Source organism: Heterocephalus glaber, unplaced genomic scaffold (genome assembly GCF_053883595.1).
Source record: "Heterocephalus glaber isolate CG9 unplaced genomic scaffold, H.glaber_assembly_v1.0 deba00001442, whole genome shotgun sequence".
Classification (NCBI taxonomy): Eukaryota; Metazoa; Chordata; class Mammalia; order Rodentia; family Bathyergidae; genus Heterocephalus; species Heterocephalus glaber.
Window position 1 is genome coordinate 50,137,553 of NW_028258296.1, and position 288,358 is coordinate 50,425,910.

The following is a 288,358-nucleotide window of genomic DNA, read 5'->3' on the forward strand; positions in this document are numbered from 1 at the left end:
AGTATCAGTCTTTGTGCTGCCCAGGCAAGTGGAATCATTTCGGGAACACGTAGCAGCCCCCAGGCCATGTGCACTGACTGGTGTCTTTATTAGGCCCTCTCCTCCTTGGCTAGCTCACATTCTTCTCACTGATAACAAGGCTACCCACGGTCAGGGGTTGACTATAGGCTTGGCAGGATCCTTCTTCTGACATCTGAGATCTCTATCTGATATAGTGCTCCCTCCTTGGGCCTGGGAGCTGGCTGGCCAGCCCACGCCTGCAGAGAATTATGGGTACTCCTGGGGAGTTGGTGCACTGGGGAGTTGATCCACAGACCACATCTGCCTTTGTGGGCCCCGAATGGGCTCAGGGACTTTACCAGGATCACACTTGAGTCCTGTCCACAGACTGCACTCCCAAGCCCAGGCTAAGCTATTTAATGGGAAGTCTCATCATTTCAAATTTCTTTCTTTTTCAAATTTAGATACCCCACCCTCACACCAACTCATTAAAAGTACAAATTCTGAGACATGGAAGAGACTTTAGGCAGCACTGTGTCCGGTGTCCCCGAAAGGGCCTCAGGGTCTCTTGAGTCCATTCAAAGTGCTTGCAAAAGCACTGGGAAATGTGCATTTATCTGTGGTTTCCATCTCAGTGGCAGTCAGGAGATCATCTCACCTCTACCTGTGTCTGTGTAGCTCCAAACCTTTCCCCTTGATCACAGACCCTTTGTCTCTCAGATTACCCCTTGTTTCTTAAATTTTGAACCTTTCTCTGGTGATATCTCCCTGATCTATGAAAAAGCTTAAAGGCTTCCCATATTGAAACAGAACGATGACACTTGTCTCAATTCCCTCTCTCCCTAGCTTATCTTTCTGCTTCACGCAGTCTATTCCTCTACATCCCTCTTTTCTGTATCGCATTGTCAGCTACATGGAATCTCCAAAAGCTGTATTTGTTATCACTAGCCTATCTCTTCCTGAGTTATAAAGCCAAGGCTGGCTGTGGTACCACATGTTTGTAATCCTAGCTCTCTGGGAGGCTGAGGCAGTAGGATCACCCGTTTGAGACTACCTTAGACATCTTAGCAAGAGCCTGTCTCAAAATAAAAAGTATTAAAGAAGGGCTAGGGATACAGCTCAGTGTGAAGGTCCTGGGTTCTACCCCAATACTGCAAAAAATAAAAAAAGAAAGTTTTTTAAAAAACACTGTCAAAAAGCAGAATAGTTTATGGATTAAAAATGAGGAATCTGTGTTCACCCAGGATCAAAGCCTGTCTCCACCAGTTAGTAACTCTGTGATCTCAGGAAATTTAGTTAACATTTTTGGGGCCTTTCCTTCTCTGTAGAATGTAGATGATAAAAAACCTATACTGTATCATGGATGCAGTGAGGGATAAATAAGACCTGTAAAATACTTAGCACAGTGTGTGACACATAACAAATATTCAAGAAATGTGAGCTACTGTAGGGAACAGGGAAAGGGGATGTTACTAGAACCTCTGCAGTAAGTCCTAGTCTTCTGTGAGCCACGGCAGCACAAGGCGAATTACAGGAAAGGCAGGAAAATGAGACTGAGAAGAAGCTGAGCTTTGGGTCTGATCAGTGCTGCTCTGGGCGGCAAAGACGAAAGCCCCCAGTTTACCACATGTTTTATTCAGTACATTGGGAGAAACAGATGTAACAAATGACTTGCAGAGAGTTCAGTACATCTGTAAACAAGATGTAACAATCCAAGAACAATGAGGAACTGAGTAGATGAAGATTTTGTTCCTCCCAGGATGTCTTCAGCTGGTGTAATCTTGTCCTGGAGGATCACGGCATCACCAGGTCACTGAGGTCTCGGTTGTGACCGGAGACCAAAATGGAATTATGTCTTGGAATGCCATAGCTGGGCTATAGGCAGGAGAACTAGGCTAACCAAATGATTTTTCCCTAAAATTATGTAGCATTGGTCCTGACAAGCTACTATTCTTTGCACCTGCACATTCCACATGTATTAGTTGGCTTTCTGTCACTGTGACAAAATACTCGAGAATAACAATTTAAAGGAGAGAAGGTTTTTATTGGCTCATAGTTTCAGATGCTTCAGTCCATGGTAAGGTGACTCCATTGCTTTTGAGACTGTGATGAAGCAGAAGCATTGTAGTGGAAGGGTGTGTGGGAGCCAGGAAACAGATGATGAGAGAGAGAAAGGGGCCAGGGTCAAGACCTTTGTCAAAGGCATGCTTCCATAACCTATTTCCTCTGGCTGGGCCCCATCTCCTCACAGCCCATCCAGCTATGAACTCATCATCGGGTTAATCTACTGATGAGGGGAGCATCTTCATGACCCAGTCACCTTCCAAAAGCCCTACCTCAGAACACTGCTATTTGGGGAGCAAGGCTCCAGCACACGAGCCGGGGTGGGGGCATTTCATACCTAAGGCATGACACCACAGGTACCTTACACTCACCTCACATGCCTAGAACTGAACTTACATTTTCTCCTTGAATTCCTTCCTCTTCCTGTTTCTCCTCTGTGGCTGTCATTTGGCTGCACAGCTGCATTCACTCAGGTCCATTTGCCACCTGGGCTTCCTGTGTCTCTCCAGTCATCCTCATCCTCCCTTCTCCATGTGTCCTTCCCCCAAGCCACTCCACACACTCGGTCAAGGTCTGCTCGTCCTTCTCTCTACACACCCTTCAGTGGCTCCCCAAAGCCTACCACATGAAACCCGAACTTCTAAGCCCAGCACGCAGAGCCTCCTGAGCCCGGTCCTCTGCCTCTCCCTTCTGTGCCCATGCTCTCCCATCCGGCCTCGCACACTTTGTTGCCCAGCCCCAGCTGCCAACAGCTGCCCTAAGGAGCCATGCTGCCTCACACTCGCTGCCTCCCTGCTCTTCCCTGCAGCACCACCAGCAAGCATATCCGGTCCTTGCGCTTGTGCTTGCCAGGACCTGTGGCCCCTGGGTCGTCACCGGCCCCTCCCTCCACCGCACAGCAGCCCTGCACATGGCTGGTTGCGGGATGCACGTTCCTGGACACAAGCTGTCACACTTCTGTGCCTTTACCTAGAGCGCTGCCTCCCTTTCTATTTGCCAATACTCATCTTCCTGTTCTGGCTCCAGGGCCTCTGCCAAGTGGAGCCAGGGCTGAGCTGGGTGCTCGGTCTCTGGGCCCCACTGAGCACCCGTGCTGCCCCCAGCCTGTCAGTCACAGCCCTGCCATATTCTATTGCACTTCTCTGCTTACATAGCAGCCTCACTCAGGGCACCTGAACCCCTCCAGGAGAGGATTGTACACACCCTCGATGCCACCTCCAACCTTTCTTTTCTGCTTTGCTTTCTCCTTAGCATGCTCATCTGCCTGTCTCTCCCCACCAGAATGCAAACTCTGTTAATGCAGAAGCTTTTGTCTGTTTCAATGTGTGGAGAAGTGTCAGTGACTGGCATGTGGTGAGTGCTTATTATGGTTTATATCTAAAATGTCTCTCAAAGCCTCATGTGCTTGTGGGCAGGGCTTTTCGAAGGTGATTGAATTATGGGGGCTTCTGGCTGACTTGCTATTAGGAGGTGGGATCTGGTCTGAAGCGGGGGTCCCTGGGGGGATGGCCTGGGTCTGCCTGTTCCCTAATCTTCCCCTGACCTCTCTCTGCTTCGCTGCCCTGCCATACAGAAGCCTCCTCTGCCACACACAAGCCTCCTCTGCCACACCCCTCTGCCATACTGCCCTGCCTTGGAGCCAGCTGACTATGGACTGAAACTTGTACAAATAGTGAGCCAAAATAAATCTTTACTCCCTAGGGTTGGGAGTGTTGGGTATTTTGAACCAGCAATGAGAAAGTAACTAAGGCAGTGTTCAATAAATATTTGTTTAATAAACTGTTGTTTACTCAATGTTATACTACTTAGCTTTATTGCCTGGCACATTGTAGATATTAAGTATGGAGGCTCCTCTGTGCATGATGGGGTTACATCTGATAACCCCATTAGGTCAAAAGCATCACAAGTCCAAAATGCACTTAAAGTACCTAATCTGTCAAACATCACAGCATAGCCCAGTTTACCTTAAATGTGCTTAGAACACTTACCCTATAGTTGGGAAAAATTATCCAACACAAAGCCTATTTTATTTAATTTATTTTTTTTGGTACTGGGGATCGAACTCCGGTCCTTGGGCTTGTAAGGCAGGCAGCAGAACCATTGAGCTAAATCCACGGCTCCAAAGCCTACTTTATAATAAAGTGTTGAATAGTGCATGTAATTTCTTGGACACATGCATCCAAACAACACCGGCAACACAGTATACTATGGATTTATTTACTCTCCTGATCTCAAGGCTGACCTGGATCTGTAGCTCACTGCAGCTGCCTGCGTATAGCTGGCCTTGGAAGAGAGCAAAATGCCAAGTATGGTTTCTGCTGAATGTGTATTGCTTTTGTACTGTCGTAAAGTCCAAAAAACCCTAAATAGAACCATTCTGAGTCAGAGAGCCTCTGTAGCTATTCTTGGCTGAATGAATATCTATCATGTTGCTAGCCTGTTTAAAAGAGTTCAAACCTAGGGCTGGGTTCAATGTTTTCTACCTTCTAATCCTAGCTGATCAATTTTGAATCCTCTTGGTCTCAGGATAAGCCCTTAGTTTAGCCCTGACCGCTCTGCTCCCTTGAGAATACCCCAGGCATTGCTCTCTCCACACCCAACCTCAAACAGAAATATTACCGACCCATTTGCTCAGCACGCACACATCCAGCACCTGGGATAGGCCAGTCACTCTTCCAGCCTCGGTCCTCCACCTTTGAGTACTCCATTTTCTTCATCCTCTAGGTGAGGACAAACTGACCTTTGCTTGGGAATCTTTCCCTGGCCATCTCGGCCTATGGGACTTCCTCTGCCAGTAACGAGCCATATGGCAGCATCTCATTATGGCATTATCAACCAGTAAGCAGATGTTAAATATATGTAGATTTTATAGGAAACAACGGTTTAAACTGGATTAGTGTTTTGTAATATTTCAAACATTTGAGAAGGAAATCTTTCCAATATTGACTTCACCTTTTCCCTGTCCTCTTAACTAGAACACTTGTAGGGAACATCCATCTGGCCTGCTACAGCACAGGCTCATCCCTGTGCATACTACCTATTTCCTGTGATGTAACTGTATTCCAGGAGAACAGGGTAAAGGAAAGGGCAGCACTTTGGAATCTCAATGACCTTCTTTGCAATCTCTGGGATTTCGCTAAGGCCACCTCTGACTCTCATTTAAGGTGTTTCTAATGTACAGTGGGCTTAAGAGTCAGATAACAACGGTTATTAGAATTGCCTACAAAGTAATTATTAACAGTAAGCATGGACAAGAGAGTCCCCTATTTATAAGTGTAACTGCTTTAAAACACGGACTTGTACAAATTATTTTGTAGATCAAAGACTTTTCTCGCTCTTACTTTTTGCTTATATTAAGATTCTTGAGGTTATAAGTGACTTCTTAGAAAGTGTGTCTCAGTACACTTAGTGTCTCATATAGTATCTGTTGTAAAACCTCTAACCATATGCACAGAGGTGACTTTTCAATTAGATTGTTCCCTGGTTAGTTCATTAACTTCCCAAGGGAGAAAGTTTCTATAGTTATTCATTCATATGCTAAGTATAATTTAAAGTAGCTATTATATGGAGTGATCTGTGATAGAAAAAAGTAGAATATTTATACATTATTGAAGAGAAAAGACGCAAATTGCCAATATAAAGTAAGAAGGTAAACATAAAAATTCAGAGTGCTCTGGAGATTCAAATGAGGGGAGAGACTATTCTGGCTGGGAGAACTAGAGAAGGCTTTGTGTAGCAGGTGGCATTTGAGATGGATCTTGGTAGACAGGAAGAATTTTAGTGGGTAGTATTCCAGATCTGGGGAAAGCTGTGGTAATGAATGGGAAGGAGGGATAAATGTGCACATTTTATTTGCTTTTTGTACAAAGCAGACGTGCTGAATACTTGAGGAAATCCAGTAAGCGCTACCCTTCTTCCCCAACTGTTTGGAATAAATAGATTAGGGTGGTGGAATGGCAGATGGCACACACAGTATTACCTTTATTACTGACTGAGGCTAAGCCACAGGACTCAACTTCAGGTGAAAGCCAGACAAGCCCTGGAGACAGCAGCTGCCTTCAGATCAGGCCTCTGGGTTACACTGACCAGCACTGCGAGCCTGAGAAGTTCTCCAGTGCTGATCTTTTCAAGTTCAGTTCTCAAGATTCTTCCATAAAAAATGGAGAGCAAAAGGCACTGAAGGGTGAATTCATTATTTTAAACCAGTTTGTTCTGGACAACATTTCTCTCCCAGCGAAGCACTTTGGGAGACAGAAAGTGAATGGTTATTCACTGAGGACCTCTAGATAACACGGGCTGTGCAGCAGCCCCACGTCTTGACGCGGAAAGTCCTGGCCTGCTTTGAAGGTTCTAAGTTTTAAAGTGAAAAAGACACTTTGCACAGCTCTGGAGCCCTGTGCCTGAGTGCTTTATCACATTGGACAGATTTCTGGCTTTCCTGCGAGGAACCTGGCTGCTGCATTCTCCAGGACCTACCCTCTGGAGTCCACTCAGAATTTGGGGGTTGTACACAGTGCAAACGGTCTGGGCCAGCAAGGGGGACAATGGAGCCTGGTAGCTGGGAGTGGTGAAAATCGGCTACACTGGCCATGAGTATATCCTCTGAGAAGTGCAAAATATGGGTGAGAGAACAGTGGCTAGAGGGGATGAGGAAGAAGCTCTGGTTGCTGGCGTGAGGGCTCCTTGGGGCTAACAGTCCCTGGCCAAGGCTAGTTCAGGGAGAGCCTGTGTTTCTCTGCCCAACTGCTCACAATACACCTGTAGACAATGCGTGCAAACTGGGCACTTCACTATCCAGTGTCGGCAATGGAAAATTGTGTCAAGGCAGAAACTTTTGAGTCCCAGCTGGATGTGGCAGGCATACTCGCCATGGATTCTTGGAACCCTAGCAGCACAAAATAAATAAGTAATAAGAGCACAATTAATTGAAAATAGTTGCTTTCTGCTTCGTATCTACTAAGCACGGCAAGTTTCTGTGATGCTCACTACAGTCCTGCAGGGTGGACATTACCATACGGGCCACTTTTCAGACAGGGAAACCAAGGCTCCAAAAACACAGCGCCTGGAGGTACCTGCCTGCAGAGTCGCATGTTCCCGCAGTTCCTACAGACTGGGGGTTGATGTGGGGGGCTGGCACCTGCTCTGTTAGGGTAGGAGCAAGGAGAAGCGGGATTGTAGGGATGTGGGGCTGTATGGTTGCTCCCTGGGCTACCTGTGAGCTCAGGTGTGCTGTATGGGTTAAGGTGTGGGTATATTTGAATATCTGTGGATCAGTCCTTGTAATGGGTGATTTTGTGTGTGTGTGTGTGTGTGTGTGTGTGTGTACATGCACATGTTGTAGGGCGAGGCGGGCACACATGTGAATATGTGAATTGAGAGTCTGCTCAAAGCCTTACATTTTGTGCCTAATTGTAAGGATGTGTTCCTGTGTGTTGGAGAGGTTCGGGTGCGAGTAAGTCGAGGCGCTGCACGCTGTGGCGGGGGTCCATCCCATCTATTCCTGGTGTGTGCGGGGGTGCAGGACTGCGTGTCCGAGCTCAGATGTGCGTGTGCGTGGGGCGTCGGTGCCACGCCCAGGTGTGGGGTGTGACCGCTCGCCCCGGCCAGTCCTCGGCTGCAGGTGGGCCGGCTGCGCGGGGCCGCAGCGCTCGCAACTCTTGGCTCGCGGCCGCGTCGGGCTCGCAGGGCTGGGCTGGGGCTGCGGGGCGGCGCCGGGACAGGAAGCGGAAAGCAGCAGTGCAGCGGCGGCGGCGGCGGCGACGGGGCTCTGCCTCTACAGGAGCCCAGCGCAGGCCGCAGAGCGGAGCGCCGGGAGCCGAGAGCGCGGGCCGCGGAGCCCGGCCGGCCGGCGCGGAGGTGAGTCCTGAGGGAGCCGAGGCGAGGCGGCCCGCACACCCCGCCCCGCGCGCTCCTCCCGCTCCGCCTGGGCTCCCGGGGACGCGCCGGGTGGTGCTGCCCGGGCCCCTTCTCCTCCGCCCCGCCCTGCGCTCGGGGCGCACCCCTCTCGGGGTCCCCCGGACACCCCTGCTCTCCGCAGGGCTCTGGGGGGCGCCCTCGGGCGCGGCGGGCGGTAATGGGGAGGGCCGAGCGTCGGTGGAGGCGGGGCCGGGCCCGCCCCGCGGTTCCCACCCGGTGCTCGCCCGCGCGCGGGGTCACCTGGCCCGCCGCCAGGCACGGCGCGGAGCCGGCCCGTGTCTCCTCGCTCGCTGCCAGGCTCGGGCGGCTTGAGGACCGGGCGACGCGTCCGTGTGCGAGTCGCGGAGCGCAACAGGCAGGTAGGAGTTTACTTTCAAAAAGGCCTGGGGTGGAGCAGAGGCGTGGGGCCGGTCCCCGCCCGAGGTGTCGCTGCCCTGGGAAATCTCCCCACGCCGGGCAGCCTTCGCCAACGGCGAGACCTCATTTCCTCCTGTAGTCTTTGAACTGCCCCAAGCAACGCGCCCAGAGAAGTGTGAAGCTTTATAAAAATTTAAACGCGTCGGTGGTGGAGGCAGGAGTGGGGCGGAGCCGCGGCCTGGCTGCTCTGCGAAGAGCTGCTGAGAAGGGAAATGGGTTGCCCAGTTTTCACTTCTACCAACCGGGTACGACGCCCAAGCCGCGAAAGTGAGCGCCTTGCGTTGTTCTAGGGAAGTGTTAAGGCGATTTATTGTGATCGTGTGGGTGACACGTGCATTCTGTTAAAACTCTTTCTGAGGGGGCTGCGGTTTGAAATGCGGGTATTCTTAGATACTTACTCCAAAAGCTAGCAAGCTGTAAAGAACCTGGCATTTTCACTGGCGTGTTTATAAATTTTACAGGGTTGCTGAAAAATATTATAACTTGTGTCACTAATCAGCAGTGCTAATTAGCATTCTCCCTCCAGGAGGTGGGTTGTTTGATTACACAGCTCCTAGGCTCTTTAAGTGAGATGGCAGAAACTGGCTGAATCCAAAGACATAATTAGCCATTTTATGTAACCACTAATTAGAGTTTTTAGAGTCGAATTAAATCAATGTGATATAGTTGGGGTTTTGATTTGTGGGAGGAAATTTTTATTCTACAGTTCAAAGAAATAACACACCTCCCCTATCCATAAGCTCGGTAGCATTTCCGCATGCTGGCCCCTCTCCGATGTGAGGGGTAAAAACACCTCGGGTAAAATTTTCACTGTTACTGTGTGTAACTTGGCAATATGGCTTGGTTGCAACTTAATTTGCAAGTAAAATGGGAGACGAATTTTGAGAGTGGCATTTTTGTAAGGACTGCTTGCCAAGCGGTACATTTTTATTGTTTTATATATTGGGCAATACGATGAAACCACAAAGGAAATTTAAAAGTTTCCTTACCCAGCAACAATTCCATGTCACCTTTGTTTATGATGAATTAGTGTTGAAGTCTTAAGAAAAGTATTCTCTCCTTTATCCCCCTGATACATACAGAAACACACTGTTTCCCTAGACTTCAGCCACTGTTTGGGCCCTTACCACACTGGATTTTAATTGGAGAGCTCCAGCTTTGGGCTGTGGGCTCCTTTAGAGCTGGAACTTTTTCAGATTCATTTATTTCTTTTGAACTCCTCACTATGTTTAGCACACTGAACCTGTGAGTAGTAGTTGAAACTGCACAATTCTTTATGAGGTTATTTGTGGTTTGGAACAGTTTTTGACTGTTGCCTACCTGCTTCTGTGTAAATAAATGATTCTGGTAATTGCTGCATTGTAAATTTTCTATACTTAAGAACAGAGAGAGGTTCAATAATTAGACTCAAATTCAAGCCCTGTTGAGCACTTACCAGGTGTGCAACCTTGGCTTCCTTCACTATGCCATGATATTAATATTTTATTTTCCTTAATGGCTTGTTCTGGGGATTAAGTGTTGTAGTATGTGCAAATGACTTAGTCTAACACATAGTGACACTTGGTAACTAACTGTAAGCCATTACACTGTTACTGCTATCATCTCTCTAGAAAGTGAAGCATCTGTGGTCAGGTGTCTAGCATGTTCGTGGCAGGTGATTTGGGCATATGCTCTGCAATTTCTGTAAGTTGGGCAGGATGAGGTGGCTTGTGGCTGGGCTGTTTCTGCCGGCAGCTTGAGCTTGCTGAAGCCTGAAGAAAAGGTGCCTGTGTGTTCTGCTTCGGTCTCTGTCCACCTGTGTCCTCTGGAGTCCCACTTATTAAGACAGCAGTCACTGGCCTGTGGGATTCGCTGAGAAGGTAGTATTCAGGAAACCTATTTGGCCCAGGCTTAAAGCTCTAGTAGGGGACAAGGGATTGGCTTGAAAACAAATATCCACCTTACGTATTCATAGCTCTGCAGAAATCTATATCTAGCCTCCAAAAGGTGGAAATATATTCACTGCAGAGGGGGTGGAGTGGCCCTTTAAAGGCAGTGTGTGTCCCTGCACCTCTGTGTGCTAACTTCCTCTCTTCCCAGCCAAGCCCCCTTAATTACTTATAGCTGTAGGCAGAGCTGTTGATGTTTTATAATTTCCTTTTGGCGACAATTAGCTTATGCCTGCAATGTCATTACCATAACCTATCATTTCCCTCCTGTGATTTTCTGAGAACTTTTTCTTTTAAGTAGGAGTCTAGTGTATTTTATGTGAGTGAACCTGACTTTAGAGAAAGATTCTGACACCTCTGACCTTCATTTTGCTCTCAGTAAACCATGGTAAAGGAGGTTCTTAATAGCATTTTTGCCTGGGAATTCCAGATCTCAAGACACTCACCCAGAGGTACACAGTGCACCTGTCTCAGCAGTGTTCCCCTTGCTGGTCATGTGAAGGGGTTTGCTGAGCTCCACCCCCTACTGATGTGTCCCTCCAGCCCCTTCCTGAGCAGTAAATCCTGCCTGTAGCTCTTCAAGGGTGGATGGTGGGAAGATCAGGATGCTCTTGGGCAGGCCTGAAAGAGACTGATTTCTGCGTAGCACACCTGCAATATAAACTTCTGCTTAGCAAGCTGCCATGTGAGCCAGCAAAGTGACTTCACTCTCAGTATATCACTGCAGGATTTCTTCCATGGGGAAAGTATGCCTTACTGTCCTGACCTCTGCTGCCAAACATTCATTCAGCAAACATTTACTGGATGCCAACTACTGAATGTTGTAGGAGGTGGAGAAACAGTAATGAAAGTGGCCCCTGCCCTCATGGAGCTACAGTTTATATAGGAGCTGGACATTAAGTAATCACTCCAGTAAATGTAGAACTGAAAATTGAGAAAGGAAGAATGTGGAGTGTTGCGAAGGGCCCGATATGTAGGGTGCCAGATCAGAAAAGCCTCTTGAAAGAGGCAGTACTATATTTAAATTGAGAGAAATTGGGCAAAACAAGGTACCAGTGCCCTGATGCTGGAGAGAGCCTGGTACCTTAGAGGAACAGGAGCTGAGGCAGAATATTGAAGATCAAATGGAAGATTTTCCATTTTATTCAAAGCTCACAGGGACACCGAGGAGAGAAGGGTTTTAAGCAGAATGATACCTGCCTAGTAATTTAAAAGGTCACTCTCTTTGCTGCTCATCCTGGGTCAGACACGATATGGACCATGTCTGGGATCAGGATGATAGAGGGACTGGTCCACGTTCTTAACTCCATGTTTTCACCTTTACATGAGCCCCGCCCATTCAGGCTGGTGCAGCAACCCATCAGCTTTTTATCCCGGGAAGATGATTCTTTTCTGTTGTTATCTTTCCTAGTAAGGGGTCTCTTCTGGGCTTGTCACAAGTTCTGTTAATTCCTTGTGCACGCAAGGGAACTGTCTCCTAAGTACATAAAGTCCTTGCAGTGATAAGCTTCAGGATATGCTTCTCTGCTGTCTCCACAGGAGCTCTTACCTGGGCTCAAACCCTCTTTTAAAACGAGTCCTAGGTTTTATGAGTTTGCTTCCTGTTGCTGCTCCTTAATCTCCACTCTGATCTTAGATAGGATAAGTGTTGATGAGCATGACACACACAGTATGATTTAGAAGAAGGGCTGGGCTCTGTTTCTCTGCAGCCCGGATTACACGGAGAGACATGGAGGCTTTGCTGCACATTAGCCCTGGGCTGCTGTGATGTGCCAAAGTGGTGGGCGTACCGTGTTCCGGAGACAGGCAGAGCTTGGTGATGGTGGGATGTGCGCGATGAAGAGGAAGGGGAGAGCACTGAATGGCACAGGGTTGGGTTCATGGTGCAGAGTGATGGCATTGCTATGGCAGAAGAAATTGAGAAGACTGGGCCAGGATGCGAGAAAGCAGCTATGGAGGGTGATGATAATCCCAAGTGGAGCAAAAGTTGTCCTCCCTAGCAGCAAGTGTGCGTCTGGGCTTTATTCTTCAGGAAGCATTTGTTGGGTACCTGTGGTATTCAGAGTGTCTTGGGGATAGGGAAGCCATAGCTTCTGTTTCCAAGGAGTGTATGCTATTGTGAGTTCACCGATGGGGAGGAATGAGGCATGTTTTGAGGGCTAAGAGTTAATACATGATGTGGGGAAAGGGAAGGAAATTTTAGAGGAGAAGGAGTAAACAGGTGCCAGCAGCAGAGCCCTGTGAGGACAGGCAGTGTGTCTTTGTCATTGCCATGCCCCTAGCATTGCTAAGCATGGTCGTGGTTGCTCAAATGCAGATGTGAATGAATGGGTCAGTGGGAGTAAGGAGGGCTTGGAGGAGGACAGAGGTGTCATGTTTAGACCTGGCTCACAGCACTCTCTGACCAACTTAGAGATGTTTCAGTGGAGATTTAAGGATGGAAGACTTGACGACAGCAGAGAGAGAGAGCAAGAGAGCATTTATTCATGCCCCGTGGATAAGTATAGGGAGGAATTGTGGGAGAGAAACTGGGCATAGGTGGTTGATAGAGTTAGGAAAACCTTTATCCAGAGGGTCCTTGGGGTCTGTCATTTCCTTTGAGGGACATGTCAGGCGTTCTCTTAATGGGCAAGTTGTAGTGAAGATGAAGAGTGATGACCATTGGCAAAAGGTGAAGAGAATGAAAGTTGGGTTGTATTTGCTGGAGACAATGCATTTAATCCTCACTACCTCCTTAGGAAGGGAATATTAAATGCCCCCATTTTACTGGGGGGTTGTGGTGGGAGGTAGAACAGAAGCTTAGAGACAAGAGCATCTGCTTCGTGGTGGTGTCACAGCTAGGAAGTGAAAAGACAGGATGAGCTCTGGGGTGCAGGGCTGAGGCCGTCTGCCTCTGAGACACCTCTCACCATTTAGTGACAGATAGCAAGGAGCTGGGATGGAACGGGATTCAGGAGTTAGGGGTTGGAAGGCACAAACAAGTCTAGGGGTTATGGAGGCTCAATTATGAGTCTAGAAAAGAGAGGTCAGTTTTCTGGGGAAAGAACCAAACATTGGAACTTGCAGGTCAACAGAGAGCAGGGTCAGGGGCTCCCAGGGAGAGCTGGATTCACGCTGGCTGCACATCTTGGCTGTACTTCCTGAAGCTGATGTCTGCCAGGTATGAAGCCAGTGAGAAAGCAGCAAAGCCGGGGGGGGGGGGGGCAGAGAGGAAGTGAGACTGGAAGGCGCTGAAAGCTCATTGAAATTGCTAGCGAAAATGAGGGGAGACAGAGTAGAGTGAAAAAAGATCAGCCAGCTCTCAAATCTTTGAGGAACATACATGGAGGTCAGCCCAAGAGCCAAACTAACATTTTGAAAAATGCCTGCCTGCGTGTCTGACATTTAACCTTTACAGTCACCCCTTCAGTATAGGATGTCTTAATTCCTTTTTATGGGGTAGAAAACCTGAGGTCAAATCAAGATCTAACTGCCTTGCTTAAGTACACAGCTGGCTGGGAGGCAGTGGTCTGCAAGACCACCCTTAGGGTGGACCCATAGGTGAGCCTCATGCTCACTGCCCTGCTGCTTTTCAAGCCGGAGCTTTGGAACTGCCAAAGTGGGTGGGGATGGCCACCCACTGTCAGCTACCCAGTGCATGTTGAGCCCATGGTGGGTGCTGTCACTGTACTTAGCGTTTTTGGTCATTGCAGCAGTCCTGATATTCCCACCCAGTCTTCCTCACTGCCGGCTGGGGTGCGGAGAAGGAGTAAAATGTTGAGTGTGGACTAAGGGAGACTAGCCTTGGGTGGCCAACCTTGGAAATGAAAGAATGTCTCTTCCAGGCTGAAGCAGTGGTCAAGCCAGAGGCGTCCTCATGGGAATTTGAAGTTCTACGGGCTGTGTTGGTGTGTGGTGCCCTGGCCTGCCTGATTCCCCACAGACTTGGTGTTGCTGGGGTCTGGGAGCCTGGGCCTCCGGGAGGTGGGGCAGGGCTAAGGCATTTGCAACTCCTTTGTGTTTTCTTCACACTTATCTTCCTGGGCCTGTTTGCAGTTTAACTTCTCTGAGAAGGAACTCTAGTGGGCGGAGACCAGCTCTGGCTGAGGGGTGCAGGGAGACACAGAGTTTTAGATCTGTTTTCTGAAAGTAAAGGATTAGTGTGTGTGAGAGCTCAGGAATGTACTTGGAAATGTTTCCAATTTATTTTTATTGCAAAGCAGTATCTAATGAAAGTGTGGGAAAGGACCCAAGAACCTTGCAACTAATAAATCACCTGTTTGCATTTTCTGATGTCCTCTTTGAATCCTTATCCTTACATAAGTTGTTTGATGTGAATGTAGGGGTAAATTCAGTGTGTATCTACAATCCATTATTAAATTCATTCTATCATAAATATCTTTACTTTCTAATTACCATTTTATATAGATACGTGCTTTTTGTTGAGTGGATGAGTTTGTTTTCCTTACCTATCCCTTTGTTTTAGGGTCACTGAGATTGTTTCTAGCTTTTTTATTGTTATTATAGACAGTTGGGTAATAATTTTCTTGAAGATTTACTTTTCTAAGATAAATTCTTAGAACTTCGGATTCTTGGATTAAAAGAGCGAGATTTTTTTTTATACTTTTGATGATGATTGGTGTCCTTAAAAGCTACTTCCCTGAGTATTTTATGACCGGCAAACTGGCAGTGAGAGAGCTGACCTCTCCGTCTAGGGTTGTTGGTGCAGAAAGCCACTTATGGCCCAAATTAGCGAGGGTGAGACCGTGCTTAGGAAAGGGACCAGTGCCTGGTCTCTCCCGCTGCCCATCTTCTCCCTGCTGTGGTGGGGATCCACTTGCTCAGCACTCAGCCTGTCTCCCACACACCTGGGAAGCTTGTTCCTACATGAGATGAGCATTTACAGGTCAGTGCTTCACCCAAGCTCCCTCGTTCCATAATAAAGACCCCGCTGAGGAGGTTGCTGCTTGTGAGAGGCAGCTGCTGTCTACCTTGTTAAGAATGGCTTTGAAGACTGATCTCTCTTTTTTCCCTTTTTCCTAGAATTGTTCCTGTTGATGAGTAGCTCCTCTTCTGATTTGGACTTCTTGAGGCTTTAGAAGCTAGTAGGTGAAATTGTCTACCTCTAAAGAGAAACAGTGCCTGCTCCTTCAAGACGCATCTCTCCATTGCTATGGATACCGAATCCACATACTCTGGATATTCATACTATTCAAGCCATTCAAAAAAATCTCACAGACAAGGGTATGTAAGCCATTGATCGTTCTGCTTTGCATTTGGGAAATCTGCAGGTTGGTGGGCCTTTCAAATAGCCGCTTGCAGAGCTGTTGATGCTGGCAGTTCCGCCCAGGGGTGCCTGAGAGGCTGACCTGTGACAGGGGCTGACATAGGTTTGGAATAGCCATGCCAACAATTTACATTGTATAGCCACTGTTACAGTTGATGACCTTAATTTCTCACAATTAGTTTTTTTTAAATTAATTTTATTGGTATATTTTAGGTATACAATATAATCATATTCATCATTGGAAATTTGCACCTTTACATAATCTCTCTTGGCTCTTATTTTTTCCCCCTTCCCTTACCCTCCCTTCAACCCCTCCATGCCTCCCTATTTACAAAGACATTGTTTCCATTTTTTCATTTTCTCATATTAATTCCATTTCCCTTTTTCCTTTCCCCTACCCCTCCCACTCCCCCTTCCCCTTTTCTTCCTGTTTCACATTGTCTATTATACCTTTTAGTCCTTATTTACACTTTCAGTTTCTCATGCTAGAGAAACTATTTGCTATTTACATATGTGTGTCCTATTTATTTCACTTAAGAGTATCGCCTCAATGTGCATCCATTTAGCTATAAATGTCTCTAGTTTTTCATTTTTTATGGCTGAGTAGTACTCCATTTTATTAAAAAAAAAACCCACATTTTCTTTATCCAGTCTCCGGTTGATGGGGATTTGGGCTGTTTCCAAGTTTTAGCTATTACAAACTGTGCTGCTATGAACACGGGTGCACATATCTCACTGTAGTATGATTCTTTTAATTCTTTGGGGAAGATCCCCAGCAGTGGAATAGCGGGGTCAAACGGGACTTCCAGTCCTAGTTCTTTGAGGTATCTCCATACTGATTTCCACAGTGGTTGCCCCAGTCTGCACTCCCACCAGCAGTCTCACAATTAGTTTTAAATTAAAGTTTCCCTCTGCAGTGGAAATGTTTTTCATTTCTAAGTACTTTTCAGATGTTAGTTCTCCCAAAGCTTTACGAGTAATGTGAAGGAGGGTTAAAAGACAAGTGTTCATTTGCTGCTTTTTACCAAAGCTGCTGACTCATTGTCCGTTATGCATTTGCCATGAGGTTTGCGCACAAGCCAGGGTGATTGGCCTGGTGCCTTTCTTCTCTTTGGTCTTCCAAGTGAACAGCCTGGGCTTTAGAATCACTGTCCGGGTGATGGGGCCAATTTCCCCATCCTCTGCAAATTAAACAGGTCTGCACTAGTAATTGAAGGGCCTGCAGTTACTAACCTGCAGAGTGTTTGCTGAGTAGAGGAATGGGTGACAGAGTGAATGAATGATGGCCTGTACCAGTGAAGAATGCAGCTGACAAAACTGCAGCGTTGCCACTTAACCTAGTCTCCTTATCTGTGAAATGGGTACAGGGATCCCTCCTTTTGAGGTTGTAGAGCTAATCAAATGAGATTATGCATGCAAAGTGTTTAACCCAGTACATAACAGGAGGTCACCAACCAGCGACTATGTTAATGGCTTCACATCTCAATTTCACATTTCAGTACCATGTTCAGAGATACCAACCTTCCCCAGCCTTAAGGCCCACCTGTGACCTCAGCTCAGTGTGAAAGGTGACTGTAGTGGTGTTTGTTTCCCTTGCTGAACAGTTCCCCCCATAAGAGTAGCTGAAGAGTAAGATTTTGTTTTGTAAAACCGTGATTCGATGTGTAGATCTAATTTGCTTGCTTATCCATGAGCCTGTATGTATGTACACACATAGAGGACTGGAAGTGGGTTGGCAAGCTTCCAAGAGTGGTCATCTACAGCAGAGAGGCTCTGTAGCAGAGTGACTGATGGGACCTGTCATTTATACCTTGCCTCCGTGCTTATTTGAGAATGTATTTTGTAATTTTTAAGAAAGTGAATGGAGTAGGAGTATAGAGGAAATTTCATAGGTTATTTGATAAAAGAAAACATGACCCCATGTTATTTTAAAAAATGAGTTTCAAAACTTTGTATATTGTGATATATATGATAGATATTAACGTACTGGCCATGCCTATCTCTGAGTATAGGGATTATGGGTATTAATTTGCATTCTTTTCTAAATTTTTATGTATTGCCCTAATCATAAAAATTTATAGCCTTGTGCTGGAGCCCTGATTAGCCTTTCCAGTCAGGAGAGGAAGTACAGGACCCCCAGTATTGGTGCAGCAGAGGTGGGGTTGCAGGGAGTCTTCAGGGATGGGATAGAACCCAGATCCTGAGATGGCCAAAAACACCGTGGTGATAAAACTTCTGTCACACATTTCAACCACTGGGAGAATTTACAGTTAGTTATAAAATACCAGAAACAGCTATTTTAAAATATCAACTCTTTAACACTAAGTAGCGAAAGCATCTCATTGTCAGCATGTCAGGCTTCCCTTTCCTGTGCTGCTAGGACTAAAGTAAGAATTTGAGATTCTTTTGGTGCTTGGGATGCGTATGAGAGAGCAGCTTACAGGCTTCTGAGAAGCTACTCTGACCTCCTTTGACTACACTTGAATGCTGACTTCCACACTTTGGGGTCCATTGCTGTTCTCTGCAATTTCCTTGGGCCTCTTGGGGCCCACAGAAATTGATACTCCAGTGTTGTTGTGGGAATGTTAAAAGACTATCACTGTATTAAAACAGCACACAACACTCTTAGTGCCTTCTTGGGTCCTTGTGGAAAGTCCTTGGCAAATGCTAATACAAAACAAGGCTTTCAATCAATTAATCAGGCCATGTTACCAAATGCCTGCTTGAGAGAAGCTCTGAGATCAGGGATGTGTGCATTAGGGACTTGTAGATGCATTGTATGCCTTCTTCAGAAGCAGTGACACCAGGTTCCCGTGAAGGCAAAATAGAGAACAAGTAATCCGCAGGCAGTGGGTGCTGGACACTGTGCAGTGCTTGACCCACACCATGAGGAGTGTTGAGCAGTAACCCTACCCTGCACTGGCACAGAACAGGCCCTAGACACAGCCAAGGCCATGGATTGTGTCCTAGCAGTGCCCCTGGGAGGCTGCTCTCTGCTTAGTGATTTGTTGGGAATTTGAATGGAAGAGAAGGAAAGCGGGAGGAGGACCAACTCCAGCTCAGAGCAGAATAATGAAGTGCACCAAACTCGATATGCCTGATGACACCATGATTATCTTGGAGGGTTGGCCAGCTTCCCAGCTGGGGGCAGGCAACTCTTTTCTAACAAAGAGGTTGATGGCCTGGTTTTATGATGCTTGCAGTTTCCTGAGAGTGTCCAGCTAACGTGCTGGGAAAATGGTGCAGACTTCAGCCGACCTTGCCTAACCTGTGAGTTCAGAGCACAAGTTGACTGGTTAATGCAGCAGCTGCCAGTGAAGTGAACGACTGCTTTGGGAGCACCCGCTGGGCCCTTCCCAGTCAGTATCTTCTGTCCTCACAGCAGACCTGGTCCAGTGAGAGGTGGTAGCCCTGTTTCACAGGTGATAACACCGAGGCATAGGGAGAAACACTGTTGCTGAAATTGTAGCCTTAGTAGGTGCCCTGGGCAGGATTCAGGATTGTTGGTCCATTGAAAAGGAAATGCTGCTTTTGAAAGGGACATGAAGGTTACCTAGGGTGACTGATGTACTCAAGTCCATTGTCCAGAGGAGGTCTGTCTGGGCAGTGGGGGATTCTGAGGCCACTTTGGGGCCAATTTGCCCTGCGTCCAGCCCTCTCACCCTACTCAGTGCTGACAGAAGCAGTCAGCCAGGCCCAGCAGTCGGCGGAGAAGGACAGGTAGTGCGTGAGTGGGCGGTGGTGGAAAAGGAAAAGGAGGAGTAACCGGTGGGGCCAGCTTTCCCTAAATAGAAACAGACAAATAACAGAAACAGGCCTAAATAATCTTCCCAGGAAATGCTGATTGTAAGCAGGAACAGTGTGGGAATTGCAGGATTCTGGCTGGAATGGGGGGGCTACAGTGGCCCCCAAGAATTCAGCTCCAGAGTTCCCCACATTGGTGCATGTACACACATGGGTGCACACACATGCAGGTACCTCTTGCATGCTGCTTCTTGCTCTCCCTGCCCTCTCACGTGTGTGTGTGCAAACACACACAGATAGACTTATTTTTGCTCATCTGGGTAGATGGTGCGGGGGGGAGATTGAAAGATAAAGCTACATTGATTCCCATGGGTAACATAGCTGCCCAACAAAGGTGCATAGGTGACCCCACCTGTCTGTCAGAATGGGTAAAATGCACAAAGGTGCATGTGATTGTTAAGTGGCATTCATGAACAGACTGTTGATTCTGGGGGCATCTGTTCCTAGACACTTAGACACATGGACTACTTGTCTTCAGCTTTGGAGAGCCCTCTTCCAGAGAACAGTTGGTAGCTACAGGTGTTCCTTCCACCTGGAGCCACAGGCATGAGCAGTTGGGTACATACTGCAGTGAGGTGGCTGCACTCTGACTTGTTCTGTAATCTGGAAAGCACTGGGGTGGACAGCGTTATTTTGGTTGGATCTTTAAGTCCTGGGTTGGCACACACCTACCTGGAGAAGTAATGGAGGAGCGGCAGTTTCTGTTAAAGCTGTATGGCGGGTCTTGCTCCTTCTGTAACAAGACTAGAATGAGGAGAAGCCCATTTGGTCCCATGCTGGTGCTGAGATGAGGACTTATTCTACATTTCCTCTCATTTGGCACATTTGGAAAGCTGGCAGCCTTTGGCAGCCTCAGTCATAGTCCCACACTGTCCTGCATCCACTTAATACTGTGTTAGTAACGAACCGCTGTGATTTGCAAGATTGTACAGCTGAACATACACTCATTGCTCCCATTGTTGAGCCCCTGCTGGGTACAGGCATTTCACACATAGGTGGAATTCCAGTTAGTCATTCCAACAGCTCTTTCCTCCCTTGGGAGCACTTGAGTGGGAGAGTCTTGTGGAAAATGTCCTAGACCACCTGCATCCTCATCACCCAGAGTGCAGTAAGAAATGTGGATTCCTGTTGTCTCCTTTCCAGACAAATCCTGTGAGGGTGGGGCCAACTAATCTGCCCTAAAATCTGCACCCAGCGTGGTTTTCATCACACTGCAAGTTGAGCAGCACTGGTTTAGGATTTCAGGCCCTGGAGGATGAGAAGCTTTCCTCAGGTTATCAGATAAAGGGTTCTGATCTGGTTTACTTCAGACAGTTACCAGGGAGTTGGGAGACAGTTGTTCTGCATCTGGTGCTTTGGGCTCTTTAAGAGCTGGGCTGCATAGGTTGGAGTGGGAGCTGGGGCTGGTGGAGAGAGGCTGTTCCAGCCCTGGGTGGTTCCCTGTCTGCTTTCTGCCTGATAGTGCTCAGGATCCAGGAATTCGCACTCCATGAACGATTCTGATTTCCAGTGGAATTTGTGCTGTCACAGGATTTGACCAGTGGGACTTGTGAATAGAGGTGGGTTGGGTAAGCATGTGATGTAGCTGATGGCCAAGAGGGTGTTAACTGTGAGTGCAGCAGGGAAAGTGGAAATGAGGTGAGACAGAAGAGGGGCCCGTGCATCTGGTGCCAGTGGGGTTTGGAGGAGCGGCGGTTGTGGCCCTGGCCTGATGTTCGTTCTGGAGGCTAAGCACATGGGAAATCGCTCCCACATCGTTATTGCTTCAAATAGGGAATACCCTTGGAAGTGGTTATACCAGATAATTCAGAATGCTGGGCTCACAGATTTGTGCTACCTAAGGTCACAGTCCAGTTGTGACTCCTAGTACTGTAGTAGCCTCCAGAGCATATTTCATAGCTCTAGTAGTGTGACAGCTGTCAGTGTGAGATAAACAAGAGGAGTATTTATGCTATAAATTCTTCCAGTTGTTCTTCAGAACAGTAGGTTTGAAAGTAATGGCAGCAGACCTGGATTCAGGTCTTGGAGAAGTCGCCAAAGCTTGTGAGACTCAGTTTCCTCATCTGTAAAATGGGAACAGTAATACTAGCCCCAAAGGGTTATTGTTAGGATTGCATGAAACTCATATAGTCAAGCACTTAATAAAGTGCTCTGTAAATTGGGGTGATAGTCATTGTTAGATGCATCTCTGGTAAACAACAAAATTCTCTGCTTGACTGTTTCCCTAATTGTTTGGTTAAAACAAAACATTAGACTTGACAAAAGCACATCCAGTTATGCTGTAGATACAGAATTCATGTCACAGAAAGATTCTCTGCAGCCACGGCTCTTTGAAAGAGTTATCCAACGTTTATCTTGGCTCTTTGATGGAGTTATCCAACGCTTATCCTAGGAAGATAGTGGTAAAGGAGACATTTGACAAGAAACCTTCATGTGACAGGTTTTAGTTGTGGTTTCTTATATTGCTAAGTAATAGGTGAATAGGAGATTTGTGTGTGGAGGGGAAGGGTTTGATGGTGTATTCATGGCTCTAGTTATATCTCTTTCTCCAAGGTAACTTACTCTGCTTTACAAAGTCAAGACACCATTTTTTGCCATTGGCTAACAGTAACCACAGTAATCGTGACCACTGTGTGAGTGCACTTGCTCCACACCCTGCATGGCATTGTCTATATAGTGTCATCATTGTCCCCATATTTCACAGGAGGAAACTGAGGTTTCAGAGGTTGAATGACTTATGCAAGGTTACATAGGTAGTGGGGCAGATTCAGATCTCACTACTTGTCTGCAAAATCTGCATTCATAATTCTGCCTTTCCTGGGAGTAAGAATGAGAGCAAGTAGTTGTAGGAGGGAAGGCTAATAGCCAGCCCGTGGGGACAGGAGGCTAAGGGAACTTACCAACTGAGCCAAGGGGCTCTTGGATTCACCATTGGCATCTGGAGGCCAGACTGCCAGTTTCCAGAAGTGGTTATTGGACCGGGGATTTAGCTCAGTGTTTTCGACGCCTGCTGCGCAAGCGCAAGGACCCAAGTTCGATCCCTGGTACCAAAAAAAAAACAAACAGAAGTGGTTATTGACCAGGTTGTGACCTGTGGGCCTGGCCACAGTGATTGATTAGTTTTGTAATTTCCAGACTAACCCATAGTAAGCTGACCTCCCTGTTGCCCTGGAAGACCACTCAGAAAGTTCATTTGGGGTAAAAGTATCCAACAACCTGCTTTCCTTAGGAGGTCTGAAAACACACACACACACACACACACACACACACACACACACACACCCTTCTCACCTCTTGGTGTCATTTGTCATGGCTTTGTTCGTTTCTGTGGGTGTCCTTGAATTCAGCTAAAACCTTTGGGAATGACTTAGTTTTCAGTTTGTAAGAATAAGAAGCGAATGATTTTTCTGTCCTAGTTTAGAGTTTCCTTTTTCTTGTCAAAAAGGGTAGGGTGAGAGTGTGTCCCAGATTTTTCTTTTTTTGTTTTTTGGTACAGACCAAAGCTTAGATATTTTGCACTGGTGTCCCAATAAAAAAATTCTAGAAAAGTAGTTTAGGCAAATTACTCAAATCAGCTGAGTGATTATTATATAAAATGCGCCTTAGCCAAGAAATCTAAAATTACAACTTTAAGCTCTGAAGAAAAATCTGATCGTTATTTGTGGCGCAGTGACAGTCTTTTTTTTTTTTTTTTTTTTTGGTGCTGGGGATTGAACTCGGGTCCTTGCACTTGCGCAGCAAGCGGCGAAACCACTGAGCTCAATCACCAGCCAACAGTCTTTGTTTTAGGTCATGAAATGGCAGAAAGGAAATAATTAAGTGGAGAGTAAAGATCACTTTACTCCTTGCAGGGGCAGATGGGTGGGTATCGGTGCAATGTGTGCATGTGTGTGTGAGCACGTGTGCATGTGTAGTTTTCTTAAATTTAAAATGAGATTTATATCTTAATGAATCAGAGAGTTAATTTATATGGCGTGAATTCAATAGCTGAGTATCATTTATTTTTTCAGGGAGAGAACTAGAGAGAGACATAAATCGCCCCGGAATAAAGATGGCAGAGGGTCAGAAAAATCTGTCACCATTCAACCTCCCACTGGAGAGCCCCTGTTGGCAAATGATTCTACTAGGACTGAGGAGGTTCAGGTAAGGATCAAAGGTGGTCTGTAAGCACACTGCCACTTGGCCAGTCTCCTTTCCATAAATGTTTTTCTAAGTCTTGTTGCAGTAGGTTCTCTTGAGTTTTTGTCTTTATTTTTCTAGCATGTTAATTAGTTTATCTATGTCCCGTGGTTTCTTATTGGTCTAAGAACAGCCTGTCTTGCCAGTGTGATTGGTTGGTCTACTTTGAATGATGTTGAAAAGAAGCCAGCACAGCTGATGACAGGGCAGGGAAGGGCAAAGTTACAGGCTAGAGTCTCGGGAGACTCATTTCGAAATGGAGCAGTGTTAGAGGGGGAGGGAAACTATGTAGTATTGAGAAGAAGGGAAAAGAAGTTAGGACAGCCCAGATGTACTGCTAAGTTCATGAAATAAACCAGTGACTGAACCCTCCAATGTCTGATAGGAAAACACAGATGAATGAGATAACCTCTTGGCTCAAAGAGAAGGGAAAAAAATCTATCAAGCAAGCCTTGGGATCGTGAGGGAACTTTGCAGGACCTCAGTGCAAGGCCAAGGGTCAGAGCCAAGGAGCTGTGGCAAGTTGGAGAGTGAGTTACCTCTGTCAGGGAAGCAGCTCCTGCAATCCAGATGCTTCCTGCTACTGAGGAATGCAAGGACTCAGTGTTCCTGGATCTTACAGTGTTTAAGGAAAACTAGGTATTAGGATTTTATGTGAAACCACCCAATTTTGAAATACTGGCAGTTCGTTACTTTTTTAAAAGTAGTTTGTGGGTTCTTCTCTAGGTTTCAACTGCCTGGCACCCTAGTTGGTTTAAATAAATATCTGACCTATGCTCAGAAGCATGTTTGCACACCCTCTACACATCCTGAAATATATGTATGCCCAGCCTTGCCTCACATAAGCAAAGCTGTGTTTGCATACACAGCTGTAAAGATAGAGGAATACAGATAAGCATATATCTGTATGTACCTATAGGTCCACACAAATCCATACTTAGAATCAGATAGATGACTGAAACTGCAGTTCCTCAGAGCATACAAGGTGCTCTTGGGACCCAAAACGGCAGATGTGGGTTAAAGGTAGGATTTATTCCCTGATGAGCAAATGCCTTTGATGGTGCTTTACTGCTTGTCTTGGCTCTGGGAGGGTGGATGGATGACTGGATAGATGGATGGATGGATGGATGGATGGATAAGTGGGGCCAATCCTAGATTTGAATCACAATTAAGTAGTTTAAAGAGTTAGTTTTCTCCTGGAAGTGGATTCAGAGGTGCTGGTGGCTCACCTTGAGGACAGTCTTTCTTTTGACTTCTCTATATATTGTACTTACTGGGAAGCCATTGGTCTTTACACCAGAACAATGAGGTAGAAAAGGGATTTAGAGGTTGTATATTTCAGCAGCTATTACTGTGGTCACTTACAACCTTTTAGGTTTCTTCACTGAAAATTTAGAGTATTATATTAAGGGAGTTTAGATCCTTTTTGTTCTAAAAACTTCAAACTTGAGATGACCTTTTCCACATCTGCATTTTTTAAGACACCTATGTGCACAGATTCTTAAAGTGGTCAGGGGACTTAGTAACTTTTTGCCAGGAAGAAAGATGAGCAGCTTAAACTCAAGCAGCGGGTAGGCAACAAGGAATCCACAGGGTACTGGTAATAATTTTTCTGCATCGATAAGCAACTGAACACTAGGCCTAACACAAATATGGAATCCAGTATTTGTCTTCACTGAGAGTGTCACAAAATGCGTTATTTTCTATAGCTGGTGAACTAACCTTTTATTTAAGCAAATTGCATAGTTTTGAATTTGTGGCTTTTCCCCCTGCCTGATGTTTTTCTTTTTAAAATATTGCTGTGAATATACACAGAGAGAAACAAAACAGATCTTAAGTAGACCTTTGATGAATTGTAACAGATGAGTACACACAACCCACACTCCTCCCCACAAAAAATGCTTCTAGGCTCTTTCTAGTCCCCACCCCCATTCCCACCTCTGCAAGGCAACCGCTGTTTTGATTTCTACCTCTACAGATTAGTTTTGCCTGTTTTAGAATTTAATGTAATTGGAATCATATGATTTTTCCCCCATTCAGCATAACGCCTTTGACATTAATCTAGACTTTGGTGTGTTTAGGCAATTCGTTCTTTTTTATTTTTGCTGAATAGTAGTCTGTTGTATAAATTTACTACAATTTGTTATCTGTTCTGATGAGGTAGACATTTGAGTTGCACAATTTTGGCTGTTGTAAATAAAGCCATTAAGAACATTCATTCTTGTGCAAGTCTTTTGTGAACATCTGTTTTCATTAATTTTGGGTAAAACCTGGGAGTGGGATATGGCCATGTAGTGAAGGAGTACAGTGGGGCTAGTTTTCAGGAGGTGTTGAACCATCCTTCATTTCCACCAGCGATGTCTGGGAATCCTGGTTGCATCAGGCTGTTGTCTGTAGTAATTTCTGTTGTGGTAGGTGACAGTTTTCATCTCCCAAATTGAAGGCCTGTTGCATGTAGGTTGAGATCTTTACCACTACTACCACTTCTTAACCATATCCTGTTAATATATTTCATAAATCAAGGAGGTTTGTTTTTATCATTACTAGATTTGGAGTTACTCAGTTATGAGAGATCTGACTTGCTGATTCACCTATTAAACTGTATTTCTCTAAGTTGATATCCTCATTTCACCTATATTGGTGCTACATCTGTTTTTTTGCAGAGTTAAATCATATCCCTGAATCTCTGAGGCAAACCTCTTTGCACCCTGCATTGCTTTTCTTGCTCTGTTGGACCCTGGAAAGGAGTCACAGCTGCCAGTGAAACAGCAAAAGTGTTTACAGTTCCTAGCAACTGGATCTTTTTGCATGAATAGATAAATTGCGCTGACTAGCAACTACCTATGAGTTTAAAAACTGAGAGAATACAAGACAGTAAATGTACATTATCATAATCCTAGTTGTTTGTATACCCCTGATGTTTAATTTGTTATGAAAACATAGTTTTGGAAAGAATTCCAAAACTGGCCATAAATAGATTCTTGAATTTGCTTAGCTTGGTCAGTGAGAAATGTTGTCAAATAGTGCTGCTTATCAAGTGAGGACTTGCAAGCATTATACGTTTAAAAATAATTTGGGTGCTAGTGCCTCTGATCTTGGATTCCTGTAGTCATGTGAATTTGCTCTGTGTGCTCTTTGCTTTACAGAGCTACTGGGGTGGGGGCAGTAATGTTCCCTACTTGCAGAATTTGGACTTTGTAAGCCTTTAGGACTCGGCATGAATTGGGAGGAAAACATGAAGAAGGGGTTGTTTCTTCAGTAGGTGAGCTCTCAGATGATTAGTCTAACAACTGGATGGTTTATCACAAGGCAAACAGCCCCAGGCCTCAGAGCTTCTCAAGACTTTTCAACACGGGATTATAATCAATGTTGTCCCAGTGAGTCATCCGAGCAGATACAAAGGTTCAGTTATATTTTCTGTGTTTGAAAAGGTACAGGTAAAATACATTTTGAAAGTCTCAATGAAAATGGCTAAAAGTTAAACAAAACCCTAGATTCAAAGTTTATTCTGCTCCCATTCTCGAGAAAGGCCAATATGTAGCGTGGGTAAATGAGATGGGCAGGTCCTCCATGTTCCTTGTGTCCTTTACGAATGCCCAGCTTCTTGTGGTTCATTGTCCTCTCCCCCACAGGATGACAACTGGGGAGAGACCACCACGGCCATCACAGGCACCTCAGAGCACAGCATATCCCAGGAGGACATTGCCAGGATCAGCAAGGACATGGAGGACAGCGTAGGGCTGGATTGCAGACGCTACTTGGGCCTCACCATTGCCTCGCTCCTTGGACTTCTAGTTTTCCTCACCCCCATTGCCTTCATCCTGTTGCCCCCAATCCTGTGGAGGGAGGAGCTGGAGCCTTGTGGCACAATTTGTGAGGGACTCTTTATTTCTGTGTCATTCAAACTCCTCATTCTGCTCATCGGGACCTGGGCACTTTTCTTCAGAAAGCAGAGAGCAGACATGCCCCGGGTGTTCGTGTTCCGCACTGTTTTGTTGGTCCTCATCTTTCTTTTTGTGGTTTCCTATTGGCTGTTTTATGGAGTCCGCATTTTGGACTCTCGGGACCGAAATTACCAGGGCATCGTGCAATATGCAGTCTCCCTCGTGGATGCCCTCCTTTTCATCCACTACCTGGCCATCGTCCTGCTGGAGCTCAGGCAGCTGCAGCCCATGTTCACACTGCAGGTGGTGCGCTCCACCGATGGGGAATCCCGCTTCTACAGCTTGGGCCACCTGAGGTAAGAGGGACGTCCTGCAGGCAGAAAGGACAACTGGTATCTAGAAGGTAGCTATTCTTCAGCATGGCAGGAGTGATGGCAGATGCAGGCGATAGAACTCGAGCCCCTTTTTTGTTTTGGTTTTGGGCTGAACTGTGTGTAGTGGGGACATGTGGGTGCTGCGGTGTCCATGTGCACTGATTCACTGGCTCTCAGCTAGGTTCGGGTTTTGGTGGGCCTGTTCTCACATATATATGACTATGTGGGACACTCCTCAGTGTGATGCAGAAAGGACATGTATAGTCACGGCTGCCTACCTTGACCCTGAAATGATGACAGTTAATTTCATTTTACCCCAGATGGCATCTCTGGTTTACCCTGCCATCCTGGTTTGGGGAGTAAGTCTGGACATTTTACTGATCCTCCAGTAAAGAATTAACTTTAGGTTAAAGACTTTAAATGTGGAAAGGTTGATCAGTCAACCTTAGGATGTCATAGTTTAAATTGATGCAAAAAAGCTAATTATTTTTCAGTTAAAAGAATGAGAAGTATTCATTTTATAAGAAAGTAAAAGTGAGTGCTTTATATAGATTACATATCTAGTCTTCACAGAACCCTGTGATACAGGCCTTATTTAATCAGAGTGTTACAGGTGAAGAAACTGAGGGTTAGGGGATTTCAATAATTTGCACAAATATTGTCCAGTCTTATTTAGGATTCACTCAGATGTCATGAGGTCAGGGCTGAGTTAATGCCCTGATTATGGCCTCTCTCCCTTTGTGTTTAGTAGCTTATTTTTCCATCTGTTTTCTTCTGCAAGTTCTGGACTCCATGAGGACTCAGCTGTGTCTTACTGCTTGTGGCATCCTCAGTGCCTGGCCTGGAAGGTGGTGTTGGCAATCTGATCGTCTCTAGCATGTCTGACTTCAAAGCTCTTCCTGGGATAATAACTCAGGATGACTGACTTCAAAGCTTCACCCTCTCCCTGGGCTGTTCTGCCTCCTGGGCAATATGTGCTGATGTGTGTAAACTGCCAAGTGTGGTGGTAAAGCAGCCAAGATCGGCAGGGGCATCTTAGTGGGCACCAGAACAAATGGCTTTGTTGTAGTTTTGGCTGGGGCCCAGGAAGGTAGCCCAGCCCCAGCTTGGAGTCAGGTCACACTGCCAACCCATCATGTTGGCATGCATCCTCTTCCACTCCTCTGGCTCAGCTCATCATCCCAGGACTGGTTGATTTAGCACTGAAGCCTGCAGTCACCCTGATTGATCCTCAGAGGGAATTGGTGTCTAATTCACATGGTCTTTGCAGTAAAATTTAGCATTGTGAGGGCTTTTCAGCTGCCCATAGGGTTCTGATGGCAAGTAAGTTCTATTAATCCCAGAGAGCTTTATCTTCCCTCGTATTATACACTGGAGAATGACCAGCAGCAGGCTTACGTTAAACCTTTGCTGCGTGTAGAGCCCAAGCCTTGGGGCTTCAGAGACACAGGGTGGCTACAGTCAAAGCTTGTTTCCAAACTTCTAGGGCTCACAGTCTTTTGGGAGAGAACCCAGAACACTGCTGTAGAATAGGTAGTTGCTGGAATAGGCCTGGAGACAGGTGATTGGCAATAGAAGGACGAGGAATTTAAGACAGTGGCAGCAGTAAATCCCAGCCAGATGGAGTCTGTTTCAGGACAGGTTTTGTTGAAGTTAAAACAGTGGAGAGGAATCCGGCTAGGTCACAGTGGAGATGCATAGGATTTGGGATGGTGTCTAAGTGTGAGTATCTGGAACACTGGCCCAAAATGAGATCTGCAGTGCTGTTTTTTATCTGGCCTTCATCCCTAGAATACCACCTCAAAGGCAAGGATGTTGTCTTCCTCAGCTTGGGTCATCCAGCTGATAGGACTGATCCCACCATGGACTCCTACGTTGTTCCTCCCTCTAAGACTGGTTGATCTGGGCCGGGGCAGGAGGGCGGAAAGCCAAACAGCCGCAGGAAAGTAGGAAGCCCTGTGTTGAACCACAGAGCTGCTGGTGTAGGGTTGAACTGGGTGGAAGAAACCAGACTGATGATGCCACAGACCTCTTAGTCTGTTCCCATCATGACCAACCAATACTGTGTCATCACTTTCTAACTGGAAGCCAGTCACCCCAGCTCCCCAGGGAGACCCAGAGGGTGGCAAATATCCAGCTGCCCTGGGAGAGAGCATTTTGAGTGGTCCTCAGTACAGTATCTTCCTTTGGACTCCTTTCCTTGCCCTTTATAAAGCTCTCTTTGCCCCTCCTGGGGAGGCTTGGATCCTGAGGTGGATGTGGCTGGGGAAAGGAAGGTATCTTTCCCTAGAGAGCCCTTGGGCAGGAATGGATCGCTTGTAGCAGCCAGTCTGCATGAGCTGGGGCAGGCTGGCCACCTCCCTCTGAAGCTGTTGTGGGCCCAGTCACCTGCTGATCCCTGGGCTAAATCTGGTCCAAACCCAGCAGTGGCTGGAAGAGTCACTCGGCCAGAAATGTAACTTCTAAGTCCTTTTGTGAAATGTAGGGACAGGAGGGAAGGGGAAATGGGAATGGACAAAGCGAGTCCTGGACCTCATTGTAGCAGGTCTTCATCAGACCCAATCAGATCCACAGGCCCTTCCTCTTCCCTTCATGCAAATCCTTTGCTGCTACAGAGACGTACTGTGCTGAGGGCCAGAGCAACAGGGAGTTCTTTTTTCCTGGTTTCAAAGATGGTTGTATTGAATGGACTGAGCTATTTTTGAGAGTTGTCAAAAGAACGTCTACTCTTTAGTTTCTTAAAGAAAATAGGCTTCTCGTTAGCTCTCACAAAAGGCACTTGCTGTGGCCGTGCTTGCTGCCAGGAGCAGAGATAGAAGCTTATTTGAAAATTTTTAAAATTTTAAAAGGTTATTGTTGTAAGATGTGAGATACCACAAATAGATGAAGATAATGACTCACCTTCGCTCAGCGCCTGATGAGTTATGAGGGCTATTCGTATGTCCGGTCTTCATATACCCTTCCTCTAGGGTGGAAGCAGATGAGGTAGATGTGTCTGCCTTTTACAGCTGTGGACCTGAGGACAGGTGAAGGGACCTGCTCAAGGTCACAAGGAGGCAGTGCCTTGCTGTGTGCGGCACACACCTGTTCTCTCTTGGCACCCTGGTTTCTCTGCATGGCAGGTTTCTTCGTATGGCTGGTTTCTCATTCTCTGTACACACCCCAGTTGTCACTTTTCTTGGTCTGGTTCTTATAGTGGTTTGCTAACTTTTCTATGGTTTTACCCAAAACTAGTGATTTTTGATCGAACTGTATTTGAGAAGAAACTCATAAGAATAACGAGACTTAAAATGACATTTAATTATCCTAATTAGTAATTCCTCAGTTTTGAAATCTTTAAAGGGAAACACTGTACATGCTGGATCACAGACACTGATATAATTGAGTCTGAGATGTAGAAATGTAGAACAACAGAGACAAAGCAAACTGTGCCAGTGAACAATTGCACAGTCCTTACGACCTGCCAGGTAACTTCTCAGCTCTTCAGGTACAGCTGATTGCTCGTGACAATCCTCCAGGTTAGGTACGGTCAGCCTTCTTTTGAGATGAGGAGACTGAGGCGTGAAGAGTTAAGTAAGTTCTCAAATCCCCATCAGTTTTGTAATTGTCTGAACCAAGGTGTTATCCCTGGTGATCAGGTTCCAGAAGGATCTTAACTACTCACCGTACTGCCTCTGAATGGAGGGTTCCCCTTGGCATCACTGCTTTGTGAGTGTGTGAGCAAGCTCCTAAGCAGTGTCACATTCTCACTGCATGCCAGGCCATGTGCTGGCTACACGGTCCTGTTTCATTCAACTTCTAGATGCTAGCTTGTGCACTGTGGTCAGTCCTTCGCTCCCCCGATCTTTCATTCACTCGGTGGACAGAGGTTGGTCCTTAAGACCATAGTGGTAGGTGGGAGCCTTTGGTCAGTCCGTTTTACCTTCTGTTCTTCACATGTTTCAAGGAAGATGTCCTTTACCCATTGGTATATAACAACTACTTCAAAATACACCTTAGACCAACCACCATTTTGTCAGTTCTGCAGTGCTGGGTTGGGCTTAGCAGGGAAGTTCTTCTGCTGGTCCAGCTGGTGGTCTCTGTGTGATTACACTTGTGTGAGCCAGCTAGGGCTGGGCTTTTCTCTCTTCGTGTATTCTGCGGTACTCTCCCTTCCCACAGGGCCTCTTTTCTTTGTTTCTGCATTTACATTTTGAGACTTCTTAAGTGGCAGCTCAGGGCTCTCAAGAGCACAAGAGCAGAAGCTCCCAGGGCCCATAAGCCAAGGCTGGAAGTGGCCCAGGATTACTCATGCTGCATTGTCTTGGTTAAAGCAAGTCACAAGCCATCCCAGATTTGAGGAGTGAGAACTGTGAAAGCGAGGACTAGTAGAAGCCCTAGTTCAATTCAGCAGACAGCCACAACCTCAGGCTCCTATTCTCAGTCTGTTTATTCTTACTTTGCTTATAGTTCTAAGAGACTTCATTATTGATTTTTATACCTTAAAAAGGGCAAAAGTAGTTTATTTCAAGTTGGGGGAATGAGCTGCTCTCAGGATACACACAACATCATTTAGAAGAGACAGCTAATAGTCATGAGCAAGAAAAGAACCCACAAAAGTAGACATAACTTGCAGTGCCCTGGGGGACCTCTATTCACCATGACCTTCTCTGTAGGGTTTTCATATTGCTGAACTCTACTGTGCCTAATTCAGTCCATGTGTTTTAACTGTTGGGGTTTTATGCGTGGTTCGTTCACTGAGACTAGGAATATCTTATAAGTTGGCATTGAATATGGACCTCTTTACCAAAGGTCTAGTAATCATAAAACTTCCTGTGCTTTGAATAATTGATCCTTGGGTTGTTTTTCAAGAAATTGAAGTTTATCATAGTGCACGGTTGTCATTGTGTTGAAAAGGAATAGTTATGGGCTAAATATGTTCTCTCCAAATTTATGAATTGAAGCCCTTACCCTCAGTGTGACTGCTGTATTTGGAAGTGGACTGCTAAGGAAATAATTGATTAAATGGTTTCATAGGATGAGAACTCATCTGAGGATTAGTGTCCTTAGAGGCAGAGACTGGAGAGATCACTGTTTCCGTTAGCATACTCCCCTCCTCAGGAAAGGCCCTGTAAGGTCAGAACTCCTGGAAAGGATCCCTTACCTGGAATAAAATTGACTGAAACCTTGACTTGGGCTTCTATCCTTCAGAACTCTGAGAATATAAATTTCTATTGTATAAGCTACCCAGTCTTATGTATTTTGATATAGCAGCCCACACTTAGAAATATTATGAACAGTGGTGACTTTTTTTTTTCGTGTAGTACAATACTTGGGATTGAACCCAGGGGCACTTTACTGCTGAGCCACACCCCTGTCCCCATTTTATTTTTATTTTTACTTTTAGACAGGGTTTTACTAAATTGCTCAGGCTGGCCTGGGATTTGTGATTGTCCTGCCTCAGCCTCTGCATAGGTTGTGGGCATGGACCACTGTACCAGTAATGCTAGCACTTTTTGACCCCAAAGCTCCAGGGTCAGTAAGTGCAGTGCAGCCCTGCTGAAAAACCCATTCTGACCTCTTTCTACCTTGCTTGCAGCCCCCTAGCTTGAATGGGGGCCTTACTTCTCCTGGTTTTACTTTGGTTTTCTAGTTAAAAGTGAGAAAGAGTTTCCCAGGGAGGTTAAAGTTACTTCAATACTTCCCAGGACATTGAAATCTTAGTCTCTGATGCTGAGTCCAGGAATGTCCAAGCCAGTGACTGTACCTTGGATCAGACTTGGCCATCCTGCTGGCCAGGCTTCTCCCTCCCACGGTTAGGATTAGCACCAACTGCCTCTGGAGGGCCCAGAACCATTGGTTATGACATCAGGGAGTGTTTCCAAATAACCATCAGGGCTTTGGCTTATCATCATGGTTTTTATATATAATGATATTTGTAGAAATATGTGGTTTTTACTTGTGTAACTACTTTTCAACAAAGATAGTTCACCAGTCCTCATCCCTACTCCCTAAAACAAAGCAAAGGATGAAAAAGAGTGAGCATTTGAGAGGCAGAGTGTGAGGCTTTTTGCTCAGACTCTGCTTTGCTGTGGGAGAATTTTGAAGGCAGGAATGGAGCTGCCGTTTGTGGTTTGGTGCTGTGGTGCCTGTTAAAAGTGGCTTTATTGAGAGTGTAAGGTGCTGGACCCTGGAGCCCTGTGTTTATACAGCTGCCTGCTGGCAGCAGCCGCAGCTGGAACGGCTTGCTATGCAGGACACCTGCGCATAGCTGCATGCTGAGGCCCAGAGACTCACTGCTTCCACGAAGGGAGACTGATTAATGTGGGCTTCCTTGGGGCCATGCTGGACGAGGCAACTTTCTTGGGGGCTGTGCAGGTTTAGCCGGCCTTCCTGGGGAGGCACCCAGGTCTGGATGGCCTTCCTGGGGGGACATGGTTGTGCTCCCAGAACAGTGTGCTGCTCCTTTCCCTCAAGGACTCATGACTGGCCCGGTCTACACTTCACCAGGCATAGGTGGGTGGGATTTGGTACTGTGCACAATGAGGCCTCCTTGGCCTGCCTCTTCGAGCAGCAACCCAGCTGGGCAGGCCCGTCGCTCTTGGACTCCACGTTTGTCACCCATGCTTCTGCAGTCTTCCCAAGGCCAGAGGTGCTGATGTTGAGGAAGGGGAGGCTGGGAAGGGAAAACCAGGCCAGCCAAGCATCCCAGGGGGAGAGCAGGGTCTGGAGGTGCACTTAGTCCAGATCTAGACGTACTCCTTAGAGTGTTTGCCTACGATCACCGAGTCTCTGCTGCTTATCTTGCTGTGACTCAGCACAGTAATTTAAGACGCTGAGAAAGCTGAGCTCCCATTCCAGGCTGGACCATGCAGGAGGGTGGCAGTGTGGTGGGGTCTGTGCTGTAGCCTCCAAGCAGAGCTGCCAGCCTCCTAGGCAGACTGTAGCAGAGCCAACCCTGTCATCTGCAGGAACATGTCTCCCAGGTACCCATGAGGAGCAGGTCCAGCATCTCTGTCCCATGGGGAGGGCCACTAAAGAGCCCCAGCCATGACTGATCCTCAGCTCAGAAGGAGGCCGTGTCCAACAGTGCTCTCTGGACTCACAGCCCTCGGCAGGATCCTGATGCTACACCTGGAAAGGGTGCAAAGCTGAGATAGCTTTGCATCTCTTCATCCCTAAGACCAACAGAAGCAGATTTCCCAGTGCAGATAGAGTGGTTTCCTCTGGGTGTGCTTTTATGGTATTATTACAGAGGATATCTTCCAAGGCTACACTTTTATCATCAGAAACTTAAATTGGGGATAGTGAAGAGCATGGAGCCTGCACTTTGGAGGCCATTCCTTGATGACTGAGTCCCGTTGGTTCTGTCCGTTGGAGCTCTGGGATTCGATATGCAGGGCTCCTGGCCTGCTTGCCCGTCTTCCAGTGTGTATGCCCTGTGAGGCTTGTCCACAGCCTGATATTCAAAGCTGAGCCGGGGAGCACTTTCCAGCTTCCAAATAGTGACTCAAGGAAATTGATGGCTGAAGCTTTCCCCTACCTGAGGAGCCAGCAGGCCTGGGGCACCTGTGAAGCCAGGTAGCCAGGGTCAGGGCCTTCCTGCAGACCATGGCAGCTGGATGGAGTCACTGATCTGCTTCCCGCTCAGGACAGGCAGTGTGCCTGGTGTCTCTAGGTTGCTAGTAGTGTGTGTCTCTCTTGTTCTGACCTAACAGACACAGAAAACCAGGCCTTTCTCCCAGGTCAGTGAACATCCAGTTCCAGTTTTTGTCTTTTCTTATCCCTTCAAGTTGTAAAGTGATCATCACCTGTTATCTGTTTGGGTCTTGAGTGAACTAACTTCCAAATGCAGCTGCATGACAAGCATTTTAACTAAAAGGCAGAGGGTCAGGGGATGGGAACTCGTGTGCCTGGTTGTCAGCAGAGGCAGTGGTGCTCAGGGGCTAATTACATTTGCTTCTCAGGGACCCACGTGAGTGTTGCTGCCAGTGTTCCTGTCAGTTTCACCCTGGCCTGATGCCCACACATGCGGTAGACTAGGCTGTCATAGACTTTTCCAGGAGCGGCAGCGGTTGAGTAAATGAAGGCAGCCTTGCCCTGACTGGAGCTTTCCATAAAAGGTTGAAATGACTTAGAGGTGCTGTGTTTTCGAGTTTTTTAAAAGACCAGGTTTGGCCCAAAAATGCAGACACGCCACAAAGAGTAGGAGACTTGGTATCCAGGGCCTTTAGTATTGTTGTCCTTGGGGCTGGCACTGCCCGCTCACTTGTTCCCCACCCTCTCCCACCTTTGCATTCATCCAGAGCCTCCTTTTCAGTGACATGAGCCCAGCCCTGCCCTTGACTTGCTTCCATGCTTCCTTCCCTAAATACACAGGTACGTTTTCTCAAGGCTTCTCTAACAAATGACCGGAAAGTGGGCAGCTCAAAACATTTTCTCTCTCATGTTATCAGAAATCCAAAATCTAGGTAATGGCAGGGCTGTGCCTGCTCCAAAGGCTATGAAGAAGAATTCTCCCTTGCTTCTTCCTGGCTTCCCATGATCGCTATCAGTCCTTGGCATTTACTGGCTCCCAGTTATATCACTCCAGTCTCTGCCTCCATCCTCCCTGTGTGTCCTTGGTTCTTTTTTTTAAGGACACCAAGATGACCCTACTTTGATTATAATAACATTTATAAAGATCCCGTTTCCAAATAAGGTCACATTCTGAGGTTCTGGTAAACACAAATTTCAGGAGACATGATACCCAAAATGGGTTTCTCAAGGTGTCCTGTGACTGAACACTATGACCCTGCTATTCTCACTATTGATGTTTGAGAAAGTCACTTAACGTCTGTTTGTTCACACGAGTTCCTCTGCCTGGATTTTGCTTCCCAGACTTAATACTTCACTCCGAAACTCAGCCCTGCCTCCTCTAAGGGCATCAGTGGAAGCCCTGTCCTTTCTCCTCCTCATACACATGTTCTCTCACAGAGTCTGAAGCTCTTGATTTTCCTCAGTGTTTGAGTGGTTGTCACCTCTGATTGGAGTGGAAGCCCGTTGAAGGTTTGGTTCACATCCGAATCTCAGCCCCTAGGACTTAGCAGGTGTTCGTAATTCCTAACTACTTATGATGGAGCGGAAGACACTGGTTATTAGGATTTTTTTGAATGTCAGCATCCTTAGTTGGCTTTCAAGATATTGAGTACAAGCCCTAAAAGGAAGCCTTTTCAGATTTTACTAAGTGATGAGAAAAATGATCAGTGATTTTTCTGTCCGTACACACCTAGATAATCAGTCCCACCATGGATGTGGGATGTTAGCTTGGAAGAAGTATTTTCATATTTCCTAGCTGTGAAGAAGGCTGTTTGATAGTGTGAAAGGGTTCCAGTTAATATTTGAAAAGATGTGGCTAAAAGCTGAAAGGGTGTTATCTGCAAGGCTTCTCTTTTCTTCCTGCTCTGGGAGAAGTTGAAGGTTGTGAAGTGTGAAGGCTTCAGCTTCAGTGAGCTCCAAAGCTCAGTGTTAATTCCTGGATTTAATAGTGTGACCTAGTTTGATTACAGAGCCCCTAAGTAAGGCCAGGGAATAGTGAACAAATATGAAATATGGGATGTGAGAGAGAGAGAGAGAGAGGAAGAAGGAGGAGGAGGAGAGGAAGAGAGAGAACAGAGGAAGAGAGAGAGCACAGAGGACGAAGAGGAAGAGAAGGAGGAAGAGGGGGGAGGAGAGGGAAGAAGGAGGTGGTTTATGGTCACCATTGTTTCCTTCAAGTACTTGGTAGGCCTTCACAAGAACATGGAGCTTGGTACAGGAGAAGTAGTAGATGGACTAGTGGAACTTAAAGAAGGATTCTTTCAGTACCCTGTGAAAGTGAACTTTCTCAGTCAGAGGCTGAATCTTGTCTGAAGTAGTATCAAAAGGATTGTTACACGGATGGAATTTCTGAACTACTTACTGTACATGGACTCTGATTTCTTTGATTCTTGAATCTCTGGCTAAACACTAAGATTCCCGCCATTTCTAGAATTCTCTGATTGGATTAGCTTTCTATCACTGTGACAAAATACCTGAGAGTAACTGAGAAGATCAATTTATAAGGAGGAAAGAATTATTTTGGCTCACAGTTTCAGAAGTGTCAGTCCATGGTTGCTTAGTCCCATTGCTTTTGGCCTTTGGCAGTTTAGAACATCGTGGCAGGTAATATGTGGCAGAGGAGGCTGCTTGACTTATGGCACATGGGAAGCAAGGAGAGAGACAGGGAGGGGCTAGGGTCTCAATAGTCCCTTCAGGAGCACATACGCTAAGTGACCTAACTTCCTTCCTCTGGGCCCCCCTTCTTAAAAGATTCCACCACCTCCCTTACAGCACTACAGGCTGGTGACCAAGCCTTCAACACACAACTATTGAGGACCATTTAAGATCCATGCCATGACAGTGATTCAGTATACATGGAAATCACGTCATGTTTGTATGCACAAAGACTGCCACCAGCTAACCCTAACCCTGCTACAAAATGCTTATACTCGTTGTTAGTAATATGATAATATCTTGTAGTTGCATAATGTTTTATAGCTTTAAATGCTTTCACTGGCATGATTCATTTGCTCTGCTCAACAGCCACATGCAATGGTTGGTATTCGCTCTCCATCACAGGCTGACAAAAGGGAAATGACTTCTATAAAATTGCAGAAAAACAAGATTGGGTCTGAAACCCAGGCCTTATGATGCTCTGTCTGGGCTGCTTTACCTTCTGTAGGATGGATCCCACCTTCTAGGTAGATTTGATTTTTAGGAGGCTAATAGATGACAAGAAACACTGCAACAAAGCGTAACAAAACTTTATGGTCTCTGTTCCTAAGGGAAACTGTGCAGAGGGACCCTCCTGGCAATACCCTCGTGGAGAGCCTTTGCTGGGGAGGTTGGTGGAGGTGCACATGGGGACAGATTAGCTTTTCCTGTGTACACGAACTGAGAAGATCATGGTAGTTACCATCTTTGAGCCATTTACTTTGGGCCAGGCACTTTAAAATACATTATCTTAATCTTTAAAACAAAACCTAAACCAGGGAGGAAAATAGAGACTGTCCAAGTCTTCAGTGTTTTTTTTTTTTTTCTGGCCTATCTGCTGATTACATTTGTAGTTTCAGAAAGTTATAGAACTCAGAATTGTCCTCAGTAATAATAAAACTCATTAGATAGTTCCACAAGCCGTGGACAACCTTAGCCAGCAACTGGCATATTTGGATCTTGTGAACTCTCTAGAATTGCTGGCTACGTTAGTCTATCCCATTGTTTTATTAGCCTTTCAGTAATACAGTTTATACCAGTGAGTATTTTGAAGCCCACTTACCATGATATTAACAGGGTGTTCTGGGTTGTTGTTCTGAGCCTACAGTGACAGAGCCAAGCTTCATACTGTCTGATACCTGTGGTCTGTACCATTTGTATTGTGTGCTGGGCCAGGGATTTAGCTCAGTAGTTCCACCGCCTGCCTCACAGGCACAAGGTCCCAAGTTCGATCCCCACTACCAAAAGAAAAAAATCCTTACTGTGTGAATTGTGTGCTTCCTCTCATGGTCTTTGTATCTAGACTGTAGCCTGCATTGAGCTTGGTGGAAGTGTTGGGAATGTAGAATATTTTTTGGGGTTTTGCTCTTATTTTCTTCAGAATATATCTTTCAAAAATGTATCACTCAGATTTCTATGAACTAAAAGGTGGTCTGTTTCCAGGTTCTTGCTTCTTTCCAGGTCTATTGCAGGGTGAGGTCTTCTTCCCTCTTGCCACAGTGGTTGTTGTCAGTGACATGAGTTATTTCTGTAGATGATTAGCACAAGAGACCACAACATTTCACCTTTTATCTTTGTCCTGTCAAGAAAATAGGCTACCTGCTCAACAGTGAGTTTTAAACTGAAAGAGGGTATCAGTTCAGTTCCCTCAGTGATTTGGGCTGATCCAGTGCTGCCCTGTTTTTCCCATATGCTCAAGATTGGACCAACTTGGGCCCAAGCATAGCAGAGGAGATTTGTTTCCAGTTGGTGACATCAGCCTCTTCAGAGCCTGAGTATTCTGTTCCCTGTGTTGTCTGTTCGTACGTGTAGCTGGATTCCTGTGTTTGTGTTTTCAATGTCTAGGTATTAAATGAAATTCTGTTCTAAGTAGGCACATCTCCATGTGCTGTTTCCCACAAATCCTTGTGGCCTCTGAAGAGGTATCTCCCTGGATAGTGACAGAGGAGAGTGTATTGGCACGTGGCCTTGGTGGAGAATGTCCCCTGCCTTAGGCCTCTGGTGGGGCCACGTCTGCAATCTGCACCTCAGGCTCCACTTGACTGCATGTAGTGTGGGGTTCTCCCTTGAGGCTTGCAGAGCCAGTCAGTGACTTTGGCCTCTGAATAAAGTAGTGATGAGAGATGCCATGTTCCTCACTAACTTGATTTTTCGTGCCTCCTCCTTCCCCAGAGATGACCTGCTGTAACGTTGGAATTAATTGAAGAGTTTTCTTTCATTCATCTCTGAGGCTCTTTTTGCCTCTGAAATTGCCTAATTTTGTGAAATGTATTCTCAGAATTGATCCGAGACCTATAGGAATTCTGGGGTTTCATGAATAGACAAGGGGAGAAACATTATGCCTGTGGAGGAATCAAAGGAGGTGTCTCTTGGGCCTGGGGAACTCTACACAAGCTGTTGAACAGGCAAGAATACCTCGACTCCTTGAAGAGTGCCACAGAACATATATGGTGGCTTGGGATGCTGTGAGTTTAGAGCAGACTGGTGGGGTCTAGAGAGTGTGGAGAGGCTTCCTGCAAGAGTTTGATCCTGCTCTGGCCCCATGTGGTAACATATCTGGAGGAATAAAGGCAGGAAGAGTTCTGAGCTCTTCCTTTGGCCGAGGGGATAGGTGCTCCCTGCATACTGGCTATGACTTAGGCTAGTGCCAGGGCGCAGCAACTAGACTGACTTTGATAGCCAGTGTTAAGGAAGTAGAATAAGGGATAAAGCAAAGAAAAGAGCCTTGAGAATTCAGACTGCAGTGCAGCCTGCAGCATGGAGCATGGGGACAGGTAGCTTCTGGTTGCTGGTTGCACCTTTGTCTTCACTGTTACAGACACAGCACAGCTCAGTAATGAAGACATATAATCATTTCCCCAAGTCTTAGGAACATGTATTACAGCTTACTCTGTAAAAAAGTGGAGGATGCATATGGGATTTTCATCCAAAAGACCATCCCCATTTTTTAAAGCTGGATACATTGGTTATGTGTTATCTTTAGCTGTATAGAAATTCTCCTTCCCTACAGTTGCTATGTTTGTTGAATGCACAGCTCTTGGAGGCATTTGTAAACTTAGCGCTGAGAGTCCTTCAGCTCCAGCTTAGTGTGTCGGCCTGGGAGGCCAGCCAGGTCCACGCCGGCTCTGAAGCACTGCGGTGCCTCCACTGAGAAGCCATGCTGGAGGATGAGCCAGACGCCACTCTCCGCCCTCTGTGGGATTTTCAGACCGGAGGTTCTTCAGCCATGGGAAGACTGAGATTCACACACAAAGCATTGGGGCTCTCATTAGGGGATGCCTAGGGCTTTGCTCTGAGGCAGGATGCTGCAGGCTGTGGCCTTGCCCCAGCGTGAGCAGCATTTGCCAGAGGCCCTGTGTTGCACTGTGACCAAGTGGAGAGTGGAATCCCTGCTGGAGCTGGGCTGGGATCGAAGCCATTTCTCCAGGCAGAACAGGGCAGTGGTCTGTGACTGTGGAGTGGGGTGAGCAATGTGACAGATTCTCTTGCTGGCCCAGCTGAGGTAGTGGGGCTCCTTGGGCTCTTCCTGTTGGCGTGGCTGAGCAGAAAAGTAAAACCTAACAGCCACAAGAGGGTTTTGCTTTGAAAACAGGCCTGAGGAGAATTTTCAGAATTGCCTTTTAATTTTAAAATTTTGATTAGGAAAATAATTTTCTGCTGGAATTCAGACTCTGAGAGAAATTTCTATGTCAGTATAGGGGTAGGAGATGAAATAGTGTGAACTCACAGATTAGGTGTGTGCAGCTGGGGCTTATTTCTGCTCAGAGGACTCCTTGCCTCACACAAAAGGCTAGAGACTGGAAAATCAGCATGTGAGTGGGGTAGTAAGTGACATAGGTGTGGAAGAGAGCACATAGGCGTTACCAGGAAAAGGGTTGTGGTAAATATCTAGATGCAGGAAGGATGAAGAAGTACTTGCCTTCCTCCAGGGAATGCCACAGGTAGAGGGGAGGGAGCTCAGAGCAAGTAGAATGGACTTTTTCAAAAAAACCTGTAATGCCACAAACCTCAGCTCAATTGCCAGCTCCCCAGGAAAGCTGTTCTTGTATGCTGCTCTTTCCTGGGACAGTATGGAAGCTGTCCTGTGTGCTTAGTCAACCGCTATGTGTCTTAGAGTGAGAGCACACTTGTCAAGCACCTTGTGCTGTGTGTATCTGGCCAAAGTGAAGCTTTTCCCATCTATCCTTGTATCCCAGTGCTTTGCACATGCAGGTACTTAAATATGAGACTGGTGAATGATCAACTGAGCAATGGAATGACTAGGACTTTCAAAATGGCACTTTACTCTTAGGAAGCTTAGACTTCCGTAATGCAAGGTTGATCTCACCAGAGTCCCCCCGACGGTGTTTCCCTGCCTCACAGGATTGTGTGTAGGACCAGTATGGATCACTGACCATGGCACTGCTGGTGATATAACTAAGGGAGCACTGCCATGATTGTGCTCACAGGGAAGTTATCTGGCCTGACTTCTAGATCCTTTTAGATCCAAGATGAGAGGGTGGATTGACGAAATCTCCACATGGTGGCTTGGGTGTTATATCGTCTGTTGTGAAGTAAGGATCCCCAAGCCACTGTGAGAGCACTGGAGGGCAGTGTGGTCGACCATCTAGGAGTCAAAGGCAGCCCTGTCCTGGTCCTCTGGCCATCCTAAATAATCCTCATGCGCCCATCTGCTCAGCAGAGTACTAGGAATGTCAAGCTAAAGGGCACAGTAAAGACACAGGCGCAGTATTTAGCACCCTGGTGGTTAGTGAACAGCTTCAAGAGCTGCAGGGGGACACATGCGGTTTTGCAGAGGCTGCATGTAACAGGGGAAAGAGCTTGAGTTGGAGGTTTGTTGGTCTGTGTCAGGGTCCCAGCTCTCCTGTGTATTAGATGTATGCCCTTGTGTTGATCATACACTTTTGAGCTTCAGTTTCTTATCCTGAATGATCGTAAGGTCAGATAAGATAGGCTATACAAAAACCTTCTCCAGGCCCCTGCAAGTTGCTCTACGAGATGGCAGGTGTGCTGCCCATGAGACCAAGAATGCGTCCTTGTGCCACCACTGCTCGTTTCTGAGTATGGTGCCCTCCCACATCCACACTCCTACTGTGGACGTGAGCTGTAGTCTTCCTTACTGCTCTCTTAAGATCTAGTGGGTGATAGCTTGATGACTCAGACCTTGGGACAGTGCTAGTGCCCTTCATGCCCCTCTGCTGAGAGCCAGGGATAACAGTCCAAGGATCAGGGGGCTTTGGAGACCATAAAACTCAAATGATCTCAGATGAAACCTTCTCAGTACATTCTACCCTGTGTGGGTGCCATTGTTCTGATCCACATAAGACCTAAAACCCAGGATTCCTCAGACCCGGGGCTAGTGAACTAGGAGACAAGACGCTGAACCGGGTCCTAAGAAACCCGAGTCTGTGCTTTGTTCTTTCACTCTGAGGTAAATCTCTTGCCTTTCCAAGGTTTTTGGTTTCCTTTTTTGTAAACTGAGGAAAATAGGAAAAGTTCTGTCTAAATGTCAGTTATAAGTTGTAATTTCCTCCTCATCCAGCTGTTGGCTAGGTGGGCTTTGGCTATTGCTGGAGTGTTGGCGGGGAAAGCTCTTGGTGACGAGACTTAGTTGGGTCTTTAAATTCTCATCCTGGAGACGCAAGGTATGTGGAAACCAGCTGACTTAAGTCAAGGTTATCCTTGATGTTTTATTACCTTACCTGACGCAGAAAAAGGATTTTTTTACTTAGGATCTGCTTATTCTACTTTGCATTAATTTCACCTTCTTTTTTGCAGTATCCAAAGAGCAGCTTTGGTGGTTCTGGAAAATTACTACAAAGATTTCACCATCTATAACCCAAACCTCCTAACAGCTTCCAAATTCAGAGCAGCCAAACACATGGCCGGGCTGAAAGTATACAATGTCGATGGTACGTGCCTTAAAACAGTGCCTGAGATGTACTTACCTTATGTATGTTTTCATTTCAGACCAATTTCTTTTTAAAAAAAAACATGGGCAAACATTTTCAGAAGATTGTTAATTTACAGTTTAGATATGTGGGCATTTCATTTTGGGAATTTTATGATTAAAAACAATAGTAATGTGTTTTCTGCCTCCTGCTGGGACCTCTACCCCCACATTAGGAAAGGACCAATTTTCAAAATTTGAGTGTTACTCAAAGTCTACAGAAACCTACCCTAGTCCTTTAAGACAAGAAATCTCAGTAGTTTAGTCACCTGGTGAGATATTTATGGGCATTTGTCCATGTAGGCTGGGAGCTGGAGTTGAGTGGTAGCAGGAGGCTGGAGGCCAGATTAAGAAAGTCTGAGCTGTGCTTGAGGGTATCACATGTGTGAGTTTAAGAAATAGGACACGGTGTCGTTTCTTGCGTGGCACCTTGGGTCAGGGAAAGAGCTTTTCAGACTCCAGAGGAGATCATGTTTTCAATAAGTAAAGTGATTTATGTATAATATCAGTTTTTAGTGGCAGTATCCTCCCAATTTTTTTTTACATATGAAGTGTATGACTTCCTGTGAATTCTGAAGAACTGGTAAATTTCACCTGTGATCTGGAAACTTAGGAGGTTCCCACTAGGGAAACCAAGTCACCAGCCAATTAAGTCATTCATAAGAAAGCTTGGAATATGCCATGTCTTGTGACAAATTAAGGTGGTCAGTGATCAGGGGATGAAACAGGAGTTCTCAGTTTGAATTCATAGATGGGCCATTTTGCGTGTCCTCAAGTGTTGGTATTTTCTATAAAAGTCATGACTGCCATGACATTCCAGCTCAGCTTGTTTCTCTGCATGTGATCAGTGTCCCGTGTCCCTTGATTTTTTTCTCTTTCTCTGTCCTTGTTCTCCTATCCCGCTTATTCTCTTTCATTGTGGTGTCCCAGCTGCCTTTATGGCCAAACTGAAACTATGTAACAGATGATAAGTGACATCTTCAGCACACTCCACATGTTGTTTCTGGCTAAGTGTTGGACATTCTTTATCCCCTTCTGAGTGCTTTTTCTGTTTCTTCCAGTCAGATTGTGTCAGGAGATTTCCTGGCTCTCTTGCTGTGGCCGTAGGGAATGTGGAATCCTCCCTCCTGGGAAGATACTGTTAGGATTTTTGTGTTTGCTTCATGGGGGGTGGGTGGACAGTACTGGTACTTTCTGCTCCGTTGCCAGCGCCTTGGTATTAAAGCTGTGCTCCTCCCATCATCTTTTCCCCAAAGGCCCCAGTAACAATGCCACTGGTCAGTCCCGGGCTATGATTGCTGCAGCCGCCCGGCGCAGGGACTCAAGCCACAATGAGTTGTATTACGAAGAGGCTGAGCATGAGCGTCGGGTAAAGAAGCGGAGAGCAAGGTATGTGGCCCACCCACCCCCAAGCACCTCTTTCTTTCTTTTTTTTTTTCATTGCCAAGATGAAGCTTTTGTTTACAAATATGACTACTGTGGGCCCTTGGAGTGCACCTGGCTCAGGTGTTCCCTTCACAAGAAGGGCTTGTTAACCTAGATCATAGGCTCAGGGCCCACTCACAAAGGTCACGATGCCATTTCCGTAGTTCTGGCGTGGGACTGGAAGTTTGCATTTCTAACGGATTCCCAGGTGATGCTGCTGCTGGTCTGTGGCCCACACTTGGAGTAGGCCTGTCCTACCCCCTCAACCCTTGCTGATTTTCCACATCTGCTCCTGTTAATTAGAGAAAGAGGACAACGGTGGTGTATTAATCAGCTTTCTGTCACAGTGACAAAGTACCTGACATAAATCAACTTTAAAGAGAAAGGATATATCTTGCCTTACAGTTTCAGTTCATTGTCAGCTGGCTCCATTGCCTCAGGCCTATGGCAAGGCAGAAAGAAGCATCCTGGTGGAAGCAGTGGTAGAGGAAAAGTACTCATCTGTGGCAGCCGTAAAGTGAGGCATTGGGGGGGAATTAGAGATATGCTCTTCCATGTTGTGTCCAGTGACCTGGACAGTGTTCCTTCAGGTGGCCCTTTTCTCCTAACAGCCTATTCAGCTGTTAATCCATCAATGAGGTTGATGGCCCTGTGATCCAGCTACCTTCTAGAAGGCCTCTTCCTCTGAATACATGAGCCTTTGGGGGGCCATCTTTGATTCAAACCGCATTATTCTGCCTATGGCCCCCAGATATGGTCCATATCTGTCTCATTATGGCAAATGCATTCAGTCCATCTCCAGAAGTTGGACAATAGTTCTAGTATTTTTCAAAAGTCCAAATTCAGTCTTCTCTCAGACTCAAGGAAAGCTCTTAGCTGTGAGCTTTTGTGAAAATCAAAAAGTAAGTTACATACTTTCAAGATACAATGATGCAGAGTAAACATTCCCATTGCAAAAGGGAGGAATGGGGACCTAAAAAGGAGAGATGGGACTCAAGCAAGACCAAATCCAAGCAGGATAAACATTAAATCCTGTAGCTTCATATCCAGCAGCCAGGGCATATTGTAGCATGATGTGAGCTCCAAAGGGCTTGGGTATTTCTGCTGCTGTGGTATTGCTGGTTGTAACCCACCTGGCATCTCTCTTGAGCTGACTCTGACCACTGCCTGCTGCTTTTCTCAGCAGACATACAGTGTTCTTGGTATCTCTACCTTCCCAGAATTTCCACTGCAGTTTCACTTTGACTATTATACCTTCATGCATTGACTCCTCAGACACTGCCTATAGGGATGCTGCCAATACCTGGTCTTCCAGACCTTCCTTTGAAATCTTGGGGGAAGCTTCCATGACCCCATAACTATTGCATTCTGCATGCCTGCAAAACCAGAATCATGTAAATGATGCCAAGATTTGCCACTAACTGGAGCAGTTGCTGGGTCTACTGGGACCCTGGATGCAGTGGCCTCTCAGGTTGAGCCTGAATGGCAGAACACAGTGAAATGAATACTTGGGAAGCAACTTCCTAGGTGTCCCTGCAGGAACAGGGCATGCTGGTTCTCTCTTGTCAAAAGAGCCTTTCAAATGAATTCATACTTTTACCCCTGTAAGACTGCAATGGGTCAGGGCTGGATCAATTCTTGAGATGTCCTCAGGGCATCTTTCTTGTGTCCCAGTGCAAAACACTTAGCACTTTTTTCTTAATGGCACTAATCTTTTCAGCCACCTTCCTTGGCCCCAGCTTTGAATGCACTTCTGGACAAACTGCAAGTTTGTCTAATCTCTCCACTCTGCTTTTTCCTAATGATTCATATTTAAATGAGGCTAAGGGCAGCTGGCAATACACATGCCACTGCCTGAAGATTTTGCTGCCCTGAAATTTCCTTTGCCAGATTAGTCTGTCATTTTAAAATTCAGTCTCATGGTCTCAGGACATGGACAAAATGTCGACAAGTTCTTTGCCAGAATGTAATCTGCATGGCCTTCAGTACAATTCCCACTGGAGCTCTTATCCCCACCTGAAACCTCATGAGCACATTCCCATGGGCATTCTGGTCTTCTGAGTCTGCACCATAATTGCTCATTAAGCTCCGCATATGACATTCCAAGGCTTCTCTGGTGAGCATCTCCAAACTCTTCCAAACTCATTTCACAAACCGACTCCAAAGGTTTCTGAACTACGCGGTCAGGTATAGTCGTAGCAATGGCTTCACTTCTCAGTACCAGTTTTCTGTGTTCGTCAGCTTTCCATCACTGTAGTGAAACACCTCACATAAATCAATTTGAAAGAGGAAAGATTTATTTCAGTTCATGGTTTCACAGGTTTCAGCATGGCCAGCCAGCTGCATTTGCTTTAAGCAGGTGGTGTGGCAGAAACGTCATGGTTGATGGGCCGGGGATTTAGCTCAGTGGTTCTGCCCCCTGCCTTGCAAGCACAAGGACCGGAGTTCAATCCCGGATACCAAAAACGAAAGAAACCTTGTGGTGGAAGAGGGTGGCTGCTCACCTCGTGGCAGCCAGGAAGCAGACAGGAAGAGAGAAGGGGGCTGGGGACAAGATAATCCCTTTCAGGACATGCCTGCAGTGACCCACCTCCTTCAGCAAGCCCACACTTCCTAACAGACCGTTTAGCTATGAGCTCAGTGCATCGAGGAGGTTAGTGCCCCCATGGTCCACTTTCCACAGCCCCACCTCTGAACCCGTGATCCTTTTGAGGACAGTTTTGACCCAAATCGTAGCAGGTCCTTTCCGTATGTGTGTTACACCCCTTCCTTCCTTCCTTTTCCTGGGAGCCCCTGGACCAGGTAGAGTGGGTGACTGGGTCTGGGGGGATCATTCTCTGCTTCTTTGTAAGCTGCTTCTGCTCACTAGCTCTCTCTGTGTACACAGAGCTCTTTTAGGCAGTGTTTTGAGGGCCCTCCAAACCCTTTAAAGCTGAACTTTCTTTGTCAACATGAAAAATTGATTGGAGGTTCCCAAGCTCATTAGTAGCAGAACTGAGAAGAGAGTTCGTCTCCCAGCCCTAGGGTCCTCATCCCACATCTTATTTTTACTCTTAATTCTTTCTCTCTCCCCCAACCCTTTGGAGGGCAGTATGGTCAAGCCTTGGGCAAGTTAGTGGCAGGATCAGCTTGGGCCGTGGCCCTCCAAGCCCCGAGAGACTGTTCTCAAGCACCCTGATGGGTTCCCCCTGATGACTGTGTCATTGTCACTTCCCAGGCTGGTGGTGGCCGTGGAAGAAGCATTCATCCATATCCAGCGTCTACAGGCCGAGGAGCAGCAGAAAGCCCCAGGGGAGGTAATGGACCCCAGGGAAGCAGCACAGGCCATCTTCCCATCCATGGCCAGGGCACTCCAGAAGTACCTGCGAACCACTCGGCAGCAGCACTACCACAGCATGGAGAGCATCCTGCAGCACCTGGCCTTCTGCATCACCAACAGCATGACCCCCAAGGTGCGATGTGCGGCCCGCTGTCAGCCCCACTGGTCATCAGGCTTGGCTGGTCACATTTAGAGTGTTATTGATTGAGCATCCTTGTCTGAAATACTTAGAACCAGAAGTGTTTCCGGTATGACATTATTTTCAGGTTTCAGAATATTTGCATGTGTACAATGAGATACTCTTGGGCTAAGACCCAAGTCTGAATATGAAATTCACTGAGCTTCATATACACTTCACACACATAGACATAAAGTATTTTTAGTAATTTTGTTTATGGAACAGAGTTTGTGTGCATTGAGCATATATAGTGTCATGCTGATGCCCCAAAAATTGGAGGTTTGGGAACATTTTAGATTTAAAACTTTTAGATTAGGGAATGCTCAACCTGTACCAGAAATGATAAAATCAAAGGCTTCTCAAAAACATCAAGTGATAAGAATTGGTGATTCATACTTACTGTACCCCAGTGCAGTTGTTTTTAAGTGCCTTTCAGAGGCCTCTAGTTCTAACAGAGGAGAGAATCTCACCTATTAGCAGTGTGCATAATGGATACCCTGTGGTTGCTGGAGCTGAACTGACTCATTCTAAGCTGGCTCTTTCACCAGCTAGCTTACAACCTTAGGGAAATGGCTTACTGGCTCTCGGCCTCATTTTCCTAACCTGTAAACTGAGGATGGTAATAATGCCTACCTCATTTCGTCATTTTGGAAGCTAAAATAAATTAATTCATGTAAAATGCTGAAAATAGTACCTATCATATGATAAAGACTGACTGAATAGCTACTGTTATGGTAGAAATAATGCCATCACTATGTTAGGCGTTTTGGATTTGCAGATTTAGTTTTATTTAATGGTCTTTTGGATTATGACATAAGCATACTTTTTGAGTTATTACAAGAAGTATCTTTGTATCTAGTAGAGGGGGGTGGCCAAGGAGGCAAAATAGATTAAGGATGTAGCAAATGGTATCTTATCAGAGAATAGTGGGTTCACATCCTGGCTCTACCACTAAATTGGCACAAGTTACACTGTTTCCTCTTTTATAAAATGGAGGTATTACTGAAATCTCCCCAGTGGGGTTGTTGTATAAGAATGGCATTACATATGGCAATAGGGTGTATAAATCACATGGTAGAGAGTGAACGAGCTCAGCTTTAATGTACATTAGCATTTTAGCATCAGCTTTAATGGAACATTTAGCAGCCATTTTTAATAAGGACCATGTTGTATATCACACTATGTATGTATCCTGAGCTTACATCATCAGTCCTGCAACCCTTAGGAGAAGTGCTATGGAAATATTCAGTAAGAAACCCTAAGCCTTTCCATATTCTTTGACTTAGTAAACCCTCTGTTAAAAATATTCAGCATAATCAGATATACAGCCAGCTCTCCAAATCTGTGGGTTCCACATCTGCAGATGCCACCAGCCACAGATGGAAAACATTTTGGCAGGAGGGAATACATCCATCTGAACATAGAGACTTTTTTCTTGTTATTCCCTAAACAATTTGGTATAGCACCCATTTACATAGCATTTACATTCTGTTGGGTTTTATAAGTAATCGAGAGATGAATTAAAATATACAGGAGGATGTGCATAGGTTATATGCAAAAAGTATGTCATTTTGTATGAGGGACTTGGGGATACTTGGATCTTAGTATACGGGGGGATCCTAGAAACAGTCCTTCTATGGACACCTGGGGACTATTGTATAGTATACAAATGTATACAAAGGGATTTAAAAAAAATTTTTGCATGGTAACCTCTAAGAATTCCAAACTGAAAAGAATTAAAACTAAATCAATGACTTACAAGTTATAGTATATCACTTGTTGAAATATGGAGAGAAAATCCTTGAGCACTAAGTTATAAAACAGAATACAAAGAGATACCAACACTGGGTGTAAGGAAGGAAAATATTACTGGCATGTACAGACTGATGGCTTGAACCATGAGAACAGTTTTCATTTTCAAGATTCAAGAGTTTCCTGATTGCTTCCTGTTTCATTTACAAATGTATACTTTTCTGTATTAAAAATAATAGCCTTAGAATAAAAACCCAAACATTAAAGAAAAATTTACTGTAGAAAGTGACATTTCCATTGCCCTCACCACCCCAGCAGTTCTTTCTGCTAAGGAGTTGTTATATATTCTTTTAGAAGTACGTGTGCATTTTTTTAGAAACTAGAAATGGAAAATCAGAAATGGGATCATACTGTCTATGTATATATTTTGGAAACTTCCTTTTCTTCTCTTAAAGCTCCTTGACTCTTTCCATGTCAGTAAAGAACAGACTTCACTCATACAGATCTGACATGCCGATCTAACTCATTCCCTCTTAATTGCTATATCTTATTCCACCAAGTCCTGTGATTTGCTTAGGTTGGTGCATATTAGGTTCATTGGCCGAAACCAGAGGCCCTTCTTGTGAATCAGCTTTTATTGGTACCCAGCCACACCCTGTGCATTACCTGCCAGTGTCTGCTTTCACTCTGTATCAGCACAGTTGAGTAGTTATGACAGCGTGTTGCTTGCAGAGCTGAACATATTTACATTTATAGAAAAGTCTGTCATCCTCTGTCCTAACAGCTTGGCAGTGAACATCTTTTTTTATATGTATTTATGCAAGTATTTCGTTTCTGAAGGATAAATTTCTAGTGGAGGAACAGCTGGATCAAAGTTACAGATTCTGCCTGGTTGTCCTGCTCAGGGCTGTTACCATTTCATACTATTCCCTCTGGCAGCGGAGACTTTTTCCCCACATTCTTGGCAGCATGGATGTTGTCATTCTTTTTAATCATTTCCTATCTAGAGGAGGAAATATTTTAATATATATTTCTTTAGTTATTAATGTGATAGAAAATTTTTCATGTTAATTTTCCATTAAGTTATTCTACAAATTATTTAATTTTTCTCAGTCTTGAATTACTTCTTTTTCACATGATTCATAGGAGCTATTTTTATATTAGAGGTACATAAGTAGGTAAAGCTCTACTTTCTCCCTTAGAAGAGATCCCCTCACCCCATAAGAAATAATATACCTGGCAATAGCAGCAAGGTGTGGATGGAAGGGGTTCCTGCTTTAAAACTCTCCTTGGCCTCTGTCTAGGACCAGATTGATTTGCCCCAATGTTTTTCTACCTGTGTTACTGGCCCTTTTCTTCTTCTTCTCACAGCTAAATCATTGTTGTATATTTAATTCACATGCCTTGAGCTCCTAGTCCGTACCAGGCACATTGGAAATTCAGATTTTGAAAATAGAAAACATAGTTCCTTTTTCTAGAGGAGAGTGAAGTCTAGTATGGGAAAAAGGCAAGGAAGTCAACAATAATAGGTCTAAAAGTAAAATATCACAGGAGATCATGCGATCGATTATAAAATGTTTGAGGAGCACATATTAATATGTGTGAGAGGTTCAGGGAGGTGGTTTGAGATTTGAAGGTCAAGAAGGAATTTGTAGAACAGTGTGTAGGAGGCGGAATGGCACATGTGAAGATGTCATGCGATCAGCAAACTCAAGCGAGGTAGATGCCTCTGGAACAAGAACTCAGGACAGGGAGGGGGACATTGCCTTGTTCGTCCCGTGGGCTGGCCGTGTGTGCACACGGTTCACCATGAAATAATCATCACTCACTCTGATTGTGCTTACTCTACACCAGGCAGAGCTAAGTGCTTCCTGAGCTCTAGTCCTTCCAGTATTAGAGTTTGTTCATATTAAGCCCTGCAATGTGTGCTTTCCATTGCTGTGACAAAGTAGCTGAGAAAAACCGTTTAAAAGGGGGAAAGATTTATTTTGGATCATGGATTCAGAAGATTCAGTCCATGGTCACTTGGCGCTGTTGTTTCTGGGTCTGTGTTGAGGCAGAACATCATGGCGGATGGGGTATGCAACAGGAAAGCTGCTCACCTGATGGCAGCCAGGAAGCAGAGAAGAAGAGTGGAAGGAGTCAGGGTCCCCATGTGCTCCTCAAGGACGTGTCCGCACTGGGCTTTCTCTAGCTGGGTACCACCTCCCAGTGGCCCCATCAGCTGGAGACCAGGCCTTCATCGCAGAGCTTTTGGGGGAGATTTCAGATCCAAAGAATAAGAGTGGTACTTATCTCTACTTACAGACAAGATAAATAACTCATGCAGAGTCAGTGCCAGCAAGTGGTAGAGCAGGCACATTTTTCGATGCAAGTACCATCCTGTGTTGATTCACCAAGCATGCTCTGAGTATTCCCTTGTGCCTGCTCCCCAAGGAGCTTTCCATTTGGTTGGCAGAGAGAGAGGAGCACATACAGTGGGCCCCTGCCCTTCGAGGAGAGGTGCGTCAGTGACAGTGTCCACCCACCCCCATTTGTTTGCCTCTGGGTACCTCCAGTTCACCTCTGGTTGGGAATTGGCAAAAGAGATTGAGGAAGGCCAAGAAGCCTTCCCACCCAGCAGGGAGGTACGAGAGGAGGAAATTCAGTGTGGTAAGATGGGCTCTGGCTGAAGACCTTTGGTGCCTTGGGAACCATTTCCCTATATATAAGGGTAGCCCCTGGCAGGACGCCCCCACCCCATGTGTCTTTCTTCCCTAATGTGCTTTCTCCATGTTGTTTCTTCCCTAATGCTCTTTCTTCACTTTCAGGCCTTCCTAGAACGATACCTCAGTGCAGGCCCCACCTTGCAGTATGACAAGGACCGCTGGCTCTCTACGCAGTGGAGACTTATCAGTGAGGAGGCTGTGACTAACGGGTTACAGGACGGAACTGTTTTTGTCCTTAAATGCTTGGACTTCAGCCTCATTGTCAATGTGAAGAAAATTCCATTCATCATCCTCTCTGAAGAGTTTATAGACCCCAAGTCTCACAAGTTTGTCCTTCGCTTACAGTCTGAGACATCAGTTTAAAAGTTCTATATTTGTGGCTTTATTAAAAAAAAAGAATATAGAGAGAGATATATATGTCCAGAGGGGTGTCTTTTTTCTACATGTTTTTATTCTTCATTGCTGACTGAAGCTGGCAGATGATAGACCAGTATCCTTTGACCATCTGCACTTTATTTGGAAGGACGCAGGAGATGTCCACCTCGACAGAGTGACCGGTGGCATCTTCACTTTGGAAGGTGGGACTTCTGGAGAAGCCGATGCTGTAAACCAAAGCGGAGCTGTTATGTCCTTGGGAGCCTCGCCTTACGACTAGTCCCTGACTCAGCCCGTCCCATAGCCCCATCACTTCTGGTCGACCGCCTTGAAGATTCTAGGGGACCCATCTCTCCTCTGTTCCAGGAACCCGGACACTGCACCTCCGTGTGCATGCGCATGTGTCATCATCTGCATCACCGGATTCCCTGTGGGAGTTGGAGCTGTTTAGGAGATGCCTGCCTTCACCTTTGCTCTTTGTTGCCTTAGATTCCTCAGAGAAAGATCCCAACAAAAAATTCACACTATCAGGTTACAGCTATTAAGTGATTCACTTTTGTTTTTTCCCAAAGAGAAACCTACCTGCCATGTCTCTGTCTGATCCTGTTCGGCTCCTAGGCCTGGGACTTCCCACCCTGGCTCCGGTCCACCCCATCCACCTGAGCAGACTCCCCACAGCCCCTCCTGATGTGCAGCTCTAGCCAGAGCTGCTGGACCCGGCTCTCCATGTGTGCCCCGCAAGCCCTCTGCACAGTCTGGATGCCACCCATCCTAGACTGTCCCATTGGGAAGTATTGTGTGGCCTACCAGATAGAAGACGGGAGAGCCAGCCAGCTGGAATGCCTCTTTTAGGCTGCAGCCAAAGCTTACCCAACCCAGTCCTCCCCCTGCACCATACCGAGCAGGGGGAACTAACACTGTGACTCTGGGGTTGGCAGGTGCCTCTTGGAGCCATCTGATTTCCCAGGGAGGTGAGTCGTCACGAAGCTTATCCCAAGCTGCCCTGCCGAGGGAGACCAAACAGTGCCAACCACGCTGGCGGCTACTGCTGTCCAGCCCTGTGTTTTCTAATCACTGTCACTGTGCACCTTATCACCTCAGCCACTTACTACCAGGAGCGGGGCTGGCATGGCTTCTCCAAGCTTTCAGTCCTTGGTCACATGGAGGCGAGTAGATGCTGTGGAGTTTGGAGAAAGGAGAATAGGGAGCCAGTCTCCTGGGTTGGAATGGTTCTTCTGTGATCTGTTTCCTATGGGCCACATCCTACACCTTGCAGTGGGTAATCTTTGCCTCTCTTTGCCTTCCTATGTCTGCAGCAAACCTTTAAAAAGTGTTCACTCTCTCAGATCTTTATGATAGTTACCTTGCTTCAGGATGATGCTATCAAATGCTCTCTGTGTATGTGTATATAACCTTATTGTCTTATGCATTCCACAAGTGGTACAGTGTCTCGTGTGCCATTTTAAAAATCATGGTTGGCTTTGGGTGTTTTAGTACACCTGTACTGAGAAAGCAAACATTATTCTTGAATCAACAGCCTTCAGCTAAAAAAGATGCATTGGAGGAGAAAGAAAGAAGGGGAAACCCAAGGTGTGGCATGGAGCCAAGATGTACTGTCCAGTGTCACAGTTCCGTTTATGAAAACCACATATCATGTAACCATGGTGCTTTTGTTCTTAGTTTTTGCCTCTAGCTCCCTTCAGACTGGAAGTTCCTTATGACATCTTTCTCAGGAAATACTTTGGGAGATAGGGTAAGGAGCAGTGAATGTGTGTGAAACTTTGACTGGGTAAAGGGGCTAATGTCCCAGACTACTTGCTGCACATAAATGCGGTGCAGTTGGAAGTGCTGTATTTGTAAAACAATAATGACACTGTTCATCAGCATCGAAAAATACTGTGCTTCCAGCCCTATCTTAAATTGCCAGTCCAGAAGGGGTTGCGTTAGATTCATTCACTATTGCGCGTACGTTCCCAGGAGGTGAAGATAGGTTTAAACTAAAGAATTTATTTTCTCTTTTTCTCTGACTCTTTGCATAGAAGAATGTCAGACTTTCCGAAATTACTGTTTCTTTTTAAATTGGATATCGATTTTTTTAACACTAACTTTGTATTGAGTGCATTTTGAAGGAATAACAAAATCAAACACAGGAGTCTTGTAAAGCCTTTGCACTTTCAACCTCCAAAGAGTTACTGGTGCAGTGGGAGCCAGGTAAATGGCTTTTAAAAAAAGTAAGGCTGCAGAAAGCTGAACCACACAATTGAACACAGTAAAGTTTTATGCCAGTTCTTGGAACCTGTAGGCCATACTTTGTAAAGGGGGTAAACTGTACCCTAAGGCTAGTAAAATGTGTGTTTGTATTAGAGGAGACAGGATCTCATTTATCTTAAATGTTTATAGATTTTCTGTAGCTTTCAACTTAAGTTATTAAAATTCTAACATGAACTGTGAAAGGGGAACTTAATGAGGAGTGTAGGTCTGAGATTGCTGTCTTCCCTGGTGGTGTTGTAACCAGTAGATAATGTTTGTTCATAAGTGTGTGCTTGTAAAAACATGGCAGTTTTTTAATAGAACGTGAAGTGAATGTTAAAATTAAAAAGTGCATTCTGGGAGTTGGGATTTTAAGGTTATGTAGTTCATCCATCCTTTGAATTATCCATTAAGTCAAAATGCATAAGCCCTTTGCTAAAGTTCATAAAGTAAGCCCTAGAGAATGCTCAACCGCCAATTTTTTGTCCAGCTATTATTACCTCCCTTTCTTCCTCTTGGTCTTTCCCCTTTGAAATGTACAAAAAGGACAGATTCTTTTCAGCAAAGCATGAGAGTAGATGGCTCTGGTGTGTTTACCACATTGCAGTTCATTGCAGGAGTTTGAGACTCCTTTTTAATGGAGGGCCTGGCCGTGTTGGTGTGTTGGGTAGGGAAGGGGTGCTAAGCCTGCCCCTCTCCCTGCAGTCTGTGGTGGCCCTTGGCTCTCTTTAGCATCTCATTGTGTTCAGTGTGGGTATGTATAAAGTGGCTGTAGTTTTGCAAGATGCCACCAGCATATTGGACTAACAAATGGATCACCAGCCCATGGACTGAGTGTTCCAGTCCCCCAGTGAAACTGACAAAGTTGGGTCCTTGCCTGGCCCCTGCTGTGGAAGGCTCCTTGCGTGAGGATGCATATTTGAGTGTGGATGTCTGTGTCCGTGTCTGTGAGCATGTTTCTGAATGTGTGAGGGTGTATATGTTTCTACATTTGCCCTGTGTGTGGGGATTTCCCAAGCTCCTGGCTTTTGGAAGGCGATTCTAAAACCAGTTTCTTCTTCCTCCCCTACTTTATTCCTTTCCCTGAGTTATGCTGGCTTCTCACCCAGGAGTAATGGGCTCAGCAATATCTCCTGGACACCCGCTGTCCTGCAGCCATGCCCATGCTCTTCTGTCTTGCTTTAGGACCCTGTGACCCAGAACAGCAAGAAACAAAGAAAGGTCAAGATCTGTGAGAATTACTGCTCAAACTTCACTACCCTGGAAGCCTTACTATATATATATATCTTAATATAACTCAGATAAAAAGAAAAGGAAAACCAATGATTGGTTGCTAAAAGCACAGAAATGTTAACATATTTATTTAACTAGTCCTGCAGCAGAGACTCGATTGTAAAGTGATGTATTTCTGGGTTGTATTTGTGCTTTATGGATCTTGTTACATACAAAAAAGAAATCACCACTGTGAATTTATTACTGTATAACTTTGTCATATTCCATGATAGATAAAACATGGGCTATTAAGCCCATAGTACACTTCTTGAATGATATTCAGCATAGCTGAGTCAAGGCAGGTTAGGTACTTCATCAAGCCACTGTATTATGCTTTAATCAAAAAGATACTCAGTTAAAATTTTGGATCCCATTTGACAAAGCATTGTATTTTGGTCATGGAAGGAAGGGAAGTGTACTAACACATTTTTAAGGTATTTTGTGTCAGATACTTACTGCTCTACACACCTTTTAATTCCCAGTTCTTTTGAGGTAGGCATTATCTGCTTTACAGGTGAGAAAAAGGAAGATCTGACTCTTGGCTAGTATATGGAATTTCAGAGAAGTGTTTTATTCTGGTCTCTCTGCCCACTTCACCTTGAAGCAGGATGTAGGGTCTGACATTTCTGGATGCAGAGGAGGGACCTAGAGACACCATCTTGAATCAGGACCCAAGGCGGGGTGTTCATGGGAGATGGGACTGCTTCTTTCACTTTGGGTCTATACCCTGTGGTCTCTCAGGACACTTCTCCAGCATACCAGCAGGTTTCCGGGGATAGGGGGAAGAACCTGAGAATGACCTTTCTCCCAGGAAAGCCCAGCCCTGTCAGTGTTGCAGCTGCTGCAAGACCCAGAGGTGCCATGTTCCCGCAGACACCCTGTGCTCTTGTCTCTCCTACTCTCTGCCGCTCCTGCTGATGTGGACAGAATGTGCATGGGCCTTAGGCTTGAGGGAGGAGTGGTAGGGGCCTGAGCTGGCCTCTTGCTGGTTTAGGGCCAGGTCCACTCCCTTCTGCAGGGGAAGGAAGGAGAAGAGTATCTGTAGGCTGCCCTGGGAGGCCTGGAGCTGGAGGTTCTCCTGTATCCTCGACAGCATGTTCTCAGCAAGCCATTTGAGCCCAGTTTCCCTGAACTTGCCCTCAGAACTCTGGGAAGAGTTCCTCTATTCTGCTGTCTGAGTTTTCATTCATGTGTGCATAAACCATCTTTCTCTGTCCTAATGTTTCAGTGGAAGATGAGAAAGAGTGGCACTCACGTCCCTCAGCCGTGCTTCTCATTAGGAAGTTGAGATTTCAAAGTGAGGGGGCAGAAATGCAAAACTACTGAGTAAATTTAGATCTTAGGACTCAGTCCTTTTCACTAGGACCTGTCCAGTATCCCGTTGGGTAACCCAGTTTGTTTTGCCTGTGAAATAAATCTCTTTGGAGGGCTGTTAGAGGGTCTCTCCAAACCTATAGACTCCTAAAGTCCCAGCAGCAGGGGGCAGGTTACTTGCATTATGGTGCTGAGAGTCCACAGTTGATGTCTCTCAGAAACAGCAGTGTTCTGTCTTTGTCTTAGTGGAATAAAGACATTTATTTTAGCCTTGGGGACAAATGCAACAACCCCCCAGGCTTTTATCTTAAGGGTGACTTTGGTTCATCTTTTGGCACTGAAACAGTACTGGGATGCATATTTGAATGTACAGTTGTCTGGTTTTGTGGGTCTGGATTTATGTGAGCTTTCACTTGTGGCTAGGAGTGTTCATTGTGAAACTGCTTAGCATTTAGGTATTTTAAACCCTACACAGCCCTTAGCCTAGAAGAGCACTGTCATCTGAGAGCACTGAGACTGTCTCAGGGAATTAGTTGTGCGGATCTGAGATGCAGACGATAAGTTCAGTTCAGCTCATGTATAGGGCATTCGAACCTGTGTGTCATCACTGTGGGTGTAGGCGAGGAAGGAAATGTGGCCAGTGCTTTCTTGTGTCAGTGCCCCTCGGTTGTAGGAGTAATGAAATCTTACCATTGGTCATCATTCTTTTTTTTTTCCTTTCAAAAGGAACATAAAAAAATCTAAACTTTAATTATATTTTTGTTTCCAGGGCTAGAGATCAAACCCAGGAGCTTGAATGTGCTAGGCAAGTGCTCTACCACTGAGCTATATCTCAAGCTCTCTTTTGTTTTATTTTGAAATAGGGTCTCACCTTGTTGCCCAGGCTGAACTCGAACTCATGGTCCTCCTGCCTCAGCCTTCCAAGTAATTGGGAATACAGGTGTGTGCCACTGCCAGTTCATTTCTTATTTTTACAGTAGATTCATTCTAGGTTTTAATTAAATGGCAAACTCCTCTGGTCTAAATTATGCCATGCTTAACCAAATTTAATTTGCAAGATACCATTCATGAACTGTTTCATAGAGAACCTGGCACCAGCAAGGATGAGATGGGGAACATAAACTGACTCTCTGGGGCAGTGAATTTAACGCATTTCTTGGATGTCTGCATCCTCAATGAAGGTGTTAGTGAGAAAACCAGAGAGGCCTGGGCCAGGTCTTACTTGAGAGGTTATTTCACAATTGCCTTTGTTAGCAAGACTTTACAGTTTTGAATTTTGAGTGCAGCATTCATCCAGAAAGTTCAGTGATGAAACCATCAGTCTCTGTGTGCTGGAGTCAACTGTGAAAAAGTGATTGGATTCCTTTTGTGCTGTTTCTGATTACTAGTTACTACTGCATGTTACCAGGAAGGACATGTTTGCTAACTAACCTCTGCTTACCTGTCACCAAATGCGTATGACAGTCTAAGTAATGTGTTGCTGTATTAACTGGGCGTGGGCTCTAGTGGGACATTTCTGAACATGTGAGTGAATTACACTACCAGCAACCATCCGTACAAGTCCATTTTCCTATTTCCATAAAGTTTATGCTATGAAACTTCTTCTCACTGTGATAGGATCTGTCATGGACACAGTGTTCCTGGTATCTAAGTTATTTTGTTCTCTTTTGGGTCCTCCAGTTATAGCCCTTCTCCATCCCAATTAACTATAACACATTTTTTAAACACGTTATGTTTTTTATACTGTAAACTTGAAAAATAAATTGAAATCCCAAATTGTATATTGTTTCTTTTCTGTGTGATTATTTCAACCTAAAAAGTTGGGTTTTTTTAAGGAACATTTTCACTCTTGTACAATTTTGATTTAAGGACAACCTGTCATGTTTTTATGAAAACTCATCATGATAGGTTGGGAAAGTAGAATTACCATTGTAACAAAACTACCATTGCCATTCATTTTATGGGGACAAAAGTGTTCTAAATGAGTAGATAACTAGAGATGAAGTTCTTGGCCTTTAAAATTTGGAAATGAAGCAGACCTTTTAAATTAATCAAGTGAAAAAGATTATTTGAGTCAAGTAAAGAGAGAAGAGTATCAGATCCTGTTTGGGGTGAGGAGCAAGTATTGGCTTGTTTTTGTGAGTGGCTGGCAATTAAATTTAAAGTATTGACTTATTCCAGGTCTACTCAAAGGGAAAATGATCATTTGACAAAGAAATGTTGATGACCACCTTCTGCTAACCTGAGCTATTCTTTACCTGCATGGAATGCTGATAGCATACAACTCATACTAGTTACAACGACGAGAATCAGAACAATAAACTGAATAAATTCATAATATAGATTATTGATAAACCCTTTGGGCCAAGATGTGCATAGTTCATAAATGCAAAACCAAACTCTGGTAGAGAAAAGATTAAAGCCATATGCAGACGTAAACCAAAGGCTCTCTTTTTTATTCATTACCTATAATATAGCTATAGAATTTGCAAGAATTTTGAGAATCTCAGTTGATAAAATATGAGATTATGGAAGTGGAGTAAGGGATATCAGGATGAGACCAGGTAAAGCCCAGAGCCTGAGTCAGGGCCCACTGGCACTAGAGTGTGTGGGCAGCAGCCTGATTTTTGAGGGATGTTAGTGTCCATGTCGCAAGCACCCTCTTAGTGAACTGGAGCTGAGAGATCAGATGAAAGATTGAAAATGTCCCAAATGAGCGCAGTAATGGCGGGAAGAGAAGAGGGCGGGGCTTACTCCCCATTGGGTGTAGGTGTGAGAGGGTCTTACAACTTAAAGTCCCTAGACTTCTGGCTGAAACGCTGCCAGAGGGAAGTGTCTCACCTCTGTCCCCTGCATCTGTGAAGAGGACCTTTTTCAAAGCACTCCTGCCCTGATTCCTTATCTGATTAGAAGCAACCATTGTTGGTGCATTTTTTTCTCAGGGTGAAGCTCATAGTGAGGGTCTAGTCTTTTTTTTTTTTTTGGTACTGGGGATCGAACTTGGGACCTTGCACTTGCAAGGCAGGTGGCAGCACCACTGAGCTAAATCCCTGGCCCCATGGGTCCAGTCTTTTGCTCCCACCGAGAAACAATAGCTTGAGTCTTTTCCACACATTTTGCGGGAGCTGCACTTGGAGGCCAGAAGCTGGGAGCCTATTCCCCTGACCTTTAGGGTCCCCAGTAATACTTTTCCATAATAATTGTGATATCTTAGACTTTCTTTCTTCCTTTCTTTTTTTCTTTCTCTTTTTCCTTTCCTTTTTCTTTTTCCAGGACTGGGGATTAAATTCAAAGCCTTCCCACTAAGCTATTATCTCTAGAGCCCCTTATGTTGTATGTATGTATGTATGTATGTATTTATGAAAGAGGCTAAGTTGCTAAGTTGCCTGGACTAGACTTGAATTTGTGATCTTCCTGTCTCAGCCTCCCAGAGTACTGAGACTACAAGCATGTGCCACCATGCCCAACTTGTGCTAACATTTTGACCTAATTTCTCCCTTGGTTCAGATTTTCAGAAAAGGGGGCTAATTGCTAAAGGCACCCCTTAAGAGCCCCAAAGTTTTGTTGGTCTGATGCGCAGGTGGGACACACAGAGGGAGCTGGCCAGGGGCAGCAGACGAGGGCTTGGGACTCATCCAGCCATAGACCGGAGAGGAGTGGAGGGAGTGGGAAGAGCATGGTCCTCACCCTGGCTGGAGTCAGTCCACGGCGACTCTGGAGATGGTCAGTGCCCAGCTCTGGAGATGGCACATTGGTAGCTCTGAGTTTTCTAAAATTAGCTCGAGCGTGAGCCTGATGCTTACTGAGCAGGCCTGAGAAAACCTAGTGAAAGTGCTAAGTTTTCAGACAGAGCCTCGGGGATCAGCATTTATGAGGAATTTGTGTGTCTGAGTTCGTAGAGACAGTTGAGCAAAGATCTTTTGATAATGTCCTATAATACTAGTAGCAGGATGGTGATATTATTAACAAGATTGGCTTCCGGGGTGATACAAACAAGGGAGTACATAGGACACAAATGTGTTCCAGAAAAGACAAGCTCATCTCAAGTTCTGAGATGATTTCTAACAGAAATACATTGAAAATGGTCATGGGGCCTGTAAAACAAAATGAATCTTACTTTTTAAAATACCAAGATGGCCAGATCTTGCACTTCTAATTAGCCTATCTTTCCAATATTGTTTGTTTATGATATCTTCCGAATGAAAGGAGAAAGGACATTTGGTTTAAGCAATAAAAAAGGTTATGGGAAATTTACTTGAGATCATCTTTGGACACTATCTTTAAAAATGCAATTCTTTGTTCCTTAATTTAAGGCATTGAAGTCTTTATAAATAGACATATGGAGTTAGACGGTATTTACACTTCTTCAAAGTGGGTGTGTGACCCTGGGAAAATTACTGGAGCCTTGTGCATCTCACCCAGTTTCCTGATCTGTAAAGAAGACAATAACAAGACATACCCCATAAGCCTTTATGAGGATTAAACGAGATAACATATGTAAAGCACTTAGCATAGTGTTCCAGGCACACATAGATGTTCAATAATTATCACCTTAAAAGGTTTAAAGTAATAACTAAGTAGTAGTATTGCTTACAGACACAATCCACTTTGCCCCGGTGCACTATAACAGAATTTAACTTAATGCACATTTCTCAGACCCCTGGGAACAAGGGAATTTTCCTGAACTTGCAAACAGACTGCTTTCTTGATGGACTGCACTCATGGGCTACATGAAAGGTTAGCACCAGGCACTGCTTTGGAGGTGCTTCTCCCAAGAGCTTACTAGAGGTGCATCTGGGCCTGGGTGCACAGCTGGAGAAGCAGCTGCCTGGCTTTATAGGGAGAAAAATACTAATTTCTAGATGACCCTGTGTGTAGACTGACATGGCTCCCTGACCCTGTTCATGTTAAAGCCTCAGCCCAGAATGTGACTATATGTCTGTATGTGGAGATAGAGCCTGGAAGGTGGTAATGAACGTTAAGTCATGGGATGGTGTCCCTTACTGATAGGATGGGTATCCTTGTAAGAGACACTAGAGTGTGCCTGTGTGCGCCTGCCCATTCCCCTAGGAAGAGTTGGTGCGAGGACCCAGTGAGAAACCAGGAAGAGAGCTCTCACCAGGAACCCATCTAGCTGGCAGCTGTGGGAAAACAAGCTTCTGTTGTTTATGCCACCCAGTCAGTGATATTCAGCCCAAGCAAACTGATTCACCTCATAAGCTCTGTTGGCCAACAAACAGCGATAGGGAATTATAGCTGTTCTGATTAATTATTCATGTCTCAACTCCATAAATGAGTACCTGCTTTGTGATAGGTAAAGTAATAGGTGGTGGAAATACAAAGATAAGTAAATTTCTTGCATTGAAGGAGCCTACAATTCAGTGGAAGGACAAACCTGTTATAATGTAGATGATGGGCCATGACCCAGAGCATACACAAAATGCTGTGGGAAGAGAGAGGAATAGGGTATTTTCATGGCATCTAGATAATTGTATAGAGGGTGGTATCACTTATCCAAACTGGGACCTCATAGACAGGAGGAGAAGTTGAGTGGGGGAAGGTAGGAGTTCAGGTTTTGTTATGTCGAGTTTGAAGTGCTTGAATAGCACTCAAACCATGACGTGAAAAGGCAGTTGAGTGAGTAGGTCTAAAACCAAGGCAAAAGGCCAATGTTAGAGGCCCACATTTGGAGCCATTAGTGCACAGGTAATAGTTCACAGGAACAGATGATAGTGCCTTAGAAGAGTATGCGGAGTTGAGAAACACTGCAAATGCCAACATTTGGAGGTCAGGCCAATGAAGAGAGGCCTGAAAAGAAAACAGAGAAAGAATAGAGAAGTAGGATTAAAGCCAGATGAGAATGAAAAACCAAAGACCAGAAAAACCAAGATAGGATTTTCAAGATGGTCTCAAATTTTCAGAATATGAGTTTAATGGCAGAGTTAGTTAGCTATTATTCCACAAAAGGATTGCCATAGTTTCAAAAAGAACTTGCCCAGATTCATATGTTAACAGATTGAAAAAAATAAATTAGAACTATATACTGCACACTCAATGCTAACACTACAAAGCACAATGAACTTTTAGTCCAGAAGGCACATTGGAGTTGGTTTTTTTTCAGTGTTTCAGGGCATCATTATGAACTCCAATTTTTGTTGCCCTGGTCAACTGTGGGAGTGCTGATAAATGGAGAGTTATTGACTACTGGATAAGGCAAATTTTAAATAAGAAGGCTCACTAGCAGTGACAGAGAAGGGGTATTCAGTTCCCAGCTCAGGCTGGGAGGTCAGCTGACTTATTTGGAGATGTGAGCCTATCCCCATCTGAAAAATTAAGAGCTTTTAGTCCTTTGTCTCCCTGCCCCCAGCTGCTGGTGAATATGAGACTTGTCACATAGCCAGAAGTTAACCACCCATCTCAGGATCCTGATATGCTAGAAATGTTGGGGACACCTACACAAGGCCTCTCAATAGATATCAAAAGGCTTGGAGATGAGATCACTGATGTTCTAGATATGGGCATAAATTGACTAATCATCTGTTTTGCCAGGGCCCTCCAGGCTTCTGAGTTAGCAAATTATTGGTTCTGTGACCATCATAGTCAAAGACAACAAGTAAACTTGAGTAGAGGTGTTAAGGGATTGTCCCCAGACAGCCCAATTCTGGCACTGCTGTGACTCCATGATGATGTAATGAAGAACAAGAGAAGTGTTCCATGACGATCAAGACAAGCCGACAGGGCACCCATTCCCCTCCTGTCCCTGCTAAGTGGGATTGCTGGATTTGGAAAGGCATTTGCTCTTGATGAGAAAGGAGTGAGAAAATATGTTGGAAGAGGAAAGGAACTGACTGAGTGTGGGGCAGGGCTGCTTGCTGCCACCATGGTCTGTCTCTATGGTAGTGGATAGCTGTGATTTTGTTTACATTAGAATCATTTGCAGTTGGATCTATTCATCATCATCACTGTCTTCATTATCCTCTTCATCAGAATTATCATCATCTTCATCATCGTCATCATCATCATCTTCTTCATCTTCATTGTCATCATCTTCAGTGTTGATCTTTCCAGAAAGCACATCCTCAATCCAGTCTTCCAGCTCCTCCGCTGTGGGTAGATCATCGTCATCTAAAATCTCCATCCAGACACTGTCAGCCTGTAGTGAGGGACAGAGTGAATGGGTAAGTGAATGAATGAAGGTTGTGCCAGACCACAGGCTTCTGAGCTGTGCTGAGCAAGCCCCCAGTTTCCTACACCTATGCGGCATATGTGCCCATTGTTAAAGTTGCAGAATGATATGCACATATCCTATGTGTGTAATAAGAGGAAATATGGATCCCACTACCCATACATATGCTACCATAGATTACTTAGGGATAAGTACAAGACAGTGAGAAAAACTTTTCCTTTGCACTTATACTATTCTATCTTTAAATGTTTTAATTTTAACCTATTTTTAAAATGACTATTTTTAAAGTTGTTTACAAAACAAATAAATGTAGAGTTCCCCACATGGTTGAACATTTACCAATGGGCAAAAGGACATGGCTAACTGGCCACTGTCTATAAGACAGTCTACCATAATTAATTCTGGCTCTAATGGTCCTTTGTGAGTACCCCTTTTTATCCACTGTTTCCCTGGTTGTATCTGTGCCCACTTCTGTTTTGTTTTGGTGGATTTGCATCAGATGCCTGGACCGAGGACCGAAATTCTTTACACTCTGCCAGTCCATCTCCCTGGCCTTTCCCACCCTCAGATGGACGATGGACAGTGCCTAACCCCGAGGAACCCCCTTCCTTGTGCAGGCTTTTTATCCTTCCCTCCTGTGGGCCTGCTGTTTCCCTGCAAGGGTTTCTGAGCCACAGCTGCACCCATTATGCAGTGACAGCTTCAGGTGTGGGTTTTCTTGTATAAAAAGACCTTGCTCTTGGGTTTTTAGAGAATTTTCTTGGGTAAAAAGTTCTAGATCTGTGAGTTGGATCAGGCTGGCCCCATAAGCAAGGAAACGAACCCATGGAGGAAAGGCATAGAAACAGAGTAGGCCTGGCTCAGAGACCATGACTGGGCCATGCTGGCAAGTTTCTGTGTTCAGACAGGCCCAGGGGTTCTCCTTGTTTCTGAAGGAGCTGGGTTCCTAAGGATCTCACACTTGGGGCTGCAGTGCAGCCAACAGGGCTGGGTGAAGGGGCCTGAGCAAGCTTGCATAGGAGACACTCACATCTGTCACGTTCACCACCCCAATCTGTGGCTTGAACAGGTCAATCTTGAAGGTCTTCTCCCAGTAGGGAACAAGCTGTGGCAACACAGAATCAGATTAGACAGCAGGCAGAGGGCATCCCCGGTGAAAGCTGCTTTTTGGGGGACTCACCTGCCATTCTACCACAGTAACTGGGTCACCACTGGCGGAAGGTCTTTGGGCTCTTAAGAAATTGCAGACTTGGCCCAACCCTCAAGTACTTTAGCCATTAAATAAAAGATGTCATTGCACAAACTATGAAAAATACAATATAAAAGCTTGTACAACTGTAAGGAAAAATGTTACAGAGATGACCCAATGATGATTCCCAAATTACTTGTGGCTCTTGTATTCTTTATCGATGGTGAAAGAGCCATTTTCCTCCCTTGCTCTTTCAATGTCCCATGTTTAAAGTTCCCAATCTCATGCCACTCTGCTACATGAGATGACTGGGAAAGTAAGTCTCTCAGGAAAATGTGGGGCCGGCTAGGGACTGGGATACTCAAGAATCTGAAAATTGGAAGAGTCTCAAGGTTATTCCTTTGCAGAAACCAAGGCAAACATGTAGAACTGGCCAGGAGAATTTCAGACCATTTGCAAACTAATGTAACAATATGGTGCCTGTAAACTGGAAATGCAACCTGACAGGAGCTAAATTTTTTTAAAAATGTCTCATATATAGCCTTACATGGGCATGACTTTCTTATAATTGCCCTGAATTATGACATTGGCCTCCAGTGTCATGGAAATCTCTGCCTTTTATTCACCCATTCTCTATGTAGCACGGGGCATCAGGACCCTTGAGATCGCTAAAACCCCTCCACTTTCCCTTTGATTATAGTATCATCAGTCATGATCCAAAAACGAATAATAATCCCTTAATGATAAAACTGATAAGAATAACTAAACTTTTACTACTTACCAGTAGTTCGCTCTGCCGGAAGCAATCAATAAACCAAGATCTGGTATTGACAGACCTCGACTGGAATATCCCGTCTACTGTATACTAGCTTCAATCCCACCAGCTGTCGTTCTTTTCCTCTATCTGATATGGATTCTAATAGTGCCTGTGTCATAGGGCTTTAAGGGGATTATCTGTGATGATGCATATAAACAACCTGCTCTAGTTCCAGACATACAGTAGAGGATATTAGCTCTGCCCATTATCATTATTACTGAGGTTGTACAAATTCTGTCATCCTGTTTTAAAACTAAGTACAATCAAAGCCTTCTGGCCATTGATCATCCAGCCTGGCTAACTTTGGACTGTAAAAGTTCATATATTTGAAACATGTGCTGGGTACGAAGCCAGGTCCTGGGGAGCACAGTATGGAAAGGAAAGGCAGGGTTTTTGCTCTCAAAGAGGCTTCTCCTTCTCTCCACCAAGTTCTTAGCTCTATGAAAAACATTTCTCTCTGTTTTCTATTACTGAGTAATTCAGGTTGCCTCAGAATGAAGGTCCCTACCCAGTAAACGAAACAAGAGCAGAGAGGGTTGGTGGTGGGCTAAGAGGCAACTATGGAGCTGCTGGTAGGAGGACTCCACTCAGCTGAGCGGGGTGGGCCCCGCGGAGAGTCCCCAATACTTGGTCTCTAGGGAGTGAGAACAGTAGCAAGTCTAATCATTTCAGTGACTGTACCAGGCCAAGTTCAGTGTGGTCAGGGCCTCCCACACTGCATGGAGTGGCCCCGGTTTCCTCAAGTGCTTTGCCTAGCTCATCACCTCCTTCCTGCTGAGGGCCTCGTGCTAAACATGACGGTGGAATGTGAAGGGCAGCAGAGATGGGGTCCTGGCCAGAGCCACTCACCAGAGGAAAGTCATCCGGGTCAATCCACACAATGCTCAGATCAGGATTGTCGGTGTTGTCCCGGGCCACCTGTTTCAGGATCTCCAGGAACTCATAGCCATCTGAAGTAGGATTCAAGGAGGTTAAGTAACTCCTGAGCGAACATGGCTTCTTTTCATGGGCAGAGTGGCAGCGTGGTTTTTCCACGAGGGTTTCTTGGGCTCTTTGGTGTACACCCTCAATTACAGGATTAGTCTATAAGATGAGTCAGAGGAGAGCTCCAACCACAAAGCAGCTTATACAAAGGAAACACTACAGATTCTGAATAAAGAAATTGAAAGGTCTCAGGGAACTGGCTGGTTTCTAACTGGAAGCCAAGGTGCATTTATTTGTCAGCATTGTCTCAGTGCAAAAGGTCAGTCCCAAATGAGAGGACTGCCTGTCCTCATGGCCCTTGGTGGTTTCTTAGAGTGTGTGCTGTCCCCCAGAGTGCTCCACAGCCTCTGCTCTGTGGACCGAGACCATTTAAGTCTGGCCCTTTGGTTCTCTGCAACCTGAGATTCCTCAAACCTTCACACTAAGTGCACTTCTGATCCACGGTCATCTCCTAGCTGTGGGATGGTAAAGGGGGCTCCCCTTCCCTCCCTCACCAGGTCAGGCTACTCTGGCCTCCCTCTATTTAGTCAGCAGCCTTCAGTGCCCCAGGGAGGAATGATTCATAGGAAAAGCAGAGACAAGACTTCTAAGCTTCAAGGTTAAACCTTGGAGGAAAACTGGAAGCACACGATTTTTGTCATAAACAAAAATTTTGAAAAAAAATTTAGTAAGAGATAGTAAACTGTAAGCCCTTGACACCATTCCCCCAATCCCAGCAAGAACAGAGACGAGTGTTTAGATTCTGACAGGTCCCAGAGGACATAAGCTGTGTGTGTGTGTGTGTGTACCTGTAGGAACACAAACCATGTGTGCTTATGTGTCCACACATAGAATCTCCATAAGTTTAGGGAATCCCAGAGTATTGAGGATTTGTTCTTTTTTTCAGAATGAAACTCAGGAAAATGAAAAGGCCCCGGAACCCTCCGGGGAACCTGTTAGTACTAGGCCAGAGAAGTCCATCAGGAAGCCCAAGTTGTCTGTACTTCTGAGGAATGTGTACAAAGTTGAGATAGTAGACAGATCTGATAATTTCCTGCAGGTGAGATGGATAGGGCCAGTGGTGACCTGGCAGGAACAAGGGCCAGAAGACAGACAGAATGACGACAGTGTGGACAGAGGACTAGGACCCTACTACCTCACTATGCCTGGGAACCAACAAGATCTTGGTCCCTTAGAACAGTTGAAGGGGGCTGGGAGACCATTAGTTGTCACACAGTTCTCCACCCAGTGGTGTACATCTCAACATCAATTTAGGTTTAGTTCTGAACAAGGTTCCATTCTTGTTTTGCTGAATTTGTGGCCTGAAATGTGTATGTTCTAGGCAGGCACCTCGCTGACCTCTTGGCACTTCAGTTTGGCAACTGCCCTTTGCAAAATTTTTTTTTCCTGGGCTTCCAGTGAACTTGGGCTCAGCTCTGACCTTAGTTTAACAAGCCTCCCCTCTCTGGTCATGGTAGCTCCTGTTTGCCTAGTTCAGCCTCTTGGTAAAGGTATCACTTACACTTCCTCTTCTCTAATAAATTACAGGCAAAATGCACACTATTCTTAGCAGCTCCACCTGAGTTGCTGTAGTCACTTAAAATGCTGCTAATTCACAATGACAGATCCTGCCAGCCTCCTCAGGCACTATTACCAGGAAAGCAGAGGGACTCCTCAGGGAAGAAGAAAGTCTTTACCTTCTTCAGCCTCTTCCTGCATTGACGGCAGTTTGGCCTAAGTGGTTGTTCCATCTGTGCCCATCTCCGTATTGCACATGAGATTACTGACAGTCACCTGAGATCAGTAGCACCTCTGCTTTAGAGTTCTTATCACTGTTATTTAGGGGCTAGGGGTAGAGGTAGGGTGAGGGAACTGCTCCTGCTGAGTGAACTGCCTGAGGTATGGCTAGAAGGTCGAGCCCATCCAGAGTGTCAGTGGCTGCTATGAATAGACACTGTAGCTCCTCCTGTGGGCATGTGGCCATGTCACAGGAGGGGAAAATATGGAAATCCACAGTTATCCATGGATCCATGGATCATAATACACAGACCACAAGGAGAAATTCCTCCAAAACACCTGTAGTTATTGCTTTCAGCAGCAGAAAGGAAAAAAGGAAATAACAATTGAAGTGACGTGGTAAGTCTCTGGAAGGTTCGATTCAAGTGTAAAAATGATCTTGATGAATTTAAAATTCACAAAGACGATGGAATTCAACAACATAGACCCAGATTCCAGTAAAGAGTAAACTTGAAGTGCAGTTTGGGACTGATTTACACGAAGAAAAAGCAGAGACTGTCCATGCTCAGGGTTGTAGATTTGCATATCTGTATTCAGAACTACAAGAGGAATGCACAACACAATGCTGTTGCTTATAATTTTTTTTTTTTTTGGTACTGGGGATCGAACTCGTGACCTTGCGCTTGTGAGGCAGGCGGTGGCACCACTGAGCTACATCACCGGCCCTATTGTTTATAATGTAAAAAAAAAAACTCATGTGATGTTGAAATTTATAAAAAGAAAAGTTAAATGCAAGAACATATGCTACATTCTTTACATTCTAGAACAGGTTTAGGGAAAGATGGAAAAATAAAAATTGGGTTCTTCAAGAAAAAATCAGAGTAGAATTTTTATGGAGTAGAATTTTTATGTAAACAAAAGAATTCAAAAGCATGGCTTAATGCCACTTTTTGTGTTTGTTTTTGTTTTTTGGGGGTACTGGGTATCGAACTCAGGACCTTGCATTTGTGAGGCAGGGGTGTGGTGCCACTGAGCTAAATTCCCAGCCTCTTAAGGCCAGTTTTTAAGAATAGGAAAGGGTTTTGTGTAGAGAATGTCCTTTGAGTCTACAAAAAAGCAAGGAAAGCTCAAAAACCATTTACAGAAAAAGAAATTAATAAAATGAGATTTGACATTAAAGCCAGAGAAGTTTTCAGGTCCAGTGGAAATCTTTTAAACTTCAGGGTGATGGATTCTATAAGGACAGCCATCTGTGGCCCTGGACTGTTTCGATAACACAACAGAGTCCATTTTTGGGGATGCAGCGCAGCACAACACTTAAACACAGGGCTTCTGAGCCAGTCCAAATGACCCTGATCCAAATCACTTGAAGTGTGACATCGGGCAAGTTATACAACGGTGAGGTGACGATAGCAGCTACTTCACAGGGTGCCTGTGTATGCAAGGTCTCCAAAGCACTAGACAGTTGCCTGGCTCCCCAGTGAGCCGCAGCCACCACTCTAGCTAGTGAGCTACCATTCGCATCTGTTCATTCAACACATGTGTATTAGGTGCTGTGTTCTGGGTACCAGGAGAATGTTAGATGCAGTCTTAGCTCCATGTGGTATAGAAGATGCTCACAAAAATACCCTGCAAAACAACAGATCATGAGGTGATTGCTTCGGGGCAGCTCTGTCAGCTGGTGCCACTATGAAAACACTGCCTCCCTAACAGGGTTAGAGCTGGGTTTAGCTCCTTTGTTTGAAGGCATTAGCTCACTTAGGTATTCTTTTTTTTTTTTCTTAAGTTCTTTTATTGGTACATTTTAGGTATACAATTTGTTTACATTTATCATTGGGTATTTGTATGTGTACATGATGTATCTTAGTTCTTATTTTTTCCCCATTAACTGTGTGCCCTTCACCCCCTCCACTCTTCCCTATTGACCTAGATTTCATTTCCATATTTTTTTCTTTTCTCATAGTTTTTCCTTTCCCTTTTTTCCTTTCCCCGTCCCCTTCCTTCATCCCTATGTCTTTGGACCTTTTTTCCTATTTCAAATTATCAGTTATTCATTTTATTCATTTTAACCCTTATTTACACTTTCAGTTTCTCACACTAGAGAAACTATTCGGTATTTACACGTGTGTGTCCTATTTATTTCACTTAAGAGTATGGTCTTGATATGCATCCATTTAGCTATAAATGTCTCTATTTTCTCTTTCTTTATGGCTGAGTAGTACTCCATTTTATAAAAAAACCCCACATCTTCTTTATCCAGTTTCCAGTTGTTGGGCATTTGGGCTGTTTCCAAGCTTTAGTTATTACAAACTGTGCTGCTATGAACATGGGTGCACATATATCACTGTGGTATGATTCTTTTAATTCTTTTGGGAAGATCCCCAGCAGGGGAATAGCTGGGTCACATAGGACCTCTACTTCTAGTTCTTTGAGGTATCTCCATACTGATTTCCACAGTGGTTGCCCCAGTCTGCACTCCCACCAACAATGGAGAAGGGTTCCTTTCTCCCCACACCACCCCCAGCATTTGTTATTGGTTGATTTCTTGATAACAGCCATTCTTTCTGGGGTGAGGTGGAATCTTAGTGTTGTTTTCATCTGCATCTCTCGAATGACCATATGATCATCTCAATAAGTGCAGAAAAGGCATTTGACAAAATCCAACACCCATTCATGATAAAAACCCTACAGAAAATTGGAACAGAAGGTCTTTATCTCAACCTGATTAAGGCTATCTATGAAAAACCAACAGCCAACATCATACTAAATGGTCAAAAACTCAAAACTTTCATGCTAAAATCAGGAACAAGGATGCCCACTATCACCACTCCTGTTCAGTATAGTTCTGGAAACATTAGCCACAGCAATTAGAAAAGAGAACGAAATAAAAGGAATAAAGATAGGAAAGGAAGAAGTGAAACTGTCATTATTTGCTGATGATATGATACTTCACATAGAAGCCCAAAAAAGCTCTGCCAAAAGACTTCTAGACTTAATTGGCAGATTCAGTAGAGTAGCTGGATTCAAGGTCAACACTCAAAAAACAATAGCCTTCTTGTACACAAATAACAGACTCACTGAGAGAGAAATTAGGGAATCAATTCTTTTTACAATAGCATCCAAAAAAATGAAATATCTAGGAATCAGTCTAACAAAGGATCCAAAAGACCTCTACCCTGAAAACTGCAGCACTCCGAAAAAAGAGATTGAAGAGGATACAAGAAAATGGAAAGACATCCCTTGCTCCTGGGTAGGAAGAATGAATACAGTGAAAATGGCCATACTTCCAAAACTGCTATATAGAGTCACTGCAATGCTGATTGAAATTCCAACAATATACTTCACAGAACTAGAGAAAACAATCCAAAAATTCATTTGGAACCATAAGAGAACTAGAATAGCAAAAGCAATTCTAAGCAACAGAGACATGGCTGGGGGTATCACAATCCCAAACATGAAACTATACTACAAAGCTACTGTGATAAAAACAGCAGGGTACTGGCAAAAGAACAGACCTGAGGATCAGTGGAATAGATTAGAAGATGCAGAAGCAACTCCAGACATACTCAGCCACCTCATCTTTGACAAAGGAGACAACTACCATCATTGGAGGAAAGATAGCCTATTTAATAAATGATGTTGGAAAAACTGGATTTCAACCTGCCAAAGATTAAAACTAGACCCATACCTATCACTATGCACTAAACTAAGATTGAAGTGGATTAAAGATCTAAATATTAAGACAGAAACACTAAACTTGCTGGAAGATAAGTTAGGTATAACTCTTGAAGACATTGACATAGGAAAAGACTTTATGAACAAAACCTCAGTAGCTTGGGAACTAGCACAAAGAATTAACAACTGGGATCTCATCTTATTAAAAAGCTTCTGCACTGCAAGAGAAACCACCAACAGAGCTAAGAGACAATCTGCAATGTGGGAAAAAATCTTTAGCAGCTGCACCTCAGACAAAGGACTACTATTAGAATATATAAAGAACTAAAAATATCAGATCCCCCAAATTCAATGATCCAGTTCAAAAACGGGCATCTGAAATGAACAGAAATTTCTCAGAACAAGAAGTAAAAGCATCAAATAAATATATGAAAAAATGTTCAACATCACTTAGGTATTCTTGATTCCAAGGTGTGCAATCTTCTGCCTCCAGCCTTGAGCACATCTATTTCGGTGGCTTTGCATCCATCAAGAAAAGCTGAGTTAAAGGAAGTAACCCAGTGTCACATGTATTTAATTGCTAAAACTGCAAGTTTTAAGTTCCATTTCTGCCTAGGGAGAGTTTGTTTTCTTTGTAAGACTGGTAGGTGCCAGGAAACAGTCACTATGGAGCCACCTTTTCTGACAGGAAAGCAGGTGCAAGAAGCTTTATTTCATTTTTGTAGTTCAGTATTAGACACAGGACTAGGAGGCACATTCAATCATAGAAGTGAATGAGTGAGCCTGGAGTGAATAAAAGTATCCTTTACCACCATTTTAGATTCTGACCATGTATCTTTCAAAAGGAATAGCCCATAACATTAAAAAAACAATCAGGTAGAGAATAATGGGTAAATACTAGTCACAGACTTGTAGGGTAAAAGCTATTTAGACATAACAGTAGAGGACTGTTTCTGAGGTTCTTAGAGAGGCACCAGTTCCCAAAGCCAGAAGGATCTCCTGAACATCCTAAGTGTACAAGCAAGTGAATGGCCCTTACCCAAAACATCTGTCTGTCTTTTCTGTTAAATATGTCTATCACTAAGGCCCTTTGGTCCTCATAAAGGCTTACTACAGAGCTGATAATCCTCAACAGCCAAGAATCTACTCTACATAGTACCCCTTAGGAAATCTCCTTTTCCGCAAGTTCATTTCCCAATTTCTTCCTTTATGGACACAGGATGTTGAACTTTATGTAAAGTCAGTAATCATGCAGCCTGACCTTTATTTTATGAGTATTTTTGAACACTTAAGTGGGTTCTGAGTGAGCACTTCTGCATGTAATCTTCACATCTAGGCTTGCTGGTGGTTAGGAAGGTTTCATTATCCCCATTTTACAGAAGAATACATAGGGAGAGAAAGTGACTTGTCCACATCACATATGAGTAAGAGCCAGAGTTGGGAGTCTAGGTCTTCCGTCTGCATGTCTAGCACCATTTCCACTGTCCATCTGCCTCTACAGCCTCTGTGCCCCTACCAGTATTGCTGTCATCTTCTCCCTCAAGTTTGTGCCTGAGATCCCAAAGCCCTGTGTGAAGGTTTTGACACAGTGACGCGGAGTCTAGGCCATGGGGGAAATAGCCTGGGTGCTATTTCAGCCTTTCCCATGGAGCAGCCCAAGTGGAGTCCCTCCTTCACTACCCATGGTGCTCTTTGGCTCTCTCCTGCCCACAGCTGTAGTGGGCTGGTCAGGTTCACCTCCGGATGGCCGTGAGAGGAACTGGAGTCTCAGAGATGGGCCTAAATAAGGAAGAGGGCAGTGAGAACGGTATTTCCTTCTCAGCCACATGGTATTGAGTCCTGGGAGAGTGCCGAGGGATGCATGTTGGGCCAGAAGATTTCTCACAGCAAGTTGAGTGGCCTCTGGGAATCATATCTTTGTGGGAAGCAAAACTGGTGATTATCCTTTCCTGCTTCCCTGGCAGGGATTGGTGGGAACACTGAGTCCTGGGGGATCAGCTCTCGGCCAGGCACAGCCATGTTGGGGACGAAGGCCCATGTGGCAGAGGCGCATGTGTCCAGGACCAAGCCATGGCCCCGGAGTGAACAGGCCCACTCTGCCCTTGCCGCCCATGCTGATCCCAGGCCATCAAGGCACTAGAAGGAGTCTCCCTGACTGCACATCACGGGAAATGATGGTGCTCAGGGTCTCTGCCTGGAAACAGAGGCCTAGGCTTGGGGCAGCCACCACCCCAGCACGTGGTCCCACCACCACCCATGTGATACGGAAACCCTACATCACGAAGCTCGGAGGTTATGTCTGGAGAAGACATCGGGTCTGGAGTTTGGAGACTTCGTGCAGGTCCTTCAACCCCTCTAACACCTCCATTTCCTCCTCTGAAAATGCAGAAAACAACTACCTGTTCCTGTCCTGGGTTTCCTGACAATAAGGAGACACTAGTATCAACATGGGAAGAAAGTGGGACTTGTGCAGAAAGGTCTATAATTTCTTTTTGTTTTTTTCCTTTTCCTCCCTCATCCCCTATCAACTTTTCACTAATTTTTAAGGGTTTTTTTTGTCCTACTACTTTCATCCTTCATTGATGGAAAAAGTTCATTTTTTTCCTCAGGTAGGTATATTTTCAGTACCCACAATGTTTCAGGCCCAGGATAGGCGGCAAGACACAAAAGCATATAAGGCAGGTGACACCTTTGGGTCCTCTCTTGCAGGTTAGAATTAGGGTTAGGGTCATGGTTCTCAGGCCAGAGTCTCTTCCTTAAGTGTGATACTCTCCAAAAGCAGAACTGTCTGAACTTTGGCCTTGTGGGAAGCCTCAGGAAGGCAGAAAAGGCCAGGAGCTCTCCTTGACGGGACAGAATCTCTAAGAGGCCATCTGACAGTGAGACAACTACTCGGAGCAGGACATTATGTGGTCCCCATGCTTGGCGCTGGCATCTGAGATGTAGGAATATCTCGCTGTTTACCTAACCTTTTCTTTTCTGCTGTCTTCTCCTGGTTCTTGGATCCCAGTATTGGTGAAAAAGTCAAATGAATCATTTTCATGTTGAAAGAAGCATAAGGTGGTAGTTATAAACCACAGAGTTGGGGCTAGAATGCTGGGTTTGAATCCCCGTCCTGCCGCAATTAGCCGTTAGAGCTGGGGATTATTTAACATCTCTGTACCCTTTTTTCCCCACCTGCACACTGGGAACATGACCTTAACAGTCCCTCCCCATAGGGTTGGTGTGAAGATTAAATGCATTGATATTTGTAAGGCGCTTGGCACAATGTTTAGCACCTAGTAAGACTCAATATTGAGCTTGCTAAGCAAAATTTAACAATCGGTCTCAAAACCATTTTTACAAGAATGCAAGGCCTGTGGAAGGTCAGGTGCAACAGGGCTTGGAGAATTCTTTCCAGGGCCCATCACTAATTCTGTTCCACTGCTCGCAGACAGCAGCCTGTCCTTGCATCTCCAGCTTGTTAACGCTGATATTCCCAGTGCCCTTGGAGGATATCCATCCAGCACGCACTCATGTAGAAATGCTGCTTTGCAAACCTTTCATCAAGTGTTATAAAGAAGATGTCAGCCTGATGCAGACACATCTGGGGGTGGCAGGGAAGAGAGTCGTTCATTTTCAAACCTGTCAAACAAGCACTCTGGCTGGTGCTCTGAGCCCAGCAGCTGGAAAGAAGCTCCCGGCAGGGGAAGATGGGCTGCAGCAGGCAACTGGCAGGAGGAGAGAGCCCAGGAGACAGCTTCCCAGTCAGCCTGCCTGTGGCCCTGTAACTGGACCTTACAGTGAGAGAAACCTAGAGATAGGCTCCAGGGCCAGGAAGCAGAGACTGCCTTCTCCCTGAGCACTGACATCCTCAGCTTTCTGCAAAGTCGAACACAAACTCTGGCTGTGAAGCCTGAGATTGCACCAGGAGTCCCTGGGGACCCAGGTCACTGGGATAGGTGTGTATTGCTGCTTCAGAACGTCAGATTCCAAATCTGACAGCAACAGTGGAAAGCGGGAGGAAGTCGGACTTGTCTTCACTAACTGTCTTCACTAACTGGACACCCAAGCTTCTAGGCGGCTCTGATGTCTTCTCACTTCCATGCACACTCTCCTGGTTCTAGCTGCCCTTCCACTCTGCCCCTTCCACGGCACCAGCACTGGGCATGATCAGAACCTGCCGCTAGCGGGGGAGGTGTGTGAGAGGGTGGGTGGCGACCAGAAGGAGCCCTCAGGAAATCTAAACTCACATTTCTGCTGTGCCTATAACCCTATGATCCTGAGCATGTCCTTGAAGTAGCCTGACTTTTCCTTCTCTCGTCTTGAGAATGTTGGAGGTAGAGGTGAAAGTCAAGGTGGTGAAAGTCAAGGTGTAAATTAGCCTGCAGGGGGCCTTGTGGTTGAGGGTGAGGCCTGGGAAGCCAGACAACCCTCAGCTTAATTCCACTTTTTCCTCAGCCTCGGCAGTAAAATGGGAATAAAAATAGAACCTCCCTCCTGGGATTGTTATGTCGGATAAGCATACTGTAAGTGACTAATCGCCACCAGCTTCATCATACTCAGAGGCATTTAGAAGTCAAGTGAGCCTGCTGGAATGTAACTCTTGGCTGAGATACTGAGAGTGGAGTGGGCAAGTTATTTAGCCTCTAAGACTCTCCTCCTGTGATGACACACATATCACAGAGTGGCTTTGGGACTGAAGGGGATCATCTACAGAAAGCCCTGGACACATCTCCTCTCTACTGCTTTCTGTTTCAGAGCTGTAAGTGTTCCTGGATGTATAACTTTCCTCTTTGGTAGGTGGGTAGTGGTCTGATTAGGCAATAGAGAATAACTTGTTAGCAAGAGCAAAGGAATCCCAGGAACTGCCTGTGCAGGAGTGAAATTCCTAGACTTGTAGCCAGGCCTCTGTCCCCGGTTACACATCAGTGCCTGCAGGTAAATCACTAACTACAGGGACGGCACCAACCCTGGGATCTTTTCAGAAAAGCCCCTCCTTTTCCCAACCTGAGTGGCAAGCTCCTGAGCCCGCTGCAGAAAGACCATGGTTTGGGGGCGCCCCCACGCCTACCCCCAGTGCATTGATCGCTTGAGCTTCCCCGTGACAAGCCTCAGCTTGGACCCTGGGAAAGGCAGCGCTTCAGGCCCAGGGATATTTGTGTAGGGAGGAGGTGGAAGCAGTTTCAGGAGCTTGATTCATTCCACCAGCAATCTCTGTCAAACAGGTTTCGGCAACTTCAGGGAGGCCTTTGTTCTATTGTTCTGGAGGGCCAGACAGGCCTCCCTGCAATCCTGGAATGGAGGGTGGGATGGGGGAGGCGGGTGGAAGCCCCCTGGAGACGGGCAGCAGGCGGCTGTCGGTGGCAGCCTCATTGGTGTTCACACAATACCAGGGATCCAATTCTCTTTGATTGTAGCTTGTAAACCTTAGGCAATTGAGTTTCTTTGCTATTTTCTCCCCAGAGGCAGAGGGGGCAACCAGAGCCTGGGAAAAGAAGCTGAAATTACACTGCCTACTTTTTTTCTGAAGGCCTAGATCTCCTTGAGGCTTTCCAACTCTGCAAGTCTATGATGGGAAATCTGGCACTTCAGTGGATATTAAACAATTTAATAAAATAAATAAAATAAAATAAAATAAATAAAATAAATGGAGGAAACTCTCAGATAACTTGGAGCATAAATTTGGTTTTGGTACAATGGAATATCATTCAGCCCTAAAAAGTACTGAAATACTTCAGCATGCCATGGATAGACCTTAAAAGGATACACCTTAAACCAGCATGCTAAGTAAAAGATATCAGATACAAAAGATCTCATATTACATGATTCTGTTTATATCAAATGTCCAGACTAGACACATCTATGGAGAAGGAGGCTCAGGTCCCTGACAAACACCATACAGTCCCACATTACCCTGCACAGTGCCTCCCTGGCCTGGTGGCACATCTCAGCTGGCTCAGAGCCCCATAAAATCATGCACTCATGACGGTGCTCCCTGCAGTCCAGGTGGCCTTGGTGGTTGCAGTCTGGACACTGTCAGGTTTTGGTGTCCACAAAAGCATCTCGTGTCCAAGGTGTGGCAGCTAAGCCAGTGCCACTGAAATTCCTCACCTTCCCTGGTGGATTCTGGATCATCACAAATCTCCCCACAGACATCTCGGAACGCTCATTTGCACTTTGGGGCCTCTATATCTCACTGGACATCACCACGGGGACGCTGAACCCCTGTTCAATTAACTTTTCTGCACTTTTCTCTCTATAGGTTTTGAAAGAGGGAAGCCAGGGAAAAGTTGTTCAAATTGCAAAAACAAAACAAAGTTACTCATCCATTTATAGGGTCATTTTGCACTTCTTAAAATAAATGGCTTGTTTTTCTCATTTTCCTTATTATTAAAGGAAATAGTTTTATACTGTTCAAGGACACCTTTATTATTAGGTTAATACAGGATAGTGATTTGTATAGGCTCGGTCACAAAAGTGGAAAATAAATATTGAACGTGAACAGAAACACACACACACATACACACATGCCTTGTAAGGATGGGGTTTTTGGTTACCCTTCTCAGTGCCCAATGCCGCTTCTCAGTTTGAGCCTCTAAGTAGAATATTAGATGTTCCCATCTGTCCACACCTGCTCTTCCCTGGGTGTGCACAGTTGCGGACAGACTCGGTGCTGAACCGGCGACCACCAGAGGGTGTCTGATATCTTGTGGCCCCATTGTGGATGGGAGGGGAGGGAAGAGAAGGCAAGAGCTGACGGAGGCCGGAAGTCTGCTCTTGCTAAGGCCACACAGGGCTGGGGATTTGGCTCAGTGGTTCTGCCGCCTGCCTGCCTCACCACACAGATTGGGGTTCCTACCTGGGTCACTCCGCTCTGCAAAGGCCACAATGTGGATCCCATTCAAATCATCTTCCTGTAGGAGAAAAGAAGTACGATCTCAGGTGGAGAGATAGAAAGGAAGGTACTGGAGGTGGGGATGGAAATGTTGGGGCCCAGGGGATGACGGGGGCAGAGAGGAACAGGCAGGGTACACGTTAAGGGAGGGAACACTGATAACCAGATTGCAGGGATGCATGGAATTTTGATCGGGGATTCAAATACATGAGTTTACAAGACAGGAAAACAGCAACTATGCACAAGATCATAGCACTCGGTGGGTCTCTCTCCTGTGGTCTCGTGGGTCTAGAAGAGCAGTAGCATAAGGCAAAATGAGGAAGAATTTGACTCTGGTTTATCAGAGCTCCAAGGGCAACCAGCTCTCCAGAGGCCACTCAGTGATGTTGCTCTGGTACAGGAGAGATAATCAGCGATGGGCCAGATGCTGGAAACTTTGGAGAGCTGCTGACAGATCCCGAAGTTATGCCCAGACAGGCAGCAGACAGGACTCCTCCAGGTCAATTAGGATGTGGCTATTGTTGTCCACACAATAATCATGCACAAGTCTTGACCCCACAACACCTCTGATCGAGGCAGTGAGACCCATGCAGTAATCAGAGGGCCCCTCTGCGACTGTGAGCTCCAGGTGGTTTCCTTGCAGTCCTTTCTGCTCTGAACCCAAAGCTTGCTAAATCAGTATCAGCATTTCCCTGAGTAGGGGAAGAGAGACTCTGGAATTTAGGCCCGTGGACTACTGAGAATGGTGGGTGTGGCTGTGAGGCGGGGCAAGGAAAAGAAAGTGGAGCGAGTATTTCAAATTATAAGGCAAGCGAGGGGCACGTTGTGTATCCACGTCTTGGACAGAAACGACCACCTGCCTGTGTCTTCTGGACATTCATTATTCCTGGAGAAGGAAGAGCAGGAGTTCAGAGGGGCCTCTCTGACAAGAAATGTGATCCTCAGGATGTGAACAGGAATATGTGTGAGATGGATGCTCAGGGCAGGGCCAAGTGAATACTGATTATGGGGGACACGGTGAGGTGTTTATTGGGCACCTTGAATGTCAGAATCATTCTATAGGGGAAAAAAATCTGCAAGAGTCTCAACCCTCCTCTGATCTCAGTTTCTATTTCAATTGATTTTAATGCTGGTGCAATGCTATCTAAATGCTAATTTTTTTCTTTGCTTTTGAAATGGATAAAACTTCGAGAAATTCTATAAGAGATTAAATAGAAAATATTATTATTAAGAGCAGGAGAGAGAAAGCTGCCTCGGTCAGATTCTCAGGGGAATTGAAATTTACAGATATATATATGTGTACGCGCCAGTTTATTACACAAATCCGACAGCTACCAGAAGGGGAGCCTGAGGTTTCACTGTTTTACATTTGCTATTATCGCCAGACAGAATATCCCGATCAGTTCTCATTAGGCAGCCCTGTGTCTCTGTCACCTGCCATCAGTTGGAAGTGAGCCCTGTTAACTCTGTGAAGCGGGCCTCATTTCTGGGCGCCCTTCTAGAACGCGCTTGGAAATTGGTTTTAGGATTAAGAATCCATATTCGTTTTCTAAGAGGCTGCTTATAATATGCTTGTCATTCCCCAGGCCGACACAGTCCCTGGATGGAGAGCCGTAACCAAGGGACCGAGCCCTCTCTGTGTGTGTCTCACAGATTCAGCGCACGAACCTGTATTGAACACCTGTGAAGGAGCTGGTGCATGCTAGTTACCAGGTATTTTAAGTAATAAACCCACAGAGCAAGAGTCCATGGGTGGCAAACCCTGAGTGGGGCTATATGGTGAGAACCCAGTGTAATTGACAAGGAGGAGGCAGCTGACCACAGGACCTAGCCAGCCCAGGGTCAAGCAAGAGCCTTCTCTGATCCCTGATGCTTTTGCTACCCAGATCACCCATTTTGGCTTTAGCTCACATTGCCTTAAAATTGTCTTTTTAATCTCATGAATCTTCCCTCATCAAGTAGACATCAAGCTCTGAGAGAAGGGATTATGCCTTCAAATAACAATGATGATTAACATGGTAACAATATCTGCCATTTGCCTTTTTGTCTAAGTACTTTGAAAATGTCTCCTTTCTAAATCTCAGTGAAAGTCACATTTAAATCTTAAAGAGTCAGAATGATTTACCTAAGCCCACAGAACTAATAGTGACATAAGTGAGATTCAAGCCACCTCTGTCTGGCCCCAAAGCCCAATGTCTTGGTCCACTCTGGCTGCCATAACAAATACCATAAATTGGGCAGCTTATAAGCAAAAGAGACTGATGAGGTTTGTCTCTCCCACTTGTAGTCCCCAGCAAGTCCAAGCTGAAGGCACTGGTAGATTTAGTGTTAGATAAAGGCTTGCAGCTGCTTTGTGCTCCATACATGGTACCTTCTTGCTGTGTTCTCACAGGTCAAAGGAACTGGCTGGCTCTTTGGAGCTTCTCTTATAAGGGTACTAATCCCAATCATCAGGGCTCTGCCCTCATGACCTGAGGGCCCCTCAAAGTCCCCACCTCCTAATAAGACAACTTGAGTGCAGCGAATCGAAATATTGATTATGCTCAAAGCAGGCTGTAAAAGTGAAAGCTGTGAAGAGTTAAACCCAAAATTGGCTTGATTTGAGAAATGAGTCTGGCCAAAGCCCATGTGCTGAGGTCAGAGTAACTCGCACCCAAATTCCATTCCCACAACTAAACACCTTCTGACTAGAAGGACAACGTTCTAATTACAGCCATGTATTTTGTCTATTCTGTCCCTAATTTGAGAATGCTTTGTCTTGTCTTTTATGAGCCTTGTTTACATTAATTTCCATAGAAACTGCACAACTGCACATCCTCGAACATAGGAACATAGTTCTGCCCTTGCACATAGCTCACCTTTACCCCAATTGATTACCAATAAAAATCAGTGGCTTGGACTGGCCAGGGCCTTTGTCGGTTGCACTGACATTGCTTATCCTGGTATCCCTCTTTCTGTGTCTCTTAGTTCTGTCTTTTAGTTATTTTTTTTCCTTGGGCCTGCATTGTACACTGATCGGAAGACTGGAACCTACTGCAGAGATTTCTGGTAATGTTTCAGGGATCCCCAGTATTTGAATGCTAGCATTTCAAATTAGGAATTTTGGGGAGCTACAGACACGTAGACAGTAGCATCTGGAACTGATCGTCCCTTGGCAGGATTCTTAGAAAATGTAAACTTGGATCGGGAGCTCTTAAATTGAAAGAGACTAAAAATTGGCCTGTATATAAATTGAACATGCACTAGATCCCCAAAAGACCTGAAGATTTGGGGGTTACTTTGGTGAATACCCTCCTCTGGATTCACCATCCTTCATATGCCACTCTGTCACAGTGCTGTGCATAACAGGAGCTGTTATGTTTTGAGACTGCTTCATCTGCTCAGTCATGGGATCCTAACAACAAGTCAGCAATGTTCACTTTGATAACACAATGTAATGGGTTCTTATTAATGTCTGTTGGCTGAAAAGAAGAGTGTGGCTATAAAAGTCTTACATGCTCATCATTGGAGACAATTAGAAAATATATACGAGCGACAAGAAAACCTAATATCATCAATTATTTACCAACCGGATGTTATGATTGTCAATATTTTGCTCTATTGTTTTCATCTCTATTAAATGTTCTTGTGTTGAATGAAGAGACACAAAGAAAAAAAATGAGTTCCAACTGCCAGGCTCCCTAACTATGGTGCAATGGAGTGCCCTAGAGGAGTATGACATACCCGCACTAGAGCACCCTGTCTCACCTTGATATTCTTTGAAAATTATAAATGCATACATACATACATATATACATACACACTCTAGAATTTACCAACAGCGAATATTGCTAGGCACCAATTTTTTTTTTTTTGGTTGGTACTGGGGATCAAACTCGGGTCCTTGTGCTTGCGCAGCAAGCGGCGAAACCACTGAGCTAAATCCCCGGCTAGGCACCAATTTTTTTAGTAGTAATATGTGATGTGTTTTCATATGATCTGCTACTTTAAAAGTCTGTACAGTTAGGGGAGAGAAAAAAGGTAAATAGTTGCTTTAGCCCAGCTAGCTTTCCTATCTTATTTAAATATTTTGCAGTGTCTGAAAAAGCAAATGTTGAAGATAAAGACTTTTAAGTCCATTAATTGGTCACTTTCCACAAATCTGTGGTTTAAGTTCCTGCAGCCAATGCTTTTGGGCAGTGCCCTCCAAAGTGGGCCTAGGTAGACAGGAAGGGGAACAAGGGAATGGTTCCTCAGGAATCCCTCTGACCTCTGCTTCTTCTTTTTAAGGATACAATAGTGGCCCTGGAGGAGCCTCCCTGGCCTTCCTCCCTACTTAGAGATGTGGATGAGGGCCTGGTGTGCTCTGGTTAGGGCTTCTGGGAAGTCAGATAGCCAGTGCAAAGTGGGGTGCTGGTAAGCAAACATTCCCATTGTCTTCCTCTCTACTTGGCTAAACTTAATGCGCTGCTTTTCCCAGTTAGAAAACAAATGAGTACATAATAATGTGAAAATATGAGCCATCACTATTATTTTATATTATAGCAAAAGGCTGTAATTTAGCTTATTAAATGAAAAGAAAACAAAGAGTGAAGGAAGACAGCAAGATCCCTCCCACCATCTGCCTCTGAGGTGAGGAGAGGATTTCTGCAGTGGGCCTGGGGAGTGTTCTGAACACATGGACTCTCCAGCCACAGAGGTCATGGTCACGGTCATCGGGTGACACTGGGATGTCTGTAGGGAAAGTCCGAGAGAAGGAGGGTCCTACACATGTGTGTTCTCTCCCTGCTCGGAGATAACAGTTAATTATCTCTTAGGGAAAAGGAAAAAAAGCAAGCAAGGAAGGAAGGAAAGAGAAAAAGAAAGAAAAGGAAAGAAGGAAGAGAGAAACAGACATGGCAAAACAAAACAGCAATAGTTGCTCTCTTTAAAATTGCATTTTCTGTCATAGAAGAACAAAAGACCAAAACTTGTTCAAGATTAAAGGAAACTAAAAAAAAACAAAAAACAAAAACCAAAAACCAAATGCAGTGTGAGATCCTGAATTGGATGGTGGGCCAAGGAAAAAAAGGTTTTCTCTTGCAATAGAGGACATTAGTGGGATAACTGTGAGTAATAAAATGTGAGTAAGGTCTGTAGATTAGAGTTGAGGTATATTAGTGTAAATTTCTTGATTTTGATTGTAGTACTGTGGCTATGAGAGAAAGCTCTTGTTGTGGAAAACATGCAGTATTTAGGAATAAAGAGAAATTATGTCTGCTATTCACCTTGACATAGTGCTGAAAAAATATGTATGGGAGAAGGGAAGTCAAGGTAATAAAATGTTAACATTTGGGGAATCTGTGTGAAGAAATAATGCAGTTCTTCACACTATCTTTGTAAGTCCAAAGTTATTTTAGAGCAAAAAGTAAAAACAATTTAAAAAAGAAATATGTTAAAGTACTGTTGTACCCTTTTGTTATTAATATTTAAATTTAGTAACAAGACCTTTTATTTATTTTTTGTTATTTTTTTTTTTTGTAACAAGACCTTTTAAAGGTTAATTTTTTGAAAGGCTTAAATGTTAGGAAAATAGGTTTCTATTGTGCTGGTTGTTCTTAAATAACATCCACCCTTAGACTCATTATTTGTCCTTCAGAGTCTTGTGAAATGTTTGCTCTCCTTCAGAAATCCAAATAAGTTATGTACCAGCAAAACAGTGTCAAGTTACTCCCTGGTGCTCTTCAGCCATCACTTCAGATTATGATTTAAAGAATTTCGTAAAGAAATGCTTCCATGTCTATCCCTTTCTCCCCTACCACTGACCGAAATGACCCTCTGTGAGGACATGGTCACTTGAGGGAAACACATGGGTCAGAGCATGAGATTTGACTTAATCTAAGCCAGGTGGCCTTAATCTAAGCCCTAAGAACTAACAGGTATCATTCTATGTCCTTGAGTAATAATCTGCATGGTCATTAGTTTCTCCTTATGTAAAATGGGCTAAAATGATACTTGTTTCTTCATCACTGTGTAGAGCTATCATCAGTTCCATGCAAAAGGATCCACGAAATTGCTTGGAAAGAAGATGCTCCAGTGACCGGTTATTATTGTTTATGGAATTCTGTATAAATCTAAGGGGGGGTGGAAGGTGTGTCTCCAAGGGACCTTTGCTAATACTGTCTGAGCCACTTGGCACATTATCTGTGACACGCACCTGCAGCATAAGCCATCTTGATTGCTTTCCAGTGCCTTCAGGTGACATTTTTTTTCTAAAAAGAGCTACCATGCAGAACCTATCACATTCTGAACTCTTCGTCTCATTTATCCTTACAAAAAGTCCTGGTTTTATAAGAACCAAGAGAGACTATGCAAAGGGGCAAATTTCCAATGATGAATGTCATTCTATTGTATACCTAAAATGTACCAATGATTAGAATGAATAGTCGGTAATGCAAAATAGGAAGAAAAGGTCCAAAGGGGTAGGGGTAGTGGGAGGGGCAGGGGAAAGGAAAGAAGGGAAAGGAAAAGTGCTGAGAAATGGAAAAAATGGAAATAAAGTCTTTGTAAATAGGGAAGGGTGGAGGGCGTGAAGGGAGGGCTAGGAATGGGGATAAAATAAGAACCAAGATGCATCATGTAAAGGTACAATTCCCAATGAGAAATGTAATTGTGTTGTACACCTACAATGTACCAATAAAAGAATTTAATAAAAAACAAGCAAACAAACAAAAAGTCCTGATTTTAGATGAGGAAACTAAAGCTCAGAAAGACTATATGACTTGATGTAGGTCACAAAGTTACTAGGTGGCAAATTCTAGACTCCATGATTTTGTACCCTGAACTATGAATTTGTAGCCTGAGCTCCTTCCAGCATGTCAAGCTAGATCTCTGGTGGCCTGTGAACAGAAGCTAGAAGTTACCAAGGAAATGAACAGGGAGTAGTAGTACCAAACAGGCTTAAACTGGATCTATGGAGAACTGAATTTAAATGAGCAAGCTGCTCATACTCCACCACGTAGACATCAAGCCCAGCCAAATGAAACTTAGTCTGACACTTGGAACTTAATGTAAAGGGCATTCCTCTTGAGGGTATGCTCATCCCTCTGAGGAAGAAAGAATTCACTGCTGTCTTACCCATGTTTCAAACATGTCTTCTGGCCGCAGGCGACGGAGAGTGGGTCTGAAAAAAAGGAAGAGCTTCCTTGAGTAAGGCTCACCAGTGGCAGAGACTGAGCCTCAGCCCTGGGAAAGGTCAACAAGCTGTTGGTTCACTTGGAAGAGCATTAAGAGCCCCCAAACCCACTTCTGCACTAAGGGAGTAGAGCTACTCCACTCTACTCTGCTGCATCGAGAGAGATCTAAGCCCCAATCACCAAACCTGTCCCTAGACTCATTTGATCCTGGACAGATCAAATCCATTACAAACAATGGGTCAGAGGTTCAGGGCTGGTTCATTCCTAGGGCAAAGAGCATTTCTCTCTTCACAAACAGGCACCATTCCCGAGAGCCCAGAGCAGGTCCTGAAGGAGCAAACTGGAGGAAGATAGCAGGAAATCTGTTGTTCCAGACCAGAGCAGCCATTGTTTTATTAGGTGGGTTATCCATCAAAAGTCCCTTAGGAATCTAAGGGTGGGGGCAAGTCAGACCCATATTTTGCTCCTAGTTTCATGTATTTCTGAATATTGGCAAACAGCGTGAGACTCTTTGGTTTCTTTTGTTTATGGTACTTGGCATGGAACCTAGGGCCTTGCACAAGCTAGGTAAGTGTTTTGCCACTCAGCTCCATCTCCAACAGGTGAGACATATTAGTAACTGTTTCCTCATGTACTGCCTCCCTATAGGGACCAGCACTGTCTGTGAGTAGGGACCATGTTGTGCTAGGTTCATTGACCACACTTGCACATAGGGATGGTGGGGAAGGCAGTGAGCTCTCTACTGCGGTACATGTTTCCACATTTGTTCCCTAAGAACATATCAGCAGATTACAGCTGGTGGGCCAAATCCAGCCAATGTTTTGTTGTTATAAATAAACTTTGGTTGGGACACAGCCACACCCATTTGTTTACACAAAGGCTATGGCCACTTCTGTGCTATAAGGGCAGAGTTGAGCAAATGCAGAAGAAGGCATCTGGCCCTTAGAAACTGAAATATTTACTCTTTGGTCCTTCAAAGGAAAAAGCTTTGCTAAAGCTACTGAATCATATCAAATATTTCTCTCCTAGAAGTTATATGTATAGATGTTCCTCTTTGGCTAAGTTATTTAACTATTCTGAGTCATATTCCTTGATCTATAAAATTTGAATAATATTGCCCCCATAAGATTGGAGATGAAATAAAGTAGCTCCCATTAAGCACCCAGCATGGTGCTTGACATACAGGAGGGAGCTTTCCACTAAATTGCTATCATTACTAGTGTAGAATTTTACTTAAATCTCAGTCTGGCTTTAAGGAGATTTGCTGACTGAGCAGAGGTAGTCTAACCCTATTTGCAAGAGTAGACTCATGTTCATAAGTAGCAATATACCTGCCATTTATCAATGACCAATATTCTGCCTGGGGTACTTTAGGTTGTTGCTTTTGGTGGATCTGAATTATCAGACCAAGAGACTATTCCCCATTCGCCAGGCCCCAGACTCCCTTCCCCACATGCCATCTCAGGCACCTTTGGTGTTCTTTCACAAACTCCACGAGCTCCTGTTCTGTGTAAGGTTTGTTGGGGATGGCAATGGGCTCATTCATAAATGGCTCATAGAAGTCAACCTCGTTCATCTTCAAGGACAATTTCTTTGCAACCTAAAACAGAAATGAGACAATAGCTATTTGAGTGCTAGTCTAGAGTAGTAATGCATTGTACATCCACCAGAGGTGTGTGTGCTCTCTAGCAATGGCGCAAAGTATATGGATAGTTTCACTGTTAAAGTAACAAGAATTCATCACCTGGGTTGGGCCAATCTCTTTCTGTGATCAAAGAAATAAGAGAGGGAGGGAGAGAGAGAGAGAGAGAGGGAGGGAGAGGGAGAGAGGGAGGGAGGGGGAGAGAGAGAGAGAGAGAGGCAGAGAAAAATAGAAGACTTATCTGACAAATGATGGACAAGTAGGGGCAGGGAACAGCTGAAATGAAAAGTGAGGGGTATCATTCTACCCTCATCATCACTCTACTGTATTTTCCGGGGCTGGAGGAGGAAGTGAATGCCAGTGGAACATGTTGTGTGGATTTAATTGAACTATTTTGATGGAACAAGCTATTGGTGGTAACCCTTAAAGCATACAAGTACACAGAATTGGAAGTCAATGCATTAATCTACACTTGATCAACTCATAAATCCTAATTGCTGTTTAGGATAAAGTGTAGGCCCTGAGATTCAAGCTGTCAGTTCCAGGCTTGCTTGGTGGTTTGTCAGGTTCTGGGAATTGCCCAACTTGTTAACAACCACAGGGTGACCAACTACCCTGCTTTGCTCATGGCAGAGGTGTTTCCTGGGATCTGGAACTTGCAGTGTTAAAATCTGGTTAGTCCCCAGTGAGCCAGGATGGGTGGCTCACAGCACAATAGATACAAATCCCTGGGAAACCAGCGTACAGCCTGGAAGGCTTTTTCTCTCTTGATTAAAGTGGCCACATGTCAGTCTGTTGTCAAGGCAGAATGGTTGCTGTGTTCCCCTGCAAAGCCACTGAACTCAGGACCTCCTTTTGTGACATGATTTGAGAGGCCTGGAATGTGCAGAGCTCAATAGAAAACCAGATGCCATTCTTCTCTTGCTCAGAGCTGTGGTCCAAGGAAACACAGGGATGAACTGTGGTTCCCTTGAAATGGCAGAGGCATTGCCTAGGAGCTGAGGCTCTGTTGTGGTAAGTACAGTGCAGCAATCCGGTGACCCAGGGGCTGTGACTAATTGAGGAGGGGGAGGACCTGGGTGTTACATAAGATCTTACACAACGAAGTCCATTCTGAGGAAACACTTATGTCCAGATGGCTTTTGTCATCAATTGCTATTAATTCCAGGTCACTATATTCCAAAAGACATTTCTTACAGTCCTTAGGAGAAAGAAAATCCAGCATCCTGCTCAGAGAGAAAGAAAATAGGTCCTGTGAAGAGCTGCAGTCAGTTAAAGGAGACTTTACTGTCATGCTGATTTTGTTTTAAGAGAGGGAAGTGTGGGGTTTTTCTTACTGCTTCTCCCCTTTTCTCAGAAAGATGCTTTGGGGAGTATGGGGTGGTGAGGCAGGAAGATGGGGGGGCCGGCGGGGGGAGCAAACACACAGGCATCTAGGTTTGCACATAAGTCTTCCCCAAACTGAGTCTAAGGAGAGTAGGCTTGAAAATGACAATGGCCTCTGGTCTTTTTGAGTTCATTTACTCTTCTAGGAACCAGTAACATGTGCTGCTACAAAATGGGAAGTGATTAAATGAACAAAAATAGCAATGATAGCTAATACATGGAGTCCTTACTATTTCGAAGTGTTTCGCGTAGATTTTTGAATTCTCATTTGGGCTGTATGAAGTAAGAACTGTTATTATATTTATCTTACAAATGTGAAGCCCGAGGCTCCCATTGGGGCAAGCAGTTCCTCTAGATCATATATCTGGAGGGGCATGGCCAGTAGTCAGGGAAGCATTCCAAACCTCCAGTTTGTCTGTATCCCATGTCCTTTTGATTTGAAAATTACCTTCTCCTTATGCACGTCCCTGTGACCTGAGGTGCATGGTTTAGGGCGATGTTTCCTTGTTCTTCTTGTCATTTGCTCTCATCAATTAATCTGCTATAATTAAAACCTCCTGAAGGTGAGAGAGAGCTGATCAGAACTACTATCAAGGCAAGTAGCACTGGCATGCCTGTGCATGTATGTGCATGCACACACGTGTGTGTGTGTGTGTGTGTGTGCGCGCGCATATGTGTATGGTGGTGGTGGTGGTGTTCTCTGGTCCCTGAATGCCAGTGTCTGGGTCTGGGTGTTAAGTCTATAAATGGAAAATTGGATTGTCACATCCTCAAATTTAAGTCTTGGGAAACTTGTCCAGAGTTCACTTTCTTCCCACTGCCCTCCTGGAATGCCCTCACCTGTGCCTCAGAGGATGCCTTTCTTGCATTCTTGTAACTGTATGTTGGATGATAAAGACTGCAGGAGATTTGACTGTCTGGAGCACTTATTCATTTCATCGATAAGTACCTACTGGTCCTCCTGTATGTAAGGCACTGTTCTAGGAACAGTTGTGATTCATGGACATTGAGATTAAATAAGAATGCATTATACTATTAAAAGCGGATAGGCTCATAAAAATGAGTTTGTCCATGCTTTCTTGTTCTTTAACTAGTTAGAATAGATTTGGGCAAAGATAAGAAAGCTACAAGTACAATGGTTCTTTTCTTAATATTTGCATATGCATGAATTTGATACAGGTGGTTTTTCTACAAGTTGGCAAGCCAGTTCAGATGTTACCAGTGAAAAGCAACTCAAAATGAACTGGGCCTTCTAGACTTTACTCTTCATCTTTTCTTAGCTTATCACAGCTCCCTTTGGGCCACAGTGTGATGAAAGAGAGACAATAATCTTTCATTTCATTGATCCCAGACAGAGAAAGGAGCAGGCCAGTGAGAAGTGATGTGAGATCATTAGCACTGGCATTTTTCAGGCTGCCAGGTGTGGCAGAGTGGGTGCCATCCTCTGCCCCAACCCTCTCTTGTCCCGGCTGTTTCTCAGAGGGATTGAGTCTTCCTGTGGCCCGATTTAGGATCAGGATCAGTAGATTAGGTCCCAAATCTGTCCATCCTATGACATTTCCTGGGAGATTTTTGAAAATGGAGTTTTTTAGACTTTATCAGAACCCTGAAAAAAATTTCTAGGACTGAACCCACAGATCAATGCTCTTAAAAGCTCTTTGAGGATACCAATATTGACAGCGGTTGGCAATTACTGACTTCTAAATCTACATCAGCAGCTTTGACCCCTCACCCTTTTTACAGTTCTCCAGTTCACAATGTATTTATTGGTTTGCTTACTTCTTTACTTTCTCTCGTTCCATCTTCTCCCCCATACTAACTCTAAATTTTACAAGCTGAGGCCCTGTTTTGTTCAGGGTTGTGCCCTGACACCTAGAAGAGTGCCTGGCACATTAGAGGCCCTCAGCAAATACTTGTTGAGTGAATGAGTGAACAAATGGATGGATGGAAGACATCTCTAGTTGATGTTTTCTTAATGTGCAAAAATGTAGGACTCATAACTTTCTCTGATATTAATAGTTTCTTCTTTCTAGGTTCCTTAATGTTTTCAGTAGCTTCCCAGGCTTTTCTGACTTGAAACTGAGATGTTTCAGTCTTAACCTTATTTTGGGACCTTCTTTTTCTCCTTCGTCTCATCAGTGACCAAGTCCTCTTGTCACATCAGTTTCTACTATTTGGGTCTTTATCTTTGTCACTGTGTGGCTGCTTCCTTGGCCCTTCTTCCTCCTGTTTGCAAACCTCTACCAACCACCTCCCAGTCCCTTTGAGGCTCCCTAAGGTGTGTTGTACAGGCAGGTCCTTTCAGGCACCTCATGCATGACGTTCCTTTCTCTTTCCTTCTTCTGCTCTAGCACCCTCTGCTGGATGTTACTGAGGCTGCAACCATGCCTTCTGGACCTCACCGTCTCCCATTGAGCACGCCTCTCCCACCGTGGTGGATGCAAGTCCCAGTTGGCATCTGAGTGCCCCTAGAGCAGCAGCCTTTGTGATCCATATGAAGTCTTAGACAATGTGTCTCTTTTTTAAATGTCATGAAATCCCACAAGGCTATATGAACAGTGGCACTTAGGACTCAGTGTCTTTCAGAGTTTTTAGCAAAGCAGCTTTCAAAGATTGTAATTGTAGCCTGACCTCACCTTCTTCACAGGCCACAGACATGAAACCATCTTGTTGGACTGAAAGACACTTCTGAGAACAAATGCTACCCTGCACTCAGAATCAAACCACCCAGCTGAAAATGAAGGCTTTGTTGCTTGGCCAAACTCATTTGCCTGCCTTTCTTCCTTTCAGGCCAGCAAGCCTTCAGCCACACCTGGCCCATCAGAACCAAATGCCAGTGATGAATCCAGTGTAGGCGTCTATGTTCCTCTTCCTCTAATATCCTCTTCCAACCGCCCATCGTCTTGGGCCTGGATGAGTCTTTTCTTATTAACAACAGTTTTAATAGCTAGCTGATATTTTCTGAATGTTTACTATGTGCCAAACACCAAATAAGAATTTAATCTATGTTGCTTCTTTCTCTGAGGCGTGGTAGCACCCAGCATTGACTTTGAAATTAGACCAACCTGAGACTACACCCAGCTTTACTATTGCTGTGCAATCATGACCAAATCACTTGATCTCTCAATGCCTCAGTTTTACCTGAGGAATGAGAACCTAATTCATCTCTCATGAACTTGTTGAAGGGATGGAATGAGAAAACCTACATAGGCTCTCAGGACAGAGTCTGGCACATAAATACTTAATAAATGATAGTTATTAGTGTTTTGGTATTCTTGCTCAAATCTCTCCCAACTCTAAAATCCGACCAGAGTAAACTTGCTTAAAGTTTATATTCCATTACTTAGATTACAGACCTTTTATTCTGGATTATAAGCCTGAGGACAGGCATCATAGTCACAGAAATGGATATATATATATAGTATAATATATGAATCAAATGTGATTTTTGGGGGGTACTGGGGATCAAACTCAGGATCTTGTGCTTATGAGACAGGCACAGGTGCCACTGAGCTAAATCCCCAGCCCCTCAAATGTGATTTTGCATTGGGCCCTTCCCTGCTCTGACATCTATTGGCCTCTTATTTTTGCAGAATATCTGAACCCACCCCAGCATAAAAGCCATGAGCACTGCTCACCAACTGCCTTGCTCCTCAAGAGGCCACTTTCTGATGACGTTTTACTTGTATTTGATTAAAGAGTTGGTTTGTCTTAGATTTATGTGTTCTGTCAAATATAATAATTTCATTTTTCAGTTGGGGTGTGTGTGTTATCTGTATTGTGATGTGTGTTTGTGTTGTATGTGGCTGCACGTGTTATTTGTGGGGTGTGTTTGTGTACCTGACCCTCAAGGGCAGCCACAGGGTCTTCTATCTAAGGTCAGAGTACAGAGGCAGGGTTTGGGGCATACACTGTCCAAAACTGGGGCCTTAGGACTACCATTAATTCACTGGAGACCTTGTATATTATTTAACCTTTGTAAGTTTGTTTTCTCATATGAGAAGTGGGAGTTTTTACCCTTCAAAGCTGTTTGCAGGATTGGGGACAATATAAACACAATAAAGTCATCCCTCGGTTCGCAGAGGTGATTGGTTCCAGAATGCCCCAAGGATGCTCAAGTCCCATATTAAAAATGATGTAATATTTACATATAAGCTATCTAGCTCCTACATAAGCTTTAACTCATTTCTGTGTTACTCACAATACCCAATATGATATAAATGTTATAGAAGTAGTTATTAACCTCCTTGAGGAATAATGATAAGAAAAAAGTTTGAACGTCTTCTGCACAGACATAATTGTTTTTGGTTATTTTCTTCCCTTGGGTTATTCAGTCAGTGGATGTGGAAGTCCACAGATATGTAGAGTTGACGTTATATCAAAGTGTTCCCAGCACACAGAAAACACTTAATAAATAGTGGCCATGTTAGTAATCACAGGAACTAGAGTGGAATACTCTGCTGCATAGACTCCAAATAAATTACCCATTGGTTCAAGATCTCTTGGTCTCTGCTGCTCTTTGGTTTATAAAATCACTTGTCACACTCAGATAAGAAGATCTACTGGATTATAGGAAAATACATAAAACAACTTTTCCTGGAAGTAACTTTCCAAAGCACCAGGGCTTCAGAGAGTCAGTGTTCCTCTCCATTCAATTTCCCATACCACTCCAGAGGCAGGGGAAGGGGGCAACCCCGGAAAGGAAGAGGAAAAAAAGGGAACATGTACCACCATTCTCTGGGCACACATGCTTCCTGTTCCTGGGGCATGGGAAAATAAAAGTGAGCTATCACTTTTCTTTGGCTATTGTTAGAGATCTGCTTATATCCTTTTAATCATTTTCATTCATCTAGCATTGTAACACTTCTGGAGAAAGAGACAAAGGAGGCTGGTCCATGTTCTTAAAAGAAAAGAACAAGAGGTAGAAAGTTCAAACTTTAATCATTTGTGCCTACAAAAGTACTTATATTGAGGTTTCATAGGTACTTACACCTTTGTCAAAGGTAGCAAAAAACTTGATGTAAGGCTGGAAGTGTTCAGCTGCCTCTTCAAAAGCTTTATAATCTAGAAGAAAACAACAATGAAAGAAACATTTTTTTTAAGAGGCACCCCCAGACTTCTCTTTTTAAATGATATACAGAGAGTAGGAAGCCAATTAATCCTGATTGAATAATTATTTGGCAGGTATTATTTAGATAGCTAACTGTTTAGTACTATTTAAACCCATGGCTTCCCCCAAGGAGTTCGAATTTATTGGCATTCAATTGTTTAAGAGATCTTCACCACACTTACGCAGTTGGAAAGCAGAAAGCAAGGGAAGTGGAAAAAATACAAGGAAGAAAAAAAAGACACGTGAAACCCTACATCAAAACAGACAGTCCTTGTACTCACATTTACTGCTGCTTACAAATGAAACATTTAGAGAAAGTGTAGTTTGCTGTGTAAACGAGCCTAAATGAGAAAACTCATCATTGCAAAGGAACCTCAACCAAAAAAAGACATCACAGAAGTATTTTAACCTTCCTGTCATGAGTACCCCTGTTGGTGAATCCTAGTTTTCTTTCTTGTTCTTTTTTCCTTCCTGATGTTCTGGAATCATTTAAATTTGATCAAGCCTGTGCTTGACCCTCTTGTCCCAAACTTTAGTCCAAACTGTCAAGGTAGGCATGCAACTGTCTGAGTGTGGGAATGCTGCACTTTGTTACATCGAGGCAAGTACTGTACTCGGTAAAATAGTCATATTCAAACTTTAGAAGTGTGGGTGACGGTAATGGTGATGGCTGTGGTGATTCTGAATAAATTCTATGATTCTAAGAGTCCTCAAGCCTGTGATTTATTCTAAGATTAACTTTTTTTTTTCCTTTTGAAGGAACCATCAGAAGTATAAGCTTTTGCTAGAATTCTAGGATCATGAAGAACCTTTTAGGATGCCATAAAAACTTACTTTAGAATAATGCTGCCTCAAAGTGAGTCATAAAAAGATACTGATTTTAAAATGCTTTCAGGCCAGAGAGGGCTGTGGGCTCTTAAAAGAGTCACAATGCAGTGTGACAGTTGCTCTAAAAGCAGTGACAGCAGCAAGAACTTGAGAGAGGGGCTGAACATTTATAAGAACACTGGTACCTACTGGTATGTACTCCTCCAAACTTATTCCATAAAAGTAATACAAAGTCAGAAAAAAATATCAGGTAGCCTGATAGTCGGGGTAGAGGACTGGACAGATGGGAAAAAGACAGGTGAGATCATTTGAAGAATGAGGAGAGTGCAGGTGAGGAAGTGGAATGGCTGGAGCTATATCCAGGCACAGCGGGCCCCATCAGAGTCATGGTGCTCCTGATGAATCTTTTGTCACCTCCATGATCCCCTGCCCAGATGGAAGAACAGCCTAGACCTGGGTCAGAGCCTCCTTCTTCTCCCAGAGGTCCAGTTTGCATCACTTTTAAGATGAAGGATGGAGCAAGGTGACTCTCATGTTGTTAGTTCGAAATGTGTTTGAGCCTTTAGCCTCACCCTAACAGCGGTTGTCTTCCAGGATACCCGGTCCTGTCATCTGCCCTAGAGTGCCCAAGATTAGCTGTTCCTTGCCTCCCTTCCTCATCCCTCAGGGTTTTCCAGGCTGGATTTAGTACATCAGACTTTAGTAACTGGATGTGGTTAATAGCACCAGTTAAAACCCTGAGAAGAAATGCTTGAAGTAATTTCATTTGTCTTACAAAGAAGAAGCAAACCAAGTTATTGGGGGTGAAATCGTCAAAGAAGCTGATGAATACATCCTGATAGATTGTGGAAAAACTACCTGGTTTGTGTGCTAGCGGAGTGGCTGCAAGGGGAAGAAGGTGTAAAGACGTTACATTAAGTTCTTTCTGAAAATCCTGAGATCCATTGGTATTTATTAAAATATTTATTAAAAGCTCTGCCATATAAAGTTTTGCATATGAATCTGAATTCCACATAAAATGTTGTTATAAAAAGGTGACTCTAACATCTAAGCCTACATAATCACTTTTCCTTTCAGTGAAGAAGCAGGGTCAGAAGCCCTTTCCTTAGTCAAAGACAGTTTTATGAGGAGTTTATCAACTAAGAAGTGGATTGAAAGATAAACTGTGAATTATACTCCTTTTGAAGGATAATTATTGGCCTCCAAAAATCCTGGGCCTTACCGAGCACTTGAATCCACTTCATTGACAGCTGAAAGAACCATGTGAAGTATATAATATACCAACAAGATTTATTAATTGAAAAGGGAGAAAGTTCAAATTTAAAATGGTAGTTCAAGTGGCTCTCTAGTAATTTTATTATTTCAGAATTTCAGAATGATTATTAAGACCAGTAAAGTAATATATGTTTATATTTCTAATGAAAAGCTTCATTTTATTTTAAATATAATAAGATACAAAAATACTTAATTGGATTTTCAATCCAATCCAATTATCACAAGAAATCTGAGCATTGTATTCATCAAGGCAAAATCATAATGGTAAACTAAGGTATATCCATGCACTTAAAGGATAATTTAGAGATTGAGCTATATCTGAATTATATCCAGTGGCAAGAAAAGAACATTCATCAGCCAAGCATAAAGCAGGGAGGGGCTGGAGATGCAGCTCAGTGGCAGAGTGCTTCCCTAGCAGGCATGAGGCCCTGGGTTCAATCCACCCAAGAATATTGTCTCTTCATTTGCCACCACCCATATAACATGTGGTTGATGGTGACTAACAAGATTTTAAAGAGCTTGTCACTTAAAACCTTGCTCAGGAATTGCAAAACTCCTAATATCAAAAGGCTGTGCTCTTGGAAGCAAGGTCAAGATTCACATTCAAAATCTCCAAATGTTTTATTTGGAGAATTTTTACAATTTAATATATGACATATTTCCTATTTTTGTATTTTGCTATTATTATTATATAATATAAACTAAAAAAATTTCTCTAAGCCCAATTCCCGTCCAGTTCAGGCTCACTTTATGCCTATAAACATGTGATAACATTTCATGTGTGCCATGATAGTTGCATGTGTGAACTCTAAAGTCAGAGTCTTGGAATTTAAGTGGTGAGTCCACCGTTTGCTAGCTGTGTGATAGTTGGTGAATTAGTCAAACTTCGTGCTGTATCCTTTCATCATCATTACATTATAGAAAACATCAGTAATTACTTGTTGTGAGCATGAAATTCTCCATACGAAGAGGATAAAGTGGGAGTGGGGCAAAAGTTCCCTGGCATAGTCAGCATCCGTCGGTACAGACAGAATTGGGGCAAAACTCTGGCTGGCACCTGCCCCTAAGACACTCATTTGAGCACTGGGAATGGAGGTTTCAATGAAGCCAATGAGAAGACGACTGCACTGGGGCATGAAAGAGCACAAACAGGTGCGCTGTTGATGCAGTAACTAAGGATGTTAGTGGAGTAAAGAAACAGTTTGACCAATAATTTCAAAATATTTGTGGATTTTTAGAAATAGTCACATGCAGCCCATATTTGCACCTCCTAGTTGTATCAATGCTATCAGACTTTCTGACAGTGATGCCCACCACTTTGGCCACTTTCCCTCTCTTCAAGGCTGACACACCAGAACAAGGCTTAACTCACTTGACCTACACTACCAATGCAGGTTTTTTTCAATGTACTCCAGTAATTGCCTTTCCTGCCCCTCTTCCTCCTCTTCCTGATGTCCACTCACCCTGTCTCATCCCTGTACCAGCTGTGATGATGCTATGGTAGGTCTGTACCCACCTCAAACTGGGCCACAAAGCTGACAGAGGAAATATGCCCAAGGGTGCGGTTGGTAATGGCAGGCAGTCTGGTGGTCATCGATGGGCTCAGCCAGCAATTTTCCACATTCGTGCTTTTTTTTGTTTTGGTTTTGGTACCAGGGATCGAACTTGGGTCCTTGCACTTGCAAGGCAGGCGGCAGAACCACTGAGCTAAATCCTCAGCCCAATTTTCCACATTCTTAGCAGCTACTAAGCCTATCCCTATCCAAATTTTCCTCTGTTTGATGTTTTCCAATTGAGAGAGAAGTTCTCCAGCTGGTGACTGCAGGCACTGGCAATGCATTTAGGCAGCCTACTGTGGGTTCCATTTAGAGGAGACCCCATCATGGAAGTGGGCAGGTGGGAAAGTGGAAGAAAGGCTCTTCTCTTGCCTACAGCACACACACACACACACACACACACACACACACACACACACATTTTAAGGGCAGAGCACCTGGTCCAAATTTAACATTTTTTAGCCCCGTGACCTGTTTTTCACAAGTTTTGCATATGTCCCATTGCACCGGGTACAGGAAGAATTCCAACCTCTATTCATCCCAGCAAATGAGATGCTGAAAATCCATCCTCTGTTGGAAACATCTAACAGTGCAAATCCATCCTCTGTTGGAAACATCTAACAGTGCTCCTTGGGAACTGAGCCTTATACTGCCAGGCAGAGTTGACAGACAACTTACATTCTGAGTCTTCACTCTTGAAAAAGCCAAGGAGTTTGATGTGGTCCTCAATGCGTTCAAAGGCTTGGACTTCCAGCTTGGTGTTGATGATCTCCACGGGGTCTTCAATTAGCTGAAATGCCACACACACTTGTTCTCAAATATATTCCAATAAGATATCTTTTTCCTCCCCAGTGGAGAAATGGAGCACTCAGGAGGGAAACTGTAGTGGATTTCCTGGTTCAGACGTTGGCAGTCCATCCCATTCAGCCCTGGGGAGCCCAGTGGCTGTCCTTTTGGACGAACTGATCTTAACTCAAGGGGTGGGATGATTGGCCTGAAGCAAATCCTTTCCTCCTGCTAGCTTTCTTCTTTATTTTTAATTGTAAATTGATAAATGATAATTGTATACATTAATGGGTTATAAAATGATGTTATGAGTTATGAATACAGTGTGGAATAATTAAGTCAAACTACTTAAAATAACCATTCCCTCAAACACTTACAAATTTTGTGATGAGAATATTTGAAATTTACCCTTAGCAATTTTTAAGCATACAATATGTTAATTACGGTATTCTCTACATTAGTCAATGCATCTCAAAGGAAAAAAAATCCCTGTATTCCTTCTGTCTGATTGCAACTTTGCCCCATCGGATGATTATCTCCCCATCCCCTACCCTACCCCAGTTTCTGGTACTCACCATTCTACTCTCTGCTCCTTTTTGAGTTCAGTTATTTTAGGCTCCACATATAAGTAAAAACATGTATTTATCTTTCTGTGCCTGGCTTATTATACTTCACCATAATGTTCTCTGATTCCATCCGTATTGTCACAAATTATAAAATTTATTTTTTAAAAGCTGGATAGTATTTTATTGAGCACATGTATTACGTTTTCTCTATAAGTTGACAGACACATGGGTTGATTTCATAACCTCCCTTGCTACTTACTGATTCAGGAATGGGCAGTTGCCCAACTCTGTCCCAAAGGGGTTAAATTTGCTAAAGGCAAATGTTCTTTACTCTTAAAAGAACAGTGGTTTGAAGATTTGTGGTTCTTTTTTTTTTCCCTCTCTAATTGGATATAAATGAGGAAATGTGATGCATCACCCGCTTCTGACCATCTTAAAACTAACTTGGGAAGAGTCAGCTTGAGGTCAAAGGCCACACACTGAAAACCGAATTATCTGTGATTCACAGTGCAAGAGGCCTGATTTGATCAAGTCAAAATCTTATCTCTAGTTTACTGCTTATGTGAGTCAATCATATTGTTCATCTTTTGAAGTAGGTAGAGCCTCATTTTCCAAAGTCTCCTAGCTGATGAAGTTAAGGCAGTGCCATGTTGGCCCAGAGTTAGAATGTCGCTTCTCTAAGTATTTTAGGTCTTGCAGCAGCAGGACAGTGAGACAGCCAACCAGAGACTATGGACACTTTTTTTTTGATAGAAGGTGCTCTTCAGCTCACTTTTGACCTTCTCTCTGGCCTTCGAGGTTGTAGAGAGAAAGCAACAGGCCACTGGGTACCAGCTGGTAGATACAGGATGATCAGTATGGATGTTCAACAGCAAGTTCTTTGTGCAGAATACTTGTTCCAAAGCATTTAACCTCACAGATACAATTGAAAGTGTGATTTATCTATGAATAAGATGGTTTTAGTGTTTCCTCTGTTTGTCTGAACATGTGATCTGAGTGTTGTATCTTCATGGCTGAAAGTGACTGACTTGTGGGGGTACTTGTTAGCCCTGCCTGTCCTTTATGCTGCTCTGAGGGTACCTCGGAGTGATTGATTCCTCCTCTCTCTTTGTGTAATTGGTTACCCCCTTTGTCTCTCCACTGCCCAGCTCCTCCTTAGCAGCCCTGGAGCAAGCCAAGGGAATTTTTGGGTATAACTGGTAAAAGAATTAGCACTTAACTACTACATGGTTCAGATTTGTGACACACAGGTCACTAATGAACCGATGTTTTGGGGTGACTGAGGGGTCAGCTTCTCAGAAAAGGTAGATGGCACTGTAATATGGACACTGTTTCGTCTTTTTGAAGGCTGAGAAACCTGTATTAGACCACTTCAGAATCTCCAGCTTCTCTGTTCTTACTTTGGGGCTTTACCTCCCCCTATATTTGAGTCCAGATATCTCCATGCAGGGCTACTGTGTAAAATGCTTACATCCAAGAGAAACTCCACCAAGACATCAGCTGCAAACTCGCCATCAAACTCAATTGTGCGATCACCCTTAAGAATATAGAGGCTTCCTTCCTCATCAAAACCTGGAAGAAACAAAAAGGGCCCAGGACAAATCACTCTGAGTGACCTTGGGGTCAAGATCAGTGGTACTAGAATTAACCTAAGGACCAGTTCTGTCAGAACACTTCTGAGGGGCTCTGCAGGTAGGCATTTAAATTGAAATAAGAACTAACCGTTTCACCTGGATTTCAATTTTAATTTTTAAATAATTATTTTCCACCCTACCATTGCTTCAGTTTTCCAAAAATACTGCTGAACCCATGTTATTCTCCTTCTCAAAAAGTTGTAATACCCACTGCCCATCTGATTCCTTAGACTGGCATTCAAGTCCCTCTACCATCTACTGCCAACCAACCCTGTTAGTGCCATTCCTCCTTGGCCTGACCCATAGTCCTTTGAGAACTGATCCCTGGTCCCGTGTGTAACCCCCTTTGCTTCTTGTTCACACGCTGATATAAAAGGGTGTGTAAAGTAGATACACAAGTGTGTAGGCTCATGTGCTCCTTGTTCTGCAAAACTGGAGTGACCTCCATCCCAGCTCATCTTAGTTAACTCCTTCAGGACTCAGTTTATGTCTCATTTTTCCTAAGGTCAGTCCAGTCATGATGAGTGCATGCATTATCAATGTGTAGGTGCCTGTCTAACAGTGCATCCTGGTGGGGTAAGATCCTTGTCTTGCTGGTATCTCAGTGCCTTGCACAGAGCCTACACACATTGATCAGTGCCCCATAAATGTATGTGGCTCTACCGAATAGCATGTATTCCTGCTCTAGCAGAATCACACACTTCCTCTTTACCCTATTAGCTGACAGATACTGCAAGGGCCGGCTTCATCTTCTCTTCTACTACCCTTCAGAACTGTTGGTGTGATGTTGTATGTTTTAACAACTGCTTGCTGGAAAACTGCATTTTCCCTCAGTAATGGCAAACAGATGAAGCTGGCACTTATTCCAACTGCACAGCATCTTTAATTCCTTAGATTAATTGTTTTCAAACTCTCTATTAGCGAGAGAATACTTTCTCCAAATAATCTCTTCTGCAGACCCTCGAGGGACAGGAAGGCTGGACTTCTGCCTGGTGTCTGTCTCCATGCTCCTCTGAGGAGCCTCTGGCACACTGTAAACTGAAAGGAGCAACATGAGGTATTCTTGAGGCTGGTGAAGGCTGATCTTGAAAGGTACCAGAGGGAAGGAACATCAGCCAGTGTCCTGCTGTTAGATTTTGTACTGAGCACAACCAGTTAGGAGGCTACTAAAGTAGTTCAGGCACAGCCTGATGGAAGCCAAATTACTAAGGCAAATGGAAGAAGGGATGAAGATGAATGGGAAGATTCAGAAATAAAACTACGTCCTGTGAACCTCAAGGCTCAAGCAGCCTGAGGAGCCTGCCTCAGTTCCTCCAAGCTCAGCTTGTTTCTTTACGTACTGGGGATTGAGCCCAGGGCTTTATGATGCTAGGCAAGTGCTCTACCAGTGAACTATGCAACTTTCCTTCTAACTTGATCTTGGAGAGAATTTATTTATACATATTAAGCCCCATTGCATCTTCTGCTGATTTATTTTTATCAGTTCTTGAAGTTTGTCCTCTCTAGATTTATATATTGCCAGAACACTAGCATTTTTTTCTAAGTTTACTGAAAAGTCTCCAGAATACAATATATGCATTAAAACAATGGAAAGGGAGCGGTCTAGGAATCAATTGGCTATTGGAGAGGAGGAACTCATTAAATTGTTTTTGACTCTAGGAAAAGAGTTTAATGTATTTTATTCCCATACTCAAGGAGAAAAACAATATTCCTTAACATGTCTTCAAGGACAGTGATATCCCAGGCATTCTTAGTACGTCATTATCATTTTATAGCCATGAGTTCTTCCTATGTCTAACTTGCCTCCTACAACTTAAATATTTTTTAAAAGGCTGGTCTTCTAGAAAATAAAATAGAAAATAGCTGTTTGTAAGTTTCTAGGATAATAAGCTTTCATATACCTGAAGGTATTTATTGAAGTACCAATGAACTTATTTTTCTGTGCTTACCATTGCAAATCCAATTAACCTCTCTTCAAAGGTCCTGTTTTATAACCTCCTGCTATTTTTTTAATAGCCACCCTTCACTAGTCATGCAGGAAAAGCCAAATAGGCAGGACATGAGTGAGGGTGTTTGGAAACCAGGAGTTACCTATATCCTCCCTCTTTGGGATTACAGGGTAAGAATCTTAAAGAGCATTTGCACTTAAGCATGACGTATTGACACAAGAGATTATAACTTCCATCGTGTAGTTACTTAACCATATCTCACCTAAAGCCTCCCTCTCATCTTTGGTGATAAAGTCCAGCTGGGGTTTATTAGTAAATGAGAAACCCCTGAGATCCTGGAGTTGCTATCTCTAGGGTTATCTTTTGTTGGCTGCTTCTGCCAAGAGACAAGGAAATTATAGGTGATGGAAGATGAGAGTGTAACTCTCCTAGAGAGATCTCTGTGTGCTGTGATATAGGAGATGGTATTTCAGTTTACTCTAGGAACTAGAAATTAAGGCTTGGGTCTTTAGCATTAGCTTTTCTGGGAGACCTTCTTCATGACACTCACACAAAGACATATTAAATGATTGGGTGAAACCATTCAATTCTGGCCTAGATTTACTTTTATGAAATTCTTTCCCAGCCCAAGATAGGTGAGATTATTTTATCCATATTCAAAATATAGCCCCGTTATCATGCAAGAGTAAAGGAACCTATACTTTTTTTTTTTTTTTTTTTTTTTGCAAGACACACTTGTTTCTTCCTGAAAGATCTCAAGCATCACACTTACCCAGTTTCTTGGCAAGCTTGGCTTCTTTCTTGGCATCCACCATCACAAAGCCTATATCTTTATGTTCCAGGACCTGGGCCACAAGCTGTATGGATAAATAGGATAAATGGGCTAATGGCAGAATAGAGAAATCACAGGACAATATGTTCATGTACTAACAAGTGAGTTTTTCTCCAAACTTCCTGCTACTCTGTGACCAATTCAAGCCACAGCAGAGTGATCCTATACTTGTCCCTCAGGAGAGGAATAAATCAGCAAAGTGCCAAGATAGAACATCTGAGGGACAGAATTAAGAAATAAGATTTGGAAGAATGGAACACTGTCACATGCTTTAGCTGCCTTCAGGGTGGGAGAGGGGAGAATTGGAAGGGAAGTAGAGTACTCTAACACCCATGGATACTGGATCCCTTGTCACCCTGAGCCCTCTCCCAGATGCCATGTAAACTTGAGGTGGGGATGCAAGGATAAAGGAGGCCTATGATCCCATTCTATGCACAGCCCCCTTCTCCCTGAGCTTGAGGAGTAGGAATACCCAGGAGGCATATCTGGTGATTGAGTCTGATGGCCTCTGGAGGTTTCCTGCAGCCCACTGAGAGGAAGAACTAGAGAGTACTGGGGGTAGAGGGCCATTAGCCCAAACATGAGGAAGATATTGCAGTGTCCTAGATGGACAGATGGCTGAAAGCTACTCTGGGCAGACAGCAGCATAGAAGATGACACCAAGCACAAAACTGGCGTCATGCTAAGCTTCCTGAAATTTAGGCATGAGTGAGTAGGGAGACTCGCCATTGACTGAGATCTAATTCCTGCTACCTGGCTGAAAGCAGGCTTGAAGTAGGAATAGGGTGAGGTCACCACAGGGATCATGAAATACTAATACTACTTTTTTTTTCAGTGCCGAGGATCAAATCCAGGACCTCATACATGACAAGCAAATGCTTTACCATTGAGCTACAACCTGTCCAAATGCTACTATTTAAAAAAATTAAATATCCAATAGCATTAGTTAAAACACAATTTGAAGAAATTACACAGAGAAATCTCTTGTACACTTATCTAATCAAGTTTATCCCACTAATAAGATCTTGTACACTGGGATACAGTATCACAAAGTGGCTTTGACATTGTTACAGTTAAGACTTAGAACGCTTCCATCACCTGTAGGATCCCTCTGTTGTTACCACTGGTTCCAGTCCCATTCCACTCCTTTGCCTAGGAAACCACTAATTAATCTGTTCTGCATTTCTGTAATCTTGTCATTTCAAGAATGTCATATAAATGGAATTATGTAGTATGTAACCTTTAGAGATGGATTCTTTTCATCCATCATAGTTATCCAGAGATTCATTCAAGGTGCTGGGTGTGTTAGCAGGCTCCCTCTTGTTGAGTATAGTTCCATGGTGTGTATGTACCATGGTGTATATAACTGTTCACCCCCTGAAGGATATCTGGGTTGTTTCCAGTTATGGACTGTTAGGAATAGAGCTGTGGAAAGATATCTGTATAGGTTTTTGAGTTAAATGTTAGTCTTAATATAGTCTTAGTGTAATCACCATGTTGTATGGTGGTTTTGTGTTTAATACTTCCTGAAACTGCCAAACTCTTTTCTAGAGAGGTTGCACTATTTTACATTCTCATGAGCAATGTCTGAGTGATCCAGCTTTTCCATATCCTTGGCAGAATTTGGTGGTGTCACTATTTTTTTTTAAATTTCAGTCATTCTGATAAGTATGTGATGATATCTTATTGTGGTTTTAATTTTCATGCTCCCAGTGCCTTATGATTTTAAACATTCTTTTCCATGTGCTTATTTTGCCATATGTAAGTTCCCTTCTATTATTAGCCTATTTTCTAATTGGGTTATTTTTTCATTGTTGAGACTTGAGGTCTTTAATGTTAGCATTTTTAAAAATACGTACTTTATTAATATTTTCTCCAACAGTGTAACTTGTGTTTTCATCTTTTTAACTAGTCTTTCACGGAACAAAAAATTTAAAATATTGGGCCAGGGATCTAGCTCAGTGGTTCCGCCACCTGCCTCGCAAACACAAGGACCAGAGTTCGATCCCAGGTACCAAAAATAAATAAATAAATAAAATATTTATGAAGACTAATTTAATAATTTTTTCAATTATAGATTGGGGTTTTGATGTTAAATCTATTCTTGACCTAACCCTACATACTGATTTTTTTCTACAAGTTTCATATTTTACATTTAAGTCCATGGCCTATTTTGATTAAATTTTGTGTTAAATAAGAGTCCGGTTAAGGCTCTTCTTTTTTTCCAATAGATGTCCAACCGCTTCAGCACCTTTGGTTGAGCCTTTCATCCATTAAACTGTTATTGCACTTTTATCAAAATAATCAGTGAGATCATTTGTAAGTTCTCTATTTCTGGTCTCTCTGTTCTGTTCCATTGATTCCTCTGTCTGTCTCTCTATCAGTATCACATAGTTTGAATTCCAACAGTTATACAGTAAGTCTTGAAAGAAGATAGACTATCTCTTCCCACCTTATTTTTCTCTTTCCAAATTGCTTTAACTATACTAGTTCTTTTGTTTTCCATATATATTTCAGAATAGTCATGTTTAAACCTACAAAAAAATCTTACTACAATTTGGTAGAAATTGAATTAAAGCTATATATCAACCTGGGGAGAATGACGTATTTACCAAGTTGACTCTTCTATTCATGAACATGATATGTATCTCTATTTGATCTTTCTTGATGTCTTTTTCTAGCATTGCCAAGTTTTCAGTATATAAAAACAGGTTTTATTAGACATACCAAAATACTATTTTGGCAGTCTTAAATAGTATTATATTTAAAATTTTAGTGTCCATATGTTTATTGATAACATATAAATATACAATTGTATTTTTTATATTTATCTTGTGTCTTGCAACCTTATGAACTTATTAGTTCTAAAAAGTTTTGGGGGTTGCTTGTTTTGTTGTTTGTATGTTCTTTGGTGTTTTCTATGTAGACAATCATGATATCTGTGAATAATTTCTTCCTTTCTGATTTGTATGAGTTTATTTCCTTATATTTCCTCATTATTCTGATGAGAACTTCCGGCACTATTTTGAATAAGAATACCTTATTCTCTTACCATGTTTTTTCCTTTGCTTCTTAATTTTAGGGATTCATCCATTTCCCTCTTTTATTTCTACTACATATTTTTTGCAGTTCTGTTGTTTTTTCCAGATTGGAGGATTAACTGTGGGTCTTTGGTTCTATGACTCACACCATACATCTTTCTACTTTCTGTTTTATGGCTACTTCCTTAATTTCCTCTTCATTTCTATGTTTTATTGAATTTTACCCAACATCTTCTTCTTTGGATTTCCTCTTTTGTTATCACCTCCTGAGATCTTTCCTTGCCTGTTCAAGACAAGCTTCCTGTCTTTCTTTTTCTTTCTTTCTGGCTCATAACCTTCCCTTTCTTCTAAGGCTAATGATACTAAACAGAGCACAGAGACTTGTCTGGAGAAATGTCCTTGTGACTAGGATGAAGAGAGGAGTGGAGGGAGACGTGACATATCACACTCCTTCCCCTCATGCAGCTTTTTCTTCTGTCCTGGATTTTGGCTGGGATTAGGAAAGGCTTAGGATGAAAGGTAACATCACTGGTATCTATGCTCTGACTCGACATGAGCTTTCTTGCAATGCCTAAACAGGCCTGTCTTTCTGCAAAGTCACTTCGTTTTAGTCTATTTCATTCAATCTTATCAGACAAGGTCATTTTGGAATAATTTTTCTGGTGTTAATTCTAAGCTAGTTGACCCTATTTAGTGCCATCAAAATCTTAACTTAGATGTTCCCTTGTTTATAACATTCAAAGTCAACAGTGATGAGCCCTAAAGCCTTTGTGATACATTAAGTTTTTCTACTCCTAGAACATGGGCCTCTGACTATGGCCTTTAAACTTCAGTGTACATAGGAATCCCTGGGGCTCTGGTCAAAATGGGGCTTTGTGAGACTCAGCACCAAGAGTGGAGCACAGAGCTGCGGTGGGCTTGAGGAATCCACGCTGTTATAACCATGTTATCACACCTCCAGATTCTGATGCATCAGATCCCAAACCATACTCTAGAAAGCACAAATATAAGTAGCTATTAGTTCATTGAAAAGTGATGTGGCATAGTGTTCCAACTGTGGGTCCGTGTTGTCTCTTTTGGCCTCTCTACTTTTGGTGTAGAAGTGTTAATAATAGTGAGACTAACTGACAGGAAAGAAAATAAACTAATCTGAGAGTTAAAGAGAGAATTTAAGTCTCACCTGTCCTAGACATACACCACCACATTTTGTTTTTAGGTAAATGCAAGTGTGTGACTCCCCTAGGTCCACAGAGTATGGCTTCCTAGTGACCATACCGAAACTTATATGTGACTTTTTGAAGATATATGAGTGCGAGGTGCTACCTCAGATGAGTCAACTCTGTTTTTCTGATTTCCTGGGTAACTAGGCACAGCCATTTACTGCATGGTTGAATGGACTGAGCAGGCAATCATGGATGGGCCAGGAAGCCGTGCTGAGCCTCGCACGCCTTTTCCTCAGAACCCTGATGCACAATCCTTGCAGCTCCCTGCCCTTCACCACTCTCACCCACCATCCTGATTAGGCCCAATGTCTGCCCATCTGAGCACTCAGCCCAAGCAAGAGCCTTCATGGGTGCTTATGGGTGGCCAAGGCTGGCAGCAACCCAAGACCACTTTGAGATGGAGTGGGAAGAATGGCTATGGTGAGAGCCTGGGACCTTCTAGGGAAACTCCGGATGAGATCAGACATCCTGCCAACCAGGAGGGCTGGCAGGGCAGGCAGGACTCTGTCTGACTCGTGCTGTGGTTCAGCCTTGCCCCCTCCCGTCCCCTGCCACTCCAGCCTGAAATCTCCAGCTCATCTCTTCTCTTCTCTGCCTCAACCTAGTCTCGTGTGCTCCCTTAGATCCCTATCAGCCCCGGCCACCCACACCTACAAAGCACAGCTCTAGGCTCATCTTTCACCCCAATCCCCTCTCTGGAATTCCAGTAGCCCATCACAGGGACAACACCCTGGCCCCTATTTCATAATCATTAGGGTTAGGTATGAGTCTCTTCTAGGCTGTGATTCTTCCCCTCTAAGAGAAAGCCTATGCTTCTTTTGTATTTTGCACAGTTCTTTGGAGACACTCGGGATACTTGGGGGTGAATGGATGCACTAGTCCAAGAGCTTCACAAGTTCAAGGGGCTTGTGAGACAAGTGGGCAAGAAGAAACTGTCACCAAATACAGTGACTTAGGCTTACTCCTCATATACAAGGAAAAGTAAAGGTATAGTCAGTGTTTCCTAACTGTCCAGAAAACTGTAATACTCTTCAGAGGGGGTTGCAGTTCTTTCCTGTAATTTGAAACCATTCATCTGCTGATTTTGTTTGTTTGGTTTCTTCTCGGTCTTGCCTGCTTTCAGTCCATTCTAGAGAATGGTTTTGTCTATTGATTGATTATGTGCAGCACCTGGGTACTGGTAGAGTGTTCACTCCTCCCAAAAAACATTAGGATTTGCTTTGACTGATGCTGATTCTTTGGAGTACAGAAAGAACTTTTAAAAAAATTCTAGATAAGAGCTAGAAGTGGTGGTACATGCCTGTAATCCCAGCAGTCAGAGGCTGAGGCAGGAGGATTGCCATGAGTTCAAGACCAGCCTGGGCTACATAGTAAGTTCAAGACCAGCCTGGACTACACATCAAGACCCTGTCTCAAAAAGCCCCCCAAAAAGTTCTATCTATATAATATGCATAATTCATATAATATTGTATTTTGTATGTATTTAGTGCTCTATTGATACCTCTATAATGATAAGGTCCAAGCAGATGTCATCTTTAAATAACTCCTGGGTAGTAGATCCCAGTGGTTAGGAGCACAGAACTTGGTATCAGAGACCTGGGACCCTGACTTGGTCACAAGCCTGTTCTGTGACTGCTTTGTAAAAATGTGGACAGTAATAGTATCTATTTCATAGGGCTGTTTTAAAGATCAACTGAGATAATGGTATGATGCTCTTGGCGTGGCTCTTGACATGAAGAAGGGCTTAATGCATGTTAGATTTCCTTCTTGATATTAAGGCAGCTGGTTAGGGTTCTGCATTTCATGCCAATTCAAAAATACCAAAGCCTAAAGTATTGAAAAGGGGAGAGAACAACAATCATTACCTACGTATCTACTATGTTCAAGAAAACAAGCAAAACAAAACTGTGTAAGGCACATGTCAGCATTAAGGACATTCTGATTTATTGCAGCAGGAAACTAAAACACTTGGAGTGAAAACAAGGGCCATAGAGACTTAGAGAGAGCTCGTGGGCATGGAGCTCAAATCACACAGAGCCCAGTAGGCTGTGACAAGTACTGCAGATTTAATTTCTGTGCACTCAGAATGAATCTGAAATCCCTGGCCTGGCCAACAAGGCTGTGCATGGTTTGGCCAGCTGGCTGCTCTAGCCTTATTCAGGGCCTTGGTGCATCCTACTTAATGCATTCTTCTTCAGCTCCTCAAAACCTCTAGCTCTTTCCTGCCTCGGGTCTTTACACAGAATCATCCCACTCAGCTGTGCTCCAATGCCCACAGAGGGCATCTTGCTCTAAATTCACACAAAGACACAATAACATGCTCTGCTCCCGCATATTCCTTGGATCTACCTAGGAGACTTCTCCACATTCATCCTCAATTCCTACCGTCCTTGACATTCACACTGAAACATCAACTCCCCCTAAGGCCCCCCCACACTCCTATTCTCAATTGGGTGCTCTTTCTACTCTTGATCATGGTGCCCTGTGCTTTTCCTCTGCAGCCCTTTCTCAGTTTGCAAGTCCTACTAACTTCCATGATGAGGTCTATTAGCCAAATATGTGACAGACTGGAAGCTCTATCTCCAAGTCGGTCTTTCTCCCCATGCTCTCTCTAGCATCTAGTGTAGAACCTGAGCAGAATAGATCTCAAAAGAATTAATGTCATGAGTGAGTGAGTGAGTGAGTGAATGAGGAAGCTGCTTAGAAGAGAGGAGGCCAGGGCTGGCAAGATCTAGAAAGAGTGGGTGCATGGGCAGAGATGGGTGGTGAGGGCATCCCAGGAAGTAGAAATGGACAAAGGTTTGGAGGTGGAAGTGTGTGGGGTGTAGGAGAATAGGCTGGCTGAATAGAATGGGTCTATCTAGGGGGGCACAGAAAGAAGTCCTGTGTTTATGTCATACTGGTGAGAAATGCTTTGAATACTAGGACTGGAAGTTCTGATTGGGGAGTTGTTTGAGTAGAAGAAAAATACGAACACAAACTAGTATTCAGAGAGGGTAGATTTGAGGGGACAGACCAGACAGAGAGAAAGGAGAGTGGGAGGGAAGGAAAGCCAGCGGGGAGGCCAATGCCATGGTCTGCATGGAAGTTGACTCTGGTCTCAGATGAAGGCAACACTGTGAGAAGTTGCTTGTGTAGGAGGTGGTCTGATTGGGAACCAGTCAGGACTCGTAGCTCTTTTTTGGCTCTGGAGTGAGGCGGGAAGGTGAAAGCAAGATGAGTCTATGCTTTCCAGCACAGAATGGAGTACAGGACAGTGACATCAAGAGAGCCTGTCAGAACTGGAGGTCAGCTTCTCAGCAGACTCAGATGCAGAGTTCACGTCTCTTGAGTCCAGCCTAGAGATGGAGTAGCAGCTTAGGCTCAGGGTAGAGGTCCCAAATGGAGCTGTGGTGGCACAAGAGTGAGTGACATCTTCAGGAGGTCGATGTATGAGAAAGCCACCGTGTCAGGGCTGGCTGTCTCGGAGGCAAACGTTAAAGATGAGCCTTTTGAGAGGCAGAGAGGAGCTGTTGGGGGTGCAGGAGGAGGGAAAGTAACACTGAGCCAGGCCTGCAAAGTCATGAAGGAATGGGTGGTCAGAGCAAATGCTGCAGGAAGTCAAGGTTGGGAGAGACCCCAAGAGGTCTCTCCTTTCAGGACTACTGGTAAGTCACAGTTGACCTCATAGAGAAAACCTGGGACAGAAGCCACAGCTCTGGAAGCTGAACAGTTAAGGGGGTGGTAGGGATGAGCTGAGCAGGTGTGGATCACTGTCCAAGAAGTTTGCCTATGAAAGGAGAGTAAATGCCATGCAGGAGAGAGACAGAGAGAGAGAGAGAGAGAGAGAGAGAGAGAGAGAGAGATGAGATGAGATGCTCCTGTCCTCTGCACTTCAGAGGACAGCACATCCAGTACGCTCCTGTATGTATTTCAAGTCCAGTCCTCTCCAGGGATTTATCCACTCTGATGCAGGGAAAAAGAAAGAAAGCAAGCTGCATTTGTAGCACTTCCAAGAACTACTTTTGGAGGAGAAATTTGAATTTTCTTCCTAGTTAAAGGGAAAGTGGTAGATGAGTGGAGGAGTAAAGAAAAAAGAAAAGGGTCACTTCTTAAAGGGAAATAGTAGGGGTTAATATCAGCAAGAATCTGGGGCAAAAAATCAAGAACTGAGGACCCTGGGAAGAAATGTCACAGATCTCTGCCCAAAGCGAATGTCCCTCAGCCAGTCATTAAAAATACCCTGGGTGTAATCCTGGCCTCTTTGTGTAAGCCAAGAGCCAAACGGCTGTTTTTACCCACTGTCGCTGATACCATCTGGCAACATGTCAAACTATTCAACAACTGTGGGTCCTTGCCTGAAACCAGAGAGCTGACGTTTATCTCCGGTAATCTCCTGTCACTTCTGGCTGCCTTCACATTGGGCCTGAGCTATGTATAGCTGGGCAGTGGACACATGACGTGTCCATGGAGGAGGCTGGGTATGGGAGGAGAATAGCTATTTTATGAGAATCAAATAAATATGGGAGCTTCTTGGGGCTGGAATGAGTAGCCCTTGAGAGAGACTTAGAGGAAAGGGAGACCATTGGCTGATTTTGTTGTCATTTTTGAGTCTACTACTCTGGTCAATGCCAGGGAAGAGACCTAAGCGCCGATGCTGTGCTCTGCAGCCCCACCCCAGCAGAGAATTCATAAAATAACGTTTACTGGGTGTTAGTACTGCTATGTTAAGTACCGCTCTGACTACCCTATAAGAGTTACTGAATTTTCACATTTTCCCTAAGTGGATGTTTGCAGATGAAGAATGGAGGAGGCACACAAAGGTTAACCAAGTTGTCCAAAGCTACACATCACTAAAGGCACCTTGCTGAGATTCCAGCCTTGACACTCAAGCTCTCACACATTACATTCTACTCTTGACCAAGGGTCTCAGGGGTCCATTGGGCCCAAATCCTGGCTCTGCTACTTATCAGCTGTGAGACTGATTGGGTCTCAGTTCACTGATCTTCAGTTTTCTAACAGAGAGAGAGAGAGAGAGAGAGAGAGAGAGAGAGAGAGACAGAGAGAATAGTCTTACAAGAGTCACATGTATGGAAGTGCTTGGTGAATGTTTATTCCCTACAAGTTCACTGCAGAGAAATCCCCACTATGCTAAGTCTGTAGATCTCCAACATGAATATGCATCAGCATTTTCTGTGGGCAAGGGTGGTGACAACAGGGTCCACCTGAGAGTTTCTCACTCAGCGGGTCTGGGAGGGGATGACAGAATTTGCATTTCTGACCAGGCCTAGGCGATGTGATCCAGCTGGGCCCAGGCCTTTAAACTGAGAACCTATGTAGACTAACATGCAACCACAGTCTTTTATTGTGTAGCATGTTGTGATGTTCAAACTGACAGAGTGAGGCTGTCCTTGGGGGCCAGTGTTTTTATTTTGTTTTTTCATTTTATACTAACAAGATCATTGCATGGGACTTTTTAAAAAACTGGAGTTGATCTCTAGCACCATAGAAAACAAACAAACAAAAAACCCCATCAAATTTCGGGCAGGGGGTGTAGCTTAGTGATAGAGTACTTGATACACACAGGCAAGGCCCCGCGTACTTTTCCCAGCAGGGCAAACAATTAAACTGAAAAACAAGGATAAAAAATAGATTCAACTGACATGGGGCTAAGCCATGCCCTTTTCTAATTTTTCTGAGCAGAGTTCTGTGCCTAAGGGCGTGTGAAAATGGGTCTGGCAGCCCAAACCCAGGCAAGCTCCAGGAGCCCCTCTGCAGAGCTCCCTGGAAACAAGTTCCAGAGCATCCAGAGCCTTTCTGGAGCCAGAGACTTTATTGCTTTTTAAAATAATAATCACAGGGTGGCCTCTGCATCTATTAAAAGGGTGGCCAAGAGTGCTTCAGCCCATGGAGAGGCCCCTTGAATGTGAAACAATGACTGCATGAAGAGATCTCTAACTTCCTTCGCCTGTAGTTCACTTCAAAAAGCAGATGAGGAGCCTGTTCCCACTTCACTGAACTTTATGAAATGTCTACTAGAATTTATTTTCATAGTATCAACTAATGACAACAAATGCCATGGATAACTAACTTGCACAGAAAGTAGGAGGTCACAGGTGCTTTTATAGCATAATAAGCTCAGGTGCACCCCTTCTCTGGCACCAAATATGTCCAGGTCACTTCACACATGTCACTTGTCTCTTTGTCTTCATACGATGTCCTAAGAGGAAGGCTCATTGTGGTTCATATTTTACAACAAAGCACTGAGCCTTAGGAAGTTAAATGGCCTGCCTATGGCCTCACAGCCTGCACAAGGACTCAAACCCAGCAGGGTCTAACTCTGAAGCCTGGGCTCCTTGCGCTGACAGACTGTGTGTTGCTGGTTATCCTTTTTCCTGAGTCCAGCCCAGTTTTCCTTCATAGAAAAACTAGGGACTTGTGCTCAGGGTAACAAATGGGCAGTGGTGTGAGGCAGGGCAGGTGAGCGTGTGAAGGTGGACCTGTTGGCTCTCTCGGCCAGCCAGGCACAGCAGATGGGGAGGAGAGGCCTGCTTGGCCTGGGGCACCGGGCAGCAGGAGGGAACTCCTGGAACCAGGCACTGTGGGCACTCCGAAGCAGCTCTGGCCTGCCCAGACCACCGCGTGGCAAGATGGCATGCTGGCCACCTTCCTGCATGGCTGTCCAAACAGAAACAGCTTATGTAGATAATTCTGCTTCACTGCATCCAGTGTATAAACTAGGGAAGCCTTAGAGGCTTCTTTAAACATGCTCAGTTCTTTAAGGTCCTGGCTTTCTAGATGGAACCATCATTTTAGATGTGCCCTGAGTCTAAGCTGACAACCACACAAAAATATTCCACGCCAACCTGTAAAGTGCAAACTATGAGAGCACGGCTGCTGTTTTTAGAGAAAAACCTTGTGATTCTGAAACAAATTTTACTTCTTCCTTTTTTGAATACCACTGGGAGTTGAACCCAGGGCTTTCACGCTGAGCTCCAGCTCCAGCTCTCTTTTATTTTGAGACAGGGCCTCAGTAAGTCACCAGGTTGCCCAAGCCAGGCTTGAACCTGCGATCTCTCTGCCTCAGTCTCCCAGAACGCTGTATTGGTAAGGAACCAGCTTCTTTCTGTTTTACAGTATTTCTTGTTATATTTTCACAATGGTGGCTTCCATGGTATCTTGAAATTTATAACTTTGGGAGGAGGTCTTCTACCCCAGGAATACAACCACTAGGTATCCTCTTTGAGCTTGAACATTATTGAGGGCTTTTAGAGATGAGAGTAGTGAGAAGAACTCTAGTCTAAAAATTTGAATCAACAGTGTATTTTCCATTTTGTAAAACCTTTATTTAGGGTTAATTCTATAAATGGAAGGAAGAATTCAACTACAATCAACTCAAACTACACATCTAGCATTCCTTGTTCTTTATCCGACTCCCTCCACACATCAGTTGTATTACTGAGAAGCACCCAGCAAACCCTTGTCCAATAGTCCCAGGGCACTGGGGCTTCACCAGCACTGCAGTTTATGAGTGAGCATCTCCTGGGACAGCTTGGGCTCCATATGATGATTCCTTCTCAAAATCAAATCAAAATAAGCCTGACCTCATCTGATTTTTCAGAGTGGAGCAGGTGTGAGTTTGGAGAGAGCCATCTTTGGGCAGTGAATTACTGGAAAAAAATAACTCAAATCCTGTGTGTGCTACTATTCTCTGCCCAGTATTCCCACATCCATCCATCTGTGGAGTTACTTGACTCCAGACATTTCATTTTGCCTTGGGGTTTGGAAAAGCAATTACTGGGATGTTTGCCAGTGCTAAGTAGGTTTAGAATGCAGGCTTGGCCTTATAGAGCCTGGAAATGACAGATAGATAAATGGATAGATAGATAGATAGATAGATAGATAGATAGATAGATAGATGATGGATAGATATAAATGGGGGTAGGCTGAGTTTCATGGTTTTAAAAAATCAGTTTTACCCATTGTTATAGTCATTGTTATTGTTTGGATCTGAAGTGTAGCCCAAAGCCCTGCTCACCAGCCTAGGCCACTATTGAGAAGTGATGGAAGCAGTAGGAGGTGAGGCCTTGTGGAAGAAAGTGAGGTCACTGGGGTCCTGCCCTTGAAGGGAATATAAGGACCCAGCCCCGTCCTCCCTTTGTTTCTAGATCACCATGATGTGGGCAGCTTTGTGCTACAACGCATTCCTCACCACAATGTTCTGCCTCACCACAGGCCTAAGGTAACTGGACCAAGTGACCAGAAACTGAACCCACGGAAGCTGTAGGCTAAAATAAATCTTTCCTTCTTTTAAATTGATTTTCTCAGCTATTTTGTCCCAGCAACAAAAAGCTTGACTACCATGTTCATATTTCAGTGGGATTAAGTGAGTATGACACACAGTTCTCTGGACATGGGAAATTCAATCTGTTTACTATTCTACTCAATACTTAAAATTTTTAAATTTAACTTAATTTAAAAAATGGTCAAGGAAAATATGTTTCCAGTATAGGCAATGCATTTATAATTTCTTGCTTTTTCTTTCTCTTACTCTCTAACCATCCATCTGTCTGTCTGTCCATCCATCCATCATTTATTAAATTCCAAGTAAAGACTAAGCAATAATCTATTTAATCATACTAGTCATTTAGGCTCCACGCATAGTTGGTTCAGTTGTATAATTTAGAATTGCTAAGTGTGGGTAAAAATAATGACACTTGTTCTTTTATAAGTTGGCACTTCTTGCAAACACTATGTTCTCTCTTTCCACTGTTCCTTGGTGTAGTAGAAAGAATATGCTATTTACAACAAGAATTATGGGTTCCAAAGGGAAAGGGGAAGTGGGAAGTGTAGGGGAAAGAAAAGAAGGGAATGGAATTGATATGAGAAAAAGAAAAAATGAAGACAAAATCTTTGTAGATAGGGAGATATGGAGGGGTTGAAGGGAGGGCAGGGGAATGGGGAAAAAATAAGAACCAAGATGGATTATGTAAAGGTGCAAATTTCCCATGATGAATGTCATTATATTGTATACCTAAAATGTACCAATAAAATTAATTTTTTTAAAAAAGCTAGAGGTTCAAATACTCCTTCATGCTCTGCTATTTTTATAGCTTTGTGAATTGGGGCCATTTTTTTATTTCTTGGTACCGGGGATTGAACTTGGTACCTTGCACTTGCAAAGCAGATGGCGGAACCACTCAGCTAAATCCCCAGCCCTGGGACCATTTTTTTACTTAACTCTCAGGATAATTTCTCTGTAACATGAGAGTATGTTGTAAGAATTAAAAAATAGCATGTGTAAAGCAGCTGTACTGAGCTTAGTTTGTGATAAATTCATAGGTGCTATCTCTTCTCCTTCCCCTCTGCTCATTCAACATTCATTCAACAAATACTGTTGAATACCCACTGGTCAGTCAGACCTTGCTCCAGGTGCTGGGGGACAGGAGTAAATAGAACAAAGTCCTTGCCTTTGCAGATTTTACATTTTGAAGGCATGTCAGAAAATGTACAATATGTCACCCAAGTACTACTGAGGAAAATGGAGGAGGAAAAAGAAGTCTTGGGGAGTACGACTTATATAGGTAATCAGGGAGAAAGCTACTTTGATAAGATGACTTTTATGCATTGACCTAAAGAAAGTGTCAGGTTATCAACAACAGAGGAACATCTTGGATATCAGGGGCCTTGTCATCTGCATCTTTGTAAGTAAGATGAATATTTGATGCATAAATGAAAGGTTGAATATACTTGTTTTGGCATCCACAACACTTAGCTTTACATTATAGAGCACTTACCCATTCTCTCTAAGAAGCTTTCCCCATAATATCCCCTTAAACATCACAACATCTTAGTGCCCTAAACCCACATACTTCCAAGGTTCTTGAGTTTGCCATCTCTTTTGGAGAATGGACATGTGACCCAGTAACCAAACAGATGTGTGTCATCCCTTTCCCTGGGTAAATCCTGGACCTGGCCTAAGGAGACTTAGAAGATCTTCTGGTTTGATCTTAGAAACACAGGTAACTCAATAGGAAAGCATTCAGAGAGGGCAAGACTGCTCAAGTGCCCAGATCATGCCCTTCCAAGGAGGTCCAAAGTATGAATTGTGGCTGTGTGAGTGAAGCCTCAGTGGAAGATCCTTCAGAGGCCTGGCTAAGACTCAGAATACACAGGGTTCTCTGCACCCTCAGACTCAACTTAACAACTTCGGAGTTTTCCAAATCAGGGGCACACTGACTGACCCAGTATTATTCAGGAGAAACAAAAGCCCAAAGGTCAACATGATGCAACATGATTCAGTTATCTGGTACATTTTCCAACCCAATAGATCTACACAGTCTTTGCAAACTTTAATGTGTCTATGCATAAACCCCAATGTAAATTATGATTCTGGGATTGGGTCTAAGAGCCTTCATTTCTACCACGCTCTTAGGCAATGCCATTGCCATTGGTCTGTGGTCTACATATTGAGCATCAATGTTCTCAAACTTGGTTACACATTAGAATCATCCAGCAAGCTTTCAAAAGCTGTAGTATCTGAACATCACACCTTACCCAATGACTAGTTAAAGCAGTATCTGAGGGGTACAACCTATGCATCAATAGGTTATTGCAGTATACACCCAAAGTCGAGAACAGGTACAATTGGCTAAGAACAAATTTGAATCCAAGCGAAAGGAGTTTACATTTGATAAGCACCAGATATATTTCAAGCACTCAGTTAAGCATTCTGCTCAGCTGGATTTCCTCAACAGTGAGTGACATACAAAAATAGTAAGTAACACTTTGATTCTTGTATAATTTCTTATAACTTTATATAAAATTCTTATTGACTTGCTTTCATTGAATTTTCTTTCTTCGTTAACATGGAAACTAGATGATTGATTTTGTAGATGAGGGTAAAGGTGATGAATCTCTATGGCTTTCCTTGGATTAAACAGTGAATAAACTGAAGAGAACTCAGCTGCTCAGATTTCCAGTTGTCTGCTTTGCCTGAGCATGGCTACTTCATTTGAGCCTAGACATGGAAGGATGACCATTCTCTTAAAGTACACAGGAAAGTTCTGCTAATGATGCTGGGTACATTGCAAAGTCTGAAGAGGCTGAAGTCACTCCAGGTTAACGATGACTTCTCACTGATAGACACATGAATTAGGGGCTGAACCCAACTCGAAGACGGAAGGTCAGCTGCTGAGGCCTGGCAGACAGAGAGCAGTGTCATCAAGAGCCCAACCTAATAGCTGCAGAAGCCAGAGGCCTACATTGCACTGTATTCTCACTCTGGCTTCCACTATGGATGATGGAACCACCCTCTCTACTCCACAGGGCCTAACAGACAATTTGTGCATTCTAGAATGACTATCTAAAATATTGGAAAGTTACCTGTGTCCCAGCACTAGGAAGTTAGTCACAACGGTAACTCTTTGTGCTATGAATAGAACATTTCGAACAACTCTTTAAGTTAGTGGCCCTGCCATTTACTCCAAGAAATCTTGGCCTCAAGATTCTAGGCAGGTGCTGCATTGATAGCAGCAGAATATCCCCACAGCTTCTCAGTGTGAGCTAAAATGAGACCTTCTGAAGCAGAGAAATCAGGTATTCCCACGGAGAGTTTAGACCTCGGACTCTAGCTGGATGCAGCCTGATGAGTAGAGGCGGAGCAGCTGGTTAACCTGGTGTTCAGCTACCAAGTTCATGGCATTATCTGTGCCAAGACCCAGGCTGCCTGCCAGTCCAAGGGACCTAGTTCACTTTAAACAAACGAACCAGTTTGGACTGTTCACAACGTGCAAAGCATTGCTCCTTTGCCATTCACGTATTCACTCATTCATTGATTTAATCATGCTAAGATTATTGTGTATCTGCTGAGGGTGATGAATATTTGTTGAATTCATTCAAGAATTCACAATATTTATTTTCATGTTCTAAAACACTAACTTGCTTGAGAAAAATCTCCATAACTTCCGTCGGTCCAATAAATGTTTTATATGTTGGTTTATCTAGTGGCTCCCTATCTCCCACTCTCACCCCAAACACACACACTCCGTTAGTAACATCAGCTTTAAATTCGAAATGTGTGAATATGAAATGGAAAGTACTTAGAGACCCTAAAATTGAGCTCTCAGGTTCACAGATGTCTTTTATCTCCTTCTCTTCTGGAGAAGGTGTAAGTGGTCATAAATTTGTCTCTCTGTAAGTAGGAAACTCATGAAGAAAAAGCATCTGTCCTTTTCATTCCTTCTTTCCCAGCAGTGGATTGGTACATAGGAAGGACATGGGCTTTGGGGTGAGGAATAAGATCTGTGTGAAGGTAGAAGAGGAAGAGAGAGAAGTAAACGATTCTGCATCCTGGCTTAGGTGTTTGGCAGATGGCAATGCCGTTTCTGGACTGCTTGGGAATTTATCCTATGGTTGCCATATTGCTCATGCATGACCAGCTGGGACTCCACTGACATTTTCTCATAACTAGCACATTCACTCAATGGTACTTTTGTTTCACAAGAAGTTTCTCGGTCATCCTTCCTTCATTCAGATTTTGAGGTTGTTGTTATATTGCTTCCCCATTATCAAGTTTGCTTTGAATTCAGGTTGTTCTCAGAGGCTGACAAATCAGAAGAGAGAAATCATACACTTGCCTCCGTGGGCAGAAATAGTAAGTTAGTAGAATTTGGAAGGGAAATGAAAGAACTGAAAGTACCTCTCAAAGGGAAGGACACAACTGTGACTGAGAACATGGAAGGGGCCTAATTTAACAAAAGGTGTTGACATGGTTGTTGAAGGCATACATCAGGGGCTCAGCAGATCCTTGGAGATCAGAGGGAACACTGGCTGAGGGGAATATCAAGACTCTGTGAGCAGAGCCAAGCCATTTCTCCTCTTTGTGGCTTAGCTGGCTGACAGTAGGCAAGATGGCACCACATTCCCACTGACAGAGTTAGGCTGGGTTGGGTTTAATCCTGACTGAAAGGAGCAAGCATTTGGTAAGTATTTTCTGTGTAGCAGAATCTATGCTCTTGCCACATGACTTCACTGATTCTTCATAACTACAGATAAGGATCCGAACGCAGAGGCTATGTCTTGGGAATTGAATGTGAGTCTATCTGATTTGGAAGCCCAGGTCATAACACAGCATCTCCCAAGCATTTCATTCTGAGTGGAGACTGGCCATGTTCAGGGACTCTCTGGCAATATTTACAGAACATGATAGGAACATCACCTTGCACAACAGTTTCAAGGAGAAAGAAGCAGAAAACGTAGGTGCAAGAGGAACCAAATTTGCTGCCCATTTCCTGTGCGTGTCTCAGTCTTTAATGGTAACAGGAGCTGGCCATTGTGGTGAGACTGAACTTACTCTTTCATTTTGTTAATGAACAGGGCCCAACCAAGAATTAGGCCTATCAGCTATTTAAATCAAGGTCACATCTATGAAATGAGTTGTTTAGAACAATGTAGATGATTTCCAAGGTTCTTTTGAGCTCTAATCCCTCATTTACTCATTAAACAAGCATGTAAACATTTATATAGAACTATAAACCATGTACTGGGGCCCTCAGAAACTAGATCCTCATCAGATTAGAAAGCAGGATTTGAGTTTGGTGCTTTCTGGTGACAATTTATAGGTTCTTTTCCCATTAACTTTTTAATGACCTTATATTCTCTTTGTGCTTCTCCTCCTGTCAACCTTTATTCTTAAAAATAAAATTCAGATTCAGTCATGGGAGGTGTAGATGGTTGGGAACATCCTCAAGTGTTGTCTCTCCCAGAGGAACTTAAGTAGGGCTTATCCTAAACAAGCTTAGCCTAAAAACCTTATCCTAAACAAGCAAGGTCCTTGTGGACAAATTTTAGGAGACAGCTAGCCAACGGAAAGATATTTAAGAGCTATCAGAATCTTCACTGTCTCTATTCCCTGCCCTCTCCTTGCTATTTTGCCTGGTAAATTCCTACTCATTTCATGAACCATCTCTTCTTCCCTGTCGTGCTCTGCCCTCTTTCCTCTTCACTGCCAGAAAACTTTGTATGGTAGTTCCCTCTTAAGCATGTTTTCTTATTCTAGAATTCCAGTTATCTCTGGTCTCAGTTACCCAGGGACCTCAACTGAGGTCCAAAATCATTACATTAAAAAGTCCAGAAATAAGAAAATTCATGTTTTAAATTGTGTGCTATTCTGAGTAACATGGTAAAATCTTGTGCCATTCTGTTCCGTCCTACTAAGGATGCAAGAATCATCCCTTTGTTCAGTGTGTTTGTGCTGTATATATTACCTGCCCATTAGTTGCTTAGTTAGAAGACCCACTGTTGTAGTATTGAAACCACTGTGCTTGCACTCAAGAGACCCTTAATTTATTTATAATGGACCCAAAGTGTAAGAGTAGAGATGTTACCAATTTAGATATGCCGAAGTGCAGCTAAAAAGAACTTCTTTGAGTGATAAGATGAAAGTTCTTGGCTTAATAAGGAAAAAAGAAAAAGAGTAAGTTCCGTACAACACAATATTTTGAGAGACCACATTCACATAACTTTCATTACCATGCATTACTATAATTGTTCATTTTATTTTTAGCTAGTATTGTTTCTGTCTTAGTGTGCCTAATGTATCAATTTAACAGTATCATAAGTATATAGAAACCCATGGACAAAACAGTCCATACAGGGCTAGGTACTATCTGAAATCTGGGGCATCTAATGAGGGTCGAGGGCTGTATTCTCACTGATAAGGGCAGATGACTGCCAGTTGCTCTGTGGTTACAGTGACCTGTACACCACAGCTTTTGTTTGTATGTTCTCTTCTATAATAGGGATGACCTGCTGAGTCTCATTTGCCCTGTATCCACGGCTGCCACCCCAGGCACCAAAATAGAGTAAGCAGCAGATATACAGGTAACTGAGCAGCATTTTGAAGACCCCTCATCAGGCAGTGACCCCCTCACCATCTGGGATTGTTTCTGAGTCTTTTCCTTGCCATTCTTAGGAGAGCACCCAAAATGTACATGTCTGGCAAAAGTGCCTCTGGATTTTATCAGAATGAGATGGCCTCTATGTGGTGAGTCATGAACCTCTAATCGCTACGTTTTAAACCCAATGTTCCACAGGTGTTTCAGCCTGGGGACAGCAGAACAAAACCAATGCAATAAGTTGGGATACTGTTTTTAAGTGGAACAGAATGGAACAAAATAGACTAAAAATTGAAAAGAATTTTTTAAAAATCCAAGTATTCCCCAAGTTATGTTAAGTAACATCCCAAAGAAGCATGTGTTTCTGTTGTTTTGTTTTGCATGAGTGTGTGTGTGTGTGTGCCTGTGTGTACTAGGTCACACTGAGTTACAACAAAAACCATGGAAGTTTACCCTCCCATGCCACCAGGAGGCAGAGCCTCTGGACTCCCTTTGGCGGCCATGTGCAATGGTGGAGCCCACACTGACTTGGCAACTGAGAGCTGTTCCTCTTCTCTTTCCATCCACTGGAAAGCTACAGCCTTGAAACTGGAAACATTTCCTTCTTAGTACAAGTTTGGGATTGAAGAAAACATAAAGGCTCCTATCAGCCCTCTCTCTTCACCACTGGGATTACTGAAGCTAGTTTTGTCCTGGATTCTGAGGAGCAGAGCCTGCATCCCACAGGTACCTCAACAAAGGTGGTGTCCTTTCCCACCTCAGGAGGGTGCCCAGGACCCTCCCTGCTGTGCACGTCCACATGAGCAGGGACTCTAGGCTGTGTTTCTGGGCTCTAATCCTGCCCAGCTGGCATCATGAGGCCCAGATCTGAGCTAAAAATCTCTGTTTAAGGAAAATGCCTAAAAGAATCCTCAACAAGATACCTATAGATCCTCACACTGACTCCAGGAAGTATCACATAGGGGCTGAGAGTGCCTTCACCTGCTCTAATTCTGTGAGTTTGGGGAACTTTGCCTCTTTGTGCCTCCATAAAATGAGAATAGTAACTCTATTCACTTTATAGACTTACTGTAAGGATTAAATGAATTAACACATACAAAGTACTCTGAACCAACCCCACACACAGCAAACATTACATTCATGTTCATTGTTATTAACTCACCCACAAGCCTGTATGATAATTATCATTTCCTTATATTTATAGATAAGAAAATAGACTCCAAGAAATTAAGTAACCTGTCCTGGATCATGTGTCTTGCAGAGGCAAAGCCAAAACTTAAATCCAGAGATTCTGGCAAGTTCTATGTTCCTTTTGACTTAATTATGCCCACTCTTGTTTGGGGAACTTGAGATCCATCAGGCCAGTTCCTGTGCCCAACTTCCCTTCAGGAGTTTCTGCTGGACTAGCTCCCATGCAAGAAGGGACACTGTTGGACCGAAAGTATCTGGAAGAATAGAGAGCCTGGCAGATCCCTTCTCATGATTTTTCATAAGAACCCAGAACTCAGTCGCTGGGGAGGTATAACTTAAAGTAGTGTATACTTACACACATGCACGTGTGTGTGTGTGCGCACACACACACACACACACTTTAATGTAACAGGGAATCAGAAATGGCTGTCATTGCTTATCCTGGCCACACATAGGCATTCTTTTTGAGTTCTGGGCTAACTGGACCATGATGAGCATGCACAGCAGAGTCCTTGTGCCTTCAATTAACTTTTTCATAGTCTCTTTGTAATTGAATATGGCAGATGGAGATGATAATGTAAATGCTGATTTCACAGACCCAGCAGCAGCCCTGCTGTATGTCCTGTTCTTTTCCACCCTGCGAGCTTCCCATTTCTATAGCATGAAGACCTGACGAGCATTCCTGCTTTCTCTTTGCACCCCTAGGAGGGAACTGAGCTACTACATTCAGCCCCTGGGGAAGATAGAGCCTAAGGGAAGATAGAAAGGTAGTGGTGATATTTTTAAAACATCAGAGCTCTCTTAGGATCAGGAGGTACTTTCTGAAGTGCTTTTTAAATTATCAAAGTTATTTTGATGTATTCATGATGGATTTGCCAGATTTTATTACAGTCTTTTTTTTTTTTTCAAGTTTAAATCCACAAGCGTTTTCTACAGTACTTCTGTAGGCCAAGCTATTTGGTTAACTTGAGTTCTGTGACTGTGCTGACAATAAACCACACAATTCTCAAACATCCCCTTCCACAGGTTTGTACCCAGGCCAGGCCTGGGGGCCAAGGCAGAGCCCCAGTGCCATCTAGGACACTTGGCAGCCGAGGAGCTCCTGAAGTATAAGTGGTCCCAGCTGTCTAGGAGGAGCTGCTGGGATCATTTCTGCAGCACTCACCAAGGATTAGAAACGGCCTCTGTGCCAGGTGACCAACAGGCCATGCAATGCAGATAAAATAAGAAGTGATTTCAGTGTCTGCCCTAAGCTCTCACCAAGAACTTTCTGAGGGAATAAAAATCCCTCTTAATGAATATGCAGCTCAGAAGATCAAACATCTACACTCTAATGCTGCTAAGAACACAAATCACGGGAGATAAAAACCATTTAGGGATGCTCTTCTTCTGACCCAGAAAGACAGGCAAGGTCAAAAGACATATTTCTCCAGGATCAAGGGGAGACCAGATAGGGGGAGCAAGGAGTGGGGGATTGGCACACTGAAAAAACCCACTCATAACTGAGTTGTGCTTCAACCAGTAGTTTTAACACCAGTTTGAAAACTCTCAGGAAAACACCAGGGAGGCGAAGAGCTCTTGAAGAACCAAGCGTGATGTGAAAGGCTTTACAGCAGACCCATTGCTGTGCTCAATGTCCAGTCCCCTCCATCTCGGGAGTGTGACCCCTTGCCTCCTTGGTCCTGGCTTTGCAACAAGAATAGCTTCAATTTACCGTGAGACGGAAGTGCAGCACACTTCAGTATGCATCCCCTGTGCCCTTGTTTCGGAATCCCAACCCCTGGCCAAAGGCACCCAGCCTTACACTGGGTTAGGCAGGTGCTCACTCACCTCCAGCACAATCTCTTTCAGCTGGAACTGCTTTTGGGCGACTTTGTCTGAAGACACTGGCTCATGGTAGTAGAGGCAGAGCAAGTCATATTTCTTCAAGATCTGCTTGAAGTTCTTCTCTGAAAGACTCACCACTCGGTCTTTCCCATCATATGTGGGGAAATTCAGCCCCTCTTCTGCCCTGCAAGAGGAGAGCAAATAGACCCCCAAAACAAGCAGATGAGTTCTCTTCATTTGGGAATAGGTTTTTTTTTTTCTTATTCCTTAAAATGGCATTCACAGGAGAGAGGATGGAAAGCTCTTAGTTGGTTCGTTGAGCCAAGTAAGGAGAGAGAGGCAGATTTGTCCTCACCACCTTGGGTCCTGCAAACTGTGTAATCTTGGGCTCAGGACACAATGGAGGTTCATGCAGACCTGCGTATAGAGTACGAGCCAGGCTGGGAGGCTGGAGGCCCAGCCCCAGATACCTTACATAGCTCTCTGCCCAGCCTCTGGCTCATTAGGAGCTCCATTTTTAGGATGCAGTTGTTTTGGGCTAAAAATAAATCATGCAATGAATAAAAAAGTTAGATATGGCACTGTTAAGGGATTCGCTGATACAGTGTGTCAGGGCAGTGGGGAGGCAGCAGGCAGGAGGAGAAAGAAGAGACTGCACATGTGAACTAAGGAGGCTTGAAAAGTCAAAATAGAGAAAGAAACTCAAGAGGGAGGAGTTAAAAATGAGAGGAGACAGAAATAAGGAACAATGGCTCCAAGAAGAGAAGAGAGGTTTATTCAAAATGCCACCCAGACATTATTGCATTCCCACATTCCCCAGGGAAATATTGTAGCCTTTCCTTCCCTGGCTGTTACTGTCACTGCAACATGGGAACCAAGTGGAGCTGGAGGAGCAAGCATGCCCCGTACCTGCCTTTCCAGCTCTTCTTGGAAACCCAGCTTTGGCAGTGCTGTGGTACTGCGCCCATGTGGCCCTGCCAGCCCTTGGACAAGGGACGTAGGATGCCCGTTCCCACCAGCCCTGCACACAGCAGGCTGCAAGGTTCCAGCCTACCTGGGTCTGAGTTCCTTTCTTACTACCTCTGCCCACAGCTGAGCAATGCTCCACTGTTACTGTAAAACTAAATAAAACAAAGTTTTAACAGTCTCTCCTGGAAGCCCTCTCAGATTTGCAATTCTCAACCCTGACATTGTTTTTCTTTTTTAGACTAAATTTTAATGTACAATTTGGCCCCTTTCTTCTTCAGTAGAGACAGGCTGATACTATAGAGGTTCTCAGAATTCAAATCCAGACTCTGCCAAAGTCTGTGGCTGATGGATTTTGGAGGATTACTCACTTCTGGGATTCTCAGCCCCACCTATGTAAAATGGACATGATTATAGGTTTGGAACACACAGCTAGAAAAGCATGGCACCAAGGAGGGACTCAAAACTTTAGCTATTATACTTCACTCTAACTGGAGCTGCTATAACTGTAATTCCTTGTCAATTTCTAATGGGAATTGTTTGTGAAACTTTTTCTGTCCACTCTGTCCTACAACCTGGACAGCTGGGGCAGGAGCAATTTGTACTCACTGCACAGATGAGCTAAGTGGGGTTCAGAGAGGGCAGCAGCTGACCTGAGATTACTCAGCTCCTAACAGTCAGCAAGAGGACTCAGCTCCCCTCAAAGCCTGGGCCCCTGGTTGTTTGGCTGCCACTCAGGCAATTCCCGGCAGACATCCCATTTCCTATGTGGCTCCTTGATAATCTCCTCTGGTCAAACAAGAGTCCAGTCATTTCTCCCCACTCTGTAGAGGAATCTATCTTCTTTATGATTCTGGTCAAGCTTTAGTCTCCCCATGCTTAGAAAACCAGTCACTGGTGCCTTTAAAGAAGCTGGAAGGAAAAGTGCATCCCAGTGGCCTCTTGGAGTGGGGTGAGGCCTTCTGCCAAAGCCTGATGCTGAGTTGGGCTGGTGACTTGCCTGTCAGGAAAGCCAGGGCCTCAGACGCCCCCCACTGATCACCCAGCAGTATCTGGTTCTTTCCAGTAGTCATCTCTACACTTCCTAAAAGTGGAGCCCAAGCCATGCTTTGCTTTCCAGGTCACAGGCAAGTATATGAGATCTCTGAAAGAGATCTTAGAAAATTTAGGGGGGAAAAAGACTTCTAAGTGAAACAACGTATGTCTTATCTTTTTGATGTCAGCTTCCCAAAACTGTTCCCAATTAGCTCAGTCTCATTGGGTTACCTTTATTTAGAATTTGCTCCACTTTTCTTAATGCAGTGGACCCTTGACTTATGAACTCAATTCATTCACAAGGACTGGTTGTAACTCAAGTAGGTTGTAAATCAAGACTATTTTTCCCATAAGAAATAATGAAATACCTATAATGTGTTCTGAAGCTCTCAAATACCCCGTAACTAAACTTTTCATAATAAAAAAGGGTTACGTGAAATTGAATAACATTCTCCTGAACAACCAATGGGTCACAAAGGAAATTAGAAAAGAAATTAGACAGTATCTACAAGTAAATGATAATGCCAGTACAACACACAGGAATCTATGGGACACAATGGAAGCAGTTCTATGAGGGAAATTCATATCAGTGAATTCCCATATTAGGAAAACAGAGAGAGCTCAAATGAACAACCTAATGCTGAATCTCAAGCTCTTAGAAAAAGAAGAGCATGACAAACCCAGAGCTCGTACAGAGAGGAAATTATAAAGATCAGAGCAGAAATCAGTGCAATGGAGACTAAGACAATGATACAAAAAAAAAAATCAATGAATCAAAGAGTTGGTTTCTCAAAAGAATAAATAAAATCGATAAATCTTTAGCCAACTGTATCTAAAAAAAGGAAAGAAAAAGCTCAAATCCATGCAATTAAGAACAAAACAGGTGAAGTCACAACAGATCCAGCAGAAATCCAGAGGATCATCAATACCTACTTCAAGAACCCGTACTCTAGCCAGGGATTTAGCTCAGTGGTTTTACCACCTGCTGTGCAAGTGCAAGGACCTGAATTCGATCCCTGGTACCAAAAAAAAAAAAAAAAAAAAAAAAGAAAAAGAAAGAAAGAAAAGAACCTGTACTCTAATAAAATGGAAAACACAGAAGAAATGGACAGATTCCTAGATACATATGAATTGTCAAAGTTAAATGAAGAAGGTATAAAAATTCTAAACACCCCAATTACAATGAGTGAAATTGAAAACATAACTAAAAATTTACCAATGAAGAAAAGCCCAGGCCCTGATGGCTTCACTGCTGAATTCTACAGGACATTTAGAGAACTATCACCATTACTCTTTAAACTCTTCAATGACATTACTCTTTAAACTCTTCAATGAAATTGAAAGGAAAGCAAGACTTCCAAATTCATTCCTGGAAGCAAGTGTTACTTTGATTCCAAAACCAGGGAAAGACCCAACCCCAAAAGAGAACTACAGGCCAATCTCCCTAATGAACATAGATGCAAAAATCCTCAACAACATATTGGCAAACAGAATACAGAGGGTCATCAAGAAGATCATACACCCTGACCAAGTTGGATTTATCCCAGGGATGCAAGGATGGTTCAACATATGTAAATCAATAAAGATAACACACTATATTAACAGAGCCAAGGACAAAAACCATATGGTCATCTCAATAGGTGCAGAAAAGGCATTTGACAAAATCCAACACCCATTCATGATTAAAACCCTACAGAAAATTGGAACAGAAGGTCTTTATCTCAACCTGATTAAGGCTATCTATGAAAAACCAACAGCCAACATCATACTAAATGGTCAAAAACTCAAAACTTTCATGCTAAATTCAGGAACAAGGATGCCCACTATCACCACTCCTGTTCAATATAGTTCTGGAAACATTAGCCACAGCAATTAGAAAAGAGAAAGAAATAAAAGGAATAAAGATAGGAAAGGAAGAAGTTAAAATGTCATTATTTGCTGATGATATGATACTTTACATAGAAGCCAAAAAAAACTCTGCCAAAAGACTTCTAGACTTAATTGACAGATTCAGTAGAGTAGCCAGATACAAGGTCAACACTCAAAACACAATAGCCTTCTTGTACACAAATAACAGACCCACTGAGAGAGAAATTAGGGAAAAAAATTCCTTTTACAATAGCATCCAAAAAATGAAATATCTAGGAATCAGTCTAACAAAGGAAGCAAAAGACCTCTACACTGAAAATTAAAGCATTCTGAAAAAAAGAGATTGAAGAGGATATAAGAAAATGGAAAGACATCTTCCTGGGTAGGAAGAGCCAATATAGTGAAAATGATCATACTTACAAAACTGGTATATAAAATTACAGCATTCTGAAAAAAAAGAGATTGAAGAGGATATAAGAAAATGGAAAGACATCTTCCTGGGTAGGAAGAACCAATATAGTGAAAATGACCATATTTACAAAATTGGTATATAGATTTAATGCTATGCCGATTGAAATTCCAACAATTCATTTCACAGAACTAGAGAAAACAATCCAAAAATTCATTTGGAACTGGAAGAGACCTAGAATAGCAAAAGCAATTCTTGGCAACAGAGACATGGCAGGGGGTATCACAATCCCCAACTTGAAACTATACTACAAAGCTACTGTGATAAAAAACAGCATGGTACTGGCAAAGAAACAGACTTTAGGATGGAATAGATTAGAAGGAATAGATTAGAAATGGAATAGATTAGAAGATGCAGAAACAACTCCAGACACACTCAGCCAACTCATCTTTGACAAAGGAGCCAACCACCCCCACTGGAGGAAAGATAGCCTCTTTAATAAATGGTGTTGGAAAAACTGGATTTCAACCTGTCATAGATTAAAACTAGACCCATACCTATCACCATGTACTAAACTAAGATCAAAGTGGATTAAAGATCTAAATACTAAAACAGAAACACTAAATTTGCTGGAAGATAAGTTAGGTAGAACTCTTGAAGACATTGGCATAGGAAAAGACTTTATGAACAAAACTCAGTAGCATGGGAACTAGCACAAAGAATCAATAACTGTAATCTCATTAAAAAGCTTCTGCACTGCAAGAGAAACCATCAACAGAGCTAACAGACAATCTATAATGTGGGAAAAAATTTTTACCAGATGTTCCTCAGACAAAGGTCTACTACCTAGAATGTATAAAGAACTTAAAAAAATCAGACCCCCCCAAATATAAAGACCCAATTCAAAAATGGACATCTGAAATAAACAGACATTTCTCAGACAAAGAAGTAAAAGCAGCAAATAAATATATGAAAAAATGTTCAACATCATTGGTCATTTGAGAGATGCAGATGAAAACAACATTAAGATTGCACCTCACTCCAGAAAGAATGGCTGTTGTCAAGAAATCAACCAATAACAAATGAGGGTGGGGTGTGGGGAGAAAGGAACCCTTCTCCATTGTTGGTGGGAGTGCAGACTGGTGCAACCACTGTGGAAATCAGTATGGAGATACCTCAAAGAACTAGGGCTAGAGGTCTCATTTGGGTATCTTCCCCAAAGAATTGAAAGAATCATACCACAGTGATATATGTGCACCCATGTTTATAGCAGCACAGTTTGTAATAGCTAAAGCTTAGGAACAGCCCAAGTGCCCATCAACTGGAAACTGGATAAAGAAGATGTGTGGTTTTTTTTATAAAATGGAACACTACTCAGGCATAAAGAATGAGAAACTAGAGTCATTTATAGCTAAATGGATGCATATTGAGGCCATATTCTTAAGTGAAATAAATAGGACACACATGTGTAAATACCAAATAGTTTCTCTAGTGTGAGAAACTGAAAGTGTAAATAAGGGTTAAAATGAATAAAATGAATAATTGATAATTTGAAATAGGAAGAAAAGCCCAAAGGGGTAGGGGTGATGGAAGGGGAAGGGGAAAGGAAAGAAGGGAAAGGAAAAATTATGAGAAAAGAAAAAAAATGGAAATGAAGTCTATGTAAATAGGGAAGGGTGGAGGGGGTGAAGGGCACACAGGTAATGGGGAAAAAATAAGAACCATGATACATCATGTACAGGTAGAAGCACCCAATGACAAATGTAAACATTGTATACCGAAAATGTACCAATAAAAGAACTTAAGAATAAAAAAAGTTCTGGTCATAACCCAAGTTGCTCGAATGTAAGGCTAGTCGTAACTCAAGGGTCCACTGTATGTGTTCTTTTTTTCTATAACTGAATAACTAAGAGATATTTAAAGTAATTGTCTTTGAATTTCCTACTGACTTACACCGGACAAAACCACCAAGGCAGAGGGAGAATTTTATTAATCATGTCTTGCACTAGGGGCACAATTTCTCCTGTTATGTGAGAAATTATTTCTGATTTCATTTCTTCCAGATCCCCTTTTGTTGCCAGTTCAGTGGGTCCAAGTGGTTGAGTATCAGAGTGTTCCATCTCATTTCCCTTTGGGGTTGCTGTAGGTGATCTGGAAGTCTGGTTTTGAGACTTATTTACGTGTTTTCTCATTTCAACTGGGGTGGGGGCTGCTGGCGCATGCATGGATTACCTCCTCTCAGCTGGGTGAGGTGGGACAGGGGCCGGGAGCAGTGGTAGGGATGGTGGCCCAAAAGCCCTTTCCTGTGGGCTGGGAGCAGCAGGAGGGATGGAGGCCGGGAAGCCCCTTCCTCTGGTCCAGGAGGAGTGGGATGGCAGCTCAGCAGCCCCTGCCTCTGGGCTGGGAGTGGTGGGAGGGATGGTGGCCTGGAAGCCCCTTCCTCTGGGCCAGGAGCAGTGGGACAGCAGCTCAGAAGCCCCTACCTCTGGGCCAGGAGCAGGGGGACTCAGTACCATGGTCTGGTGGTCTGGTGTCCTCTGCGTCTTTGTAGTGTGGAACCAGGTGGCTGTACAGAGGAGCGGGGGTAGGGGTCCAGTGGATTGTTGCCGGGGCACGGGCTGATTCTGTGTGTCCTGTGCGACTCGGGACCTCAGTAGGGGGTGCTCAGAGGGAGAATTTTAAAAATTTTAGTTTAGCCCTCAAATCTGTCTCCCAACCCAAACCTCCATTGTGGAAATTTCTGGCCCCAGATCATGGACTCTGTTTAGAACATGAAACCCAGCCCTGGGACACACAGCTCCTGACATTTGCCATGGTGGCCAGGTTCCACTGCCCATTCCCTTGTAGATAAGAGTCTCAATTTGTGTCCCTCTCCTAGGAAGAGGTAGGTTTTCCTAGTTTACAATTTATGTACTGGCCTTATCTTCTGCCTGCCCTTTATTTTCCTGTTTTTTTTTCCTTTACTCTATTGCTCACCAATTTTATATTTTGTAAACAAGGTATTCTTTCCTCACATTCTGCAAACCAGCTGTTTCATTCTAGTTAGTTGCCTCCTAGTTTAGGTGGTCCTGCTGAAAGGTGTGTATTTTCATGTGCCAATTAACAGGAACTTTGTGGGGTTTTTTGTTTTATTTTTTAACGAGACAGAGTTAAACAAAAACCAAATCAATACAAGTAAAAGATAATTGTTATTACAATGTATGACACAGGCCCCTTATTTTCCTAACAATTCCCATTCATACTATGAACAGGCGCTATCTAGAACCCCTTCATCTAACCTTTCCCCTTGCATGTGTTTATTCTTAACAAGTGGCAGGATTATTTTGCATATATTATTTAATTTGATGTTCACCATAATCCATTTTGCAGGCAAATAAGGATTTGAAACCCACGAACTTTTCATTTACCCATCAATTAAGCAATTTTTTGTAGAGCATCTCCTGTGTACCAGACACTGTTGTGGACACAGAGGATAGTTACTTGTAAACCTGAACCCAAGAATTTCTATCCTAAGGGAGAAACAGCAGTAACCAAAAAACAAAGCACTTGTGCCCTGCGAGTGTGTGAGTGTGCGCGTGCGCAGGTGACGGGACACCAAGCAGAAGCACAAGTGCTGGAAAACAAGGGAAAAGCGAGCAAGGGAGGAGCCAGGGATGGTTGGCCCAGTGGTCCAGGAAAGCATCTTTGAAGAGGGAAACGGGAGCGGAAGCTGAAGGAGAGGCGGGTGCGGTGGGAAGTGCAAGCTGCTGAGGAAGTGGAGCCCTGGAAAGAGGCAGGGGTCCTGGCTCTGGGGACCCCAGGGCATCTCAGCTCTAACTAGACAAGGCTCTATGCCAACAGTAGTTTTCTGCTCCAGCTATCGGATTTCCAACACTGAAAAAGAGACTCAGCCTGCTGATCCTCTAGGGCCCCTTTCTGGCTCAGAGATTTTCTCTGAGCAGGACCGGCCTGGGCGCGCGCACCTGAGGTGGTGGCTCTGGGAGGTGGAAGCAATGTCCCCCAGGAGGGTTTTGAGGCGCCCGCTCTGCACAGGCCCGAGCTCACCTCTGCCCGGGGACGTCCTGGGTGACTGCCTCCGCCGTGCCCTTCCCTGGCTAAAATACTCCCCCCAGTGGCCAAAACACAACACGGCAGCTTTCTTTGTTCCATTCCGATCCTTCCTCCTGTTCTGGGCCTGGGCCGCCGCGCAACCTGCACCCTGGGGGAAGAGCCCGGACTGGGGGCGCCCCGACCCCGACCCCCGCGCTCCCGGCCTTGGGCTTCAGCTCTGGGCCCCCAGGCCTCTTCCTCTTAGCTCTCTCCGGTGGCCTCGAAGCCTTCCTGCCTCCCCAGCACCAGGAAGCTCCTAAACAGAAGCAAAGAGAAAGAGACCAACCCCGGGTTGAAAACAAGCCCTCCGACCTCCGCCACCCAGTAGGAACCCAGGCTTTGACAAATGTCACTGCCTTGGTGTAGACAGGGGCTGCTGTCCTGTGTCCCTACAGACTACGCCTCTTCTGCTCTCTGCGTCTACAAGAGGGAGAGAGAGAAGCTAGTATTTTCAGGGCTTACTCTGGGTCAACACCTGGCCTCCTTACGTTTTCTACATCGTTTCAATTTCCTCAAACTGGGTCTTATTCCTTCCATTTTACAGATGAGGAAACTGAGGTTCGTCAGGATCAAGTAACTGACCCAAGTCACGCAGCTGACAGTGTTAGCGATGAGATTTGGCCCTGGTTATGTCTGGCTTGTTATGAGCCCAGATTGCTTTGCTCTTAAAGTCAGTCTGCCCTGTCTTGGTGGAAAAACTTAGGTTAAATGGAAGTTACAGGACAAGAAAACAAAGGAAACCAGCTATTTTCATAGGAGAAATGGGGGGGGGGGAGGAAAGGAAGGAGAGAGGGAGGAAAAAAGAGAGGAGGAAGAAGGAAAATTAGAAATTTAGTTCCAAACAAATGGTAGTCAAGATCAAATGGAAAGATTAAAGTTAGTCTTGAAGCCTGAGAGAAAATAAAGACTTCTCAAGGATAGCAGTAAAACAGGAAAAAAGAAAAAGCCAAGAGATGGCGGGAAAGTGGGGGGAGGAAAGGAAGGGGAAGAGGAGTAGAAAGAATTAAGATGTGTCATACGCATGTGCCCTCTCCGCATGATAAATGTAATCATTATGTGATGCAAACGTAGTAAAAAGGCGGTCACATAGAGGCTGAAACAGTGTCCACCTGGAGGGTGCGGCCAGCAGAGGCGCTAACACCTTCTCCCTGGTGCCCAGGGGGCTCCTCAGAACGCGTGACGCTCTTATTTTGCGTAGGAAAAGAGACCTTCCTTCCGGGTGTGAGAAATGAAGGATCTGGAGATGGGGAGAGTCTCCTGGGGTACCCTGGTGAGCCCAAGGTCATCTCAGGGCACTTGAGACAGCCCGGAGGGGCAGAGTGAGGGGAGGACCCGAGAGCGGAAGCGGGGATGGGCCAGAGACTAGGCACAGCCTCTAAGAGGAGGAGAGGGCCAAGCAAGGACTGCCTGGCGCCTCCGGACGGAATGCAGCCCACCGATTTGAAACGCTGTTGCCCTGACTGTACAATCCTGTGTGTGTGCTGTTTTAACCACCAAGTGTGGGACATGGTTACAGCCTCCATAGGAAGCTGTGCAGAGCTAAGACGTGAAATGACTGACTCCTGTCCTGGGCCTGGGCTGTTTTACCTGAAACAATACTCAGCTCTTCATCCAGCGCCAATCTTCCCACCAGTGGCTGAGAGAAGAGTCCTGCGCAGTGTGGTAGACCTTCACGTGCATCCTCCCTGCGTCCCCTCCTGCGGGAGCTGAGAGGGCCATCAACCCAGTCTCCTGCGGCCACTCCCAGAGGGAGATGAGCTGATCAGCAGCCCCACCCTCGGACTTCCTCTTTCTTTTATAGTAATACGGTCTCTCAACACTGCCCCTTAGGAATTAAAGAAAAAAGTTGTCATTCTTGCATAAATGTTTAAGAGAAAATGATTTTCAAATTTCTTAGATTGATACTATCCCAGATTGTGTTATGATGCTTATTTTCTCTGCTTGTTTTTTTTTTTCTTTTTGGTACTGGGGATCGAACTCGGGCCCTTAGCTTGCGAGGCAGGAGGTGGAACCACTGAGCTAAATCCCCAGCCCAAAATCTTTTTTTGTTTTTTGTTTTTGGTACTGGGAATCGAACTCGTGTCCTTGCGCTTGCAAGGCAGGCAGCGGAACCACTGAGCTAAATCCCCAGCTATGATGCTTATTTTAATATCATTCCCAACAACAACAATCATTGTACATGGAATAAAGATAAATTTCAATTTGCCAATTTATAAATGATTCATTCTGGTTAAATTAATTGAAATAATTAGGCAGGAGAAGGATGTCAACAAATGATTAACTAGCATATTGGATTTGGGAAACACATAAGTATATCTCTGAAATAAAGATTCAATTTTTAAAAAATTTATTTTCATAATTCTGGTATAAGTGATCTACAATAAATTTTGCATAATTATATTATAATATTTGATACATGTTGATATGTGTATAACCTCCACAAAACTTTCAAAATTGTGAATATGTCCATGCCCACAAATTTCTTGAGTCCATTTATAATTCACCTCCCTTTTCTGTCTCCTCCCCTAACCCAGTCCCTAGGAAACCTCTGACCCTTTTTTTGTTAGTTTTCATTTTCTAGAATTTTATGTGAATAGAATTGTACATTACCTATTTTTGCTGGACTTCTTTCACCCAGCATAATTATTTTGAGAGTCAATCATGCTGTTGCATATATTAATAGTCCAGCATTTTAATCCTAACTAGAATTATGTTATGTCAACATACACAATTTGTTTATCCATTCTCCGCTTGAAAATTTGTATTTTCATACATAAAGCTGCTATGGGCATTAAGTTTATACCTGATTCATTTTAGTTTATATGATGTTAAGGATCAAAGTTATTGTTATCATCACTGTCATTATGTTGCATATGACTATCCAGTTTTTTTACCATTTCTTGCAATGAAGGTCTATCTACGCTGCACTGCCTTTGCATAGTTGTCAAAAACTGGTTATCAGTGTATGTATTGGTACATATGTATTTCTGAACTACTTTGTTCCTGTGATCCATTTATCTTTTTAAATGTCAATGCCACATAGTCTTGAGTACTACAGCTTTGAAAGTCATGAAATCAGGGGTTGTTAGCTCTCCCACTTTGCTCTTCTTTTTCAAGTTCCTCTGGTTGTTGTAGGCCCTTTGCACTTCCATGTCAACCTTAGAATCAGTCATTCTAAAGACTGGTCTGTTAGGATTATGATTGGCATGTTATTGAAGTTATCAATCCATTTGGGAGGAATTATATCCTTACAATGCTGAGTCTTCTGAAATATTAACAAGCTGTTATCTCTGAGTTGTCTTCTTTAATTTCTTTCAGCAATGCTTTGTAGATTTCACTATACAGGCTCTGTACGTGTTTTATCATATTTATCTGAATTTCATATTTTTATGCTATTAAAGATAATGAATTATAACATTTTGATTTCCATTTGTTTGTTGATAATATATAGAAATGCAATTGATTTTTGTATATTGATCTTGTATATTGTAAACTTACTAAACTCACTTATTAGTTCTAGAAGCTTTTTCTGCAGATTCTACTGTATTTTCAGCATAGACAGTCCTGTCATTTGCAAATAAATAACCTATTATTTATTCTATTGAAATTCAGATACTGTTTGTTCTGCTGCCTTATTGCACTGCCTAAAACCTCTGGTACAAGATTGCGTAGATATGCTGAGGGACAGTAAACATTCTTGCCTGATCCCTGATATTAGGAGAAAAGAATTCAGTCTTTCACTATTAAGTATGGTGGTAGCTGTAGATTTTTAATAGATGTCCTTCATTAGGTCGAAGGCGCTCACTTCCTCACTGGCTGAGAGTTTTTATCAGGAAAGTGTATTGAAGTGTCTTTGATTAAAAAATGTTTCTTTTGTTTTTATTTTTGAAAAACTTTTTTCCTGGGTAAACTAGTAAAAGTCTTAGCCTAACAGTTTTTCTACTCTGTTCTTTTCATTACCTTAAAGTCATTGCTCTACTATCATCTTGTCATATTGTTTTCTACAGATAATTGCTGTGATCCTTAATATTCGTTTGACTGTATGTAACTTTTTCCCCTCTGCCACCCCAGGTATTTTCAATATTTTCTTTTTATCAGTAGTTTTGAACAATTGAATTATTATGTGCCTTGTTTTAGAAGTCAGTTTCCTTTTTATTTATTTATTTTTTTGGTGCTTGGGGATTGTTGAACTTCTTATATCTGTGCATTCATAATTTTCATCAGCTCTGTTAACTGTTTGGCCTTAATACCTCAAGGATAATACCATGTTTTCCATCTCCCCCACTATTAAGGACCGTGATTAAACATATATTAAGTCTCTTGGAGTTGTCTCACTAATATTCTTTTCATTTTCTAAAATTAGTTTTCCTCTCTTTGTTTAATTTTGAATAGTTCCTATTAATACGTCTTCAAGTTTGCTAGTCTTTTTTAACACATGATTTGTTAATATCACCTGCGTACTTTTCATCTTGAACATTACAATTTTCATCTCTCAAAGTCTGATTTGAGTTTTTAAAAATATTTTCTCATCTTTTTAAGCTGTTGAATATGTGGAATACAAATACAACATCTGTTTTAACGTTTTTGCTCATTCTAACATCTGTATCACTTTGGGTCATTTTCAGTTATTACTATTATTCTCGTCATTATAGGTCACATTTATCTGTTTCCATTGATTCCTAAAAATATTTTATTGGATCCCAGACCTTGTGAATTTTACCTTATTTGTGCTGAATTTAAAAAATTTTTGTAACTCTTCTTGACTTTTATTCTGAGGTGCAGTTATTTGAAATATTTTTATCTATTCAGATTTTACATTTAAGTTTTTTTTGTTTTTGTTTTTGTTTTGTTTTTTTGTGGGACCAGAACAGCACATAGCCTAAGACTAATTACTCTCTGCTATTGAGGCAAGGCACTTCTGAAACTGCCCAGTGTCCTGTGAATTGATATTCTCCAGTTTGGCTGAAGGAGGATAGCACCATTAATGGCTCTGTGTGAGCACAGGGTAATACTCCTCTTGTCTAACTGCTGGATTGTTCTTCCAGCCTCATATAGTTTCCTTAAAACACATGCACTGACATCAACACTTTGTCCAGTACTTGGGTGTGACCCTCTGCAGGTCTTCAAGGTTGTCAGTCTGAGTAGTTTTCCTCTCTGATGCTCTGGCCTGTGAACTTCAGCCACACTATCCTGCTGAACCCCAACTCCATCTGCTCAACACAGGGACTCTGCCATGGTCTCACCCCTTGTGCCACTTCCCAGGAGCTCTCTCCTGGCTGTATGCAGGAGGGTATAAATCACCTGCTTCCTGCCTCTTGGGGATCATGCTCTTTCATTATTTAACCTACAGTGCCTTTAAAACTGTTTTATCAAGTATTTTGCTTTTATTTATTATTTAATTTTGTTTGTTTCAGATGAGAGGACAAATTTGTTCGTGTTTCTCCATTTTAGCTAGAAGTAAAAGTCTTAGAAAATTTAGTATCTTAATCCATTCTGACCACCTGTAAACAAAGTGGCTTATAAGTGACAGAAATTCATGCTCTGGAATGTAGGGATTCCAAGAGTAAGGTGAGAGTAGATTTAGTGTCTGATGAGGGTCTGATGAGGGTCTACTTCTTACTTCATAGGTGGTGCTTTCTCTCTGTAACTTCTATGGTAGAAGGAACCTCTCTCTCGAGTATATCTTTTTTTTTTTTTTTTTTTTTTTGGTACTGGGGATTAAACTCAGGTCCTTGAGCTTGTGCAGCATGAGCTAAATCCCCAGCCCTCTCTCGGGTATATCTTATAAAGGCTCTCATCTCATTCATGTAGCTATACTGTCATGACCGAGCCATTTCCCCAAAGCTCCACTTCCTAATACCATTCGATTGGAGATTAGGATTCCAGCATATGAATTTAGTGGAGAGGATGGGGAGATGTAAACTTTCAATCTATAGCATTTAGCTGTGGATTACATAAGCACACACAGGCAAAATCTTTTAATGAACTGATAGCAGTCATTCTTGTAGTTTACACTTACATAGTTTAGTTTTCATAACTTCTATCTATTCTAAATAGAAAAGCTAGAGGTAGATAAGTCAGATTGTGCTGGATTGCAAGTAACAGTCCAATGCAAACTAGTTTCACTGTATAGCAGAAGATAAGTTGGTATAGTTCATCTCAACCATGCCATCGGGATGTGCTCTGTTTCTATTCTCTGCTCTGCCTCCTCTCGTCTTAAGCTCTCACCACATTATTGACTGTGCCTGGTTGTTGAAAGGTGGATGCAAACACTTCCTGGGCTCCATACTTTCTCTTCTACTCTAAGTGTGGAGATGTCATCCATCCCCTGGAAACCAGCATCAGTCTACTTCTCCAGTCTTGTAAACCAAAACTGAGTCCTGTGCCCACTTCTGAAAACAACACCCTTCTATTGAATTATTCAGCTCTCCAAAAGCTCTGGGCTGCCAAGAAGTTGTGGGACATTCAGAGGACAATGTAGAATAATGTGGGGAAGCAATCGCAATGTCACTTGGGTGGGCATTATGCTGTTTGTGAGCACTTTGTGACATATAATACAACATAGATATGAGTAATCTTTTCATTCCTAATAAATGAAAAGCCAAATTTATCATAATTATGATCATATTTTTCAACTCTGACTTTAGATATTTTGGAGACATCTGGATGTGTAAACTAGAATTTGAGTCAGGTAAATTGAACTAACAAGGTTATAAAGATGACTTCCAAATGAATCTTCAGAATTAATATTAGTGTGCTTCCTCTTGTATTTCAGCACCAATGGTCCTTGTATTTCTTGCCTTCCTACAATAGTGTATAATAGTACAATTTAGACAACATGATGACAGAGAATAAAGATAATTGTGATCTCTGCAATAGTCGAAACCACTGTGGCCACTGAGTGACAGCCTGATTGCCCTAGTCAGGAGCTGGTGCAGATGATCTCCTAAGGGTCACTTGGACTGAGCAGTTTTAAGTGACAAGATTTTTAAATAGTATTTTAGGTACTTATTTAAAAATGAAATAGAGAAAGACTCCTTCGTGCTATTAACTTCATTAACCCTCAGAACACCGTCACAACTGCACAGCTGAGGAGTGCTGGGATCAGTCATTTGGGGTGAGGGATGGATCAGAGTACTCACCACGGGCCGAGCACTGTGCTGAGCACTCCACAGGTCACCATGACCATGTATCTTCATGGACACCCTGTGAGGTAGTCACTGTCATTATCACGGTTTATAGATAAAGAAATTGGGAGTCAGTGGCAGAATTTCCGTACCCAGTGTCACACATAACAAGGGGTAAAGCTGGGAATTGAACAGCTGAGATGCTGGCTCCAGAGTGTGTGTAATTAATCACTGTGGTGCATGCCTCTGTGAAGTGCTTGGGAAAAAATTCTTATGTAAATAATGGCTTGTGGCTTCAGACCTATAAATAAATCAATCTCAAAGTTGGGTTTTTAGTATGAGTCTCTATATTTCACACCAAAATTTAGTCTTAGGAAATATCATTGCAAAGTATCACTTGGAATTCAGAGACTTAAGAAGATGGCCAGATCAGTGGATCTCAATCAGAGGTAATCTTGTCCTCCAGACTAGACACTTGGCAATGTCTGGAAACATTTTTGTTGCTCACAACTCAAGGGGAGTTGGTTGGGTGTTACTTGGTGCCTAGTGGATAAAGGACAGAGGAGAAACTAAACATTCTACAATGTACAAGATAGCTTCCCACAAGAAGGAATCGTTCAAAACAAAGATGTCACTAATGCTGAGGGTGAAAATTCTGAATTAAACTGAAACAGCTTATGTTGTGCTTGTTGACCTCTCTTCAGACACTGCTCAGGGCTTTTGTGAACCCTGTGACTTGAGTAATGGAAATCCCAACCCTGAACTCAGAACCTGAAGGATACATGACAAATCCTCTTTGTTTGGTACAGGAGCTGTCTCTCCAGCCTCAGCTGTGCAGCTTGTTGCTCTTTATAGCTTTGTCTCCTTGGCTCATGAGCTATGGGATGTTTAGACTATGAAGAACACTCTATCCTTAACTATTTCAAGACAAGTATTTAAAACGTGCCTGGTTCTTTCATCTTTCTTGAGTTATACTTTAATAGACCCCTGGTTCCTATCTCTGCCTATCCTATTTGTTGGATCTTTGCTAGTAGGAGTCATTCACTGGCAAAATTCCCTGATTATCATGCTCAGAACACAATCAGCCTGTGAAGCTGAGGTGTGAAGTTTCTGTGAGATGCTGTCCTGTGGGGAGTCTTCTCAAATTCTTGGAGAATAGGACATGTGACCAAAGTAAGGAGTGAGATGGGTCCATCGGCATTGGTGCAATGGCCCCTGAGGCCTGCGGGCTGTTGTGAGCAGCAGTGATGTCCACTACATCACTATCTCAGCAATGCTCCAGGAATAGCCACTGTTTCTTGCAACATGTGGTCTGGGTTCATAATATCCAGAAACATCCTTTTTTCTATTTCTTTCCAGGGCAAAGAGACAGCTAATCCTTCCTATGACTCATAACTAAAGCCAGCTTCCAATGTGGTGAGGTTTCCAGACATGAGCAAGGGGCCTCCTTGCCCTAAACCCTTCTCCACCTGTTTGCTGTACTATCACATTCCCACACAGTCAGTTAGTCTTACTATCATTTCACTTTTACAGATGAGAACGCTTAAATTCAGGGAAGTTAAGTGACTTTTCTAGGTGACACAACTATTGTAGGCTGGGTTTTGGTAAGATAATACATTAAATACAGGACATATAATTTATAGGATTATTTTTATGATAATCACCCAAAAAGTCAAATGCAAAGGAGTGCAAGAGAGATTAACCACACACTAGAGGCCTAAAGAATGCAGCCAGGGGCCTGGATCCCAGCAATGTCCCAAACAAGTCCAGCTAAAGGCTTAGAGTCCAAGGCAATGTCCTCCATGTGTCCAGCCAGTGTCCTAGAGCCCACGCCAATGTCTCATTCTTGTCCACATTGAGGATCTGCACCGGAAAGGCCCAAAGGCCATTAGTGGAAGCCAGAAAACCTATGCCAGTAAGATGAAGGATTTGTGCCACCAAGTTGAGGGATCCACATTGGAGCCAGGAAGTGATGTTCATGCTGAAGATCAGAGCTCCCCTTATAGAACAGCAGCCTTTCTCAGGGACAGTGAGGTCCGAAGCTCCTCCTCCAAAGAGAACAGCCTAGTTCATGTCAGGAAAACCATCCGCAGCAAGTTTCTCCTAGAAAATCAACAGGCCCAGATGTTCTCCTCCGTTCTCTTTTTATGGCTAATGATAACAATCCTCAGGTGGATTCTCCATGCCCAGAACATGCTGATTCAGTTCAGCTGGGCATTGCAAGTTGACCATTAGCTAATCCACTACAACAACTAACAAGCTAGATAATCTGTCTATATATTTCAAATTTCTCATCCTTTGCCAAGTTATTTCCTAGAAATTTCTTGACATTATTAAGTCAAATTATCTAAGTGTCCAAGCAACAAATGGAACAATGTGGAGCTTCTAGACATGAAAAATAAAATAGTTGGAATTAAAAGCAGATTAGACATTGGGGAAGAGTGGACCAGTGAACCAGAAGAAATAGCAATTAATATATACAAAAAATAACATACAAAAAATATATATAAAAAATAACAAACTGAGCTGCAATGATGTGTGAGACAATATCAAATAGCCTACCATACATATAATTGGAATTTCTGAAGAAGTAAGAAAAGAGGGGGTGTCATAAATATTTAACGATATGGCTAAACAATTTCCAAATTTGATGAAAACAATGAACCCACACATCTAAGAAGTTTAACAAACCCCTACCAGAGAAAGGCTAAAAAAAAAACTAGTAAGGTAACTAATAATGAAATTTCTGAAAAGAAATACCAAAAGCAGCCAGACAACATATTTTATATAACAGAGGAAAAAACTATGACTGTATCTTGCTAGAAACTATGTAAGCAAGAAAACTAGAGAAAAAGAGATTTAAAAAATAACCTGTGAAACTATCAATCTAAGCTTTTTTTCTGAGAGGAAATATCTTTGAAAAGTCAAGAAATCAGAGAAAAACAAACATTAAGATGAATTTGAATAAACTTGTAGAGTTTGAAATGTTTATCATCTTGAATTTGGATAATTGTACTTTATGTGCGATTTACCATGGGTTCATTATACACCAACAATGCAAACCAAATTATTAATTAAAAGGAGAAATTAAGCCATTTCAGATAAATGAAAGCTGACAAATGTATGATTGTTAGATCTGCATCACAAGAAAAATGAAAGTATATTTTCCAGTAAGAAGGAAAGTGTCTTAGTTACTTTTCTCATTTCCCAAAACCCAAAGTTAAAGGAGGAAAGGTTTATTTGGCTAATAGTTTGTAGAGATTTCAGTCCATAATAGGCTGGCTCCAAGGCAGGGTGGGTGGGAGATAGGCATCACAGAAGGGAAACAACATGGTGCTCACAAGGTAGCAAAAGCAACTTCTTATCTTATTCAGACTACTTAGGGCAGTTACATTCATACCCTTAATCCTAGTACCATTGGTTCTAGCCTCACCATTAATCAATGACACACTGTAGATTCAGCCACCTCCAAAATAGCCTATGACTACATGAGGCTTTGGGGGGACATCTAGACACAAATCATAACAGAAAATGATACCAGATGAAACATAATCAAGATGTCCTGAAGAATCTGGTATGTATGACTGTTTTAAGCAACACACACAAATGTATTGTGGTAATATAGCATAAATAAAAGTAAAATGTATGATAACAATAGTACAAAGGACAGGATGGCAGAAATGGAAGTGTATTGTTGTAAGGTTCTTACATTATACAAGAAGTACCAGTATATAAAAATATAAGAGCTGCCCCCAGTGGCGAGGAGGAGCCTTCCAGGCCACCGAAACCACGCCCCCCACGCCCCCAGCACCGAAGAGATGAGCCACGTGGGCACCAGCAGCACCCAGCCCCTTGAACTGAGAAGACACATAAACAAGTCTCAAAACCAGACTTCCAGATCACCTAAAGCAACCCCAAAGGGAAACGGGATGGAACAATCTGATACTCAACCACCTGGAATCGTTGAACTGGCAACAAAAGACGATCTGCAAAAAATGAAATAAAAAATAAGTTCTCACATAACAGCAGAGATTGTGCCCATAGTGCAAGACATGATTAATAAATCTACAGAGGACACAGATAAAAAAATAGAGGAGCTGAAGAACATGATGAAATCCCAACATAGGAAAAAAATGGAATCCAAAAAACAGATGCAAACAGATTTCCAGGAGATTAAAAACTCCACTGAAAGTTTACACAGCAGAATGAACCAATGTGAGGACAGAATTTCAGATATAGAAGATAGGATTGCAATTAGTGACCAGGAAAAGAAAAATTTCTTTACAATAGTAAGGGTCCATGAGCAATCAATCCAGCAGCTGCTAGATGATGTAAAGAAGAATAACAACACTGATTGGAGTCAATGAAGAAAGAGGAGAGAGTGCAGATGACATAAAAAAAACTGTTCACAGAAGTGATGGCAGAAAACTTCCCAAGCAGGGGAAAGGAACCTGACATACAGATCAATGAGGTATATAGGAGTCCAACTAGCCTTGACCAAAGAAAATCTACACATAGGCATATAATAGTTAAGATTCCAGAAACCCAACAGAAGAACAAAATTCTACAAGCAGTTAGAGAAAAGAAAGAAATCACATACAAAGGAAAGCCCATCAGAATCACAGCAGACTTCTCAACATAAACCTTCAAGGCAAGAAGAGCTTGGAGTGATGTATTTCAAGCTGCAAAGGAAAAGGGGCTCCAACTCAGGTTGATGTACCCTGCAAAATGATCTTTCAAAGTTGATGGAGAAATAAAATACTTTCATGACAAAGAGTACCTTAGGAATTTCATGAATACCAAACTAGCACTCTAAAATATTTTAGACAGTATCCTAGGAAAAGACAATGAGGATCACAACCCTAGGAAGCCCAGCAGAATGAATCCATCGGGCACGACAAGAAACTAAATGCAAAGGGGGAGAATCTAACAAAAAGAAAAAGTCATGACAATGATAAGGCAATATGTATCAGTTATAAACATCAATGTTAATGGTCTCAATTCACCAATCAAAAGAAATAGACTAGCAGAATGGGTCAAGAAGCAAGACCCAACAATATGCTGCATACAAGAAACACACTTAATTCAAAAAGAAACTCATAGACTGAAAGTTAGAGGGTGGAAAACAATACTACATGTGACAGGAACCTCCCAAAAAGCAGAAGTAGCTATCCTCTTTGCAGATCAAGTGAATTTCAAACTAACACTGATTAAGAGAGATGAAGAAGGTTACTGCATCCTTGCAAATGGAACATTCCAAGAGGAAGAGATGACAATCATAAATATCTATGCAACAAACACTACTGTGTTGAACTATATAAAACAAATACTAATGGACATTATAATTCAAATAAGCACTAATACAATAGTAGTGGGCGAACTCAATACCCACTGTCACAAATAGATAGATCAAGTACACAAAAAATAAACAACGCAATACTAGAACTCAATCAAACCCTTGAACAAATGAACTTAACAGATGTTTAGAGAGTGTTCCATGCCACAAAATCAGAATACATATTCTTTTCAGCTGCACACGGGTTGTTCTCCAAAATACACCACATACTCATTCATGGAACACGTTAAAGTAAGTGCAAAGGAATCAAAGTTATCCCTTGTATATTATCAGACCATAATGCGATGAAAGTGGAGATCAATAGCAAAAGAAACCACAAGAATTTCATAAACACATGGAAATTGAACAACACACTTCTGAATAACCAATGAGTCACAGAGGAAATTAAAGAAGAAGTGAGACAGTTCCTACAATTAAATGACAATGCTAATACAACATATCAGAATCTATGGGACACAATGAAAGCAGTCTTATGAGGGAAATTCATAGCAGTGAATACTCATATTAGGAAAGCAGAGCAAGCCCAATTAAACAACCTGATGCTGAACCTCAAGCTTCTAGAAAAAGAAGAGCAGGACAACCCCAAAGCTCATACAAGGGAGAAAAATTATAAAGATCAGGGCAGAAATCAATGCAATGGAGACTAAGAGAATGATACAAAAAATTAATGAAGCCAAGAGTTGGTTCTTCAAAAGAATAAACAAAATTGACAAACCCTTAGCCAACCTTATCAGAAAAAGGAAAGAAAAGGGCCAAATCCATGAAATTAGGAATGAAAAGGATGAAATTGCAACAGACCCAGCAGAAATCCAGAGGATCATCAATACCTACTTCGACAACCTATACACTAATAAGATGGAAAATACAAAAGAAATACACAGATTCCTAGACACGTTTGAATTACCAAAGTTGAATGAAGAGACCTAAAAATTCTAAACAACCCAGTATCAAACAATGAAATTTAAAACATAATTAAAAACTTATGAACTAAGAAAAGCCTGGGTCCTGATGGCTTCACTGTTGAATTCTAGAAGACATTTAGAGAGGAACTACTGCCACTGCTGTTTAATCTCCTCAATGAAATCGAAAGGGAAGCAATTCTCCCAAATTCTTTCCTGGAAGCAAGCATCACCTTGATCCCCAAAGCAGAGAAAGACCCAATCGAAAAACAGAACTATAGGCCAATCTCACTGATGAACATAGATGCAAAAATCCTTAATAAGATACTTGCAAATAGAATGCAGAAGATCGTCAAGAAGATCATACACCCTGATCAAGTGGGATTCATCCCAGGGATGCAGGGATGGTTCAACATATGCAAATCAATCAATGTAATACACTACATCAATAGAGCCAAGGACAAAAGTGGTATGATCATCTCAATAGATGCAGAAAAATCATTTGACAAAATTCAACATGCATTTATGATAAAAACCCTACAAAAAATTGGAATAGACAGTCTCTACCTCAATCTGATAAAAGCCATCTATGAAAAACCAACAGTCAACATCACACTAAATGGTTAGTTTCTCTGGTGTGAGAAACTGAAAGTGTAAATAAGGACTAAATGTATAATAGGTAATGTGAAATAGGAAGAAAAGGGGCAAAGGGGAAGGAAGTGGGAGGGATAGGGGAAAGGATAGAAGGGAATGGGATTAACATGAGAAAATGGAAAAATAGGAACAAAATCTTTGTTAGTAGGGAGGACTGGAGGGGTTGAAGGGAGGGCTGGGCAAGGGTGAAAAATAAGAACCAAGAGAGACTATATAAAGGTGCAAATTTCCAATGATGAATGTCATTATATTGTATACCTAAAATGTACCAATGATTAGAATGAATAATCGATAATGTAAAATAGGAAGAAAAGGTCCAAAGGGGTAGGGGTAGTGGGAGGGGCAGGGGAAAGGAAAGAAGGGAAAGGAAAAATGCTGAGAAATGGAAAAAATGGAAATAAAGTCTTTGTAAATAGGGAAGGGTGGAGGGTGTGAAGGGAGGGCTAGGAATGGGGAAAAAATAAGAACCAAGATGCATTATGTAAAGGTACAATTCCCAATGAGAAATGTAATTGTGTTGTATACCTGCAATGTACCAATAAAAGAATTTAATACAAAAAAATAAAAACCCAATTTGTAATAGCTAAAACTTGGAAGCAGCCCAATTGCCCATCACCTGGAGACTGGATAAAGAAAATGTAGTATTTTAAAAATATAAAATGGAGTATTACTTAGCCATAAAAAATGAGAAATTAGAGGCATTTATAGCTAAATGGATAGACATTGAGGTGATACTCTTAAATGAAATAAATAGAACACACATGTAAATACTGAATAGTTTCTCTAGTGCGAGGGAAAAAAAGTGTAAATAAGGACTAAAAGGTATAATAGGTATGTGAAATAGGAAGAAAAGGAGCAAAGGGGAAGGGGAAGTAGGAGGGGTAGGGGAAAGGAAAGAAGGGAATGGAATTAATATGAAAAAAGTAAAAAATGGAAACAAAGTCTTTGTTAATAGGGAGGGATGGAGGGGTTGAAGGGAGCGCAGGGGAATGGGGTAAAAAATAAGAACCAAGAGAGATTATGTAAAGGTGGAAATTTCCAATGATTAATGTAACTGTATTTTATACCTAAAATATACCAATAAATTTAATGTTAAAAAGAATTAATTGGTTATTTACACAGTCAATATTAAAAATCAAAGGGTATAAAGTTATAATTAAATAAATTGTATTAAAACAAAATTAAATCTTCTAAAATTCAATTTCTATTTTCCTATTTTATTGATATATATGCTCTTGAAGTGATTTATGACTATCATATTTTTGTAGATGTTGAAAATTCTGCTAATAGTGTGTTATCACACACTTCTTACCAATGCCATATAGTCTTATGTTGATAGCATGAAATCGCCCATGGCAGGAATATTTACACCGTGGAAATGGGCAAATAATAAACCAATGTTTTGTTTGTTTTCCAGGATACACTTTGCTAAGCATTTGCCAACACATTATTTAATATATATATAGAAGATTTCATTTAAGAGAAAGGAGAATCTACAAGACATAAGAGACTATATGAGACAGGAGAGACTATATAAGGATAGATGAGAGAACTTTCTGGAGAAAGGCCTGAATTTGAATTGATATTTAAAAATAGAATTTAGACTGGCAGAAAAGGACACACACCAGGCAAGGAAAGAAGAAAGGACCAACTGGCTATTTGTGTAGCCTGATGGGCAGCAATACTGCAAGCGTACACTGGACCCAGACAAAGAGAAGCTTTGAATGACAGGTGTAACAGATACTGGTGTTTTCCTTTTCCCTCCTTTTCCCCTTTCTTTAATAGGCTTCTATCTGTAGCCCTGTCGTGTTCCCCCGCCCCGCCCCGACCCTGGAGCATATCTGGCCCTCTAGCTAAGGTGACAGATTCAAAGAGAGACACAGTCTGGGATGGCTCAAAGTCCTCCCTTGAGGTTTTCAACTGGACATGGTATGTCAGAGGATGTTTTTCCCTTCTGTAATGACTAAGCTTGAATAAAATGACTGCCCAGAGCTGATGCTAGCCCCTCTAGAGGGAAGTAAAGGAATCCACACAAAACAGAAGGAAGAAGGAGATTTGGAGATTTTGGTTTCAGCTGTCTTCAGATCAGCAACCCATGTCCTTCCTGAGGTTGATGTGTGAGCCAATCAAGTCTTTTTTTGTTTAACCAGGATCAAACTTTTTCTGTCCATTCCCACCAAATATTTGTCAACAGTGCATTATGCTCAGGATTTTAACATGTTATTCTTTATCCCTAAAAAGAGGAATTTGTGTGTAGAGGAGCAAAGAGCAGGGGATTCAAGCCTCTTACAGCCAGGTGTCCTGCTCTTGAGAGAAATTAAATTGTGGTCTTTTCCTTGTCACAGGGGGATACTCTTGCAGATGAGATGTGCGCTGGTCCTTGGAACCAGGGAGAGCTCTGAGGTCACCAGTGCCAGAGGTTCTCAAACTGGACTCCTGAGCTGCTGGCTTCCCCAGAAGAGTCTCCGGGAGTGCTAAGGGCCCTACAGGATGTCCAGGTTCTCCAGGTTCTCCAGCCTCTCCAGCTCCAGGGATAGCAAGGCACGTGAATTCATCTAGGCAGAGTGAGGCTAGTACATCACATTTATTTATGCTACCATCTGACACATAGTGCACACTGCAAGGAAACTATTTTCTTATGAAATAAAATCCCAGAATTTCCCACAAAGATTCCCAGCAGAGAATACTTGAAGAAGAATCTACCTGAGGAGGAGGGAGGACTCAACAAGAATTCTTGGAAACTGATTCCCTGGGTTTCCTCTCCTACTTTCCACTTTAGAAGCAGGCTCAACAGTGGACAAAATTGGTTCCCTAGGTTCTTCACACCACAGCTGAGACAACATGACATTTTCCAACAACAACAAAAAAATCAGCTGAATACTAAGGGAGAACAAAATGGAAATAGTAGCAGGTAATACAAATAGCAAGTTTCCAGAGCACTGGTTTCTGATCCTAAGGTAACCGCATGATGGTCTTAAGGATGGTGTTGCAACTTGGAATATTGTTGCTACAAATATTCACATCCTACCCCTTCCCACTGAGGGTGTTGGTGCTGAGCCTACCCACATGACTTGGTTTGTCCAGTGGTACGTTAATGGATGGAGACCTTAAATGTCTTTATGTAGCTTGACTTTTACATTCAGTGATCCGCCAATGAGAAGAACATGGGTAGCACATCCCCTTCAGCCTGGCCCTAGCATGATACTTGGGACAGAATACAATCCAACATGAAGCCAGTTGCCACTAGCAGGCCCATAGCCTCAAACACTGGCTCCCAACCAGTCCATGCTTGGTGCGCTGAACTGCAGAGAACCTGAAGACCTGAGTGGGGTGACTGGAGGCTGGTGGTGGTGACCACTGGGGCTGGGCTGACTTGTTTCTCAGCATTATGATGGTGAAAGCTGATGTACACAGATGGGGTAGTGTCATGAGTCCTGGCTAAAATCCCTTCCTTGGAACAACCCCTGCCTGTCCTGCCGGCTACTCAGGTGCTGTGTTAGGAGGTTTGCCCTTGTTTCTACTGACCAAACATTTGAGTGGAGCACAGGGCCTGGCTCCAGTGCCCTGCTGAAGGGGACGTTCTCTGTTCTACTGAGAAAAAAACTGCCTCATGACCCACCCATGTGGAGTAAAGCAGTGCTATAAATAGTACAGTAGTAGAGTATATAGCACAGTGTGCTCCATCGTATCGTATTGTATCATATAGTATAGGTCTGAAGCAGACCACAGTTAATACAGTGAGGACCAAGCCCAGGCCTTCCTCTGGCCATCTGCGCCCTCCCAGCAGCTCAGAGTGCTCTCCCTTGCCTTTTCTGCAGAGTTAGCTCCACCTGCCCTTTTGCTCTCAAATCAGTAGCCGTATTCTCATTGGCCTTCCCAGACTGGATCAAGTCCCCCACTAGCTACCCCCATAACTCTTTTGCTTCTTCGAAGCACGTAGAGGTACAAGTTTACATATATTCACAGGAATATTTGTCCAAGTCTATTTGCCTGGCAGACTGCATGCTCCATGAAAGCAGCGATATGCTCCAGGTTAGTGTTTACCACTGTGTGCTCGGTGTCCAGCACCTGTTCTGGAACATGGAGCTGTTGCCTTAACAGGCATCTACTAAACAGACGAAGCGCCATCCCTCTCCATGCCTCAGAGCTGCCCCCTTCCCAGGTCATCATTCCATTTCTTGGAGTTTCTTTCCTCTCTAGCACTTTTTATCCCCCAGCTCATGACCTCGTAAGGTTCTGACCACAATTGCAAAGTCCCTTCTGGAGACCCCAAGGTCCCTAGTGCAGGAATAGAAATGGAGTCTTGCCTAAAAATATCTTACATTTGGATTTATCTCTGAAATGTCTTGCATCTGCATCTTCAATGTGAGGGCTCATCTCACTCGATTAACAAAGTAGGAGACTGAGGCACATTTTCACCCAAGTTTACTCAGCTGGTTGTTGGCAGATGTTAGAGCCATTGACAAGAAATTGGTTCTGCTCCTTTTTGTTGTTATTGTGGCATAAACTGCTTTCCTCTTCAAAACATGACTTTGGCACCAAATGCCATTGGTCTGAACCACCCCCCCCCTTCCCTGTTAAGCTACCCTGGCGGTAGAGGTCTGTGAGTGCGTAAGGGCAGCTTGGGTGCTGTCCACCGGCCAGGTGTTTGGTAGCAGCTGCCACTTTCCCTCCTTTGTTTTTTCTACCAGCACTGATTTTAACCCTCATCTATTGAGGCCACTTTGTCTGGGACAGGGAGATAATTTAGTCTCCAGTCTGTTTGTTGGCTCCCTGATTACCAGCTGAGCCTGATTACACAGTCTGCGTGCCTGTCCCAGGACAGATGTGCGGCTGCTGTGCGGGAGGAGGGGCTGCTCCAACTGTGCCTGCATCTCCGAGTCTCACTTTCAGCACCTGGTGGAGAACCCTAGCTCAATCCCCACAGCACCCGAGTCACCAGCAGTCCAGCTCAGCTTGGACACCTCTTTTACCCTCTTCCTTTTACCAGCATGGGATCCGAGTGAATAGACCAGGCTCTGTCTCTCTCCAGATCTCAGCTTTGCCCCTTTCATAGGCCATCCATGGCTTTATTGGGGTTTTTCTGATTTTGACTATCTCTACAAAGATCAACTTCCATTCATGAATCTAACAAGTTTAATTGAAACACCTGCACCGGCAACTTTAGAGGTGGGTTGCTTAAGATGAAGTTTTGGCCCCAGGAACTCTCAGAATAGAAATAGAGATAGCCATATAGTGTGCAGGGGCAGAGAAGCAAGGGTTCTACCAATGGGAATCCAGACAAGAGGCCATTTTCTCGGATAGAGGGTGGTGGATGGTTCTTGAAGCTTTCATAGTAAATGTGCCATCTTGGTTGGGTCTTAAGGAGAATAACTGGGATCTATCATTATAAGTAACTAACATACACAGACATGAAATCCCAAGATGTGTGAGTTTCGGGGAATAGCATAAGTAATCATGTTCCTGGTAGGTGGAGAATGGCGAGCAGCCAGAAACTCCTGGAAGACACACTGTGAAGGCACAAGGAAGGGGAAGAGTGAAAGATGAGGCTGGAAAGGATGTTATATAAGGGATGTTTTATGACAAATGAGTCCATCGTGAGGCAGGCAGAACGGCAAAGACCAGTTATACACATTGGCACCTGTGTGACTCATGTTCTATGGGAAAATGTCATTTTTAAAAGACAGATTGAATATTTTTCCTGGAAAATAAAACACATATCATACAGAAGCCAAAGGAGATTGTTTAGAGAAGATTCTTTTACAAAGGATATTGGAATAAGATTGTGAATATTGTCAAATGCAAAGCTGTGGCTGGCACCATTGAGCACTTACGGTGGGCCAAACATTCTGAAGTACTTGACATAGATCTGTGTAACCCTTAGAACAACCTGAGGAAACAGATATTATATTTGTCATCCCAGTTGCTTATTAAAGAAAGTATCTAAGATGATGGTTATTTGGGAAGTAGTTCAATTTGAAGCTAATCGGTCTGATTCTAGGAGCCACGCAGTTACCTTTACAGTATTTGGGAGACAGAATCCTAAATTAAGGAGGGTTGATTTCCTGCAGGCAGTAGGGAGCTCCAGAGGACTTGAACACAGGGGAAATGAAATCTGTTGCTGATGACCACTCTTCCTAGAGCTAATAAGAAAGATAGAAGACATAGCTGCAGAACTTTTAGGGCCGCACTTGGAACAGGGAGTCAGAGTTGAGCCCTGAGAAACTGGAGTCCCTGGGAGGCCCAGCTGATGGGTCTGAGAAAAGCTTTGTGCTAACTGTGCATCAAAGGAGCCACACTGCATGGAGTGGCAGACTCTGAGGATAATGCTTCCTTAGATTCTCATGTCATCAGGGACAACAAATGGCCTTCCATAGGTCCCCATGGTGCATACTGGACTTTCCTTCCAGTCTTCCCTGACCTTTAACCCTAACCCTTAGCAGGAAAACCTCAGTAGCCAACTCAGATTCTGACTGAAATGCCCTAAACCGAGTGATCTAAGGATAGTCTCATAAAGCTGAGGTGGAAAAAACCTTTATTGAGCCAGTCCAAACACCTAAAATGACACACGTTTCTCAACAAGCAAGGGTGAACCCTGCTGTTAATGATGCTGTGGGGCAATTTCAGCATTCCTGCAGCTGGAGGGGACTTTCCGCACTGTGCTGGAGGGATCACCCTGGATCCACCATCTCAGGGCTTTCCAGCCTGCAAATTCTTTGTCCTTTCCAGACTACCTTTCTCAGCAAACCTCAGGCTTTCATCTGGGCTTTTCCTGGGGTCTACAAATCCTCCGTAATGAACAGCCATCTGCAGGTTCATTTTTATGCAGTTCCCCTCCCCCTTTAGATTGGTAATAAAAATATTAAACAGGACTAAACCCAGTTCTGACCCCTGCTGCACCCTGCTGGCAGCCACCCTCGGGACAGGCTGCCTTTTATCACAGGTTTTTTTTTCTTGCAGTTGTTTGTTTAATTCATAGTCATCTGCCTGTCCCTTCGAGTCAATCTGAACTCATTGTGAAAATAAAAATGTTGAGAGCTACCCAAGCTTTCCTAGTGAAAGTCCAAATTTGAATCCTTTTCTCTCCATCAGAAAGCAGTGGGGTAAAAAGTGAATAGCACCATATGTACATCTTCACCTGAGGTCACCTGGGTAGTTCATTTTCAACAGGGTCTTTGGAATAGTGTGTTTCATGAGTTAATAATCACTAATAAAGAATAAATATTTCACTCAGGCTCTCTTTTAGATCCCTGACTCAAACCCTAGACATTTTGTGGCTCAGTTGTCCGGATGTAAATAAAGTGATCTAATTTGTGTATCACAACAAACTCCAAGACACGTTTGGTAGAACTACAAATGACTGTTCATCTGCCAGCAACACTCTTTTGACAGAAGTCTTACCCCACGTTTTGGGATGGCAAAAAGAAAGAGGGCTGGTCGATTCCTTTGTCTTTACCGGGGAGCTTCCATTCTTCTGGAAGCCCTGTGGAGGAAGTGGAGCACCTTGTACCCTACAGCTGGCATTCCAAATGAATGTGCGGCTGTGCTGTGAAGTAGGAGAGCCATCTGCTCCTGCTCTTGATCGTCTTTTCTCTCCTGCTCTCCTGATACACAAGTTCATGGCACCAAAATTTCAGGTGGACCTAGTCATGGCAAGACATTTTGGGGGGAGAGGAGGGCCTCAGTATTTGCTGCAGTACCCTCATCATACTAATGAGAATGAACAGAGACTGAAAAGCAAATATGATCTAACAGATAGGACAGGTCACTTTCCAATCCACATCCCACACAAAAGAGATCACATCAAAGGGCTGTTTAGCCTCCAGACAAACTCACCAGGATTAGCTCACCAGGAGGAAACACCCTCATCTCCTTTTGATAAACCTTTCTCTTTCTCTCAAAATATTCAAAAAGCCTTATACTTTCAGAAGGATTGTGAAGAGGAGCCTTCAATATTTGAAGTGTATTTTTAAATTTTTTGTGACATTTTTCTTGGTCAGGAATGCTATACATCAAATGAGATCATTCACACTAGACACTTAATCATAATTTTCCTACCGCAACCAACAAAAGAGCTTGAAATAACAGAAACACCACCATTCTCAAAGTCTTCTAAACTCTCTCATATAGAAAAAAGATACAATGAAAGTAAAAAAGGATACCTTTGTTTTTCATCATAAGTGTGTTTGCACTCTTAAGATATTATTATACATAATAAAGGAATTCCTAAAAATGTCATTTAGAAAGAGTGCATAGAACTGATTTATTTCCTACACATACTGTTTCCTGGTGCTGTATATTGCATAGACACATTTTTGTGAATGTATTTCTAAAATCATATCCAAATGTAATTTTGCTAGTTAGCAGTCTGGTCTCATTGATATGGTGATGTGGGCCCTCAGCTTGGCTTTCTTTGTATCTCAGCACAGTCTGGTCTCAGTGGAAGTGGAGTGGGAACTGTCCTGCTTCAAGTCCCCAAGCCCAGGTTGTGTTTGTGTATAGGGAGAGTTAATGAGAACAGAATGGCTATCTTCCCCTGCTTCCCCAACCCCATCTGTTCAAACAAAAGACTGAAAGGGAAAGAGAGCTGAGACCCTGCTGGCCAAGGGGGGAGGAATAATAACACATATCCTTGGGCAACATTTCAGCACATGTAACCCTTTTATACTGTGCTTAAGCTTTTATTCAGACAAAGGAAGTCAGGCCAATGTAGTTTCCATTTAGAAAAATTATTTAAAGACTACACTGGGCCCAAAGGCTTAATTTTGTTTTGTTTTTTTATAACTGTATGTGTAAGTGGTAGATGGAAAATACGATAGGGAAGAAAAAAAGCAATTTGACTGTAGTGAAATATGCTGAGTAACCCACCTGTGCAGGCAGTGGTAGGAGACTAATTGCACTTATTTTGCATGAAATTCAAGATGAAAGTAATTTAGCATTACGATACAAAAGGAGCAAGAGAAGATTCTTCTCTTGCTTCCTAAAGAGAGTCCATGAAAATGCTGCAATTTCTAGAGATGGACAAGAAAAACAGTGGCTTACTGTCCCTCAGGTTCAGTGACTTGTGCACAGAAGTGGAGCTGGCCACTTGGGTCAGAATAACTCTCCCTGGGGTAGTTCCCTGAGGTTGACTGGCTCCTAGAGCGACTCCTAGAGTCCCAGTGGATGCCCTCAAGGGTTTGTTTCATATTTCATGGTGCTCTCTTACATGTTGCTGTTCATCAAGGGAGAGAAGAAAAAAATTTCCTGGGTATGATTGCACAAAATTTAAATTGGAGCTATTATATACTCCAAAGGAGGAAAAGTTAATTTGCCATCAAATAATTAGTTTTCTTTTATCTGCATCATAAAACATATTTTAAGTCAGTTATCATGATAGATGTGTTGCCATCACATATATATAGCTTTATCATTTGTTGGAAAATGTGTGAAGTGAATTCTACTCCCTCCTCTGAATCAACTCTGATGCAATCACTCCTGTGATAAGAAAGGGAAGAAGAGCTTCATCATGGAGATGGCTGAGGAGTTACAATGGTGACCATATATTTGGAAAAGGAAAAGAGATCCCTTTGGGGACTATTTTACACAGGATGAAGAACAAGAAAGGAAAGGGAACAAAGTAAATGTGAACTTTAATAAATGATATCTTAGGATCTTCTGGAAATTGGGAAAGTCCAGGGAAATTCCATGAAGAAATGTTGATGGAGCACCCATAACATGCTGAGACAGAGTGGCACCTTCCTGAGAAGTCACCAGCTGGCCCAGAAACGCAAAGGAGCTCTTAAATCCAGGGAGGCACAACCTCTGAGAAAGGAGGAACCAGGGGAGGGAGCTTGGCAGATCAGTAAAACACAAGTTTAACACAGCTTGACTATCTTGGTAGAATATTTTCTTGGAAGTGTTTATTTTCATTGTGTTGTCAACTTTCAATTATTCATGCAAATAGAAGAGACAACAGCCCGAAGTGGTCATTGGGCAAACTACATTAGGAAACTGGCTTTCACTTGCATCATATTATACTTTTTTCCCCAAGAGTTTTCTTTCCTCATTATTTACTTTTGCTTTGGCTAATTTGAAAATGAGTTTTTATTCCCCTGATTCACTGGTCAGTCTTGGCCCAGAATGAAAAATACACCCCTGATGAGCCACTGGCAATGTAATCCACAACATTAATAACTGGTGAGCAGAATGCATTTGCCTACTCCAGTTCCCTGCTTTACCCCTAATGGAAATTAGGAATATAAATACACTGAGTATACAGAGAGGTGAGTTCTATTTTTCTGTTGTTACTGGGGATCAAACTCAGGACCTTGTACTTGCCAGGCAGGCAATGGCAACACTGAGCTAAATTCCTGGCCTGAGAGGTGAGTTCTTGAAGTGTTGGTGACAAAAGAAATTTTTGATGAACAGAAGTAGGCTTTGCCACGAATGTTCATCTCAAAACTAACTGGCCTCATACTATGTGAAAAGTGTTCTCTGGGTGATAGTAGGAACCACATTTATAGACTAACAAGATTCTAAAGATGATTCTGTAGGGGCAGAAAGGTGTGATATGGGCTCATAATAAAGGTCATGGCCAACACACCTAATAGGAAAGATAGGTTAACAAGATAAACACATGGCAATTTTATTTGGTCATAGTTTTACATGACAACCTTCAAATTAAAAACCCAAAGAACCAGGGAAAACTTTTTTCATGCTTAGATTCTATGAATAATGGACAGCTGTGTAGAAATATGATAGAATAAAAAGGATATAATCTATTGGGAACAGACAAAACCCAACAAAGTCCTGTTTGTGCAGCATTCCTTCCTCCCAAGCTTAGGGCAGAACACTGAATGACAGTCTAAAATGGCTGTAAAGAAAACTATTGAAAATGGAGATTATTCTTCACTAAAGCTTAGCATATTACTTAGCTCAAGATGAGTTCTTTAGAGAGGAGGTGAGCCAATCCCAGAGCCCAGGAGGAGGCTCCTGGGCCACCATAGCACCACTCCCAGAGCAGAGAAGGTGAGCCACGCCGGCACCAGCAGCACCCCTCCCCACCCTCTCCCCAGTTAAAATGAGAAGACATGCAAACAAGCCTCAAAACCAGACTTTCAGATTACCTACAGCAACCCCAAAGGGAAACAAAATGGGACAATCTGATACTCAACCACCTGGACTCCCTGAACTGGCAACAAAAGAAGATCTGGAAAAAATGAAATCAGAAATAATTTCTCAGATAACAGCAGAGATTGTGCCCATAGTGCAAGACATGATTAATAAATCTAGAGTGGACTCAGATAAAAAAAAAAAATAGAAGAGCTGAGGAATGTGATGGAATCCCAACATAGGAAACAAATGGAATCCATAAAACAGATACAAACAGATTTCTAGGAGATTAAAATCTCCATTGAAAGCTTACGCAGCAGAATGAGCCAATGTGAGGACAGAATTTCATATATATATATATAACTAGTGACAAGGAAAAGAAAAATTTCTTTAAAATTGTAAGGAACTGTGAGAAATCAATCCAGCAGCTGCTAGGCAATGTAAAGAAAAACAACATAAGACTGATCGGAGTCAATGAAGAAACAGGAGAGAATGCAGGCGACGTAAAAAAAACTTTTCACAGAATCAATGGCAGAAAATTTCCCAAGGAGGGGAAGAGAACTTGACATACAGATAAATGAGGCATATAGGACTCCAACTAGCCTTGATCAAAAAAAATCTACACATAGACATATAATAGTTAGGATTCCAGAAACCCAACAGAAGAACAAAATTCTACAAGCAGTTAGAGAAAAGAAACAAATCACATACAAAGAAAGCCCATCAGAAATATGGCAGACTTTTCAATGAAACACTCAAGGCAAGAAGAGCCTGGAGTGACATGTTTCAAGCCCTAATGGAAAACAACCTCCAACCCAGATTGATGTCCCCTGCAAAGCTATCTTTCAAAATTAATGGAGAAATAAGATACTTTCATGACAAAGAGCACCTTAGGAACTTCGTGAATACCAAACCAGCACTCCAAAAATTTTAGACAATATCCTAGGAAAAGACAGTGAGGATCACAACCCTAGGAAGCCCAGCAGAATGAATCCACTGGGCATGACAAGAAATTAAATGCAAAGGGGGAGAATCCAACAAAAAGAAAAAGTCATGACAATGGCAAGTCAATATGTATCAGTTATAACCATCAATGTTAATGGTCTCAATTCACCATTCAAAAGAAACAGACTGGCAGAATGGGTCAAGAAGCAAGATCCAGCAATATACTGCATGCAAGAAGCACACTTAATTCAAAAAGAAACTCACAGACTGAAAGGTGAAGGGTGGAAACAATACTCCATGTGACAGGAACCTGAAAAAAAACAGGAGTAGCTATCCTCTTTGCATATCAAGTGGATTTTAAACCAAAATCTGAAACACCTCTGGGTCCCAAGAATTTCAGATAAGGGATAGTCAACTTGTGTGTACAAATCTATTGTGAACATGTGTTTTCATTCCTCTTAAGTAAAAACTTAAGATGAGGACTGTTGGTTCTCAACAGTAAATACAAGTAATTTCTATATCGTTTTCCAAAATGGTTTTATCATTTTACATTCACATTAGCAGTATTAGAATGTTCTAACTGGTTCACACCTAAGCTGACATCTGTTCTTTTAAAACTTTTAACTTCGTCGCCCTAATGAGTGTATAATACAATCTTGTTATTGTACTGATTAGTATTTTTCTGATTCTAGTGTTGTATACCTTTCCTTGTGCTGTACTGGCTATTTATCATCTTCTTGTGTCTACTTTTTCATTGGGATGTCTATTAATGAGCTGTAAGAGTTCTTTATATATTCTGGCCATAGGTTATATGTATTATAAATATGGTCTGTTTAAGGACTACTTTTCATTTTCTTAATGATGTCATTTAATGTTCTAAATTTTGATGGGATCTCATTTATCAATTTTTTTCTTTTATGCATCATGTTTTTTGTATCCTAGGAAATTTTTGCCTACCCTAAATTCATAACATTTTCCCTCATAATTTCTTCTTAAAGTTTTATAGTTTTAGTCTTTCATATTTAGGTTCATAGATCCTTTCAAGTTATCTTTATGTATGGAAATAAAGGGTTGAGGTTAATTTTTTATGTACAGATAACAGGTGTTCTAGTACCGTTTGCTGAAAGCACTATCTTTTCCTCTACTCTTGAGTTGAGTTAATGTTCTATAAAATGTTAATGTTAAATAATCTTTCAAAACTCAGTGGACCATATATGTGTGGTTCTATTTCTAGATTCTCTGTTTTATTCCAGTTATCTATATGTCTTTCCTTATGCCAACACTGACTTGATTACTGTAGCTTTAGAAGAAGTCTTAAAATGAGGTAATAAGGGCTGGGGATTTAGCTCAGTGGTTCCACTGCCTGCCTCACAAGCACAAGGTCCTGAGTTCAATCCCCGGTACCAAAAGAAAAAAAAAATAGGTAATAAATGTCTTTCAACACTGTTTTTTTGTTTTCTTTTCACTTTTCCAGGTCCTTTGTACTCTTATATAACTTTTAAATTTCAATATCCAATTCTTCATTTATAGCAAGTACGCATAGACCTGAATTTTTATATATACCTTGTATTTTCTAATCCTGCTAAATTCAAATAAAAGTTCTAGGGGATCCTAGAGATTTTTAGTATTTTCTCTGTAGATGATCATTTCATCTACATATAAAGATTTTACTTCTACCTTGCTAATCCTATGCTAATTGTTTCTTTTTATTGCCAGACTATTTTGGTTTGGGCCTATGTTTCAAAGTTTAATGGACAGATGAAGAGTATGCATATCTGCCCTTGTTCCCCATCTTAAGGAGAAAGCATTGTATCTTCTCCATTCATATAAGGTGTTTTTGCTGGAAGTATGGAGTACATGTGTTTGATCTGTTGAGAAGGTTCTGTTCTTCCAGTCTCCTGATAGCTTTTACCATGAACAGCTGTAGAATTTAGTCCAATACTTTTTCTCCAACTAGTGATAGGATCATATGGCTTTTTCCTTTTCTCTGTTAAAATGATGACTTTTGGGGGTGGATCTTCCAATGCTGAACCAACAGTGCCATCCCTATAATAAAACTACTCTCTACATACTGCCAGATCTGACTTCTAATAGTTTGTTTTGTTAAACAAATTTTTATCTATGTTCATACTTTTTTCTTCTATTAACTTTATTCGGTTTTAGTATTAGCACAATGTCGAATTCCTAAAATGAGGGGAGAAGTGTTCCTTCTTTTTCCTGCTTTAAGTTTGATATAATTTATCAGTTAAAATGTATATGAGCCTATTGTTGTCATATGGGTAGGTTTTCAAGCTAGGAATATACTTTCTTTAATAGGTGCTATTCAAATTTTGTATTTCCTCCAGAGTCAGTTTCATTAATTTGTCTTCCAAGGAACTTCTTAGAAGTTGTCAAATTTATTTCAAAAAGGATTTTTGTAACGTGCTTTCTATATCCTTTTAAATTCTGTAAAATCTGTGGTAATGTCCTCTAAATTTTGATATTGTAATTTAAAAAAATGTATAATTGATATTGTGTAATAGGAAGAAAAGGTCTAAAGGAATAGGGGAAATGGGAGGGGTAGTGGAAAGAAAGAAGGGAAAAGAAAAAAATATGAGAAAAGAAAAAAAATGGAAACAAAGTCTTTGCAAATAGGGAAGGGTGGAGGGGGTGAAGGGAGGGCAAGGGAAGGGAAAAAAATAAGAACCAAGATACTTATGTAAAGGTACAAGATCCCAATGATGAATGTAACTGTATTTTATATCTAAAATGTATCAATAAACTTAATGAAAAAAAAAGATGACTTCTTTAAATATTTGTTGAGTATACTAAACCAAAGAGTATTACTGGTTCCCAGCAGAGTTCAGAAACTCTTGGAATTTCTAGCCTTACCTCCTGACCTTCAAAGAGGGCAAGAGGGCTGGACATTGAGTTCAGTCATGTGGCCAATGATTCAGTCAATCACTCCTGTGTAATGGAAGACTGGATAAAACCTGTGGACACCAAAGTTCAGAGGTGGTAGCTGGTTGGTTCAGATTAATGTATTGAGAATGTGGCCCTCCAGGGAGAAGAGGAGGCCCTGAATCCTTCTTTCCAGACCTAGCATGTGTGTCTCTTCCATTTAACTACTTCTGAGTTGAAGCCTTTATAACTGTCAAGGGATAGAGTTACAACAATTTAGTTTAAAGATCTTAATTGGCTTTAATTTCAATCCCAGAATCAGGGAACACTTCATTTCATAAAGTATAGTAAGTATTCCAATGGGCTGAGCACAAGAGGATGGTTTTATGAACAGAGAAAAACTGAAGAAAACACATAGCAGATTGGTCATTTCTATTACTATCCCAGTAAGGTGGGACAGAGACACAGAATGGTAGAAAAGTAACTGGTTAATTTCAGATTCTTTCCAGTTTTGTTGTTGTTGTGGTGGTGGTGGTGGTGGTGGTGGTAGTGGGGGGTGTGTATGTGTGTGTGTGTAGAGATTTAGGCAGAAGTAACTTCATCATCAGGGTAATTGAAACTGGTCTGTTTGGTAAATTTGGCTCCCATCTCTATAATACTGATTTCTCTAGAAATTCAGATAAACATCTTAGTTTCTGCTTGGTGACAATGTAGATGTATAGCATGAGTGACTCCATTTTAATTGTATTGTGGTCTGTTAGGGCCCAGTCCAGGATGATGGTTCTAAACAATGGCCTCCTGTCACTTTTATTTAGCATAATAACACTTTAATTTTAAGCATAATGTTTTCATTGAATTCTGTGAGTCATTTTAGCAAGTGAAGGAACCTGAATGTGGTCACATGAACCCCCAAAATTCATAGCCAAGTAGGACAAAAGTATAGATGTCCTGGAGACAGCACATTGGGCTTGTGTTTGACATAAGGGCAGTTTTATTGAGGACCTTGTCTTTGATTTGTGGACTCTGTCATTGTCATCCTTATTTTGCATACAGAAAACTGAGGCATATAGGGGCTGATTTCCACCTTATGCACCTGGCAAAATTGGGATTTGGACCCAAGCAAAGTGAGTTGAATTCACATCCTAAACCACCTCTTGCTAGTCCCATTACTCAGCTGTGTCTTCTTGATACTCCAGCAGCTGAAGCAGAACTAAGAGCCAAACTTAGAGATATAGGGAGGGTATACCTGGTAGCAAGTACTCTGAAATATGGGAAATATATCTTCCAATGCACTTCATAAAAAAGGCTGTTATGTGGTTGCCACTTCCCTGAGGATGGAAATGATGCCACCTGCTTCATCTCGACTCAGATATTAAGTGTGAAATCCCTTAGACCCTATTAATCAAAGCAATCACCAGAATCAATATTTATTAAACAGCCACATGCATGAACTAGAGTTAATCGCAAAGAAGACATAGATGTTGCTCCCAGTTTGGCTCTGCTCAAAAGAAAAGATACCATTGATGGAAACAAACCTTCCTTTCTGTCCTGGGAAGAGGGAGGGTGGAAGAAAGTCCCACTTATCTGAATGGACTTGAAGTACCCCACAGCTGCCCCTGCACCCTCCTCATATCTCTTCATATGCAAAGTATTTTCTACTTGGAGGACAGAGCAAGACTAGATTAATGGCAGGGCTAGTGACCCCCGTCTGTAAAGGGCCTTGGCCTCTCATAAAAATACTTAATAGAGTTCTTTGCCTTTAATTGCATGCCACAATTTTGGGGCACCCATCCATCTCTATAGATGCTCCAGGCACTTGCTTCCCTTTGTAATATGGTTCTGCCTGAGTATGGAATCAGCTGATGAGGCCAGGGGTCCCAAGGCAGTACACCATCTGGTCAAGGTCATGGGAGGCAGATTACCAATTAGGAAGCATGGCAGGGAGGATGTTGCGTGGCTGGGGGCCAGAAATACATGGTGGATCAGCCATTAGAAAGGGAACCAGTGTAGGTGTTGCAACAGATTAATGCACAAATCTTTGCTCTCAGGGGACCCTGCGTGAAATCTTAGATTTGGTTACCGGGAGCTTTCAGAGGTGGAAAATGAAGCAACTTCATTAAAAGTTATGCATGCCATAAGAGCAGTGTTTCTGAAACTTGCATATGCACATATATGAATCACCTAGGGATTTTGTCAAAAAGTAGCCTGGTTTAAGTGGGTCTGAACATGCCTGAGATTTTGCAATTATTATAACCAGGAGATGCAAGTGCCACTGGGCCATGGACCACAGCTTGATACAAGATCTTAGAACACTTCCCACAGGGTTTCTTCTGCTTCTCTAGAAAGCCTCACCTGCAATAATCTAGTTCATTAAAACCTGGTCTCTACAGCCCTGTCTTCTATTCTAAATAATAGACTAAATAATATCTTAGACTAAATAATATCTCTCTTGAATGTTTATTTATCCTATTGCTGAATAAGAAAGGCCTGGTCCTTACACTGTATTTTTTCCTTTATATTTAATTTTTAATGGTGCAAACACTAACATTTGGAGCATTTTAGCTAACCTAAGTATTATATCTTTTAATCCTGAGCTCTTCCTCATCTACTCATTATTTTTCTAACAAAGTTAATAATAATTCATCTAATATCCTAATGCTTGTTCAGTTTTCATAATTTACCCATTCATAAATGGCTTTTTATGGCTGATTCATTTGAATCAAAATATAAACCATATCTATAACAATGCATTTGATTGATTTGATTCATAAATATCCTTTAATCTCTAATAGTTTCTTATTTTTCTGCTGTTAATTCAATTTATCTATTGAAGAAACTAGGTTATCTGCCCTGTGAAATTTCCCTTATTCTGAATTTGTCCAAGTTCCTCTTCATGGTGTCATTTAACATGTTCCTTAATCTCCTGTTTTTCCTGTAAATGGATAATTCAATCCAGAGACTTAAATTTAGTCCATGTTTTTGGTTTTGTTTTTCGCACTAATACTTTGTAAATAGTGCTGTGTGCTTTCTATAGTGTCATCCTGGGAAGACTATAATGACTGGTTATTTCAATTTCAGAGATGTTGGGATGGATCACTGGGTTGAGATGACCTGAACTTGAACCATATATTATAAAGTCTTCCATCAACCTTCCATTTAATGGCTTTAGACATCCTGAAGAACCCTTGTTTGGACTCCTGAAAATGTTCCTGTAGCCATGTGTACTTCTCTGTTATGACAGTTTATTCAGCTTTCTCTGCTTGGTGATGAATTTGTTCAAGTAAGGATCATGTGTCTCTCTGTCTTCCACACTTTGCCCAGTACCTGGAATAGATAACTCAGCTGTTATACAATGAGTGAACTCTGCTGTAATATCTCCTGATGTCAGTGCATGCCTGCTATAGGTTACCTTCTATGTATGGGTAAGGGCTTTTGAATATTAATGGCATCCCTTCTAGAAATTCTCCCCTAATTGGGCTTAGTATGGACCAGAGAGACAAGGTATTTTATCTATGCCTGCAGCTGCCAAGCCCCATGGTACCACAGAAGAGAAATGGAGGGAAAAGAAAGAGATGCTTTTGTGGAACCTTTCCCAATCTTTGACTAAATGAGACCCTTGAAAATGGACGGGTCACTGATGCTTGCACTGAATGTTTTCTTCCAGGAAGCCTGGACCATCCCTCATGTGGAAAGGTTCCACTCAAGAGATGGTAGATGACCTTTGAACTTATTCTATACATTAGTGACAGAGAAGAAAGGCAGTGAGTGTTTCTGGAACAGTTAAGCTCAAAAGGAAAGAGATGAGCTTTTACAAACTGAAAGGTTAACAACAGTGCACCCAGTAGGGGGAGCCCTTACCGATGAAGAGGCCTATGGCAGGCTAGAATGAAGAGGCCTAGGAGGAGGTATCTTTGCTCAGGTCCTGGAGACAGCCTTAAAATAAATATGTAGGATTTAGAAGGAACGGCTAACTTGCCATGTTTCAAATGTTGGAAATCTCATCTCTTGCCTTTACTTCATCTGCCATTATGAGTCTTCATGCTGATAATGGATCCTATACTTTAAGAGCAGTTCTCAACTGGGGACGGTTTTGCCACCTAGGTGACATTTATCAAGGTCTGGAGTCATTTTTGGTGATCAGGACTGGAAAGGGGGTGTTGCTACATGAAATAGTGGACAAAGGCCAGTGCCTCTGCTACACATATACAGTGCACACGACAGACAAACACTACCCCCATCCAGCAACAAATAAAATCGTCTGTTCCTAATGTCAATAGCTCTGAGGGTAAGAAAGCACACCTTACCCTCAAGCTAAGGGTTAGTCAACTTTGACCAAAAGGTGGTCAGTCTTTTGTGTATTCGCCATTATAGTCACTCCCAGCTGAGCCTACAAACTCTCTGGCTCATGGCTCCCATCATTCTTGTGTCATCCATTTGAATTTCTCAAATCTCATCCCCAAGCTTCTTGGACTCTTCCTTCAGAGTTCTCCTAGATTGATAGTAATGCAATTTTATTTATATCCACCAGCTGAGAAGTGGGAAATTTAGACTCTGTGTAGTCCTAAAAGGAGACAGGAGAAACTGTAAAAGGTAGAGACCCCACCATGCAGAGGCTTAGTGGGCAGTGAGTTTGATCAGGTCCTTCTCTTTGAGCACTCAAGGATCTAGGACTAATTTTTTCTATTTCAGAAGTTTTCTGCTTTCCACTTTACTCCTATCCTGGCCCTCATCCTAAAATATATATACATGTACACATCTCTCCTCTGCTATGCCTTCAGGAAAACAATGCCTGCTTCTCATGCAGCCAATAGATCAAGAAAACACACATGCATGTACGAACACACATGCACGCACACACACACACTGTGAAGCTTATGTAAACCAGTGAGAGCAAAGTCCATATCTCTTTCTGGAAAGCAAATATTTTTCCAAAATAAGTAGGGTCCACAGAGATGCAACTTTGTTCGATATCTGCATCATTTTTTCTATTCTTCACATTTCTCTCCTTCCAGTTAAGGTGTCTTAAGCATCTCAATTCCTGATTGTTGGCCCTGCTTTATTTACACATCTAAATGTCTATTCTAGCACATTTCCAAGATTAAAAGTTACATGTCTGTATAGTCTATTCCCACTTCTTCTAAGACATAAAACTCCTTACAGCTTTGACATCATAGTTTTAAAATTTATGTACCCTTTCCACAAAGGCCTGTAGACTATTAGAGCAAAACTTTATTCCGCACTCAGATTCAAGTCTTTGAGCCTCTCTAGCATGCGACCAGAAATCACTTCTTCCTAAAGAGATCATAACAAAGGCACACTTCCCTCTTCCATACACTTCCCTAGAAATTGCTGCCTTTCCCATTCAGGATCCCTGACATACACGGAATGTCGATCTTGATGCAGCAATTTTCCTGACTCCAGCTAGCCCTCCCTTTCTAGCATACTTCCTGCACAGTGGGCGCGGAGAGTTCAATATTTCATTTCCCATGCTTTGCTTCTAGCCAGTGCCTTGTATGCAGTTTTTTCTGTCACATAACTGAGCAATATTTGAATATTGGCAGTGAGATAAGGAGTCATTTTCAATAAGGAGGTCATTGGCTGTTGTTGCTGGTGTGCAAGGCCAATGTCAAGGACGAGGGGCGTGTCCTGCAGCAGTATCTGTTCCTGGCTTCCGGGTTGTCCAGAAGCAGTAGAGGTGAAGGCAGCAAGGGTGCAGATTCTTGGTTCCCAGGTATAGCAGTGTGTAACTGAGCTCAACATTTCCAGTGAAGCTTTCTGGAGATTCAGCTTAGAACCTACTTCTCTAATCCTTCCAATAACTTTCCACTACCTCATTTCCCATACTAAATTCTTTTCTGCTAAAAATAAGCAAATTGCTGTTTTCTGTATTGAACCTTGCCTCATAGAAGGTCGTAAACAATGCAGAAACCCTTATCTTACTTGTTATCAATCTAAGTCCAGAACCCCTGGGGTTCAGAGAGCCCCCAGGGTACAGAGAGTAGAAACAAAGACACTAAGCCAGGACAGGGCAGTGTTGGAGACTGCTGTAGTCAGGTTCCAGTATCCACCTGCCCATTGTGCGACGAAGGCCTGAGGAAAAAATACACTAAGAGACAGAACTAAGAGAGAGAAAGTGGGGTGCTAGGATGACTAATGCTGGTGCAACTGACAAAGGCCTTGGACAGTCCCAGGCACTGACTGTTATTGGAAATCAAGTGGGGTAAAAGCAACATGTGGTTTCTATGGAAATTAATGTAAACAAGGCTCATAAAGGATAAGACAAAGCATTCTCAAGTTAGGAACAGAATAGACAAAATATATGCTTGTAATTAGAACATTGTCCTTCTGGTCTGAAGGTCTAGTTGTGGGAACAGAATTTGGGCATGAGTTACTCTGACCTCAGCACATAGGCTTCGGCCAGACTCACTTCTACAAACAAGCCACTTGTGGGGTTAACTCTTCACAGCCTGCTTTGGGCATAATCAATATTATGGTCCTCTGCAGGGCAGCACCAAGGGACAGCGTGTGTGATGTTAGATTCATTGTGGGGAAGACCTCTGACAGGCTTCACAAATATGTCCAAGAATGTGTTGTTAAAAGTTGTCGGCTTAAGTGAAGTATCATAAAAGCTTCCTTGTGCCTAGGCTTGGTGTTGAAAAGGATGGGCTTAGACTCCATAGTGGGCAGAAATACAGATCGATCATATCCTTTCCTAGATAAATACGATGAGGACCTACGCTCCACTTGTGACATCTATCTCATGTTCTGTCAAAAAGATGATGAAGTTTAAAAGTGAGGAGTAAGATTGTGCACAAACAGCTTATATTCACATAAAATCAAATCGCTTTCTGGCTCTGGATTATACCCATTGCTGAGGAGTATAATTTCCCTGTTGTATCACAGCATGTTTTTTCAATAACCTATGTATTTCCGGCATAGCAACATACTGCATTTCTGGGGCATACTGTAATTCTCACATCTGTTGTTCAGGGTAAACTCTGCTTTACAATATCTGGAAGTTGCCAATAGTTACCAGCCCCACTTCAGCACAATTGTTGGCCAAAAGAAACTGGAATAGCGGAGGTAGGGCAATTAAAAATGTTGGAAAATCAGGTTGTGAAAAGGTGAAGTGCTCTGTTGGATAATAAGGTCAGAACCAAAGCAGGACCCCCAAGGCAGCGTGGCCTTGCCCGCTGCAGAGGCCTCCTCCAAGTGTTCTCTGGGATGTTCCCCGCAGCCCACCTGTTCTGGGCAGCACACAGGGTGTTTCACATACAGTGTGTGTGGGAACATCATCTGGGGATGAAATGCCAAGTTTCAGGTGCCTGTTTTCCCAGCCGCCCCTTCTGTCACCTGGGGCGAGGTATGTGTCAGGGGACCCAAGATCATCCTCAGGCTTGTTAAAGCAAGGAGCTCTCAGGACTCAGAAATGCTGCTGTACTCAAGGTTTCAGGTTACTATAGCAAAAGCATAAAAATTAAAATTGGCAACAAGAAAAGTCTCATGGGGCAAAGTCCAAAAGAAGCAAATGGAAGTGCTCATGTTCTCCTCTCAGAGCGGTTGCTTCCGATGTGTTTAATTCTCTCCACTGCAGTGCCTGAGAGCACATACAATGACCACCACCAAGGAACACATGTTCCCCCAAGCCTTGGGGTCAAGGGTCTTGTTGGGGTGTCTGTCATGTATGCATGCTACTTTGTGTGCCTGACTTCAGCTACTCAAACTTCAGCCCCTCTGAGTAAATCCCAGTGTTACCAAATCACATTGTTAAACTAACTGCTACCCTGTGGTCCAAGGCCTCAAGCATACAAAAACCTCTTGTCTGGCAGAAAGTTCCAAGGGCTCAGAGCTCATCTTCCAGGGGCCTTTGTTGGGAATGTGCAGGGTTTGAGAAGCCCAGACCTGCTGAGCTAATCCTTAACTTCCCTGGAAGGAGGAAGGGTTGAGTGGCACGCTTTGGTCGGTGGCCCCAGGACTGTGGCCCTGCTCTGTAGGGACTCAGTACCCCATGACAGCAGTGTCTTGATAGCCACAGGCATTCAGTCAGACTCCGTAGAAAGCCTAAGCATTGATCTATGTCCAAACTGTCTGTGGTGAAGAGCTTCTGAGTGTGGAGAACCTGCAGGTGTGTCTGAGGACAAGAGTCATCCTCCAGGGGTCCTCAGCCCCTTGTCCCCATCCAGAATCACTCACTAAGAGTTTACATTGTCCCTTAAACACTTCTCAGATACAGTGGACCCTCCAGTTATGACCAGCCTGACATAAAAACAATTTGGGTTACATCCAGAATTTTAGTTTTAACTTAGGACCAAAGTCTTGAGTTACAATGCAGATGCTGGCCACTTGTGCTTCCAGATGGTCTCAGATACAGATTTAACTCTTAAAGAATTCTAGAAGGAACATTACAACATCTTTTCCTGTGTGGGGTTGAGAAATCCTGGGCCAATGTCTCTGTAAGGACACTGAGATCTGCCTGTGTACAGGAGAGAGACTTTGAAAGTTGTGTAAAGGAGCCTGAGCCTTCAACTGACCAACTTGAGTTACAACCAGCCTTCATGAAGGAAGTGAGTTTGTAAGTCAAGGGTCCACTGTATACCCTTCCTCTGCCTCTCTGTCACCATTCGCCAGCCATTGTCACCCTGTACCTAAACTACTGTGGCAGCACCTTCCCTGGTCTCCTGGCCTCCTATTTCTCCCCATCTGTGGCCAGAGTGAGCTTCACTCAATGCACACCTGCCCTTCAGTGGCCTCGTGGCCTGCAGGATGAAGTCCATGGCCCATGACTCTGAATGGAAACTTCTCTGCCCCTACTCCAGCCTCTCTGCCTCTCTGCCTCTTATCTTTGCTCTTGGGCCAAATTCCTTGTAGTTCTCAGTGCAGAGCTCGTGGCTTCTCTGTGTGACCAGTGCCTTGCTCAGCCCTGCTGCCTGGATCATTCCCTCTCCTTACTTCCTCACCACAGGCTGGCTACCTCCACTCCTGCTCAGAGCCCACGTGCCACCTCAGAAAGTCCCCAGCTCCCTCCTCACCCTGCAGCCAAGTTAGCTCCCCTCCTCTCTTCACTTGTCTGCCTCTGCTGCTAGAATATTCTCATTGAGGACAGAGATAACATCCTTCACTGTTTTATTCCAAACATCTAGCACATGATAGGTGCTCAGTATTTCTTAATGTATGGATGAATGAATGAGTAAAATAAATGTATGACTAGATGTGAAAATGAATCCGTCTTGCCTGCTTGCTGAAAAATTTATCTTCCTCTTAGGCAGTTTCTTGTACCATCAGCAGAGACTCTGGATGTGTAACTCAGTTGTTATGTGAGCTCAGTCCAGTTACCTAATCCCTCTGAATCTTTGTTTTCTCAGAGTAAAGCAGGGACCACAAGCATAGGGTTATTATTAGGACTGAGTGAGACGAGGTCTATCAGGTACCTAGCATAGTGACTGTCATACAGTCAGTGTTTCAAGTGGAGAAGGACTTTTCTTACTCATAAGTCATTTGCTTCTACATCCCATGTGCATCTCCCACCTGGACTAACTGGAAGAACTCTCATTGTTAAAACTCACTGGTATCTCTAAGTTGTATTCAGCTGATACCAGATTGCTCTCTTCTCCTGACATTGGGCTTTTGGTGGAGGTGTAGTGCTGAGCCCACCTGGGGCTGGCATTGTCTACTTGGAGGTTTCCTTCTAGATCTCCAGGTCATTTGCCCCTGTTGGACCCGGAAGCTAATTGGTCACCATGTCTTTCCTCGCAATTCTAACTTCAGTTCCTATTGTCATTTTAGTAGATTCTAGGACACAGAGACAAGGGCCTAAATCATTGAAATCATGACCTCTTATTCTGTCCCACCCCCTACCATTCTGTCTCTATCCATCCTCAATCTACTGTCCAAGTTCACCATCCTCATGGTGGGGATCAGTGTGAAGGCTTAAGTGAATGCCTGTGAGCTATTTAGCTTGATGGCTGGATCATAATCAGTACTAAATCAATGTTCATTACTGTCAGGTGTGACATTATTCTTCTGCCTAGCAGCTTTCACTGGTCACCACTGTTTATAGAATAAAGTCCAAATTTCTGAGTATAGCATTCAAGGCCCTTGATGGCCAACAATCCACCTGCCCTAGATTTTCCAGCTCTGTTCTTGTCTCATATCACTCTTCTCCCTTGGAATACCTTTTCCCCATGTTGCCTGTAAAAACCTGCCCACTGAGGCCCAGCAGAAATACAATTTCCTCATTCACTTAATCATAATTAATCACCTTTTTTTCTGGGGCTCCCATTGGGTTTAATTTATATTTCCATTCTATTTCCTTTCAGCCTATTTGTATTAACTAATTCTCTTATCAGACTTCCTACCTCCTCCCTACTAGAAAATAATCCCTCAGTGCAAACAAATATTGGCTGAATCCAGGGATGTTGGCATCAGAAATACAAACTATGTGGATGGGGCCGACCGGGCCTGCAAGACAGAGCTGCAGGAAAGGTCCTGGGAGTAGAAATGGAGTTTGTGAGGGTGTATTGGTGAAGAGAAGCTAATCAGAGTCAGGGTGACCAGCCTTAAGCTGCTAAGGACTAGAGATTTCTAGTAGTTGATAATTCAGGGATGTCTGTCTGCTTTTCAAACAGGATGTGGACTTTGAGTGTTTCCAGCCCTTGAAGAGGCCAGCTGCCTGGAGGATTCAAGTAGTGGAAGCAGTCTCTACCTGTGCCTCTCTCCTCTCTCACCTGTAGTTAGTAGACTTGAGCACAGGCTCCAATCCCTGCATTGTTCTGTGTCAGGTGAAAGAGAGGGTTAGAAGGAAGCCTCCTAACCATACATGGGCAGCCTGGTGTGGAGGTGATGGGATTCCTTTTGTAGGTGGCTCTTAGTGTACTCCCATCTTTTGGCCAATGAAGGGGAAGAGAGGGTAGGCTCAGACCAAAGGCAAATAAGCCATCCAATTAAGGTTCTGTCACAATTCCTCCTTAGACACAAAACTGTCTAGATTTTCCTTCCTTTTGACTGGACATTTCTCTCCTCTTTTCTGTTTTTTTCTCTTCTTCTTCTTTGTCCTTCCCACTCCCATCTAGGTCACCTTGGGTCATCTTCTATTTATAACTGTTTGAATGTCCAGACCAACAGCTTCCTTATTCCAGGTTAGTTTTTACAAATGTGATTCATTTTCCTAGAATAAGTATGTGGGCCTTCCCAAGGCCAAATATCAGGAAAATGAAGTTGGGTGGGGGTCTTTCCAGGGCACAGGGTTCAGGAATAAGGCCTTTGTGGCTGCAATGCCCTGTGCTGACTGCATGGGCAGGGTAGAGATGTAAACATTTACCATCTTATGAGTTAGCCTTTTCTGGACAAAGTTCTTGGAAAACTCCCGTCTTAGATCCTCCAAGAGGACCAGGAGAGGGGCTGAAGCAAGGAAGAAAGGTGTTTGTCAGAGCAGTTTTTCTCTATTTGTAGAGGAGTTTGCCCTTTTAAACTCTCCAGCTTTCTTTGATTTTATTTCAGGGTCACTAAGGATTTTTCAGATTATAATTTACTTCAGCTTGCAGACTACTTCAGGGAGAAGATCTGATGGTCCACAACATAAGAATCCAGGCTACTTAATAATCACCTTTCTTGTAGTAAGTTTAAAACTTAAACTTTGACTTGGGAGAAAAGGGAGGAAATGCCACTGAGAGTAGAAACAGCACTCTGTTTTCTCCTACACGTTCCCTGGGTCCAGCCTCTATGTACGACCCCACATTTGCTTATCTAGGTGAATAAATGGATACCTACAAAGGATATAAATAAAAGCCATAAAATGCCTGGCTAAGGCCAGGGATGCAGGTGCAGGTGGAAGTGGGGAGAGGATTTGCTGAGGGGTCAGGGAAAGATTTAGGGACTGTTTGTGTAATTGATCCTTGGGCCTAACTGAAGGAGTTTCATCCTCTTACATTATTTTTAATTTCCACAAGTCACTGCCTGGAATTATAGACTGAATTCAGTAAACTCATTTCAGCGATTTATAGCCTACTTACTTTTCCTTAGTATGCATAAGTAACCAAATTAGCTCTTGGAACTTAAATAATAGAAGTCCCTCTTGAGGTGCAGAGATAGAAAAGGTTAAGATTCCCGTTGCCTAGTTCTTACTGCTCTTCTTTTGCCCCAGTTGTGGTAAGTTCCCACAATCATTGCACATGAATTAGTCAGCAACTTTCCATCTTTGCTGTTCAAGGAGAAAATTCTTCCAAACTGGAGTGAGGTCTAAAGATCTTAGCTAATGTCTAGTTACTACTGACTCCACTGCTTTCTCCTACTTAAGATAATAACTTCTGTTAGTCTGTTTTCCATTACTATAAAAAATACTAGAGGTGGTGCAGAACACGCCTAATCAGCCCGCTGCAGACAGGCAGGTCTGCGGACGCCCTACCGAGGTCCCCAGTCCTGCGGAACATGCCGAATCAGCCCGCGCCCCCGCAACAATCCACTGGATCCCCCCCCCCGCCCCCCCCCCGGCCCCGTGCTCCTCTGTACAGCCACCTGGTTCCACACTCACTACAAAGACGCAGAGGACACCGGACCACCAGACCACGGTACTGAGTCCCACCACTCTTGGCCCAGAGGTAGGGGCTTCTGAGCCACTGTCCCACTGCTCCTGGTCCAGAGGAAGGGGCTTCCCGGTCACCATCCCTCCTGCTGCTCCCAGCCCAGAGGAAAGGGTTTTTGGGCCACCATCCCTACCGCTGCTCCCGGCCCCTGTCCTACCTCTCCCAGTTCAGAGGAGGTAATTCATGCAGGTGCCAACAGCAGCCCCCCCCCAGTCAAAATGAGAAAACACATAAATAAGTCTCAAAACCAGACTTCCAGATCACCTACAGCAACACCAAAGGGAAATGAGATGGAACACTCTGATACTCAACCACCTGGACCCACTGAACTGGCAACAAAAAGGGATCTGGAAAAAATGAAATCAGAAATAATTTCTCAGATAACAGGAGAAATTGTGCTCCTAGTGCAAGACATGATTAATAAGTCTAAAGAGGAGCTGAGGAACATGACGGAATCCCAATATAGGAAACAAATGGAATCCATAAAACAGATGCAAATAGATTTCCAGGACATGAAAAACTCCATTGAAAGTCTACACAGCAGAATGAGCCAATGTGAGGACAGAATTTCAAATATAGAAGATGAGATTGCAATTAATGACCAGGAAAAGAAAAATTGCTTCAAAATTATAAGGGAGCATGAGAAATCAATCCAGCAACTGCTAGATGAGGCAAAGAAGAATAACATAAGATTGATTGGAGTCAATGAAGGAACAGGAGAGAGTGCAGATGACATAAAAAAACTCTTCACAGAAATAATGGCAGAAAACTTCCCCAGCAGGGGAAAAGAGCTTGACATACAGGTAAGTGAGGCATATAGGACTCCAAATAGCCTTGATCAAAAAAAATCTACACATAGACATATAATAGGTAGGATACCAGAAACCCAACAGAAGAGCAAAATTCTACAGGCAGTTAAAGAAAAGAGACAAATCACATACAAAGGAAAGCCCATCAGAATCACAGCAGACTTCTCAATGAAATCCTCAAGGCAAGAACAGCCTGGAGTGACATGTTTCAAGCCCTAATGGAAAACAACCTCCAACCCAGATTGATGTCCCCTGCAAAACTATCTTTCAAAATTAATGGAGAAATAAGATACTTTCATGACAAAGAGCACCTTAGGAACTTTCTGAATACCAAACCAACACTCCAAAAAATTTTACACAATATCCTAGGAACAGACACTGAGGATCACAGCCACAGGAAGCAAAGCAGAATGAACCCATCTGGCATGACAAGAAATTAAATGTAAAGGGGGAGAACCCAACATAAAGAAAAAGTTATGGCAATGACAAGTCAATATGTTTCAGTTATAACCATCAACATTAATGGTCTCAATTCACCAATCAAAAGACAGACTGGAAGAATGGGTCAAGAAGCAAAATCCAACAATATGCTGCATACAAGAAACACCCTTAATTCAAAAGGAAACTCAGAGACTGAAAGTTAAAGGGTAAAAAACAATATTCCATGTGACAGGAACCCGAAAAAAAGCAGGAGTAGCTATCCTCTTGGCAGATCAAGTAGATTTCAAACCAACACTGATTAAGAGAGATGAAGAAGGACACTACATCTTTGTAAAGGGAAGAATCCAAGAGGAAGAGATGACAATCATAAATATCTATGCACCAAACATTAGTGCACCCAACTACATAAAACAAATACTAACAGACATGAAAAGTCATATATGCACTAATACAATTGTAGTGGGGGACCTCAACACTCCACTGTCACAAAGAGATAGATCAACTAGACAAAAAATAAGTAATGAAACACTAGAACTCAATCGAACTCTTGAATAAATGAAGTTAACAGGTATTTACAGAGTCTTCCACCTCACAAAATCAGAATACATATTCTTCTCAGCTGCTCATGGGTCATGCTCAAAAATAGAGCACATACTCACACATAGAACATGTTTAAGTAAGTGCAAAGGAATTGAAGTTATCCCCTGTATATTATCAGACCATAGTGCAATGAAATTGGAGATCCATAGCAAAAGAAACTCAAAAAATTTCATAAACATGTGGAAATTGAACAACACACTTCTGAATAAGCAATGGGTCACAGAGGAAATTAAAGAACAAATCAGACAGTTCCTTCAATTAAATGACAATGACAATACAACATATCGGAATCTATGGGACACAATGAAAGCAGTCTTACAAGGGAAATTCATAGCAGTGAATACACATATTAGGAAAACAGAATGAGCCCAGTTAAACGACCTGATGCTCAACCTCAAGCTTCTAGAAAAAGAAGAGCAGGACAACCCCAAAGCTCATACAAGGGAGAAAAATTATAAAGATCAGAGCAGAAATCAATGCAATGCAAACTAAGAGAATGATACAAAAAAAATCAATGAAGCCAAGAGTTGGTTCTTTGAAAGAATCAATAAAATTGACAAACCCTTAGCCAACCTTATCAGAAAAAGGAAAGAAAAGGCCCAAATCCATGCAATTAGGAATGAAAAGGGTGAAATTGCAACAGACCCAGCAGAAATCCAGAGGATCATCAATACCTACTTCCAGAACCTATATGCCAATAAGATGGACAACACAGAAGAAATGGACAGATTCCTAGATACATATGAATTACCAAAGTTGAACGAAGAAGACCTAAAAATTCTAAACAACCCAATATCAACCAATGAAATTGAAAATGTAATTAAAAACTTATCAACTGAGAAAAGCCTGGGCCCTGATGGCTTCACTGCTGAATTCTACAAGACATTTAGAGAGGAACTGCTGCCACTACTGTTTAAACTCTTCAATGAAATTGAAAGGGAAGCAATACTCCCAAATTCATTCCTGGAAGCAAGCATCACCTTGATCCCCAAAGCAGAGAAAGACCCAATCGAAAAACAGAACTATAGGCCAATCTCACTAATGAACATAGATGCAAAAATCCTTAATAAGATAATGGCAAACAGATTGCAGAATATCATCAAGAAGATCATACACCCTGATCAAGTGGGATTCATCCCAGGGATGCAGGGATGGTTCAACATACACAAATCAATCAGTATAATACACTATATCAATAGAGCCAAGGACAAAAACCATATGATTATCTCCATAGATGCAGAAGAAGCATTTGACAAAATCCAACATGCATTTATGATAAAAACCCTACAAAAAATTGGAATAGATGGTCTCTATCTCAAACTGATAGAAGCCATCTATGAAAAACCAACAGCCAATATCATACTAAATGGTCAAATGCTGAAATCCTTCACACTAAAATCAGGAACAAGACAAGGATGTCCACTACCACCACTCTTGTTCAATATAGTTCTGGAAACATTAGCCATGGCAATTAGACAAGAGAAAGAAATAAAAGGAATAAAGATAGGAAATGAAGAAGTCAAATTGTCATTATTTGCAGATTACATGATAATCTATATAGAAGACCCTAAGAACCCCACCAAAAGCCTTCTAGACTTAATAACCAAATTCAGTAGAGTAGCTGGTTCCAAGGTCAACACACAAAAATCAATAGCTTTCCTCTACACCAATGACAGACTCACTGAGAGAGAAATAGGGCAAATAATTCCTTTCACAATAGCATCCAAAAAACTGAAATACCTAGGAATCAACCTAATGAAAGAAATCAAAGACCTCTTCTCTGAAAACTATGGCACTCTGAAAAGAGAGATTGAAGATGATATCAGAAAATGGACAGACATCCCCTGCTCCTGGGTAGGAAGGATTAATATAGTGAAAATGGCCATACTTCCAAAACTGCTATATAGATTTAATGCAATTCCAATTGAGATCCCAGCTGCATACTTCATGGACCTTGAGAAAACAATCCAAAAATTCATTTGGAACAAGAAGAGACCCAGAGTAGCAAAAGCAATTCTAAGTAACAGAGACATGGCTGGGGGTATCACAATCCCCAACCTGCAACTATATTACAAAGCTACTGTGATAAAAACAGCATGGTACTGGCAAAGAAACAGACCTGAGGACCAGTGGAACAGATTAGAAGATGCAGAAACAATGCCAGACACACTCAGCCATCTCCGATAAAGGAGCCAAACACCCTCACTGGAGCAAAGATAGCCTCTTTAATAAATGGTGCTGAAAAAATTGGGCTTCAACTTGCCAAAGATTAAAACTAGACCTATATCTCTCACCATACACTAAACTAAAATCAAAATGGATTAAAGATCTAAATATTAAAATAGAAATGCTGAACCGGCTGGGACAGTGGTTAGGTAGAACCCTTGAAGGCATCGGTGTAGGGAAAGATTTTATGAACAAAACCTCAGTTGCCCGTGAACTAGCACAAACAATCAACAAATGGGATCTCTTCTTATTAAAAAGCTTCTGCACAGCAAGAGAAACCACCAGCAGTGTGAAGAGACAACCCACAATGTGGGAAAATAATCTTCACCTGCTCTTCCTCAGACAAAGGTCTACTATCTCAAATCTATAAAGAACTTAAAAAGATCAGACCTCCCAAATTTAAAGACCCAATCGAAAAATGGGCAGCTGAAATGAACAGACATTTCTCAGATAAAGAAGTAGAAATAGCAAATAAATACATGAAAAAATGTTCAACATCACTGGTCATTCGAGAGATGCAAATGAAAACAACACTGAGATTCCACTTCACTCCAGAAAGAATGGCTGCTATCATGAAATCAACCAATAACAAATGCTGGTGGGGCTGTGGGGAAAGAGGAACTCTGCTCCACTGCTGGTGGGAGTGTAGACTGGTGCAAACACTGTGGAAATCAGTATGGAGATACCTCAAAGAACTAGGACTGGAAGTCTCATTTGACCCTGCTATTCCACTGCTGAGGATCTTCCCCAAAGAATTAAAAGAATCATACCACAGTGATGTATGTGCACCCATGTTCATAGCAGTGCAGTTTGTAATAGCTAAAACTTGGAAACAGCCCAAATGCCCATCAACTGGAGACTGGATCAAGAAAATGTGGGGTTTTTTTTTAATAAAATGGAATACTATGAAGCCATAAAAAATGAGAAACTAGAGACATTTATAGCTAAGTGCATGCACATTGAGGCAATACTCTTAAGTGAAATAAATAGGACACACACGTGTAAATACCAAATAGTTTCTCTGGTGTGAGAAACTGAAAGTGTAAATAAGGACTAAATGTATAATAGGTAATGTGAAATAGGAAGAAAAGGGGCAAAGGGGAAGGAAGTGGGAGGGCTAGGGGAAAGGATAGAAGGGAATGGGATTAATATGAGAAAATGGAAAAATAGCAACAAAATCTTTGTTAATAGGGAGGGCTGGAGGGGTTGAAGGGAGGGCTGGGCAAGGGTGAAAAATAAGAACCAAGAGAGACTATATAAAGGTGCAAATTTCCAATGATGAATGTCATTATATTGTATACCTAAAATGTACCAATGATTAGAATGAATAATCGATAATGTAAAATAGGAAGAAAAGGTCCAAAGGGGTAGGGGTAGTGGGAGGGGCAGGGGAAAGGAAAGAAGGGAAAGGAAAAATGCTGAGAAATGGAAAAAATGGAAATAAAGTCTTTGTAAATAGGGAAGGGTGGAGGGTGTGAAGGGAGGGCTAGGAATGGGGAAAAAATAAGAACCAAGATGCATTATGTAAAGGTACAATTCCCAATGAGAAATGTAATTGTGTTGTATACCTAAAATGTACCAATAAAAGAATTTAACAACAACAAAAAAAAATAAACATAACATAAAATAAAAAAATAATACTAGAGGCTGGGTAGCTATAAAGAAGAGATTATTTAGCTCCCAGTTCTGGAGGTTCAAGAGTGTGGCATTGGCATCAGCTCAAATCTCTCAAGGACTTCATGTCAGTGGCTTCACAATAAGAGGAGTGTGTCCCACAGTTTGTAATAGCTAAAACTTGGAAACAGCCCAATTGCCGATCAACTGGAGACTGGATAAAGAAGAAGTAGTGTTTTAATAAAATGGAGTACTACTCTGCTGCAACCCGTACATTGTAGTGTCCAAAGCCAGGGAGAGTGGTGGGGAGTGAAGAAAATTGAACAACACTAAGAAAGAAGGATACATACCAAAATTATGCTTGAAAGTGGGGACCAGGTGGAACCATAGCCTGTTGAGCTAATGGCCAGTGGCTGCCTGGGTTCAGTGCACTCTTTATTTATAGTGTAAGAAAACCAGGAAGAGAAGGCTGGGTAACTAGTGCTATGTAGCCTACGTGGCCTAGGCTGAACATAGTGTGATTGTCTTGTGATCTGGCCATGTGCAGAAAGGGAACAAGGATACATAATGTAACCATCTCCTGGGGCTGTGCCATCCAAGGTGTGCAATCTAATCTCTAATCTATGGAGGAGAAAGGGAGTAAGGATTAGGCGAAGGGCCATCTTCAGGCTGAGCTCATGGCACAACTCAGCCATAAAGAATGAGAAACTAGAGTTATTTACAGCTAAATGGATGCACACTGAGGCGATACTCTTAAGTGAAATAAATAGGACACACATGTGTAAATACTGAATACTTTCTCTGGTGTGAGAAATGAAAATGTAAATAAGGATGAAAATGTATAATAATGTGAAATAGGAAGAAAAGGTCCAAAGGGGAAGGGGAAGTGGGAAGGGTAGGGGAAAGGAAAGAAGGGAAAGGAATTAATATGAGAAAAGGAAAAAACAGAAACAAAGTTTTAGTAAATAGGGAGGGATGGAGGGGTAGAAGGTAGGGCAGGGGAATGGGCAAAAAATAAGAACCAAGATATGTCATGTAGAGATGCAAATTCCCAATGATGAGTGTCATCATATTGTATACTTAAAATGTACCAATAAAATTAATGAAAGAAAAAAAAAAAAGAGGAGTGTGTGCCAGAGAGATCACAGGGTGAGACTGAAGCCAGAGAGTAGAGAGGGGGTCTTTTATAAGAACTCAGAGCCCCAGGAGTGCCACCTTAATCTCCTTGAAGGCAGAGCCCCAGGGACCCAGCCAACTCCCACAAGCTCCAGCTGTTCCCTCTGACAGGTTTACATCACCATGAGGACTAAGCTTCCAACACAGGAACCCCTAGGGAGACACATTTAATCCCTATCCAAGCCACAGTATAGGTTAATAAATCAAAATACTTGCCTTGTAGTTTATCAGTATAAAGCTACCTTTTTATTTATGACACCTTAAAATAATTAAAAATTTTTACGTATATATACAGTTAAGAGATCAAATAGCACAAAAAATCCTTATAGTTAACTATCATATGTCTTACTCCTCTTCTACCCATGTCTGCTTTTTCTTTGTTATTCTGGGGATTGAACAGAGGGCTTTTGCACTGAGCTGTATCACCAGCACTTCTATTATTTTTTCATTTTGAGATAAGGTGTTTCTAAGTCACTAAGTTGCCCAGGCTGGGCTTGAACTTGCAGTCCTCCTGCCTCAGGCTCCAAGTGCTGGGATTACAGGTGCTACGGTTTGTACCTTGGTGTTCCTCCAAGCCTCATGAGGCTCAAGGCAGGGCTTGTGGAAGATGATTGGATTATGGAGCGGTACAGCTAACTTGCTGTTAGGAGGTGAGGAAGGGAGATGGAAGAGATGGGTCGCCGGGGGTCATGACCTGGAAGGACGAATCTTCCCAGACTCCTCCCTTCATTCTCTCTTCTTCCTCTTTACCATGCTGTGAGCAGTTCTCTTCCATCATGCTGTCGTGCCTTGGAGCCAGCCAACTATGGAATGAAATGTGAGGCAGAATAAACCTCTCTTCCTTTAAATTTTGGGCATAGGATATTTGTCCTAGTGACAAAGAAAGTGACTAAGACCACAGGTATATCCTACCATGCCCAACTCTCATGCCTGCTTTCTAAGAAGCATCCACCTTTGTTTCTGTGTTTGATTCCTTCAGCACTTCTCCCTTCTATATCTCTAATACAGGTCAGTAGTAGGATTATCATCATTGGGCATCGCCTGTTAACTGCTGTTAAAATGGACGATGCCTTAGCTCTATATGCCTTCCCAGCCCTTCTTGCTTCTCATAGGAGAGTAATGTAACTGGTTTTTAATTTCTCTAACTTCAGTAAAAATGCATAAACCTCTCTTATTTTGTCAACTTCAATTTCTTACTTCATAAGGTGAGGATATTATGAGGATATCATAATCATACTTATGGTTATTACTTGAATCTTGTATCTTTTTTCCATCCTTTTAATCTAATGAGACTTTAAGTTTAAAGTGTCTTAGTCTGTTTTATGTTACTGTAACAAAATATCTAAGGATGAGCATTTTTAAAAAAAGATTCATTTCACTCACAATTTTGAAATTCAAGAGCATGTTCTAGTGTCTGCCTGGGTCTCGTGAGAGCTTTTTGGTTACATCACCACATGGCCGATAGCACCATGGTAGGAGTATATGAGAGAGGGAGAGATCATATAGCAGGACTAAAAGCCAGAGAGATTCAAGAGCCCAGCTTGCTGTTTTGATAACAACTCACTTTATAACCAATATACCAAAAGCTACATTCACTGGATTATGTATTGCAGTGTCATTTACAATAATAGAAGACTAATGACAACCTGAATGTCTACCATTAGGAAACTATAAAATATAATATATCCACACACCTTGCTGCTACAAAAAAGTAACTACCTAGGAGGGGAATGACTGGATTTTGTTTTAAGAGTGTGTTTAACTTTTGAAGATACTGAATATACATCCACATAGTGACATGTGAATGTTCATAGCAGCTTTAGGTGTATGAGCCAAAATCCAGAAACAATCTAAATAACCATCAACTAATGAGTGATTGTGATATATCCATTCAGTGGACTACTAAGCAATAAAGAAGTACAAACTACCAATACATGAGTGAATCTTAAATGTATTGTTCTGAGTGAAAAGACAGAGAGAAAGGGATATGTTGCACATAGTTTTAGAAAATGAAATTTAATCATTAGTGATAGATGGTGGACTAGAGATTTTTTGGAGACAAGATAGTTGGAGAGATAATTACAAAGAAGCACAAAAAAATTCTAGGAGGAGTATAAATGTTTGTTATCTTAGTTGGGCTTTAAATATATAACAAAATGAATCAAATTGTGTACTTCAAATATTTTAAGCTTATTTTTGTCTTTCAGTTGCACACTTCATTAGACAGGAGGAAAATATTTTAAAGAGGATGGTGAATATTTCTATACGTTGTTATGAAATGATCGCCAGGATATATTAAATGAAAACAGTATGAAGAGAAATGTACATGATACACCACCATTTATCTAAGAAAAAAGACATATGAATACACATATGTTGTGTTTCACACACAAACACATTTATATGTGTAGGTGCATATACAGACATACATTGCATATATTGTAGGTTTGGTTCCAGACCACTACAATAAAGCAAATATCATAATAAAGTGAGTCACATCAGTCTTTTTGTTTCCTAGTGCATACAGAAGTTAGGTTTATGGGAGGCTGAAGCAGAAGGATTGAAAGTCCAACCTTAGCCTGGGAAATTTAACAACTTAGTGAGACCCTGTCTCAAAATAAATTAATAAAAGTGGACTGGGGATACAGCTCAGTGTAAAGGGCCTAGATTCCATCCCCAGTGCCACCAAGAAAAAGTTATGTTTATACAGTAATACAGTGTAGTAAATGTGCAATAGTATTATGTCTGAAAAGTAACACATACACCTTAAATAAAAAATACTTTATTACTAAGACAGCTAATGATGACCTGTGCTCTTGGAAAATGGCACTGATAGACTTGCTCGTCAGAAGGTTGCCATGAACCTTCAATGTGTAAAAAAAAAAAAAAATCCATAAGTGAGGAGCAGTATTTATATATACACATATACTTGGTTGTATAAAAATATGAAGGACAAACTATAAAAACAAGCTTCTGTAGGAAGAAGAAGGAAATAGAGTAGAAGTGGTGATGGGAATACAAACTAAATTTTTTAAGTAACCCTATAGATACAGCTTTGGAACCATGTAAACAGCCTACATAATTCCAAAGCAAAGTTAAATTTAAAAAAGCAATTCTAAGAAAATTGAAAGCAAAAGGAAACAAATAATCCTAACTATAATCCAATCAGTGGCTTTACCACACACAGACAAACTCTTTCTGGTAACCTCACACTAAATATGACTGTGTAAGCCCAGCGGCGAATTGGCAGAAAAAAATCTTAGACTTTTTCAGTTATCATATTTTTCACAGTAATTTTGATTCCATGATTCTTAAGATTGCATTGTGTTTTTATGTAGGGTGAGGCAAATACGTACTTATATTGGTGTTGTTGAGAACTGGCATATTCAGCATGGAAGAAAGGAGGCAGAGATACTATTAAAAAGGACCAAGTAAAAGCCCTGGGTCTTGACTTTAAATTGGAAGTAATGATTAAAAGCAAAACAGGTGAACAAAAATGTTTCCTACTCTTTACATGGAAAATGTTTAGTAATAATGGCCAACACAGTTAACAATGAAGATCCCTTAGTAACAATAGTCAAGGCTGTAGAAAGAGGACCCCTACCCAGACTGTGGTCTGTAAGCACCACTGTGCACTAAAAAGAACTAGAAGAGCTCAGAGAAATGGCTAATTTTAGACGTGGGGAAGGAAATGTACAAGATGATCCAAGAACATCTTGTTGTATCAAAAGCAATAATATTATGAAATATTACTAGGATCATGTCAAAGAGATCTAGAAGCCAATTTAAAAAAAAACTTTCACTGGCCAAGGGTGGAAAAATTTGAGCATAATAAAAATAATGTCTGCAATGAATGGAAACACACCGATTGCTTTAAATCCATGATTTTATGAACACATAAAAACCACATTAAAAATCTTTTAAATCACTTTTGGAAGATCCTGGAGAATCAACTCATTAATTAAAACTGGTAAATATAAGGAAAGAAGTAACAATTTATCTTTTCTTCCCTATCTGAGTTGTACTTAAGGTTAACAAAATTGGTGGTGACAAAAAAGTTTATCTTTATAGAAGTGTCCCATATAACAAATGAAGAATAAATGATAGAATTAGAAAAACAGAAGTTGCAATTGCTAATGGAGTAATGAGTCTATGTAATGGTCATCAATAGCCACTAGTATCACAAAAAGAGAACCAGCTTGACATTATGAGGCTCCTGAAAGAAATAAGTTGCATGGCTTATGAAACTGACTTGCCAAAAGTTCAAACTTGGAATCTGATCAAGCTTCTAGTCCTGTTTAACAATTTTCAGAAAATGCAAAGAACAAAGAACAGCGATGGAGATTTAGTTAGAAAAATCCAGACTATGAAAAACTCAATGGAAATAACAATTTGAGTTCTACAAAAATAAAGAAAAAAAGACAAATAAAGTGCAAGGGTGGAAGACAATCTCATAGATTAAAAGAGACTTAAATGTCATTCTATATTAGACAGTTCTCAATTGCTATGACAAAATATGGGAGATAAGCAATTTAAAGGGAAGAAGGGCTTATTTAGGCTCACAGTTTCAGAGGTTTCAGTCCATGGCTGCTGGGCTCCATTGCTGTGTGCCTGTGGTGGCACATATTACAGTGGAGCATGTGATGTAGGAAGTCTGTTCATCTCAAGGTGACAAAAAGGAGTGGGAGAAGGGGAAGGGAGAGAAAAAGGGGAGAGGAAGAGGGAAAGGAAAAGAGAGAGAAAGAGGATCTGGAGTTCCAGTATACCCTTCAAGGACTTGCCCCCAAAGGTCTAACTTCCTTCCACTAGGCCCCACCTCCCAAAGGTTCCACCATCTTCCAATAGAGCCACAGGCCGGTGACCAAGACTTTCATACATGGGCCTTTGGGAAATACTCCAGATCCAAACATAGCACATACCTACCAATGTGCAGGGTTTATTTGAAAAGCTATTAGAGCTAAATACTGAGCTATTTATGGATGTGATGATATAATGACTTAGAAACATTTCCAAATAATACAGGTGGTGGAGAAAGTAAGTAGGAAGTACAAATGAAACAAAATTGGCCATGAAATAGTTTATGGTTGAGGACAGATGCTGGGAACATAGAGGTTCAATGCACTACACAATACTATTGTAAGTGTTCCAAATTTTTCAAAATAAAAAATGAAAGCAACATTTACATTTCAAGGTATATACATGTTACAGCAAAGCTGAGTAGCGTACTATACTTTCCTCTGCTCACCCCTCACAAAACTATCCATTTGAACAACCATCCATGCTCCAAAATAACTTCCTAAGACCTGAGGAATGCAGGTGAGTGGTTATAGTGCCAGATGGAGCACAGAAATAAGACACATTGAAGAGAATAAGAGGGATCCTGCCAAACTGCTCTCCAAAGTGGCTGTACAAATTTCACATTCCTACCAGCAGTGTAGGAGAGTTCCAGTTGTTCAACATCCAGGCCAGCACTTTGTAAAATAAGTTTTTTATTTTTGTTTTAAGTATTCTGATAGTTGTGTAGCAATATCATTGTGGATTTAATTTGCATTTCTCTAATAATCAGTAGGAGTGAGTAGCACTGCACATGCTATTTCCTTTCCATATCTCTTCTTTAATGAAGTGGCTGTTTAAACTTTTGCTTTAATCGGATTGCACATTACAGTTGAATTATAGATCAGCAGTCCTTAACCTTTTTCACACAGGGGACCAATTCCTAGAAGACAATTTTTCCAAGGGCAGGAGTTGATGGGGTGGGAGTTGGAGGTAGAGGGGGGCTAATTCACATGATTCAGTGGAGCTAGCAACCCAGACTCCTGGTACGTGTAGTTCACAGTAGAGAGGGCTGGAGCTCCTATGACAATCTAAGGCTGCCACTAATCCGACAGGAGGCAGAGCTCAGGCTGTAATGCAAGCCTTGTGGAGGGGCTGTAAACAGATGAAGTTTCCTCAGTACCCCACTGTTTATCTCCTGCTGCGCAGCCATTTCCTAACAGACCTCAGACTCGTGGCCCAGGAGTTGGGGACCCTTTTTCTACACACTTTCTAAACAGTGTTCCATACATTTTTCTTTCAAAAGTCCCTTGAAGAAGGTACTATTACTATACCCATCTTACAGAGGATGAAATCATCAGAAAAGGTAAACAACTTAAAAGTCTCACAGCTAGAAAGTAGTAATAACCCTGGGATTCAAAACTAGGCAGGCATGGCACTCTGATTCTAGAGCTCTTGGTCCAAGTCAGGTTTGGCATATGTCCTGTAAGGGACCTGATAGTCACAATTTTAAGTTTGTGGACCACAAAGTCTTTGTTGTAACTGCACAACCCTGCCATTGTAACTCAATAACAATTAAAATCAACACAAAAGACAAGTGCCTGTGGCTATATACTAATAAAACTTTATGTACATTGAATTTTTAATTTTATGTAATTTTCACATCATAAGTATTGTCAACCCTTAATCTAAACCACGGTCCTGTACTGCTTTTTATAGGAACTATTTATAATTTCCACTCATGTCTCTAAAACCAAAGTTTTAAATAGCTTCTGTGAGATATTTATTGGCTTGTCTTAAGATTATATGTTTCTTTTATAATTACTCATATTGCACATGATACACAATGGTATATAGGTTCTCAGTAAATAACTGTGGAACTGAATTCAAATAAATGAATTGAACTAACATGTGGACAAAATAACATATTCCATTCCTCATGCTTTTCCTATCTATCTTCTCTTAATAATGACCAAATACTTTCTCCACTGTAGTTGTTCTTTATATGCCATACCTATTGTCCTCCATAATAATGGATTTAATGATTTCATCAACATTTGTCTTTCTCCCTGTCAGGTCTCCATGTTAAGTCATCTTGAACAGTTTGCAAAGTTTGCCACAATGTTCTTCGCGTTCATTATTCAAACATTAATTGTGGGCTCATTATACACAGGTGCTGATAATTTGATGGCTAGAAAGTCAGATTGCCTGCTTCTGAGAACTCTATAATCTAGGAGAAAAGTTAGCAAAATAAATGGATCAGTATTGTGCAGGGATATGAGTGTTGTAATAGAAGCTGGTACAAGGGGTTATGGAAACATTTAGAAGATTCCTAGTTTAAGGGAATAACAGTCTATTTAAAATAACCCTGACCTTGAGCCTAGCATATTGGTATTGTAAGCCATAATCTCAGAGGAAGGGAATCTCTAAAACAATTTTTGGAGTTACCTATTCACTGTCCGGATCATCCATTGTTTGCGATTTAGTGACTTTCAAGTATAAAAAGCTAAAATATTACTTGTGCCCCTGATTCCTTTCATTTTGTGCAGGAAATCTACATATATGGCAGAGAAACATTTTGGTTTCTTCTTGCTGTATCATTCATTCTCAAGCAGGTAAGAGAGATAAGCAGAAAATCTAGAGGCCCAGTGAATTCCCGCCCAAATCCTGGGGCCTTCTCTGTGACGACAGCAGAACCCCTGGCAGCACTGTCAGGTCTACACTCCACACCAGCGAAGTTGGCCTCTGGACCCTCTTCCTGCATCTGGTTTGCCATTACCTGCCATTATTTGAGAATCTTTTCCAGTTTGGATCCTCCCAGACATGGCTCCCTCCTTTTGCTGTTCATACTGTGTTCCTGGCCAGGCTACATTTCTTTTGGTGTAGACCATGTTTATCAATGGCTGAGAATGCCATTATCTGTGGGGACACAGCCTATGCTAGTTTAAGGGCCAAGGTATCTGCCTTAGTGTTTGGAGAGGGGAGAGGACCATGAAAACCAACAAGTTGTGTTGGGGTAAGAGAGGCAAAATGGGCTGGGGGATTATTGGAGAAGGGTTTCCAATCATGAGCTTGTTGCATGCACCTTCCTGTGATGATTTCATGTTTTTATCATACTAATTACAGTGGAAATGTTTTGCATATTGACTGTGCCTTACCTCAGAGGAGCTGGTGAATGTGTGTTGCTTCTGCTGACCTCCCTCTGATTCCAGAAGTCATCTCTCAGTGTCATCATCTCTTTCTGGAGCATACCTCCAAGAGATAGACTGTCCCATGGCAGAATAAACCTGATAGCAATTTCCTTGTTCTTTGTACTAGAAAATAATTTTAGCATCACACTTTGTCCATCTGGACATCATTAATATTGTCAACCACTCCCTTCAATAGCCTTTAATGTCTAAATAATTACTGCCTGTGGCCACAATGTGACATGATGTCATTCCCCTCCTGATTTGCATTTCATAGATAACAGACAGCTTGGGAATTACCGGAGCCTTAGTGAGCTGTTCTGCAACCCTAACACTTACTCCCACCATCACCTCTATCAGATCATGCCCCCTCCCCTAAACCTGCCACCCGACTGCACAGCACCCGCCCCCCACTCAGTTACCCTTTTCTTTCTGAAAGTTATACCATCATTGGCTCTGTGTGTAGCAAGTGCCACATCCTGATGAAGAACTGGAAACCAAGTTGACTAATCAAGACATTTCAGAGCTTTGCTCAGCGTGGATGCCCTTGACTGGAATTCTGACTTTTCCTGCTGGTGCGTGGTAAGGAGTCTCCTCCTCCAGTGTGTTCACCACTTTTCCACTTTGTCATCTCACCTCTTCGAAGATGCATATGGAAGCCTAATGCCTGGGCCAAGGATATTTCTGTAGTTTCCCTCCTAGTTTTCTTGGTTACTCTCTTAAACCCTTTCTTCTGTCACCCAGACCTAGACCTACAAAACCATATTTCACAGAGCCAGGCAAAAATCCAGCCAAGCTATGGGCTATTAAGAAAATAAAACTGTTCTTTTAAAAACAAAACAAAACATTCTTGCTTTTATTTTTTACCTCTCTTCACATATTTTTTATTTGATGTCTCCTCTTCTCAGTTCCCCTTTTTGCTGTCCTTGTAACCAGCTCTTTCCAGTTGGTGATTTTGCTTTGCCATGTCCAGGTTTGGTCTTTGTCTATGCAATACTAGACATCTGGATACACAGTAAAAACATGCTGTCAAATACACAGATGTTTGGAAACATCTGGGTATTTGGGCACCTCGCAGCAATAACATCTGGGTAATGGAATTAATTTCTCACTTCTCAGTCATCACTTGACATCAGATGGACAGAGTCCTATCAGTCACAATCTAAGGGGGGCCCATTATCTGCTGGCAATTCTTTCTCTCCTCTCACATGGGGAATTATCTCTGTCAATCATTTTATTTTCAAAGAAAGGGGGAAGAAACGCCCCTCTTCTTGGACCTGCAGTACATCATCACTGTATTCCTCAGCTCTTTTCTTATTGAAAGAGCTGCTAGGAACTGACAATTTCTTTAACCTTTCCCACCCCAGAGGCAGACAGGATCTTGCTTCTTATTAGAGAAGCTCGCTGTCTGGTGTGAGATCCCACCCCCTACGCCCTTTCTCTCCTCTACACTTTGTACCGGTCTGTCTAGGAGAGAGAGCAAAACGATGCCAATTTGTTATTCCTGTCCACTGTTTTCCGCAGAGGACCGCATTAGCTGTTTGTATTTTTCTCCGGGTAGCTTAGAATAACATTGTCCTGCCCCACTGGGACCCGGAGGAGAAAGACAGTCCCTGGAGACCGCCCAGACAGCAAAATGTTCACCGTTGCCTTGCCTTGTAGCTGCCCTCTCAAAGTCACTTTCCATCCACCCGGGTCAGCACCCCGCTGAAGGACTGTCTGGGCCTAGGCCGCGCTGTGCACAGTGTGTGCACATGCACGCGGGTGTGAATGTGTGCGGGAGCCCGAAGGGAAACGGACCTATTAGATGCTTCTGTTTTCCGTAGAATAGAGACACGGCCCCCACGTCAGTGCAGTCAGGGTATCAGTCAATTTAGTGAAAGCCTATTCCAGTGTCACTCGCGTGGACGCGGCGGGCCAGGGCAGTCCTCCTGCAAGGCAGGCTCTCCATGCATCCCCCACTGGCCTTGTCCCTCCCCTTCCTCCGGTCTCCAGCTCCCTTCCTCCTCTCTCCCTCCCTCCCTCGCTGCCTCCCTCCCTCCACCTTCTCCCAGAGGAGGTGACAGACGGGCCTGTAATTTGGTTCCATTCGCTCGACTGGAGCAACACCTGCCCCCCTCCCCTGGGACCTGAGGGTCTCATCCCAAACCATACAAGAAGCCAAAGACAAATCCGGGCCCACATGCAAATAGGAGAGACACAGGTCCAGGATGAGCACAGGCTCGCCCGCACTGCTGCAAAACTCAGAGGCCAGCCACTCCTTGGGTTCAGACTACTAAACGCTGCTCAGGAAACTTTGATTTTTAAGTTTTCACTTCTAGAAAAAGATCAATTAGTTATTAGCTATTATTGCAGTAAGCAAATCTCCTTACCCCCGCCACACGATGGATACACAGTGGGGAACGGGTTCTCAACCGCTGGCTGTGAGGCTTTGGGTGCCCACACAGGACCTCCTTAGGGAGAACACGTGTTTGCATCTAGCGCACTAACCACTAGGCTTTCTGCGCTTTCCCAGAGTCTGAGCGTTGTCAGGGTCAACCCTTAATGGTCATTTCTGGAACCTCCCAAGTTGGATTCAGAACAATGAGGAAGGCCTGACCTTGTGGTCAGGGACCCTTCCGATGTTACTGCTTTCCTCATCCGTGGCATTTCTTAGTGAGCTGAGGCCTCTCCTGGTGTCAGAAGAGGACAAGTCCAATGACCAGAGTTCAGGCTGCGTCAGGAGAAATTGCTGTGTCTTTCAATTACTGCAGTTTTTTGTCTGTTCCCACAAAATAAAAACAAAGGGAAATTTGTTTTTATTTTCTCAAAATATAAACTTTTGAATTTTATTGCTCTTCATGTTCATTTCCCACTTACACAAATTCTTCCTAGCAACGTGACCTTGGGCCTGCTACTTAGCTTCTTTCTGTCTGGGTGTCTTCATCTATAATTTAGGAATTAATACCTCTTACCTCACCGGGTTGAGAGGATGAAGTGAGCGAATACTGGTGAGTGCCTGGCACACGGTGGGTGTTACCCTGTCTTTGCAGGTCTTGTTAGTCCCCAGGGTAGAATGTGGGGGTTACACAGAGACTGAGTGCAGGACTGGTGTCAGAAGGCTTCTGGGGGGGACTGCCCCGCAGGATGTGGGACTGAGGGTAAGTCACCTCACCCCTCAGTGGCAGTGGTCCCCTCCAAGAAAGGAGCCTGGTGACTCAGAGAGATAGCAAATGTGATGGAGGAGCTCAGAGAGCCAAAAGGCTCTTGCAGGGACACTGCTGTTAGTGACACTCAGGCATCCACATCCACAGGCTGCTGTTGTCAAGGAAGGCAGGCAGGTCCCTCTCTCCTAAGACCCCAGAGAGCTTCCTACTCCAGGTCACTGCTTGACCCTAGTGGCTGCCCAGTGACCAATGCCTGAGAAACTCCACCTGCAGGTTGTTCATTTTAAAATCTGCCTGAAGTAGGCCCTGGCAGTGCGCTCACTCCAACATGTGTAGGGACCCCGACACCTTCTTCTGAAGAGGCACCAACCTATCCGCTGCCCTGGTGGGGACCCAGGGCTCAAGTGCCACATGTGTGTGAGAGAAGGTGCCAAAGCTAAGGGGAAGGGGGTGACATTTAAAAGTCCACCAGAGAGGATCCAAATGGCTGGAAACAAAGAGTCAGAAAGATAGATTCAAGCAGCTTCAAAATTCCTCTCAGAGATGGTGCTCACCTAAGATGTTCAGGAAATGGCATTGTTTCACTGCAACAATGATTTTTTGTTATGGTAAAAGTTAAAAAAAAAGCCTTACCTTTAGCTCTACATATTATTGTTTTTATGAATGAAATGATGCTGTGTTTGGATTTGCTTCAAAAAGCAAATGGTTGTTTTTACCTACCATTATTTATGCCTTATGGAAAAAGTTGAACATAGAATCTCCGAGGGCATACAGGCCCATTCCTTTAACTTTTTCTTTATTTTCTTTTGGTGTGTGTGTGTGTGGGGGGGGGTGCTGAACACATTCTTGTAATGAATGAGTTCCCAGAAATATTATTTTCAAGGAGAAGAGACTTAGGGGCACCTTACTGTCTCTTATAAACAATTTATTATGACAACTGAATCTGATAGAAATGGGTATGTATGTTGTTTAAAAAATTTGCATTTCACTTTTAAGTGCTAAGTGCACATTGTTGAGCTTTGTATTGGTTTTCTTGGTTCCCATATTCAGAATTGTTTTCATCCCAATTCAGAAATGATCTTACATATGATCATTTATTGTGATGCTTTTATGTAAAAAAAAAAAAAAAACTTTTAAGTTTTTGAAGTGAAATTTTCCATGTGAAATATTTTCATGCTATTAGTAGCTTTAGTATACACTGACATATTGTTCTTCAAACTATTAAGGCTGAAGCCCGGTGTGGTAGCACATGATTGTAATGTCAGCTGTCTGGGAGGCTGAAGCAGGAAAATCCCAAGTTACAAGTCACCCTGGGCAACTTAGCAAGGCCCTGTCTCCAAAAATAGAGGTTGAGTGAGGATACTGTTCATTACAAAGGCCCTGGGTTCAATCCCCAATATGGCAATAAATAAATAAATAAAATTTTAACACTGAGACAGTAATTTGATGACATTGATTTTTTTATTTTTGGTTTTTTTAACATTAAAAGAAGCAGTCACTAAAGAAATTGAAAACTTAAAGTGTAAATAAGGACTAAATGTATAATAGGTAATGTGAAATAGGAAGGGGCAAAGGGGAAGGAAGTGGAAGGGCTAGGGGAAAGGATAGAAGGGAATGGGATTAATATGAGAAAATGGAAAAATAGGAAGAAAATCTTTGTTAATAGGGAGGACTGGAGGGGTTGAAGGGAGGGCTGGGCAAGGGTGAAAAATAAGAACCAAGAGAGACTATGTAAAGGTGCAAATTTCCAATGATGAATGTCATTATGTTGTATACCTAAAATGTACCAATGATTAGAATGAATAATCGATAATGTAAAATAGGAAGAAAAGGTCCAAAGGGGTAGGGGTAGTGGGAGGGGCAGGGGAAACGAAAGAAGGGAAAGGAAAAATGCTGAGAAATGGAAAAAATGGAAATAAAGTCTTTGTAAATAGGGAAGGGTGGAGGGGGTGAAGGGAGGGCTAGGAATGGGGAAAAAATAAGAACCAAGATGCATTATGTAAAGGTACAATTCCCAATGAGAAATGTAATTGTGTTGTATACCTACAATGTACCAATAAAAGAATTTAATACAAAAAAAAAAGAAATTGAAAACTTTTAAAATTATTATCATAACTTATTTTTGTAGCCTTTAACACCCTGTTTTTCCCCAAAACTGATTCAACATGTTTGTGATTTAATGAACTTATAAAATGTTAAAGACGTCAGTTGAAACATGTTTACTGATTCAACATTTATATCTCTACATTATTTATACTTTAATACTTATAGACAATAAAAATTGAAAGCCCAAAGGAGTAGTGGCAGATAGAATAAGGCCATGAACGAAATGTACTTAGTGAAGGTGGATTTTGGATATATTAGAATCCATTTTCCTATTTTCTTGGCTTTGTATATGTTCTAGGTTTACAGTGTCTGATTTTCCTCACCCAGGGCCCAGAAGGCTCGCAGCAGCAATAAGGCATCGTGCCCACCACAAAGCCCCACCCCGTGCAGCTCACCTCCTGCCACTCCAAGGTCCACCTCTAGCTCTCGGAACTTCTAATCCACGTGTGAGGCCTTGCTCGGGACAAGGGTTCCTCCCAGTCTCCCAGCCCCGACCAGTTAGGTTACTCTCCATACCAATCTCCTCCTCTTTCCTCAGTTGGCTCCTCCTTTCCCACTCCATCCATCGCCTGCTGCCCTCCACTGCTGCTGTCTTTGCCCTGTCCCTGCACTTTTGTCTCGTGCTCTCTGAAAGTCTCTGGGCAGCAGTTGAAGTGAGGAGAAGACGATCTGGGCAGAGAACTGTCCGACCCAGGTGGCTGTGGTATACACTAGGCTCTCTGGGGAGCAGTGGTGCCCAGGCAGAGAAGGTGCAAGGAGCAGCAAACAGAACCATGGTTCTAGGTTTGTCCAGGGAAAGATCCAGGTGTGTAAAGGACAAGGCTGGGCCGGCTGGGAAGAGCGAGTGGTCTGTATGGATTGTCTTTAGGCCATGAATCTTAGACAGGTTAAAAGGCTATGAGGGTCCAGGGATTTAGCTCAGTGGTTCCAGTGCCTGCCTCGCAAGCGCAAGGTCCCGAGTTTGATCCCAGGTACCAAAAAAAAAAAGGGCTATGAGAAGAAAAGGTAACACCAGTAGCAGTGATTGTAGATGCTGGCTAGGCTACTCCCTCAGACAGGCCTTCCCTCCCAGCCCAAGCTAAAATACTACTCACCACTGGCACCTCCCACTGCCAGTCTCCATTTTCTCACTCTTTTATTTCTCCTCTTAGAATTCATCATTATCTAAAATTATGGTCAATGACTTTGGTTACAGGCATGACATTCTTCTGTTGTTCTGTTTTTAGCATTTGGAAGATTGCTTGGCACACAGTCTGTAGGTCCTCAAAAAAAAAATGTTTAGGTGTAAGCATGAATGGTACTGCCATCTCTATTCAGAGAACTGTTTCACTCTCACCTGTGGTTGAACAATGGCAGAGCCCATGATACCCTCAAGGGTAAGTCAGTCACTTTCTGGTATGGCAGAGTGTCACAGTGCTTCATTTCTCTCTGGAGGGTGTTCAGCAGCTTTGGATTTGAAATGACATTACAGAGATTGTCTCCTGGGATCTCATGGATTGTGCAGCTGGGAAGGGGCACTGTCCAGCTCCACGGGCAAGGGACTTTAATCCAGGGAGGTGAACAGGAAGACTGTGTTGGTCAGCTGGAAATTGGGCTCATTGCTCAGGAAATAGAGACCCTCAGAAGGTTTCCAGAACTAGATGTTGACTTCTATTCCTTGGCACAGCAGCAGGACCAAGTTTTGGGTCATTTAATAGATGCTCTAAGGCCTGAAAGTGGTCATCTCCCTCTTCCACCTACAGGGGAGCTGACCTACAGATATTCAGGGTCACAGGCAGCACGTATCTTTGCAGGTCAGAGAGAAACTAGTCCTGGTTGTGGTGGCCAAGCCACAGTCTACAGACAAGACACTGTTCTTTTTCACATGGAGGTAGGGGGTGCTTTCCTCCTAAGCACCTCCATATAAAGAAGAGAATGAAGTTCCATTTTCTAAGTATCTGTGAACCTGACTACAAGAAGCCTGAGAGAAAAGTGAAAAGTGTTTGTAATCCCACGGACTGTTTAGAAACCCAAGCATCCACGTGATTACATTTTTATACTGAAGCCAGAGATCTTGTGTGACATGGACTAATGGCTCATAATATACTTTATATTTATGTGCATATATAGACACATAGCTGTTTATTCACGAATTTTCCTGTAGATAAGAGTATCTCACATTTTTACACCAGCTGTAGGTTTTTGTAGATAAGTTCTTTCCATCTCCAAGTTAGTCCAGACCATTTTGTTATTGTTTGTGGGTGTCACAAACAGTAATCTGTGTACTGATTAGATGCCCGAGTGTTACAAGCATAACATACACCTTGCTCTTAATAAGTGCCCCGAGGGAGAGCTGTCACAAATATCTTCTTACTGCAAGGGAAGCAGCTATATGACTTAACACAGGTCTTGTCTTGGGCCTGTCTTTAACTTTGATTTGCAGAGGTTGGTTAGAGAGTCATAAAATTTTCTTTTAAAGCAAAGGAATCTATGATTCAAGTAAGATTTTCATATAAACTCTACCCTGCTTTTCCTCACTGGGGATAGCATGATGTGTGTCATCACCGTATCAGGGGCAGGTATTTGTAGACTGATTAGTGTCCACGTTCAGAAGAGCGTCAAGGATCTCAATACAAGAATAAGTCTGCATTAAGGTTTGTTTTTGTTTTGTTTTACTTGTTCCTTTTTTGTAAATTTTATTTTGCAGTACCGGGGGATCAAACTCAGGACTTTATGTTTGCAATGCACTTGTTCCTTTTTAAGGTACTTAGTCCATTAAGATATTTCATGCTCAGCCAGCATATTCATTACTTTTAGACAGATGCTTAAAATAAAGGAGAGGACTTTATTTGATACCTTTATTTATATGCAAAACAGCGCACCATTCATGAGATATGAAAAACTTGTCAGATAGAAACCAGATTATATCTATTTTCACTACAAAATATTGCATTATATAAAGCAACAGAGACACAAAAAAACCCTGAAAAAGACTAAAATCTTTGGATAGCAGATGTGTTTTTTTTCTCTTGTCTCTAAAATACACTCCTTGCTTTGAGTTTCATAGCTGAGAACATGAAACATTTTCAGGTTATAGACTTTTCTTTTTGGTTGTCACAGAGGAAAGTAGTTCTGAATTCTTTTTTTGTTTAGGAAAATAACTTAATTTCCTAAAATCATCCCCACGCACAAACATCACGCACACACACACACGCACGCACGCACGCACGAAGAAGCTACTCTCCTTATAAACAGGTTGTAAAGTACTTTTCAGACATAACTACAGATAAGAATAACAACACTTACTTTTTAAAAAAAACTATAATAGTGAAGTGCTAGTGTTGCTGATCTCACAACAAAAGAACCTTTCGAGAACAAACATCTTAATATATAAAATATGTTTAGAAACGGAGGAGAGGGAAATTTCTTATACAAGTGCAATATTAATTGAGCAAAAAGAAAGACCACAGCATAATCTCAACAAACACCTAAAAATTTAGACGTAATTATTCCACAGGAAAAAGTGTAAACACTTGACTATAAATAAATTGGCACAGAGTATCCAAAGTAAAATTATCACCACTCTGAAAAATAAATGTCTTGAAAAAAATACTCTACTTCTTCTAACATAAATAAAAATAGGTCGTCTTCTTCTAACTGCACCTATGGGTCCACATGTTTAAGGTCACAAATAGATGTTTTTGGATATATAAAGGGGCACTTCACCTGAAAGAGCAGTCAGATGTTAAATGTTCCACTTAAATAGGGTTTTTTCAGTCTAGGTCAGTGTCCTCTCGGGGTTACGATCTCACCCAGCTCAAATCCTCCCACAGCTTGTCTCTTCTCAATTTGTCTTTTAAACCTGCCAAATATTCAGCGTTTGTTTTGTCTGGACTCTAATACCATCTTTCTTCTGACAAAGAAACAGTTTCCCATTTCATCTTGCTGTGCCTTAACCTCTGGAAGAGAGTTCTTCCTCTCCCCCTTCCCAAAGTTTGGTGATCTGTCAATTAGAAAAATTCATAGAGTTTAAAGTTATGAGCCTGTACTCTGAGACTCCTGCCCTGGGTCTTTCAAAACATGAAGATCTGTGGGAGATAAACATAGGAGAAGTCAGTCTCCAGCGGGTTAAAGCAACAGCGCTGTGGGGATCCTAATACACCTAGGGGAGGCCCCCCCCCCGGCCCTTGTTGGGTGCCCCCAGAAGGCCTGAAAAATACCCCTCCTGGAGCCCCGGGGCTCTCCAGCCAACCCCAGCTTCCCGGCTCGGGAACCTTCCTGGTGCCTGCTGACCAGAGAGGACGGGCTCGAGCTGCTTCCCGGTCCCGGGGTCTCCGGGTCGGGCGCCTGCCGCTCTGCCCCTCCGAGGCGGCCGCCCGGGTCGGTCGCCTTTCCCGCCCCCGGACCGCGGCCTCCCGCCGCGCCTCCGCCCTACACGTCCAGGACGTGGTTGAGATAGGAGATGTAGCAGATGGCCAGGCGCAGGATCTCGATCTTGGAGAGCTTCTTGTCCGGCGGCAGCGTGGGCAGCAGTTTGCGGAGCTCGGCGAAGGCCAGGTTGAAGGCCTCCACGCGGATGCGCTCGCGGGTGGCGTGGGCCGAGCGGTACTTGGCCGTGGCGCGCCGGCGCCGCCGCTTCTCCTCGCGGCTCAGCTGCTGCGGGTGCGGGTAGAGGGCCGCGCGGCTGTCGCCCTTGCCGTCGCCCTGGGCTTCCTCCACCGGCTCCAGGTCCGACACGCTGCCCAGAACCTTGGTGTCCGCGCCGCCCAGCGACTCCGGGTCCGAGTGCGCCGAGCTGGGGTGGTCCGAGTCCGCGGCTTGGTCCGGACTCAGCATCATTTTGGAGGCTGAGAGGGAATCGGAAAACGGGTCAATAAAAAGCACAAGGGTCCTAGCGGGGAGGCTGCCGCGCCCGGGCCCCGCGCTTCTGCTTGCAGGAGACCCGCGCAGGCCGGCGGGCCCGGGCCTGGGAAGCCGTCTGGGGCCTGCAACCTCGGCCGGGCGATTCCGCTTCCCTCCCGCGCCCCCTGCCCAGACAGACGAATGGAACCACACGACGGATACATCTGGGCTCACTGCGCCGGGCAGACGGGCCCATCCCTGGGCGCAGGGAGAGCAGCCGGGGGCGGGAAGGCCGCCTCGCCTCGTCTGCCTCCCCGCAATAATGACTGAACAAACGTGTCGGCTCTTTTCAAAAGGAAATTGACTCCTGTGCCCTCGCACGCTCCCGAGCACCATCTGTCACGCACACAGCCGCACGCGCCGGGGCCGGGGGCGCGGACTCGGAACACACAATGCCCGCAGCCCGCAGCCGCTCGCAGGACCCTGCAGCCAGCCGGGTCGCGGAGGGAGGAGCGGCGGGTGCTGCGCCCCGCGGCAAAGTTCGGGCGCTCCGGGCCCCGGGCTCTGCGGCGCGCAGCCGTCCCGGAGGCCTCGCCAGGGCCCGGCGTCTGTGACCGGCTTTCCCCCGACCGGCCCCTCCTGGAAAGGCCACCTCGCCGCTCTCCCGGTCCCCTGCTGCGCGCCTTCTGGGAGGCTGCCTCTCGGAGCAGGGAATTCGGGCTTCGCGAGAGGGGCCAGCAGGCAAGGAAAGGCGCTGGCCAGGCTGCGAGCCCCGGAGGGTCCGGGGACGGCGAACCCTTGGCCCGGTGGGTCCCTCTCAAGAGACGCCCGGCGCAGGAGAAACCTGGGTAGGAGACTTGTAGGTGGGTTTGCTCCTGGAGAAACAAAAGCCAGGGGACCTGGAGGGTGGGCTCCCAGCCCCGCTTCTGAGCAAATTGGGTGGCAAAACATCCTTCGTTTCCGGGCAGGGAAAAACAGGTCCTCTAAGGCGCAAGAAAAACAAACGCTTCAGGTGAACTACATGTGACTCCCCATGGGCTTCTCTCCGGTACGCTTATAAGTAAACCAACTTGCACCTATACAGTCGGCTTGAAAGGGCAGAGATACACAGAAGAGAAGTGGAAAATTACAAAAAGCCACCACATAGTTATAGTTCGCACAAAAGTTCCTGGGTTCCCCTCCAAGCATGTTAAATTCCCTTCCAGATAGCTTTAAGAATAATTCATAAATACCATGCTGTGTATGCATTTTATTTCTTTCATTATGGACCGAAATGAATCTATACATGTAATATGAATTAACTTAGTTTCAAGCTGCCAAAAAAAAAAAAAAGATTTAAAGGAGTCTTACCTTGCAAAAGCCTTTTCGACAATCTTTTCTCCAATCTTTTAGAGTTAAAATTCCAGGGAATGGCGAGGGGGAAATTCCGGAAAAAATATTAAAAGCAGCAATTGTTTATTACATTCAAAAATGAAAAAGCAGCTGTCATCTCGCCGGTGCCCGCAGCAAGAGACGGTATCTCAGGATGTGGATGATATGAATGATTGTTCACTTAGCTGGTAGATCAAAAACGCCTTTTCCTTTTAATTGTTCTCAAACATTTCGAAAAATTCGTTGTTGTTGTTTTTTTTAAATGATGTGTTGAAAAGTCTCCTGCTTTTTCCTCTTCTATGGCTCTATAAATAACAAAAGAGATGCAGGGAGAAACACAATCACATCAAAGAGCTGATTCCTCCACTTTCTAATAGTGGAATAATCAATAAGAAAGATGGTTAAGATAAGATTCCGCTCCTGCTCCTAGAGGACTCCTTTCCTTCCCTTGTTAGGGCTTAACAGAAACTGAGAAGTGTGGACAGAGATGCGATCTTGCTCAGAAGTGATTTTCCCCCCAGATAAGGCTTTGTTCAGCTGATGTCTCCCCAGCTCCCAGGAACGAACACAATACTGTAACTGGAAGCTAAGATTGCCTCTCGTTGGTCCCTCATTTACTTGTATGTTTTATAAACAGGCACCTGTTTTCCAGCTTCAAAGTCTTTAAAGGTTTGATCACAACCCCCCCACACCCCATCCCCTCTCTCTTTACCTTGTAGCAAAATTTATATAGCCAGTGGCTTGGAGATGCTTGGAGAGAGGTTGGTGGAAAGTGAACGTCTCCTGGAGCAACAGTGATAGGGAAGCGGAGAAAGACTGGAAGAGGGTGGGAGAGCCAGAGCACAGATGCAGAGCTGTGTGTGGCTTCTTGGCTCTCCTGGTACCAATTGATTCAGCCTGGAGATGGTGGACGAGATAAAGGCTTAAGAAGGGGGATGGAATTTTTCCCTCTAAATTGATATTTAATGGGAAATCCTATTGGACAGAAACCTGGACATGAGTCACTTAATTGGACTTGACATCTGTCACAGTGTGGGAGTTTTCACAGCCCAAATATTTTAGCAGATCAGATTCCCGCTGAATCCGTGCCATAAAATATAGCAGTTGAAAGCAGTCCATGATAGAAATCACAGCTTCTAAACAGTCTGTAGCCATAATCAGGCTATTTCTTGTTTTCAGATTATTGATGCAATATTTAAGTGCAAATAAACAATATGTTGACTATGGAAAAATTTCCCTGGCATATTATAAAACCAGCACCTTTCCTTAATATTTAGGAAAATATTTGCATCCAGCAAATGGAAATATATATTGGACAAATGTGACAATATAAAGTATTTAGATATGCAACATTGTTAGAGATCATTTACATTTTAAAATATACTTCACCAAGGTTGATTAATCCTATTGATATTTTTGAGGAATACCCTGCCATGAGACTAACTTATCAATAGATCGTTTTTAAAAAGACACTTTTCAAAAGAATAATTAAAGTCATTGGTGGAACTAGGAACAGAACCCAGGTATTCAGAGACCATTAAATGAGACAATTCTACTTTTCTGATTGTGTTTGCTTATCTTCACCATTCATTCATTCAACTTAAAATCTGACAGACTACATGTGTTAATTACTGTCCTTCATTCATTCTTGCCCATCTTAACATGTGAATACATTTAGTTATGTGGCAGTGCACTGGGCTAAGATGTAAACACTCACAAATCTCCAGTGTATTCCAGCACATAATGCCTGTACCAGCACATGATGCCTATACCACCCCATGGCCCTGAATTTATATGCTTTATAACAAAAGGGAAAGTTGAGTTTGGTTATTTTGCCACTTAATAGAAATACTGTTAGTCACCATCAATTACATGGTACTTGCTATTAATTACATATCATCAGTTATACCAGTACTTATTATTTAGGGTCATTGTAGCTTTTAGCATTGATCAAGCTTAAGTGAGAGTATTAGAGCTTTACTCCCCATCTCTTCAACCCCTAAAAAAATTCATAGAAAGTTTTCACTTTCCCTCCTTTATCAGTCTTGTCCACTTGTGAGATTGACCCTCTGGGATTCTCACGGCTGCTACAAGCACTAGCTTTGCACACACATTTCCTTCTCTAGGAGATTTGTAGACCAGAATGGGACAGAGGTGGGAGACAGGAGAAAGTACCTCTAAGAACCAAGGGCACCAAAACTGCTTAGCCTTGCGCCTACCGAGCCCCAACCCAAAAGCGTATTTTAGATATCCCCAGGACGGTTAAGTGGAGGCCAAAGCCGTACTTACACAGGTGGTGAGGGGAACAGGGAAGAGGAGAAGGTCCCTAAGGTGGGGAAGATGAAGGGGTAAGGGAGGTTTCCTGGTGTGGCTAGGAGCGGCCAACACCAAGCATTCACACTCGGCCGGCCAGAAATACGCACACAGATGTAAACCCACAGACACCGGCGCCTGCTCACCCCTCAGTACTCATGGAAGCTAGCTGGCTCTAGCAAATGGCTACACATCCGGACCGATGGACTGTAAAATCCAGGGAAATCTGATCACCTTAGCTCTAGAGGAGGCGGCTACTATGGCAGGAGGAACCAGTGTTGGGGAATAGGTGGGGAGGATGTGAGAATCAGGGCCAGCCCGATTCTGCTATGGTATCTGTGCATCTTGTACATTCCATGCTGAAGGCTGGGATATTCTGTGAGTACACCTGTACAGGTACACGCTTAGATCCATACACAGCCATGCTAGACACACCATCATAGACACAAATGTGGCTTCCCACACACACGTGTTCTTTCTTCCAAAAAGCCTCCCTCTCTCCTGCCACCTTTGCCTTTTCTAAGGCCTCCCAGCACAGATGGCCCTTCATAAGCAGCCCTCTCCCATCTGCCCCCAAGACCACACTGGGATCTGTGATTCTTGGTTTTCATATCTGTCTTGCTCATTAGGCTGTGACACTTCTAGAACAAGTCTGTAGCTTGTATCCCCAGTCAGTTCTGACATACAAGTACTCAGTTCTCTTAGTGAGTGACTCTCCACATCAGAGGTACCCAGAATATTTGTAGTAAAGAAATACTTTACCAAAAACACCCATGGTTACATTTGGACCCGTTTTCCCTCCTATAAAGGATGATAATAACCCTGGCTTCTCACTGCAAGCTTGCTTTAAGGCTCAGTGGATGTGAAAGTATTTGACAGAATACTAAGCATCATATAAAATAAGATATCATGATATATAGGAGTAATGTTAAATAATATTATTAAATCAACACAGTGATGACAAGCAGTAATTTAGAAAGCTAGACTTCCTGGCTTTGTCACTTACTACCTGTGTGAACTTAGACTAGCTGTATTACTTAGCTTTTCTGGATCTGAGTTTTCTAAACTGTAAAATGAGAATAAGAAAAGTATGGTATACTATATGATTTACCAACAGTGAACAAAGATAACATATATATATATATATATACACACACATATATATATATATATATGGCACTTAAATGAATGCCCAGAAATCATAAATATTGAATATTATTTTTATTCAATATAAATAATACTGAGAGGCAGATATACATTTACACATAAATATAAACATATCCAAATATGCCCTTCTACCCACCTAGATGTGGGTGTCATAGTGTTGGTAACTACCCTGCAGTGAGTACTGGCCATGGGTTAGACAATACATGTAGGGACTTTTCACAAAAGAATTCATTTAATCTTTATTAAAAACTTACAAAGGTAGGTTCTGCGGTTGACCCTGTTTTGCATAGCAGTAAACTGGGGCATGGAAAAGATGGTAGTTGATTCGAGGTCACATTGCTAATAAATCACAGGGCCAATTTAGACTCAGATGATCTAAATTCTGAACCTACTCTTGACCACTGTGCACTGCTTCTGTGATCATCACACCCTACACAGTTATACTCATGCAGGATTACTCACCAAATGATCATTTGGAGGGAGAAGAGTATGTATACACAAAACATAGATAGACTGCCATTTTTCCATTCAGTGGTGGTCAGTGAGTCCATACAGTTTTAAATTCTTATAGAGCATCTAGTCTTGTGCCAGACGTTTGGACTATTAAGCCTTCATAATTATTGATAATTCCCTTAGGCAGTTATTTCCAATCTGTTTTCTTAAATTTTGCAGAGTGTAGATGTATATTAGTTATTAATAAACTTTATACATGTATCACTATGCTTGCATATTATATAATTATAAACACAAGGCATTTTAAAGTGATGATAAACATAAAACTAATATTTATGAAATAATTATATTTCTTTATTAATAGTATAAAAAGTTATTACCAGCACAGGATATTATTAGCAGTGTATATTTTTTGACCAATAGGGGTCATTTTATTAGTCATTGTTTAACCCTTTGTGATAACAGGGTTTGATGTTCTGGTTTTAAGCTCAGTTTATTTGGAATCTTGTTTTTATGGCCAATATAGCAGAGAATGTTATCACAAATGAAATAGTCTAAAATTAGATTTTGGTCATGTTATAACTCTTTAAATATACTTTTAAAAACCTGACTTATGGACTTTAACTATGTTGTATCATTATGTTTCAATAAAGAAATCCAGAAGATTGAGCATGTCATATTTATATCACAACCTATTTTTCTATGTTACTCTACATTTTTATCTATGAATATTTTCTTTATTGTCCCTTACTGTACTTGGTTTTAAATGGTGAGGAGCTTTATATTTTGTTTCTTATTAGTTTGATTCATTCCTTCTTTAGGTTTGCTTTCTTTAAAGGAAGCAATTGCCATTAGGATAACTTTGAAAACTAGCTTTCCATGCAACTTGACCAGTGCAGGGAGCGATACAACTGCAATGCGGAGGCACAATGTAATCTCCTAGCTCATTATGTACTTCTCTGTGGTCCACTCCTCGTACAGGTGGGCTGAGATCTGCAGGTAGATAACCGTTCCCAATTTTTAAAAAATCATAGAAAAATTCCAGTTTATTTTATATAAGCCAAAACTTCAAAAGTCCCAATGGAAGTTTATCATTGATTATGTTAACTACATCATAATTCTCATTTTTCTTAGCTTATCTACCAAAAATGCCAAACTTTTGTTGAATTTGGCTAGCAAGTTTCCTCTTAATCTGAATGATTATTTTTTCCACAAGTGGGTTTAACACCCCTGAAACTTGATTTGGAAACTTTTTTTTTCAATACTGGGGATTGAACCCAGGTCTTCTCCCTGTGCTACAGCCCCAGCTCTTTGTTACTTTAAAGCTTTGAGATAAGTTCTCACTAAATTGCTAAACTGCACAGGCTGAGCTTAAAGTTGTTACACTCCTGTCTCAGCGACCCAAAGTGCCAGGATTAAAAACGTGCACCACCACACTTGGCTAGCTTCACTGCAACCAGCTGGCAGCTCAACTTTTTTTTTTTTAAACAGTTTAGAAATGTATGTTTCCAAGTGTTTTAAGTGTTCATATGTAGAAGATGTTAATATGTGGCACCTTTTCATTCTTTGAGGTAGCTAAAGTCAATTAACAGTAGAACATTTTCCAAATATCTTCTTTCAAAATGCCTTCACAATAGCACAAATTTCTTTTTACAAAGTTTCTATTTAAACCATTTTTAAAATAAACTTAAGGACACACACTGAGTGTGTGCTCATCTTTTAGAAAATCTACTGGTGATGACATTGTCACTAAAAATAATAAAAAAATTTGAAACATTTAAAGTTAAACAGCTCTTTAAATATTGTTCTACTTGCTAACCAGCATTTTTCTCTGTGGGATACCATACATTCTCATATAGGTTATTGTATTTATTATACAAACAGTGTATTTTAATATAAAAGACCTATATTTCTAAAATCAATTTTACAGGTACATCCTGACATTTCTGCTTCAAATTTTTTTTTTCTATATGTATTCTCTTTAACTGAAGGACTACTCAGGAATTTTAGGTACATAAAATCACTATTTTTGAATGTTTTAAAATATATGTATCTATGTAAGTTTACAACAGTAAAACTACTGTCCACATCAAGATATTGAACAAAAATCTTGCATATGAGTGCCACATAATCTCTTAAATGTGGAGTTTCTTGTAACATTCTTCTTTCTACCTAATAAAAATGTTTCCATTGCTATGACCTAAAGAGTTTTTAAAGGTTAAACCCCTTTAACCTTTGTTTTATACAAATGTGAGTATCTCAATTCAGAGATTTTTTTTTTACTCAACTTGGATCTTATTAACTGGGAATTCAACCAATTTATAAGTGTAATTCACCTTTATGTCTATCAACATCTTTTATGCAAATTTTAACACTTCCTTGGTATTTTTCTTTTGGTATTTTTTTCCGGTTTCCTTGTTTTCCATTCCAGAAACTTGGAATGTATACAATCTATTTTTGTCTATACCTCACTGACAAATTGTCTTTTTTTTTTTTTTTTGGTACCGGGGATGGAACTCCGGACCTTGCACTTGTGAAGCAGAAGGCGGCACTACTGAGCTAAATCCGAGCCTGCCAAATTGACTTATATGAACTACCATTGGATGCAGTAGTTACTGGTTTCCCCAAGCAGTATTTCAAACATATCAACCCTCTCCAACCAGTACTTTGGAAATTTTCTCCTTACATTATTAATGTTAACATTATGAACTTGTTTTTTTTAAGAGAAATTAAAACTTCAAATTGTACCATTTTCCTTTTTTTTTCTTTGAGTCAGAGTCTTGCTATGTAGTTCAGGTTGGCCTTGAACTCATTCTGTAGCCCAGGCTGGCCTCAAACTCATGGTGATCCTGGGCCGGGGATTTAGCTCAGTGGTTTTGCCACCTGCTGCGCAAGCGCAAGGACATGAGTTCGATCCCTGGTACCAAAGAAAAAAACAAAACAAAACAAAAAAAGCCTCAGGGTGATCCTCCTGGCTCAGCCTCCCAAGTGCTGGGATTATAGGCATGCATCACCATGCCCAGTTTATTTTCCAATTTTGTCTGATGAACATTTAGAATGTCCTTTCTGTACTTGTCCTTGTACAGTGACAAAGTACTTTTATTTAGCATACATTTGGCTTAACAATACCCATCTTTATAATATGTGGCAAAAATAAATGTATTTATTTACATTAAATATTTGGTATGCACTTTGACAGTTTGAAACTACATGAACTGAAAATTTTAGATCTAGCTTACAAATCTATTTTGCATTTAGGTTTATTACTCTGTATGTAACAATTTTAGGCTTCATGTTCTTAGCTTGTTTTAACCATCAAACCTTTCACACAACTACCTCTTTATTTAATTTTTCAGTTAGATGCAGTGAATCATTTGGCAAAATTTTCAGAGAAGGCTCTTGGTCAATACACTTTCTTAACCTCTTGGTATCTGAGAATGTCTTCCAGTTGCCTTCATACACAAATACTAACTTGGCAGGGTATATAATTCTCATTCAAAATTATTCTCCCTTAAAACTCAATAGACATTGTTCTATTGTCCTCTGGCATTTAGAATTGTAAGAGAAAAATCTGCGGTCAGTCTGACTTTTGCTCCTTTGTAGGTAACCTGTTGTCTCTGTCTGGATACTTGTAAAAATTTTTCTTTATCCTTGAAATTAAAAAAAAAGTCATGAGGATACATCTAGGTGTTGCTCTCATTAAATTCTAAAGGTTCCCTGTGAGCCTTCCTCTTTTGCAGGCATATTTTATACTTCAACTATGGAAAGTTTTCTTCAATTATTTCCATAATTATTGTTTCAGCTTCAATTGCTTTGTTCTCTGGCTTGGGCATTTCTTTTACTCATAGATTGTATCTCCTGGACAGGAACTCTACATCTCTTTTTTTCTCATCTTAATTTCTTTGGCCTTTTCCTCTGCATTCTGTGAGAATTTCTCTTGTTTTCCATTTACTCCAGGAATTTTATTTTGTAACAGACCCCTCTTACGTGCTTCCTTTAAATGGAAGGCTATTTTTCTCTTCGAGGTGGCCACACCACATGCTTTACATTAAGCCCACCTGGGTAATGAACTCTCTTATAAGATGGTCAATACTTTCTAGAAGATTTCTGTAGTCTGGTACATCAGTATGAAGAGGAGGCATTTTCTCAATTATTTAACTTGATTCCTTTCTTCTGGACTGTGGTCTTATGACCTTTTCAACAGCTTTTGGAAATGGGCACCAAAAACACAGTCCTCCTATGCACCAGAGTTGAAGAACAACCAAAATGTCTCCTAAATTCTTTATAAAAACTCTCAACATGAATTATTTAGTGAAAAAATTTTGTTTGTGATAGTATCTATGACATAGACTCTTTATATTTACCCAAGCTAAAGCAGCTTTTTCCTCAGTGGTTATACCTCAAATTTTCATAACTAATTCTTTTTATTAAAGATGATTTCAGGGCCGGGGATTTAGCTCAGTGGTTTCGCCACCTGCTGCACAAGCACAAGGACCTGAGTTCAATCCCTGGTACCAAAAAAAAAAAAAAAAAAAAAAATGATTTCAAATGTGAATATATCTTCTACAAATATATTTTCTCATTAATGCCCCCTTAAGAGAAACACTTTGTGTATTTCATCACTGAAACAAAATCTATAAAAAAACTTGAGCTGAAACATATTACAAATAACTGCTGATGTTTCATTCAAATAACAAATGTGCATGATGCAATGCTACATAAATGAGTTTAATTTTTGTTTCTATAAATATTTGGCAATATTTCTCTGGCATATATCAATGAAATTGGCCAATATGAGAAAATATTTTACTTTGTCATCTTAGTGGTTCTGTGTACTACTTCAGTTATGTCTCCAAGAGTCTGACTTTTGTTATAAGTAAGAAATCTCAAAAGAAGATTCTACACATTTACCTTTATACTTAGAGAAATGTTTAAAATACTAGATTGAGTGTAGTATGATTTTAAAATCACTGAAGAAAGTGTTTTCATATTTTGATAATAATTTTGGAAATCAGTTCATTAAACTTTATATTCTGTAAAATTCACCTTTTAGATATACTCAGTTCTATATATTTAACAAATGGATATATTCATGAAATTACCATAGTGAAAATATAGGATATTTCTATCATGCTGACAAGTTCCCTCTACTCCTGGGTAGTCAACTCCTTTATCCACATCCCACATCAGGAAACTATTGATCCAAGGAGCAGAGCTGCCCCAGCACAGAGGGGGTGAACCCTATGGGGTACCATACCACCACCCCCAGTGCAAGAAGCAGAGCTGGCCCCAATGCAGATGAGGTGAACCCTTCAGGCTGCTGTAGCACAGCCACCAGTGCCTAGGAGGTGAGGCACAATGGCAGCAACAGCACTCATCCTGCTTCTCCTCCACACCCCCCACCCCGTTAAAATGGCTAGACACACAAACAAGTCTCAAAACCAGACTTCCAGATCACCTAAAGCAACCCCAAAGGGAAACGAGATGAAACTATCTGATACTCAACCACCTGGAATCCCTGAACTGGCAAGAAAAGAGGATCTGGAAAATATGAAAGCAGAAATAATTTCTCAGATGACAGCAGAGATTGTGCCCATAGTGCAAGACATGATTACTAAATCTACAGAGAACTCAGATAAAAAAAAAAAAGAGAAGCTGGGGAACATGATGAAATCCCAACATAGGAAACAAATGGAATCCATAAAACAGATGCAAACAGATTTCCAGGAGATTAAAAACTACACTGAAAGTTTACACAGCAGAATAAACCAAGGTGAGGACAGAATTTCAGATATAGAAGATAAGATTGCAGTTAGTGACCAGGAAAAGAAAAATTGCTTCAAAATTGTAAGGGACCACAAGAAATCAATCCAGCAGCTGCAAGATGAGGCAAAGAAGAATAACACAAAACTGATCAGAGTCAATGAAGAAAGAGGAGAGAGTGCAGGTGACATAGAAAAACTGTTCACAGAAGTGATGGCAGAAAACTTCTCAAGCAGGGGAAAAGAACTTGGCATACAGAAAAATGAGACATATAGGACTCCAACTAGCCTTCACCAAAAAAACTCCACATAGGCATATAATTGTTAAGATTTCAGAAACCCAACACAAGAACAAAATTCTATAAGCAGTTAGAGAAAAGAAACGAATCACATACAAAGGAAAGGCCATCAGAATCACAGCAGATTTCTCAACACAAACCCAAAATGCAAAAAGAGCTTGGAGTGATATATTTCAAGCCCTAAAGGAAAAGAGGATCCAACGCAGATTAATGTACCCTGAAAAATTATCTTTCAAAATTGATGGAGAAATAAGATACTTTCATGACAAAGAGCACCTTAGGAACTTCATAAATACCAAAACAGCACTCTAAAATACTTTAGAAAATATACTAGGAAAAGGCAACAAGGATCACAACCACAAGAAGCCCAGCAGAATGATTCCATTGGGCATGACAAGGAACTAAATGCAAAGGGGGAGAATCAAAAAGAAAAAGACATGACAATGATAAGTCAATATGTAACAGTTATAACCATCAATGGTAATGGTCTAAAATCACCAACTGAAAGAAATAGACTGGCAGAATGGGTCAAGAAGCAAAATCCAACAATATGCTGCATACAAGAAACACACTTAATTCAAAAGGAAACTCATAGACTGAAAGTTAAAGGGTGAAAAGCAATACTCCATGTGAGAGGAACCCAAAAAAGAGCAGGAGTAGTTATCCTCTTTGGAGATCAAATGGGTTTCAAACCAACACTGATTAAGAGAGACAAAGGACACTACATCTTTGTAAAGGGAAGAATCCAAGAGGAAGAGATGACAATCATTAACATATATCACCGAACTCTAGTGAGCACAACTATATAAAACAAATACAAACGGACATGACAAATCAAATAAGCACTAATATAATAGCAGTGGGGACCTCAATACCCCACTGTCACAAATAGATATATCAACTACCCAAAATATAAACAAAGAAATACTAGGACTCAATCAAACTCTTGAACAAATGAACTTAACAGATGTTTAGAGGTGTTCCACCCCACAAAATCAGAATACACATTCTTTTCAGCTGCACATGGGTTGTTCTCAAAAATAGACCACATATTCACTCATGGAACATGTTAAAGTAAGGGCAAAGGAATTAAAGTTATTCTCCATATATTATTAGGGCATAGTCCAATGAAATTGGAGATCAGTAGCAAAAGAAGCCCCAAGAATTTCATAAACACATGGAGATTGAACAATGCACTTCTGAATAACCAATGGGTCACAGAGGAAATTAAAGAAGAAATCAGACACTTCCTACAATTAAATGACAATGCCAATACAACATATCGGAATCCATGGGACACAATGAAAGCAGTCTTAATAGGGAAATTCATAGCAATGAATACTCATATTAGGAATACAGAGCAAGCCCAATTAAACAACCTGATGGTGAACCTCATGATTCTAGAAAAAAAAGAGCAGGACAAACCCAAAGGTCATACAAGGCAGGAAATTATAAAGATCAGAGGAGAAATCAATGCAATGGAGACTAAGAGAATGATACAAAAAAATCAATGAAGCCAAGAGTTGATTTTGTGAAAGAATAAACAAAATTGACAAACCCTTAGCCAACATTATCAGAAAAAAGGAAAGAAAAGGCTCAAATCCATGCAATTAGGAATGAAAAGGGTGAAATTACAATGGACCCAGCAGAAATCCAGAGACTCATCAACACCTACTTTGAGAACATATATGCCAAGAAGATGGAAAACACAGAAGAAATGGACAGATTCCTAGATACATATGAATTACCAAAGTTGAATGAAGACCTAAAAATTCTAAACAGCCCAATATCAATCAATGAACGTGAAAACATCATTAAAAGCTTACCAACTAAGAAAAGCCTGGGTACTGATGGCTTCACTGCCGAGTTCTACAAGACATTTACAGAGGAACTACTGCCACTGATGTTTAAACTTCTCAATGAAATTAAAAGGGAAGCAATTCTCTCAAATTCGTTCCTGGAAGCAACCATAACCTTGATCCCCAAACGAGAGAAAGACCCAACTGAAAAAGAGAACTATAGGTCAATCTCACTAATGAACATAGATGCAAAAATCCTTAATAAGATATTGGCAAATAGACTGCAGAAGATCATCAAGCAGATCATACACTCTGACCAAGTGGGATTCATTCCAGGATGCAGGGATGGTTCAACATATGCAAATCAATAAATGTAATAGAGTGAAGGACAAAAACCATATGATCATCTCAATAGATGCAGAAAAAGCGTTTGACAAAATCCAACATGCATTTATGACAAAAGCCCTACAAAAAAATTGGAACAGATGGTCTCTACTTCAATCTGATAAAAGCCATCTATGACAAACCAACAGCCAATATCATACTAAATGGTCAAAAACTGAAACCCTTCACACTGAAATCAGGAAGAAGACAAGGATGATCACTATCACCACTCCTGTTCAGTGTAATTTTGGAAACCTTAGCCATGGCAATTAGACAAGAGAAAGAAATAAAAGGAATAAAGACAGAAATGAAGAAGTCAAATTGTCATTATTTGCAGATGACATGATACTCTATATAGAAGATCCCAAGGACTCCACCAAAAGTCTTTAGACTTAATAACCAAATTCAGTAAAGTAGCTAGATACAAGGTCAACACACAAAAATCAATAGCTTTCCCCTCTACACGAACAACAAAGTCACTGAGAAAGAAATAGGGCAAACAATTCCTTTCACAATAGCATCCAAAAAACTGAAATACCTAGGAATCAACCTAACGAAAGAAATCAAAGACCTCTTCTCTGATAAGTATACCACTCTGAAAAGAGAGATTGAAGATGATATCAGAAAATGGAAAGATATCCCTTGCTCCTGGGTAGGAAGAATCAACATAGTGAAAATGGCCATACTTCCAAAACTGCTATATAGATTCAATGCAATCCCAATTGAAATCCCAGCAGCATGCTTCACAGACCTTGAGAAAACAATCCAAAAATTCATTTGGAACAAGGAGAGACCCAGAATAACAAAAACAATTCTAGGTAATACAGGCATTGCAGGGGGTATCACAACCCCCAATTTGAAACTATACTACAAAGCCACTGTGATAAAAACAGCATGGTACTGGCAAAGAAACAGATGAGAGGACCAGTGGAACAGATTAGAAGATGCAGAAACAACTCCAGACACACTCAGTCACCTCATCTTCAAAAAGGAGCCAAACACCCTCACTGGAAGAAAGATAGCCTCTTTAGTAAATGGTGCTGGAAAAATTGAGTTTTAACTTGCCAAAGATTCAAACTAGACCTATGTCTCTAACCATGCACTAAACTAAAATTGAAATGGATTAAAGATCTAAATATTAAAACAGAAATGCTGAACTGGCTGGAACAGAGGTTAGGTAGAATTCTTGAAGACATTGGTGTTGGAAAATATTTTATGAACAAAACCTCAGTTGCCCATGAACTAGCACAATCAATAAGTGGTATCTCTTCTTCTTAAAAAGCTTCTGCACAGCAAGAGAAACCACCAACAGTGTGAAGAGACAACCCATAATGTGGGAAAAAGATTTCACTTGCTGTTTCTCAGTCATTGGCCTACTATCTAGAATCTATAAAAAACTTTAAAATATCAGACCTCCTAAATTTAAAGACCCAATCCAAAAATGGCCATCTGAAATGAACAGACATTTCTCAGACAAAGAATTAGAAATAGCAAATAAACATATGAAAAAATGTTCAACATCACTAGTCATTCAAGAGATGCAAATGAAAACAGAGCTGAGATTTCACCTCATCCCAGAAAGAATGGCTGCTATCATGAAATCAACCAAGAACATGTGCTGGTGGGGCTGTTGCAAAAGAGGAACCCTTCCCCATTGTTGGTGGGAGTGTAGACTGGTGTAACCACTGTGGAAATCAGTATGGAGATACCTCAAAGAACTAGGACTGGAATTCCCAGTTGACCCAGCTGTTCCTCTGCTGGGTATCTTCCCCAAAGAATTAAAAGAATCATACCACAGTGATATATCTGCACCCTTGTTCATAACAGCAAAATTTATAATACCTAAAACTTGGAAGCATCCCAATTGCCCATCACCTGGAGCTGGATAAAGAAAATGTGGGGTTTTAAAAAATAAAATGGAGTACTACTCAGCTTTAAAAAAATGAGAAATTAGACATATTCATAGCTAAATGGATGCACATTGAGAGGATACTCTTAAGTGAAATAAATAGGAAATACATGTATAAGTACTGAATAGTTTCTCTAGTGTGAGAAACTGAAAGTGTAAATAAGGACTAAAAGGTATAATAGATCATGTGAAATAGGAAGAAAAGGAGTAAAGGGGAAGGAGAAGTGGGAGGGGTTGGGGAAAGGAAAGAAGGGAATGGAATTAATATTAGAAAATGAAAAAATGGAAACAAAGTGTTTGTAAATAGGGAGGGATGGAGGGGTTGAAGGGAGGGCAAGGGAAAGGGGAAAAATAAGAACCAAGAGAGATTAAGTAAAGGTGCAAATTTCCAATGATAAATGTCATTATATTGTGTACCTAAAATGTACCAATAAAATTAATTTTTTAAAAAAGAAAACCACTTTTCTGATTTTTGTTTTAATAGTCATGCCTTTTTCAGAATGCCATAAAATCAGATCCATACAGAATGTAGACTTTTGAGTGTGGATTATATTACTTACTAGAAAGTGCATCCATTTTTTTTGTGTATATCAGTAGCTAATTTTCTTTACTAAGTAGAATTCCTTCATTTAAATGTAGCAAATTTTATCCATTCACAAATTATTAGACATTCAGATGGTTTCTAGTTATTAAGAATACAGGTAATAAATCTGGCACAACCATGCACATATAAGTATGCAAGAGGGCACATGTATTCACTTTTCTTGGGTATATAGAATGGAGAGTGAGGCTGCTGGGCTGTACAGTGAATATTTGGTTAACTTTATAAGAAACTACTCTGTTGTTTTATAAAGTAACTGTACCATTTTTCATTGCCCCCCACAACTCTGAATTGCTACTAGCAGTTGTTATTGGCAGTGCTAAAGGTTCATTTTAAGCCATTTTAATAGGTGTTTAGTGGCACCTCATTGTGATTTTGTTTTTACTTTCTCTTCCAGCTTTATTGCAGTATAATGTCTATACAAAATGACATTAAAGTACAAAATGTAATGAACTTTGATATATGCATATAACCTTGCAATCACTGCCACATACAAGATGGTAAATATATCATAGTACTCTGTAATCCATCCCTCTCATTTCCCACTCTCCTCACCACACAACGAACCTCTGGTCTACTTTCTGTCACTAGAAACTCTTTTGTGCTTATAGAACTGTCTACAGATAGAGTCATATTCTGTGTTGTTTTCTTGGTCTACCTTCTTTTTATCAATCATAATGTTGAAATTCATCCATAGTGTTGTTTAACAGAGCCCATTAATTTTTACTTCTGAGAAATATTTTTTCTTTCCAGAATTTTTCATTTTATTTTGTAGATCCAAGTGTCTGTTTAACAATTTATTCCATGCCTGTAGAACTTCTTTTAATAATTATTACAGAGTGAGTTAGCTGTCACTGAATTTTCTCATCTATTGTTTTTCTGAAAATGTCTTTTCTTTCATTTTTTGAAAGATTTGCTCTGGGTATAGAATTCTATATTGATAGGCTTTAAAAAAATTTTTTTCCCAATGCTTAAAAGATATTGCTCCATTTCTCTTTGACATGTATAGTTTCTGGTGAAAAATCTGCTGTAATTCTTATCTTTGTTCTTCTATGTATAACATGCTCCTTTCTCTTTTCTCCCAGTTGCTTTCAAATTTTTAATTTTAGACTTTCAACAGGTTAACTGTGTCATATCTAGGTATATGTAAAGTTTTTCTTTGTTCAACTGGTGCATTTTCTTGGGGTTGTCTGAGCCTGAATCTGTGATTTGGTGTCATTTATTATTTTTGCAAAATTCTTGACTGTTATTTCTCCAAATATCTGTTCTGCCTTGTTCTCTTTGTCTTACCCTTCTGGAGGTCTGGTTGGATGTATGTTATTATGCTGGATACTGTCACACATTTCTTGTATGGGCTGTTTTTACTGTAGTCCCTTCTCCTCCTCCTCCTCCTCCTCCTCCTCCTCCTCCTCCTCCTCCTCCTCCTCCTTTTTCTTCTTCTTTGAATAATTTCTATTGAGAGACCTCCAATTTAATGCCTTCTGCTGGGTTCAGTCTTCTGGCAAGATTGTTGAAAACATTTTTCACATTCAACACCATGTTATTTATTTCTATCACTTCTACCTTTCTTCTGAAAATTCCTATTTATTTATGCATTTTGTCTACCTTTTCTATTAGATCCTTTTTCATAAATTAAGCTTCATTATTGCAAAGTCCTTGTCTGCTTGTTCCAATATCTGGGTATTAGATGAGTTTACTTCTGATTGCATTGTCTCTTGACAGAGGGTTGTATGTATCTGTATGTGTATATGTGTGTGATGCAATTTTTGAGTGAATGCCAGGCATTACATGTAGAACAGTAGTATATTAGTCAGTTTTCCCTCACTGTAATAAGATACCTGAGGAAGCTAACTTATAAAGGTTAAGTTTATGTAGCTCATGGTCTAGGAGATTCAGTGTCGGAGATCAGGCAGCCCTCTTAATTTGGCCTCTGGCGAGGGTAGCAGATGGCAGCACATCATGGTGGGAATGTGTGTAGGGGCAAGTGGTTACATTGTTAATAGGAGCATAGAGAAAGACTGGGGTGCCACAGTGTTTTCCAAGAGCATTCCTCTAATGACATAAGGACCTCTTATTAGACCCCACTTTACCAACAGTGTCACCCTTGGATGAATCCTTTAATCTCAATAAATTTTTGGTGGGGGATACTCCAACTACATCAAACCACAGCCAATAGAGACTAAGGTAAACATTATTAACACTGGGAAATGAGCATAACTTTTCTTGTGTAAGGTGGTTAATGTGGAGAGTTTACTCAGCCTGGCCAGGAGTTGAATTGGCTTTGGGTTTTGTACTTGCTGTGGTTACTAACAATGTACCACAGGCTTCAAATTCTATTGGCAAGCTGCCTTTGCCTAATACTTATGTGGGGATGCCAAGCTGCTATGCCAGAGGCCTTCCTCGGGATTATTGCCCTGCCTTCAGCTTTCAGCTTTCTCACATACCTGTACCACCGAGAGGGTTTCTCCTCATGGGCTTCCCCTCTCCCTAGCCTCAGCCTGCCATTGCTGTTTCTTAGTGTCAGGCATAAGAGGGTTTTTCTGTTGTTTTCCTCTAGACTAAGTCTTGATGAGAGCTTGTGAATGCAGGGCCCTCTTTGCATTCTCCCTGTGGCAGCCTTGTATTTGTACTTGATCTTGGGCAGTTTTCTTCCCCTCCACCAATGAGAGAAAATTGCTCCATATATGTACAAGCTCTTAGACTTAAGATGGTTTTGTAATTCACCTTAATGAGTCTTTTCTTACACTCTTCCCTCCTTTTCATGATGCATCTTTTTCTGTGCTTTGGGAAACAATTGTTGCTGCCTCTCCCATGGAAACTTATAGCTTTTGCTTCACATGAAAGAAAGGTCTGGGGAAATACATGGTGTTTTGGTGTGAGCCCCCAGGCCTTCCAGTTATGTACTGTATACCTTTTCTATCTAGTTCTTTTTATGAGCACTCAGTGGAGACTCATGGATGGGATTTTGTGTATGATTATGAACTTCCTTGGTTAGGGACCTCACTGTTCTGAGCTGACACACTAGTCCACACTCAGGCTATGGCATTTGATTAAAAATGTGGCTGATTTCTTCTCTACTTGTATTGTGGTCTGTGCTTTCCCCTTAACTGGGCCACTATTGGTGAGAGTTTATGTCCTCTATTTCCCCTTGAAAGAGTTTGTCTCTCTGTGGAATTTAGGTTACTCCATTATCTTTTGGCCTCAGCTCTCTGATAGTTTGATAGAAGTTATGATTTTATTTTATCTGGACTTTTCTAATTATTAGAATGGGAGCAATATTCTTTGCAGCTTTCTATTTCCTAAATAAAAACTCATGGTTAATTATTAACAATATTGGTATTATGACATTGGAGTATAGCTAGGTATATCTCAATATAAAAGATACACTTAGGTAAAATTTTATTGTTGATCAATAGTCTCAAGTCTTGATAATTTTAAATTTGGGGGTAAGTTCTTATTAAATCTACTTAGACCAACTTTTTAAAAATTAAATATGGCTAGTGAAGTGTTTGGATCAGGACTAGAAAGACTTTCTGCTGCCATTTTCTTGTTGTGTTTGCTTGTGCTTATACTATTAATATTATAAATAAGTGATGATATCTTAAATTATTTTAAGGTTATTTGTCTCTTTGTGAGGGTAATTATCTTAAAACTACATAATAAAATTGCAAATGTTCTTACCTGAGTACATTCACCGAAATATATCACAGCATGCTGATGTATTGGATGTGATTAAATGACAGGGGTTTCTGTTGTCAACCCCTCTCATTTGCAAACTCCCACTGTGCTCAGAGGATCCTTTTATATTGCACATGATGTATGACAATGATGTGGACAGCAGCTGATGGAACACACATCAATTCACAAAACGTTTGCTGCAATGTTAGAACTATTAGAATTCAGAAACGGATATTAGAAATTCTAATACATTCTCCCTGGAATTCAACAGATACTCTTGTATCTGTACTCTTGGCTTGCCTACACCCCTCTTATGAGACACTTCACTAGACTCTGAGTTCCTTGATGGCAGACTTTGTGTCTCAATCATTGATTCCCCCCGCCAGTGCCTAGTATAGGACTTTGTATGTAGGTAACATCTATTTATTTGTTAGATAAATAACTGTGTGGTCTCTGACATTAGGAAGCCTTATCATTTGCCAAATGGATTTAGTCAGTTATGACTGCCATGTAAGAAAAATAGAACATTATATAAGATGATAGGTAACAACTAAATTGTACCATACTGGTGACAACATACATTTGATTTTAGAGAAAAAGAATTAAACACAAATTGGAGTCTTAGAGAAAGGTTCATGGAGGAAGTCCATGTCAGCTAAGCCTTGACATTGGAAAACATTAAAAATGGATTTTTTTCATTAAAGAGAACAACACAAGCATTTGTAGAGCATTTGTAGGGTCTGGGTGCATACATGACCATAAGAAGGAAGAGCAGTGTTTCCTGCAATCTGACCCCAGCAGTAATGTGGGCTGTGGAGGAAGACCAAGGCCTGTGCTATTGGTTCTAAGTGTGATTGTTACTTCTGGTCTCCATTGTCTTAATAGAGTAGCTAGTTCAACAGAAACCAATGCACTGGGCCCCCCCAGAACCACAGAAGCCAAGTAGGATATAAATCATCATGGCCCCTTCTCCCTCTGCACTGCCCCCTATTGTGTAAATCTTTTCCTGCTTGACTTACCTACTTTCAAAGAAAAATATGTAGGGATTGAAGTGAGCCCAGTCCCATACAGGGTGTCAGAGTAAAAGAAGAATAAGATGTAATTCCTGCCCTTAAGAAGAATAGTCTTTTTGGAGAGATAGACTTTCAGGCAAATATTTAAAGTGTCATGTACTAAGGACTGATATGAAGTTTGCACAAGACATTATGGAAGATGAGGGGAGGGACAGCTCATCCAGTTCTTGTCTAAAAGGGGATGAAGAAGAATGGTGTGTGGCAGAGATAGTTTCTTAGAGAAAGGAACAACATAGCTGAGCCTAGAAGGATGAGTGGATGTTATTTAAGTAATGAGAGAATAAAAGAGCTAATTTATGCATCAGAAGAACAAATGGTACTAGATTGAAAAGTGTAAGGCAATGCTATGGTTTGGATATGCTTTGAGTGTCCCCCATGAATCCATGAGTTAATGTCTTAGTCCCCAGGATGAAACTTTGGGAAAGTGGTAAAACTTCTAAGAGGTGGGATGTAACAAGAGGTTTTTGGGTGGAGCAAGGTCATCAAAAGCCAAATTACATTGAAAAAGATTGAAGTAGTTCTCTGAGAACCCTTGGCAGCTCTCAGGAGAGCTGGTTGAAGGAGCAAGTATGCCTCCCCACCTACAGTTTTCCATTGAAGATGTGATCACTTCCCATACACGTGCTCCGCCACATCTGTATACAATAAGGTGATGTAACTAGGGATGGAGCCCTGGTCATTGCCTGAGAAATATTGTTTGGACTTTTGGTTTCCAAAATGGTAAGCTAAATACATCTGTTTTCTTCATAAATAGTTTGCCTTAGTTATTTCATTACAGTAATAAAAAGCTGGCTTGTATAGACAGGTTGGCTGTACAGGGAGATTAGTCTAGAGATTCATGCAGGGACTTGTTCATTCAGAGTCTTAAACAACATGTTAAAACACATATTAAACAGGTGACAGGCTATAAATCATGCATCATTTATGTTAACACTACTAAAGCAGACTAGGTGAAAGTCCTATTCAGAAACAACTACAGTGATCTGGCTGAGAAATTATACTTACTTGAGTTAGGATGGAGCTGAAGGAATCGATTCAAAGAATAAAACAATGGTGACATCAGGATTTGATTCATTGGCTGTACAGCCACAGGTGGACCCACAATCTCTACCTCGAAATTAAGGAAACAAGGGAAAAGTATGAGTTAGAAGCAGATAAAAGAGAGGTGGGACAGGTGAACTGCAGAGTGTGGATGTTGGGGAGCAGGGTAGGCTGGCAGTAGTCTTCAGCACTTGAGTGGTAGTTGAAGCCCTGAACTGTGGATGAGATGTCTATGAGACTGCTGGGAGCAACGCACTGTAGATCACTACGGCTTAACTCACCTCCTCCCTCGGAGGGCGTGGTGGAGCAAGGCCTGGCCTAGGAGAGGACTATCTTCCTTTCTACCCATTCACCAGAGAAACATCAAGCATTATCTCCTGCAGACCCTAGCCATTCTCCCTGTTCCAATCAGGCATCCCCTTTTGATTTCCTTATCTACACTATAAATAAAGATGCTGAGGATGCAAGCCAAGCTTTTTGTCTCATCAGGACAAAGAGTTTCCACCTGGAATCAGCTTTGTAAACTTTACTGTACTTTTTGTCTTCCTTGTCTTATTCATTAGGTTTCTTAATCTCTCACAGTCATTTCTCACTCCGTGAACTCTTTAGCCACGCAGGTCATGGCAAGAGACTAGTGTGCAAGATTAAAGAACTGTGAGGCAAAAACCATGTTTTGCACAATATCAACAATTGTGGGGCTGGGAGCATAAATCCAAGAAGGAGAGAGGAAAGGAATGATCACTGTCCTTCCCACATGGTAAGCATGCAGTCAGGGAACTGAACAACTGGGCCAATGAGTCACACTCCAGTGCATAACCCACAGATTGTGCCAAGAGCCAATAATAAATCCCTGAAGGCTGAGCAACATTTCAAATAGGCACAGAGGAGAGAAATTAAGAGAGGCCACCAAAGAACAGTCCAAAAAGCGGAAAAAGGAATGAAAGAGGGTGGGATCACAGAAGTCAAGAGGGAAACGCATTTTAAGGAGGAAGGGATGATCATGGCATCAAGTGCTGCAGAGAATTCCAGTAAAAGAAAGAATGAAAAATGTTTCTTGGATTTAGAAAGGTCCAAGTTTTTGGTAATTTTGTGTGTGTCGGGGGGAGGGTCTTCACACCGAGTTGTATCCCCAGCCCTTTTAAATTATTTTTTATTTCGAGACAGCATCTCACTAAGTTGTTAGTTGCCCTGGTTGGGCTCGAAGTTGTGATCCTTCTGCCCCAGCCTCCCGGAGTTTGGGAATTACAGTGGTACCCTTAGCTACAGAAATGTAAGGGAAACTAAATTAATGGAAAGAGGTGTTAGATTCTTCCAAATCCAAGCTGAGGTGAAGAAAGAGAAAAGAATCCCAAAAGACTGGGGGAAATTAGAGAAAGCTAGGCTTGGAGGTTGCTCTGAGATTGAAGAGGTTAAATAGAAAGGTGAGAAGGAGAGTCACTGTGGCCACAGAGCAAAGCTGCTCTAGAAAGGTCACTCCCTTCCATGGAAAGGGTGATCAGAGAAGACGAATGGTTATGTAGAGCAGCAGTCTACAACATTTTTGGAATCAGCAATCAGTTTCCCAGGAGACAATTTTTCCATAGACGTGGAAGAGGAGGGATGGTTTCAGAATGATTCCAGCACATTGCAGTCACTGTATACTTTATTTCTAATGATTACATTGTAATGTATAATGAAAAACTTATACAACTCATCATAATGCAGAATCAGTGGGAGGGAGCCCTGAATTCCTTTTCCCACAACTCCATGGTCCCATTATGGGGTGATGGGAGACAGTGATGCCTGAAATGTGTTGCTTATATCCCATCTACTCTGCAACCTTGTTTTGGTTGTTGTCGCTGCAGAAAACCCTGCTTCATGTAGATAACATGTTGGACATGAATGCATGATTTTCAGTGCTTCTGCAGCAATCTTTCTTGACTTTCAAGCAATTCTCCCCTGACTTTCATCTAGAATATATGCAGATTTGAAGTTGTCTCAAACATACTTTTAAGGCCACCATCGTTTTCAATGTCAAGCACTTGATCTTCTGGCACAGATAAGTCAAATTTGCCTGGCTTATTCACAAATGGGATCCAAATCCATTCCTTTCTACTTTGGGGGTTTCTTGTGGTTGGGAATGAATGCTCAGACTTGTTTCAAAGCTGAGATCGATGATCAAGCACCAGCTGGGAGAAAGAAAGTCCTGGCTGAGTCTCCTTCAAAATCTCTGCTAATGATTGAAATGTCAAAATTCCCAGTGTTCAATTGTTACTCATATAATTCCAGTTTGGCTTTAAATGCAGCCACTTTATCTGCCAACTTGAACACAGTTGTCATTCTCCCCTGAGGTGACAGGTTGAGTTTGTTGAGCATGTTGAATATGATACACGAATAAGCAAGTTTTGTAACCAGTTCTGTGTCACTAAAATGTGCCACCAGTAGTGATTTTTTCTAAAAGAAATCTCTGGAGTGGCTCTCTGAACTCAAAAACTTTGGCCAGTGATCTACCTCTAGAAACTTATAATTTCTGCATATAAGAGAAGATATGTGTGCTCTGCATCCATCTCCTCACAGAGCTTTGCAAACACATGTGAGTTAAGGTCATGTACTTTAATGTGGTTGATAATCTTAGTCATATCCTGCAAAATGTTGTTAAATTCAGATGACATTTTTGTCACCTGACAAAAATTTCTCTGTGGCTAACACAGTGTGTAGATTCCCATTCAGAAGCAACTTCTTTGACACAAGTAGTGAAACCAGAAAGAATTCCAGTCACAGCAGCCACTACATCCATGAAAATACCACCACAAAATGACCAGTTCAGTCCTTCGGATATGTAACAACTCACATACTTGAAAAGTTCTGCAGCTGTAATGTTGGTTGGCAACAAAATTGCACATAGCATATTCTCATGCATACTCCCCTGAAAAGTATATCACACAAAAACAAGCATTCCTCTTTGTTGTCAACATAGGTGGACTCATCAACCTGGACCATGTACCAAAGTGACTCATTACTCTCCTAATAATTTTGCCTCAATATCCCTGTTATTTTACCAATTCATGTATCTCTAATGCAAGATGAAAAAGGAACACATGCTATGTTTTGAACTTCAGCCTCTCGTAAAAATTCATGACAAGTGTCTTTAGCAGCAGAAGGGATCAACTCTTCAATGATAGAAAAGGCTTATTAGCTTTAGCAATGTGATTGAGATACTGATAATAATGCTCTCAGTGCAGACACATTTGATGAAGTGGTGGCCTTCAATAGTTGCTTTTGTTCTTCCTGTTCATCTTTTTTAAAAATTACTTTTATTGGTACATTTTAGGTATACAATGTAATGACATTCATCATTGGAAATTTGCACCTTTACATAATCTCTCTTGGTTCTTATTTTTTTGCCCCTTCTCCTGCCCTCCCTTCAACTCCTCCATCCCTCCCTATTTACAAACACTTTGTTTCCATTTTTTCATTTTCTCATATTAATTCCATTCCCTTCTTTCCTTTCCCTAACCCCTCCTGCTTCCCCTTCCCCTTTGCCCCTTTTCTTCCTATTTCACATTATCTATTATACCTTTTAGTCTTTATTTACACTTTCAGTTTCTCACACTAGAGAAACTATTTGATATTTACACATGTATGTTCTATTTAATTCACTTAAGAGTATCCCCTCAATGTGCCTCCGTTTAGCTATGAATGTCTCTAATTTCTCATTTTTTAAAGCTGAGTAGTGCCCCACTTGATAAAAAAAAACCCCACATTTTCTCTATCGAGTTTCCAGGTGATGGGCAATTGGGGTGCTTCCAAGTTTTAGCTATTACAAATTGTGCTGCTATGAACATGGGTGCACATATACCACTGTGGTATGCTTCTTTTAATTCTTTGGAAAAGGTACCCTGCAGGACAATAGCTGGGTCAAATGGGACTTCCAATCCTAGTTCTTTGAGGTATCTCCATACTGATTTCCATAGTGGTTGCACCAGTCTATACTCCCACCAACAATGGAGAAGGGTTCCTCTTTCCCCACAGTCCCACCAGCATTTGTTATTGGTTGATTTCGTGATAGCAGCCATTCTTTCAGGGATGAGGAAGAATCTCAGCTTTGTTTTCATTTGCATCTCTTGAATGCCAAGTGATGTTGAACATTTTTTCTTATTTTTATTTGCTATTTTTACTTCTTTGTCTGAGAAATGTCTGTTCATTTCAGATGGCCATTTTTGGATTGGATCTTTAAATTTAGAGGTATGATTTTTTTAAAGTTCTTTATAGATTCTAGATAGTAGACCTTTGTCTGAGGAACACCAGGTGAAAATTTTTTCCCACACTGTGGGTTGTCTCTTCACACGGTTGATGATTTATCTTGCTGTGCAGAAGTTTTTAGTAAGAAGAGATCCCACTGGTTGATTGTTTGTGTTACTTCACAGGCAACTGAGACATTGTTCATGAAATCTTTTCCTACATTGATGTCTTCAAGAGTTCTGCCTAACCTCAGTTCCAGCCAGTTCAGCATTTCTGTTTTAATATTTAGATCTTTAATCCATTTCAATTTTAGTTTAATGCACAGTAAGAGATAGGGGTCTAGTTTTAATCTTCGGCAAGTTGAAACCCAATTTTTCCAGCACCATTTATTAAAGAGGCTATCTTTCCTCCAGTGAGGGTGTTTGGCTCCTTTTTGAAGATGAGGTGACTGAGTATGTCTGGAGTTGTTTCTGCATCTTCTAATCTGTTCCACTGGTCCTCTCATCTGTTTCTTTGCCAGTACCATGCTGTTTTTATCACAGTGGCTTTGTAGTATAGTTTCAAGTTGGGGGTTGTGATACCCCCTGCAATGCCTGTATTACCTAGAATTGTTTTTGTTATTCTGGGTCTCTCCTTGTTCCAAATGAATTTTTGGATTGTTTTCTCAAGGTCTGTGAAGCATGCTGCTGGGATTTCAATTGGGATTGCATTGAATCTATATAGCAGTTTTGGAAGTATGGCCATTTTCACTATGTTGATTCTTCCTACCCAGGAGCAAGGGATATCCTTCCATTTTCTGATATCATCTTCAATCTCTCTTTTCAGAGTGGTATACTTATCAGAGAAGAGGTCTTTGATTTCTTTCATTAGGTTGATTCCTAGGTATTTCAGTTTTTTGGATGCTATTGTGAAAGGAATTGTTTGCCCTATTTCTCTTTCAGTGAGTCTGTTGTTCGTGTAGAGAGGAAAGCTACTGATTTTTGTGTGTTGACCTTGTATCCAGCTACTCTACCCCATTTCGTTATTAAGTCTAGAAGACTTTTGGTGGTGTTCTTGGGGTCTTCTATATAGAGCATCATGTCATCTGCAAATAATAACAATTTAACTTCTTCATTTCCTGTCTTTATTCCTTTTATTTCTTTCTCTTGTCTAATTGACGTGGCTAATATTTCCAAAACTATGTTGAACAGGAGTGGTGATAGTGGACATCCTTGTCTTGTTCCTGATTTTAGTGTGAAGGATTTCAGTTTTCGATCATTTAGTATGATATTGGCTGTTGGTTTTTCATAGGTGGTTTTTATCAGATTGAGGTAGAGACCATCTATTCCAATTTTTTGTAGGGTTTTTATCATAAATCTGTGTTGGCTTTTGTTGAATGCTTTTTCTGCATCTATTGAGATGATCATCTGGTTTTTGTCTTTGGCCCTATGGATATAGTGTATTACATATATTGATTTGCATATGTTGAGCCATCCCTTCATACCTGGAATGAACCCACTTGGTCAGAGTCTATGATCTTCTTGATGATCCTCTGCATTCTATTTTCCAGTATCTTATTAAGGATTTTTGCATCTATTTTCATTAGTGAGATTGGCCTATAGTTCTCTTTTTCGGTTGGGTCTTTCTGTCCTTTGGGGATCAAGGTGATGCTTGCTTCCAGGAATGCATTTAGGAGTATTGCTTCCCTTTCAATTTCATTGATGAGCTTAAACAGCAGTGGCAGTAGTTCCTCTGTAAATGTCTTGTAGCATTCAGCAGTAAAGCCATCAGGACCCAGGTTTTTCTTAGTTGGTAAGTTTTTAATTATGTTTTCAATTTCATTGATTGATATTGGGTTGTTTAGAATTTTTAGGTCTTCTTCATTCATATGAAGAATGGCAATTCTTTGGTAATTCATATTATCTAGAAATCTGTCCATTTCTTCTGTGTTGTCCATCTTATTGGCGTATAGGTTCTGGAAGTAGCTATTGAGGATCCTCTGGATTTCTGCTGGGTCTGTTGTAATTTTACCCTTTTCCTTCCTAATTGCATGGATTTGAGCCTTTTCATTCCTTTTTCTGATAAGGTTGGCTAAGGGTTTGTTAATTTTGTTGACTCTTTCGAAGAACCAACTCTTGGCTTCATTGATTTTTTTGTATCATTCTCTTAGTCTCCATTGCACTGATTTCTCCTCTGATCTTTATAATTTCCTACCTTGTATAAACTTTGGCTTTGTCCTGGTCTTCTTTTTCTAGAAGCTTGAGGTTCAGCATCAGGTTGCTTAATTGGGCTCAGTCTGCTTTCCTAATATGAGTATTCACTGCTGTGAATTTCCCTATTAAGACTGCTTTCATTGTGTCCTGTAGATTCTGATATGTTTTCTTGGGATTGTCATTAGTTGTAGGAACTGTCTGATTTCTTCTTTAATTTCCTCTGTGACCCACTGGCTGGTTATTCAGAAGTGTATTGTTCAATTCCCATGTGTTTATGAAATTCTTGGGGCTTCTTTTGCTATGGATCTCCAATTTCATTGCACTATGGTCTGATAATATACAGGGGATAACTTTGATTACTTTGCACTTACTTTAACATGTTCTATGAGCGAGTATGTGGCCTATTTTGGAGAACAACCTGTGTGCATCTGAAAATAATGTGTATTCTGATTTTGTGGGGTGGAATACTCTCTAAACATCTGTTAAGTTCATTTGTTCAAGAGTTTGATTGAGTTCGAGTATTTCATTGCTTATTTTTTGTCTAGTTGATCTATTTGTGACAGTGGGAATTGAAGTTGCCCACTACTATTCTATTAGTGCTTATTTGATTTTTCATGCCCATTAGTATTTTTTTATATAGTTGGGTGCACTAGTGTTTGGTGCATATATGCTTATGATTGTCATCTATTCCTCTTGGATTGTTCCCTTTGCAAGGATGTAGTGTCCTTCATTGTCTCTCTTAATCAGTGTTGGTTTGAAACCCACTTGATCTGCTAAGAGGATAGTGACTCCTGTTGTTTTTTGTGTTCCTGTCACATGGAGTATTGTTTTTCATCCTTTAACTTTCAGTCTATGAGTTTCTTTTTGATTAAGTGTGTTTCTTACATGCAGCATATTGTTGGATCTTGCTTCTTGACCCATTCCGCCGGTCTATTTCTTTCAATTGGTGAATTGAGACCATTACCATTGATGTTTATAACTGATACATATTGCCTTATCATTGTCATGACTTTTTCTTTTTGTTGGACTCTCCCCCTTGGCATTTAGTTTCTCGTCATGCCTGATGGACTCATTCTGCTGGGCTTCCTGGGGTTGTGATCCGCATTGTCTTTACCTAGGATATTGGCTAAAATTTTTTGGAGTGCTAGTTTGGTATTTATGAAGTTCCAAAGGTGCTCTTTGTCATGAAAGTATCTTATTTCTCCCTCAATTTTGAAAGATAATTTTGTAGGGTGCATCAACCTGTGTTGGAGGCTGTTTTCCTTTAGGGCTTGAAGTACATCACTCTAAGCTCTTCTTGCCATGAGGATTTGCCTTTAGAAGTCTGCTGTGATTCTGATAGGTTTTTCTTTGTATGTGAGTTGTTTCTTTTCTCTAACTGCTTGTAGAAATTTGTTCTTCTGTTGGGTTTCTGGAATCTTAACAATTATATGCCTATTTGTAATTTTTTTTTTTTGGCCAAGGCTAATTGGACTCCTATATGTCTCCTTTATATGTATGTCAAGTTCTTTTCCCCTGCTTGGGAATTTTCTGCCATTATTTCTGTGAAAAGTTTTTTATATCATCTACACTCTCTCCTGTTTCTTCATTGACTCTGATCAGTCTTATGTTGTTCTTCTTTCCATCATCTTGCAGCTGCTGGATTGATTTCTTGTGGTCCCTTACAATTTTGAAGCAATTTTTCTTTTCCTGGTCACTAATTGCAATCTTGTCTTCTATATCTGAAATTCTGTCCTCACCTTGATTTATTCTGCTGTGTAAACTTTCAGTGGAGATTTTAATCTCCCAGAAATCTGTTTGCATCTGTTTTATGGATTCCATTTGTTTCTTATGCTGGGATTCCACCATGTTCCTCACCTTCTCTATTTTTTAATCTGTGTCCTCTCTAGACTTGTTAATTATCTCTTGCACAATGGGCATAGTCTCTGCTATTATGTGAGAAGGTATTTTTGCTTTCATTTTTTGCAGATCCTCTTTTGTTGCCAGTTCAGGGAATCCAGGTGGTTGAGTATCAGTTCCATCTCATTTCCCTTTGGGGTTGCTTTAGGTGATCTGGAAGTCTGGTTTTGAGACTTGTTTATGCATATTTTCATTTAAGGAGGGGGCCTGAGGGTATGTGTGCTGCTGGCACCTGTTTAGCTTACTTCCTCAGCACTGGGGTTGGTGGTATGTTGGCCTGGAAGTCTCACTTCCTCTTTGGTGCTGGGAGTGGCTCTGCTCCTGGGCACTGGGGAGCAGTGATTTTTTTTTTTTTTGAAAAACTCCAAAGGCTTGCATTTTAATCTAGGGTGCTTGGTTTCCATGTGACGAGACAGAGTTGAATGATTCATAGCTTTGTTGAATTACTTATCTCCCTATATTACATGTGCTTAGAGAATGTGGATCACCTATTGCAATGAACCCATGATTTCAGTATGGTTCTTGGTATTTTCTTTTAAATGAAGCTTTTTTTTTTGGCACTTGCCACTCAATGATATGGTTTTGATATGAGTCTTCAACCAATTGATTTATCACGGTTTCTGTGGTGTCAAATCTTTCTGCTAATGTTAATCTGTATTAGTAGCCACTTCCCAGCACTACCCTCACTGCTTCAACTCCACCTCAGGTCAAGCATTTGATCCTCAGAAGGAGTGCTCAACCTAGAGCCCTGGCATGCAGATTTCACAGTAAGGTTCATTCTATGAGAATCTAATGCTACCACTGATCTCACTGATCCAACAGATGTGAAGCTCACAGGTAATTTTAGTCATGAGGAGTGGCTATAAATAGGGCAGAAGATTTAGCTTCTTAAAAACCCACAAACTTCTACCTGTACATGGCTTTGGGGTGTGGTAATGAACATATGACATCCATGATGCAGTGGGCTGCTTGTATCATTGTATCTAAAAGGTTTGCCATCACTGGCCTAAGGTTTAGGGACCCTAAATGTGGAGGACACCAACAAGGAGCCACAAAGAAAATGATGTCACTTGACGAGAAAAAGGGAGAGTGTGAGGTTGGTCAGCTTTCAAAGCATTTGTGGAAGTGACAGGAAGTCAGGAAATGATAGAAATGAGAGGGATGTAAGATAGCAGAGCACAAAAGTGCCAAGATCCTCAAAGAAGAAGAGATGTTTAACTGTGGATGGAAGAGAGTGAGTCAGAAGCAGCTGTGGGAAGTGAGGACTACCTGAAGCTTTGGGAATGGGGTGGAAAATGGGCAGCTTCCATGAGAAAGACCTGAGGAAGCCCTCAATGTCCTCATGGAAGGGACAGATTTCCCATAACACCTACAGAGTTGGGAAGAGGTCTGGAAGGAGGGCAAAGGGAAGGTCACCTCAGAGAGGAGGTGGGCATAGCACAGAGTACTGGGGGCTGAGAGTAGGCAAGATTGGGACAGTTGGAGCTGGAGCAGAGGACAAAGTTGCCAGTGTTAACACAATGAGGCCTGACTGGACCTAGCTCATTTTGTGAGTTTGTGATTGGAGGTTTCCAGAGAGTGGGAGCCTGTGATTGGGAAGCTCTGTCCTCAGAGCATATGGACCTCTGTGGGCTTCTTCCATGTGCTGAGGCCAGTCTGTGGCTTCTCACTGTTGACCCAGCTCCCAAGCTTCTCAGCCTCCACAGAGCTACATGAATCATTCCCTTTACCTGCTTTCCCTAGGTTTGTCCTGGATGATTTGCTGCCCCCTCCCCATCTTCCCAATTTGGGGCCAGGTGCCCTCAAGGGAAAAAAGAGTCTCCACATATGTCTCTTTTCCAGATGACAGAAACTTAGTCCTTTGAGAGACAATTTTATATCTTACAACTCCTAGCAGAAATTGGCAAACATTTTTCTGACCAATTCTGATTTTTAAAATTTTTCTGATAAAAATTTCTTGCTCAAGGAATTATTTTAAATATGATTTAACTTTTTCATAATGACCAGGAAGGCTCCTGTCTGTTTTTGAAAAGAGGCAGCACATAAATAAATGGATGATAGTGATGAGAATCATCACTAATGACATCAATTACATGTCATGTCATAATAAGTGGATGCCCAGGGACTCCCGAGATAGGCTAGTAGCAGCTGCTATGCTGAATTACCAAATAGCCCCCAAACACCACTCTAACACATCCTGGTCCACTGTCATGGCTGTCACCATTGTCGTCTCCTCCTTTTACTCTCCTGGCCCCTTCTGTGTCTCACGTGCCTTGCTTCTCCCAATCAGCTGTCTCTTTCTTCACTTTGTTGTTCAGGGGAAGACAGGGCATTTTAGCTTCCCAAAGGGATCATCCACTTTGCTTTTATGTCTGCTACTCGCTGGGTAGAGAACTTTGTGCCCTCTTCCAGAATTGGGACTGTATATTGCTGATTTTATGTATTGTTTCAAAAAATATAGTTCCTACTTCCCACCTGCCAAGCTGTGGGCAAATAAGAAAAGAGAGTCTTTGCCATCAGGAAGTTCATAGTTTAAAGGTAAAACAGACAATAGAAAAACTACAGAACAAAATCTAGATGTTGAGAAAGATGAAAGAAAAGCAGAGTGATGAACTGGAGATCAGCCTTTCTTTGGAGTGTGTCATAGGATAGGGCTTAGTTCAGATTGCCTGGCACAGAGGGCTCTTTCCAAAGTGATATTTATGATCAGTTCTAAGGGATAAGCAGTCTTATAGGTAGAGTTACATCAAGAATGACTCCAACAAACTTATCTTCCAGCAAGTTTAGTGTTTCTGTCTTAATATTTAGATCTTTAATCCACTTCAATCTTAGTTTAGTGCACGGTGACAGGTATGGGTCTAGTTTTAATCTTTGGAGGTTGAAATCCAGTTTTTCCAACATCACTTATTAAATAGGGTATCTTTCCTCCAGTGAGGGTGTTTGGCTCCTTTGTCAAAGATGAGATGGCTGAGTATGACTGAAGTTATTTCTGCATCTTCTAATCTATTCCACTGATCCTCAGGTCTGTTTCTTTGCAAGTACCTTGCTGTTTTTATCACAGTAGCTTTGTAGTATAGTTTCAAGTTGGGGATTGTGATACCCCCTGCCATGTTTCTGTTGCCTAGAATTGCTTTTGCTATTCTAGGTCTCTTCCGGTTCCAAATGAATTTTTGGGTTGTTTTTGCTAGTTCTGTGAAATGTATTGTTGGAATTTGAATTGGCATTGCATTAAACCTAAATAGTAGTTTTGTAAGTATGGCCATTGTCACTATATTGGTTCTTCCTACCCAGGAGTAAGAGATGTCTTTCCATTTTCTTATATCCTCCTTGATCTCCTTTTCCAGAGTGCTGTAGTTTTCAGTGTAGAGATCTTTTGCTTCCTTTATTAGATTGATTCTTATATATTTCATTTTTTTGGATGCCATTATAAAAGAAATTGTTTCCCTAATTTCTCTCTCAATGAGTCTGCTATTTGTGTATAAGAAGGCTATTGTTTTTTGAGTGTTGACCTTATATCCAGCTACTCTACTGAATCTGTCAATTAAGTTTAGAAGACTTTTGGCTGAGGACTCTTGAAGACATTGGCATAGGAAAAGACTTTATGAACAGAACCTCAGTAGCATGGGAACTAGCACAAAGAATCAACACCTGGGATCTCATCTTATTAAAAAGCTTCTGCACTGCAAGAGAAACCACCAACAGAGGTAAGAGACAACCTGCAATCTGGGAAAAAATTTTTAGCAGCTGTACCTCAGACAAAGGACTACTTCTGGAATATATAAAGAATTGAAAAAAATCAGACCCCCCAAATTCAAAGACCCAATTCAAAAACGGGCATCTGAAATGAACAGACATTTCTCAGGCAAAGAAGTAAAAGCAGCAAATAAATACATGAAGAAATGTTCAACATCACTGGTCATTCGAGAGATGCAGATGAAATCAACACTGAGATTCCACCTCACCCCACAAAGAATGGCTGCTATCAAGAAATCAACCAATCACAAATGCTGGCAGGGGTGTGGGGAGAAAGGAGCCCTTCTCCATTGTTGGTGGGAGTGCAGACTGGTGCAACCACTGTGGAAATCAGTATGGAGATACCTCAAAGAACTAGGGCTAGAGGTCCCATTTGACCCAGCTATTCCCCTGCTGGGTATCTTCCCAAAACAATTAGAAGAATCATACCACAGTGATATATGTGCACCCATGTTTATAGCAGCACAGTTTGTAATAGCTAAAGCTTGGAAACAGCCCATGTGTCCATCAACTGGAGACTGGATAAAGAAGATATGGGTTTTTGGGTTTTTTTTATCAAATGTAGTACTACTCAGCCATAAAGAGAAACTAGAGACATTTATAGCTAAATGGATGCATATTGAGGCCATACTCTTAAGTGAAATAAATAGGCCCCACATGTGTAAATACCAAATAGTGTGAGAAACTGAAAGTGTAAATAAGGATGAAAATGATTAAAATGAATAATTGATCTTTTGAAATAGGAAAAGGTTAAAAGGGGAAGGGGTAGTGGGAGGGGAAGGGGAAAGGAAAGAAGAGAAAGGAAAAATTATGAGAAAAGAAAAATAAAGGAAACAAAATCTATGTAAATGGGGAAGGGTGGAGGGCCTGAAGGATGCACAGGTAATGTGCAAAAAAGTAAGAACTAAGATATATTATGTACAGGTACAAACACCTAGTGATAAATGTAAATGTATTGTATACCTAAAATGTACCAATAAAAGAATTTAAGGGAAAAAAATAAAAGAATGACTCCAACAAAAAGATTTCACGTACAAAGACCCTGGGGTGGGAAATGTCTTGGTGCTTACGATGAACTGAAAGAAAACCAGTCTGGTTGGAGCACGGTGAATGAGTGAGGGGAGGGGAGATACCAAAATTGAATGGCCAGAGGTCAGAGCAGACATTCCTGGGTGCTGGGAGCCATGGCATGTACCGCTAGACGTTTGGATTTAATTTTGAGTTCAGTTGAAAGTCACTAAAGAGATGTGAGCTTGGGAGTGCCATGATTTGCTTTCGTTTATGAGGCCAATGCAGTGATTGCAATGTGAATAGATTGGAAGGGAGAAGTGAAGGTAAAGAGGCCAAGCAATGGCTGTCATGATGCTCTAAGAGATGACAGTGGATAATGGAAATATTAGGCATTAACAAATGGGCGTCACTCATCTGTTTTCAATTTTTCATTGTGAAATAGTTTCAGACTTAGCAAAAATATAAAAATAGCAAAAAAGAATGTCTTTAAGCCCTTTATACAGCACTCCCCCAACATTAATATCTTCCATAATCAAAATTATCAAATCTAAGAACTTAACATTGATTCATTGCTATTACCTAGGTACAGTCCTTATTCATATGTTCTCTGTGTGCTTTTTATTCTCATACAGGATGTAATCCACGTTTGCACACTGTTGAGTCATCTTCATCTCTTTGATCTGCAGCAGTTCTTGGGTCTTTGTTTTTCATGATCTTCACAAATGGAAGAATACTGACCAGATATTTTGTTCATTGACACTCAGTTTGGATTTGTCTTTTTTCCTAATGGTTATTTTTGCCAAGAGTACTACAAGAATGATGCCAAGCCCTTTTAGTGCCTTAAATCAAGAGGCCCAGAATGATTAGTTGTCATATTACTGGTGGGTGATATTAACTAAGTCACATGATTAAAATGGCATCTGTAATTTTCTCCATTGTATTGTTGCTCCTTTGCCCTTTGTAGCATCCTGTGGTAAGTTACTGTGTGATTATGCAAATGTGCTTGCTTTCTTCAAACTTTTCTCTTGGACTTTGTGTATGGACTGATGATTCGCATCTGAAACAATTATTATTATGGTGTGTGTGTGTGTGTGTGTGTGTGTGTGTGTGTGTGTGTGTTAGAGTTAATTTAACTTGAGTGGCCAAATAGAAAGTCTTCAAATGTCTAATAGGAATTTTCTATTTCATAATTCCCTATACTTCTATTAATTGGAGTTCTGTATGACAGCACTCTCCCTTCTTAATTACTTATTCAATTATGTATTCAATTATGAGTATGGATTCATGGATACTTTATTCTGCATCAGTTATACTCCATTTCATCATTATTGGTTTATTGCTTAAATTTCCAGATTTCTTCCTTAGGAACTGCCTCAAGTTGGTCCCCGTTCCCTTTCAACATGTCCTTATCATTTTTTGAACCTTCCTTTATCTAACCATAAGGTATTTCAGGCTCATCTTGTACTTTCCCTGCCCCAGCTCTGGAATCAGTCACTTTTCCAAGAAGACTTGGGTTTTTTTTTGGAGAACGAGTTTTGGAAACCAAGTCTGGAATCTAGTTATGCTCCTTACTATGAGGATGGCATTATTTCTTGGCCATCTCAGTGGAGAACGCTATAAAATATAAGTATGAATATGCACGTGGTACATCTCTTTTCTATGTAAAAGATGGAAATCCAATACCCTCAGGGCTCGTTCCAACCTTCTATCTTCCCTTATTTCTAATTCCTTTCTTTGACGGTGAGAAACCTGGCTCACATTGTACACTATAAGCTTACTTATTTGTTCAATCTTAGAACACATATAGAACAGTTTCAAAATTTCCAAGTCATACACTTGTGAAAAATGACTTCTTCACTGGGCTACAGTGTTTGTATAGAACTTTCTTTCTTTGACTCCGTGATGATCAGTGCTGCCTTTGGGTCTTGAAGGTCCCCCAAAGGCCCATATGTTAAAGGCTTGGTTCCCAAGATGACACTCTGGGGAAGTGGTGGGAGCTTGAGGAGGCAGGTCTGCTGGTTCTTGTGGGATCCCCTTACCCTGTCCTTACCTCTTCCTTCCTCTTGCTCAACACTAGAGCATGGCTTTGGGGGGAGTGGAACATCCACCATAACCAGTCAGAGCAGTTTCTGATATATGCTGCTTCTATTTTTCTGAACACAAATGAAAAGATATATGTGTATTTCCTTATACGTACTTCCTTAGTTCCTATATAAAAGGGCATGTTAAAGATTTTTTGCAGTTTATCTTTTCATTTAGCCATATATTATGAAATCATTCTACCTCAGTTCCATCCCCATCTCTCCTTCCTTCCTTCCTTCCTTCCTTCCTCTCTTTTACTGGTGAATGAACCCAGGACGTTTGCACTGAACTAGCTACATCCTCAGCCTTTAAAAAATTACTTTCTAAATTTTGAGACATGGCCTCACTAAGTCACTAAACTGCCCACATTGGGCTGGGCTCAGCATGTTCTTTTATATTGCAAAATACTCCATTGTGTGGATATCCATAGTTTATTCAGCATCGCATTTAGAGGGATTTAAGCTGTTTTCCAGCATTTTGCAATAATAAGCAATATTTATGCCTATATCTTAAATAGTATCAATTTTAAAATCAGAAAGGTGTTTTCATTTTATATTTTTCTCAGTAAATTTGTAAATCTTGAGGTCTGCAGAGAGAAGATGTTGACGTGTGGAAGGCATTAAGGAATGGGCAGCGGGGTGCAGTTCAAACTCAGTGATGGAAAGTTGAACTTGGTGGCAAGCTCCTGTAATCTGGGAGGCTGAGGCAGGAAGGTCACAAGTTCTAGCTCAGCCTGGGCAATTTAGTGACTTAGTGAGATCCTGTTTCAGAAAAAAAAATTAGTGATGGAAAAGCTCCACTCTATGGGAAAACGATGCCACATTACAGTGGATACAGCGATGAATGGAAGGGCAGGCAGGTGAGTTGGAACATATTCTGTAAGTCAGTGGTCCAGAAAGAGGCATGAGTGTGCCCCGAGGGAAGTACAAGCTGATGGATACTTGGGGCATAGAGGGAAAATATTCAGACCGTAAGCTTTAGAGAACATGGAAATCAGTGTTACTGTTATTAAACCCAGACTGGCAGTGATGACTTCACTGCATAGTCTCTGCCAGTCAGTCACAAGCCCCGTGCTTCTGCAGCCAGGTGGACAGGCAGTGGGACCCTCGTTGGCCACTTTGCTCTGGGTGCCTCACAATGCTCTGTGATCTGAGCCTGGCCGGAAGCAGTGAACCAAGACCTGCACAACACAGAAGTCTTTGATGAGTGAGGAGTGACTATGAAAACCTTTTGTGCCCGGAGAACTCTGTTGGTGAACTCATGAAAAATGACTTTGAAGAGAGTGATCTTTGATATGGAATTTAACATTTTTCTTTTACAAAATAGCAATCCTCCAAAGTTACTGATCTTTCTCTGACAACAGGAAGCATTAAGTAGGTTGTGGCCAAGTATGTATTTTATATTTTCAAAAAAAGAAAAAAGAAAGAAAAACAAAATCTGCTCTTTCAAAGTAACAAGAACGAGAAACCAAGAACATATCTCAAAAAATTGGTGCTTTTGAAAAGTCATTTTGAAAGCTGGGAATGTGATTTCTTTACCAAGAAAGATAAAGAAAGAAAGAAAAAAGAAAGTGTGCCTTCTGTAACACAAGTGCTTATATCTGTACTCTTAGAAACAATTTGGAAACAATTTTTAGTCTGTTCAAAAATTTTCCAAAACAAGGCTTTTCAGTGACTTTACATCCAGATGTTTAAATATTAAAATCCAATTCTCTGATTACTTTGCAGGACGAAGAGGGTTAGGCAGGGAAAGTGGAACTTTACTAGCCAAATTTCAATGAAACCAGCGTGTGCAGGCAGTGACACACCTCTTCTGCTGTGTCTGCACATGTTGTAAGAGGCCATCTCACTTACTTCAGTCTTTAAAGCCAAAACTCATGAGCTGGGGTGTAAGTCAGTGGCAGAGCTCATGCATAGCATGCATGAGGCCCTGTGTTCCATCTTCAGCACCAAGAAACCATCAGCAACAACAAAGAATTGGCATAAAATAATTTGGACACCAGAATATTGATCTGGCAAGTCACAAGGTGTTAAGCCAAGATTTTAATAAATTAAATTATATCTCTTATTTGAGAAACCCAAACTATAAATAAATGAAAGAGTAAAGTGAAGGAGAGACAGCAAGTAACAGGGAGGCAAAATTGGAGATTGGGAAAGGGATCGGGGAAAGGGGGAAGGAAGGTGGGAGAAGAGGATAGAAAACGATTAAGGTGACATATAAAGGTACCATTTCTCGAAAATGAATGTAAGCATTATGTGTTGCAAATATATACCAAGAAAAAGTTAAGCATATTCAATCACATCACTTTCTCTATGTATTATTTGTTAATATTAATTCTAGTAGGATTAAAAAGAACTTTTATGCTATTAATTTTAAGAATTAATATTATTTAAAATATAATTTATTTACATATTCCTTTTGGGGGAATGTGGATGCCATACAGTGCATATAATGTCTCAGTCCCTTAGCACTTATGTGAGAATTATAAATAAATGTGCATGTGTTGAGACAATATGTTCCAACAATTTTTAACTGATTGTGATCAATATGTTTGGATAAGAGCATCTAAAGAGTATATTTAGCAATATAGACATGTTTGACCTTTTATATAAAAAACTTTTCACTGTTAATGCATGATTAATAGACTTAAAATTATTTATTTTTATTTTCCAATTTTTAGAATAATAGACTGGTGTTCAATCTGCTGTCTGCACACACACACAAAATGCATACACATATGGTCTTTTGAAAATCATGTCAGGATGCATAGCAGATTGTACTGTTTTGTTACTAAAAGCTTTGATGTATATTTCCTAAGAACAAGGGTATACCCACTGGACAGTTATTAGATCAGGAAATTAATGTTGATATTGACCACAGAATTTAAAGATGTTGACTTCATCAGATCAGATAATAAATGTGAAAGTGATGAAGTCCAAGGTAAGAATAAATCAAATATCACTACCTGACTCATCTCGTGTATAATATGAAAATTAATTCCTTTATCCAAAAACTGGCATCTACATATAGAAAATGTTGAAAATGTGTTGCAGAATTTAAAAAGTCACGTACATTAAAGATTGTAATCATTTTTATCAGCTTTATTGTTTGTATGTATATGTAGGTGATTGTTCACAAGTATAAGTGGTTTTTTAAAGTGCTAGGCCGCCTTAATCTAAATGTGTGTGTTGTGAGTGTGTGTGTGTGCGTCTGTGTGCACATGTGCTTATGTGTCTCCACTGGCTACTTTTACTACTACATTGAAAAACAAAAATCTTAACATAGGCATCGTGTAATCTACAATCATGACAAGGAGCAAAATAGCCTATAAGGGAAGAAATTGGAAGGTATGGACCAAATACTGGCATGGTGAGTTCTGTGGGCGAAGAGCTGTATTGCTGCCTGGCTGTATTTACTGAGAGGAACTGATGATTTAATTTGATGCATTGCTACTGCAGTTTACTGTTGATTACCAATAGCTTGCAGATTATCAGAAGTTAGATGAGACAAGGAGGAAAAGAGCCACATCAACTTAATGGCACTGTTACCTTGATTCCCCAAGAGCCCAGGAACTCAGAAGCTAACAAGAGAATTTGGGAAGAATTACACAGTCATTTTCAATTTAAGTCTCAGGAGTAGGAACATCAAAGGAAGTGTCTTGGAATCTCTCTCTCTTGCTCTCTCTCTCTCCCCCCCTTTCCTTTTTTTTCCTCTCTGTGTCTCTCTCTCTCCCTCTCCTTCCCTCCTTCCCTCCCTCTTTCTCTCCTGTCTCAGATGTTCCATAAATGTCACTGGTCTCCCTGGAGAAGGTTAAAGAGCTGGAGAAAAGATTCCCTGCTTCTTTAGCAGAGACAACAAAGAGTACCTAGACTAAGTGAAAAAATAACCCAGAATGTAGTTAAAATGGGAGGAAATTTTTAAGAAGCGGGGGGCAATATAACAAATGTGCAGTTTGGAAACATAAGAAAAAGAACAGAAGTTTTCCAGCCAGGGATCTCTCTCTGCCAGCCCAATGACCTTCCTGCTCCAGATGAATGCAGATCCTCAGAAAAGGCATTGGTTGCCCTGAAGAATAATTAAAAGAACATCCAGGCTGACAGGATTGAAAATTCCAGATCTAAACATCTGGCCAATTTAGGACTAAAATGTAGTTCACTTCTTCCTGACACTGATGGAGAAATCCACCCAGATCTCACAAAGCAAATCAGAGTTTTCCATTTCTTCTTCCAACTGAGGTTTGTGATTTGGGAAGAGACAAGAGGAGGACAGAAAAGAACAGCTGGCTATAAAGATGGTCTCCAAAAGCAGGATTTGCTTTTCTAAAGAGAGCTGGTGATACTAGAATGATAGGCTCCTGGCAAGAAGGAGAAGGCACCTCTCAAAATTCAGATGAATATGCTTGGCAAGAAGATCTGTGATCTCATAAAGAGGATTTCAAAGTGGAATTTAGGAAGGGGAATGGGGAAATGGGCTCGGATAAAATTGTAAAGATGTTGTGCTTTACATGGGCTACCTGCGTGCCACACTTGTTCTGTGTCTGGGAAATTGGCCCCTTGGGCTGCAGCATTGGACTCCCAGGGCTTGTCTCTGGCTTGTCCTAGTGAGAGCTGTCATGTAGCACTCTATTCTGCTTCAGTAATCACACCTTCCTCTTACCCCTTCAGGCTAGGAGGGGTAACTACTCCATGAGGTTGCCACATCCAAGCTGCTGCATTATCCAGCCTGTTTCCCTACACTGTGCTCTCCCCTTTGCAAGATGTTTAATACCTTCTTCTCAAATTGCCCCCCTTGAATATGCCTGGTGTTTCCTCAGTGACTGAGAGGTAGTTCTACATGGAGGAGAATGGGTGCATGTTAGAAAAAGAGAGTATATGGGAAGAAGCGCCCGGTGCTTTTCTGTAGAAAGGTGAAAGGGAAAAGCGACAGGAGCTATGACAGTTGTGCCAGGAGCAGTGCTATGTGTGGCTCCAGAAAACTGCATGGTAATGAATGTGTTTGGATGACAAATGAAGCGGAGGTCTTGATTTAGATTATTAAATGCAACCCAAGTAGAGAATTTTGTGAAAATAGGAGGAACTCCTGACTGCAGGGCAGTGGTGCAGAAGACACCAATGTATTCCAAGGTTGAGAACAGCACCGCCCATGAGGAAGGGGCACAACTGTATTCACATCTGTGTGTCTGAGGACTAACTCGTAGCAGAGAGGTAGCAGATGAGGAAAGCAGAAGAACAAAAGTGCGGAGGTATCTACAGCGGTGGCTCTCAGTGGGAGGCAGTGTTATCCCCTGTGGAACGTGTGGCAATGTCTGAAGACATTTTTGTTATCATGAGTGGTGGGAGTTGGAGTGCTTTGGACATAATATTGGTAGAGGCCAGGGACACTTATAATCATCCTAAAACACATATGACACACCTACAAAAGAAGTACCTAGCCTCAAATGTCAGTAGTGCTGAGGCTACAAAGCTCTGCTGTGTTGCAAGCTGGGAGGAAGCTGGGAGACCCATGTTTCGATCCCAACTAGTGATCTTGGAAGTCAAAGATCTTGTGAAGACTAAAATCGTCATTATACAACATGTGTGTGTGTTGTTCAGTACAGTGTTGCCATGTGGTTAAGTTCCTGCTATTATGTCAATTATCACCTTCCTTATATAAATTATAACTCCATTAAAACTGATCTATTAGGTAAGAGGGAAGTTTCAGTGGAGCTGATAGGTTTTGTAATTAGGTAGGTAGACAAGTGTGTTCACTTGTGAAAATTCATTGATCTCTATAAAAATGGTTTGGGAACTTTCCATGTGGCACAATCCAGTGAAAAGTTTACCTAAAATCATTACTGAAAAATCTCATTCAGCTCCCCCTTAAAACTGAGTGTCTACTACTGTAAGTTCTTCACTTCCTTCATTAGCAATTCAGTCTTGGGAGATGGATGATAAATATGGTGAAAGCAAGGCCTGGCCAGTCTCTCCTCACTCCTGACCCCAATAGAAAGACTGGAAGGAGCAACCCAGCACCGACAGCAGCATCTTCATGTACAAGGACCACCGCACAGTGTGGTGGGAGGAAAATGTTTGCCGAGGTCCTGGCCTCTAGCTGAGATTTGCTGAGGAAAATAGCTGCAATTCCATGGTGTAAATTCAAGAATGGATGGTGACCCGAGAGGCAGGGTAGGCTCTGAACAAATTCTAGCTCTGCAGTCATGGATTATCATGATTGGGCAGAAAAGTCAGCGGCTCCGAAAACAAGAGGACAACAGATGCACAGGATGCTTCTGGTGGTTTCAGGTCTTCAAGAGACCTGTGCAGGGTGAATGAGGAGCACCTCCCGAGGGCTAACACCAAGAATAGTGTGAAGGATGAGTATATCTGCACACCGGGGTACAGAATTAAAGGGGTGGTGAGCCACGCTGTGGACTCTTGAAAATGCTTCTTAGGTGTGTTTGGAGCTGGAAAAAGGACAGATGGCTATTCTCATTTTAGTGTTAACAGAATACAGAAGGCAGAACAATTCATTTCATAATCCTCTTTAATCATCTCTGTCAAAGAAAATGATCTTGATGCGATGATGGTTAGTATGGTACTGGTTAGATCGAGCACAGTCTAGTTGATCAGGGCTCCCTTAGTTTAAATGGAGTTGGATCTGAAGCTGGATGGGTGAAACCCTTGCATAAGCCTTGAGGCCAATGGCAGGAAGACTTGTCCTGAAAGACTTAAGAGGACAAATGCACTTATTTTAAAGGGAAGAATGCATATTTAGAAACTACTACCTAGGGTGTGATGCTGGTCCCTGGCAAAATGCTCAGCTTGTATAATTAACAGGTACTTTGTGATCATTTGGTGAAATAAAGGAGTAAAACACCTAGGCTTAGCATCATTTCCCAAGGAAAGGTACGGTAGTGACAATCATCATTTATGGAGCACCCTCATGAGCTCCAGGCTCACCAGTCATTCAGACTTCAGGGACTGCTGGGAGGTAGGTATTATTGGCATCTCTGTGTCCAAGATGAGGAAACTGAGGTAGAGAGATGAATGAACTTGCAGAGAATACACAGCTGGAGCTCAGCAAGGCAGGCTGGGACTGGGGCCTCTGCTCATGCCCTGCTCCATGAGGCTTTCGGCAAAGCCACTGATCGCAAGTGTCTCTGTGTTCTTCAGGACAGCACCAGGAAGCAAAGTCCCCTGGACCACAGTGAGGCAGTGTAGCACTCAGTGAAGCAGCTCCAGTAGGAGATGTTTGATGGAATCCACCTGCCATCCCAGAAGGTGCTGGGACAATGTGCTGGGCAGCACCATTAATCACAAATCACATCGAGTACCTTTGCCTTGTAAAATGGCAATTTTATATGTTCCGTGCTAACACTCCTCTCTTGCATGATACTTTTTCTAATACCTACTTGGACTCTACAGTGCTTGTTGTCATCTGTTTTCGAATGACACATAGCTGGGATTGATAACTAAGGTGAAAAGAAACAAAATTGCAATTCAGGAGGATTTTACAGTTTGGGGAGCAGTGGGCCAAAGCTATAACACAATGGATTTAAACAAATATAAATATAAAACTCTGGAATTAGCTTCAAAGATGCAATTCACACAAGTGTAGGATGAAACAAACCCGACTTAGCTGAAGTTTCTGTCACCAGCTTTCTTGAGTCCTCATGTGGTGAGGTGACTAGGGAAACAAAGAACATCAACTATTTCATTAGCTCACCCCAACCACTGGGCTCAGACAGGGGGTGCTCCACGACAGTGTGTTGTACATAGAACAGTGGAGAAAATCCAGAATTTTTAGCTGGAGGGCTACTATTCATATAATCAGGAGGCATACAGTACCTGTATGTGGAAGGAACTGAGCTACATGGTGAGAGAGACTGAAAACTGGGAAAAAAAATGATGTCTGACCTCAACAAGCTTATTAATAGAGATGGATTGTTTGACCCAGAGGCAATTAATGTAGAGGGTAAATCAACAGTTGCTGTAATAGAGAGACGAGTGAAGTATAATCATTGTGATTTCTCCTTGTTTGAAAATAGATATTTGTAGTTCAGCAAATTTCAAATCTCAAACAGAGCTGGAGAAAAAGAAAACGAGTGGTTTATTTGTAGAGGTGTTAGAAGATTTAATGGGAAACAAAACTCACTTCATTATAAAGAAGAGATTTCTAAATAAGAGCTAATAATGGAGAAATGGGTAAGGGCATCATGACAAGTGTTCAGCTGGAAAATGAAGCCAGCATCAGGTTGGTCCTGCTCTCAATGGATGTCTTGGCCAAATCTCCAAGGGCCCTTCCAGAGAAGATGGCTCTTCACAGTCTGAAAACAAACTATCAGGTGAGAACAGAAATGCAATGGAAACATAACCCAACTTGCTGTGTATCAGCCATAGCATGTTGGCCAGCACAGAGCCTAACTCGAAGTTGGTATTCAAGTGGTACTTGTGAATAGAATCTCATTTTTACTTCTTTGCAGGTTTATTTCAAAACACAGCCCAGTTTTAAGAAACTCTGACCTCATAGAACAGTTATGTCAGAGACTGAGTACTGGAAAGTACATTTTAGCTGGTCAGGTACAGCACCTGTTTCACAGATGAGGAAACCTGAGTGGAGAGGGGCCTACCATCTGGCCACAGTGACACAGACCTGCAGCTGCACTCCAGGCCAGGCTATTTTCCAGGGACATTCAGCTTCATGAAGCAAATGCAGAAAAATAAAAACAAATCACTTTTTTTTTTTTTGTACCGGGGATCGAACTTGGGTCTTTGCACTTGCACAGCAGGTGGCGAAACCACTGAGCTAAATCCCTGGCCCTACAAATCACTTTTAATTGTAGTTGCTGCACAACTCATTTGATGGTGATTTCCCTCAGTATAATTATGTGTGAGCTAACTTACTCTCTACTTTTCAGTCTTTTTGTGTATACACACACTCACACACACACATGCTGATCTCAAGGAGAACATCTAGCTTATATAGGCACAGGAAGGAATTATCCCTTTGGTGCTATCTGAGGGTTGAAGTACTCCAGGAAAATAGTCACCCCATGTCCCACTTAACTTGTCACAAGACCTAAGGCCAACATTCAAGAACCAGCCCTTGGCTACCCACTGCAGGCCCCCTAGAGTTCTGGGATGTGTTCTGCTTTGAAACCTTTACAACTCAGGTTGAACAAAGAACCACAAGTTTTCTCAGCCAAGTGCACCATGACAGCCTAAGAGTGTGTTTGGGATCTTCATTTCAGAGTAGAAAGGATGAAAGATCAAGATCAGCATAGTAGACTTAGAATCTTACAATTTTTTCCTACAGTTAACTCATGATTATCTTCATTGATGTTTTCATGATAGTTCTCAGTAGAATGTTAAACAATCATTGGCTTTGATCTAGATTCCATATGCTAGTGCCCATCCCACTCACTCATCCCACCCTGGGGGTTGTTCCTCTAGTATTTCCTGGTACAGTGGGCCCTCAAGTTACAATCAGCCTCACATATAAACAACTTGGGTTACAACAAGAATTTTAGGTTTAATTTATGGGCAAAGTCTTGAGTTATGATCCTAATGACAGTCTTTCCTGTGTGGGGTTAATTGGGAAATACTGGGCCAATGTGGACACTGAGATCTGCTTGGAAGAAAGTGTGGCCTAAAATTATACAGGAGAGAGATTTTGAAGGCTGTGTAGAGGAGCCTGAGCCTTCAATTGACCGTGTGATTGATGACACTGTCACTATAGCAGAGTCCATAGGCTTGCAGGTAGATGGTGGTAATGTTGAGGAACTGGTGGAGGAACACTCAGAGGAACTGCCTACAGAGAACTTCAGCAATTTCTGGCTGAGCAACAGAGAATGGCAGCTGAGAAGCTTTCTGAAGAGGAAGAGGAATATCAACAATCAGTGCAGCAAAGTTCTTCTTCTGAAATAAAGGAAATCCTGAAAATAATGGACAGATCTACAAAGATTTATAGAGAAGACCCACCCAGACAGAGAAAAAGGCAATCATTTCATTCACTTGCTTAATAGCAATGTCATGTCATGCTACAGAACAGTGTTAAAGAAATGACAGAAACAAACAGCCTTAGACAAGTTTTTATTTCTGAAAAGGTTGATACCTAGTGAGCCAGAAGCAGGTCCTAGTGGGCTACAGACTCTCTCAAGGAGAGAAAGGACACCAGACAGCCAGATTCCTCATGTTCTCATGGAAGCGGACTCTCCTTCCAAACAATAACCAACTTCCATTTCATCCTCCCTTCCTGGAAGCCAATGATATCAATTTGAATGGTGAGTACAGTATGCAAATGTTGTTTCTGGTAAATTAGGCACATTTTATAACTTTTTGGTGAATACACTAGGAAAATTATTGGTGTATCTGGTAAATTATGCACATTATACAACCCTTTTTTGTTATGAAAAAAGTTAAGGAGTGCTTTGGAAGGCTTGGAACGCATTATGGGTATTTCCATTATTTCTTATGGAAAAAATAATCTTGACTTACAACCAACTTGAGTTGCAACCAGCTCTCATGAATGAATTGTGTTCATAAGTCAAGTGTCCACTGTAATCCCAAAGTGGCCATTCCCTGGGAGGAAAGAGATGGTTTGAAAGTTTAGGTGAATCTTTTGAACATTTTGCACTGGAAAACCCAAAGCCTGCCTGAGGACCAGTTGGACTTCTTTGACAAAGTTCCAGCACAGGTCCTCCAATGAGTCACAGTGGAAATTTCTAGTATCTTGGAATTTTCTGGGCTGTTGCTCTCTTACCTTATCACATCTGTTAACATGCTCAGGTGCTGTTGCAAAAGAACCTATTTACTGATAAGACTATTCTCAGGGCACCTAAGTGCCTTAAACAAATCATGAAATACATCTATGTTTTGCAACTGAAAAGTAAATATTTTCCTGTTTCTCTTTGCATAAAATCTTGAGCTGTTGATGGAAGAGAACCTGACATTGAAGGATATTCAATAAGGCTAAACCTTTAAGATTGTTGTTTGCTAGGATGGAGAGATTATGGATGATGTTTTTAATCTTTTCAAAAATGTTCTTTAATGTTGACCTAAAACTGTTTAAAAAATAATCATTTCAAAGAGGTTACAAAAAGATCTTTTCCAAGGAAGAAAAACAAAATATTTTGGAGAGTTCCCAGCCATGGGGGAATGAGGACAACAAACAAATGGATCAAGACATGCCAATTTGACAAACAATTTCAACTTATACAGGGATGGCTGGACAGCTAACTTCTGTGAATAATCAAGCATATCAAAGTTATTATGTGGATAAAATGTACACATAATTAATTAAGTACTGCATTTTTCCATCCAGTGTTCCAGTGCCAAGCAGATAGAGTCTTAAAAAAAAGCTCAAGGAGCACTTCAAAGCCATTGTTTATGTCAACATAATGTTGTATATGAAAAAATATGAATAGCCTATCTTGGCCATGAAGTGTGACCTGGTTGGTGGCTCTCTCTGTGAGGCTGGGACTGGCTCAGGTTAATGTGATAGACTGATCTGTACCAAGGTGATTAATACTCTTTTCGGGTATCTTGTTTTCTTTATGATGCCTTCATGATTGAAACTAAAGGAATTTGTGTATTTCAGGTCCCTGGAACCTTCATGTCAGCAGAGGTTGGCTGAAGAGCAACTTGCCCTTACAAACCTGGCAGCACCTAACTCCAGCCCCTAAGGCATAAGTAGGGTTGGGGGCTCCAGTCCATTGAGACTTTGATAGCTTTTGGAGTCCCTGTAAAGACATCCATATCAAACATCTAGAACCTGTGAATGCTATCTTCTATAGCCTACAATGTGATGAAGTTAAGGATCTTAGAAGGAGGAGCCATCCTGGATTACCCGCATAGGCCCTAAATGCAGTAGCATGTTGGCCTTATAAGAGAGAGGTCAGGGGAGTTTTGAGAAAGACACACAGAGGAGTTGATGCTAAGATGGACCAGAGAGATGTGGCCACAAACTAAGAATGCGAATAGCAGCCACCAGAAGCTGGAAGAGACAAGGAAAGGACTTTCCCCTGAACAACCTGGAAGGATTGCAGCCATGCTTACACCTTGATCTCAGACCTCTGGCCTCCAGTACTGAGTCAATACATTTCTATTTTTTTTTTAAGCCATCCAGTTTGTAATTATTTGTTACAGCAGCCTACAGGAAATTAACAGAGTATGTTGATGCTGGCTCCAAGTGTTAATTAACTGTAAATAATCTTAAAACACTGTGTTCTGAACCTCAGTTTCTTCCTATATAAAATAGAACATCTGTTTAAAGTCTCTAGCACTTAGCACTTGGGATATAGTAATAGTCTATGACATGTTGGTATTTGTGGGGGGAAAAAAAGATTCAATGGCTAAAGTTTTCATTATTTTGTCCACAAACACAATGAGGTTCTTAGCTGACAGACATCTTCTAAGCAAGGATGAGAAAAGGGCAATTCTCGGGGGTGGGAGAAAGACTGGGCACAGATGTGGATGAAGGAAGGGAATTGACTGAGGCATGACAGAGAACCATTGAGTAAAAAGTTGCGTGGGAAGTCAGAGAAAGGATCACAGGATTCTTGTGTGATTACAAAGCAGATGGGCTGAAATCCTTAGAATGTAATGAGAAAATTCCCTGGTTTCTTCTTGAAGGCTCAGCTTTTTATATCCACATTCATATTTTCAGCCTCATAACTGAAATCTAAGTACACTCTTCACTTGTAGCTTGTCAGCTAAGGGAAAATTACAGAATGGGTCATAGCAATGAGGAGATTATGGGTTGCATCTGATAAATGGCTATTTATATGTACTGAGCCGGCTCTGGGGTATTCTCAGAGTATAATTTCATAGCAGAGTTAACATCATCACATAAAATATGACAACAGGTTTTACACTGCCTATCTGAAATGAAATTGCAGCCTTCTATAATGAGCAAGTGGGGCCCAGAAGGCAGAATGGATTGAGCTTGAACAATGCCTGTCATACCCAGTCACAGGTCCTTTGAGTGGAAAGAGGATAAATAGGCAGAGGTGACAGGACACATCCCCAGTTCTCGGTGGCGCCCAGCAGTTCACTTTGGGAAGAGCTGTTTCCCATCTCCATCTCACAAGGTGCTCCCTCCTTTCTTTGTGTCACATTTCCTGAAGCCTGGGTGCAAGACATAGCCACATCTCTCCTGTTGACTCACCTCATTTCAGAGGCGATTTACGTTCGCCTCTATTGATCTTCCATTGGTGAGGACTCCGGACTCTCCCTTGCTGTGAGCCCTTGACTTGGTGGTTAATGATTTATGAAAGAAATCTAAATGCCCTAGAGGTGGTCCATACTTGAAGGAACTAGCAGAGTAAATATTTCAAGTGGACCCTTTTTGAAATGAAAATAATCACAGCAGTGTTAATCTCTTTAGTCAGTTGGGACTTTTAGTCCCCTAATTGTGGGAGGGAGGGTCTGCTGGTGTGTCCTTTGGGGAGGACACCTGCATTTTCCAAGGTCATTTTCCCCTGGTGAATGAGTTGATGTCACTAAGTGAAGATGAAATTATTCTGTTTCCAGCTCAGATCCATTTGGACTTCCATGCAGTAAACTCCCTTTCTTCAAGATCTTCCACCCTGGAGCCTGAACACTGAGAAACAGGAATATAACCTAGGGTGTTAAGTGGGTTAACATTGTTATTACCCAGTTCTACATCCATTGTCTTACTCTCTTACAGTCAGTACCACTCAATTTTCCCCTTTGGGCCATTTTAGATACAAAAAGCCTGTATCATTTTTACTTGACATATTTGAATATAAATTTTCATTTCCACCATCCCATTGCCCTATAATCTCCATTTTAAAGGCCAGCTGGACCCATGTATAGGGAAGGCAAAGACCACAGGATTAGCTGAAACTCCGCTTCCACTGCTCTGAGGCTGGAAGATGCTTGCACCCTGGCTGTTCCATCTTGGCAGCATCTGCTCTGCCCTTTCCAGTTACTTGCCAGCACCAGCCATGAGTTTCAGAGAAATTTTTAAATTTTCTAATCAAACTCTTTTTCTCTGAGCTCTCACATACTTCTTACTCCTGAGAGCACTGCAATAACATCTTCCTTTCCCCTTGCCCACCACAGGCCAGCAGATAGAGAAAGTTTTAGAAGAGATTGAACTGATTTGGACACATGGCAGTTTGGCAATGAAAACCATATTTGAAGAAACCTCAAAAGGCATATTTCATACTATGCAGTTCGATGTAAGACTTTCAATTGGCGCTTGTTATTTTGGCTTATGTTTCAGTCCATAGTGGGCCAGGTCTGAAGAAGAAACAGGGTGGTAATGGCAAAGAGGTATGTGGAGGAGAAGCTGCTCACCACATGGTGGACAGGAAGCAGAGAGAGCCAGAGAGGGAACTATGGCCTTCCCGGTCATGGCCTCAATGACCCACGTCTTCCAACCAGGCCCACCTCCTAACAGCAAGTCAGCTAGCAGCTCCCAAATCCAATCACCTCCCAAATGCATGAGGCTTTGGGGTCCATTTTAGATCTAAGCCATGACAAACAGGTAATTCATCTAGATGCATCACTTGTTGCACTCTCTGAAGAATCTGCAGAGCTGGCTTGGTCAATTAGGCCTTATATCACTTAGCTACCGGTCTGAAACTCTGGCCCTTGTTTGTCCCATACTTGAGTGTTCAGTCACTACTGCGTTGATCCTGGCCAGAACTTGATGCACGTCTTTAAAGGATACTTTTTTTCCAGATCCTTCCTCCTAACACTATGCACTAGGAATGATTTTCTACTCTGCTATGGTTCCTGGTGTTCTGGTCAGAATGCAAATTTTTTTCCTGCCCATGGGGTCTGCTGCACAGGTGAGGATAGGGAAAGTGTCTGGCTCTTTGCCCATGCTTTGCTTTGGGGTTTTTTTTTTGGTTTTTTTTTGGTACCGGGGATCTAACTCAGGTCCTTGCACTTGCGTAGCAGGCGACGAAACCACTGAGTTAAATCCCTGGCCCTAGTTTGGGGTTTTTTTTTGTGTTGGTACTGGGGATCGAACTCTGGACCTTGCACTTGCTGGGCAGGTAGTGGAACTGCTGAGCTAAATCCCCCTCCCCTCTTTGCTCATGCTTATTTGATGAAGGGCAGGAAGAATACTCTTTGCTGGTGGCTGCCTGAAATAGAAACAGTCAAGTTAAAAGGCTGTGGACTCAAGGAGTCTTCCCCTTCCAAAGAATCTGGCTTTCCCTGGTGCTTTTTTCCTTCCATGCCCATTGGCAACTCCAGGTTTCAGGCTGTTGTAGCACATACATTACGATATATAGGAGGAAAAAAAAATTTAAATCTATTGAGAAATCACCACAAACTCAGTTCTTGAGTCCAGTAATCCTTATCTACTTGATTACTTTCATCAACATTTCCAAGACTTCTGGGAGCTGAGTTATGTTTTTGTCCAGGGTTTTCAGTTGTAGTTAGAAGGAGCAATAAGGTTGACAGGGGTTACTCTGCCTTGTTCAGAACCCAAAATCAATAGAAATATTTTATGAATGAATAGGCAAAGAGGAAATCTTCATTATCTCTTTTGGGAACCTGCCCATTTCTCAGATCTATGCATGTGTGAAACATTTGGCCTTTTGTCCAGTCTCTAAGGAATAAAAAGTCTTTGTATTTCAGGCTCCATAGATATTAATATCCTTTTTTACTTAAATGACTCATACTGCACTGCCAGAGTTACCCCTGCTCTTACCACTAGGCTCACACCGCTTAGAATGAGGGGTACAGCATGGGCCTTCTGGTACAGTTAGAATACCTGTCCAGGGAAGTTGAGGGAGCCACTCCCTTCCCTTCCTTCAACTGTGAACACCACCCTGGTAACTATCCATGTTCAGGTCACAAAGCCTGAGGTGGCAGATCATGGACACCAGTGAGAGATGGAATGGGAGGCACCTGGAGTTGGAGGTGTCTGACCCCATGGGACCACCTGGATTAGAGGTGCCTGACTCTTTACATACCGGAAGCCTGGGATACCAAGGCTTCCTCTTCCTCCTCCCAGGGCCCAGCATAGCCTGCAGTCCTCCAGCCCATGTGCCAGAGCCGATGCGCTAGCCCCCGGGGAGCCTGCTTCCATACCATCAACACACCACCAGCTCTGTCACCGAGAACTTCACCACCAGCAGCAGCTTCAGCTACTACTGCGAGTTCCTCTTCCTCCTCCTTTTCCCCTTTGCCCTTCTGCCAGTTCTTGCTGCTACCGTCTGGTGATCGATCTTCAGTAAGCACAGCTACTTACTACTTACTGCGAGGTGTATGCTTGGCCGTTCTTTCCTTGTCGTGCACAAGAACCTAGACTACTTTTGGCCTATTCAACTGTAACAATTTTAGTTTTGCTTCAGCCACTTTCTGGCTGCACCACTCGGAGAAGTTCTTTAATAACTCTTTCTCTAAAACAAGTGACAACACTCAGACCTCTTAAATTAACTTTCAGTCCTTCACATTTTACCGAAATAATCCCTGGCAAGCCCAATGTTACCACCACCTCCTGCCTCCAGCCTACGACATACCCTAATCACTTCCTCTTGTGTATTATTTACCTTAAAATCTATGAGATTCGTCCTGTTCTCCAGCTCTCTGCCTACCATACAGGGCTCATCTTGCAATCCTTGATTATCCCTCTTTCTTAAACTATGGGCTTCAGCTCTTCTGAGAAAAATCTTGACTCTCATTTTCTTTGTGGGTTTAGTAATGACAAAAGGGATTTAGTTTAAGTAAATGGTGCAAACACAAAGCACCACTTATGGGTCCAGGCCACAGTGAGGTTGAAGGTCAAATTCCATGCTCTTGAAGCTTTACACTTTACAGAACTTCACCAAACACTCTGGACAACTCCATAACAGTCTGGAATCAAGAGAGCACAACCCCAAAGGTTCACTGGGGTTCTGACTTGTTCTTTGGCCAGAATCCTTCAATACTTTTGTCCCTTGAGTCTAAAATGACCCCCAAAGGTTCTTGTGTTGAATGAAGGCTTAGTCTCTAGTGCAGTGACATTCACAGGTGAAATTTTTGAGGATTGGATCACAAGGGCTCTGACCTCATCTGATGGGTTCATAATTTGGGCTATGGGGAAGTGATAGAAACTTGGGAGGTGGATCTAGTTGACTGAGTGGGTTCTTGCGGGTATGCCTTTAGAATTTATATTATCTTGTCACCCTCCATCTCTCTCTGGATGCCATGAGGCGAGCAGCCTCCTCTGATACATGCTCCTGCTGCCGTGATAGTCTGCTTTGCCTCAGTCCCAAGACAATGGAGCCAATTGACTATGAACTGAAACTATGAGCCAAAATAAAGTTTTCCTCCTTTAAGTTGCTCATCTCATGTGTTTGTCACAGTGATAAAAAACTAACACAAACACCACCCTTCTTATTGGCATTCTGCCAATGGTTCTCAATTGTGGGACTTCAACACATTGATATTTAGGAGCCAGTGTGCTTCTTCTGTTTGGTCACTCTCCATATTAAAGCATTTGTGTTTATGAAACATTTCCTTTTTAATTCTTAAACTGGTATTTATGATCATGTATGAACCTGGTTGTGTACAGCAGCCTGAAAGTATTTATTACTGTTTAGATCTAAAATGTCCTCCAAAAGTCTCATGTGTTCAGAGGTGGCTCTCTCAGAAGGTGATTGGCTTGCAGGCACTGTGCTTATCACTGTATTAACCCATTGATGAGTTCACAGTAAATGTTCTGTTGGAAGGTAGCACCTAATTGGAAGACGTGGGTCATTGGGGGGGCGTCTTTCAAGGATACAGATCTCTCTTTGGCTCTCTCTTTGGCTCTTCTCTCTCTCTCTCTCTCTCTCTCTCTCTCTCTCTCTCTCTCTCACCCCCCTCTCTCTTTCTCTCTGCTTCCTGGCTCTGCTGGGCCACTTTCCTCTGCCATTTCTACTTTGGGCCAGTTGATCATGGACTGTGGAACTGAGCCAAGATAAATCCTTCCTTCTTTAAATAGTGGGTGTCAGGTATTTGGTTTCAGTAATGAAAAGCTGACTAGGACAGTATTTCACTAAACATTAATTAGCTCCATAGGTTGCAAATTAGAAATAAATACACCTCTAAAATTCACAGGAGTTTTAAAAATATTGGGGTAAACAATCTTTATCTTCCTTGAAGGATTTATTCTTTATATATTTTATGAGTATTGTGACTCTATGATCTTACATAGTACACAATTGCTTTATAAATTATTTTGAATCCAGGACTTTTTTTATTTGTACATGTTTGCAGTACATAATGATCCCATTCCGGCCGGGGATTTAGGTCAGTGGCGGCATGCCTGCCTCACTCGCAAGCACAAGGTCCTGAGTTAGATCCCCGGTACCAAAAAAAAAAAAAGCTTCTGTACAGCAAGGGAAACAACCAGCAGAGTGAAGCGACAACCTACAGAATGGGAAAAAATTTCTTCAGCTACTCCTCAGACAGAGGACTAATATTTAGAATATACAAAGAACACAAAAAAATTGGCTCCACCCCCAAATTTAAAGGCCCAATCCAAAAATGGGCATCTGAAATGAGTAGATATAATACTTTTTTGATCTGGGAATGATGGTGCACACCTGTAATTTCAGCTACAGGTACTTGAGAGGCTAGGGCAGTACGATCTTGAATTCAAGGCTAGCCTAAGCAACTTAGCAAGATCCTGTCTCAAAATAACACAAAACAAAACAATTGATTGCAAAGGGACTCCATGAAGAATTTGTGTTCAGAGGAACTCTTTTCAGAAAAAACTAGTCTGCATTGATCCTTCTTCCCATTAGCAGAATATTCCAGGGAACCATGTTACCAAAAATAAGTCAGAGAAGGTCACCATTCTCCTTGCATGTAAATCCTCTCCCTCCTTGGACCCCACACAATGAGTCTCACAGTATTTTTAAAAAGGCTCCTTTTGTTAAAGGCTTCTTATTACCCTTGTGATTAATACTAATATTCTCAGCATGACCTACAGCACGGCTTCATCTTGTCCAACTTCCCCATCTCTGCACTCCAGCCAAACTCTATTTATTTATTTAGTTAGTTAGTTAATTAGTTTTAGTTTTTAAACTCATCACACGCCCTCCTGCTCTGAGCCCTTTGCCCCAGTGTTTCTTTCTACCTAAAAGCATTCCCTTTGTTTCCCAGTGCTTTATGATTATGTGGAGTTTTCCCCTAGGTATCAGCTCCAATGTTACTTCTAGAAAGCCTCCCATGAGCCCTTCAGGTCCTCTGGCTCCCCACTACTTAGATCAGATTCCATTGTTATAAGGTCTCATAGAATGATAATCATTCCCTTCAAAAGGCATATCTGAGTGTTAACTAGAAGCCCATTTTTTAACTTTTTAAATGTTAGTCCTCTTCCCACCTGTGATGGTTGAGTGATTGTGTCAACTTGAGAAGTTTGGTTAAAAGGAGTTTAGCTATATTGGCTTAGCAATCCCACGCCCTGGGGCCTGGGAGATCCACCCTAGGGCTGCTTGTCACCTGAACATTATGAAGGGGAAATGAGGAAGGACTCGCCTGCTTCTGTTCCTTTGGAAGAGCTCCTGTCTTTGGCTTGGACATCATCTCCTGCCTTACAGTGCAGACTCTTCTGCTTCCAGCATAGATTTTTCAGCTTTCCTTCGAGTGTACTCTTCAGACTCTATCACAGACCCATCGGCTTCTTTATACAGATTCACATGAGACACTGCAGTGAGCTCCAGATGTTCAACTAAATCCTCCTTCTCCAGTGTGCAGACAGACCCTCTGCACTCTTGCTCATCCAACTCTGTGGATGGCCATTGTAAGCCAATCTTGTAAATTCTTATGTATTTTATATATCATGTGTTTTATCTGTTTCTCTAGTAAATACTGACTGATACACCACCTTTGCACTAATCTCCATGAGAACAAGAATCACGTCAAGAGTTGATCAGCATTGTAAACAGTCTTTGCTGCAAGTGAACAAGCGATATCTGTTGGCTTCTTAGTGATTAGTTCAAAGTCACTAGAAAGATCATTGCAGGCTTTAGAGCAGTGTGGTAACTTAGCTCAGAGAAGCTGTAGGTCTCATGATGGAATAATGGATTGGAACCCCATGTCATGCTCACCATTAGTGATCATATAGTTTTGCTTGTTGATCTAAAGGAAGTTCATTCTTCTATCTTCTTCAAATGAATTTTGTTACACAGCAAAAGATACTACATCTTCTACTGTTATGATCTAGTACCAGCAAAGACCCCATAGAACTGTCCATATAGCTGCCATAGTGACCCAATGACTCTTCTTTTTAAGACTTGAAATATCAGATGTTAAATAGCCTGGTGATACCTAGGAAACCGTTGTGAAGTCCAGGCAGTCACTCTAGGGACATTCCTCCAAAGCTGCTCTTTGTTCTTTGGCCAGTTGGTCACTAGTGTCTGTTTCGGTTATTTATGGTTAGCTTCTAGATCTTGGTGACACAAGCATTAATAAGACATGGCCCACTGGAGACATCTGGGCTGATGAAGGAGGGGCCTGTGCATAGGCTGAGCTGCCTTTCTTGTTCCTCTAAGTGTCCTATTAATATGAAGGTGTCCTAGCAACATATTTCAGTGGGCTCTGCAAATCTCCCAGAATGATAACTGACATTCAGATAGCATCAGATATATCATGGTCAATTGGGTTGTTTATAGATATTCTGCATTTCCTACCTCTGAGAATGTATAGGTTTGTAATTCCTTGTGTACTTAAAATTAGACATGGTCATATGACTTGCTTCAGCCAATGAAATGTGATAAGTGATATGTGGTATAACTGAGAGGAAATCTCCAAGTCTACTGCATATGTTGTCATGTCTCTTCCCAATGCCATAGCAGTTAATGATTTTCTAAATAGTACAAGTGTATCTACCTACAACCTGCTATGAGAAGATATGGAACTAAAGCTTTATGAGTGAGCAATGAACACCATATGGGCAGAGTTCTTGATGTTCAATAAAGAAAGCCATCATGGAAGATTCTAAATGTTCTCCCCCTGGCTATATGGATCTCTGTGCTCAGGGTCATTCCACAGCTTGTGCACAGAATGCATTGCTTTGTGCTAACAGACTTTGTGTGCATGTAGAATAAAACTTTTTGTTAATAATGCTAATATTTGGAGTTTCGTTACTAAGTCATATACCAGTCCATCCTGGTGGATACACTTTGTTCCAATCTCTTTTAAGGCTCTTAGATATATTGAGTCATTTAAATTTTACAAATATGCTACAGAAAAGGTATTATTGGCTTTCTCTATGCATGGAAACCAAGGAACAAATAGGTGAGACGAGAAACTTAAAATGTGGTGGAATTGGGATTCAGACCCAGGGAGTTTGGTGTCAGAGCCCATATTCATAAACCCTCTTAATAACCTACTGGACTGCCATGTTTTGCTGTCACCCTGCCCCCTTGGACCTAGTCCCTTAAATGCTAGGTCCTCACTTCTAACTCTGAGCTTCAGGCTTGTAGCTTGTCTGAGAGGTAAATAACCAAACAATCCTTGGGGAGAGTCCAGGTACAGAGATGCCATTACCATACATCTGTCCTCTCGGTCTCCTATTTGGACACCTGTACTTTGGACACTATCAAAGATGCAAATTTCAAGTTACCAGACTGGAACAAACCCTACCAAATTTATATTTTAATCTGTGGTATGTAGGCACATTCCCATTCATCAATAGTTCAATCACCAACAATTAGAGATAAACCCATAGGAGATAACATGGGTAATACTGTTAGCTTTAAAATCTAATTTTGCTAATTATACTCCTCCTTTAACAAAACATTCTCACTTTTTATCCATGCCAGCCTCTTGTTGTTTATATGTACGTGCATGTATATTTTGACTCATTTCTCTTAAACAACATAAATAAAAACCATTAGCTCTCTAGCAACATGAGAACTGAAATATTGACAATAGCCCACATCCACTTAATGCCCTCCTCCTATATCCTGTTTTTTTGACATCCTCACTCACTCTTCTGATTGCTATTCATATCATTTCCTCATTTTTTTTTCTATTTTTATTTTTTATTAGTACCTGTTTGTAGTACATAATGATCACATTCATCATGGGAAGTTGTCACATGTACATAACACTTCTCTCAATACATTTTTCATCCTCTTCCTTTTCCCTCCCAATTCCAAAAGGTCTATCTTCTTATTTCCTATTATCTACCTTTTATTTTGCTCTTTATTTATATTTTGGGTTTCTCATATAAGATAAACCATGTGATATTTAAGCTTATATATCTGATTTATTTCACTTAACATTATGGTCTCAAAGTGTATCCATTTTCCTACAAATGACTCAAGTTTATTTATTTTTATGGCAGAGTAATATTCTATTGTGTATAAATTTCTTTATCCATTTTCTTTATCCATTCATCTATTGATGGACATATAGGCCACTTCCAAGATACAGCTATTGTTAATTGTGCAGCTATAAACATGGGTGTACATATATGTCTGTAATATAATGACTTTAACTCTTTGGGGTAGATACATAGAACAGGAATAGCAGGGTTGAATGGAATTTCTAGTTTTAGGTTTTTTATTTGTTTGTTTGTTTGGTTGGTTGCTTGGTTAGAGTTTTGAGACAGGGTCTTACTATACAGTTCAGGCTGGCCTTGAACTCACTATGTAGACCAGGCTGGCCTGGAACTCATGGCAATCCTCCTGCTTCAGCCTCTTGAGGCCTCAGATTGCAGGCATGTGCTACCAAGTCCACCTCGTTTTATTTTTTTGATGAATCTCCATACTGATTTCCATAATAGTTGTACTAGTCTATTTTCCTAATATGTAGTTTTATCATATATATTCCTAAAAGATATTTCAGGTTTTGATTACTGACTTTTGGTTTTGGCTGCTCTTACCTTCTAGTAAAGGATGTAATCCTGAACATAGTCTTTCTGTTTTGTTCTATTCAGTGTTACATTGCAAAGACACCTATGGTAGCCATGAAAATGCTCCACAGAGCTCCAGCTACTGAGAGTCTAACTGACCATGGTCTTCACTTCTGCCAGTGTCCCCGCTGCTCACTTGCACCAAGGCTTTCCATTGCTCATGATACCCTGTTCCCACCCAGTGTCTGATTATGGGTGGCAGAGGCAGCAGGACAGCCCCCATTCCTGGGAGGAAAAAGGCTCCTCACTCAGCTGCTATGTGACCTTTAGCAAGGACACACCTAGATGACCTCGCTAAATCTCCCTTAGGCCTAACAGCAGTCTAATTCACTTCCATCCAATCTTCCTTCCCTCGCATTCCAGTCTGGTGGCTCCCCCACTATTTCTAGGCTTCTACCTCATTTTGTCCCATAAGCACATCTCCTGAGAAAAGCTTTCCACATCCAATCCCACCTCACCATCTTCTTCTAAGAGAAGCTGAACAAACACAACATTCGTACATGCAATGGAAACTCATGTGTTGACTATTGTATAGTGTCCACGTACATGAATATTACAGAAGAAAAGATAAACACAAAGTGGTGTAGTCATGGGACTGACTATCCAGTTGTTTCCAGATCTTACCATTATGAATAGTGCTGCTACAAACATCCTCATACTATCTTGGGTATAAATCTAGAACTGAATTACTTTCTAGTATACATTTATATTCTTACCCCAAAATACAGAAGATCTGATGGTTCTATATCCTCTGCATTATTTAGCATAGTTGGGATTCTTAATTTTTGCTAATTAAAAATTGATATAAAATATATCTCACTGTGGATTTGATTAGTACTTCTCTCAGGCTGAGTCTATTTATGTCTTTTGCTATTTTTCTTTAGGGATTTTTGCTCTTTTCTGACTGACATAAAGGAGCTATATATATCTGTTTATAATCCATCTTCAGGTACACTTATTAAAAATACCCTTTCCCAATCCAATTTGTAATTTGCATTCTACATTCTTTAAACAAGCTGATGAAAAACGAAAGATTTTAAAATAATAAAATTTATCAGCTTTTATTTATGGTTAGCACTTTCATTGTTTAAAAATTTCTCCTTACTCCACGATTAGGAGGATATGCACCTTGGTCTCTGGGGACATGCTGTCTTGCTACAGATTCCTCCTTCACCTGTTATTTGAAACTGTAAGTGCCTCTTCCATATTCTTATTCTTTGAACATTTTAGCTAATCTTGATCTCTTTATTCTTCTATATAACATAACTTTTCAAATCAGTTTTCCAATTTCAATGACTATGTTGAGATTTTAATCGGACTTGCTTTAAATCTATAGATCACTTTTGTGAGAAAACATCTTTGTATCATTGAGGCTTCCACCCTACATGCATAATATATCTCTCCATTTATTTAGGTGTTCTTTATTGTCCCAAAAAAATTTTATAATTTTTTCATAGAGATATTGCAGATAGTTTGTTCATTTTATTGTTAAGTGCTGGAGCATTTGTGTGTATTTGTTGTTTGTGTGTGTTTGGGAAACTGTAAATGGTATCTTCATCCAGATTACATTTTCTAGTTCTTAATTGCTACTATATTAAGAATGCAGTTGATGTTTTTGTCAGAAAATATATTGTGGTGAAAATAATGACCATGATAAGAACAATTTATTCAGTATTTTAAGCAGTAATTTACTGAACACATACTCCTTTGTTTGTGATGTTAAGTACTTACATAGATTTCCCTCTGTTATTGTCAGTGCAGATTTACAAGCTTGAAACTAAGTCTAACAGATTAGAAAACCAAGGTGCGGAAAGATTGAAGCACACAGCTAGACAATTGAGAAACAAGGATTAAAATCAACTCTTCAGACTCTCCAGCATATACTCTTGCTATTATAGTAACTATAATAGTCTCTTTCACTTTAAAGGGAAACAACAATAACAAAACAAACATCAATCACTATAACATGTTTCTGTATTTCCTAATTAGGGCTTCCACCTACAAGTGTTGTCTTAACATGGTTTAGATTGACCATGTACTGCAGGTGCAGAAAACTGGTTCACTTACAATGTGGTCTCCACTGTCTTTTTAATAGATTAGCCATTGTGTGACGTACTGGCCACAGCCTCCACAAACTGGAGTCTGTCTCTGTTATAATCAAGATCTTGTCATTTAAGAGGGGTTACAGGAGAGGGCTATGAATCCCAGGATCCGATTTTTGTCCTCAGAGAGTTGTTCTGCTTTGTTTATTTTTATGTGGCTTTACTGATTGTGTGTTAAACATGGCACGCACTGTACAGCCAGTTTCATGATTAGCAAGGAAATGTTGTTATTTGTGAGCCCAATATGCTTTACACCCCCAAAATTTCACAGCAGAGGAAATATGAAGTCACACAAGATTTAAATCCTCACAAGATCACAAGCCAGCATATAGTAGATAAATAGCCATACTTAAGTTTTGCATTGAAGAGCAATTTCACAGTGCATATCTAATTTAATCTTCCCCAAACCCTGAGAAGCCAACCAGAAAGGGGCCACTATGCCCACTCTATGAATGAAGAAGATGAACTGCAGAGGAAGAGATTTATCCCAGGTTACAGTGCAGTGGAGGAATAAGCCCTATGACAATAACCCCTATGGGGAGTCACTTCCACGCTGGCGCGTCTTCATCTCTCCATGTTGCCTCCCTTGCAGTTTCTGCCTTCCAAAGCTCCCAAGGAATGGTAGATCATTTTCACCCTCCTCTCAGATTCTTTGCTTCAAAGAGGCCTCAGTTCCTACCAAAGCCGGGAAACTCTGGGCACAGGAGGCAGCCTGGACCATTAGGACCCTGATAACCACAAGCTTTTACCTTTCTTGCTCAGTTAAAGTTCAGGTTCCTCCACAACCAATATTACTTGAACCAAGGATCATAAAGAGGTAGAATTGAACCTGGCTATTCTCTGAGACCAAAGTCCTTGTCAATATATGTTGAAAGAGGAGAGTTACACAGAAATGCCTTTAAGATCATCTGTCCAAGGCGACAATCTGTAAGAACATTTGTCCCTGAGTGGTCTAAGCTGCTATCATGGACCTTCTCTGCCCCATGGTGAGAAATACCTTCCTTTCTATTTAAATCTGCGGTGGTGAGGGTTAGTTCCTGGGATGGGCTAGAGCCTTCTCCTAGGAATTCTAGCTGTCTTTTGGGGTAGAATTCAGCAAATATGTGCATTTTCTCCCAGCATTTCTCTATATGTATACATATGTGTTTTGTTTTATTATATAATGAAATCTTAGCATATATCCTTTTGTATTATTTTCAACTAACATATTTTGAGCATCTTGGAGGTCTTTAAATTTCGTTTTCAAAAACTGACTTTTAAAGGCTACAAAATATTCCATCATTTTGATAGGCCATAATTTATTCAATTACACATTTAAGTAGTTTTCCTTTTTTCTTAAACATCTTTGTGCATAAAAATGTGTTCATAGTTCTGATCTTTTAAGGGTAGAATGCACACACCAAAGGACAAGAACATGTTTTAAATTTTGTATCAAAATTATCTAATTGCATTCCAGAAAACCTGCACCAATTTATACTCTCTCCATAGTGAGGTGGGGGAAAAAGTGCTGACCTTATGAGATTTTGAGTGTTGTTATATTTCAAACTCTCAGTTATTTCAATAGGTTTTTTAATGATATCTCAAGGTTATTTTCATCGTTTGGATACCTATAACGTTAACATGTTTTTTCCAAGTTATTAATCATTCATATTGTTTTTGCTCACTTTTAAAAAAATCATGACCTTAACGTTCTTCTTTGCTTCTTCAGTTATTAAGGATATAAATCCTTTTCTTTTGAAATGTTTGGAGCAAATGCTTTCTACTTGGTTGTTGTCAGGTTTTCTAATATTGTACAATTTTGTTTATGTACTTAAGCTTCATATTTTTATCAAGGAATCAATAACTCTTTTCTGACTCCTTCTATTGGTTATATGTTTAGAAAATCCTTTCCCAAGCAGAGCTCAAACAGATATTTTCAAGTTTGCTTTTTATACATCTGGATTTATTTTGATACATAGTGTCTGAGATGATACATTTTTTTTCTTTGTTTACAAATAGCCAGATTTTTCAACAGATGTGGATGAGCTGAATCTTGATGTAAAATTGGACAATTTTTTTAAAGGAAGTGAGATTTGGTGGTTCATGGAATCATGCACAGATGTGGCATCTTTACAGCCCTGGTGGATTGTTCAGTACCAAGAAAACTATCAGGAAAAACAAATATTCAACAGCAACCAGGTGATTCTGGAGTGGCCCCCCAGCCCCCTTCTCTACATTTGAAGAACTCTGTTTCACACTAGGTTCAAGGATCAAGGACTAATGCAGATCCAGAAATGTTTCACAGTGTCATGGCCTAGGTCAACCCCAGAGAGATGAGATGCTCTCAGACCAAGTTGACAAAGGATACCAGAAGGGGTACGGAAGTACAGTTGTCACCTAGATAGATCTGAGCTATTGACTTGGTGACACTCAAGCTTTTATGCCCTTTGCATTTTCTCCTGTAACACTCTGCATGACTCCCACTTTCAGGACTGCATTATAGCTTCCCCGTATGCATCTTTTTCTTCCTTTTTACCTCCTTCTTTGCTTAGAAAAACAAAAATTAATAGAGAGATAGTAACATTCAGTGAAGCGCATGACTTTAAGTGTACCATTCCATGAATTTTGATAAATATGAAAAATTATTTAACTAATACCTCCAATGGGACCGAAAATGTTGCCACCATATTAGGAAATCTCTGTATGTCTCTTTCTAGCCATCATCCCCCTCACCCTGAAGCAACCACTATTCTGATTTTGGTGCCCACAGACTAATTGTGAGTACTCTTGGACTTCATACTGATTGAATATTTAAATGTGTTCTTTTGTGTCTGGCTTTTTTCTCTCTACTATATAACATTTCAGAGGTCCATCCATGCATTTTTTTTTTAATTGATGAGTAGATTCCAGCACCATTAGTTTAATACACTGTCCTCTCCCCATCAGTTTGCCTTGGCACTTTTGTCAAAGATCATTTGATCGTAATTGTGCTTTGTTTTTGTTTTCCTGTTCCACGGATCTATTTGTCTATCTGCACATGATAAAATACTATCTTTAGAAGCTGACAAATTAATACTAACATATGTAAGGAAAGATAAAAGACCATCACTGTCTGAACAAAAACTATTACACAGATTAGAGGGAGATTTAAAATCCGCTCATTTAAGTCCTCTAATTATTCTATTTTGATCAACTCATCAACTTCTACAAAAAAAGGAAAAATAGTACTGCTGGAAATTTGATTGGAGTTGCACGTAATCTATAGGTCCATTTTGTAAGAGTGAACACTTTTTACCACATTGATTCTCCTATCTCATATGCAGTTATTTGTCTCCATTTATTAGGTATTTTTAAATTTCAGTGATACATTATACTTCTAAGTGTAAAAATCTTGTACATTTTTAAGAGAATTATCATGGTACTGTATGACGTTGATACTGTTATAAATAGTATTGGTTTTTAATTTTCTTCTCCAATTGTTAATTGATAGTATGCAGAAATAGAATACTTTTTATGTTTACTTTATATCAAAACTTAATAAATTTGTTTATTAGATTTAGTAGGATTTGGGGGACAAATTCTTTTGAATTTTCTACATGCAAGCATATCATTGCGAGTAAAGATTAATTCTTCTTTCCCTGTCTTTATGATGGGGGAGGGCAGCTAGTGGCAAGACTTCAAATACAATGGTGAAAACAAGAATAAGCGTGGACATCCTCACCTTGTTAAGGAGGGACAGCCAGTGCTTCATGTTTTGTCGTGTTCTTTCTGATGTTAGGTATAGGTTTCTTATAAATGCTTTTTATCAAACAGAGAAAGTTCCATTCTACTCCTAGTTTGCAGAGAGGTTCTATCATGGAATGGTGTTACAATTTTTCAAATTATTTTCCTGGATCTACTGAGATGTTTAGTATCATTCTCCTTCATTCAGTTAGTGGGATAAATTACATTGTTTGTTTTTTTCACATTTTAACTGAACAAGTTTAGATTTTCTTGTGAAAAACCCACTTGGTCATGGTGTGTTACCCTTTTTTTAAGTTGATGGATTCATTTACTAATGTGTTTTTAAGGGGTTTGCATTTCTGTACAGGAAGAATACTGGTCTTCACTTTTCTGGTTACATGATCATCAGGTGTTGGGGTTATGAACATGCCACTTCTCAGAAAGGTTTCGGAGGTGTTCGTGTTCGCTCTTCCCTGTTTCTGTGAGACATTGCTTAAGATTAATATTCTTTCTTTGTTAAATGTTTGACAGAACTCACAATTAAAGCTATCCTGGTAGAGGAGTTCTTCATGAAAAGAATTTAATTTCTTTTTTTTAATTTCTTTAATTTCTTTTAATTCAATTTCTTTAACAGATATTCAGGTCATTTATTTAATCTTCTGTAAGTTTTGAATAGTCTTGATTTTCAAAGTATTTATCCTTTTCATTTACCTTGTCAAAAATGTTAGCATAAAGTCACTTATAATATTCAATTATCATCATTTAGGGCATAAAAATTTTGTGGAAATATCCTTTCTTTTATTCTTCATATTAATAGTTTACATTTTTTATTCTTTACTTAGTCTAAGGTCTTACCAATTTTATTGGTATTTTTTTTTAAATCATTTTTGGCTATGAATTTTTTCTATCATTTATTCTGTTCTCTAGTTCATTGATTTCCACTGAGGTTTTGTTTGTTTGTTTGTGTGTATTTGTTGGTACTGGAGATTGAACCCAGGGCCTTCACACCAAGACATCCTAAGGGCCCCTTGTTTTACTTTTTAATTGTTTTATTTTGAGACGGGTCTCACTAGGTTGCCCAGGCTGGGCTCTTACCTCAGACTTTCAGAGTGCTGAGATTACAAGCATGCCCCACCACTCCTGGCCTGACTTTCATCTTGTTTCCATTATTTCCTCTTTTTACTTAATTTCAGTATACTTTCTTTTTCTTTTTCTAGCTTCTTAAGGTGATACCTTAGATCATTGATTTAGCCCTTTCCGGTTTTCTAATTTAAGCACTTAAATCTCTAAATTTTAATCTTAGCATGATTTTATTGTGTCTTACAAAATTTTGACATGATGTGTTTATGTTATTCAGTTAAAAATGTTATATATTTCTTTTTTTAGACATACATTACTTAATTTCCAAGTATTTTAATATTTTCTAGATATATTTTCTTATTAGTTTATAATTAAATTCCATGTGGCCAGAAAATACACTTTGTGATTTTTATGCTATGTATATTTTATGATTTTGTTGATTTGCATGATTTTCTAAGTGTTTCCATAGAATGGATATCTGATGCAATATTGCTACCAGAAAAAGAATGCTCTCCCATTAACTTAACCTTTTTCTTTCTGTGATGCCTAAGAGCAAACCCAGAGCCTTGAACACACTAGCTGCACATACAATTTAATCTCTTAAAGGCAAGAATTCTATCGTACTGGTTCCTGTATGGTAGTTCTTGTCACATAACAAAATTTTAATAAATATACAAATTAAGTTAGTAATGATGAAGACTGGGGGAAAAAGAGGCTAAAGCTAAAACGCATGAATCCCTGCTTTAGAAAAGGTCCAAGAAGGATGTGTGCAAATTCTGCAAATGGAGTCTGAACAATATGATTGAAATCTATCTTAATCTGTAGTGATTTAGCAACTCTCATTTTCATGGTGCTTCAGTTTGTAGTTGGTGGACTTTTTCTCAAAGAAGAAAAAGCTCAATAGAATGATCCATGAGATTTCCAGACACCTCACCACTGACTTCAGAAATTTAACAGCATAAACGACAGGAGAAAAGAGGGATGCATAAGCAAAGGATTCTGCTAAGGAAATGGATATTGCCAGGGAAGGTAATGTGCAGAAGGATGATAATAATGCAGATAACAACTAATTTTTCTTGAGAATATACTATTTAATAAACATAATGCTAAATAGCTAATGTGCCCAACAGCCCAAATTTTTTTTTTTTTTTTTTTTGGTACTGGGGATTGAACTCAGGTCCTTGAGCTTGCGCAGCGGGGGGCGAAACCACTGAGCTAAATTCCCGGCCCCCAAATTTTTATACTCACTTTATAGCAGATGCAACTGAAACTTAGGGCAGTTAATTGATTTGCTTGAGATCATATGCTTAAAAGTACAGAAGCCAAGATTTAAATCCAAATAGTATATCTTTCGAGATTTGTAAAAAAAAATTCAGAAGACTTTGATCCCTTATTCACTAGGACTTGTGACAAAAGGAACACTGGAGCCTGCCAGGTAGGGGGTAGGGTTTCTGCTCATATTTGGTCTGTATTTCCAGAAGTAGAGTCAGTGAGGTTTTTTTTCTCCCCAGTGTACACAATATTGTTAAAGTAAGAGTGAGAGTCAACCAGTCTGAAGGAAAAGCAGAAAACTGAGGTTTGGGGCAGAGCCAGCAAGGGGCAAAGAGTTGATAGAAAGGGAACTGGTGACCAGCAGAACCGAATGGGGACAAGACCAGGGCACAAACCAGCAGGCAGTAATGGGCCACCACCATCCAACACTACTCCATGCTGGGACTGCATGCCACTTCCAAAGCCATCATATCTTATGGCGTTCATAATCACTGTATGAGACGGTGGTTATTGTCTTACAGCCAGGAATATGGCAGCATTCGATGGACTTAGAATTCTAAAGATAACTGCTCTTTCTTTCCAATGGTAGTTGACTGTTAGAATCCAGGGTCTGCATGTGGGAGATGAGATGGGAAACAAGCGGGAACCCAGTGGTGGGGTAAATCCACAGAGGTTAGCCACTACCATTGCAAACTGCCTCGTGTTGGTCTGTCTAGCCCATGGTGGATGTTGCCCCTAGGACCAATAAAAGGCACATGGACTTTTAAGGTAAACAAAAAGAGAGTTTTTAGTTATGTTTGGCACAGGGAAAATACATGTCCGTTTCTTGAGGTCAGTATTGTTATTGGCATAGTAACAGATGTCAGAAAGAAAACAGCCTGTCATCATGTGTGTCCTTTCCATAGCAAAGACAGTGACTTCAGATTGGGAAAGGTTAGGTTTCCAGGGATCTTGGGCACAGAAAGTAGAAGCCTAAAGAAAAAGAGGTTCTAAATAAGGTGGTTCTGAGGGAGCCCTTGGGACTCAACATCCTGACCAAGGAGCCTTGTCTTCCAGGTGGTGGGCAGACACAGTGCATCTGTATTACACCAACGCACCTGGCAGACAGAATCTCTGTACCTGGAGATGAGATTCACCCATGGACAAGGGCTAACAGTAGCCACATCAGGGAGCTGAGCAACTCCTTGGATGCAGAGTGCTAATTAACAGATTGACATTCATCTTAAGAAAAGATCTTTGCACCACATGTTTCTGGCCTCGGTGTTGCTTTGTTAAGCATTTTTATTAATGTCTTGGATGAAGACATTGATGGCCAGTGATAAAATTTGTGGGTGACACAAAGCTGGAAGGGATAGCGAATACATTGGACAGCAGAATTGCAATGCAAAAAAGATCTGACAGACTGAAACAATGGACCAGATCTAACAAGATTATGCTTAATGGGGATAAATGTAAAGCTTACACTTGGTTAAAATAAACAAGCAAATAAGATGAAATAAGCAGCAGATGGGAAGATGTGGTAGTCTGGGTGAAAATAATAGAGATGTTTCAGTGGATTAGGAGCTCCAAGTACATTGCTAGTGCACTGTACCTTTAGAGTGTAATGGATTTGGAGAGTAGAAAACAAGGAAGGTGACAATTGGGGAAAATAGAAAACAGTTGTTGTGATTCTTGTCCTTACACATCTAACACGTTTAGATCATTCCTCCCAAGTGACTGGGAGGACAGAGCTATAGCCAATGAGGTAAATTACAAAGTAGATTTGGGTTCCAACAGGCCTAGGCTTCGTAATAATTACAGCACTCTGACAAAGTATTGGCATCTCGCCAGGAAGGAAATCCTGATCACTAAGTCACTCAAGTACAGGCTGTTAAATATTTGTCAGCCACAAACACTGGATGAGGTAGCTTTTGGGTTCTCATCCCATCTAGATTGTAAAGTCTGGACATTTTTAGACATACAAGAAATTCCCAGTGGTTTTCTATTTATTACATTTCAGTAATGAATTTTGATAACCTGCTTTGTCCAGGAAAAGTGGATTTCTTGTTTGTTTTTGCTGTTTTTTGGAATTTTTGTGGGAAGTTGGGAGTTTGGGGTTTCAACTTTTATTTCTCAGGGGTTTTAGAAGTATGTGCTACTTGCTACTCACACAACAAAAGCCCCCCAACAACTGTCTTGGACCCACTGTGAAAGGATCAAAGGAACTAATAAGGAAGCAAATAAGCACATATAATGGTCTCTGCTTCACTAGAGTATTTTGTCTTCTCACTGTTGCACAATCAGATGCTACTTTTTGATATTTTCAGTCTTAGAACATTTCAATACATCTTCGTCTTCCTAGAAGTTGTTCTTTCTAAATTGTTGCCTCTGTTTTACTGTGGTCTGGTGAAAGAGGGAACTGCTATACGAATACTTAGAATTATAATTTGAAGATGAACACACAGGTTCAGAGCAAGGAGTGAATGAAATCTTCCCTCAGTAAACTCCTTTATGTGATCCCCACAATGCATGGACTTTGGTTCATCCATTTTGATTGCTGAAAGACATCCTTCTTTCCCTTTCCAAAATTCAGGAGTATTTTAATCTTCGTCTTGGATAATTAAGATTTGTGGTCTCGATTGTAAAGTGTTGTTATGGTCTCCCACACCAGAGGAAGACACAATGCCAGTGAGTAAGGGTGACAGTCTGCTATGCATCCAGCCAGCAAACCTAGCAGCTCCTAGCACTCACCCAGTGGCAGAGAAAGCAACACCACGCAGTGTGATGACAGGAGTTGGGCACTGTAGGTAAATGTGCCTGGACCATCCTTGACAGTCTCGAGCTGTCTCTCCATTTTCCAAGGAACCATCTTAATCATGCCTGCCAGGAAGGAAATTCTCTTTTCTCAATCTTTTTTTTCCCCGAAGACATATTTTCCCTGCATCATTTAAGCATATTAAATCACTGTTAGGATGCAGAGTGGGCATCATGTTAGCATAAGATCTAATCAGAACGACTCTGCAGGTCTCCAAAGGCTTTATTCTTTTTGTCTCTTTCCTCTGTTTTCTTGTTAGACTGAAGAGCCTTTTTTGACATCCTCATTTGTTCTGCTGTGTAATAGCATGGGATCTTTCAGTGCTGTTGACATCTGCTCCACTCTAGAGAGCTGCCGAACCAAGCCAGCAGAGCAATAATAATTATACCCGAATAGGCTGAAAAGGATGCAAGATGAGAAGGAAGACAGGAGAAAACACTTGTGCAATCGCATTCTAACCTGTGTGCATGTGCATGCAGCCTGTGTGTGGGTGTGCACGGACATACACTGAGGTCATATGCTTATGTGTGCACTGTGGACACAAAACATCTTCCTAAGAGTAGCAGACTGGAGACTGATCAGCCTCAGAATTCCCCAAATTCTCCATCCCTTCCTCCTTCCCCCAGAAAACCATAGTCAAGGTGGGAACTGTTTTGTACATGTGCAACAGTGTGTAATGGTGGTTTTCAAGACATTCCCAAGAGGGGCCTTTCTCTTCCTGTCCCCCTTATACACAACTGGGTAGGGAATACTGCAGATGTGTTGTTTTTCCAGGGATACCACTCTCCAGGGATCAATTAGGCTCATTGGGATGATGATTTAAATCTTCCTGATTATCAAAATGCTAGCCATTAAATAGCTAGTCTACTGGCCTTATACTAATATTAAAAATAGCAGCTGGCATGTAGGAACTGTTTAGTGTTTTCCAGGTACTGTGTAATCCCTTTATGTGCGCCCTTCAAGGTAAGAATTTCTATTATTCCTATTTGTAGATGAAATATATTAGACCTAGGTCATATTCCCAGGGGCCTTGTGTATACACGAACAGACCCTGGTTTCTCAAAGCTGTGGTTCCCTAAGAACAAGAGAACTGATCAAGTCATTCCTTTGTGAGTCTTCAGTCAAACAGCCAAGCTGCTCAGTTACATACTTACTCAGTTCCAAGCCCCCCAACCAGAGAGATCAGACTTTTCTCACTGGGCTAATAAATTCTCTTGCAGAATCCAGGAATCTCCCAGAGGCCAGGTGTTGGGGGTCAATCAGGGCCCCTGGTGAGTCATGCCCGTGCCTGAGCCTCAGTCCTGGAAACCAAAGCATGGAGAGCAGCCCGTCCTCAGCCACAGTGGTGTGGGGGCAGATGCGGTTGTCATGGAGAGCACAGCCTACCCTCCTGAGCTTTCCACTTCTGCCAGCCCAATCCCCACCCTGCTACTTCAGAATTTGAATCACACCACTCTCTCCAAGTTTTTACCTCTTCAGGACCTTTCCTAGAAAGCCAGGTCTGAAATGAGCCCCCTTGGAAAGATTCATTTTGACCAAGAAACATATCTTAATCAGGTCAAAGGCATGAATCCCCAGAGTGGCATTTTAGGCTCCAAGAAGCCAATTTGAATCTGGAGAGAGTCTCTTAGTCAGTTCTGTGTCACTGTGATAAAATACTTGACATAAACAACTTAGAAGGAGGACGGGCTTGTTTTTAAGAGGGAGGAGTCCTTTTGCACCCACTTGCATGGCTAAATGACAGTGGGAATGGAGCAGAAGGATACAGAACTCTGCCTAGGAATTAAACTGCAGACCTGAGAATCAGGAAGTTTTGCAAGAGAAAGCATTTTGACGAATCCACACACAGTACTCAGTGAAGTTTTAGGGAGGAAAGGGAGAAAAAGATTGACCTAAACTAGAAGCTTGGGAGGAAAAAAATAACACAAGCACAGATTACTCTTGGAAGAGAGAAAAAAATCCTGGAGCTAAAGAGAAAAAACAATGTCCAACACTGTGTCTGTCAACAGCTGTGCTGCTGAAAGTCACCCAATAGGAAGAGCAGACAGCCAGCGAGATGAAAACTGCCAGGGCAATAAAATGACAAGGAGAGGCTGGGCTGACTCCGGCTGTGGATAAACCTGCTACACGTGGGACACAGGAGTAGTGGCATGGCCCCATGTCAGTGTGCATGCTGTCAGGCCCAGGTGGGTCCAGAATTGTCACTGATTAACGTTAATGGTCACACCACTCTCAGAAGACCACAAGTGGTCTGCAGTGAAGTACCCTCAGCCAGCCAAATCCAGGGTAGCAGCACACCCATAATCTTCATAGGCTTTGGTTTTTCAATGCAATCAAACCTTTTTCACCTCTGTAGAAAGTGACCTCTCATGACAATTGAGGCATTTCTAAGTCTTCCAGTCGTGCAGTGGAACTTCCCAGATGGGTAGGAGCAGAGTGTCCAGAGCATCGCCCCTTGCCCTTCCTCAGTGGACACAAGACGCCTACTGTCCTTACCTGTTGTCCTTACCAGGAAATACAGCTGTGTGCACAACAGCCGGGATAGTCCTTTGCTGCCAAAGGCCACTGCCTGGCTCAAGTCCACCCAGAGCAGTGAATCTCCATATTGCAGCTCTGTTGGGACTCCTGCTCTTGATTTAATTAATTGTTTGTTTGCATAATTTTTCTCAGGAAGGACCATTAGCACATCAAAAGGATCTTAAAAGTATCCTCCATCCTTCTCACTGATAGAGTAAATACAAACCTAGTTCATCACTTTTGTAATTTTGACAAACACTGCTCCGATGTGCCAACCTGGACTAACGCTTTGCCCTTTGCCCTTTTCCCTGTTCCTCCTGCTACCTTCCCCGTGATCTTCAATATCACAGGGTGTGTGTGTGCGTGGCAATTCTTTCCCTGGTATACACAAGAACCTGGACTATTTTTGGCCCACTCAACTGTAACACTTGGCGCCTGTGTGAATCAATAGCCCTCGGCACAGGAAACGCTAGGGCAGGCCTGGTCTGTGAACTGCCTGGGGGTAAAAACTCAAAGTTATTTCTAGTGGTTTTTTTTTTAAATTTCAAAAAGTCAAAAAAGCTAGAGGTCTGTGTTTGACGTTTCCTCTTCACCCCCCTTCCCATTCAAAAGCTGTTCAAAAATCCTACTGGGCTAACCACTTTTTTCTTGCATCTCAAGGGAACACTTTGAAAAATCTTTCCAGAAAACTAATTTTTATAACACTCCAGGAAAAAAAAGAAAGAGAGAGAGAAATCTGTCATTTATACAAAATTAAGGATTTCTGTATACTCAATTTCTGCCCCACCTCTCAAAAAAGAGAGGAAGAATAGCAAATCTGCTTGAAACCTTGTGGGCCACCTGAGATTTAATTCCAGAAGGAAAAAAAAAAATGCCTCAGCCAGGAGTGGTGGCTCTTGCCTGTAATTCCAGCCCTCAGGAGTCTGAGGCAGGAGGATTGAAAATTGGAGGTCAGCTTGGGCTATAAAGCAAGTAAGGAATTTTAAGGGCAGCCTGGACTACATAGGGGGACCTGTCTCAAAGGGAAGAAAGAAGAGAGAGAGAGAGAGAGAGAGAGAGAGAGAGAGAGAGAGAGAGAGAGAGAGAGAGGAGAGAGAGAGAGAGGGAGGGAGAGAGGAAGGAAGGAAGGAAGGAAGGAAGGAAGGAAGGAAGGAAGGAAGGAAGGAAATGTCTCTGAAGGTGAAAAATGGGAGACTATGGTAACCCCCTCAGCTGCTGTAGGACACCAGAAAGATAAAACCCCAGTTTTGACCAACAACTGGTGACCCCCAGTGTGGGCCTCCAAAAAGGATTGAAAAGATTAGCAAAGTCTCTCTGGACTTTCCATAGAAGCTTTGGCAGCTAAAGCCTTGGGACTAATTCCTCTCTCTCTCTCTCTCTCTCTCTCTCTCTCTCTCTCTCTCTCTCTCTCTCTCTTACTTTCTCTGTCTTTTTGCACTCCTGGACTGAGATACAATGCTTGTTCTTTAAAAACTTTTAAAAAATTCTTTTTGAGAATAAGATTTCATTAAATTGCCAGGCTGGCCTTGAACATTTGGCCTTCTTGCCTCAGACTTCAAGTAGCTGACATTAGAGGGCTGTACCACTGTGCCTTGGGACTATTTTCAGTAGCTAAAACTTAACTCCTTTACTTAAAAAAAAAAAATATATATATATATATATATATGTATATGTATATATGTGTGTGTGTGTATGTTACCTAAGTACTATATTCAACCCTTATGTTCTTTTTTTTACCAGCTGAACCCTCTTTGTTTTCTTTTATTTTATTGGTGCCTTTTAGATACACACAACGATCACTTTCCCCATAGGGCATCTGTACCTGTACATGACACATCTTGCTCTTCTTTTCTTCTCAACCCCCTCCTCTCTTCAACCCTCATCCCCTCCTTATTTACAAAAGCTTTGTTTCCATTTTCCTCCTTCTATTCTCTTTTTTTCTCTTGTCCATTCTTTCCTTTCCCTTATGTTCTAGGGCAGAAGAGTCTGAATAATTTAAACTTCTCTTTTATGGTCATCAATTGGCATTTATGAGATTGGAATTATTATCTAGAAACTGCAGAAATTAAGAAAACATCTCTGAAGCAACCAAAATGACTTCTGAAGTAGAAGATCATTGCCCTTGCAACCCCAGCATCTGTTTCCATTTCTCCTTCCTATCAGGACTCTGATTCTGTGGGGCACCCCCTTCACCCACCCACCCCAGGAAGCTCCTGTGCCTCTGGAATCTGCCCCAAACCCTGCTTCGCACCTGATTTTGCCCTGGTTTAGTCCTTTCAGCCTCTTGCCAGTGATTGGTTCAGAAATAACCATGTGATATCTATAGCTAATAAGGCAAAAGAAAAGATTTTTAAGGAGCTTCTGGAGAAAATTTTCTTATTCTTGGAAGACTTCCCTGGGAAGAATGTCTCTGGACATTGCTGCTCCTAAATATGAGGCCCAGGGGGGCAGATGTGCTGCTGCTAGGCAGAGGATGAAGCTGTAAGTAGGAAGGGAAGATGAAAAAATTGTCTATATGAAGAAAGAATCTAACAGTGACTAATGATTGAAGAGTTGAGATGCTGCTTTGCAATCTAAGAGCACTTCTACTTTTACAGTTGTGAGCAGTACATTCACTTGCCCAAACCCAGGGAATGGGCTTGGTGACAGCAAGCACAGCAAAAGCAAGACTTTAATACTGGCCTTTCAAGATCAAGTCAGTGTTTGGCATGCAGGCACATCTGGGGCAGTTACAGAAAGCAGTCTATCTCCTGGCATGCAGGTCCCCAGACCCTTGGTTCCTCACTGGCTGACTATTACGGGGTGTACAATCTTCCCAGACGTCACCTAAGGTTTTTTTTTCCTCCCTTCCCCACTCACACCTACATTCTTACTAGTTTATCTAATCCCATTTGCTTAGGGACCTTTTAGCTGCATAAACTTTGTCATGTCTGCAGTCCATTAGGCAATTTTAACTGCTAGTAATTTTCTGTTTAGAATTAACTACTTTGTCTTGAAAATAGACCACTTCGAGTGTGTATTTCTTACACAGTGACTCAGCTGTGAGACGATTTGGCACTGAACCTAAAACATTGTCATCCCTCAGTATAGTTAAAAACAAATTACTCAGGTGGAATGATCTACAGTGTTTGAAATAGGTATCACCGTGGTCACATTCAACCTCAGCATAAGGTCTTCTGAAGAGGATGAAGTGGATACAACCCAGTATACAGTTTTAAATGGTCATCGTGATGCCTGAGCAAGAGACCGAAGATGATTCTAGAAATTCTAACAATAATAACAGAGTTCCAAATGGAGGGCATGGACTGGATGATTGTCAGTCTCATTCATAGAAGTTAAGACCAATTTAGAGCATAAATAAAAATGGAAGGCTTCAAGGAACTGATGATGCTACTTCCCCATCTGAAATGTCTCTCCAAGTCCCTGATGTTTAGAATTATGTTAACACAGGAATAAGAACAGTCCCTGAATTACTGAGATGAAAGCCCTCAAATACAAATTTCCATGGGAGCATTAACTTGGTACTAAAAACTTGACCATTGTTGGTGTAGTGGTATATATCTGTAATCCAATTATCAGGGAGTCTGAGGGAGAAGGATTGTAAGTTTGAGGCAAGGCTAGGGAATTTAGCAAGATCTAGTCTCAACATCTTTATTTAAAAGTTGGGAATGGGGATGTAGCTCAGTGGTACAGCGTTTCCTAGCATGTGTGAGGCCCCATGTTCAATACCCAGTAATGCAAAACAAAGCAAAACAAAATAAAATAAAATAGATGGAAGATGGATAGATAGATGATAGAGATAGATAGATGATAGAGAAAGAGAGAAAGAAAGAGCAAAAAGAAGAAGGAAGGAAAGAAGGAGGACTTGAGCACTTTAAAAGGTACATTAGTTTACTTTCTTTTTTTTCTTTTTTTCTTTTTTTTTGGTACCAAGGAGAGAACTCAGGCCCTTGCAATTTCAAGGCAGGTGGCAGCACCTCTGAGCTAAATCCCCGGCCCTGTTAGTTTACTTCCTTTCTCACTAGCTCTAGAATAGGAAAGGGATGTTTTTGTCTTATTCATTGCCCGGTCCCTAGTAAGTAAAATGATACCTAATTCACAGCACATGCAAAATAAACATTTGTCAATGAGTGAGTGACATGCCGAGTCCTTACCTAGAGCAGACACTTAAAACAGGAAAGAAAATCTTCAGAGGGCTCTATATGTCTGAAAGAGATCAAAGGAAAAGTGGATCATGAATAAGTGAAAGGGCAAGAAAATGGACAAAATATGGGAAAGACAGTGTTTCTTTCCTTTAGTCTAGGACAGGCTCCGATTGAGATCTCACACTAGGTCCACTTCACTGAGCTGGAGGACTGCGCTCGCCATTCTAAGCACACAGAATCGCACCAGTACCGTACTGAAAGCAAGTACCAGCACCGCCTTGCACCTTCACTCCTGCCCATTGTCCTGGTCTCCCCAGAGGCAGATTCGTCTGTCGTGCAGCTGATGAAGCTTAAGTTTCAGGTCCCCTCAGGTTTACAAGAGAAACCCTAGCTGTGTACTGTATTCACTTGCCATGTTTTTGCAAACTTATAAAAGTCACACATTTTAGTCACAATAGGTCAGAGTGCTGGCTTTTTCTACTCCAGTTCTTTGTATCAGACTACATCAGAATGGCTATAGACATTCTAGGGGGCCAGTTAACATGAGTGCAGTTGGAGATACACTAGTTTGGGTTTAGTGGGATATATTTATGGGATCCCAGTCACTTGTATATTTATTGTATAAATATATTTAGATTTATTGTATAAATATTTCTAACCATCCTGTCATAGCAAGGGCTTTCAGGAAGATTCTAACGACTCTCTACGGGAAATTCACCTAGTGTCATGATGCAAATTTCCAGATCTACAGGTTGCATCACAAATATGAATATTTCTAAGGCCCTAGTAGAAGAGAAGCAAGGTTTGAAATGAGTGAAGCCAGAAGCTAGTGTGTGGGAAATTATTTGCAATCAACTGCAACCGTGAACTTATTTTATTAATTAACTGATTTCTTGCTGGAGATCAAACACAGAGTCTTGCATATGCTAGGCACACATTCTACCACTAAGTTACAACCCCAGCCCCAGACCATTTAATTTTCATTGAGACCTAGTCAAAATGAAGTTCTCTCCCATTGAGAGTATATGTGTATATATATATGAAGATTCAGTAGCATACTATTGTGTTTTTCCACTATACAATAAAATTATTTTTCACAGATTTGCACATGAAGTTGACAGAAATTACTGTAACATCTAGAAATAATAAATAGGCTCTTGGATTATTTAATGGTCTAATCTGAAGAAGAATGAGTTATATGAACATATTTGAAAAATACGTAAATTTCTTTACTATATGGCAAGAACATTCACAGTAACAAAGATAACACAGGGGCTTGAGGGAGTGCAGCTCAGTAGAACACTGTGTTTAGCATGACTGAAGGGCTCAATTGAACCCTCTATCTATCTATCATCTATCTATCTATCTATCTATCTATCTATCTATCTATCTATCTATCTACCTAACAATGCACCACTACAAGGAGGACATTGACAAATTAGCTAATAGTAAGTCCTTTAGTTTAACACATATTTAAGATTAGTTGCTGAACAACAACAACAAAAACAAATTGGGAGTGCTCTGAAATCATATAGTTTATATATGACAAAAATTTGGTAGACGTTTCCTAAAATTGGCTAGTATCTTAATTATTTAAGCAATGATGCTAATAATAAGTTATAAAGCTCACAGATACTTTTCTAAATTATTAATAAAACATAGCTGAGTGTGGTGGTGTATGCTTGTAATCCCAGCACTTGGGAGGCTCTGGCAAGAGGATTGTTGAGCATTTGAGGCCAGCCTGGACTACATAGGGAGACTCTGTTTCAAAAAACAAAAAAATAAATACAAACAAATAAAAAAGAACAAAGTTAGTCAACCATGCTACAAGAAAGATTGATTCATTTTTCTACTCTCCTGATAGGAAATATCCCAAAATCATTGTCATATGAAGAAGAAATCCAAGGGTATAGAGTGAAAAAAAAAAATGAAGAAAAAATTATGCAGAACTGTCAGGGAAGTTAAATAACAAAAACAATGTACTTCATTTTGTTTTGGATTGTTATGATTATTGTGGCATTTTAAATATTTTTAAATATATAATTTATAGCAATTTTTTTTCTCATTTTCTTCGGAGTAATCTTGTCTTTTTTTCTTTTAAAGAGCCTCTAGAATTACATGAGTGTCAAATACTGTTATGGTTTGATCTAAAACGTTCCCCTAAGTCTCCTATGGTTGGAGGTTGGAGCCTTGGAAGAGACAGGGTGCATTCTTGTTCCTGGCTCCTCCCTGCTCTCTCTGTTTCCTGGGTGCCTCGGATTGAGCAACTTTCCTCTACGAAGCCCTTCCACCTTCCATCTCCGCATTGAACTGAACCCACTGAAAACATGAGCCAAATCAACTCCTCCTCCTTTAAGTTGTGGGTGCCAGATACTCTGCCCCAATGACATGAAAGCTAACTAATACAGATGCCAAAAGCAGTAATTTACTAAGAGGAAAAAATCCTGGATCCATCTCTGCTTCTTCTCACTCTATTGATTGATTAAATCATTATTAGCTTTTCAAACATGTACCACACACAATAAAATATAAATAAAATTTAATTTCTAAAATGGATGGAATGAACTAAAATGGATTTATTCATATTCTCCATCTCTCCTCAATAGCGCAGAGATCCTGATACTCCTCTGGTGGTGAACAGGGGATGTGGGCTGGGATGGAAGGGACTTAAGAACAGGGTTCTGGAATTCAGAAGTCCTTCCAGGGTCTGTAAAGTTAAAAAAGAAGAAGAAGGAGAATCACTGCCTGTCTTAGCCTTTCTGGATTGCAATAACAAAATACCACAAATGAGGAGGCTAGGAAGTTCAAGGTCAAGAGTGTGGCAGATCCGTGTCTGGTAAGGGCCACTTCCTAATTCATGATGGTGCCTCCTCTGGGTCCTCATGTGGAGGAGTGAGGGACGTTTTCAGATAGCTTTTAGAGAGGCACTAACCCCACTCATGAGGGCAGAGCCTAGTCACTGCCCAAAGGGCCCCTTCCCAATACTATTGTTTCAGGGGTGAGGATTTCAACATACGAATTCTGAGGGCCAGAAATATTCAAATCATAGCACTCTTCTTTAAAGGGAAGAGAAAACCAATTCACTTTGGACTTGTAATATCTTGGGTTTAAATCCCTGTCAAAATAAATAGTTTTTGACCATGAACTGCAAATCCTTGATTTATAAATTTGCAAAATTAGGCAGAATAGTATCTTTTTAGAGGTTTCTCTGAAAATGAAATTACTTCTGAAATTAAATAAAGCTATAAAAATACAATGACTAAGGCTGTTTTAAAGAGCACATGTGCTCAAAAAAAAAAAGAGAGCACATGTGCTCAATAATAGATGTTCTGTAAATGTATAAGCTTCCTTTTGAAATATATAGAGCAGGATGTCAACTTATGCAAAGAACATCAACTTGTTCTGGTCATCAGTGACAGTAATTTTTTTCTTACAGTGCAAGTGAATCTGCACAGATTATTTGGGTTATGTTTCATCTCTCTGCCTTCCCCTAAAGCTAATACTAAGTAGTGCAATGATGTGCGTGTGCAGTTTACAGAAGAAGAAATAAAAATGTCTGGCAACATAGCAAGAGTTGTTTAACATATACAGTCATCAGACACAATGTAAACAATCAGGTACCATTTCATCTCTTAATTTGACAAAGATTAAAAAGGGTAATAATGCCCATTTACTGTTGGTCAGAAGAGAAGGGAAGGGCATATTCATGAGACTGGACAGTTGGAGTTCAAGTTGGTGTGCTGTTTTAGAGACCAATGTAAAAGCCAAACTCCTTCAAAGCTGTAAAATTATTTACCCTGCATTTAAAACCAAATATACCTACTTAATGACTTAGTCATTCCACTCCTAGTTTACATTTTAAAAATTAAGGATGACAGAAGACATGTATAAAGATGTTCATGGTAACTTTATTTGTAATAGCTCAAATGTCTATCAAAATAAAATGAATCAATAAATTATTCTATATTAAAAATAGAATACTAGATGGAAATGAAAAGACTGAGCTATTGGTATACAACACAGTAGGAACAATCTGACATACATTATGTTGAATGAGAGAAGCCAGAAACAAAAGAATACACACCCAGTAATTCCATTTATACTAAGTTCAAGAACATAGTGTAGATACTGAGTAGAAAGGGTATGAAAGAGCATCTTGGAGTAAAATTTTGATATATTGATCTGGAAAGTGGTTATAAATAAACATATAATCATATATATATGATGTTATATATGTTAACTATAATTATATATTACTTATAATCAAACTGGCTGTGTCCTTGAGATTTATTCACTTTACTGTATATGTGTTATACTTAAATTCAAAAGTTTGAAGGAAAAAATACTCTTTGATTTAGTAGTTGAGTTTTCACCTAAGGCCAAAGAGGAGTACAAAAAGACTCATCTACAAGAATGGTTACCATAGTGTTATTTATATTGTAGTAGCAAACATCTAGGAAAGTTCAATAATAAAGAAGTAGTTAAATAAATAATGGTACATCAAAAAAGAATGCTGTATTGACATTAAATAAGATCAGATAAATAATAAACATGGAAAGGTGGTCATCATGTGTTTAAAAGCGTAGGTTAAACAAATGATATTGAAAATCTAGTACTGTATTTGCTTTAAATATTATGTGTGCATATCCATAAAATGCTGCATATTATACAGCCCATGTACATGTCATGCTTATGATAAGACTAATGGGATTATGGGTGGTTCCTCTTTTCTTTCTCTTGTTTTAAACAGTGTCCAACACACAGTGAGGACTTTGTAAATGTTAGCCTTTATACTTCTCTGCAACACTGGCGAACACACCCACATCCACCAGCACTGATTTAACTGTCCTTCTCTTCTTTTCATCTTTGTCTCAGCAGAACTGGCTATTTTTTCCTTAAGGTGTGACTAAAATACTGCTGGAGAGGGGGTCACAAATATCCTAGGTCTTCATCCAGTTGTCTGAAAGGTCTCACCTACATCAGGGGCAATTCATCCTGAGAGCCAGGTCTCAGGATTCTCCTGTGGATACATCAAGTTCCATTTGTCACAGAAAGCCACAGGGCACAGTTGTGAAGGCCCCTCTGAAAAGCCCTACAGCTCAGGTTCTGTGCTCTTCTTTGTCACTGTTTGAGACCTGTGTAGAAAAAGAAAGTTAGGGGATGGCTGACGGGTTTTCATTTTCAGATTTTCTTCCCACAACTCACTATGAGATCCATGGCACATTTGAGTTTTGGTTTCATTTCTCCCATTTTGTCTCCTCTTTCCCTTATCCTGCTTTCCTTGTTTTTGCTTCTGTTTGTACTCTTTTCTAACATTTTCATGTCCACAGCCATTTCTGTGTGCTCCCTTCTCTCGGCACCCACCCACCCCCACCTCCTCTCCTTTCTCCTCCTTCCTTCCCTTTCTCTTCCTCTTCATCTCTCTTGAGACAGGTCTAGTGGCCTGGTTGCCATCTGCTCCCTTTTTTTATGAGGTTGAGATCAGATGGCATCTAATCGATCGTCATGGTCTCCATGGTTACCAGGATGACAGAGTACTTGGGAGAGACACATTCTCAAGCCTGGGGCTGTCAGACCGGTCCTGAGAAGGGGGAAAGAAAATAAAACCTCTTCCATCATATTTACACATTTACATCTTTCTCAAATGCAACAGAATACAGACTCTGTTTATGTTTTACATAGCTACCTAGTGGCTTGAGGCCAGGGAATTCAGAGTGGCATTTTTTTTTCTATTTAAAGCACACACACACAAACACACACACATACACACACACACACACACACGGAAGTAAAGGTTCTTTTAAACCTTGGAGCCCACTCCCTCCACAGACACGGACCATCATCACCTTTTTTTCTTTCCTTTTTTAATGGTTGGGAATTAATTTAATCATTCTAATAAGTTGTTATTCTTCCAATAAATCACAGTGTAGCTCTAAAACTGACAGTTGAGAACTATTCGCTTCAGAAAAAAAAATAGCCAACTCAAAATTACCAATATTTAAAAATTTGACTAAGATCAAAGGTAATATTAGTGTTAGCTGTTCTTTGCCCAAGAATCATTTGTAATGCAGGAAGCCATTTTCCCAGTGAAGAACAGCTACCTATGAGATATGAACAAAATGACCCTATTCTTCATGCAAAAGGTACTGCCTAGGTACAACCCTGTCTGTGAGGCCTCAGTGCTTCAGGGCTGGCCAACTGGGCAAACATGCACCCAGGCTTTATTATAATAGAATATGATGGCACTGACAACTGGAGTCTGGTTGAAAGAGACAAGAGAAATACCTCAGTACTGAAGGTATATGACAAATAGAATAAAGGCCAAAGTGTTTGGAGTAACTCAGAGGGAAGAAAAAACTCAATCATCATATCATTAAATAAAGTTAAAATTTAAAATAGGAATACTGCCATTGATTTATTCACACACCTTTAATGCTAGGCACAGATTACTAGGAGCTATACGTTGCTTTGCTTCCCTTTCTGGTAATATATTGTGCTACACAACACTTATTAGGAATCCTGTTCCTTTTTTTTTGCCTTTGGTGGAGAAAACCAAACTTAATTATGGCACAGGTATAGGCCTGCCTATAAGCAACATTTTTTCATTTAAAGAAAAAAAAATGACAACAAATCATTGGTAGTGTGCCTTCCTTATTTCTTTCTTCCTCCCTTCCTTTCTTCTTTCCTTCCTTCCCTCCTTCTGTCTACCTTACCTCTGTCTTTCCTTCCATCATCTCTGATTTCCCTTCAGCCCTCCTGACTCTCTCCTTCTGTACAGTATCTTAGTAAGATTCAGATATATTCATCTGCAGTGCCTTTGGCTGGTAAGCAAATATCACACTGATATTTGAAATAGAAATAATGCCATCAATTGGAGGAGAGGCTTTAATATAAAGGGAAATAATTTATCATGGTCACAAATCCTTTTATTCTTCATACCTCTGCACTTTTACTAATGCCTGCATTTCCCTGCCTCTGAAGTTCCTTTGATCTTCTTCCTCCTCCCAGCTGGTCGTCTCCAGCAGAGGATGGGCAGGGGAACTGTTTTATTTAAGTTCTACCTCTCCAGAATAGTTCCTTTCACATTCCTCATCACAGAGATCCTAACTCCTAGTGTTCTTTTGGTCTACACCTCTCATTCAGGACACAGTTCCCAGTGTCCTATACCTTATCTGTTTGTCTAGTATCTCCAGCCTCATTTAAATTATAAGCTCCAGAGGATAGAGGCTATGTCCTGTCTTCTGAGCTTCTCCCTTACTTTGTGCCATTTGTGGTTCTTAGCATTTCTTCCATTGTAGTGCTTCAACTTTTTTTTAAAAAAAAATCATTATTTTAAAAAAATTTTATTAGTACATTTGCCATACATGAGGATTATATTTATTGTGGGGAAGTTTGTACACATACACAACATATCTTAATTCTCTTTGTCCGCTTCTCCTCCCATCCCTCCCTGCTCTCTCCAACTCCAGAAGTTCTTCGACTTTGTGTCAGTCTTCCGTCCTTGTCCGCTACACTCGTGTGCACAAGCTTGTTTCCGGAGAAGGTGGGTTCCACCTTGGAATGAAATGAGTCCTTGGCTCCCATCAGGACAACTGCCACAGCATGGTGTCAACTTGCGCTCACCTTCCACAAATTGAGTTTGTCAGCGCTCAGCCACACAGCTGAGTGAAATGTTGTGTGATGCGGGATGTCTCCTGGGAGGGAGGAACTGGCACAAACCACATCCTAATGGGATCCAGAAACAAAGAAGCGTGAATGAAGTGTTAATTGCATTCATAAAGACATTAACAAAGGAATTAAAATGGCAGAAGCTTCCGTTGCTCACTCAGAATTCACAAGAAAACATGTTACCCAAAGAATGTTTTAACAATAATTACCAAAGTTTATTGCTTGCCCATCGCCAAGATTAAGCTCAATAAATAATAACTTTTCAAAGAGCAAACATCTCATGTTCTTAATCTTGAGTATTTTAGTTCTGCTTCTCTTCTTGCTTTTGTATGATTTAAGTTTATAAAGAATCACGAGGCATTTTTGGGGGGGAGGATACCAGGGGTCGAACTCGTGACCTTGTGCTTTCGAGTCAGGCGCCGGAACCACTGAGCTAAATCCCCAGCCCAAGACGCATTTTCAATGC

General features: G+C 41.9%; 3 protein-coding genes across 6 annotated transcripts; 1 reads left to right on the forward strand and 2 right to left on the reverse strand.

The window, feature by feature from the left end:
• Positions 1-7,779: 7,779 nt before the first annotated feature.
• Vangl1 (VANGL planar cell polarity protein 1) lies at positions 7,780-60,407 on the forward strand. 2 transcript variants are annotated; one of them, XM_004853791.4, is made up of 8 exons: positions 7,780-7,920; positions 15,348-15,548; positions 23,406-23,538; positions 27,207-27,814; positions 43,862-43,995; positions 45,290-45,422; positions 48,676-48,910; positions 53,518-60,407. In XM_004853791.4, the coding sequence occupies exons 2-8, from the start codon at positions 15,478-15,480 to the stop codon at positions 53,776-53,778; spliced, it is 1,575 nt and encodes a 524-aa protein (XP_004853848.2). In that variant the 5' UTR covers positions 7,780-7,920; positions 15,348-15,477; the 3' UTR covers positions 53,779-60,407. The 2 variants fall into 2 exon arrangements, with proteins under 2 accessions (XP_004853848.2, XP_004853849.2); XM_004853792.4 differs by lacking the exon at positions 7,780-7,920 and adding an exon at positions 8,187-8,339.
• A 4,123-nt stretch (positions 60,408-64,530) lies between these two features.
• Casq2 (calsequestrin 2) lies at positions 64,531-128,366 on the reverse strand. Of its 2 annotated transcripts, XM_004853793.3 has the most exons (11): positions 127,950-128,365; positions 105,729-105,813; positions 102,845-102,945; positions 100,700-100,811; positions 96,243-96,316; positions 89,694-89,824; positions 88,166-88,211; positions 81,035-81,089; positions 68,668-68,768; positions 66,843-66,917; positions 64,531-65,779 (listed from the first exon to the last, which is right to left on the reverse strand). In XM_004853793.3, the coding sequence occupies exons 1-11, from the start codon at positions 128,181-128,183 to the stop codon at positions 65,573-65,575; spliced, it is 1,221 nt and encodes a 406-aa protein (XP_004853850.2). In that variant the 5' UTR covers positions 128,184-128,365; the 3' UTR covers positions 64,531-65,572. The 2 variants fall into 2 exon arrangements, with proteins under 2 accessions (XP_004853850.2, XP_021121399.2); XM_021265740.2 differs by lacking the exons at positions 100,700-100,811; positions 102,845-102,945 and having other exon boundaries at positions 127,950-128,366.
• A 71,727-nt stretch (positions 128,367-200,093) lies between these two features.
• On the reverse strand, positions 200,094-205,156 carry Nhlh2 (nescient helix-loop-helix 2). 2 transcript variants are annotated; one of them, XM_013075461.3, is made up of 3 exons: positions 204,831-205,153; positions 204,098-204,423; positions 200,095-202,752 (listed from the first exon to the last, which is right to left on the reverse strand). In XM_013075461.3, exon 3 carries the CDS (start codon positions 202,742-202,744, stop codon positions 202,337-202,339), a length of 408 nt encoding a protein of 135 aa, XP_012930915.1. In that variant the 5' UTR covers positions 202,745-202,752; positions 204,098-204,423; positions 204,831-205,153; the 3' UTR covers positions 200,095-202,336. The 2 variants fall into 2 exon arrangements, with proteins under 2 accessions (XP_087069431.1, XP_012930915.1); XM_087213305.1 differs by having other exon boundaries at positions 200,094-204,423; positions 204,831-205,156.
• Positions 205,157-288,358: the final 83,202 nt, after the last annotated feature.

Bases quoted from the DNA above. Each gene is read 5' to 3' on its own strand.
- Vangl1 (XM_004853791.4), top strand. From the start codon at position 15,478: ATGGATACCGAATCCACATACTCTGGATATTCATACTATTCAAGCCAT. The intron at 27,815-43,861 runs GTAAGAGGGACG...TCTTTTTTGCAG, and splicing joins TACAGCTTGGGCCACCTGAG to TATCCAAAGAGCAGCTTTGG. The intron at 45,423-48,675 runs GTATGTGGCCCA...GTCACTTCCCAG, and splicing joins GTAAAGAAGCGGAGAGCAAG to GCTGGTGGTGGCCGTGGAAG.
- Casq2 (XM_004853793.3), bottom strand. From the start codon at position 128,183: ATGAAGAGAACTCATCTGCTTGTTTTGGGGGTCTATTTGCTCTCCTCT. The intron at 105,814-127,949 runs GTGAGTGAGCAC...TTATCCATACAG, and splicing joins TGAAAGAGATTGTGCTGGAG to CTTGTGGCCCAGGTCCTGGA. The intron at 100,812-102,844 runs GTAAGCATTTTA...GTGGCATTTCAG, and splicing joins TGGTGGAGTTTCTCTTGGAT to CTAATTGAAGACCCCGTGGA.
- Nhlh2 (XM_087213305.1), bottom strand. From the start codon at position 203,143: ATGGTGCTCGGGAGCGTGCGAGGGCACAGGAGTCAATTTCCTTTTGAA.